Raw genomic sequence first — 272,003 nt, 5'->3', positions numbered from 1 at the left:
AAGTTTTAATCTGATGAAAAATGTATAGAAGTCCATTACTGTATATAGTAACTATTAAGTCTAATATACCCTAGTAAGCTATAGTACTTTTTCCATCTGTGCAGTCTGCAATTCTGTTGAAGAAAGATGCTGAATCTATTTAATTATTCTTGAAAAATAATTGATTTATGTGCATTTTTTTTCTCCAACCTGCATCAAATTAAAGTTGATTACGTCGATTAAGCATCATGAGGTGGAGGGTGTGGGGTGGTTCCCTATTTTTTTTTTTTTTTTTTGCTGGAAGTTTGCAACCCTATTAGTTAGGTTGCTTAATATTTCTGCTAAGTACTCTTTAAAATACCAGAATAGAAAGGATGGAGTAGGTTTAAGGTTATTAGATTGATCAGTTTTGCTGAACTATGAAATATTTTGGGTGCAGTGTATTTTTTACATACAGTACAGGTATACCAGAATAGCTTTAGTGTTTGTTTTTGTAACTTGAGTATGAACTTATAAAAAAAGCAGCAAGATATTAAAAAAAACATTTTTATTGATTAAAAAACACTATATCGGATTCATATTGGTATCGGCAGATATCCAAATTTATGATATCGGTATCGGACATAAAAAAGTGGTATCGTGCCATCTCTAGTATACTATAAATCTGAAAAACTCAGGAGGTGATTATGGTATTCTGGAGCCATGCTCAGATTAAAGAGATGGACTGACCTCATGTTGATTTTAATAATAATACAAATTTGCATATAAATCTCTCCTTTTTAATTACTGTATGGTAAAATTGTTTGCACATGCTTACACAATAGTGAGTGACAGTTGCATTTGTTGCATGCTCTTTTTGTTTGCCTAATCAGTACTACATCTTATTCCTTATCATTACTAAGCCATCAAAAGTCTTTCAGGTGTTATAAAATGGGTAGCTTTTTCAGAAGCTGATTCACAAAACATTACATGGTTGTTAAGCATTGAGATGACTATGGGAAGCAGTCAAAAATAGGACATGTTACCATCAGCATGGATGTCTGGAACGCTAGGATCTACGACTGATTCAGTCCCAGATTGCCTAACATGCCGGCATTTTATATAAGTGTATGCATATATATATTTACACACACACACACACACACACACACACACACACACACACACACACACACACACACACACACACACACACACAGAGAAAGGTGAATGCAGCTCTTCTTTGTTTCTTCGTCTTATCGGGGCATGCCATCACATAGCTTGTTCGGCATATGATCTGACTCAGCCTTTATCTTTTTTTTATTTACCCTCCCTTCTGTGGATTTTACTCTAACTTTATCTGTAAAAGGTACCTGCACAATGTTTGGGTGGTTGCCACATCCCTATCTTGTATCTCTTCGCTCAGCTTTAGAGCAGAATAAGGAAGTTTTGCACTTGCACATGAGAGAAAACCCACAGAAATCTAAAAAACCCAAGACAGCACTTTGAGACTTCAAAAGAAAAGGACAGTGGATTTAAATATCTTTCATATCTTTCTCCCCCATGCTATTTTTTATTCAAACTCTACCCACAGGGAAAAAGATGTCATATCTGAAAGGTGACTGGCTGTTAGTCACACTTCAATAGGAGCGCTGAGGAGGTGGTCAAGGCTGAAAGCTGTAAGAATTATCACCTCTTAACCCCTCATTGATTTGGATGTATTTCATTGTGTTATGCAGCATTGTGAATTCCTGGAGAAATGGTGTCAGAGTGACTTTGTATGGTGGAGCTGGGCGACAGCATGGTGCGTGCTCGGAGACCTTCTGGGCTTCATGCATAATGCTCTTTGTGTTTCCTGGGAAGGATGGACGAGTGACAGGGAGGACTGAGTCCTTTCCAGAATCTCAAATGGATTACACTCTCTTTCTCCCTCCTCTCGCCTGGCTCTCATACCCCCCCCCCCCACCCCCTCTCTTTTATGCTATTTGAGGGAAACAGCCAACATCATTGATGTAGCCTTTTTCCCTGAGCGTGGTGTTAGAACAAAGAAGTCGTGCTTCCTTAGCATGCTTGTGCTTGTGTTGTGCTGTCTTTTTTTGGTCCACTCTTTCTCTGCTTATCTGCTCCTCTACCTTTCTTTTATCTCCCAGTTTTAATGACTTATTTTTCAAGAATGTCTGACCTGCGCTGGAACCGAGTCTTAAGCATCACTTCAAAAGAGTGTCAATTATTTCCATTGTAGCCACTGACAGTGACAAGAGAGCACTGGATATTTCAGAACGGAGTTAGGCTGTTTTGTTTATAATACCACTGATTTATTTTCAGGCTGCCAGGTAGATATAAATTCTTAAAGAGCACCTTACTTTGAACACAGTGGTGGTTGTCTGTATTCTAATTTTATTTCTAGTAAAGCGGAACAAACTCGACACGCATAGCTTAACGCCCAAATTTATTGAAAAACTCGAGTTGCCATTTAAAGGGTCATACAATATTCCTAAATTTCATTATGCTGCGTTTCATTACATAACAGCACATATCCCATTAGCCTGTTGCACAGTAATTTACAACTTCATGAATTATAAATCAGTTTCCTTTCATCACAGCTGGAACATTCTCCCTGATGTGCAAATTACACTCTGGAAAACAACCACAAGTAAGTCTGCTTTAACAGAGCAGCCGTACCTCCCTCAGATGGACTGTGGAAAGATGAGAAAACAAGCAACCAAAAACTTTAATGTGACGTGGTTAACCAAGAGCATTGCGTTCACTGCACCAGACAAAATCCCCCATCAACCTCAGGGGGCTACCGGTGTATATCTAATGCATGGAAGATGGAGAAATCACCACTGCGCCTGGTTTTCAGTATCCACGGTTTGCTCTTTTACTGACAATAAGTTGAGGCTAACAGTTTACTGAAGCCCCTAATGTGGCCCTGAAGGAGGCCCTTAGGGCTGAGGGCCTATTAACAATAGATGTATACTCACAGCACTGCCCCATCCACACAATTTCTCAAACCCCGAGACTCCCTGTAGTACTTTATAACGCTCGGAGATATCCAGGTCAGACACGAGCGGCACTCACACAGTATGTGAGCCCACAAGCAGAGATCACTAAAACATAAATCAGACGCGCGTGAGAGAGAAATAGCCCCTGGCGTAATGCAGAGGCGATTATGAACTCAAATGGGCGCTCTTTTCAATAAAAACATGAAATATGATCTGGGCTTCAGGAGAGTTGAAAGACACATACAAGAACATTAACAGAGGTTAGGGCACACTTACAAGAACGGCTCTGATTTCACCTATATTCAAGTTCACATTTATAAGAGTGCAATAAAAGTGCCGTGACAAAGTCCTGCATCATTTTCTTCCCTTGATCCTATGGCAACAATAAAAATGAACGAATATGAATATATAAAAAGTACATTTAGCTACATGTTAGCATTTAAAATATTGACAGGTTATTTCATGCATCACAAAGTAGTGTTTTCTACACAAGCACACAGGCCACAAAATAAAAACTAGCATGTAAAAACATAGAGACAGAGGATTGCTGGAGCTCTAAATAGAAATGTCTTTTCCCCACACTGAGCCACTAAAACTGACTGAGAATAATCCTACTTTTACTTTCATACTTTTAAGTACATATCAGAACCTGTACTTTTTCACTTTTACTTGAGTAAAGAAGTTGAATCAGCACTTTATGTATTTATGTATGTTTTAACGCTATTATCTGTACTTCTACTAACATACAGAATGTCTGTAGCCACTCCCGGCGATTACCATAAACTGCATCTAAAGCACCCACAATACAAACCTGGAGCAGAATAGTAAAAGCTTTTAGAGGACATAACACGTCCTGCAGGGGAGTATCAAATTAAAACCAACACATAACTGCTTTTGTTTTTATAATAGCACCTTAGGCCAGTAGTCTCATATGTACAACTAATGCATTACTTTTATGGTATCTGGGAATTCATAATTTAATACAGTATAGTGCTTCAGCGATTCCATCTCAGCTCCATCACATTGAGCTTTGGATGAAGAAATATATGGTGCACTGTAGCTGCAGCCCTCTTTTCATTTCTTAGACTTTCTGAAGTTCTCTGTTATTGACTTCACAGCTTTACTGGCATGTGTAAAGAAAACAACAAAACAAACTAAAAATCTTTGAATACACAAATGTCTCATGGCGAATGGATTCATGGGTCGCTCTTTAAAGTAAAACATGTACAATCTATCTCCCAACTCAGTTTTACAAGTCTGCCTTAAAGCTTGTTATCCAGCGTGGCTGTTGCAGTGGAAAACAAAGCTCCAGTTGAGTGGTCAAAAGTTTATCAAGAACCATAACTGATCAGAATAATATCCAGTTCTGGTCAATGAGCTTTGATTTATTGAGCAGCCAACATTAGTTTCTGATGCCAGGCTTTTACTACTAAAAGAATATTAATTTCATTGACATTGTTATTGAATAAATGCTTCATTTATTCAATAAAATAAACAAAACACAAAGTATTTTTCTTCTGAAGGTTTCTTCCTGTTAAAAGGGATTTTCTCGTTCCCACTCTCATCAAGTACTTGCTCATGGGGAGTGGTCTGATTGTGGGGTTTTTCTCTGTATTATTGTGTTTACCTTACAATACAACGTGCCTTAAGACAACTGTTGTTGGGGTTTTGTGCGATATATAAATTAAACTGACTTGAATTGAAACCAGAAGATATTTTAATAGAAAAAAAAATACTTTAGAGAAGCCAGCAATATCCTCTGGATATTATTATCGTTTTTTTTGTTGTTTTTTTAACTTGCCCTGTGTAAACAAAGAGCAAAATGAATGCCCAAATAAATTACTTTTAGAGAATGCATTGGCTTTTTACTACAAAAGAGACACTTCTGCTATATTTTTCTCTGACAGTGTATAATTCAATGCTTGAGTCATATCAATGAATCTTTTGTATTAACAATTTGCTACCATTCAGAGGTTTTCTGAGTGGTGTATGCTCACAGAATCTCATCAGATACGCCTTTCCAACTCGGCGCCGTTTGTCTCTCTCATTTAGCATCGCCTTGAGTGGGCCTCTAAACTGAACTTCAGTCCTATCATTTTTCTGTTTTGTTTGCACCCCCCCCCCACACACACACACAAACACACACACACACAGATACACACACCCCTAACACTCTCACTCACGCTTCACCTTACAATTTATCTGCCTGAAATTTTCAGGTTTTTGTATTCGTGCAAACTCAGCTTTTGTTACACTGAAAGATATTACAGCAAACTGTGCTATTCTAAGGCTGTGACAGTTTGGTACAGGTTGTGTGACGATGAAAAGCAAGATGAAACAAAGCTGAATTTTGTCTTTTATCACTTACTGTCATAATTTCAAAGTCTGTATCCTACCACATACATGATTATGGCATTACGGAGTTTGTGGCACACTTACTACACAATACCAAACATATCTCACCATTTAATCTGTAAGATAATGTCTGATTACCATAAACTGCACCCAAGGCAACAAAGGTACGACCCTACAGTAGAGTAGTAAATGCTTTTAGAGCACATAACAGGTCCTGCAGGGAAGTATCAAATTAAAGGCAGCACATTAGTGCCTTCATTTTTATATTAGCACCTTACACCATATTCTCATAAGTGCAACTAATGGATTACTTTTATGTTATCTGGGAATTTATAATTGAATACAGTATAATGCTTCGATGATTCTATTCAGATAAAACTGGAGTAAATAAACCACAGAAAACACATCAAACTCAGTTAAAACATCACTGTAAACACTAGCCAAACAGGCATTTTTTAAAAAGTTTTCTCTGTCCTTTTTTAAAAAACATACATAAGCTAAAGAATGACAAAATAGTATAAACTCCTGTTAAATTACAACGGAGGCATGGCTGAAACAATCCCTGTCATGTACAAACCCCCACACCAAAACAAAGCATGCAGTAATGTGATTGTTCAACGCCTTTGATGGTGCTGAATCTAGAATTTATTTATTTTTTGGCTATATACACCAAGTCTCCCACATACAGATACTTTAATAAACTTGAATTTTTGGGCGGCTTCCAATCCACACAGCCCACTGCTTGGACGGGCACAGTAAATATTCTATTGTTTTTTGAAGAGGCAGAGCCTGGAGGTAGGTGATGAGCGGGGTCACCAGCTGAACAAGCCAAGCGTGCTGTCATGTTGCCCTTGCCTCCACCACTCTGCTTCCAATGCACGTTTCTCTGTCTTCAGTATCGAGTGCACACGTATAAGCGCACAATAATTCTTGAGCACACGAAACCACATACGGAACACAAAGAGAAATGCACTCACTGTGCACATGTGCATCTCCGAGCACACGTGTAAGTCCATGCACGTGCGCATGCCCTTTAATCAAAAAAAGCGCTAAATGATGTAAATAGTTCTCTGTGTATATTTCACAAAACAAACTTTTAGTATAATTACATTGCACTTTGCTTTGGATCAGGACGTTATGTGAGAGAGAAATCATACAAAGCTTTCTAAACTAAGATGGTAGCACGAGGCAAATACTACATATTTTGGCAGGACATGAACGAGCTACTGTAACTTTAGCAACAAAGTCCTAGTACTTTTTTACTACTTTGACACAGCAGAATCCCTGATAACTGCTTTCCACATGAGCCGCTGGTGTAAAAGATCTTTATGCAGGTTTACAGTGAGTGCCTTTTATATTCATTTGATTGGAGAAAAAAACTCTTCCATCTATAGGTGACATAGATAGGAGCAAGGCTCATCAGGTTTTTTATTCGGACCAATATCCTCACAGAAAACCTCAGTTTAAAAAATACAACTCTTGGTGAAAATTATATAAATAAAATCTTAATCCTCGCTAGGGTAGTGTGATTGTGCTTGTAGCCCTATTAGCAGCAGGTTTAGAAGATCAAAATTAAACTATTCTATTCATGGAATATTTTGACCCATAACATCAGTCAGACCATCGATTTTATCCAGGCTTGGACCAGTGTCCAAGACAGAGAGAGATTCTGCAGACATCTCCCACTGACTCACTGCCCTGTTTGGATTAGTTTTTATTGATGCCACTCAGCTTCTCAAGTGCACAGAGGACAGATTGTGCTCTGATTCATTCGAAAACATTCTGTTACCGCTGACTCACTCTAAAAATCTCTGTCCCCTCAGCAGGTGACTGTGTGTCTCAGCATCCGCTGGCAATGACGTGGTGCTTCCAGAGCAGGTATACATGCATGTGAATCATCCCCATATTCTTCTGAACTACCAAAGCCTGCTCACTACTGAAATTCTGACTTTCTTTTAATCTCTCCAGCCTACAAAAGAAGAACCAGTGTGATGGATATTGTGAAACCTGTATTAGAAAAGCACTGGTTGCTGATAGCTCGAGCAAACTGCCTTATCTGGAGGGTCTTAAGGAGCCTCATAGCTGGACTGTAAATAATTTGTTCCTAACATCCTTGTCCGCCATTCAAAATTATTTATCATATCAGATATTTAATGGTCTTGCTTCTACAACATCAGTTTTTTGACTGATAACTAGAGATGGACCGATCTGATATTACGTATCGGTATCAGTCCGATACTGACCTAAATTACTGGATCGGATATCGGAGAAAAATAAAAAAATGTAATCCGATCCATTAAATATCAGGAAAGCACCTCACAAAACTTGCAACACGCCGTAACTCACCTCAGGAGCAGTATGCATCACGTGATAGAGCGGCTGTGGCATGCGGGACCTGTCGGTGGTCTGGATAGCATGTGGAGCTTCGCTAGCAACCCGGCATTTCATCTCCGACAAAATTATCCCCGAGAGAAGTAAAGCAAGTGTGTAAGTCCATCTCTGAATGTTTGTAAAGCATTTTAGCGATAAGCTTAACAACATATGGAGCAACTGCCTCTTCTCTCTTCCTTCCTCTCCTGCTGCTACTTCAATCATGAAACTGCTTAACGATCAGCTGATCGGCTTTTCTGTAGCGAGTCCGTCTCTCTGGTTTGTTTTTGGCCCACTTTGCACCAGAAAGAGGAAACCAGCGGCTGAACAACAGCAGCACGTTTAAGCTTGATCAGCTATTGTTAGAATGTATTTAATATTACTTTCTACTCCAGGATCTTTTTCTACGTAGCTGACGCTGGTAACTGTGCAGGGGCGGATCTAGCAAAGTTTAGCCAGGGGGGCCGATAGGGCATTAACAGGGAAAAGGGGGCACAAAGACATACTTTTCTTTCTTATTCTCATTTAAAATGTCGAGCTTTTAATAAATAATTATCTGACACCCAAAGTTTTAATTTGATGTAAAATGAATAGAAGTCAATTACTGTATATAGTAACTATTAAGTCTAATATACCCTAGTAAGCTATAGTACTTTTTCCTTTGGGAAGGTACCATCTGTGCAGTCTGCAATTTTGTTGAAGAAAGATGTTGAATCTATTTAATATTTCTTGAAAAATAATTGATTTCTGTGCATTTTTTTTTCACACTGCATCAAATTAAGGTTGATTACGTCGATTAAGCATCATGAGGTGGAGCGTGAGGGGTGGTTCCCTATTTTTTATTTATTTATTTTTGTTGTTGCTGGGAGTTGGAACCCTATTAGTTAGGTTGCTTAATATTTACGCTAAGTACTCTTTAAAATACCAGAATAGGAAGGATGGTGTAGGTTTAAGTTTATTAGATTGATCAGTATGGCTGAACTATGAAATATTTTTTTTTTTTGCATACAGGTATAACAGAATAGCTTTAGTGTAGTTGTTGTTTTAAACTTGAGTATGAACTTATACAAAATGCAGCAAGATATTTTAAAAAAAAAACAGTTTTGTTGATTAAAAAACACTATATCGGATTCATATCGGTATCGGCAGATATCCAAATTTATGATATCGGTATCGGACATAAAAAAGTGGTATCGTGCCATCTCTACTGATAACTCTTTTGACAAAGGTTTGTACCTGGAGAAAGAGACTGCACGTGGGGGTTTGTTTTTATGCCTTTCGCTATAATGACAATTATTTTTTAATAAATGGGTAACATAAAAAAGACTATTTTAATGGAAACCATGACCTTTTTCTAAACCCAACTTGTTTTATTTTTTTAGTCTTATTTAGTTTTGTTGTACTATGTTGTATTTTAATTTATAATTTCTAAACTTAACCAAATTCTGACTCACAACCAAATCTTTTTAAAAATATTACATCCACTGAGCACAAATGAATAATTCCACATTTTCTTTTGGTCCAAAGTCAACCCCCCTCCACAGGACACAGACACCAGTGTCGGGGTTAATGTTCTGTGTTTTAACCACCCCCGTGTACTGTTTGCACTACAAAGTTGCATTTCATATTTTTCAGAGCTCTAACATCCCAACACTGAGGTTGGTTGGCTGTGGCGATAGTTCAGGAGCAACATTAATATAATATTATAGGAATAACCCTAACATTGTGGTATCAGATATGTGGTATATCACTGCTATAAATTGTGTGTATGTTCTCTTACTTTTCTACATTTAATAAATATGGGGAAACTTTGTAATTTGTTCATTTTCTTCTTACCCAACAGATCAGAAATAATGGGCATCTTGCTCCAAAGGTACATCTTGAACAGGAGTTGAGATGCAAAGCTCAGAAACAAAATCAAACTGTTATAATGATGGAAACATTCCCCATATCAGACCTCAATCATTTAAATGAATCTGGAAAACAAACGCAAAGAAACAAAAACACACAGCTGAAATTCCAACCACGTTCTACTTAATGGGTTTTAATCATGTTTACTTATTGCTGGTGCAGAATTTTCCAGGCGTAAACTGTAAATCTATTTTCGCTCTTGTATATCCTGAAGGAGAAACTGTTCTGTGAACAGAATTTAATTCATGTCGAATAAATACCTGCCGCAAGATTTGATAAAATCTCCCCCTCCCCAGCTTTCTAGTTAAGAGGGATTGCCTTTTTGCTTTTCTCTTTCGTGCATCCGTTCATTTCTTCACAGCTCTCTGTGTCAGATATTGGCCGTCAGTTGTGGACACTTTGCCTTTGTCCTCTTGGAGCACATTTCCTGCCTGTGACAGCTCCTCTCAGAGGAGTGACACTCATTCCACTCTGGTGAAGTGAGAGCACAGCCCAGAATACACTTCTCACACAGTAGTGAAGCAGAATATACGCTGGGGCCAGACGGCCAAGAGCTTCACCTTTATTTGACCTTGCACGGACCGAGTTTCTCTCTACGGGCAGTGGCTGTTTCTTTCTCAGAAGAAAAAAAAAAAAAGCTGCCACAATAAAGCAACAGCAGGCCCATAACAGCACAACCAACACTGAGCAGCTCTGATAACAACACACACATCTTTTTGGGTTGGCTGGAAGTTATTTTAAGCTGGATTTAGACACAGCTAATAAATAAGGTTATAAATAAATGATCATAACACAGTGATTGTGCAAGCACAGAGATGTGAATAAATGTGACATCATGAAAGTAAAGCAATTAAGCAAGTCATTAGTCACAGCCAGATAGGCTACGTAAAAACCGGCAAAATAAATTATAAATTAATTGCCCAGAGATCAAACCATTATACTATATCTCATAATAGAAATCTAATGCTACTGAAGAGTTTCTGTATACATCATGAATGCCCTTTTTGACTTTCAAAACAAAGGTAATTCATGCCAGAGCTGAAGCTTTTGTGGAGGCAGAAGTATTCTGTAAGTCACCGGTTACTATTCCAGCTTGTCATACACACATGATTTTTTTCTAAAAACTCGTCACTCACTTGAATCACTCATGCACAGCTCCATATCCCATATGTTATGTGTGAGCCACACATTATTACTGAATGCGTAAAACGATAATCATCACATATTCATTCCATCAGTCTGGTTTTTTTTTTGTCTTTTCACCTATTTATGCTCATTAGATGCACTTTACAAAAGGCACTTTGGGAGTTTGACTATTTATCCATATATTGCATTCAGTAAGATTCAAGGCCTCCTGTTTATATTGAAATGCACATGGCATGAACATTCTGGCAATGTGGAGGCGATGCCGCCCACTCATCCTCTGCTCAGCTTTACCTGGTCACATAAAAAGATATGCATTAAGTTGGCAGTGCACAGTTTGATTCCATCTGTCAATAACTGGTGAATTAATGTGTAAAATGATCTGAAATCTTTATTGACAATGATGTGACATAGCAGTAAACAGTTGTCTCCCACCAGGTGACCTTGCAATTGAAACTAGTTACTACGGTAACCAAAGGTGATAAAATTCAATGCGATAATTGGAAAATCAGTGATTTTTACTTGCTGCAAGGAGGTTGCTGTCCCATTTTTCTCTAGCGTGACTGAGCCATTAGCAGAAAGTCCAGGGTCTCAATCCCACCCTTCTCCCCCAACACCCCCACAACCCCAAGAAAATGGATGGACCGATGTAAGGTGGTGTATTTGCCACATTAATTCCTTTTTTACATTTTTGTTGGGCTGTGAAGTTTTCTGCCATCCTTCCAGTTAAAGGAAGCTTCTCTCACTCGTGGCCTTTGTAGGTGAAAATCTCCTCTACTTGTGCCTGAGGTGTGGAACAGAGAATTAAAATGTTCAGCGAAAAAGGATACAAAGGTAGAACATTGCACAAGGTTGTAGAAAAGAGCCAGGATCCTCCAGGCGCTTGGTAATGTTCTGACCCCAGTGTAAATCCATCAGTGCCATTTTGTTAATGAACTGATCTATGATTTACACTGTCAGTGAAACTCGTTTCCTGCTGCCGCCTCTTGCAAAGTGCTGACAGAGCCTCTCTGTATTCAGCGGACCTTTGTGTTATTGTGAGTAAGCTGATTTGTGTTATTCATTTTAAATCCCCAATCCAGTCAGTTTGTCAGTTGGTAACACTGAGTCGCTGCAAACATGCAAAGAAAGTTTGATTACATGAAATCAATTAATACGCAACTCCGGGATGTGGAGTTTGCAGACAGATCTAGCGCTTACATACATTATTCATCATCCATAATTGATACGCCTTACTGGCACATATTTACAAAAATAAGAAAATGCACAGATTGCCATTTCAGACTTTACTTTCAATTGTTGCTATGGTTAATTAATCAATCAGAAAACTTCCTAAAAAATCAAAATATTCAATAAGAATCCTTTTTTCCCACCATATCTTTATTTCAGAAAACAAAACAAATCCTAGTGAGCTCCTTTGTTTGCGTGGTTACAAGGTTTGATGTATAAAAACAAGAGCTGCGAAACATCTACAGCATAAAGCGAACACCCAGAGGTTTAATGAGGCTTAATGGTGCAGATGTATGTCACCTGCTTCCCTGCCTACATCGTGCAGCCTCACCTGTTTTTGTAAAATAGGATTAGCATGCGGGGGACAAAAACGAAAGGAAATGGAACACCCTGAGAAATCTTACAATGCACAGCAATAAAATAAATAAAATGAGTGCAACATCAACAAAATTATATCAGGCAAACACACATAGGTGGTGCTGACATTGCTTTATTTATGTATATATACCCGCACAAACAATATGTAGCCAGCAGCCTCTTTTCTGTCTGAAACAAGTCCCACAGGATCTTGGCTCTGCTCTTTTTAACCACTTTCCGAGGTGAGTTTCACTGGGACTTGGGGATTTGTAATCCATATGTGGCACAGATGTTTCTGTCCACTGTCCCAGCCACTTGCTTATGCCTCTGAGTTTATGCTGTCTCAGGTTATATCTTACAGCCTGTTACTATGTAGCCTGTGATTCTTGTTTCATCCTGGAGTGTGACTCTGACACTCACTAATCCTCTCCCACCCTATTTTACTTCCTCACAAACCCTCCGTGCATCATGAGGAGGTTTTTTTTTTTTTTTGCTTTTGACATGTAGTTGGTTTTGTCTCCTCCTGTGGCCATTTAAGTACTGATGACTGGCAAGAAAAACACATTCATAGCTTAGATCTTTTTCTTCCTTCTTAGCAAACTTAGTCCTGTAAGTTTATTATCCTTCCCTTTGGTAATGTTAACTTGGTAACTATAAGCTAAGTCCTGATCACATTCACCCTCTTTGTGAATTCAGTAGATTCTGGTAAAATGGGTCAGGACTTAAGCATGATGTCATCTGTGTACAGGAGCTACTGCACTTGGAGATGACTAGTATATTGACCTTGGCTTCCAGCATTATTTTCCATTGCCACACCAAGTTCTTGATGGAGGTTATCAGTAACCTTGTATAGCCTTGCATAGTACCAAGCACTTGAATGTGTGGGGTATTTGGGGCTTTCTTATAATCTATCCAGGTGATGCTCAGCTTGTTCTACCTAGTTTTAGAGTCTTAGCCAACTGCATCAACCGGTAATTTGTGCATTGATCTGCTGATGTTGCTCCTTCTAAGCTTTGTTCGTAGGCTGACTAATATTCCTACTTAGCTTTGCTGCAATGAGAAGAGACAGGAGGGAAGTAGTTCAAAGGTGTTGTACCCTCATCAGGATCCTTCTTGTTCAGTTTTAGTGTCTGCTTGGCATTGGGGTTCAGTCATTTTTGCTGACAGGTAAAATATTTTTTTTACCTATTTTGTCCATTAATCGAAGCTCTACATTTACTTTACAGTTTTTTTTAAATTGGTTTGGTACTATTTTCACAACTAAAGTGTGCATTTTCAAATCTCTCAGTACAAAACTCACATTTGATCACATTTGTAACACCACTAGTCATTCTTTCAAATCTGATGTCATGAGTTCATTGTATTTGCACATATTTTCATTCCACTTAATCATTGTTGCAGAACATATGATCATTGTGATATATTCTGAGAACATTTGCTTTACTCACCCAGACAAAACAGTAAGATCTTTTTTCAACGTAGTACTTTTACCAATCATTTCATTCAGGAGCAAATAATACAAGGTAAGCGTTTCAAATTGTCCTTGGTGATGAATGAGTGTAACTGAACTGTAAAACTTTACACAGCAAATATTACACTTATGTTCAGGCATAACCAAAAAAAAAAAAAAAAAAAAAAAAAAATATATATATATATATATATATATACATATATATATACACATATACACACACACACACACACGAAAAAGGGAGAAAAAACAACAAGTCATTTACATAAGCACAATATATTTTTTTATTTTATTTTTATCACTTTTATACAATTAATCAAGCCGGTCATTAACATTGGGCCATAAGTTTTCATCAACATCCCAGTGGATGTCTTCGTTGTTCAGGCACCGTGGGAAAAATCTCCTGGCAAGACGAATCCAGGCTTGACATTGCTCAGCAGTTATATCACCACAAGCTCCACACATGGCTTGAAGAAGGGAGACATGCTCATGGGGATGGCGATCATACACCTTCCACCTCCATGTAGAGAAGAATTTCTCAATTGGGTTGAGGAAAGGGGAATATGGTGTGTTTGAAACCATTCCTGAACCAGCTGTGCATGGTGGAAGCTGACATTGTCCCATACAACAACATAGACGATGTCTTCTCCCTGACAGGCCTGCTCCAGTTCATTTAAAAAAAAACTATCAGGTGTTCAGTGTTGTATGACCCTAGAACTGGTCTACAGCCTACCACACCATCTTCAGATATAGCTGCACACATTGAGATGTTCCCCCCACGTTGTCCAGGGACATGGATGGTAGCCCAATAAGGTTACGTCCTCTGTGTCTAGATTTTGCTAGATTGAAAGCGGCCTCATCAACAAAAATATACTTGTGATGATTCACAGCAGCGTCCAGCTCCATCACCCTCTGTTACAGTAATTGCATGCCAGTTTAGTGTTGTACCTGAATATATTCTGAACGCAGTTGTTTCACCTGGACATTGTTCCTCTCAAAAGGAACTTACAAATGACCAGACAACAATCAGTGAAGTTGAAAATCCATGGACATAATGAAAGATTCATTGATTAAACATTAAGATCGGTTGAATTAAATGACAGAAAAATGTATTACAGTTTTTTCTGATTGCTTAAGCACATTTTTTGTAACTATTGGCTAATTTTGCAAAACTCTTCACACAAATAAGAAAACCTGTCACCCAATAATCAAAACATTGTAGTTCTCTTGCAAAAGCAAACACAGCTAGATTAACTCTTCACACCTTCGTAAAAATGGTGTTTCCGTATCAAACAGTACACACAAGCCATCATCTACTAAGCACACAATGCGCCAACTGCACACTGATGGTATGAATACAAAACACATCTGGCTTTTGCTTTCTCTGTGCACAAGGTAGGCTATGTCAGTTTGAGCTCATACTTCTGTCATAGATCCATAAGCATAGAGGGATCCAAACTTCAAGTACATCAAAACAAACACAAGTGTTTATTTCCAAGTATAGGATTATTTGCAATCACCATAATGACTATATGGGTTACTTGGTCTGCAGTGAACATGCTTCCTCTGCCCCCAGCATCTGGTCATCTAGCAATTCTGTAAAGTAACAATTTCAGTATTTTTACATCAATGGTATTGGTGTGTTTCTCATTGGCATATGGCAGTGCTACAAATCTTTGTGCGAAGTGACTGTACTAACCGATTCTCATTTCAAGATGTCCTTATGGTACTTGCTACAGTGTAGCGGCTCGAGTTAGGCTGGACCCGTTGGCCAGCTACCCTCAGGGTCATTCCACGGTTGATTACATGGTCCACTATTGTAGCTCTGATGTCATCAGCAATTCTATTTCTTACTCTTCCTACCCTTCCTCTCCCCCCTCCTCATCTTCCTCTCCCCCCTCCTCGTCTTCCTCTTGCTCCCCCTTGTCCTTGTCGTCCTCTTCATCCTACTTCTTCACCTCCACGTCCTCTTCCTCGGCCTCCTCTACTTCTCACTCTTTCTGCTCCCTCCATTGTACTCCGCACACACAGCTTACCTGTATTATAGTGCTTAGGCTGATTGCAAAGTGAACTAATTATCTAAAAAAGTTTTCACATGTGAAAGTGTGCCAGACAGTTGGCAAATTAGTGTTAATGATAGCCATACATGTGTATACTTTTGCTAGGAGTGTGTTGGAAATTTGGTAATTGAGTGTTGTGCAGTGAATTGTGCCTACAGTTTTGCAAAGTGTGTGTTACAAAATTGCAAACTGAGTGCAAAGCAGTTTTTGTGCTTTTAGTTTTGCAAACTCAGTGAGTGGTTTTGCTATAAGTCTGAATAGTTTTAGAGATTGTGCTACAGGAATCACAGTTAGGGTTTAAGCATTCAGAAAAAACTGTAATGGAGCAATCAAACTCAATGGGAATATCAAAAATAATTGGAATTTCCTACACTCCAAAAAGCAGAGCAATATTTATGTCTTTCTGTACATTGCCCTTAGGTCTGTTCAATTTAGTATTCACCCACAGAAACACTGTGATATAAAAGTTAATGATATATGCCTGGTCTTCCTATAACACTATCAATTATTTTTTGACCGCTGGGGTGGTGAAGTAATGGTGTGAAATGGCACTGATCCAGTTTATTTGAATGAGTTTTTTCTGATAGTTTCACAGACAGACAGACAGACAGACAGACAGACAGACAGATAGATAGATAGATAGATAGATAGATAGATAGATAGATAGATAGATAGATAGAATAAAAATAAAATAAAAAAGAATCCCAGGAAGATGGAAAAGGGTGTGGGTAGTTGTTCAAACATGGTATCCTTTTGTCATGTTGTGCTGCTGTTCCAGCTACCTATTTACACCTTCACAGAGGCCTGCTGTCTTGTCTCTTCCAAGAGTCAGTGCACCTCCAGCCACATCACTCTTATGTCTACCCTTGCACACATAGCCAGACATAGTCAGGCACTACTCCATATTGTTTGTCAGAGAGCCTCAGAGGTAAATGGTCCTGAGTGTTGACAATAGGTGTAATTTTATGAAGAAGGAGAGGTGTAGTGTGTCTTTATCCAGCTAACCTGATTACAGGCCTCCTCTTCCCCTTTGTGAGCATACAGTGTAATCTAAAAGCAACACCTGGGCCACTAGGCGATGCAAAAAAAGACGGCATGCCAAAGTAGCCTATACTGGCACACCCCCAAAATGAATTAAGGTGGGCTATTCAGGTCTGTCCTGACCTTGGGGAAAGGTACATACTGCTTTCTGCTCTCGGAGTGACAAGCTGAATGCAGTCTTTTATTACACAGCACCCTGTGAAATGTGTAATGTATGTTAATCCATATGGGATTGAAGGCAGAGACCAATTCTGAGGGGACAAAATGATGGTGTCAGAAGAGAAGGAACAAGGAAAGAAGAGAGGGAGAGACAGCATAGAGGGAAAGCAGAAGTAGTTTAAATGGGGCAGTCAAGGAGACCAGACGAGGGAGAAAGAGACACTGAGAAAATGATAGAAAGGTGACAGAATCAGGCAGACAGACACAACCAACAGGGTACACAGAGAGAGAGAGCCAGGGTAGACAGATGGAAAGACAAGGGCACAGTCACACTACAGCTGAAAAGCTCCACATTTGGAGTTCTGTCACACGTCATGGGTGACACAGATCTGATATTTTCTGCTAAATGTGATACATGCAGCATGACTTCTCATACAGACCACGGAAAATCCAGGTTAGGGAAATCAGGTTCTGATACAATGTGGAAATTGACAGGGCCAACATGACAATAGGTGAGCAATACAATTCACCAGTAGGCAGCTGACATAATATTTTGTAAGTGTCTGCAAAGTTATAGCTTTAAATCAGGAATTGCTGAATGACTCAGTAGGACATTCAGACTTTAAAATGAAAAGTTTAAATTGCACTGCCAAACGAGGTGTTTCAGAACTGTGACAATATGGCAGGCTGATATAATGACACCATGTATCACACTGTAAAAGGAAGAATCACTGGTCACATGGGACTGCTTCTATTTCTTTGACAAGTTACTGATGCCAGTCAAACTTTTTTGAACAGAATGATAGAATAGAGACAGTATGTTACCTTTGTGTTATGTGGTAGCCCTGTATTAAGCTATGTGAGAAAGTAAAGTAAAAAATAAAGTGTCAGGATCATTTTGAATGTATTTTATATGTTTGATTTCTTATGTTATATTGGAAATATGCTAAGTTCTTGTGTTGTTATTATTAGTTAGGATTTAGTTGAGTTTTAGTCTAGTTTATGTTTGACACATGTCTACTTGTTTATGTCACCTATGTTTCCTCTTGTGTCTGTTTCCTCTCTCTCTCTCTCTCTCTCTCTCTCTCTCTCTTGCTTCTGTCTCTGCCTCTTGTGTCATGCTTGCGTGTCCTAGTTCATGTTTTCCATGTTTCCTGTTTTATTTTGAAAGGTCTGGAGTTTCCATATTGAGTGTGTTTAGTTTTCCTTTTCCCAGTTGTTTCCACTTCCCTCGTTACCCTTCTGTGTATTTAAGTCCTCTGTCTTCCTCTGTTTAGTGTTGGGATGTCTGTTTGTCTCCAGGTCAGGTCAGGTCAGGTCAGGTCAGGTCAGGTCAGGTCAGGTCAGGTCAGGTCACAGAGTGTTTGCTTTCACTTGTTCAGGTTCATGCTCATTTCATGGTTAAGTTACTTCAAGTTCAAGGTTTTACATACTCCTGTTCAGGTTTCATGTTATGTCTCATGTCATTGTCTTTGTAGTTAGTTTAGTTCAGTCCCTGTTTAGGTTTCAGTTTAGTTTCAGCCTTGTTTTGCCTCTCCTTATTTTTCTGGGGTTTTTTTTTTGTATCAGCCATAATACAGGCATGCTTTTTGTTTGATCATCAGTTAATTTCTCCCGTGTCTGCTTTTGAGTTCACTGCACAAACACACCGGCTGCTCAGCCATGACATAAAATAAACTTTAGTAAATCTCACTATAATTTGTGTCTGTTCCCTAATGTAAGACATGTTAATCAATTTGGATGAAAGTTACTATATAAACTGCCTAGTGTAGCATCTCATCTATGTAGCTTTTGGTAACTATTTTTATAACACTAAGATCATTACAAATAATATGCACTAGCTGATTTTCTAAAAGACATTGAAAACAAATAAGTAAGACAGCAAATGCCATCATGCTAAATGATCTATTGTTTATATACTGTCTATAGTTTAGTTAAGCTAGAAATTATCTGTTACCTTTATTCCACATATTATTTTCTAAAGCATTTACCTTTCCAGTAAGCACCAGGATTAGGGTAGCCTAAAGAAGATTTCCACTGGGGCCTCAGCAGTTTAGCCCGCTGCTCAAAGCAAAGAGTATCTGTTTGTGCGGGAATGCAGGATTAGTCTGACAGCTGTGATGACGTTTGACAGTGATGCCACATATCCTAGGATAGATATGACTGGCTAGTCCAGAAACCAGATGTGAGCAGCCAGCAGTATGAATGTAGACACAAAGAGCTGATCTTAACACAGCCAAGGCTCCAGTCACATCACTCAGCTCTTACCAGCCCTTCCTGTCTCCACCTATTGAGTGGGATAGTGCGAGGCGCCTGGGCTGCACCGGCAGCTGTGGGATCAGGTGGCTTTTCTTCCTAAGGCCCAAGCTACACGAGTCTGTCCTGCCATCCTTCCTCCCTCATCTTTCCCACAACTGATCAGCATGCACGCTGCTGCACGCTGTCCGCCTGCCAGGGAGAGTGAGGGAGAGGATACTAGGTAATCTACAGCCGGCATGATGACTTTGAGGAGCCAAGTTGTTACCTCCCATTCCCTCTCACCTCACCCTCTTCCCCACAGTCATAATCCCGGAGCTGTCAGTGAGCGGAGAGTTATTCTCTGAGCGGGGAGAGGGCATTTTGTCACAGAGATGAAAAGTGGGGGAAAAGAATGTGGGCAGCTGAGACCTATAAACTTGCTTTATTGCATTGCAGAGAGGCGCTTCTGTGGAGCACATGCTTTTAACTAATGATGCCCCCACCTGACCCTGTGCTACTTTGAGTTGTACATCCAACAATAAGAGAGGTGTGAGCCTCAAGCAGAGACCTGCCTGGCATTGCTCCATCCTGGAGCTGAAAAGAGACAATGAAATTCATGGCTGCAATATTGGCCTATACTGTTTAGCATGATCACTCTTTTAGCTTTAATAAGGTATGAAAACTTTCAAAGTTAGATGCATATCCATGCTGTAAAAAGTGAATGGCAGCATTCTCTTTAAGTCTATTATTTGATTATCACAAACCAATGCATTGTAAATGCTTAACTGCTTGTCAGAGAGCATGAAAAATACAGGGAGTGCAGAATTATTAGGCAAGTTGTATTTTTGAGGAATAATTTTATTATTGAACAACAACCATGTTCTCAATGAACCCAAAAAACTCATTAATATCAAAGCTGAATGTTTTTGGAAGTAGTTTTTAGTTTGTTTTTAGTTGTAGCTATTTTAGGGGGATATCTGTGTGTGCAGGTGACTATTACTGTGCATAATTATTAGGCAACTTAACAAAAAACAAATATATACCCATTTCAATTATTTATTTTTACCAGTGAAACCAATATAACATCTCCACATTCACAAATATACATTTCTGACATTCAAAAACAAAACAAAAACAAATCAGAGACCAATATAGCCACCTTTCTTTGCAAGGACACTCAAAAGCCTGCCATCCATGGTTTCTGTCAGTGTTTTGATCTGTTCACCATCAACATTGCGTGCAGCAGCAACCACAGCCTCCCAGACACTGTTCAGAGAGGTGTACTGTTTTCCCTCCTTGTAAATCTCACATTTGATGATGGACCACAGGTTCTCAATGGGGTTCAGATCAGGTGAACAAGGTGGCCATGTCATTAGTTTTTCTTCTTTTATACCCTTTCTTGCCAGCCACGCTGTGGAGTACTTGGACGCGTGTGATGGAGCATTGTCCTGCATGAAAATCATGTTTTTCTTGAAGGATGCAGACTTCTTCCTGTACCACTGCTTGAAGAAGGTGTCTTCCTGAAACTGGCAGTAGGACTGGGAGTTGAGCTTGACTCCATCCTCAACCCGAAAAGGCCCCACAAGCTCATCTTTGATGATACCAGCCCAAACCAGTACTCCACCTCCACCTTGCTGGCGTCTGAGTCAGACTGGAGCTCTCTGCCCTTTACCAATCCAGCCACGGGCCCATCCATCAGGCCCATCAAGACTCACTCTCATTTCATCAGTCCATAAAACCTTAGAAAAACCAGTCTTGAGATATTTCTTGGCCCAGTCTTGACGTTTCAGCTTGTGTGTCTTGTTCAGTGGTGGTCGTCTTTCAGCCTTTCTTACCTTGGCCATGTCTCTGAGTATTGCACACCTTGTGCTTTTGGGCACTCCAGTGATGTTGCAGCTCTGAAATATGGCCAAACTGGTGGCAAGTGGCATCTTGACAGCTGCACGCTTGACTTTTCTCAGTTCATGGGCAGTTATTTTGCGCCTTGGTTTTTCCACACGCTTCTTGCGACCCTGTTGACTATTTTGAATGAAACGCTTGATTGTTCGATGATCACGCTTCAGAAGCTTTGCAATTTTGAGACTGCTGCATCCCTCTGCAAGATATCTCACTATTTTTGACTTTTCTGAGCCTGTCAAGTCCTTCTTTTGACCCGTTTTGCCAAAGGAAAGGACGTTGCCTAATAATTATGCACACCTGATATAGGGTGTTGATGTCATTAGACCACACCCCTTCTCATTACAGAGATGCACATCACCTAATATGCTTAATTGGTAGTAGGCTTTCGAGCCTATACAGCTTGGAGTAAGACAACATGCATGAAGAGGATGATGTGGACAAAATACTCATTTGCCTAATAATTCTGCACTCCCTGTACATAGGTGGAAAAAGTGCAGGCTAACATCAAAAGCCACCACACAAAAGACAGGAAGACCAGCTGTGTAAAAAATTGATCAGGCACGTAAAGCTAAGATTAAAAGAAGTATAGAAGAAAACAAAAAAGGAATCCGTTATAACTCATCATAAAGAACAGAGGGGGCAGTTTCGCTTTCACAAGATAACTCCTGAAATATAGATTACTGGATTTGAGACCTGGAATGACCGTTGTTCTGTACCAAGTCTGTCCCTCTTAGCTGTGATGGTCCTTCATATTGGGTCATGTATTATAGATGCGACAGCACAAGGAAGCGAGAAGAGTTCCCTGTCCTCCACTGTATTATTAATCGTTCAACACTTGATCTCAGACCTTTGACCTAGGAGTATTTTTTGTGTGAGGTATCTTGGACAGGCAGTATAAACAACCCCAAAAGATCATGACGAATAAAGGAACAGGTCATTACTTCAAATCGATGGTAGAAGCAAAGGTTCTGTCCTTTGCGGTGGTGTGGCAAAAGTCTTTCAAACGATTAGTCACTGATAGGACGTGTATGTGTCTCTGCTGGCATAAGACTGACAATTTATTGCTGCAAGGGGCTTCTTTTAAAGTGTTCAGACAGTTTGGTGCCTGGTGTGTGAAATCTGCGATATCAATACTGAAATTGGACTCTCTCGCTCCCTCTCTTGCTCTCTCATTGTCTCTTACACACACATAGACAGTTCAGGAGACAAGTACAATGAGCTTGAACGGTTTGCTCAGGCCTAATGTTCCAGGTTTACTTTATTGAAACTATGGCTACTGATGCTACAACTGTAAAATTAATAAAAAAATAAAAAAACAATAAAAAACAAACAAACAATCCCTTTAGCTAAAGTTCTTGAAGGATAGCAGTAACTGTGTGTGTGTGTTAATCAGTCTAAAGCATGACCCACATTATAATATATCTCAACAACTAGCAGATGGATTGCTGTATATTCTTGCACAGATGTTTTTTGTCTGTATTGATGTCAAATTTTTTTAAACTCATACCTTTTCATTGGCTGCCACCACCAGGTTAGCGTTTTGGTGATTCTCTGATATATTCACTTATGCATGTTTTAGCAAACTGCTAGCATTGCTGCACCTTCTCAATCTCATTTATTGCTGGTGCAATGACCTTCCTCTCAGCTTGCCTTTAGCATCTTATCTAAAGGATCCAACCTTTTAAAGCTTTACTTTTTCTTGTGAGTGTTCCTTAACTGTTCATCTATCCATTTTCCTTGTATAAATGTATTTAATTTATCTGTAAAGATCCCAAATTGTTGAATATTAGAGGTGCAAAAAAAAAAAAGAAAAAAGAAATTCAGATCCTGGAATATTTAAATCAGCTTTATCAAATTATAAGAAGCAAAGGATTTAGCCTGAGGACCAAAAAGCAAATCTGTACTAACTGTTTGTATGTGTAATGTTAACAAAAGTTGCAGTTTTAAATGTCTGATTTAACTTCACGGCACATTTCACAGACATTCCGAGGCTGGGAATAGATCACTGCACATACTGTATACAGTGGTCACTAATCAGTGTGTCCTGACAAGTTGCCATAATACAGTGTGCATGTAAATCCCCCTGAGGATGGAATTAGTCGTGTTAATACCAACTTTTTAATTCCATGAGATGTTGGCGAGGGGAATTAAAAAAGCAGTTATCCAAGTGCCAAAGCTGGAATGCTGATCATGTATTTTTAATGAGCTCATGGTAAGATCAGACATCGAAATGGACTAAAACGTCTCTGGGATATTTAGTTCCTACAAAAGCCACAAATGAAATGAACAAATGTTTTTGGTTATGAAGTCAATAGCAGTGGTGGGAGTGAGGGAGTTTGGTTTGGGAGGGAAGTTGAGCCGACTGTGACCTTTAGATGGTTGTTATATCAAACAGTGGGGGGGCTTCAGCTCATGTGAGGCTATTTCCAGTGGCTGAGTTTTACAACACAAAGTGTTTGAAAGCACAAGAAAACACAAGACATACATATATATTTCTAGCCACACACTTTCCAGGAGCATGCACATAATGTCCTGAGGTTATTTAATGGATATTTAATCATCTTTCAGAATGCATATATGTTTTGAACTAGTGCTATGCAGGAAAACTGCTAATGTAAAGGAATGTGTTGATGTTGTACAAACCTTTTTCTCCTAGTGTTCTGCAGTTCTGTATCTTGAAGAACGTGTGTACAGACAGATGCCTCCGAGCGATAAGCAATTCTGAATTGAACTGTACAACAATTTCCTTTCACTCGTGTTCTTTGAAATGTCAGCTGTGTGTGACTTTTCTTTATGCAACTGGGTGTAAGACTATAGAACAATATTGTCAGGATTAAAAATAAAATGTGGCTTTGTTTGAGTATGAAAAAGTGTGTGCTTAATAGGATAAAAAATATATGTTTTATGTAAAAAGCTACAGTCTAAACATTCTTCTTTGAATTGCAGTGGATCTATAGATGCGGAACTTTCCATTTCATATAAGTTAAGGCTGTGACTTACCTGCTCCATTATAGTTTCTCTGCGGGGAGCATACTGAAATTCTGAAAATTGGGGACTACAGTATATTTTAGTAGTTTAACTGTAAACTCACACTTTTTTTAAGTTGCATTTTATCATGGTGGAGAGGTTTGAGTGCTGCTTGACTGATCCCAGGAGCTATACTCTCAGAGGCCTTCTGTCCATGATGCGTTTCCCAAAATGAATGCGGTCGCTGGTGAGAGACCACACACGCCTACGAGATGAACAACTGCGACCCTTCTCCTGAGGCCTAGCCAGCTCAGCTGTCAAAAAAACCACATGGGGCTGCTTTCCTTTGGGTCCACCACCTGCAGGATGAACTGTTCGGGTCTGGTGAGTTTTGGACTGGCAGAAGACTGAACTTGGTGATCCAGTTCCCAGCTACCAAAACTTACTTTAGTGACATAGTAGGAGGGAAAAGAAAGCAGGAATCTGAAGCTAAGGCAGTCAGTTTATTGGTCCCTCTTCGTTTCCTGTCTTTACCAAAAGCATCTGCACAGACAGCATGCTAACACAAAGCTAGCAAAGAAACCAGAGTGATGCTAAAGCTGAGTGAATGCGAGAAAAGCTGAATTTCAACAGGCTAAAAAGACAAGCGGAGCAGTCAGTGGCCTTCATTCCTACCTGTAAGGAAAATCACTTTGCTTTGTGTTGTCGGCTTTGTGTTCACATGTAAACACTAAAGGAAAGATTGTATGTGTGTCATCATTAGGATAGCGATTTGTGTTGGTGTGTGGAACAAGGAATTACAAGACAATGTGTTTCACATAATTTATGGAATAATGCAAAAGTACTGTAAAAAATTATGGTGAGTAATTAGGTAACATACTGCATCACTTTTAAGAAAAGTAATGAGTACTTTAATCTTTGTGAGTAACAACCCCAACACTGGCCATGAGCTGTGGTTAGTGACATAACTCTTCCTCCACAGGATGGCTGGGTTCATACTTAGAGAAAGGGTGCTTGATTATTCAGCAGGGGCTCACAGCCGAGCTGCTGCAATTCTGCACTGCTAAGAGCCCGCTGAAGTGTTTCAGGCAAGGGCGTGGATTTGGCATGGATGGAAGGGACATGTCCCCACCAATATCCAGCGATTATTGAATTGTCCGCACCAATAATTTGATCTCTTCGAGTAAAGAAAAACAAACCCGATAGAAAGAAAAAAGACAATCCGTCAACATCTCATTCACCCAACGGTGCAGAAAGAGTTAAATTATGTTCTCTACTGGAGTCCTACCTCATGTGACAAATATGGCCAATGTGATTGGCTGTGCCTTTCAGGCAGCTATGTTTAGTTTTAGCAGCGGCTGCAAGGACCTGCAAGGAGGAGAGGAGGATGGCAGCAAAAAGGAAGAACCTGGATATAAGAAAGTATTTTTCAAAGAAACCTGTAAGTCACTTAAAGTCAAGTTCATTCATGTGTCCGTCAAAATAATGTTACAGGCTATGCTACGCCATACATGCAAACCCTCCAGATTTTTCCGGGAGAATCCCGAATTTCAGGGCTCCCTCCTGAAAATCTCCCGGAGCCACCATTCTCCCCAATTTATCCCAATTTTCCACCCAGACAACAAAATTGAAAAATATCCCAGCTTGGCCCAGCCAATTCCAGTTTCCAACAATGGCTACTACCACTGCAGCTACTTAGTTTTAATATTACTCTTATTACTCTTTCTGGGTCGCAAAACATATTTTCAGGCGAGAATGTAGCTGTGTAAACTTCAAATATCTGAGCCGGTGTTGTGCCAAAAAGTGATTTCCAATGTTTCCCTGTGTCTTTTATGTGTAATATCGTTACATATGATCCTAAATAGAATTCTGTGAACAGGTATTACAAAGGGGTTATATATAAAATTTTAAAAATACCTGTTTCTCAAGTATCTTTGTAACTGTGTTATTGTACCTACATTATAATCAATCAGCTCCCTTTTGTCCACTTAAAATATGTTTACAGAACTATTTTTGCATGTGTTGCAATTTCAGCTGTCCTCTTGGCCAGATTACTGTTAAGAGAGACATTTTTAAAGTCAACAAGAATTTTTTTTAACTGCATAAATAAAGCATACATAAAAGTCACTGCCAAAAACTGATTGCGGCTTCTACCTTGTTACAGGATTGTTGTTTGTTGCTCAAGATGACTTGATATCATTTAAGGGATACATTTGACATGTGGAAAAGAGGAAAAGAGAGTTTATTACAGAGAAATGTCTCTTTCCAAAATAAAAGCTATACTATACGCTTCTTCTGGGCTATATTCTCAGCAGCATATTAAACATAGCAGGTCCCCATAAGGAGAATCATGTTTTAACGGCTGTCTAAATGACTCGGGTAAAGTTTGTAGCATGTGTGCTTGTTGTTTTTGTCTGCTTCCATTTGACTTTGCACTAGGATGATGTCGGCGTAAATGTGCAGTCATATTCGTTGTGTTCCCACTAGTGCTGTCAGCGTTAATCTCGTTAAAATGACATTAACACCAAAATGCGGAAAATCTCCGTTAACGAGTTACCGCGGATCGTCCCGTGCGTGGGGCTGGACAGCGTCAACATGTTAACCAGCTAACTGCGCTAATGCACTAGCTCCCAACAATTGAGCATTGCGTGGCACATCAGACATCCTGTTTTACTTTTGTCCATGACTCGCTTACCATCAGGGTCATGCTTCACATGAAAACCAAAATAGTTCCAAATGCCAGATCTGAATGAGGGTGGGGGAGGTTCATTTTCAGGTAGCGTTGAGGCAGTTGCCATGTTGCAACGAGCTTAGCTTTTGTCTTGCTAGCTTGCACTGCGCTCAGTGGATCTGCGCTCGACAGTGCAGCCTTTTGTATTGTTCGATACATATGGGTACCGAACCGAAAGCACTGTATCGAACTGGCAGACCAAGCAGTCAGCCGAGACTGCAGGACCAGACTGACCAACCTGTGCACTGCCTGGATTGATTACAAGAAGGCCTATGACTCAATGCCCCACACCTGGATCCTGGAATGCCTAGAACTATATAAGATCAACAGGACCCTGAGAGCCTTCATTAGGAACTCAATGGGGATGTGGCGTACAACAATGGAGGACAACCCCAAGCCCATAGCACAAGTCACCATCAAGTGCGGGATCTACCAAGGAGATGCTCTGTCCCCACTGCTGTTCTGCATAGGCCTGAACCCCTTCAGTGAGATAATTGACAAGACTGGCTACGGATACCGACTACGGAATGGAGCAGTTGTCAGCCACCTCTTGTACATGGATGACATCAAGCTGTACCTGGGGATCCCGCAGGCAAATGGGAACCATGAAGAGGCCGCTAGGAAAGCTGCAACCACCAAGTACCTGCAGAGGGTCAGGCAAGTCCTGGGGAGTCAGCTGAACGGTAAAAACAAGATCCGGGCTATCAACACCTACGCCCTGCCCGTGATCAGGTACCCTGCTGGGGTAATAGGCTGGCCAAAGGAGGAGATAGAAGCCACTGACATAAAGACAAGAAAGCTCCTCACCATGGAGGGTTTCACCCCAAGTCCAGCACCCTGAGGCTGTACGCTTAGCGGAAGGAAGGGGACCGGGGACTGGTGAGTGTCAGCACCACAGTCCAGGATGAGACAAGGAACATCCACGAATACATCACGAAGATGGCCCCAACTGACAGCGTGCTCAGTGAATACCTCAGGCAGCAGAAACCCAAGAAAGTGGAGGAAGGCGAGGAACCATCATGGAAGGACAGGCCCCTGCAGGGTATGTACCACCGGCAGATAGAGGAGGTGGCTGATATCCAGAAATCCTACCAGTAGCTGGGCAAAGCTGGACTGAAAAACAGCATGGAAGCACTAATCATGGCAGCACAGGAACAAGCACTAAGCACAAGATCCATTAAGGCTGGGGTCTATCACACCAGGCAAGACCCCAGGTGCACGCTGTGTAACGATGCTCCAGAGACAATCCAGCACATAACAGCAGGGTGTAAGATGCTAGCAGGCAAGGCATACATGGAACGCCATAACCAAGTGGCCGGCATAGTGTACAGGAACATCTGTGCCGAGTATAACCTGGAAGTCCCGAGGTCAAAATGGGAGATGCCCCCAAGGGTGGTGGAGAATGACCGAGCTAAGATCCTGTGGGACTTCCAGATATATACGGACAAAATGGTGGTGGCTAACCAACCGGACATAGTGGTGGTAGACAAACATGAGAAGACGGCCCTGATCAATGTAGCGGTTCCGAATGACAGCAACATCAGGAAGAAGGAACACGAGAAGCTCGAGAAATACCAAGGGCTCAGAGAAGAGCTCGAGAAGATGTGGAGGGTGAAGGTGACGGTGGTCCCCGTGGTAATCGGAGCACTAGGTGCGGTGACTCCCAAGCTAGGCGAGTGGCTCCAGCAGATCCCGGGAACAACATCGGAGATCTCTGTCCAGAAGAGCGCAGTCCTGGGAACAGCTAAGATACTGCGCAGGACCCTCAAGCTCCCAGGCCTCTGGTAGAGGACCCGAGCTTGAAGGATAAACCGCCCGCAGGGGCGTGCTGGGTGTTTTTTTTTTTTTATATATATATATATCCCAAACAGCCCTTTTGAATGTCTCCCTAATTCTGAGGTCTCAAGTATGGCAAGTATGTGCTAGGCTTTGGTCCACATCAGTCTAAAATTGTATGTAATGTTAAATCTCCAATTCTTTTGATCTTTGGGCTGAAGGAAGGACAACACTCGGTGTATAAATGCTCAATCAACAATCATTTTATTCCATACAATTCTCATTATTCCAAACAACCCTTTTGAGCATAAACCATCCAGAGGGGAGATGAGTGTGGGAGGGTGTCCGCCTGATCTCGAAGTGTCTCACATTCTTATAGCTTCTGTCCCCCTCCAAACTAAGCATTCACATTCTCTCTCTTGTCTTAAGTGACGGCCTTGGTTTCCTGTTTTATCTCCTCCTGATGAGATGGGGCAGAAAACCTCTACGGTATGTTCTGTTCTCTTCTAATCAGACAAATAAGGCCATGATTCTCTGAAAACAGTATTTCTTACAACTCAGCAGTATAATGCATCATTATTGTTTTATTATGCATAAAACAATATCATTCATTCACAATAAATCAGCAGTCTAATGTAATACAAATCAGTCTAATAAATCTAATAGTTATCACCTCTTCAGGAGAATAATGTGAACTAAAACTACATAATAATTTCACAATCTATAATTGGGGGGTATAGCGTGGCATAAGATAATATAATAATCTCACAGTAACCATGAATAACGTGTTGCCATGTCCACCAGGAGAGACTGGACAGTATAGATATAAAACCAATATGCCAGCAGTTTATCTCAGTTAACGAGAGGAGCAGGCCTGTGTTTGGCTCCTTCAAATACTGGACATTAAGTTGTTGTGTGGGGCACCAGTAGTCCATGTCTGTTGCTGTAACAGTAGTTCATGTTTAGAATAAAAAATCCCAGCTCACTGATTTGATCGGGGCAATAGTGCGACTAAAATGTTGCATAATTTTGCTGAGAGATCTTTTACTTTGTGATAATCTTAGATGGACAAAAACCACCAGGTCATTAAGTGTTCCCTTAGTGCTAATGTATAACAGATGTTGGTGTACTATAACTGAAGTAATGTTGTTAAGTCCTTAAAGTCATATTATTTTATTGTCATGACTGTATTTGAAACTATGTTTTATTTTTGTATGATATCTGATTTATATGGAATATGGCTGAAGTAAACTAAAGTCTAAAATACTTAGTCAGTCATTTGTTTAATATTAATTTAACATGATATAATTCACATATAAAACTATGAATTGTGATTTTAAATGGTTTAAAAGCATGTAGAATAGCATATGCAGGCAAGTATATCTCTCCTTTTTTTTATCAAGAAGCAAAGACGAAAAGGGGAAAAAAAAGAAACAGGGCAGGGTTCGGTGGTTGAATCATCCGTCCCCACCAATGCCGCAACCAAATCTACGCCCGGTATCAGGTATTGTTAGGATGCTTCCTGGGTGAGGTGTTTTGGGCAGGTTCTTCCATTAGGAGGCCAGGACACAGATTTGTCTCAGATGGACTTGGAATGCCTTGGTATCCCAACACAACCGCCTGTGGTAGTGGGGGGGAGCGGGGCAGCTCTGCTGAGATTGATAAATACTGGATAAACGGATTAACAATAACAATTGCAAAATTACTTTGTGCTGCTTAAAATATTCATTTAGAGCTTTTGATGTTGTGTAGACAGATGTACAGATGCATGCCCACGTGTGTAGGAATATGTTTATTTATAGTTAGAGATGTACATATCAGAGGTGGGACCAAGTCATTGTTTTGCAAGTCTCAAGTAAGTCTCAAGTCTTTATCCTCAAGTCTCAAGTCAAGTCTCAAGTAATGTCAGGCAAGTCAGAGTCGAGTCTCAAGTCACTGGTGTAAAAGTCCGAGTCAAGTCACAAGTCTGAAATTTTGAATTTCAAGTCCTTTCGAGTCTTTAAAAAAAAAACGAAAAAAAGCATGTTGCAGTTATGCTAAATGTAAATATTAGACCATGTAATTTTTTAATCTGTGTTTTTCTCAACACATGACAAAATAGTGAACTTAGAAAATATACACAAATTGTGAAATTGCACCTCTTTAAAATGCAGCTCAATTAAACCTAGCTCCAAGAATAATTTTCACCGACAGTTCTGAGATAAGCTGCATGTTATTCTTGGATGCGGTTGTAGGACCGGCTTTAAAATCGCATGACAAAAATATCATACATAAATAAATGATTTTTTTTTTTTAAATATCATTTAAAAAAAAAACTGCATCACCAACGTAGCCTTGAAAACATTTGCTAGTTAGATGAAGTCAGCTATCTCATCGTAGCATATTTATATGCATATTTATAATCATACGGTTCTTGGAGTGAGTGCATACACTCATGAAGTTCAGGTCACTGCAACAAGCCCAGGTACAGTTTACCGACGGATGGGTGCAGGACCTTGAAATGCACCGTGTAGAACGAAAGACCATCGTACGTATCATAAGTTTACCAGTCTCACAAATTGCAGACTGACCTTTGTGTAAATGCTTGGAGCAGACTAACCTGTGAGCTGGAGTGTTCTGGGATGTTATATTTGATCTTTGAATGGCTGCAATCCAGGCCACCCGTCGCGTCTTTGTCACTTCGGAAACATGGCTCGAACAATTTCTCTTCAACGACGTAATCCGATAACAACCGATCTCTTTACCCGTCGGCTTCCCGTGGCTGTCATGCGACCGGCTATTGCAGTTAATAATACAACAGCTTCTTGACATTTTTGTGTTTCTTTTTATCGCTGTGTGACTGATTTTAATTGAAAGCCTGCGTGCGCTAGTACCTCTTGCCACGAGTTCCCAGAATCCTTTGCGGTTCTACCCGTGAATGACGTCACATTTTCAATCTCTATATAATATGCATGTTAAATTTTATATTTGGGGTAAAATATCAAGTCTTTTCAAGTAAACCGGTTCAAGTCCAATTCAAGTCCCAAGTCATTGGTGTAAAAGTCCAAGTCAAGTCACAAGTCTTAGAACATTTTTTCAAGTCAAGTCTAAAGTCATAAAATTAATGACTCGAGTCTGACTCGAGTCCAAGTCATGTGACTCGAGTCCACACCTCTGGTACATATAGCTAGAAATAAACAAGTTAGACTTTTCACTGAAAACAATTGCATCTATGGCAACAAAGTCTTTCTATAGCTGAAGACTGAACTTTTGCTGCACCATATAATTTCGGTGCACATATGTGATTATTTTGTCCTAGATGAAACAGTTGCTAAGCCAGTGGGGCTTGCAAGTTCTCTATCAGCATGAGCACAAATGTATAACCTTTTAAACAAAGGCTCTGTTGCTCTGCCTCAGGCTACACTTGCCAGTTTGCTTTCTTGTCAAGGCAGAAAGGAAATGTACATAAGAGAGAACTGCACATAGATGAAGAAGAAGAACATTGGTGACAAGTCAAAACTCTGACAGACAGATGTTGAGTAGCTGATAGCATTCTATTTACATGCCTGGAATACAAATTTACACATCAAACACTTGCTCAGTTTATTAAAAAGGCATGTGTTTTCATAAGATGTCTTCTGTTGCCAACAGAAAGGGAAATAAAAACAGTAATCCGACCTTTTTAGCATATTTCCACACAGAACATACACACAACAACAAACGAACACCGTGGAGAATCCACATGAGCAGGAACAGAATAATCCCAATATGTGCACAGAATCAACATACAAGTAAATATTTAGAACTGATACCAGTTCTTGTAGAGATTCTTTTTGATTGGGATCTATTTTATTGTTCTGTAAAGCACTTTGTAAATATCTTTTAAAAAGTTCTGTGCATTAAAAGGCTCATTATTATTATTAGTGTTATTATTATAACCGATCTCTTTAGTTCTCTCTGTGCACTCAGGTGCCTCAAACGTGATGCTTGCACTGAGATCAGTTGGTTTGTGCACACATCTTAAATCAGCCACTTACATTCAGTCATCCTCTGTACACTTGAAATGTCTCCTGTCAAATTTCTCCTCTCGCTCTCAAATTGTTTTTATGGTGTTGACCAAATGAAATCATCAGCACCTCGCAGGCACATCCTCTTTACATCGTAAAGAGTGTTGTTGCTGTACATTTGATAGGGTTCATCCACTCCCTTCCCTCCAGATTTGTATCACTTGGTGCAGAGGAATGGCAAAAGTACAAGAAATAAAGCTGTATGTGTGAATAACCACTGGTGGGATTTACTGAATAGTGCACTCTGTGTGTTCTTTACCTAAGAATGGTGTTCCCTATTTAAAAATCAGATGTCCGTTTGGGATAAAATAAAGAAATTTTACTCCTGGTTAACTTTAGGCTGCTTTTTGGTTGCATCCTTTCTTGTGTGATTCCTCTCCTTGACTCCTCTATTTGTGTCTTAGTTGCTCCTAGAGATGTGAGCAGAGGAGGTGAGGAAGAGACACAAGGAGCAAAGAGTTGAGGCAACAAACGTTCAACAAAATGAGACAGCCTTACCCTGGAGCCATCATTTTAAAATCATTTTTATTAAACATGACATTTGACACAAGAGCATCATGAATTGCTTAGCTATAGCCCAGCTGTAACTCTATATTATGATTGGTAACAGTGCTTATGGTTATATTTAATTTTAATTGAATTCACAACATAGACAGAGTGAAAAGATATCTGCACAGCTTTTTTCAATCACACAATGAGACAAAGTCATGCTAAATGACTTTGTCTCACAGAGATGAAAAGGACTAGTTGTTTAAAGAGTCCTCATCTCACTCTGGTTCGTATATTGCACCTGTGTACCACACCTCTTTTAAACACTCGAGGTTTCCAAAAAGATATACCTGTGCATCCTTGATTATCTGGTAAGCTTCCTCTCTCCTGTAAATAAAGATTTTCTAAGGACTCTGTGCAAGTGCTGTGAAAAACTAGGTGCACCCTTACTGCTTCCATAGGAAGGTTAACAGCCAGCTACTGCTCATCAGATGCACTAGATTAAGACTAAAAGCAGAAGTATTGGCAGTTTGCTGGTCTGGACAACTAAAGGGTGTGTTAAGACTCCACTACAGTGTTACCAGGGATTGAAATCCTGGCAAACTCATCCCAAGGTCAGATCATGCAATGCTCACACAAATTAGAAAAAAACCCAAGAGCTACATCTCAGAGTCTACAGGCCTCAGTTAGCATGTCAAATGTTAAAGCTGCAAATTGCAGTCATTGAGCTGACTATATACTCCTCTGTATACCAAAGTATTCCAGAGTCAAATGCGAGGACATCTGTCGGACAGTTAAAGCCTGGATGAAAATGGTTCATTCAACAGGACAATGATCCCAAACAGAGCTGCATAACTATAACAGTCTGGGCCAAAAATTGCTCCACAACCATGTGATGAACTGAGAAAGTCATACAGAAAAATTGATTACTTCAGGTTACTGCAGCTAAAGGTGCTTCTACAAGCTACTGAATCACAAGGTGTACTTAGTTTTTTGATAGACTGTGATTGATTTTTGGCATCTCAGGCAGGAGCAGGGATGAAAAAGGAGCAAAGTGCATATTAATGACATAAGAAGAGCTCCAAGTGCCACCTGTGTCTCTGCTTTGCCCCACTCTGTTTAATGTATTTGTTTCCTTGTATTGTTGATTCTTACTTCTGATTTTATATTTCACATCTCCAGGGTTTTTTGCTTGTTTTCCCCTTCGTTATGATTGTTTGTGCCACCTAGTTTCACATGTTTGTGTTCACTTGTATCCTGTCTGGCCTGTGCGTGTGCTTACTATAGTCATCTTGCTTCTCCCCTTGTCAGCTGTTAGTCTGTTTACTCACCCTCTGACCTTCTTCTATCCCCTTTCAGATTCCTGTTTTGTTCTAACTGCTTGTTGAAGTGTGTTACCTTTAGTTTTGGTATCAGCCATTAAGAGCTTGTATTGTGCTTATTTAACCTTCCTCAGTGTTCTGCATTCGGGCTCTCTTTCCAGCAATCTATATATATATATATATATATATATATACAGTGGGGCAAAAAAGTATTTAGTCAGCCACCGATTGTGCAAGTTCCCCCACCTAAAATGATGACAGAGGTCAGTAATTTGCAGCAGAGGTACACTTCAACTGTGAGAGACAGAATGTGAAAAAAAAAATCCATGAATTCACATGGTAGGATTTGTAAAGAATTTATTCGTAAATCAGGGTGGAAAATAAGTATTTGGTCACCTCAAACAAGGAAAATCTCTGGCTCTCACAGACCTGTAACGTCTTCTGTAAGAAGCTTTTCTGTCCCCCACTCGTTACCTGTATGAATGGCACCTGTTTGAACTCATCATCTGTATAAAAGACACCTGTCCACAGCCTCAAACAGTCAGACTCCAAACTCCGCCATGGCCAAGACCAAAGAGCTTTCGAAGGACACCAGGAACAGTATTGTAGACCTGCACCAGACTGGGAAGAGTGAATCTACAATAGGCAAGCAGCTTGGTGTGAAAAAATCAACTGTGGGAGCAATCATCAGAAAATGGAAGACATACAAGACCACTGATAATCTCCCTCGATCTGGGGCTCCACGCAAGATCTCATCCCGTGGGGTCAAAATGATCATGAGAACGGTGAGCAAAGATCCCAGAACCACACGGGGGGACCTGGTGAATGACCTGCAGAGAGCTGGGACCAAAGTATCAAAGGTCACCATCAGTAACACACTACAACGGCAGGGAATCAAATCCCGCAGTGCCAGACGTGTTCCGCTGCTGAAGCCAGTGCATGTCCAGGCCCGAAACCTGGTAAAGACCTATAGTAAACATTTGACCTCTGTTATTGCCAACAAAGGTTATGTTACAAAGTATTGAGTTGTATTTTCGTTATTGACCAAATACTTATTTTCCACCCTGATTTACGAATAAATTCTTTACAAATCCTACCATGTGGATTCATGGATTTTTATTTCACATTCTGTCTCTCACAGTTGAAGTGTACCTCTGGTGCAAATTACTGACCTCTGTCATCATTTTAGGTGGGGGAACTTGCACAATTGGTGGCTGACTAAATACTTTTTTGCCCCACTGTATATAAAAAACCACCCAGCACGCCCCTGCGGGCGGTTTATCCTTCAAGCTCGGGTCCTCTACCAGAGGCCTGGGAGCTTGAGGGTCCTGCACAGTATCTTAGCTGTTCCCAGGACTGCGCTCTTCTGGACAGAGATCTCCGATGTTGTTCCCGGGATCTGTTGGAGCCACTCGCCTAGCTTGGGAGTCACCGCACCTAGTGCTCCGATTACCACGGGGACCACCGTCACCTTCACCCTCCACATCCTCTCGAGCGCTTCTCTGAGCCCTTGGTATTTCTCCAGCTTCTCGTGTTCCTTCTTCCTGATATTGCTGTCATTCGGAACCGCTACATCGATCACTACGGCCGTCTTCTTCTGTTTGTCTACCACCACTATGTCCGGTTGGTTAGCCACCACCATTTTGTCCGTCTGTATCTGGAAGTCCCACAGGATCTTAGCTCGGTCATATGTATATATATATATATATATATATATATATATATATATATATATATATATATATATATATATATATATACACATATATATATATATATATATATATATGTGTATATATGTATATATATGTATATATATATTTTCATGCCTTTTTAATTTGTCATTTATTAAAATTATAAATATATATTTTAACTCAAAAGTACAGTTTTTAAATTTAACCCTAACCCTTGTGCGTGTTTTTTATTTTGACAGCGAATGCGCACCTGCGGACCACTTATGTGCAGCCCTGGTTATTTAGCTCGTCATATTGCAGCCACAGAAATTCTTTTGTCCATGAAACCATAAAGCTGCACTTTCTTTTTGCCTTATAGTCTGATTTGTCATAACTTCTCCGTTTTGTGGTAAGCTTTTCTTTGGCTGTCACTTCTTCACCCTGACCTGTCTTATTTGGCTCAGCAGAACTGAAATGCTTTTACACACGCACTCACATAAGCTCAGCGATTCTCTGCGCGATCAACCTCTCACATGTTTAAGCTTGCTGCGGGAGATTTCACTTGTCATGTTTGCATAGTAAGCTAACAATTAATAAGACGATGTCAGAGGAATTGGTGCACAAATTATCATCACTCACAGATCAGTGCTGTCGCTCTCTATACACAGTTCGCGCGATTGCAAAGTGAAAGCAAAAAAACAAGCGCAAATTCAAACGCGACTTCAATATGTCACATATTGACAGTGGCTCACCGATGCCAATGACATAATTACCCAGCTACATTTCTGAAAGAATGCAAAAGCATTGACATATATTTTTCCTACAATAGCCCGACGGGCAGGGAAGAGATAGATTTTGGTAGCCCGACTGAAAAAATCTCTAGCCCCGGGACGTCGGGCTAGCGATATTGCGAGCCCTGTATCTGATTGAGGAATCACTCATCTTTGGAAAAGAGAGTTTATTACAGAGAAATGGCTCTTTCCCAAATAAAAGCTATACTATCCGCTTCTTCTGGGCTATATTCTCAGCAGCATAAGGAGAATCATGTGCTAACAGCTGTCTAAATGACTCGGCTAAAGTTAGTAGCATGCTTGCTTGTTTTTTTTTCTGCTTCCACTTGTCTTTGCACTAGGATGATGTCGGCGTAAATGTGCAGTCATATTCGTTGTGTTCCCACTAGTGCTTTCAGGTTAATCTCGTTGAAATGACCTTAACGCCACAACACGGCAAATCTCCGTTAACGAGCTACCGCCGATCGCTCCGTGCATGGGGCTAGACGGCCAACACGTTAACGAGCTAACTGCGCTAGCACACTAGTTCACACCAATGTAATTGAGCATTGCATGGCACATCCAACATACTGTTTTACTTTAGTCCATGATTCGCTTACCTTCAGGGTCATACGTCACATGAAAACCAAAATAATTCCAAACGCCAGATCTGAATGAGGTTCAATTTGCCTGTTGCAAGGAGAGCTTAACTTCTGTCTTGCTAGCTTGCCCTGCGCTCTTCCTTCTGACTATGCTGTCTGTGTTGAGCGCTCAGTGGATCTGCGCTGGACAGTGCAGCCTAGGCGGAGTAGTCGAACACAGATTCACTGAGCGCTCAACACAGACAGCATCGTCAGAAGGAAAATTGATAAAATAAATTACAAATGTTGTATTGTTCGATACATATGCGTACCGAACCGAAAGCACTGTATCGAACGGTTCAATATCGATACGAATATCGTTGCACCCCTAATAAATATATATATATATATATATATATATATATATATATATATATATATACAGAGGAGGAGCACACTTGAAAACGTTAAGCCACAGAGGACAGTGAAACCTGGTTAAGCACATTAACACAAGCACTTACTATTAGTTAGCCAGGATGAGATGTGTGTATTCATGCCACATTTGTTTAATAAATAATGCATTATGTCACGTTATTAAATGCAGCCATGCAACTGTTACTAATGAAGTTTAGCAAATTAAAAGAACTGCGCAGTGGAACATATTATTACGGATGAACTTATTTGGTGGTTTCGCTTGATTTTTACAGCATTCTGAATGTTCAAGTGCAATGCACCATTACCACTGCTGTGTAAAAATACATGGATTTGCCCAACTGGTCAACTTGCATTTTTTTCTCTCCTAAAATAATGATCATGATTTGTAAAATCACATCATTTTACCGTACAGTGCATTTCAATAGCTTTGGAGCCTCCATGTATCTTTCACCCATGCAGGTCTGCCGTCCTTTAAGATATTGATTCCTTCCTCTGGCATCTTTTTGCATAGCACTTTTCAGCCTTGGTGAGCTCGTTTTGTTGCCTGATGTGTTGTTTAAAAAATTAATAGAACTGTAGTTAATAACTGGCAATAAATCTAATGTAGTCAGACTGTCAAAGTATTAAAACGTCATCAAGGGCATGACCTACACTCTGAGTTCTTTCAAAGCTGCAATAAGCAACCTTGTTTAAAAACCTTGCTCTCACTGAGTCTCAGTGCACGTTTGTTGTGTTATAGAATGCTCACTCATTTCTTCTGAGGTTATCAGAGCAAACAGAAATAATCAGACACATGGCATCACAGTAAAGAATCTGTTCTCTGACATGTTGAAGATACCCTCGTGTTCCAGTCATATCAGAAAGGCAAATCAAGATCAGTGAGGTAATGCTCTCCTCATGGATGACTGCTCTCTTGTGTCATGGCAGACAAAAAAAATATTTGTGACAAACGAAAGATCCATCATCTGATGTTATTCGTGCATGTTAGTTACAGTAAAACATGCCTGGCAGCCATCGATCCTGAGCCAGTGGACCCGGAGGTAGAAATGTCTTTATTGTATTTCACCTAAACAGCCCTTTCATCTTACTTACAGTATTGACAGCACAGAGGGAGAGAGAAGGAGACACAGAGGGAGAAAGCCAGTGAGCCACTTACTCGAGCCTAATTTTTCCCCGATCATTTTATCTGCATTCTTCTAAAGCAGAACTGCTTTCAAGAGGATATTATTTGTGACTGCCCCTAAGAAGTTGTTGCACCAGAATTCATTTGCACAAAGATAAAACATTTTAGTTGTGACAGTCTTATATAAAACATAAAACACAGAGAAAGAGTGGGAGAGAGAGCAAACAGAGGTTTTATTGCAACACATCCAAATATACCCAGGCGATGTGTTACCAAATATGCAGGACCTATTTATGTCAGTGAGCATCAGTACATCCCACTTACAGACAAAAAGTGCTGCTTCGACTCCTCGGCACAGCCAGCATGTCACATACTAGTACATCTCAAAAGATTAGATTGAAAAAGTTCCCGTTTTGATCTTTATTTCAAATATTCTTGCTATCAGCAACTCAACATCTTTCATATATTCTGCATTCATTGCATGTAAAATGAAATATTTTGAGTTCATAAAAATCAAAAAACTAATATCTCAAATTATGAGTAAATGACTATAGTAACAGTATATTGTGTATCTCTGGGTCTAGTTCAGTATATTTAACCAGAGACGTGGGTAAGACTGCTGACCTGATAGCGCTGAGGCGATCAGTGATGCTCTATAAAATGAGGGTAAAGCAAACAAGGTTACTGCTGAAAAGGTGGAAAGTTGACTGGGAAGGCAATGTGTGGCAAGATGTGCACGAGCAGTGAGAATGGGAGCAGCCTTGAGAGGACTGTCAACAAAAGTCAATTCAAGAACTTTGGAGAACTTCACAGTGAGCGGATTGAGGCTGGTGTGAGTGCATCAAGAGCCAGGTAAAGGCTCTTAAACAGGGGCTATAACTCTTACATTACATGCAAGAGTGGCCTGATCCAATCAGCTGCTCCTGAACCAGAGGCAGTGTCAGGAGGGAGAAAAAGAAAAACCTTTTGCATTTCATTTTGAAAGTTTGAAGGAAGAGTGTAGAGTCATAGAATCCAAGCTGTTAGAAGTCCAGTATGAAGCTTCCACATTCTCTGATGATTTAGGGTATCATGTCACCTGCTGATGTTGATGGTTGGTTCAGGCAGCAGGATGGCTATCAGAAGACTTTAGAGCACTTCATCTGCTGACAAGCTTTATGCAGATGCTGAATTTATTTTTCCAACAAGCCTTAGCACCTGCCCACTGGACCAAAACTACTACTAAATATGTGCTGAATATGGTAGCGCCATCATCGATTGGCCAGCCAACTCACCCAAGCTGAACCCCATAGAGAAGCAGTCAGTCAGCTGTGCGGTATTGTAAATAGGAAGATGAGAAACACTAGGCTGCTCACGGCAATCTGAGCTTCTCTTATCACACCACACTGAGGCAGTAGTTCATGGCAAAGGAGTCACAATTAACTATATAGTGAATAAATAACATACTCGTGAGAAGGCAGACATTTCTGTTTGATCGATCTCAGAAAATGTTCAGATATTTGAGTTACTGGATTTCCACAAGCTAGAAGCTCTAATTACGACAAAAAAAGCTTGAAATATTTCACTTCATTTACCATGAATAAAGAATACATCAAAGTTTAGGTTTTTGAATAAAATAAAATAGAACTTTTCACAAGATTCAGACGTTTTGAGAGCTGCACTCACATTTCAACCAAGATTGTATTAAAAAATTAAACCCCTAAATTGGATCTTCATTTCCACAATGAAAGGATGCAGCGTCCAATGAGAAACTCAGATGATCCACTTCTGTCCACTCCTGAGTTTCTTCCAAACTCAGGACTTAAGGTGGACAAAAGTTTGCTGATTTGATGCACTCAATTATTTTTCTCTTTTTATAGCATCTATAAGAAAGTGAAAGTAAAGTTTGGAAAGACTGCCAACTTCTTTGTGGAGCATGGTAGAAAGGGTTGGTGTTATCACATTGTGCTTGAAGATACCGAGGTGTTTGCAAAGGGAGACAGGCAGAGGGAGCGATAGTGAGACTGCGAAGTGGAGGATGGAGCCTGTGCTGCATGCAAACTCTTCACAGGTGCGATAGAGGTGTACAAAGCAGAAGCATCAGGCTGTTCTGCTCGATGCTAAGCGCCACTGGCAAAGAGGGGGCTTGACTCCTCCCATTCAGGCTCTGGGGCTGGGGGCCTCTCTGGAGGCAGCCCATGATTGAAATGGAAATTCGGCAAGTAACGCTTCAGAAGGAGGAAGTGTCTTCCTCTGCCTGCCAGTCAGTCTCCCTGTTCATCCTGTGGTGCTTTATTACTGCCACTTTCTGTTCACATTAGCCTATAATCATTCATGGCACATAATCACTTTCGCGGGCTCGGCTCTAAAATCCATAAGCTTCAAAAGTTTGAGGATTTCCGAGACTTTTTCAGTCATTATGGAAGCTTTATGTTGAGGAAAGTCTTTGTTTCCTTTAACAATGCTTAAAAACTAATGAATATGGCTGCTCAGTGTCATTTGAACACACTTTAATGAGAATGCTGTTTGAGTGACGTTCGGTTGATCCAAAGCAGCAACTCTAATTATCCTCATAGCCAGCCTCATAGAACGCCTATAAACATTTACAACGTACCGTTAAGTCATTTAGTGCAAACTGTAAAATTACAAATACACTGTTGAATGCAGCTGCTAATAAATAATGACTCATCTTCTCACAAGCTGGCCTCCTTTATATTTAGGATAATGTTTTCTTTATGGCTACAGGCAAATTACACACACTAATCACAGAAAAGCTACAGCGGCTCTCTTTCTATTTATGCCTGCTCCCATCATTGCTGTGCTGTTGTTAAAAGGAACTACATCAAAATATTTGAATCTGTGATTTATGCGGGCCCAACTCTTCACAGAACAGAGCAGCCCTGGGATAGCGTGAGGTTTAACAGTGCAGACTCGATAAAATGTATTCAGTCTGCGTGTTTGAAAAGGTCATTAATGATGGGCACGGACCCCTTCGGTCAAAACGCCAATATCTCTTCACAGAGCGAATGGGTCCGATCCAGTCCCTGCTGCGCCTCTCTGTCTAACCCCGGAGTGTGTCACTTTCCAAACAATATCAAACAATATCACACACGTCATTGCTCACCTACACTGTTATAAAAGACCAGAAGCCCTGAAGGAGAAGAAAAAGTTAACTTATATGCAAGGTGGGTGGCGTAGGTGGTGTTTGTTTCAGTAAACTGCAAGCTTATTTCCATAGTGTACAATATCTGCCCTGTTTGCAGTCATGTACATGTAGTACATAGCGAGAGCAGGTGAAGCTGGGTGAAGAGTCATGTGCAGGTTGGGGCTATCAAATGGAGTTTTATTCATACAGCAGGTGAAACAAGACACTGCTTGCAAGGGTGTTATGAGAAATGATGTGCCAACATTTGTAAGTCTTCTCCAAACACATTGTGCAGCTCAGGGTGACGGGAACGCCGTTAGTTTTGTAGGAAATAGTTATTCATGAACGTGCCTGAGAAACTCCAATATTAACCCTTTGATGCCAAGTGTATCGTATCTGACACATGAGTTTTTGACACCTTTGCGTCATCCGTGTGAATCGAAACCGCCTCCATAAAACCTAAATAAGTTGCACAAAACAATTTAAAGCAATACATTTCATTATAAAAATTGCAGATGTAGCAAAAATAGTGTAAATTGAAAACACATATTTGCAAAAAAATGCAATGACCAAAACTGTAAAACAGTTTGGTCAAAAGGTTCAATAGACACTTGAGTTTTATTTCGTGCTTTGGGCTTCATAGGGTTAAGGTATGTTTTCACTGGGCCTTTTATAACATATCATATGGCACCAACAGAGAGATTATAAGGGGAAAAAGTGGAAAGAGATATGCAACAAAGGTCCCCAGCTGGGTGCAACTGAGGGATTTTATTGCTCCAGCAAATGAAATTTTTAACCTGAAGCCACTCAGAGGTGGGGAGTAACAAATGCCGTGTACTTCAGTAACCTTTTAATTAAATTATAGTTTTGTGACTGCCTCTGTCTTTGCGACCATATTACCTACCATCGTTTATATAAACTGCTGAAGAGAAAGAGAGAGAGAGTACAGAGTAAAGAGCAAATGCATGCTGAACTAAAAAAACAAAAACTTTTATGTGGACTCGTAGCCCACAGGCGGGCTTTCTCTGGGAGATCATAGGTAGATTGTAAATTTACATAAAGGACACAAGACTGACATTCATATAGGAGTTTTCTGACCACACCTGAGAAATACCAATTTGGATTGTCATCCTGGTGTGTATGTAATAGACTGTCTTATCAGAAAATCGCATACACTGAAAATAAAGAGGAATGTGCACCTTGTCTCAAAGGGACGTCTGCAGGTTGAGATGATGTCAGTCATTTCAGCGTCAATTTTTACTTTTTTAAGTGGAGGAACGCAGTACTGCATATACCAGCACACACTACAAAGATGCATCCAGTTAAAACCAGGTTGCAGTTCTGCCATTCAGCTCTTGTAAAGAAGGGCAGTACATGCGACCACGTGAAAGAGATGTTGTCAGCTTAAGAAAATGTAGGAGAGGGGTAAAAGTGTAAAGGCACAGTAGTGGGGGGAGAACACTATTCTCACTGTTCTTTGTGGTGTGAAAACAGGTGTTTACAGCTACCTTGAATACAACACAGCTGATATTTACGGCTCTTTTGACAAGCACTTCCTCAACTGTGTGCTTCATGTCACGCTATTCAGCCTGTATTATTGAACCATTGTTTGGCTGGATTCTCTGGATTTTCTTTTGAATGAAAAGTGACATTTCATTATGAAGACACCAGCTGTTAACACCCACTATCATGCTGCTTCTGGTGCAGTTGGTGCGGCTGTGGAAGCTGCAACTTTTGCTGGTGTTTTTGTTCATTATGAAGACAGTAATGATGACGATGATGATGATGATTAATGATGGGCTTGCTAGCTGGGGAGGGGGTTGCGATGGTAATAGCAACAATAATGACTTTCAATCATACGTGATCTAATAATGTGACAATAACATGCTTGCTGATGCAATTAGCAATCTGTGACATTTTCACATCCATTTTGAAATATCGGTTTGCTGCTGTGTTGCGCAAAATTAAACAAAACGGTAATTAAACATAAAGCTTCATAACAAAAGGATTGATTGTTCTATATATTTTATTTTTTAAAATGGTTAGGGGGGTTTGTATGCATACACAAAAATAGCAGTGTAATAGATGAGGTATGCGGTTTGGCATTGGCTTGCTGAAGTGTCCAAGGGCTTCGCTGGAAAACACTTTCAGCATTGGTCGTGCCTTTCCAGATGTGTAAGTTGCCAGTTCTACAAACACTGATGCACCTCTGTACTAGCTGAGATGCAGGCTTTTGAACTGAGCGTTGATAACAGGCTGGATGGTCCCTCTTCTTTTTAGTCCATGTCTATGTTCTCCAAAAGGAGAATTTCAGATTTATTTCACAGCACAATAGTTGTTTTTTTCCATCTTTGTCTCAGGGCATTTTAAATGAGCTTTGGCCCAGAAGAGACGGCAAGATGTCTGGCTCATGTTCACATATGGCTTCTTCTTCCTGCAGTTTTGGACAGCATGGCAAACTGGGTTCACAGACAATAATTTCTGAAAGTGTTCTTGAGCTCATGCAGTGATTTCATTGGCAGGATCATGCCTGTTTTTAATACAGTGTTGTCGGATGGCACAAAGATCACGGACATCCAATAACAACTTTCTACTGTTTCCCTAAAAGACACTAGTTGGGGAACGCAGCTGAGACAAATTAGACATGATGAGACCAGGGAAGCCAAACTAAGCACATTGAACATGGAACATACGACCTTCACAATAAAACAGGAAATGAAAAAATGCAAGACTGACACACGAGTGTGACAGAGGAGTGGAGGAAAGGCAGACGAGAGGGGTCATGGTGGGCTGTGGGAAGCAGAATTGAACACAAGACAAATAAGACACAAGAGGGAATCTAATCATCAAGGAACTAAACATGGAATACAGGAAACTCAAAAATACAACAACTAGGACTATAAATGAACCCGAGCATAAACCATAATACAAAATATTAAACTCAAAATGCTGGGTCAAAATGGCCCAGGCCATGTCTACTGTAGATGATGAGATATTTAAAGTCTTCATAATTTTAAGGTAAGGAACATTATTCTGAAAATTTTCCAGAATTTACAGACGCAGTTTTTTTGCAGATTGTTGAATCTTTGCCTCTTTTTATTCTTAAATCAGCCAATTTTTAGAACGTTTTCTGGTCCAACCCTTTTTCTGATCCAAAGTTTGGACATATATAATGAATGCAGTAAAAAAAATTTAAGTTTTAATTATTTTTTATATATGTATTTCTATTTTCATTTAATTGTTTGTGTCTGTGCCAAATTACAGATCCTGATTCATGTTGATAAGAAAGACCATTGAAAATTTCAGGCTCTTGGCTTTAATACTTTTTAAAATATTCATGTTCAAACAATTCAGTGTTCCAAAACATGCCCTGAAAGTGGGTCAGCGGCCCATTTTTCAAAACAATGTATCTTGAAAATATTTGATGTATAAGGGTAAAATTTCACAAAAATCATTATATATGGCCAAACTATGATCAGTTTGGTTTTCCCAAAGTTATATACTGTCTACATACTAATACAGATTTGTCCAGTTGGTTGGCGAGATGACCAAAGAAAACGGACTCACACATTCAAGTGATTTTCAAGTGTGACGGTAGAATAAAATTAAGTAGCAAAAACATTAAGAGTGCGTTGATGGTGAGATCAACCCCTTAAGTACAGAGATGGAGGGGCAGGTCAGGGCACAGATATCCAATCCAGAGAAAAGTGAGACAAGGCAGTGGTGATGGGAGAGCTGCGGGATAAGAAAATCCGAATTTCAATTACATGAAAGCAATTGTTTTTTATCTGGAGTGCAAGTTAATGAAACTAATTAGTCTTTGCGGCATGAACCCTCTGGCACGTCAGATAATCGCCAGAGGCTTAGATAGTGCCAGTCAATTTTTAGCTTAGTGCAGTACGGGGGGAAAAACAAACAGGTCCTTATCACAGCAGCAGACATTACACCTGGGGTTTACATCAACTTCAAGACCTCTTTTCACCTTTCCAGGTTACTTATTGGCTATTTATACAAGGTATCCACAACAAAGCACTTCTTTAACTACAAGCCGTTGGGTCTTTAGAAACACTTAGTTAGCATTTCAGTAAGAAGTCAGGAAATTAGAATGTGCACCTGGAATAGTATTTAGCAGCCCCCAGGGAGCCTGGGCTCCCATCTGCTTTACAAAAGTGTATAGATTTGAAGATTTACTATGCAACACAGGTAGACAAACACACACAGACACACTTTGCTAACTTAAAATATGTGTGTTAAGAATTTCACCAATAGCTTGAACTAACCAAGAGTGAAAACACCTGCAGTGAGCTTGTTTGTGTGACTCATAGTGTCTGGCAAGACAGTGAATCAGAATCAGACAAGGCTGTAGTGCTGTGAAGGAGACTGCATTCACAGCACACGCAAGGATAGAAATATTCTGCCTGGGCTTTATCTCAGAATCCTCTCAGATTTTTACTAGACAATTGTCAATTTAACATCTCACAAGGCTGTCTCATGAGCGTTCAGGTGCAGCCCATCAAACAGGTGCTGCATTTGCAGCATAAAGGTCATGTTGATGGCGACGCAGAGGCTGCGCACAAGGCTGAAATGTTCCAGGACACAAGTAGGAATCGAAAGTTTAGCCGCAAGGTTGTTGATAATGGTGTTTAGTCATCTAACAGGCCATGAGAACCGCACAAAGAAAAGAGAGTGCAGTTCACCTCCATGAGCAGAATGAGCAGAGGGAGCTGTCCATGGTGCTGAACTCAGTGCAACACGCCGAGTGATTGGTGGAGGGCTCTCCTTGGTGCCGTCCAACTATTGGGCACAGGTGCCCTTTCAGAAGCAACAAAGCGAAGATTTAGATTATGAAAGCCTCGTGAATACTTAATTTCCTTTGTTTGAATCTATGATCATCTGAATGGTTAAATATACTTCTAAATATTTTATGTGTAAAGCCAAATTTAAAAAAATTATGATTCCAGAGAACATGTTCAAAGCTACAAACAGGCAAAAAAAACAACAACAAAAAAACAAAGAAAGAAAGAGTGAGTGATCCAAGGAGATTTTAAATTTAACTGCAAAGGTCAGAACTTTGTGGAGTTGCTGCGATGGATTGCTCTCCCATTGATCTGACAAAGCATTGCCTTGTGTTTCTTGTTTTAATACCAACCATCGATTGACTGACCTTCATGTATATAAATGGACACTATCCTTAATGTGGCCAGCTATGGATTATTTGCACTTGTATCTGTTTGTCAAAGCTCTTAGAACTCCTGGCTTGTCAATCAATAGGCTTCAGTCATATTGTGAAGTGCATGAGGGGAACAGCTGTGCTGCCCAAGACCTTTTATACACTAAAAAAATAGGAATTGTTGCAAGCTGTATTTCTTTCTCAACAGGGGTGGTGTGGCCATGGCAGGAAATTTGTATGTTGAACTTAATACTATTTTTCACATTTCTAAAAGATGGACGATAAACAATACAATATGACAGATTAAATAATGGCAGCCTGTTTTTAAATTCATGGGCTTCAGGGCAGTTGCTTAAAATGTCCCTTTTGTTTACATTTAGAGAAATGTAACTATTTCATGTAAAAATGAGGTCTTTCTAAAACACACACACACACAACACAACAACTTGTAAAGTTAGTGAAGCTCTTTGGCTCTGATGCCCAGGCCACGGGAACTCAGAATCTAGAGGGAGAGAGAAGTTGGATGGTGAAGCACAGAAGCTCCAACTAGGTCAGAACTATTCCTGGTCTCCCACCATATGCTGAAAGGTGTTTCGGCATACTGGGTGGTGAGAGCGGAAGAATATCAATGTAGCTGCAGATTTATCAGCTGGCACTCTGGGTATAGAAACCTTGGGGTGTTTCCTGCAGTACAGCCAGTGTTAAGCAGCTGGTCAGCCATCCAGCTGTCTAATACTGGCCACAGCAAAAACTCAGTCTGAGAGAAATAAAATCCAGCAGAGACCTGCAGATTTATTCATTCTTTGAAGCTGCCCTTTAACAACAAGGGGCTAGCTCAGTCAGAGCTTATCCAAAATGATAACACCAAGGCAAAAGTATCAGAAACATGTACAAAAATCTCCATAATCTGAAAATGGTTTGCACTTTATCTCTGGGATTGATTCATGCTAAAACCTAACATTAACTTAAACCTTTGCTGCTGCTGCTGCTGCTGCTCCATACAAAAAGGATGAAATTGGCTGGGACGTGATATGTCTACAAGTCATATTCACTATGATAGCAACAACCTGGTTGCATGCAGAGTATGTACTGTCCTCGGCATTGCATTTTCACACCTAAAATTGAAAGTCTAAGTTGGGACTTTGGTGTCCCTGAGACATCATTAGTGATACAACGAATACAACACTGGCTTATTATTCACGTATAATGCTATATTTACAATTACATGTGCCAGACCAACATGCCACCTTCATATAAGCTAAACATCCCCATCAAAATAATGATGTGTCCAGGATCTTTAATTAAGACTGCAGTGTCAGGAGGGGAAGTCCACATTAGTCCTTTGACATTTCAGCTCCACTGATATGGAAACCGAGAAGTGCACAGATTCCATTAAGTGTGCAGGACACGTGGCAGCGGAACGTGGGGCACCCGTGGGATTCCTTAAGTGCCACTTTCTCGGCTTGTCATATCGTCTCTGCGAGTAATGAAATCAGTTTGGTTCTTTTGGTCCTAGCTCGTTGCATATATTGTAGGGTTTTAGCTTGGAAGACAAAAAGAATGTGCTTGTTTGATGTGCAGGGAGGGCAGCGACAAGTTCAAAAAAGTTGAAATTCTGATTTAATTGTTGCTTTTGAAGCAAATGGCTTTGATAAGATAGAAAATACAGCAGCTGGCTAATTAAAGAGATGTTTCCAGCATTTCCAGCAAAGAGATCGCCTCGTCTCATCCAGAGCATACAGACTCCTACAAAGTTCAGCACACCTCACTGAGCCTCCATCATTCCTTTTCTCCTACCTCATTAGAGAATGCCCTCCTCACAGCATGCATTAAAGGTTAAAATTGCTTAATTTAGAAAATATTAGATCCTCACTGTCAGGGTTTCAATATTTTTACTCAACGATATTTTTATGTACAAGTGCAGTCTCAAAATATTTGAAACATATATGGATAATGTTCACAAGTAAGATAGTGAGCCAGATCATAGCTTATAAATAATTATCTTCAGTTGAAGCTTCTATCAAACTTTTTAGAGATTCAAGTGAGATAAGCAAAAGGCAATAAACACATATCAACTAAGGCCTTGGAAGACAGTCATAGATGCTTTAATAACGCGGTGCAATGATGCAGCTGAGTGATTTTTACAAACACAATGTTCAGCATACTAATAACACTAAAGCTAAATAAAGGTTTTTGCTAACGCCTACCAGAAAATATTTATTATTTACTTATTATTGTTTTCTCATGTGCTTTGTCAGCCTATTTTTCATTTGCAGAATCCTATGGCTAACCAATACTTGGTTCACATGCTGCCACTGCTTTCCGTAACCCCCTAGAATTCACATCTTATGACTGAGGTAACTGTGTGGGAATATTGCTGCAAAGATTCCTGAACAAAGGCTGACTTGGACAGGCATATCCTTTCAACCGTAGAACAGTTATCATCATTCAGTTAGACTGGAGGCATCACATCGTCCAGTGTCACAATGAATCCTAGCATCACTGTTAGTAAAACTCCCTACAAGTATGAACTCATCTGTAATCAGAACTCTGAGGATAGTATTTTAGTGTTCAATAAACTTGCAGTGCCATTTCCTTTGAAATGGTTGTTTTGAATACAGGGGCCAGATCACCAAAAAATTTCCTTTCCTTGTCTTCAAAGTGACTAAGTTAGAGTCAGTCAACTGAAGCAACTGAATGGGTTCAAGTTGGAAACTGCATCCAATCTGTTTGTAATAAATCACATTAGCAAACTTCTACCTCAGTCTTTTTCTGCCCGTTTCCCACAAGATTGGTTTCCTGACAGCCACCTGTCCACAGACCATTTCTGATGGAGCTCTGGAAAACAGTCAATAGATCAACTGAAGGGTGAGATGCAGCTCTCAGGTCCTGTGTCAGACCTTTGTTGGATTTTTATCCATGAAAGGACATGACTTTCACATAGTGCTCATCCGCTGTAGAAAGTTTCTTGGGCCTGCTGCTTCTTCTTTTGTCCTCCACTTGTCAAATTTCTTTAGGACACGCTACACACCATGCTTTGGGATGCCAGGTTTTGGGGTAAGTCCTTGGGAATCATCTTGTTGGTGCAAAAATACTATTCGATGTCTTTCAAACAGTTTTATCTTTGTCATTTTCTGTTGATTCAACTAAAGTAAAGGGAACAAGTTATGTGTTTTTGCGACAGGTTGCTAATAACAAAGTTCTGAAAGATAACATTGAAAATCTGTTCTTTGCTAAGATGTTTGTTACATGTGTTACATGCTTAAAAACAGACCAAATATTCCTCCTACTTGTCCTCAAAATGGTCAGGTGCAAGGAATGGGTTGAAAATGAGTGAAAAAGCAGCCAAAGAAAAAATTCGAATTACCTTCAGAAATCCTGGCAAACTAATGTTCAATACTACTTTTACAAGAACGTCTGGCTCCTTGGAAGCAAAATATAAAGAAAGGAAGGGTGACTCACAACTTTTGCACAGCGTTCTACATTTAAAATATCAGACAATGGCATACTGTTTCTCAAACTAGAACACTCTGATAGAATAAAGTACCAGCAATAAATGAACCCCAGCAACACCTTCCTCAGATAAGATAGCTGTATCAGCCAAGCTGTCAGAAGAGCCGTTGGATTCCCTCAGAGCTGAATCTCTTGAAGACAGTTGAACATTTTGTGTGTTACCTCACCGGAATGACGCTTGAAGTGGGATTATCTGGTTATCTGCTTATGCCCTTGGTATCTGCCATGTGTGACTCGGCTGCCAAATGAACTGATGATGACACACAGTACGCAAAAGAAATGGTTTCATGCTGCCACTGAAGTAAAAGGTAAAGGGAGGTTGCTATATGGTGTGTAAAGATAAACTGTATCAAATCCTTCTTTGGGAAATCCAAAGAAGCTGGTGCTAGCTGCCCAAGTCCATTTTTCTCCCATGTTCCAAGGGCAGACAATGGGATTTTATTACCCTGGGTAACATGTGTGCAACACACTATTTTACATCTTGATGTCTGTCGTATGTGTACATATCTACTCCTTACATATTTTGCCAAAAAGGGATGCCTGTCTTATGAACCTGGTGCTTACTGCCTGAGGTATTTTCTACAAAGTAAGTTAAAGTCTATCACTCTGTCCCATTTTTACATGGAAAAGCTCCTGCCAGGACAAAAAAAATGTCTGCCAGCTCTGTGTCCTAAATTTCACTGGGCCTTGACAGGTTGATGCCATATTTACTGTGTGAAATATAATGCAATGAGATGTGGCTATTAGAATGGCTGTAGCTCTTTTTGATCAGAGCCTGCAGCAGCACAGAGCTGTCAGCGGAGTTCCATGAGTTTTTTATTGGATCGGCGATGCACAGCTCATCAGGGAGCTGGAGTAGCAGATAGATGGATCCTGTGGGGATCGTGTACAGCAGTCCAACACAGACAAGCTCAATAGGTATTTCTGCAGTGTTGCTTTAGTTGTTGTCTGACAACTCTTTCCTGCATGTAAACGATGATGAACGCACTCTAAACTTTGTCCCCCGTCTTTTTGTGCTCTTTGAATAAGAACAGGTACTATATGTGAAGAATTTCTCGCACGTAAGATTGTGCCTGTACTCTGAGTGGGAAAAGAAATACAGATCCCTTACATCCTAGAAATGTGACACCAAAATTTAAAAACACAGTTTTAAACATTTTTTATTGGTAGTGCAGAAAAGCAGGGGTCAGATATAAAATGATACTATAATAATAATTATACTATACTATTGTACTATGTAGCAAACTATACTATTATACTATACTATAGTGGATTACACGTTTACTTTGTAAGCAAAAGGTTGCTGGTTTAATTCTGGCTGGAGACCTGAATCCCATTTCATTTTGCATCAGGAAGGGCATCTGGCATAAAACCCTGGCAGAGCAAAGATGTGGAGCTTCCTGCTATGGCGACCTCTTATAACAAGGGAGCAGGTGAAAGTGGATTTTCATTATAATATTCTGCTAAATGGACAGCGCACTGACAGCTGGAGTTTTCCAGGTGGGAAATTGGAAACCAGCACTTGTTCTTACTTCAAAGCTTGTGCATTTCACTGAAAAAGCAAGAGACTAAGTCACAGTTTTCCATGTCAAATGTATATTAATTTATGTTCTTTCTAATGTTAAGGAACTCATTTGGTAGAAAGCAAGATCTACGGAGGCCTATAAAAATTTATCTTACACTTGACTTATCACCCCAGTAAACATTTCCGTAATGTGTTTATGGTCTTAGTTACTAGCTCCAGCTCTTATTTAATACATCATAATGTTAATTGTTAAATGTTAGCTAAGCTGACAGTAGTCACCCTCATCCTCTTGTACAAGCACGGCCCAGTTTTATCCATCCATAGCCCACTGTTATTCTATTCGATTATTCCAGACTCCAAAAGAAAAGGGAAATCTGATAAACATCAAGCACACTTACATTTAGCTAAAAATCTATTGAAGAGTCTCAAATATGCGAGCCTTGATATTTAATGGTCACACATACTTCATTCAAATGACAAAACTCATTTAAAAGTTGTATTTTATATTTTCTTCCTCTCTTAATGATCGTCTCTTTCTTCTTCTCTTCATTTGCCTCTGAATCCACCTGAAGTCTTGTCTTCTGTTGCACTCAGTTACTGTCAGCAGATTAGTCTGGATAGCTGAAAATGAGCCATCTATAATGTACATGTAAGTTAACATTAGGCCAGCTAACTCAAAGCTTGAGTGTATAAAAATCCCACTTTTCCTTTGATAAATTGGTTCATTACATTCTCACATCATATAGGAGTTTTTTTTTTCTAATTGTTCAAGTCTGACAATGTTTGATCCACTTCAAAGAAAGCTTTAGTAAGACTGACTAACACCGGCAAAAAAAGCAGTGCTTTCTGACATAAACGTTCAGGATATTCTTAACAATTCACTTCAAAATCACAGTCATAGGTCAGACATGAGCTCGATCTGCTCATTGACCCCTATCAGACTCCTTTCACAAAGTTTTACAGCCTCCCCAAGAGCGAATAGACATGGACGCTTCAAACCAGGCGTGGTGACAGCTAAGGTAAGCAGTGACCTTATAGGGCATTCTTACTACTGGCCAGAACATTTGAGGTAAAAATAAATAAACAATAATTAATAAATAATAACTGACACGTCTGGGTATTTTTCCTCATCCATTTCTAAGTATCGCCATTATTCAAATATATTAGAATACAGTGTGCAAACGTGTTAATTAGGGCTCTCATTAATTGGTCCCTTTAGGCAGGCAGCTAAATTACTGTAGATTTTTGCTAGACTATTTTGAGGGTATAAACTGTATAATATGACAAGTATAATATGTATATGTATAAGTATAATATGACAATGTGCTCCAAATTTAGATGCTCTAATATAAAACAACAGCAATGACTTCTTCTCTTTATTTAATTATGATGATAATAGATTCAAATAAAAAACAAACCTCTTGCTTAAATACATTTAGCCAAAAATATGTCACATATCTTAGTCAAATTTAACTGTAAACGTTAGCATTTTAAAAACAGTCGTGCAACGCTATTAACAAACTTGGAAAAAAAATGACAGGAAGACACAACATGAGACAGACAAGGACAACAAAGCTGCACATTTCATGTCTTTGGAGATATATGGCCAGAGAAGAATAAAAACATAGGCTGAACAAAATAACAATGAAATAATTGACGATTCTCCGGCCTATCCGGCTCCATTGTGCCAGCTGACATTGACAGAAGCCCCAAGCCTTCCTATAAGAGGAGCTTCTAATACCTTGTAGCCGGCTGATGACTGTGCCCTTTCTTCCCCTTTTCCCCATTGTGTCCAATCCACAGATTCGATTTACAGGCCTTTAAAAATGATTCAAACTTTTATTGCACTGCTCAGTGAACACAACACCACTAAAATGAAATATAGGAGGAACGAGGCAGACATATTTTATTTGAAAGTTTTACTTGCTTCTAATGTCACAGCTGGTACGCACCGTGAGGCTGGACTTTCATTGTTTCAGTTTTTAAGCTTGTTTCTGCTCGAGCTATTTAAATACACTTTGCTATTTTAGAAAGGAAATGGGCAGCCTGACTTTTAAAGGACACTGGGAAATGTTGATGGTCGTGTGAAGTTCACAGCGTTCTTTCGTCATTTCACCAGTTGCCTAGAAAAAATGAACTAAAAAAAAGAAAAAAGAAAAAAGGCCAGCCACTTTTGCTCAGCAGGAAAAAGACTGAGGCGAGATATAGATTCATTGTAGACAAGATGCCAATAATATTCAGTTATGATGGATTTACTTGAGACAAACATACAGTTGTGGTCAGATGTTTACATATGCTCATGAGCATGAGTATCATGCTAATTTTAGGTTTTTAATTCTTTATTTGAGCGATTGTTTTTCCAGAGTGAAATGATCGTACAGTGCACATCATTAATGACTGTAAAAAACAAGAACTGGGTGCTCAAGTTTAAAGTTTTATTCTGGATTTTCTCTAATCCACAAACACTAAGTATACTCCACAAATTTTTAGTAAGCTTGAGGTTACGGACTTGGGAAGGCTATTCCAGAAGCTTAATGTCAGTTGCTTTATCCATCCCCAAACCAGTTTTAATGTGTGTTTGGGATCATTGTCTTGTTGGAACACCCATTGGTGTCCAAATTTTAACCATCTAGCTTTTTATTCGAGGTGAACTTCCTTTTTAATTATTCTATCCACTTAACAGCTTAACAGCCCAGTTGGTTCAGTGTTCTTAGGTTTGAAAGCCTCCAAGCATACCTCTTGTCCCTGTGCCAAATAACTCAGTCTGGGTTGTTCTTTAAGAGCCTGACCTGCCCTGTAATGTGGGAGTGACAGCCTGGGTCTTCTTCCAGACATTGGTGGTGACATGAAAGCATAAATTTTTGATACAACTGCGTGTTTTCATTGATGATCTCGGAGGCTACAGCTGTTTAGAAACTGAGACCTTCCCAACTTCTGTAAATCTACAATTCTTCTTCTTAGCTCTTCTCTGAGTCCCTTTTACTTCCCCATTGCTCTCAGTATTGGCCAACCCACTGAGTGATATTAAATGATCCTTTTTATGTTGGGAAAGAGAAATTACCAGTTGTGGGCAATCATTATCATTAATGAGAAGTTAATGGGTCTTGGCCTTGTCAAGTTAAAAGACAATATTCAACCCTTTTAAAAGATTTAAGTAAGTTTATGTATATTTTTGAACCTATATGTATACTTTGACCCTGTGTGGATTAGAGAGAATTAATTCAAACTTTTCCACATAAGCTTTGTTTTTTTAAATTCGTTAAAGATGTATACTGTATAATCATTTCACCCTTGAAAAAGTTCAAAGAAATCATCAAAACAATAAAATTACCATGATATTCATGCCTACGATGAGTGTATGTAAACTTCTGATCAAAGCTGTATATTAAGATAGTTATTCAGTATAAATATACACAAATGATCTTAATAGCAGTAGATGGTACCTGACCTTGCTCAGGGCCACTCCGTTATTTGTACACTATAGCTGATTAGTAATGCATAAATGTACAGGGAGAGGTGTGAGTTGCTTGTTAAACCGGGAGTGAGCAGTAAATACTTTTCTGCACCTTTCGATGTAGCATTGCAGTGAACTCATTGATCTGCCCACTTGGGAAATCATCTCGATTTGAAAATGTCACCAGTGAATTTCCACATGTTAAAATGGGCAGGGAAACCGAGTGGTAGGAGAAGAGGACAGCCTTGAGAGGATTGTCAGCACGGATTTCATGGATTAGTGTTTGGGGGCAGTGGTGTGGAGTGGTTGAGGCTGTTTGTGGCCATGGGAAGGTAATTAATTAAAATCGCTGGTAACGCACCCTGCTCAGTCTCATAATGTTTTATGCAATGTATCTGAACAGAGCATGTCCAGAAACCCATTACATTACACCGGCACGGTGAGAGCAGAAGGCTCTTCTCTTTGCATCTCGATTACTCTTATCACTCGCGCTTGTTCTAAAAACTCTGGACCAATTGTCTTAAGAGCCTCCAACCTCCACCACTTAAGATTCATCCCATTAAAGTCCAGAGCAGTCAATTTACCAGCATGCTTTAACAGATGAGTCAGGAGGCAGGTCTTAGCAGGAGACTGGAGCTGATTATGCCCTTGTTCTGTTCATTTGCAAAGACCCTCGTTAATTGACTCCTGAGCAGCGATCCATTGGACACACACTATCTGCTGCCAACCTTTTGCTGACCCCACTCACAGCAGAGAACAAAAGAGCAGCACTTGTTTAAACAAACTACTTGTTTTTGTCTGTGTGTATGAAACAGAGACAGGGACAAAGAAGAAGAGAACGAGCCAGCAACATGTATTTATCTGCTGCTTGGAGAGGGCGCAAGGCGAGTAAAGGGAGGATGAGAACAGCAGCAAAAAGTACGAGAGTGAGAGTGGCGATTGATGTTAGCTGGAAAATGTGCTTAATACAAGTCAGCACTGATTCATAGCTCTATAAAAGAAAGAAATATGCGATGAGCATGTCTCCAGGCTCGTCAGTCGTAGAATCAGGTGCACGAGTGACAAAGACAGAAGCTGCAACACTCATCTGTGTGAAAGCACTGGTGTAGTGGGAAAGGGTTAACCCACGATAACCCCGGCTCTGTTTATGTTTGCAATGACTTTAAACAGTTTACTGCATAAATGAACCGAAGAAGAATTCAATGGGACTAAATGATGACTCACTGATTTGACTGTTTGGTAAGTGTGAGACTGTGTCGTCAGTGCTATGAAGAAGCACTTGTAAAGATCAGGTTGCTCAGTGATGCACAATCTATGACACATAGGCAACATACTTCTGTTTTAACACTTTCTGATGAATATGTGTAAAATAAGTACACTGATAAAATATGTTTTCCTGAGCTTAACTTGTCATTTTGGACGTGAATGCAGGATCTAGAGACTCCTCAGCAAAAATTTAGAAACCACCAGTTATGATATATGATATATAAGTATGTAGTTCTCAATACGAAAAAGAAAAAGGTGCTTATGTTTGATGTTTTTCTTCTTTCTATCCGAATGGCGTGCAAATGACTGAAGAACCTTTGTAGTACAAGTACTGAAATAATTGTGGCTGTAATGTGATTATTTGATTTAGTACAGTAACACGCTACTTTGTATTACCACAGCCACCTATAGTTTGCTTGGAAGACATTGAATTATCTGCAAACGCTTGCTAACTATTCTCCAAGTGATAGTGACACAGTGAATAAACCTGCAATACATTAAATGTACACAAGATAAACTATGTCTGCAGTGTGTGAAAAAAAATGCATACACCCTCTCTGACAAAAACACTTGCAGGGTGAGCATTTTGTGCATTATGTGATGAAATGGAGCATGGAAGGGCTGATGTCGGACATTTACTTACTGTCGCCAGGTTTGTTTACTGGTGCAGTGAAGTGCAGCCCTGACGCTCTCTCTGACTTCATGACACACAATTTGTATCATTATGTTCTCAACAACCCCTCAAATTATACACAGCAAGATCTCAAGGCCTATAGACGTTTGCATGCTTGTCAGCATTTTGTGTCACAAAGCTTAACAAACTTCAGGCAGTGGACAGCTCTTGAGCAATGTGTGCACAATCTCACATGAAAAACTTGAATAAAACTAATACTAAAACTACCACTAATACTATTACTAATAATAATAACTTAGATTTATTAAGGGCCGACTATGGTAACACGAGGTAACACAAGGCTTTACACACACGCACGCACGCACGCACACACACACACATATACACACACACACACACACACGGAGGAAAAGAGTCAAAGGCCAAAGGCTTCTAGTCAATAGGTGACATTTTGACTGCTTTTTGAAAGATTTCCTTGCTGGGGCGTTGCAGAGCTCAGAGGGGAGTTTTTTTGCCTCTGGGTCTTGAAAAGTGAAGCAAGGAAAAAGTGCCTTAAATCAGAATTCCAATGGTGAGCAGGGTGAATCCTTCGGTTGCAAAAAGAAGTCCATTTGTAGTATTCGTATATAAAGATATACAGTAAGTATATGTAAAATGACCCCTGCTTTTTTCTTTGTTTTTGACTTTGTTAAACACTAATTAACTAATTAATTTATAGTCCTAAAGCTTCAATCGAATTCAAGTTTATTTATACAGCACCAAATAACAACAACCGTTGCCTCAAGGTGCTTTATACTGTAAGGTAGAGGCACGATCTGATGTCGTCGTGTTGGTGTTGTTCCCAGATCATCATACTAAATGTTGTTCCAGGATCAACATTGCAAGTGACCAATCAGAATGTTGCGACGTCATACTTTTGCGACTTTGGGGAAAACCACCGTAAAACAAAAAACTGTACTTAAGCTGCGAGAAACCACCTCTGTCCGCCGATTAACGGACCCTGACCCTAACCCTTTAATAAACGGTAAGCAGAATTGATATTGTCCTTGCAACATTGGAATCTCATAAATGCAGGAATGGCTTGGCGTGCAAAAGAATAACGTCACTTGCAATGTTAAACCTGGAACAACATTTGAGCTGGGAACAACACCAACACGACGATATCAGATCATCCTAAGGGGCAGAGACCCTACAATAATACAATAATACAGGGAAAACCCCAACTATCAGACCCCATATGAGCAACTGCTTTGGCAACAGTGGGAAGGGAAAACTCCCTTCAACAGGAAGAAACCTCCGGCAGAACCAGGCTCAAGTATGGGCGGCCATCTGCCATGACTGGTGGGGGGTGAGGGGAGGAAGACAAGAAAAAAGACCCGCTGTCTAAGAGAGCCAGAGAATAACAATAACTAAGACACTTATATTTAATAGAATTACTTTTGTTCACCAAATGAAAGTCACATTTAGAGAAAATGGATGATAATACATGATTTAGAATGAAACTATCCTTCGACTGATAAGCTGCTAATGTAAGCATGTGCCTACAAACCAGTGGGTTAACTCAACTATATACTTTTTATACAGTGTATGCTTATATCTATGCTTAAAATATATATCAACTAAGAAGAAGACTCGAAGACTGTAGAGCAATCATGGTCTACTTGTTTGGTCTATAGATTCTTAGTAACTGATGATGCCATTCTGATCACTGCAGAAATGCACTTCAGCACATCAGTCGGTGAAATCATCATCATCATCATCATCATCTTTCAAACAACCCTGTGCTCTGTCCTGATTGTAAATGTCTTCATTTCAGGGGTATGCTCAGTCGGTTGCCTGCCCAGACTCTAATATTCAGTTTAGTAGAAAAACTACATCTGCACAGCACATAAGGTTAAAGCTCATTATTATTATTAAAAACTGAGCTATATTATGACTGTTTCTGTGGCTTTCATGGTCTTTTAATAAGCTTTTAATGAGAAGGTAATGTACTGTGGCTGAACTGACAATGGCACTCTCAGAGAAGAGAAGAGCCCCACTGCTAAAAACTACTGATTAGTTCAGTGATGATAGTGACAAAGGTAGTTTGATTTAAAGAGTCTTATTAAAGTTAAAGGTGACTTTGTTTTAATAGATTTAGCAGTGAAGGCGGTGACGTCTTCATCAGGAAGACTGTCTCTCAATCCTGTCAGCAGGAAAACGTTACTTCTTGGTAGTTCTGCTGCTGACTACCTGCCTGTCATGTGCTGTGGTCTTCACTATTGCTTTCGCTCTGAAATCGTCTCATACAGCACTGACAGCGTTATGTGTGTTTGAGTTTTCAGAGGCAGATCTCAACACCTGCCATAAAATCCTGCCAGAGGTCAAAGGTGACAGTTGAGCTTGTGACAGGTGAAGCAGGCACTTGTCAACAGCTGTGCCACAGACGCCGAAGTAACCGTGGCAGGCCGGCACGAACAAGTCAACTCTGGAAGCTCCGAGACCCACCGTTCCTGCTCTTTCATTACTCTGTGATGGATATGCCAGCTGGAGAATGTGCAACACAGCAGCCAAACAAAAACACAACACATCTTGTAGAGTGGTACTGGAATCAATGCAGCTATGCTGAGTCCAAACAATTTCCACCACTTTTGTTTTTTTTAAACATAAAGCATAAATCTGCACTCAGTGACTCTGCTTAGTGACTCTCAGTTTTCGAAGCGGGGCATTGGATTTCACTCATAAATGTTTTAAAATCTAGCAATATTTATGTTCATCCATTTTTATGGCTAATCTATAGTAGAACCATTAGGCATGCATTAGTGAGTGAAGTATATCTGACCTAATCCTGGTCCTCACTGAGAAGTCAATAGCCTGCATTAAGCCTGCCTAAATAAAAACTATGGCCTGGCAATGTTTTTGAACCAGTCACTTGAGCACCACTTTCAGGACCCTCTCTCTCTCTCTACCTTCTGGTAATTAGGACATTAATAACTCGAACATGATCCCTCTGTGACTATTTTAAACTTCAGGGACACAAACGAAGAGGCGGGCGAGGCGAGGCGGGGCAAGAGACATTGGAAACAAACGTATTGCTGAGCAGCAAAAATGACTGTGCCCATATAACCAGTCCCTTCCACAGTAGTCCCAGGAGGAACCAACTAACCACATCTCTTTCTCATGATCTTTATATGGCGACTGTATGACATTAAACAGTATTTCAGCTACACTCCTGCTGGACTCCTAAAATACCCAGAAAACACTTATCAAATTTGTGTTTAGATAATTACATCAAAGCAAGGAGCCAATGTATAAAAACTGGATTAGCGGCGCCATGGCAGCTTTTATGAAAACAGCCTAATAGGCAATTTGGCATCCTGAGTGCACTTCTAAGGTACAAACTAAAATATGAATACAATTGTTTTCAAATGCCACAGTGTCCCTTTTTAGTACTTACGTCTGAGTCACTCACAACTGCAGAATATCACAAAAGGTCCACTGAAAGCACTCACACACAAAGGAAGAAATCTTCTCTATTAGCGTCTGATTTCCACTCGAGAGAATAAAGAGAAGTCTGTCGGCATGGTTCCATCATCTCTGCTTTGACAACCGAGCTGTAACAAAACCAAGCTTGCTGTAATATTGTAGCTTTGGGCGTGTGTGCTGTATTTGTGAGATAAATGGCGACACGTGGACGACACTCCGCAACACTCCACCTCCTTTGTCACCTAGTCAAACTCTGAGGCTGCCCTGGATCTGCTGTCTGGCTGAGGTGAATGGAGACACGAGCAGCGGGACAGCTGTCAGGAACTGTTCCCAGCAGCCCTCGGCCATTGTGGCTTATCACACCCTCAAGTGCTGTATATCTCCGCTGCTTTCATCATGCCCCGAGACTACCGAGAAGCACAAAGAAGAACCTTCAGCAAAACGCTTGTTTCGGTTCAACTAAAAATCTCTTGCATGGCCATCTCCCAAGAATATGCACCATCTAGGTTTCAGTTATGCCAGCACTGTCGAACCGGGCTAATGAGAAGAGACACATAAACTGCTTAAAATGCAAATATGCTTTGCATTTTCTGCAGGGTATTTAAATAGTTTCTCCCAGTGCTTTTAAGTGGTTTGAAATGTCATACGTCCGCAATTTGAATCCAATTTATAGACACATTGAACCTTCAAAATCGCATGCAAATGGGATCAGTTGTGCACAGGTTAAGTGAGCAATTTAGGCAGGGGGTAAGAACTTTATGGCTTACAAACAGCAAATGGATGGCTGGGCGAGGCCTGCCTCTCTCTCTCTTGTCCCTCAATAACTCAACCCTGACATGAATATAAATGGAGACCGGTGAAGAGCAGGGACTGGGTGTCAGTGAATGGCTTTCTGCTCGGCCTCCGACAGCAGCGCACCCCTAATGGGTTCAGCCTGACTGGATTCAATCATGTCCCCTGATACCCTCTGAAGAGGATGCAAATTGTCAATCAGTCCTCTCTCTCCCATCCGCGCTTGACCATCTTTCGCTGCTGTCTTCACCTCGTTCCCCATGATCATCTTGCCATCATTCACCTTGCTCCCACTCCTCAATTCATCTTCTCACGGCATTTTACATATTATCTCCACTTCCTGCTTCTCTGTTATCCCTGTTTTGATCTGCCCCTACACGCTGCCATTAATGTCGTTCGTTTTCAGAAAAGGAGCGAAGAAGGTCATCTCCAAACAACTTCTGAATAACTGCGGTGCATTAATGCCTGTGGCATTTTAATTATTAAAAAAAAAAGGGAAACACATCCTTCCTCTAATAATGGGAAGATAAACACAAGATTTTACTGTACATGGATGTTTCCATTTAAGAGAGTAACTAAAAGGTCCACTGACTCAATAAACAATAGGCAGCTAAACACAAGTAAAAAAACAAAAACATAATTATGTTCTTTTTAATCCAACCGTTTTAGGCAAACAGCACCAGCTCAAAGGATATGACATGTTTTGATTTGTAAAGGTTAATGTATTTCTTGGATTGGCTCATAATGCAGTTGTATTTCATTTAGATTTGTGTAAAAGCAATCAGACTGTGAACACTGGTGGTGGTGGTGGTGGTGGTGGAGGAGGGGGGCAGCCACATTGGGAAAATTCAAACAAATTTCCACAGTGGATGACAACTTCTGTGTGCTGAGGTCTCTTCAGAGTGGAAGGATTTCATCATGTGTGTCAATAGCAAGCAACAAGATCTAAAGGGATACACATGCTGGGGTGTCCTTGCAATCTCACTGATGTATACCTCGTATCTAAACACAGCTGGGTACCAGCAGGTGCCTTTATTTCCATCATATCTAATGAACACCATGTATAATCCCTCAGGACCCTTGTGGGATGTCCTCATGGCATCCAAGGTTGTTGAAGAACCATCAACATTTCTAACAACCAAACACCACTGACTGCTGATCAGTCAGCAGTCAGTTATTTAAAAACCCAAAATTGTATTCGTGCTTCCTCCTTAAAGGTGTGATTAATCAAAGTCAGAGCATTTTAAAAACGGATCCCGATTGTCTGTTGTTAATAAGACGTTTCCATTAACTGATCAAACTGACTAAATGCGGGTGTTTGTCTAAAGTTTTGACTCTCGTGAAACCAAACTGAAACATGTTTTCTCCTTGATTGTGATTAATTGCAGCATATCACACACGTGTTTGTAGTCACCTTACTATATTGTTGCCAATTACTGACTTGCTTTTCTACTGTCACTTTCTTTGAAAGGACACAGACAAATGGGAAGAGACTTGTCGCTCTGGAAATATCTGCAGCCTGTTCCAGCTGAGACAGAGAACATCAATGTAAAAAAAAAAAAAAGCAATGAAAATGAAATCTGAAAGTCAAAAACTAACTCTGTCCTCTAGGTGAAAGCCTTGTGACTACATGTGACATGTCAGCATGGGGATCAGTGCTTCATAATACTAAATACATAAGTGCCTGATGAAACTATTTTCAGTTTTACTTTATTCTGTTCTATTAATAGTCTGATGTCTTATTAAAATGCATTGCCAGTGCACAATAAACAGTGTAAAAACAACGACTTTCATCTGAGGTGCAAATGATTGACAGATTTTTTTAATCAAGGGTGGGCTGATGAAAGCTCAACTGCTGAGCTCAGTTTCTATAATTTCATAGCTGAGAACGTCAGAAGCTTTCACCACTTTTCTGCCACTTAAAACAAATTCGAAACAGAGCGAGACGCCGCTGACATGATCTAGGGCCGCGGTGATGCACTGCAATTAGCTATGATGAATTGTAAGGCTCTTAGATACTCTGTAAATAATTGATTTTAAAGAGAAACATCAGATGTAGGCATTCCAAAACTACAAGCATCAGTGTCAGCAGGTGATGTATGGAAACCCAGTTAAGAGCCCATTTCCCTCCCATTCCACCGGGAGGGGAGAAGCCGCAGTAAATAACCGCTACATTGCCAGAGGGAGAAATGGAGAGAGTAGAGAGGAGAAAATCCCCTGTACTCGCACAACCTTTCTTTCTCTTTCAGCTTCCTGCTTACAATACTTCATGCATTCATTCTCTCCCGCTTCCTTCTTCTGCCCCCCTCATCTCTCCTCTGTGCGTCTCAATCTCCTTTACTTTCTTGCCCTCTCAGTCCTGTTTCTTTTATTCCTGCGTGCCTGGTGGATGATTGCTGAAAGGAAGGTGGAATTGGATGCCTCCCTCAAAGAGCTTTCCTTTGAGACTTGTAGGAGATTTTGTTTTGTTGGAGTGAGTTGTTACAGCTCACTGGCTCACCATCATCCAAAACATCAACTGTCAGTCACGGCCAGCTACGGTCCTTCGGAATACAAAGAGTTGGCAACAAGAGCATATTTTTTTGTAATCATTTTCTATATAAACTTGTGATATAACATGTTAATTTCCTTTTGACACGTTACAGAGGATTTTCACTCCAACATATCCAGTGTTCTGATTTAAGCAATGAGAAAATGTGCTTCTATAATTCTTCTCCAGGTTATACTCACTTTTTCAATTAAATAGCAGTCATTATCTAGATCTGGTGAGTCAGTTGCTAAATGTGTGTTCTATAACAATGCTTTCAAATACGGCTGAGTCATCCTCAGTATTTTTTCAATGAAGGGCTGGAAGTTCCTTTCCAGCTCCTGTGAATCACATTGGAAAATGCAGTTCTTTGTGGGTGGAACTCGGGATGTTTGGCATTCAGTGGCTCTCCTCGGGCTTCTCTGCCACAGTTGATAGATCATAATTGTCAGCAGAGGGAAAATGTTGAACAGCCTTGTCTCACAGTTGATGAAAAAGGTCACTTCAGTTCCTCCATATTACCCTGACCTACTGAGTCACCAGCACAGACGGTGGCAGCTGCAGTTTCTGACAACTCAGTTGCCGATCCCTCACTTTGGCCCCCCTGTGTCTCTACAGCCAAGCAACAGAGGGTTTAATCCCTTCCCACAGGTTGAAACCATCTCCCCTCTTATCTTCCTCTCTTTCTGCTTCTCTTTGAGTGATGGACAGGCAGCTTGAGCCATTATGGAAGGCAGCCAGACAGGTCAAAGGTGACTGAGCGGAATAATCCATTTATGAAACCCTCCTCTACTGTTGAAGTAAAGCTAGCATACGGAAGGTAAGTGTGTAGGCTCTGTCCCTCCTCAGCATCAGCCAGAGATTGTACTGCTCTATTCACTCTCTTACCTTGAGAAGCACACAGCTGGCTTATCGCCCCGGAATTGGCTGTGCAGCATGAATGCAGGAGAAGAGAGAAGCCAGATGAATGTTTAAATGGGCTTTGAGTGTGAATGCCTTAGTGTTTTTACTCTGTCTGCCTGCAGCTTCTCTCTGTCTTCTGTCTCTTGTTGCTCCCTCTCTCCTCTTCCTCTTATCTCAACCTTTTCTTCCATACCTTCTTCAGCCCTGTATGCAGAGCGTTAAAACACCTTGGTTTTGATCCATGTGTGACCTGGGTGACTGTAACTGAAAGGCTGTGACACTGTAACGCCTGACCTACATCATCATCCTGATGAATACAGTAAGAAACAGATCAGACCATTAAAGTAATGCTGAACTCATCTAAGATATGTCTCACAACGGTTTTAGCGTTTAAATTTGCACTTATAATTTACGCGTGACATTTTCAAAGTCCTGCCAGATAAAGAGATAAAAATAAGAAGACTGTGCTTCAAAGCTGTTTTATCACTCAGGTTCATAGCCACCAGTCTCAGTGGCCAGGCCACATGTCTGTTGCTGAAATAACAAATTAAAAGTCTTTAGTCCAAATATTTCACTTATTCTTAATGCAGCTGTTCACATAATTTTACTGGGAAAATTTGCAGCATTTATTTATTTTTTTAAACCAAGGTCAGTTTTTCCAGTTGTTCAGATCAGAATAAACAGATCTGACTCAGTTTCTTACTTTTCTATTTTATAAACATCAGTGCCACCTCATCATAGCTTGATGTTGACTTCATTTTTTTAAATTCAGTGGATTTAGTGTGAATATACGTTACATGGCAAGCTCAAATCCGGTAAATTCAGAATTTCGCAGAATTTAGCACTCTAGCCTCACAGCATGAAGGTCCTGAGTTCAGTTCCACCATCAGGCCGGGGTCCTTCTGTGTGAAGTTTGCATGTTTTCCCCGTGTTTGCGTGGGTTCTCTCTGGGTACTCTGGAGATAGGTTAATTGGAAACTCTGTGTCTATGAGTTAGCCCTGTGATAGACTAGTGACCTGTCCAGGGTGTACCCTGCCTCTCACCCTAAGACAGCTGGGATAGCCTCCCCCCTGCGACCCTGAAAAGGATAAATGGCAGAGAATGGATGGATGGATGAATTGGACAATAAAAACAAGAAGGATGAAGTTATCCTGTAGAACCTGACAGAGTGGTTGTTATCATCTGTTACATTATCATTGGCTGTAGGTGTCCACTGCTACATTCCAGCTATTATCATCCAATGTGATCAGTGATTAAAGAGAGAGCAACATAAATGATGCAGACATATAGCATGTATGAAAAAGTGCATGACACGTAGCAAAACCAATAAATGAAATAATTCTGAATAATTATTATGAACTGAATTGAATCCCCTAATGGCCAATCACAAGCGCCGATGCATACATGGTTATACTGTAACGTAAAACCGGTGTTATTATTTGTAGGTTTTTCATTAGCTAAACTTTTTATATGGTTAGGATTATATCACCACCTGCTGCTTTGGAATGCTCTCGATGTCGCTTCTTTTCAGCGTTTTCACACTGATTGTGATATTTTGTGGGAATAGCCTAGAATGATTTTATTTGAAACAGTTGCTGAAGCACAACTGCAGAGCATGTAGCACTTAAACTCCTCAGTATATCCATACAGTGTATAGAAGTGTGGTGATTGCTCGATATGAATCATTCTCCCTGATAAATAAAAAATGTCAGTCTTGTATTTTTTAATCATGTTACCATGTAATCTAAAGATAGGGTGTAACTGATAAAGGTCATGGGTAGTTAAAAAATTAAGACACCTGACATCAGGTTTTTCTTTTTCACTGCTAAATAAAAAACTGGAAGATAAAACCCCAAAACCTAGCTGAAAAAATGTAATCAAAGTGTTACTTTTATAGGAAAGCATATTTCGTTCTCTTTTCACATTAGGTTATTTAACTTTGATGCTCTAATTGTTAATGTTACTGTTATTGCCTGACTTCTCACTGGTTGTATTCAGGCGTTTTGTTTTTTATTCTATTGTTCATATTGAAATTGTATTCCGATGATAGCTCTTGTCACTACACAATCCCAATCTGTGGTGGCAGACAGATTTTCAGTAGATTTGTAGAACTCTGGCAGCTGTCAATTTGAGTAAGCAGTGAGCATTTCTGAAATGTTCCAGTTTTGTTGCAGTTGTTTTGTCTCCTTGTTCTCATCAGCATCACTCTTTTTACTGTGCTTTTTTTTTCCCTCCCAGGGAGTCCCCTGCCTCATCAGTTTAATAGTGGTGTATTGAGCAAAGCATTTCCACAGGTGGTCTCCTTGGGCCAAAGCCCAACCCCACCGTCCCTGGTCCAATTACAGCAAGAGGGAGAGGACATTTTTATTAGTCTGTGAGGGGACATTTCCATGGCTGCCGTCGTCTCCAGGAGTAGAGGCACCTAGTGCTCAATTACTCGTACAGCCTGAAACGGCAAGAGAAGGAAACTATGCCCTGCTGAGACTTGGTGAGTCCCAGTACATTACCAGCCCAGATTTTCTGACCTACTTCAAAACACAAAAAATCCCACAAATTATTTTCACTTCTACCTGTAGTATATGATTAAATATGTGGGGAGTAATATTCCCCAGGAGTTTGACTATAGCAGCACTAACAGAGATTCTTTAAAAAGGAATTTAACTTTAAGTGTGTAGATATGTGTAGCATTTATGGAGATCATTCGATTATGTTGTCTGATGTTATCAGCATTATACAACAGAATACCTATGTAAAAAATGGTGATGAATAAGCCTTAATTATAAACGTATTATTTTTATGAGTGATTTTTTTTCTTTCCTTCTTTCTTTCTTTTTTCTTTCTTTTTTTTACCAATGCCATTACCTTTGATGTAAAAGCCTGCTTTGTCACAGCTTACTACATGCTGTTAGTCACAAATACAGAGTGACAGCCATGAGAATTCCCAAACATCAGGACATGATACATAATCATATATATGTGTGTCTCTGTGTGTGTGGGGAGATGTGGATATAGAAAACAACTCAATGTAAGGAGGGAGCTGGATAACCAAAATTTTAGAAAACCTTACAAGGCATGAAACTAATTGGTGATCAGAGATAAATGATTGCAGTGCCAGCGTAAGGGCAACTGACTATGGATTATTTAGCCAAGGAGCAGCACACCAATACAAAACTGTAGAAGATCTGGGGCAGAGACATAAACAAATCCAAAGCTCAGTGTCAGTTTTACAGAGATAGGTGATCGATCAGTTGACAGGGATGTTTGACACTCCTTTAAAGTCTCAAAGTCAAGTAGAAATAATTTAGACCCTTCATCAGCATTAGATCTTTAGCTAAACAGCACAGAATCCAAATGAGATCATGTTTGATGCATTCTGATCAGTTTTTAAAGTTTTGACATGGACCACCAGGTGGGTGTACTGCAAAGCAACTTCGTACATCATAAACTGAGGCACTGAAGTTACAATGTTACAGTGGCTGAGAGCACAGGGTGGAGCACGGGGTGGTATCGGTGCCACATCTGAGTGATGTGCCAGAGCATTTCCCTTCAACTGTTAACAAAGGCAAGTAGCTGGGCAAGTTCCCTGGCACCTTTTCATCAGCATCAGTGAGGTCTGGTGTCCTGCTTTCACAAGCCTCAAAAGTGGGGTTCATATTGTAGCTCAGCGTGCCTTGGGAGGATAATATTAAAAATGCCCGGCTATAAAAGGAAATTTGACAAATATAGGGATGGAGTGATGTCAGAAGAATGGACTGAAAGCTCAGTAGTAGACAAAATGTTTGGTACTGTAACAAATACAGTGTGGCCAATGAGTCAAGATCCATCTTATTAAGGAAATGTTGAATACTAACTTGTGCATGCCAGTTAGAAGCCATGATGAAAATATTCCAGAACCAGGCCAATAAAAATTACAGGTCTTAACCCTAAACCTTGAATTAGTCTAATCTGCCCATCTGGGCATGTCCAGAAACTTTCAGTGTGGCTGCTACCTTAAGATCACTCAATGGAAGTCTCATTGATTACTCCTGTAATTATGTCTCTGCATGCTGGATCTACACTCAAAATGCCATTTCTTCAATTTGATTTTCATTTTAGAAGAAAGAAAAAAAAAAAAGAAATATTACTGCACTGTGTCGCTTGCCTGCAAATGATGGCATGCTAGCTATCAGCACGTCAGGAACTCCAGGCTGACAGTCTCAAACCGTGAAGACTGCAAAAACTGGTCTTGATCCTCAGCTGACCTATCGCCTTTAGGTGATGGAAAATTACAACCCTTCCACTGAAAACTTGTATAAGGTCAAATCAAAGCTGGTGACTCAAAAGAGCCCCAACAAGCAAACAGGCCATAATAAGTGGCTTAGGCAAACACAGCTTAAAATAGAAATGAATTGGATAGATGATGGTAATTTACTCCAGAATCACATGTGTTATTATAATCTGCTGTTTATATAACCGCCTCCTAACAACATACAGTTGTATGCATTTGCTACTGAACAGGAGCAGACAATCAATAAAAATAGCTCAGTTTTACAGGATTCAAATGTGTCTAACTGACTTGATTTTGTCTAGTAGTGAAAATGAGAATGTAATTAGGGCCATAACAAGAAAAAACCCAAAACATTCATCTTTGTAGATACGAAATAATTTGCTTGTGAGAACCAGTATTTCTCTTCCTTTCGGAGTTCATGCTGACATTTTAGTGTTTACTCTCACCGGTTCTGCTGACACATGAGAAACAGGATAAACCTAATGCTTCAAAGGCTTATGTTTGGAAAACTGTATATCCACTAACCTTACATTTTACACTTTGCTGTTACAGTAAGGTACCCATGTGAGGAAGTGCACAAAAGATGCTCTGATAAATGTGAAATAAATTATTACTATATATCAGGTTTCTTTATTTCATTAATCATTTTCTTCCCATTACCATCCATCAGTGAGCAAGAGTGCTGCGGCACAGTTCCTCCAAATGAATTTTCCCGCTTGCCTTAATCTCCTTCTTTTTTCCCCCTGTTCTTTTATTTCCCTTCTTTCCTCTGACTCTCTCTGTCACTCTACGATAACTCTGGAGGAAAGGTTTACTAACACGACAACTTTTCACATCAGATGAAGAAATTCTTTGTTTTCCTAGTCTGAAATGATGAAAAGCACAAAGCTCATTTAATAAAGAAAAGCAGAAAGCTTCTGGGGTGGTGGTGGGGGCTTAAATTGGCATTTTGGTACAGCTAGCGGGTGCATATTGAAGCTTGTTGGCTGATCTGAAAGGAAGAATTTTATTAGCTAGAGGGAAAAACATAAAGGCGGGGGAGAAAAAAGAGAATGACAGAATGAAAAAGAAGAGGACTGAGAGAGGAATACTGGCAAACGCTGGTGTTTAACAGGTCTGCCCAGATCCAAACACAGAGTTGGCCAGCGACTGGTCGGTTGTGGTTAGGTCTTGGCATGGGCTGCGGCGACAGCTGTTTGGAAATGATGGAAACCCCTGAGAAGGGAGACAGGAAGGAATGAGACTGCGACAACAATCCAGAATTACTGTGAAATTCTGTTGTCCTGGTCCATTCTTCCAGCACAGCTCAGACTGACACAGAATGAAAAACAGGAGGCAGCGACAAAATAACAACGACAGAGAAATAAAGCTATAAATGGGAGACTTGTGTTACACAACGCCGAAAAGAAACCCATAATAACTGGATGCCTTCAGTCCTAAGTTCTCCACTGAGGCTTGTTTGTAGGACTTTCATTTCACGCCTTCATCTTAGTCCAATGGGACAGATCATAAAAGCATTAAGTGCTGAGGACAAAATGAAATCCAAGCATGGGTACTATTAATAATTCTTACACGCATGCAAAAAAATAAGCTAATACAAAGATGTACAAATGAGCCTGTTTATTAGTAATCAAGCCACTTTGTGCAAATACGCGTTTACAATGTAGACGCACTAATCATTGTGGTAATTACGCTGCAGTTTCTGCCTAATGCGAATCTGGTCACTTAACATGTGGTGTGCTTTACCCAGCAGAGATCCAGATGGCAGCGCCACTATTCATAACTGTCTTCCCAATAGATTATTACAGAACTATGAAAAAACAACAGCAACACATGGCTTGAACTGCATCCACGACATTTCTCAGTCTTAAGACGAGTAATTTTAACAGCTTTTTACCCACTTGCTCCGCACTTTGCACTGCAGGAATAATATCCCCATGTGGCATTTTGTCACACTGTGTGTTTTTTGACTTCAGCCCTTTTCCTGCAGATTTTAACTCTGTGGGGCTGTGTGCATCTGGCTGTCACATCCCACTATGGCGTGTAAAGAACAAGCAGAGGTGATAACACAGCAGCGCAAATAAGTCCAGGATGCCCCGAATCATGGCACCCTGACCAGCAGCTGAAACAAAAAAAAAAAAAGATAGCCCAAAAATCACAGCCAATCAGAAAGCTGATTTTTTTTTTTTTAGCAACAAAGCTCTCATACAGAGAAATAGATTGTTTCACTGTGCTCGCACATCACAGAACGCAAAGTGTAGGAACACGGATCTGAGAATTATCCAGATAGTCATCATCAAGTTCATCTGTATTACTCCTCCGCAGTAACAACACTCTCTTCACTGTCTGCAAGTTTATTTAGCCCCTCTGAGTATTCTTGTGTGCAGCATACGGTTCACTTGAAATATCACACTATGAGTGAGTCAGTCATGGCAGGTGTGTGGGAGTGGCATATACAGTAAATCTCTGGTTAACATTAGGATGAATTAAAGAGGAACTCATGCTTGTAGAGGAAAATTCAGTATATTGGAGGAAATGGTACTCCACACACTCCATACAAACACACGTGTCACACGTGACCCACACCAACTCACACGCATACAAAAAAAGAAGAAGAAGAGAAGAGATGGGTTTCCTTTAAAGGGAATAGATTTATTGTCATGGCTCTTTCCCATTCAATTCGTTTCAGGGGTGGCAAGATGTTTTCTGAAGGGTTTGTGGTTTAAAAGAAGGAAAAAACAAATCCTCGCTGATCACCGGGAAACTAGAGGAAGAGCAAAGCCAGCTCACAACATGTAATATGGTGATTGCAGAGCTGAGATGAGGCACCCTGCCTTCTATTAAAAGTGCTGTGCTCGGAGCATTTCACTTTGACCGATAATTTGCTGGAGGGCGATGACTAAAACAGACGCACACTCCCTCTCTCCAACTCACACTCGCAGGCGTGCACGTGGACGCAAACAGATTCAAAGTGAGCTGAAGGCTACACTCGCACGTCTCCCAGTGCTCTGGATGGGAAGCCGGGACGTAAAGAGAGGTGGGTTAATAAAGCATGCCTCATTTGCCGATGAAGTCTTGATGCAGAAGTGGGTAGTCTTGCTTTAAGACGTGTGATCTGACTCTCTCAGCTCTCTCTCGCTCTCTCGCTCTCTCCCTTGCTTTCCAGCTGGGCTACATTGTAATACACACACACATGCACACTCACTCACATTCGCTCTGCCTGTCTGACACAGACTCTCTACTTAGAGCGCTGGAGAGAGGACTGAAGCTCACACTATCAGCACTGCTTCTCAATGGGGGGATGCAGCCAAGAGCAGACAGAGCAGTCATTCCACTGGAGCCTTCCGCTGCACGCGTGAGAAGGAGACGACAAGTGAGGAGGGTAAATTAGCTCCCTGTCAACAGAACATAGGAGTTTTACTGACGGAGAAGAGACACTGAAGGAAGGAGAGCACATCTTCACGAATGTGGCTGAGACAGCAGTGACATGATCAGCCTTCCATCCCTCAAATCCTGGCCAGTTTGTAACAAAGACCCCTGGGTGTTTTGCTTTTGGTGACTGTTTGTGTTGCCAAAGGATTTCAAAAAGAACCTGAGCAGCAGGGGTCCAAAAGGATATATAGAAAGGAAAGAACAGCCTTTTTAGCTCCCTTTTGTGCAGTGTTTGGCTTATCTGTTAGTGGAATTTCAGGCTGAAAACCCTGGCTCCCAAGTATGGATGGATTTAAGACTGAGGAGTGAGTCTGCTGGGCAGGCAGTGATTCTGACTGAACTCCTTTGCTTCTGAACGCAGCGCTCAGGTAAGGGCGTGGGGGGCTTGAATGGAGCACCTTTGGTGTTTGGGGATGGGGTAGGAGGGCTGTTGATTTAATTCCCCACAGTATACTGCCTGCTGAAAAATGCATCTGGTTTATGTAAAGATATGCTGGAGTCCAAGTAGAAAAGCTTTTCTAGCCTCAAGAATACATTTGAACCAAGATGCTAAGTTTCCACCTATGTTTAGAATTAGAATGAATAGTTCCACATAGCGGTAGGTGACCTCCCCAGATAAACAGTACAGGAGTAGCAGGCTAAGCACTAAACAAATATAGTTCTTGGAAAGATGTGGGCTATTTACAAGCCAGCGGACAAGGGTGAGTGATTTCCTCCCGGTGTATTGCAATCAGGTAGACAGGTCTATGTGTTAGGGAGTCACTGCTTAAACTTGTCTCCGCAGCATTAAGACGAGCGGGCTCATAAAACCGCCTTACTTTGTTAAATCCACGCTGCACGCAGGTGCATCAGGAGGTTATGCGCCCGCAGGTGTGTCTGCTGCTTCTGCTCCGAACCGCATTTAAAATCTCACGCTAGACTTACCTGTTACGCACAGATGAGCGGCTGCCTCTCTTTTAAGGCGATAAAACTGTGAGAGCCAAACCGGCTCTTGTGAATTCTTTTGTTTCCCGCAAGGAAAACGAGATGCACGTGAGTTTTCCTGTCTGCTTTTCCTCAAAGCTGGTTGTGTGTGTTTTTATTTCTTAAGTTCCTTTAAAATGATACTAATACTCCTCCTCCTTTCGATGATAAACTGTGTGTGTTCACATCAGGTGATGTTTTTATTTTTTTGGTCAGAACGTGCACCCTCCAAGTCTGTGCAATAAACAGCAAAGCACACAAGCGCAATTTTTTGTTTGAATATATAATAAATGCAGCCCGATAAGAAGAACACGATAGTTTTTTTTAATGTTTTTTTTTCTTTTTCTTTTTTCTTTTTTAAGGAAAATAAACCCACAGGACCCGTTCATATTTCCACAAAACCGGATTATGATGGATTTAGTGCAGGGGTGGGGATTTACAATGTGCTGTTAATAATTATATGCTTAATTTTCGCTGAATATTAAGCAGCCTCAATGTCACTGAGGGTAAAGAACACATGGGTAACATTTAATACCTTAATGGCTTTAATCTCAGATGTACATCAAACCAGGAGGGGGTGGGGGGTTCTGAAAGTGTATTATTAGATCAGAACAGATCATTGGCACTTAATTTGGAAAACTGGAGCATTTAGATTTTCCTTTATTGGCAGGTTTAGTGTTGGTAAAGAGTGTAAAAGGACAGGTAGACTCAAACACTACTAAATTCATAGTTACATTAGAGTCATGACATCACTTCAGAACATGTGATTTGTCATTTGGCTGAATATACTAAATGAGCTCCTCAGCCTTATATGTACTAATTCTAAACACACTAAGACACATTTCTTGGTTGGGGGTGGGGTGGGGGGGGGGTATGCTGTGGAGAGAGGCCCTAATAACACCTGGAAAGGAGGAGAGCCTCATTATTCAATAAGGGCTAAGGCGTGTCTCCATATGCTGGCCCTCACCAGCCATTAGGCAGTCGCTGCACAAATCTGCAAGAAGGCTGCCTGTGCTTAGAAACACAGTCTTGCTGTTGTTTTTAATAACTCTGGTTTTCCTAAAAAGGGGTGAATCATTCTTACAGTCTAAAAAAAATTGGAGGCAGGGTGTTTTTTTCCCCCGTGTTTCTTTGCTCTCCTTTTTGTGGTGTGATATTAGCATGTTAAAGTTTGTGTTTGACCGCTGGGATTTCCCTCAAAGCCCCTTTGTCGTCTTTTTCTTCCCATTAGCTGTGTTACTTTGAAAAAAAAAAAAAAGAACAGGTGACAGTATTCGACGCGGTGGTCTTGATGTGTGTGGTTGATGTCAGCATTGTTTGTCTTTTTGGCACATGAAATAAACACAGTGTGTGTTGTAAATATATATGGAGACATGCTGTAATACAACTCTGCCCCTGTCCCCCTGTTGTTTCTCCCCCGCGGCGTGCCATCCTGCAGACTCGGCCTTACCATGTCCTGGTTGTTGGCCATGTGGATTAGCCTCGGCTTCCTGCTGCTGTGCCAGGCAACTCTCTACCAGACCATCCAACAGCACCATGTGGCCCGGCCTGGTCGCACTGACATTCTCACCCTGGGTACGTGTCCCTCTTTGTCAGATTTCAGCTTCATAGCACCCTGTTACAGTGAAACATGGTGCCCTCTCCATGGGGCAGCAGTTGTCAGCTTTGGCTGTTTAAAAGGCAACAGCGAGACACTGCTGCAGTATGTCAGGATGATTTGCCACGGTACTGTACAAGATGATTCACTGTGCTCGCAGTCATACAAGATAAGCAAAGACAGCTACCTCTAATCATGCATTACCCTAGGTTAATTTAATCAAACCTACCCATATACATTTTTTGCAACCTATTGGAGAAATATGGCTGCTACGCCCCATCTCTGTGTGTAGACCTCAACGAGGACGACATCCTTTCAGCACTCCGAGTTAGCTAGTGGAACGATGATTCACAGTCGCGATGTGGAATTCTTGACTACTGCAGCGTGAATCTTGCTGGCACACTGTTACGAATAGGCCAAGCTGTAGAGAGAAATCCCCATTACTGTGCTGGTAGCCAGGGGAGCTTTGATCACTGCGGCTTAGATAGAAATGACAATTATGTTCCCCTCTTTTGCACTGGAAACATTTGGCAATTAAGCCCGACGCCTTGCTGCACTGTAAGGGCAAAAGGGGAGGTAGACACAGAGGTGGCTCTAATTCACTGATTATGGAGAAGCTTACCAGAATCGCTTATAGTGTATGTAGAACTGTTACACTGGAGGCGAAGGTTTTTAGAGCAAAGCAAGTGCTTTCCTTAAGCTTCTAACAATAAGTGCGACTTCTGTGCTGAACTCTTGTGTGGAGCGGAGCTTTCTGTGGATGCCAAGCGGCTGTTAAACATTGATGCTATCTTCTGCTTGGTTCCCTTTTGTGTGTGTTGCATTGCCAGGCAAAAAGACAGTAATTGAAGCACAGCAAGTGGAAAAAAAAATCCAGCATTGAATTCTCTATGCTTGTGTTGAACATTGGTGGCTTTAAGCAGCATGTCAGAGAGCTGGCGTACTTTTTTCTGTGGAACAGCTGACACATGAAAATCCCAGCTATGATAGATAGAAAGTTCTCAAAGTATCCCAGCCCCGTTAATTGGAACAAGACAGTAAGGGATGAGCAATAGAGAGCTCAGAATGAATTTTTTAAAGGCTGCCTTCATTTTCTTTTTTTTTTACCCCCCTTTCCTTTCTCCTCCTCCTCCCTTTTTTTTGGGTTTGACTGGTTGGCAAGTCAAGCTTGGTGCCAAAGATGTACAAGGAAGTGCATGGCTCAGTAAATGTCTTTTTTGAATAATGCAGTGATCCCAAAGGGGCTGAGGGGGGGAAAGTAGTGGTTGGCCTCCACACCCTTCCTTGTACATTTAGAAGAGGCATCCAACCACAAGATGGTGATAGGGAAGGGTTTTTCCTGTCAGACAGATCAACTCATGCATTTACTGCACCGAGGAGGGTACAGGGATGTAAATGAAGTCTCGTCTTTAAGGCCATTATGCTGTGGCCTTTCCTCATGGGTGCTGTGGGGATACTGGAGCTGTGTTTAGGGTGCATTTCAGTAGCAAGTTTCAAACACAGAGATGGGTGATTGACCCAGATTTAATTCATGTTACTGGGGTGTTTCTGGTTGGGCCACTCAATTTTGAATAACATCTCTGGGATTCTCACTGAGACGGGTGCAATGAGTAATTTCTAGAAAACTTTAAAACTTAACAAACAGAGACAAATAGACAAGTGCAGAACAATGCACTTATAATCTTAGTCTGCCAGTGTATTATGAAGTTTTACAGTCCTAATCAGCAGACTTCCCAGCAGGCATTGTTCTATCACATCTGACTGCTCACAGAATGCATCCCCTCCAGCTGCTGTTGTCTGACTGGACAATTTACTGTATATCATGTTTTTTGGGGGGTTTTTTTTAGAGGATTAAGCTGACATCAATCTTACTCATCCGTGAAGTGGCGTTAACCGATCTAACCAGAACTCCTCTCTCAGAATTGAAATGCTATGATGAATATTTGAATTAGAATTGATTTTATAATTTGAGAAGCTCTCTGGTTTCATTGAGGCCAGAACCCTCAGATATAAATAGATATGGCTATGTAGGACGTGGCAAGAAAGAGATGTCTTGCCTTGAAAAATCCATTGGCTTTCACGCTCTGCTGTTTTCCATAAGCGGATGTTTCTGTGTTTCTAAAGAATGATATCATGTGCTGCATGGTCCTACTGCAAGTTAAGTTTCAGTAGAGCTTTCCTCATGAAGCACTGAAACATATTTTGTGAACAGAAGTATAATGTTACATTAGACTAACATGCTTTATGTTTGCTATTAAGTCACAATTTTTAAAAGATACATTTCATTGAGATGATGATGCTGAAATTGGAGGTTGGTACCTTTAAAGAAAACATGCCCTGAAATTACTTTGTGTGGCTCTGTGAATGCAGCTTGGCAGACTGCCTGAGAAACTGAGTGGTACAAAAGCTAACAAACAAAAAACCCACAGCGAAGGGGCTGTGTGGGTATATATATGAGGAGGGGAAGTGAAGGTCATGTTATCTTCCAGCCTGTTGAAGCAGCTAACAGTTTTTGAGAGATCAGCTTCTCTGCCTCCTGCAACAGTAACTCACAGCACACGTTAAAATAAGGCACCACAGATTGGGCGAAGATTTCACATTGCACTTGTTTGTTTATTTATTTCTCCAAACGTTTCAGTGACAAATCGCCATAGACACGGCTGATGCTGCGATTGAGTAACGAGTTGCCCGACTGCTTCGTCACCTGCTCGGGAAGCGCGGCGCCGCACTCTCTCCCGCGAGCCTCCGCTTCACACAGCCTCCCGCGTGTCCTGCTCGTGCGGCTGAAGATTGATGGTGCCCTGATTCTGGGAAGCCAATTCTGGTCTCTCAAGAAATAATCCACTACATTGACAGATGAGCTGAATGTGACATGACACACACAAGCCTGGCTATGCACTCTCCCCACCTGCCAGCACAGTGAGCACAAGTTCTCACTGCCAAGAGTGCTGCTGCACAAACCAGGCCACTCTTGATAAATAGTACTGGTTTTCAGTGTAACCAATTTGCATTTACATTGTCAGTGCATTTGCTGGCAGAAGTTAATGGAGAATTTGTGCCTCCTAATGATAAAATGAAACACGCTCCCTAATGCGTTGTCTGATAAGAGTTTTGTCATTAAGTTATACTTAGCAGGTGCTCTACCTATTTACCCTTGCTGCATGCATGAATACCAATATAATATATCAATACCAAGAGGAGCAGTCTTGATATAACAGCACCTTAGCCGCTGCTTTGTTTTATTATTTATTATTATTTAAGAGAAACTTGGATCTAATAGAGCAGGTGCAGCTGTAAAACTAACTAGGCTGTCACACCCTGACAGGATCCGGTTTTATTCTCCAAATTCCTCGTCAGCCGCAGCGTTGCGGTGTATCTGCATTGTTACAGAACTGCACTTGTACTAATTACGTTATCTGGTGTTCGTCAGAGAAAAAAACAATTGGAATATGAAATCAACTGTGAGTGTCAGCTGTAAATGCACTGATTTAAAAAAAAAAGTTTATTTATTTTATTTTTTTCATGGACGTGAAACATGTTACATGTAAAAACACAAAAGGGGGCTATGATCTAACTGAAAAGGCTGATAAATAATGCAGTGGTGCTGCTGTTATGTTTTTATCCATTGATCTGAAATGGACTGTAAAGTCTAATCCCAGATGATTGGAATGCATTTTAATGAGCTCATTATTCAATGTGGCATAATGCTCTGTCGCTGTAGAAGTTTTCTTTGAGGTGGAAAATAAAAAACCCTCCACGTAATTACTTTGATTAGCCAAGATGCATCACATGGTCAAGTAAGGGCAACAGCATAACCGTAAGCAGGGATGTTGGTTAAATTAGGCAGCATGTCTCCAGCTCTGAGAACACATCCTGTCAAAACACCACAGAGCTTAACTCTAACTTTATGTAACAGTGAGCTGTATGGAGTTTTCTAGGGAGATAAAAAACAGACAGGATACAGGGTGTTAAACCTAAACTATGAAACGGATTTAGGAAAGCTGCCAGATTGGTAAATGAGGATAGCACTGACATCTGGAAGCTGTACATATACACAGTATGAACTGATTTTTTATTATTATTTTTACTTCAGAAGATATACGATTTCTCTTGCAGCACTTTGGAACTCTAAGAAATTAACTTCACAGATTTAAGAACCAAACGCACACACAGTTTTTTTTAAAAAAAAAACTTGGAACTCATTTCCGTAGTTGTCACACTCCTCATTACAATAGCTCGGAGTTAGCGGCGCGAACAGGCGGAGGAACGCACAGTGGCAATCTCGTCACTTTGGTGCTTTTGAACAGCCGATCCATCCGTGCTACCCACAGGAAGGTAGGAGCGCATAGGCTGCGTTCTCGTCATCGAATCAGCTTTATTTGCATCCTCATTAAACGATGGGGACTAATTAGTGTGAGAATTTATGGCAAAAGAAAATTCAATGTAATTACAGTCACTTGAATGGATGATGCCTTAATCTTATTTTTGCAAAGTGGATGAAAAGGATTTTTTTTTATCTGCTTGGCAGCGTTGGTGCATTGGTGAACATTGAAATACAACGTAGTACAGTACAAGACACACACACACACACACACACACACACACACACACACACACACACACACACACACACACACACATTTAAATCAATAATATGCAAGGTTCTGGTATGACCTCTGAATAAGCTCAGTTTTCTTGTTTGTTAAATTTTATCTGTTATCTTTTTTTGTAAATGAATATTTAGTCAGTCTGTGTGTGTCTTTTTTAAAAGAAAAGAAAAAGAAAAAAAAAAGAACCTAAATGTAACTACCGGGTGATGAAAATCATAAATTACATATCACACAAATTCAATTAGAACCATTCGTTTTGCGAACATGACATCTACAAATCCGGCCTTTTGCCAACAAAGGAAGTGAAATCCTATAATCTACCTCCACATGGGATTATAATTGCTTTGAAAATGGCAGGCTTAGGTGGAGAGCTCATCAGCGCTATGTGATCACTCACATTTTATCACACAGCATGCCCTTCAAGGTAATGAAAGCAACCTTTCTAAAAAACTAGGCAATAACTGTCTGATCATTTAGGTGCCGAGCAGCACTCTCTTCACACCAGCCACCCCCACCACCGCCGCTGCCACCACCGACTCTTCATCCTCTTGCCGCCCATTCCCCAGCCCACCCCTCCTTCATCTCCTCGTCTCTATCGGCCCTTCAGACGATTTGTCATGGATCAGATGAGACAATTTGTCATGGATTAGTGCACTTAAATGTCTGTGTGATAGTGGAAGCAGTCACTGGAAAAGCTTAGGAATCCTATTACACTGCGTTTTATGGCCGGCAAGAGGGGAGAAAGGACTATAGGTTGAACTGGTGCTTTCTATCGCCTGTGCACCATTTCTTGACTTTTTTTTCTCCCCTCCACACATAATCAGATATTCACTTAGAGGTGAGCTTCACTAATGTGTCAAACTGGAAAAGTAGATGAGCTTCTCTGTGTTCTTTCCTGAGTAACCACTTCTAAAATGACCAAATCTCAGGTAACTGTCAAACTTTTTTATTTTTTTGCACAGTACAGTCGCATTGTACAATCTGCCTTACTGATATATGTGTCACCAGCTGTGACTTTATTGAAAATGCCACTTGCGTCTGTTAATTAATGAATGAATGAAGATTCACTGCTTCATGTGCCCCCTCGACAAACGTAGTCCGATTCACCTGTGACAGTTCTGCCGTGTCATTGGGATTTATTTACTCAGCGAGCGGTCTTTTTCCATCTGAAGCCTTTAACTGCGTGTGCTCGGGAGTATTTTTCACAATCCTGGAGTGATTAGATGGTAGATTAGATCCTGTTCTTTTCTGATGTTAGATAATTGTGACACACTGAGTGAGCAGGTGCTATCGAGCATGGGTGGCTCACTTCACCAATTATTTTTAAGAATGTGAAGAGCATTAAAATAGACAGGTCTCACATCGCCCAGCTGTCTAGCAGCATACCGAGATACACATCTGTGTCTTATTATCCCATGTTTATCTCAGAGTAGTCCAGTTACATGTAGCACATCCATTCTATTTATACAAAGCATATAGTTACTATATCATACATCACTGCCATCTTTATTCATACAGTAGCTACGTGCGGCTTCCCGATTGCCTCCGGGCTCCTCGAGCCCTTCAGTAGCATCTCACTGAAGTGAAATGGGTTGCTTATGCTAATGGAGCGAAAAGACACAATGCCAGGTAATTGTGATGCAAAAGAGCTACTCCGCCGCATCAGTTAAAACCACTGCAGGGGACAAATGTTACTCATTCAGTGTTTTGTTTGCAGAGGTCTCACTTTGCCCGAGCAACTCATTTATCCAGTGGCAGTCAAATTAGGTTTGTCTTAACCGTGCTACAGGTCTTCTTCTGGTAAGCCATTCCAGTGATTGCTTTGTACATGTCGTTGTCGTCACTGTCCGGCAAATGTGAACAGACAGCAAACAGATCCTAAAGACGAGTTTCATTCTGTCATGATGTCATCATCACTGTTTTAGCAATGAACTTGAAGCTCATGCAAGGGAAAGGGCCATTTTACTGATTCGTCCCACCCCCTCAGTTCCCCCTCTGATGGTTTGCAGTGTACACAGATAAAAACATTGCGTCTAGTCTGAAGTAATCAATTCTGTTTTCGTTTTATTGAGCGAGCAGCGGTGAGGGAGTTTACCTTTTGAGTGTCTTAAGTAGTTATACTTAAAAATCTTCCTTTAAAGCACATCATGAAAGGCAATGTGAGAATTATTACACAACTTCTGCAGTTTCTTGGTGCTCAATAAAGATTTGTAGGCTCTTTTATCCTATTTTTCCATTTGACAGCATGCAACTTTATTTTAATATATAAACTCAGTAGACACTTCATTAGGTACACCTAATAAAAGTTGCTGGATCCACTTTTGCCTTCAGAGCTGCTTTAATTCTGTGTGGGATCAATTCAACAAAATGCTGGAAACATGGTCTATTTGGATTTTTGACATGATAGCATCAAAGAGTTGCTGCAGATTTGTCAGCTGCACATCCATGATATGAATCTCCCATTTCACCAAAGGAGCTCTATTGGATTGAGATCTGGTGACTGTGGATGCCATTTAAGTACAGTGAACTCAATGTCATGTTCAACAAACCAGTTCGAGATGATTTGAGCTTTGTGACACGGTGCTTTATCCTGCTGGACGCAGCCTTTTGAAAATGGGTACACTGTGGTCATAAAGAGATGGACATGGTCAACAACAAGACTCAGGTAGGCTGTGGCGTTTAAGCGATGGGGAGTTGGTCCCAAGGGGCTCAACGTGTGTCAAGAAAATAATATCCCCTGTACCATTACACAGTAATGCCAAGAGCACCAGCCTGAACCTTTGATACGAGGATCTCTGGTTTCTTTTTATTTATGCCATAGTCTGACGCTACTATATGAATGTCTCAACAGAAATCAAAAGTCATCAGACCTGGCAACATTTTTCCAGTCTTCTGTCCAATTTTGGTGAGTCAGTGTAAATTGTTACCACAGTTTCTAAACCTAAGTCTGCTGCTGTAGCCCTTCTGCTTCAAGGTCCGATGCTAACTGGGTAAAAAGAAAGGTTGCCAGGTTGTACTTTCTGAGATGCTTTTCTCCGTACATTGGTTCTAACAAGCGGTTTTTTGAGTTAATCTTGCCTTTCTGTCAATTCAAAACAGTCTGTTCATTCTCATCTATGGTATGTGTGTATAATATGCATTGCAACTGAAATTTCTAAGTTCTAATAATGCTGTTTCTGCATCAGGAAATGGCTTAACTACTGTATGCTACTTTCTCTGCACCAGTAAACAAACAAACAAACAATGTTTGCTACCAGCTAGTGAATGTAGTGAAGGAATTGCCTGCTAAAAATAAGATATCTTCTTCAGATATTAGAGGAGACCAAAACATAATGAATATTGGACTTCAAATCAAATCAAATCAAATCAAATCACTTTTTATTGTCACATCACATGTGCAGGCACACTGGCACAGCACATGCGAGTGAAATTCTTGTGTGCGAGCCCCACAAGCAACAGAGATGTGCAAACACAACAACACAAACGAGCAAAATACAAGAATGGCCAACCTGAAACTAATAAATATATGTACAATATATAATAGTGTATGCATTTCTGGATGTGTATACTAAATATTTTCCTACGTGTGTGTGTGTGTGTGTGTGTGTGTGTGTGTGTGTGTATACACATTTTTACAAATTAAATAGTAAAAAAATAAAATAAAATAATAATAATAATAATAATAATAAAATATATAAAATATACAGAGTTGAATATGTGCAAAACAAGTGGCATTTATATACAGTGTGGAGTGCATAATGTTGAAGTTCCAGTAGTGAAGCTGAGGTGTCTATGACGTGTTCAGCAGTCTGATGGCCTGATGGAAAAAGCTGTCTCTCAGTCTGCTGGTACGGGACCGGATGCTGCAGAACCTCCTTCCTGATGGAAGCAGTCTGAACAGTTTATGGCTGGGGTGACTGGAGTCCTTGATGATCCTCCCCGCTTTCCTCAGGCAGCGCTTCCTGTAGATGTCTTGGAGGGAGGGAAGCTCACCTCCAATTATCCGTTCAGAGCACCGCACTACTCGCTGGAGAGCTTTGCAGTTGTAGGCGGTGCTGTTGCCATACCAGGTGGTGATGCATCCAGTGAGGATGCTCTCAATGGCACAGCGATAGAAGGTCCTGAGGATGTGGGGGCTCATGCCGAATCTTTTCAGTCTCCTGAGAAAGAAGAGGCGCTGCTGCGCCTTCTTCACTGTTTTGTTTGTGTGTACTGACCACGTAAGATCCTCAGCCAGGTGTACGCCAAGGAACCGGAAGCTGCTCACTCTCTCCACAGCAGCGCCGTTGATGGTGATGGGGGTGTGTACTTCTCTGCACCTCCGGAAGTCCACTGTCAACTCCTTTGTCTTTGCGACGTTGAGGGTGAGATGGTTGTCTTGACACCAGTGGGTCAGGGCGCTGACCTCCTCCCTGTAAGCCGTCTCATCACCGTTGGTGATAAGACCCACCACTGTAGTGTCGTCCGCAAACTTCACAATGATGTTGGAGCTGTTAGTGGCTGTGCAGTCGTAGGTGTAGAGTGAGTACAGGAGAGGGCTCAGTACACACCCCTGTGGAGCACCAGTGTTCAGTGTGATGGGGGATGAGGTGATGCTGCCCAGTCTGACCACCTGGCGTCTGTCAGACAGGAAGCTAAGGATCCAGCTGCAGAGGGAGCTGCTCAGTCCTAGATCCTGCAGTTTCCTGTCCAGCTTCGAGGGAACGATGGTATTGAATGCTGAGCTGTAATCTACAAACAGCATCCTCACATACGTGTCTCTCTTCTCCAGGTGTGACAGGGCAGTGTGTAGTGTCAGGGCTATGGCATCATCAGTGGACCTGTTGTGGCGGTATGCAAACTGTAGAGGGTCCAGTGAGTCGGGTAGTGCAGAGCAGATGAAGTCCCTGACCAGCTTCTCGAAGCATTTGCTTACGATGGGGGTCAGGGCTACAGGTCGCCAGTCGTTCAATGAGGAGATGGTGGAGGATTTGGGTACAGGGACGATGGTGGCCATTTTGAAGCAGGCTGGGACTACAGACAGAGAGAGGGAAAGGTTGAAGATGTGCGTGAACACTCCAGCCAGCTGAGCCGCGCATGACCTGAGGACGCGGCCGGGAATCCCGTCCGGACCAGTAGCTTTGCGTGCGTTCACCTTCCTGAAGCACTTCCGCACATCCTCCTCAGACACAGTGTGCGCACTGACGTCATCCGCGGTGCGCACACTGTCCGGTGGACACGGACACCACTCTGAATGAAACCTATCTTGTTGCCTTTTATATGCACACCTTACTTCTAAACACTCATGCCATATTCATATTTAGACCTTCTGTGTTTCAAAAATTGCTTTCACACTTCTAATAACATGAAATTTCAGTTGCATATTTGTTGCCAGGGAGACTCCATTTTTCAGTCCAGTCCAGTCATTCGAGCCCTGACTGTGGGACAAAAATGGATTATGGGGTTTGGAATTATGGAAACAGAAATCTCTTGCTTGAATATGTCCCCACTTGTCAAACAAATGATTGAAAGTCTGTCTAAATTTTCCACCCGGGATGCTCTGTCAGCATTAGCTGAGGTCTATTTGTCTTGTCTGATGTGTCTGGATGAATCTATGCGACTGCTGGGCCGAGGCACCACCGTATTGTCTTATCAGAGCTTTATCTGACAGCAGACGCTCTAATAATGGAAGTTAGGTTGAGATGTCACAGCTAACTATTTATCACCGCTGTACAGAGTAAGACACATGAGATGGACACAGCCAAATGCTTGTATAAACAGACAGGAAATCACATTTTGATCTGCTCCAGCCACCATGTTTTAGAGTTTTCTCGCTATTTTGCATCTCGTATTAATATGCCAGTCACTCATACTGTACACAGTAACAATGGTGACAGACTGCTGAAAAAGGAGGAGGAGAATTAGTGTCCATGGGCCCCGTAGTGTATCTTCATTTGCCACAGTATCTGCAGCACATGTCAGGTTCACTGAACATGGCTCAATACCCCAGTGCCTTTTGGCCAGGAGAGCCAGAGAATGAAGGATGAGGTGGCAATTGCATGTGTCTGTCTCTAGCCTAATGACCCAGCGGAGCTGCGCATCTCACTCGCTGCCTCATTCTTTTCTTCTGTGCCCTTTCTCTTTCTCCTGCCCCGGACATCCTGTTTTTATTTATTTGCCTGATCTCTTATTATTCTTATGCACATTAGTCTTATTTGTACAGACGCAGGCTCCCCTATATGTCAGTTTCATTTGAGGTGTTAGTAAAAAACAAAAAAGAAACAAAAAAGCTGTGCTTAGCTCCAATTATCTTAAAATTTGCAGTGTGCGTTTGCAAGGAAATAATATTTAGAACCTCAGGCAACCAGGCAGGCTGTGTAGGATTTTTCTCCTCCTCGTCTCACATCCCAGAGGTTTAAGTGGTTTGAGGAACTGAGCTTTTTCCAACAAAAAGACCTTTTGACCTGCTTTCTGTAAGTTCTGTGAGTTGAGTTTAAATGAGAATTAATGCCTGCTCCGAGGAACTTTTTCAGCCTTCTCCCAAAAGGCATCAACAAAAGTATGAGGTTGCCGTACATGTGTATAAAAGAAGAGTGTTATTGGAACCGAGCTAATAGAACGGAATACCTTTGCATGCTCTCTTTGATCATAACATCTTTTTCCCATCCTTGTGGATTTCAGCCCTCTCCAAGGCATACACCGCGAGGCACACATGCATGCTAAATAAAGAGAGCTGGAACAGTACCGATGCAAAACAGTTTCCCTCACCTCATCTTTTATGATAATACAATTTTTTTTCCCTCCGTGTCCTTGTGGAGTCCACATCAAGGCCTGTGAGCTTAAGCTCCTTCGTGAAAGACAAACAAAAACATCAACTGTTATGCTGCAGATGAGTTTTTGTGGGATATTCAAGCTAAGATCGGGTTCAAAGTTATTTCCTTGCTTATATCTACACAGAGGATGCACGTCTTTATTAAGGATTTAGTGCACAAGTATACTGTGCAGGTCAATGTATAGACCTAAGGTTAATGACTAAAACAATGCGGCTGTATTAGATACTCTGGTTTGATGCAGTTAATGCTCTACCCGATTCATGCTGTATACACGATTTCCTTTGACAAGCTAACTGCTGCATTATTTCTCCCAAGTCATTTTGTATTTCAGCCATTTATGTCCCACATTTGTGTATATGTGGGTGACTTGGCAAGAGCATGCAATGAAAATTCTACTCATAGCTGAGCCAATGTGCTCCGCTCTTGTCAAGAAAAAAAAGGGCTTTAGTTTCACTCTCAGCAGATCCAAAGAATCACCGTATCTGTGTAGTGTTTTGCTGAACAGAGAAGGAGAACCTCTGGCTAACATACTGTATTTTACCTTTTAGTGTTACATTCCACCTCTTCCCTCGTCTTACTGGGTACAGCCCTTGCATAGAGCTACGCTCATATCTCAAAACAACTCCCCCTCTTCTCTGGGGTGCAATCAAAGCATCGGTTTTTGATTTAGCTGAATAAAATACAGAAAATGTTTTGTGATACAGTCAGTGGACTGAAAAGAACTTGTCTGGCTTGATGCTACATTTTCCTTTTTTTTTTTTTTTTGCAGAATGCATGTCAGGCAGAGAGCTGGCAGAAAGGGATAAAACTAGCCTATTCAATCACTATCTTAAGCCGTTTTCACACACGAAAGAGAGAATCAAGCCTGGGCTTTGTCCGAAATTGCCCTTTCTCAGATGTAGCACGCAACAGGAGAGTCTCTGTGTCAGATACGTTCATACTGGAAAACCACTGTTTGGTTTAAGCCAAGGGGTAGAGCCTGGGTAGAGCCTGGGTAGAGCGTGAAAGAGGCAGAACCAGGCGGCAACCTCTGGGGCTTAAAAAGGAAGCCATGGCCAGTTGAAAAGCTCCAAAAGCAAGTCGGTCTCCATATGGTTATGTTAAAATGCACAAGTTTAAAGCAGAAATGAAAAGTTTACTCCCCAGTTTAAAAATGCATTTGGTTTCTATTGCTAATTTTGTAGCTTCACATCAATTTAAATAGTGTTAAGGGTTAAATATATGTTTTACTAGGGCTGTGCACACCTGTATTGATATTTTGAGAGTGACACATGCAGCTGTAGCCAGTAGCTGTCTGCTAGATGGCACTCAGCTAATTTCCATCCCTATGCTGAAACCATGTTTGTGACCTTAGTGCCTTTTGAAGCATTTTAATGCAATTATCTAAAAACGATTTTATTGTGCAAATGCAAGTTGTTTAAATCTTGTTTACAGTGTATTTATTCTAAAAAAGTGTAAGTCGTACTAAACCTTTGATAGGCAAACGTGTGGAAGGACCATGAACCTAAGCAACACTTCTGTGCATTATTCTTCCATCTGGCTGTATATTGGATAAGTTCACATCTTGTTCACGTTTCTTTGCATGACTGAGAATAACCTTAGTATGAAACATGGCTTAAGCAGGGGATGCTGCTTTTAACAGTTTGTTGGGGTGGTGATGAGCTGTGCACGTGCTGGCAGCCAGTCACGCCAGACTGTGTCTCTGTGCAGCAGAATGTTGCTATAGTGATGTTATTACAATTTTGGATGTTTCACATGAGAGGGCAGACAGCGTTTTCTTTTTTTTTTTCTAAACTGTTCAGCAAATGAGAAATGTCACCCAAAGCATCAGCGAGGGCAGGATTAAGGGAGTACAAATCCAAAGAGCTATAACTATTTGTTACACTGGCATAATGCAGTTGGTGGTATATACCAAAGGGTAGACGAGTAAATGCTAAAAGTGCGGCGGTAAAGACATACTTAGTGAAGGCAAAGGAAAGGAAATGTGTGAAAGGAAGCCTCCGAAAAAGGAATTAGTTGGTTGAGATGGAAACAGAAAATATATCCGTTCCATTCAGCACCCTTTGACTTGCAACAAGGCTTCACAACCTTGAACCTTCTGTTTGTTAGTGCCCTAGTCTGATGGTATCTAGGTGTTAAGATGTGTGTCATACAGCTTCCAGCTCTATCAAATGCTGTTACCTTTTGTGACTCACAGGAATTTTCAGTGTTATACACCTTTAAAAAAAATAAGAAGAACTTGTTTTCATTGCTATGGTAATCATCAACGCGCAAGCTGTATTTGAATGGGGTTTTTGTGTTTGTTTGTTTTGATTTTTTAAATATGTGAATGTGAGAGTGTCTCTCTGTGTTAGCCCTGTGACCAGCTGATGACATGACATGTACCCTGCTTCTGGCCTGATGATACCTGAGACAGACTCCAGCTGTTCTGTGACCGTGAAATGGATAAGCAGAAGAAGATGGAACTAGGAAATACTAATCCAATGTTCATTATTTATTATGCATCATTATTTTTTTTATTTATTTATTACTCTAAGACAGATGTTGGCTAACATTACCATTCAGGTACAGTCGCATATAACCAGTTAGGTTAGCTTAGGTGTAATCATATCTTGTTTTGCACAGTAAAGTTTGAGAAGTTAGTTTTCCTAGCTTTCTACCCACAGTCCCAGAACTGTGAAAACATTCAGTGTTATTTGTATTTTTTTTTATTTTGTGTTTGCTTGCTTTTATATTTTAAATTTAAGATGAATTGCACTATATGGACAAAAGTATTAATTCATTTAATTTCAGTTCCACTTAATTTATATAGAGTCAAACCACAGCAACAGCATCTCCAGGTGCTTTATATTGTAAGGTAAAGACCGTAATGCAGAGAAAACTACAACAATTAGACATGCGCAATCACTTGGTGACAGTGGGAAGGAAAAATTGTCACGGCTGAGCAGCTGGTGTGTTTGTGGTGTGGACCCAAAAAGCAGACATGGAAGAGAGGAAACTAAGTATTACAAAAAGTGAGCCATTTATTAGGTTGAATACCGAAACAGAAAAACAAGGCAAGGTGAACAAAGGTGAAACTAAACTAAAACCTCAACTGGGATAAGCTAACACTAACATGAAAACTTGAACATGAATCAGAACAGGTACATGCAAAAACTATGGCGAGAGACCTGAACATGAACCGAAGCTTTAAAATAATTAAAATAACTAAGTACATGAATCTTGACAAAACAGACGACCCGACACTGAATGGAGGAAGACTTGAGGGAAATGAGAAGACCTGGGGGAAACAGCTGACACAAATGAACCTGAACGACACAGCGGAAGTACAACTAGACACACTGAACATGGAACACCAGACCCTTCAAAGTAAAACAGGAAACATAACAGAACGTAGACAAGACAACACAAGCTTGACAATGTTAACACAGAAATGACACATGACAGACTGCACAGGGGACAGGAAAAGACTCATGAGTCAGGAGCTATAGAAGAAACATAAACTAGACTAAAACTCAACTAAGACCCTAACTAAATAACAAAACAAGCACGTAACATTATTGCAATGTAACATATGAAAATCAAAAATACAAAATAAACTCAAAATGCTTTTTAAATTAGCTTTAATCTTTTAATTTTATGCACATTGCATTAAGCAAAAATTAAATTATATGCAACGGTCTTTGACTTGAAGTTGAAATTGTTTAACATTTAAACCTATTTTCTGCGTATTTCAGCATGTAAAATAAAATGTTTTGTGTTTACACTCACTCTTTGTAAACGGATGCAAGTAAAGCACAGCAAAGAATAAATGAAATCAAAGACGAAGAAGAAGAAGTTTTCTTCCCACGCAGAGTTTACTGCGGACGCTAATGCTTTTGTCACTTCTTACGGAATAAAACTTGAAGTAATGTAAGTACTTCCAAGCTTTAAACGCTGCATGGTCGTACTGTCTCCCGAACTCCATATTATCCATTGCTGATCTACACACGTCTGGTGCTGCTACGGACGTCACACACGCCTACACCATTGTCATGTGAGACTCTCACAAACAAAAACACGCAGCATGCTTACGGGAAAGTGTGCTAGTAATCTATGATCCAGTTAATTCTGCAAATAGTTGAACCTATAAAAACATGAAAAATAGTATTTTATTGAGATTCTTTACTAGACACAAATAAAACACTAGGAGGAATAATGGAGAGATTTACACCAAACAAATTCTTCTTTACCAAATTTCCCCTTGTGGGACAATTAAAGGATTATTCTATTCTATTCTAAAGAAATAAAATGTAAAGAATTAAAAGAAAATAAATGTATTGATCAATAGAGAAATGTAACAACCTTAATCGTTTAAAGCGGATACACATTTTAAGTTTCTAGCTCCAAAGTGTGTGTGATAAATGTATCACCTACCTGTAGGAAAAACACATGTGGAATTAACTTGAGTCCCACTTCAGCACTGAATCAATGAGGGGAGATTTTGTGGATCTGGAGGAGATGAAAGCTCAACAGTTGAACCTATCAGATGTTATTCAATGACAGCAACGGAAAGTAAGGGGACCTCTTTTAGGGCTGCTCAATTAATCGAATTTTAATCACGATTACGATCTGGGCTTTCAACGATCATTAAAAATGACTGAGACGATTATTAGCCCCTCCCTCATTTATCCGCGACACCTTAAAGGCCGGTCCGTGAAAATATTGTCGGGCATAAACCGGTTCGTGGCGCAAAAAAGGTTGGAGACCACTGATTAAGAGGACCCGAGGGAAGCTCGGAAAGCTAAGCAGAAGTTATTTGGAGAGGAGAGTGACTGCCGTTGGTTGAAAAGAGAGGTTAAAAAAAACTTCAGTGGTGTTGCACACTATTTTATATTATTTTTAAAAGTCATTGTTAACCCTTTAAATCCAGTCAGAGCAGCACGCTCAGTTTTGTGTAACTATTTTTAAATCCCGGTAGAACCGGAACCGTGTAAGCTAGCGCAATAATTTGTTTTGCATATGAAACCGGAGGAGTTGTACTTACATCTGATGCCATCAGCTTGTCCTCGGTCACGGTTTCCTTCCACATAAAGCTTTGCAAAAATTGCATAAAAAGCCTTGCAGGAACAAAAACATAATATTCCAGAAACACGCTTTGCCGATCCGATCAGCTGTTCATAACACTTCCCACAGTGAAACAGACGTCAGCGAGAACTATCACATGTCTGCAATTTCCTGGCCGAAACTGGAAGTGACGTCATTTTCGCGGAAATGTAGTTTTTTACTTGTAGGCCTTAAAAACCTATACTGGCCATGTTTGACTTTTCTGAATAGTTTCTGGGATGCTTAGAACTCAAATTGCACTGCTGGAAATAGTTTATTTTGATGCACCTGCTGTTTTCTTTGCAAATTTGCATCATATGATTGTTTTTTCGTTTTTCCTGCAGTATATAAAAATTTGTGTATCTCCAAAATAAAACTATGAAGCCACTCCAAATAAATTTCCTGTTGTTGTAAACTATTTTTTGCGACTTTTTTGTATTTAAAGTTTTGAGGGATAAACCTCTTAAATTTCTCCAAGTAGAAATATATGTAAAAAACAAAACAAAAACTATTTTCAATTTTTTTGTAGTTTATTGCACTTTTTTGCAATTAATGTAGTTACTATGGACTTAATGCATACATATTATTAAAATATGGGCTATAACAGTTGTATAGCAACTTGAAATGCTCCCACAAATGGCACTACAACATGTAAAAAAATAATATAAGCTCTGGTGGACTTGGTTCTATGGTAGGTCTTAAAGGGTTAAACAAATATCGTCAAATAATCGAGATCTCAATTTCAGTGAAAATAATCGTGATTATCATTTTTGCCATAATCGAGCAGCCCTAACCTCTTTCATTCTTTCTACCCAAAGGTGTACTGTGCTAATGTTAGCGATACTGATGGCATTCACAATGGAATACAAATTTCTAGTTAGGAATCGCAAGCTTTTGTGAACACACCTACTACTTGAATGTGATAGGGAATGATTGCAGGTGCCACAGCTCTCTGCCAGGACTCTTAAACTACATGGGAGAGCTGCAATAAAACCACCTATAGAATCATTTATATGTAAGAGCCTTAAAGTAGGAATGTGGCTTTCATGTGTACTCGACATGTGAAAGATAGAAATCAAAATAAGAGGCAGGAGTTGTAGGTTTAATATTGATAACAGTGTGAAACATTTAGGAAGCACACGGGAATGACTCAGTAATTGTGTTAAATTCTTATTGCTACCTAGGCAGAATGCTTTCCCTCATGCTTTGACGTTGAATACAAGAGTGAATTAAAATTCATGGATGTGCGGCTCTTGTTCACGAGTGCCAGCTAGAGGAGGCAACGATGTATTTTAACAGAAAATTCTGACAGTCAATTTCACGTCCCTATCCAAAGATTACACTACCATCGATCATCATTTACCACTTACCTGTTACACGTCATTTGCCACAAGATCCCAGTTGCCATCTTAAATCCGTTTCCTCTGGACATTTGCATGGCTGAACTCACCTCTTTGTGTTCGCCTGTGTTTGTTTGTGAGAGAGAGTGGGATAAGAAAATGAGCTTATGTGTATGCAAAAGAACAAGGTAGGATGCGTCTGGCTGAGCCAGCAAACCAGCTTGCTGTAGCACTCTTGCTGAACCCCAGCCAGACAGATGGCATCCATTTGATCAGGGAGATACTGTAATGGTGGGCCAGGAGCAGCTAAGAGAGGTTGTTATAGGGTCTTCACGAGCAGGCCACACTCCCCATCTGCCAGACAGTGAAGATTTTAACCTTTTTTAAAAGCATTCCTTATTTTGCCCTGCCGCTTCACTGATGGGTTTGCTGAGGAGCCAGATCATTGTCTCAGAGCATATAAATGCATATTCATTTCATATGAACAGACCTGTACACATGGATAGGTGTAGGTGTTTTTAAATGTTTTGTTTTTGCTTTTTCCCATTTAAAGAGAAAATTCACCAGTATAGCCACAGTTGTAATTGCTAAATTACTTTCAAAGAAAGTATGAAGTTTCGTGTCAAAGTAAGATGTCGGCGTTGGGCAGCTTTATAAAGCACACACACACACACACACACACACACACACACACACACACACACACACACACACACACACACACCGGAGGTAAGTAATTATTTATAAAAAACAAAACACACTATGCACTTAAAAAGAAATCACATTAATTGCAGCAACTTTTGTTGTTTCTTTCTACGCTGTTATTATGTGATATGAGATGAAAGGCAACATCTTAAGCACACTGCATTTAATTTTTTATCATAAAAGCTCTAATGCTCTTCTTTTCTCCCAAGGTATTTGTGACAGGGCAGAAATATTTTCGGGATCACATCTGCCCCCGTATCTTGTCACAATTGCAAATTAATTTTTTAAAAGGTTAGACATTAATAGCAAGAATCCCCGCCTCCCCACTCCTTCTCCTCTCACCCGCCTCTCAGAATCAGGATTACACATTTCACCCTGAGCAATAGACAGAAACTAATCCAAGGTCCATGTGAGATTCAAGTCCAGTGGCCGCCATGTGGCTGACAGTTTTGCAAGACCAACTTTTGATATTGGGCGTTTAACAGGCTACAGTAAATATCCAGCTTCAGTTAGGCACTAAGCCCTGCGCAGATGTACCCGCCCACACACTTGCTTATTGCACTACCTGCGTGCTTAAATAAAGGCACAGAACCACAAAAAATTACAAACATATGCTCAAACCATCTACTACCACACATACACACAAAGCCAAAACAGATGTTTCATCGTAATCCCGACGAAAAACTATATTGTGGGACTTTGAGTACTGCAAAATGTTAAATAGCGAGACATGCACTAGGCCTATCACAGTAAGTGTGATAAGTGTCCCATTAAGTTCCCTATGGCCTGCACATTCTCTCTGAATCAGTAGATCCTAAGTGGAGAGATTAATATTTAATACCACTGGCAGAGTGCTACAGACACTTCCTGGATGACTGCATGAAACTTGCAGTAGGTTTGACGGTATCAAACTAACCCTTTGACTTTCATTTTGCAAGAATTTGTTTATTCAAAGCTTGAGATAAATAATAATCAAAATTGCTGCAGTGCTTTGCCAGTTCACGACTGCACACACATTCCAGTACTTATGGTATTCACAATGTCATGTCCGGCGCTAAATACATTTGTGCTCAGGGTGGTACAAAATGAGGCTCCAAATGCAGATGTGAGAAACTAAGTACAAAACTAAAGACAAGCTTCACACACAAAGCTGATCGAGTGAGAAAGATATGTTTGAGACAAACGGCATGATGGCACGGGGAGGAAAGCCAAAAAGCGCAGGTGTGGAGCACATGGTATACACACAGACAGTGTAGAGAGTCTGACAATGACAGAGGGAGACACTGAATCATATATGTTCAGGGGTAATTGGGAAGGAAGATACAAGTGGAAATGATCAAGGAATCGCAGGTGGTAAGGACAACAAGAAAACCTGCACGAGAAGAGCAATTAAAACAGAACTGAGACACAAAGCAGACATGGAGAAAAAAGTGAGCGTTAAAAAACAGGAACCAAAGCTCTAATACAACAATCGGCAACACTTTAGGCCAGTTTCAAAACAAACACTCAACTCAGACATGAATAAAAGTTCAGTAGGGCTGTGCTGATAGGGAATATTACCAATGATGGAAATGTGCATAAAAACAGTTTAAAACATAAATTTTTTTTCTTCAATTAAGTCTTTTTCATTAGGGTAGAAATAGAATAGAAAACCACATGAACATTGTTGGCACTTTTCCACTGGCAGCTTTCCTTTTTTTTTGCAATCTTAATAATTGAAGCAGTATCAAATACACCCTCGGTGTTTAAATATGTGTAACTACTGTTCACTCTGTTTAAATGAAACTGAGACAGGACTGCACTTTTAAGAGCCAGGAGGGAATTTGCTCAGCCTTTATCACACGTATCCAATTCATTAGCAGCTCACACTTTTTTACATGGAGGGATCGCAGTTTTTTAGATCTGAATTTTACCATCAAGACTTTACCCTTACTAATAAAATACCAAAATGCAATAATGCGGCGCACTGAACCAAAAGATCTGTTGAGTCACTTATGGCCAGTTTTCAAGTCCTTGTGTGTGCGTGTGTGGTTTTTGCTTTTGTTTTGTTTTGTTTTTGTGTCGAACGTTTGCATTACATTGTTGTGGGGATGCTTGCATTTTGTGTGGTAAACCAAACTCTCTTCTTTTTTGCCGCTCACCCCCATATTTATGCTTAGAGCAGCATGTAACACTTCCATATCAAAAAGGGATTAAAGTGTCAAGCACTTTTCCATTCTTGATTTTTAGATTAAAAGCTGTTCACAGGATGTACACGCCTCTATTAGCGTAACGACTCAAATTTTGTCAAGTGTGCTTTGTCTCCTCTGCAAATAGAAAGCTCCCTGCACAAGCCTTTTATAGCGTAGAGTAGATGTCAGTCAATATACAGCAATAGAAGTCATGTTTTCTGCTGTGAATACAGCCGTAAGCACTGGGCTAGGGAACTGTATGTGTGTTTGAAACAGGAGCGAACGCTGGGCCAGCATTATTCACAGAGTTGCACAAACGATTGGGGAGTGGGGGCTGTCAGCCTGTGTGTTTAGGCCGCCCATTCACACCAGTTTGCTGGTCTAAATCCAATTCATCAGCTCTTAATGGACTGCACAAATTGTCTCTCTAGGATCTTAACTCAAGGAGTGGATGGACTAAGCGGGGCTAGAGTGGAAACATGCGGCGCACAGCACAGGAGCTCAGAGACTGTGCAGCAGATCGTTAACATGTGAGAACATCAAAGTTTGCATGTTTTTATGTCAATTAAAATGTTTTTTCCCTAAAGAAAGAAGGGCACGTCCGTTAGATTTAGGCTTCTAAATCAGATGGGATTCTGGGGAAAGTCTTCAAATCACTCTTATTTGCTAAACAAGTAGCGTTGCTGGTTTAGTATGAGCTTTCATGTTGGTGCCAGAGGTGTGTCTGCATTGTTCTCCACGTCTGATTCTGTGCATTTGGCCCATTTTTGCATTGTTCCAACACTTTGTGAGGAGTCGTACAAATGTGTGCAAATGTGGTATTTGAGAAGCTGGATGTCACTGCGCACATTTTCCTCGCACATGCAACTGAAATTATAGGTGCATTTGTGAATCTCTCAAAGACCAATTTTCAGCGGCCAGACGCTTCATCTGTGAGTGTTGCGTTGGACATTTGAGAGCTGTCCTTTCTCCTGAAATCCTTTTGCTCCTCCTCCACTTCCCTGCATTTTTAACATGATCACAAGGGCTCAAGAGCAGCGGCAGCAACAACACTGGTAAATTGTCACTCATTTAGTCTGGGGCAGCAGCACTTATTGGGCACTCTTTCAGCTCCATCAGATCTTTGATCCCATTTGCGAATGATGTGTGTTTATGTCTGCGTGTATCGGTACATGCCAGCAAATAAACTGTTTCTCACAAAGGGAATCCAGGAGTCTCTTGAAAGATGCATATCGAAGCTTTTAAACAGGACCATTTACTTTGGACTCTTTCACCCCCACAGTCTTTCTTTCACTCTTTTTTTTTGTTTTAACTTTTTTGTTTCACAGTTCGGTTTGCTTGCACTCTCGCCAGCTGTCAAATTACCATCCCCTCGCTACAGCCGATTACTTAGTACACTTTAGGAAGAAGGCTAACACAGGTGGTAGGCCATCGCGCTTGCTCGTGCTTTCCCATGTGCATTTTAAACAGAAAGGAGAGTGGGAGAGAATGAACCCATCTGCACCAAAATGACTCATCGGTCCCTTTCAAAATCCAGATTTCAGCACCTTTCACAGCTCAACTTCCTCTAATATTGGATGCAAAGCGTAGCTCGTACGTTCCACACTTACACGTTCACTGTTTTAGGAACTTAATATGAAGCATCAGCAATACTGAAACATATTGTAGGATGACTGAAAGTATTCGAGTATCTTTTTTTTAAACAGTGACGCAGACACATATGATTACATGCTAGCCGAGTTCTGTCAGTAGCAAGGAAATAAAAGCCTAGTCATTAAAATTAAACTCATATATCATTTGTGATTTCATCTTTCTTGTGCAGGCACTTTCCAGCCATAAGTATTTCTCTATTTTGTTGCTGCTTGATTCGCGAATCCGATGTTTTCCGCCACCATCGCTGGATTATTGTGTGCTTCTGTGTTTATCTCTGGTGTTACTTTTTGTCATTGGTGTAGTATTTTCTACAAGCTTGCCTGTGTGTGCCCTTTTAATATTCAGTGCGATATGTGTTTTAAGCCATGTGCATTACAGTTTTAAAACCCCCATTTAAAAACGTATATTAGCGTGGATGCAGACCACAAAGGTAGAATTAGCCTAGGATGTAGGAGTTCTTCTCTTAAAGTGACGGGATGAGTGACTCTTCTCTGCACTCTTGCATGCAGCTCTCCTGACCTTACTTCACACGCTGCTTGGCAGGAACACTTTAAGTTTTCGCTCCATCCATCAGAATACTCTCTCTCCCTCTCTCACACCTTTGTGTTCTTCATCCCTGACATAACTAGGGGGTGGGGGGAGATACTTCATGATTTTTTAATATCTACCACATCTTGGGCCTCCATGGTCAAGTGTTTTGTGTGATCAATGTCTCCCAGACTCTACATCACCCTTTAATCAGGATATCATCTCCCCACTCGAGGGGTTGCTGAGACAGGTGTTCTTTCTTCCTTTTCACTTTCCCTCTATCACCTTTTGTCTTGCACTTTTCTCTGCACCTCTCGCTTTCCCAGAAGTGTGAGCGTGTTATTTAAGCTATCCCAGCGAGAGATTTCCCCGGGCCAAAAGGGAGAGAGAGAGAGAAAGCGCAAGGTGTGAAAAAAGATAGCTTTGACTCAGAGGTCAGTGAGGCGATGCAGGGTGGAGGGTTATCCCCGGGCAATGCAAACAAATTGAGCACAGCAAATCATTTGCAAAAAATATAGATCTTTTTGCCAAATCACAGCTTTCTGTTTTACCCCTGCGGATGTGTTTTTCATTCTGATATCCACCCTGACACAGAATCTGACACCTGTGAAAAAGGCATATGGCTTGGGATGCTAAAGTTAAAGACACAAGCACGATATTTTAGCTTATGTTCACACTATGCTGCTGTGACACTTCATTTAGAGGTGCAAGGCTGTCATATTAGCTTTTCACTAGCAATTCAGCGGGACAGAAAACAAACAACACTAAAAGGCCTTTGTACATTTTTGGCTTCTTGTTTCTCCTGAAGTGGTCGCTTTATGGTTCACTCTATTATTCATTAGCCTCTGTGCTAAAGCTGGGGAATGTTAGGAAAAGAAATGAGAAGGAGAGAAACAGAGAAATGTATTTTGAAAGGAGTTCCCCTGTCTGTACCTGTGGTTAAGAAACAAAGGATGGAGGCAAAATAAATGAAGGACCAACAGGAAAAAAAGAGACAGCTAAAGCACTTTCCCCTTGTCTAGCCACTAGCTAAAAGACCCATAGTGTTTATTAAATTGAGATATATATATTCAACTGAGATATGAATCCAAAATAAAAAGATGTCTTTAATGTCTCCAAATCTGACACCTACTATGCCACCTTGATGACTGCAGGTCGACCACTGGCCAAGATGAGAAGAGTTTCCAGGAGTAGAAACAAATTTCCTTGGAACTGTGCTCCCCTGAAATACAAGTCGCCCCCTATCACAAGCAGCAGCAGTACCATACCAGCCATGGGGTCATCTCACAACTTAAAAAAAGCTTGCACCCAAAGAAAGAAGTGAAAACACGTTTTTTCTTTCCAATCTCCAAACCCAAAGATGGAGTGAACGCAGAAGAACGTCACACTTTCCTGTCCATGCAGGTCCCAAGCTCTTGTTGCACTTTTTTTCAGCACTCTGTTTTGTTCTCCCTGTGGAGCATACACTGTTCCGGCTTGTTTTGTTTTTTTTCTTCCTATGTTGGCTCAGGCTTAGCAATGGCCATCAGTAAAGATATCAATGAACAATGACCTGCACTATCCAGCTTCTCTAGAAATCCTGATGTCCTGGCTTCCCAGGGGAAAGTTTCAGGAAAGAGAGTGGAAATCTATAACTGAACACATATCACTTTCTTTTCCCCAGCTGACCGCGCTATCTTTCCTATCCCATCAACACACAGACACACACTTACCTCTGCAGAACAATGAGAGGAGTCTGTGATCCCCATTGTACAAAAAAAGAACTTTTTATTATTTTTTTAAATAGCAGCATACAGTATCAGCAGAATTACTTCGGCTTGGATTCAACACTGCAGCAGCCTTGCTAGAGTGTGTCAAGCCCAGAGGGGTTTATAGCTTTGATCTAACGCACAATACCCTGTGAGTGAGGGGGGAAATTGTGCATACATGCACACACACCCATACACAAATTAGCGCATTGCTCCCTCTCAATTCTCATATAAACACATATACCTTCATACACACAAAAGCTATCACACAGAAAAACACACATACACATGCACACGCACACACAAATCCCCTTTGATATAGTTCCAGGCTTTTAGTGGATGATTAGGCGAGGCGACCGAACTAAGGTCTAGAGTGATAGGAGGAAGCAGGAGCCTGCTGCTCTTTAGTTAGAGGAAACCAATACTCTGTCTGTAGATAGAGGGGTAATTATGCTCAAGGGTTGAGGAGAGAGAGGGCTGAGCATTTTGGAGTAGGAACCAATGAGAGGAGGAGGACAGGGTTGAGGAAGACTTTGCTGGAGGGTTGATTTCAGATGTGCTTACCGCGTCACCCTCACAGACAGCAATTAAAAATTCTCCAGAGGAATTTTAGTCTGTGTTTATTGTTAGCGTGTCTGTGTGTGCATGTGTTGAATATGTGCATTATGGTGAAGGGTGCGGTTGTGCGTGGTTTTTATCTAGTGCTGCATAAATGCAGTCGAGACTGTGAAATGTGCATATATGTGTGTTAGAGGGCAAACTCCTGTTTCCACTCAAACACTTGGTGGTCTAAGAGCCGTAAAATATTAATGCGCTTCTTCTCTTAATGATTCATAAATTTTATTCCAATACTTGCACTCTGCTTCTCCTCTTGGCTTGGTTAAGAAGGGAAAAATATATATATAAGAGCGAGTAAGAGACAAGTGTGGAGTGAAGTCTGGAGAATGCAGTGAAAATGAAGTTTTTCCTCCCTCATCCCGCACTTCAGCATGCTGCATGCAAGTGCTAAGGGATCATAATGTCAGTAAATAGTATTTATAAACAAATGCTTTCCAAGGGGATGTGTTTATGCATTCATAGCAACACCAAACTGTGCTGTGTATTTTGCTAGAAAAACTGCTGCAGACTGCCTGTGACACCTTACAAAATATCAGCTTTAGCTGACAGGAAACAAGGGATTGCTTTATTTACTTATATAAACCCGCCACTATCAAAAGAAAGTCCAGGTTTTTTGTTTTTTTTTCACTTCCTCCTCACAGTGAGATATAGCAAGGCTCCATTTTTAATGACGGCTAATCTTAAAGAAAACAGATTTGCATTATGTTTCTATTTATTTATTTATTTATTTATTTATCACCCAGCATCGATCGGAGCTCCAGAATCACCACTTGGGACTAAATGAAAAGAAAATGAGCTTCTTACTCTGTGCCTTCTTTATCTGCACCTTTTCCTAATCCCCTGCTTTACACCTTCCTCGCTTTTGATTCAGTAGCACTTTATAAGATAACAACATTAATATTAGGATAGGAGAACATTTTCATTTGGAAGAAACTGCCTGCTTAGATGCTCCTTCTCACTGCCTTTAACGCTTCCAGATGGGGGCAAAACTGTCTCATTTGCAGGAGCAGCTGGATGCCTGATTGCGATAACAGGTGAAGTAATAAACCTACAGTGTATTAGAATACTGATTGGTTGATGCGTTTCAGCTCAGTGAGAGAGTATAGTTGTGTTTTAAATGAGCTTTAACATTATGTCCCTCACATGTACACTTAATGAGGGGTAAAGTTTTACGGCTTTTGTAGCAGGTGGGTCACCATTGCAAAATTAGAGGAATCAAACAAAAATAAATTCATAAATAAGAGACAGTGACAGATACTGTAATGTGCTTTATTTGTCTTTATCTTACACAAGTGCTTTCAGTTGAAATTTCAAATACACCATGTGCCACATACAAGCTTAAATAGGCCCGACCAGTAAAGCTCCCACCCTTTTTTACTGTGGAACCATTATAAAAACCATAAATTTCTACATCAGATAGTGAAAAAAACTGTAATTTAATTTTTATTTATTTTGGTGTAGTATGAGTAACCATGGGGAAAGTCTTGATCAGTAGGAAAAGCTGTTAAACCTATGAAAGTACTGTTAAATGTCCATTCCTCGTCCCATCACATTTTCCAAAGCAGTTAAGTGGGCCAAATTGGAGACTTTGTCAGGCCGATTCTGGCCCCCGGGCATTATGTTTGACACCACCGCCTTAAGCTCAGTGTTCTGAGCACCTTGGTGTTTTGAAAATGAATGTAATAAGCTAGGAGTGGATCTAATCAAGAAACTGAGGGACACTGCAAACTCATAACAATCATGACCGTCACAAGGTGGCCTATCCTGAACCATAGTCTACTTTAGCATCTCTTATGAGTCTCACTGGAACCAAATGTTACAGGAACATAAAACGTTTTGTGTTTTTTATGAGACTTGAAACTAGTGAATGCAATCATTGAGAAATTGGTCATACTGAGGCCCTCAATCAAGGAAACCAAAGGGCCACTTTGTCATAGATTTTTCTTGCAACCAGAAGATTTGCCCCCTGTGAGAAAGCTTGCAGGTTGAAGGCACTTCTACACTGGCTTAACCTTTTAGACCTCTAAGCTATGGCCATCTGCTATAAACAGTCTGCCAGTCTCTATTTCCCACATGAGGAATTGCACGTAGATACAGCTGGAATATTTCATGAATAAAGAATACACAGAGTCAGTCATTTATGCACTCTGTTACATCTCATATGAAAGACACATGAATAATCACATGTTCACAAAAGCGACAATAACGGAAAAATCAGCCAAAAGATTCAGTCAATAAGCCAGGATCAAGCGGCTTTTAAATCAGACCCCCAAACTTAATGACTACAGCAAAGGTCACTTCCTCTGAGAATTTATTGAAATGACTGGGTCTAGATTTCTTAGTGACAGGAGCCTTTTTATTTCCCCCCTCTCTGCCTGAACCTACGCTGACCACTGACTAATGAAGATTGATCCAGTATATTATAGACATAACGACTTTCAGGAGCTACTAAATCCTCTCAGCGGGGTTGTACAGACAGACAAGGAGATGAAAAGACGAACTGATAAGTAAAGGAAAAAAAGTGAAGAAAGTGGTGGAAAAGTGCTGCCCTTCTCCTGCTGCAGGTGTTTTCCTTTGGATAACATAGGTTGGAGGCCATTACTGGGGTTATGTGTGATGTAAGATGGTAGTTACCGCAGGCTTGAACATGAAGTGTGTTTCACAAAGAAGGAAATGGAATGAAATATTGTCAAGGTCTGTCATGTGGATGCAGCAGCAGCACACGGTTGCTATAATGAGCACATCACCAGTCTGTCATTGCACTACACATGTCATTGCAGACTAAGCCTCCCACGTGTTCAGTGTCTTAATAATCTCACCCACACACAAGCAAGGCAAGGGAGGGGAGAAAAAAAGTAATAACTACTGCCCACAATAAAACATACAATTAATCTACACATTCAAGAATCTGCACAGCTGAACAGGCAAGAGTCTCTCCTGGGCTCTGGGCATGCGTGTAGATGGATGCGGTGCACCATTCCCATCATTTTCAGAATTTTGTCTTTTTAAATATACTTCATTGTAATTGTTTTTAATTAGGCTGAAAGAGGATCTGGCAACGAAAGAGAAAAGGGAGCTTGCATAGAGATGGCTTTTTATCAGGAGGACAAAAGCAACGGTTGGCTGGCCACCAGTGTGATGCAACATGGTGACATTTTTTATCATCTGTCCTTACATAAGCTGTTCCTGAATATTGTAGACGCGTGGTTTTTTTTCCTATTGAAATAACTCATCAAACTCTTGCTTATCTTAACAAAAGATCTTCTTTTAAAAGAAAAAAAACACAAGATCGTGATCACTTGAGTATACAAATGCAGTGCACTGCAGTAGTGACCACGTACTGGCCAGCCCTCGTCCCATGTCCCTGTGTCAGCCATCTCCTCTGGGTGAGAATGAGTTCCCGGATGCCAGCTTCTATAAATCATGTGCATGTTTATTTATGTGCTGTTTTTAATAATGTTCACTTCATTTAAATGCTAGTGCAGACAGGGGTAGACCGTTGTAATGCTGCTTGTCTGTCTGCACTCTGGCTTGACTGTCTGTAGCATTTCTTCAATGCCAAAGCAGGCATTGACTAAGCATTGTCTGTTTATTTGCTCGCCTCGGGGTGTTTCAGCACAAGATGCTATATAGATTGTAAATGCCTTCCCTACTGTTCCTGTTGCTGTCTCCCACCACCAACCGTGGCAGTATGTCATCTTTAGACAATGCACTGCACAGGGTGACGGCAAAGTGCTAGCTTTTGATTAGGTTGATGTCTCAGAGTAACATACTTGATGCTATGTATAAAGGGAGAATATAAAAAGGGCCCGTGTAGCAAGATGTCCTTCATCACATCACTTTGTCTGACTGGGCCGATGTTTTACGTGGTGTTTGAGATAACAGAGGAGAGGGAGAAAGAAGCAGAGAGGGTGGGAAGGAGAGACATGCAGCAGAAACGAGTGGAAACCTAATAGTGAGGGACAGTTCCGTGATGTCGCCCTACAAAAAGAGACAGCCCTCCATCTCACTTATCTCCTGTTTGCTCAATTTCCTCTGTGTACGACAGTGCACCTGAGGTCTAGTTGTAGCCTCCCGGAGCTCCTCGGCAGCAGCCCCTGCGAGATAATAGCCAATCCAGCTCTCCCCGATCCCAAATCAGACGAGGCCAAAAGACCTTGTGCTTTGTTTAAGATTTCCAATGAGCAAGGCAATGTCCCTGTGGCAGCAAGCTATTATAAAAGCAGACAGACTCATATCAGACTTCTTTTTACACAAATAATGGCAAAACGGGAAAAAAAACCCTTTTTGGTCTCCGAGGTTGTGTCAACCAAGCAGGGCTATTTTGGCTATTGTGTGCTACAGGATTACTCAATGGAGCATTTCTTTTTCCTCTTTTAAAGTATTCCGCTGTGATAACTTTGAAGTCAATAATCCACACACTCATCTCAAATGATGGTATTACTTATAGTATGATTGGCTGTTAATGGTGTGAGTGTTTTTGTGAGTGATACACAACCTAGCAAAGCACTGTGTAGACAAAGTTGCAGAGCTGCCACTAATGCCTTGATGTCTTCTACGATTATCCTCCCACTCGACACCTTGTCTTCTTTGTGTTTGTTGAAGGAGTCAGATTCAATTATCAGACAGCTCTCGCGGCTGTGCCAATCAGTCTCCCGTCTCCCAGATACCTAATTCCACTTTCAACTTGGACGTCATATCTGTTATTATTAAAGCACAACAGCTGCCTCGTATGAAAGGTAGTCACGCTTCTCAGAGCAGGGCGTTCCAATTCATATGACTGCTTATGACCTGTGTGTTTGAAAAGGCTAAAAACCTGGCAAGTAATAGGATTTTTCTTTTTTCGTGCAAATCGTATTCAGCAAAGTTGTAAACAACAGAAGAGATTGGCGAGGATGGTTTTCTTTCCATGTGTGGTCAGCGACCCCTTTTACATGCCTTTTCATTAACAGGTAGAAAGAGATGATAACGCCGAGTGGCGTTTTGTGTATGCAGATCAATACTTTACAGTGTCGAGTAGTTCGTGGATGACACAGCAGTAGAGATTGACCAAGAAGAAAAAAACAACTAGACTGATATAACACACTGTAGCATCCCAAGGGAACGTTCCTTCTGGTCAAACAGGGAAAGAACCGCAGGTGAATCGTTAGGAAATCCTAGCTCTTAAAAACCCAAGCGCAAATCAATGGGCCCGTAAGGAGCACCCAGCTAGCCTTCGACTTCCCGATTGCCGCACTATCAACATTTCATGTTGATGTGACGGGATCAGCTGCACGCAGGGAAAACCACTTGGGCACTATCCATCATGTTGAACACACAGGAGCTGCTAAAGCCCCTCAGAGATGAAAGCAAAGATATTACCTATTTGCAGTCAGACGCATGCACTTATGTAAACTGCACACTGGGACCCGAGCACTTTTAGAGTCATGCTTGCTCACTCATATTATGAACAGAGCTATCAGAGCTGCAAATCCATTTGATATGAGAAATCCGAACAGAACAACAGGATAATCAGCAACACCCGGATATGCAGCTCCTCTTTCAGTGCTTCCATATTTTCTTCCCCTGATCTGTGGTTGTCTACAATGAGCCTCACTCTAAAGGAATCCAATCTTAATATGTAGCATTCTAGTGAGAGCTTTTAATGTCTCCTGTTTCTGCACTCAAAAGGACCCAATCATTGCTAATATACTTAACCCAGCACCTCCGGAAAAAGGTGAGAGATTACAGCAGACAGACTTTTATTGCTCCAGTAAAATAAATAAATAAATAAATACAGCTGATCCTTTTTTAAACTGACGGTCTCAAATGATCGATTTTAAAAGGAGACAACCAGCAGGACAGTCAGACACCGCAACGTGTGAGTGGCGAGAACTTTCACAGGATACATGAGTGAAATAAGAACCACAGTCGGATAATGAAGGAGAGATATCAAGAAGAGGTAACACAGCTTGAGGCTACAAGTCATGCAGCATACTCTCTTCTCCAGGTTTGGACACACAAAGTCCTCCTCATATAAAGCTTTAACAAATGCGGCTAACTAATGAAAGCATATTGGATGAATCAACATTTAAGTTTTTACGGTTCGGTGGATGTGTTTCTCTTAAAAGTAGTCCTCAGTTTCAGATTTGTCCCTGGAGAGTGGCCATTAAGAAGGAAGCAAAAGGAGATGGCAAGTTGGAGACAATCAAATCAGGGTTCATAAAGAAACAGATGGTGTTAGGCCGCCTGTTTACACAACTAGTCTTAACTGCTGCCACATTAAACACACCCACAGTGGTATACTCACTATTACTCGCATTACCATGACTCAGACGAGAGAATGGGGCAATGTCAAGAGAAAGTCAAGAATACTTGTTAGCTTTAATGGAATGTCTGGCGCCGTTGTAAAATGCAGCAACGTATCATTTAAGATTTTTTCCCTGCCGTGCGACTAAGTTGGAGACATCTGTGCATTACAACAGACAGGAGGCGTAAGCTTTCTTGTAGAAGAAAGCCACTTAACACTGATGTGCGCATGCTGAGACATTTGCTGGTTCATTTACTTGCAAGTGGACGTGCTGCGCTCTCTGTCTCGTGTGATGCTGCCTGTGCCAGTCTGAATGTGGGCGCGCCTGTGCAAGGATGCATATTCATGGTAAATGTTGCACATTTTTGCATACTAACGCATGCATCCGTAGAAACGGCAAGATTTCTCTGCAGCAAACCCTTCTCCTAACTTCCAAAAATCTTGTTCTCATTCAGTCCGTGATCCTCCGTCTGTCTACTCCTCCCAGCTCATTAAATGTGCCGGTCTCTTTTTTTTTTTGTTATCTAAGAGTGAAGCAAACACAAATAATGACTCATCCACATGTAATTATACTAGATTATTGTCACATTAGAGTCATCACATTTGAACCCCTGCCTACTTGTTATCATATGTAATTTATGCAAACCACTACAACTGTCCGCCTGCTTTTACTTTAAAAGGCATGCGCTTTGACGCAGTGTTACGTTCAATTAGTCATAATTGCAGATGACTTTACCCTCTTATTGCGATACATATCTGTTAAGACATCCAGCCACTGCGCCTGAATGTCAGAATTTATTAGTCAGTCTAGTAGTCACGCTGACAATCCTCCCACTCAAAAATGCACAAATAACTCTTGATTATCCGGAGAGGATACTATGAATTTTCTGATTCCATTATGCTAAGATCGGTCCTGTTGGTGACAAGAAAACTCCAGAGTAATTTGGTTCCTGATTGACTGGGACAAATTATAGGAGTAAAATGTTATTGGGTATCAGGTTAAAAGAGAAAATAGCTAAAGACGACAGAGGCAAGGGAAAAGAGAGGGTTCAGACTCAGGAGGAAGTGGTTTATACACTTTAGAACAAGTGATGCTGATCAAATGTGTCCTTGCCTGTGTCACTGTCGGCCTGCGGGAGCGACCTGCTTCACCCATGAATATTCCAAGTGTCCAGCATTAAGATTATAAATTGTCAACATCTGCACATTATGCTGTATGCTAGGCTAAGATTCCATTATGCCAACGTTTTCTTCACACACAGACACACACAAAGAAAAAACCCTGGGTGAAAAACATCCAGACGTTCTGTGTACTCACAATCAGTTGACGATAATACTTTGGAAAACAAAAGTGTTACTAATCTCTTCTATGTTTTTGAAAGGACATACGTGCCTCAGAGGGCAAACTGCAGCTTTTGTGATAGTTAAAATCAAACTCTATTAGACAGCCGGGCCTTGGAAGTGTAATTAGGCATCTACCTGGCAAAATTCCCTCTGATGCCAAACTTTTCAAAGCCCACCCTGCTTTAAAGCAAAGGACCCCTGAAGAAAGGAATCAATTAATTCATTATTTTTATTTACTGACTATACACCGGGATAAACAAAATCTTTTTTTAAGCACCTGATGCAACCTCTAAGCTCGTCTCCTTGGAGAGTAAACAACGGTTTTAGCCATTCAAGTTTAAGCACTTCCTACCCATTGTGTTTGCTGTTTACTGCATACTTCCAAGGAACTGTGTGTTCATCTTGCAATTATGTGACTTATTCATTAGAGGAAGAGAGGAAATTGGATGAATGTAGATGGAAAGCATTAAAAAAAATTAAATACAAATGGGAAGACGATTAAATTTATAGCACCACTGTGACAAATGGCAGCTTTGACTCTGAATCACCTTTGGGTAAGGGCCCAGTGGATGATGTTAATGTTGAAGGACATGACAGCCCATTGGCTATTGGGAGCTAAACAGGGATCGCCTTTCACTCATACCATGTGAATGAAAGGGGAACCGACTGAATTAAAATACTCCTTTGATTTTATTTCTATTTCGGAAAGAAAACATTTTCATTCAACACATGAATATTTCAGCACATCATAAAATAGCAGTTAAAGTAAAACTTTTTAAAAAGTTTACTGTCTACTGTCTTTTTAAATGTATCCTTGCATGGATACTGAATTTACTGGTCAGTGTGCAAAGGTGGTGATTTAACATGATTATTATGAAATCAACATCATGAATGTGGTTTTAGACCTTTAGAAATACTAGATTGGAGTAGGCAACTCCAGGCTTCAAGTGCCGGTGTCCTGCAGCTTTTAAATATCACCCTGGGTTAACACACCTGAATCACATGATTAGTTCACTATCAGGCCTCTGGAGAACTACAAGACATGTTGAGGAGGTAATTTAGCCATTTAAATCAGCTGTGTTGGTTCGAGGACACATCTAAAACCTGCAGGACACCAGCACTTGAGGCCTGGAGTTGCCCTATACTAGTTCCTCTGGCTACTTAAAGAACAGATATTGTTTTACAGTATTGGAGCATAACACAAGAGATTATATTATTATGAGAAATAACAGCATGAAAAAATAAATTAAAATCTCCAAATTTAACAGCAGCCAAGTACTGGACCAGACTGTGTTTTGAGGTGAGGCAAACTTTGCCTTCTGACTTTGCAATAAGTAAAGTCAAGCGAAGCCTTTTAAGTCAATCAATGCTTTCTCAGCACATATTTCTAAGTCTGTTTGAAGTTTCGGCTAAATTAAGTCATATGCTGTCAGTAAATGTGTGTAAGCTAACCAGCACATGCACAGCTTTCGTTCACTGAAGATCACTCCACGCTTAGACAATATGAGGCTGTGCATATGACATGAGTAAATATTTCCACTTCACGCTGGAGTTTAGGGCTTGACTGTACTTGCTACAGACACTATCATCATACCTTCATAAATACTCTAGAGACAGGAGGATTTGACAGAACGCTATCAGCTGTCACTGTAGAGGGCGTGCAGGAAACTGACACTGAGGAGTAAATCACTCTGTATAGATCCACTGATGATACTGATGATGATTCAACATCTCAAGGAGAGGGCTGTTACTGTAAATAATGTCCACACTAAATGTTATGTTGTTAAAATGCAAATAAAGCTTCCTCTAGCAGATGTGCTCTCATTCGAAAACAGTTGGAATCTTTTTTTTTTTAAATGCCATCTGATTTCAGCAGCTATACATATTTTCAGAAGACGTCTGGATCATTAGACTTGAGGAAACAATCCACTGTTTCTCAAAGGGGTCTGACCCCCATGATTTAGCAAGCTAGAAGCAGATTGAGATCCTGTGACATACAGCAAGAATGTGGGTGTGCTAATCACTCCATATTCACTAAGGAACTGGGTTATAATTGTTGCCTTCAGATGCTAAGGACAATATGATGCTGTGCAGTTTTCAGCTTACATGCACAAGGGCTGAGGGTTACCATGGAGACAGATATCTGGACTTCCAAACCTATGGTTTTTCTGAACACCCTCAGGTATGCAGCCTAGATACTTGAAGCTCCTAGATGAACAAACCTTATACAAACTGTTGGTTCCGTCGGTGCATTTGTGATGGATTGCAGTTTGATAAGGAGTTTAGCATCTTTGGTATCAGGGGACTAAAATGAAGGTGACATCCTTCCTGCTGTGACCTATGCTGTATGTTGAAGCAGCTGACATGATTGAAGTATGTCAGCACTTTAAAGTCAGAGCAGCAGCTAATAAAAGGAGGAAAATCTGTCTCGACTTTTGGAGTTTGAGTTGGCTCAGGGGGTGTAACCCAAGTGAACCGGAATCATTGTGACCTTTTGGACCCGGCTCTGCAGAAATAAAGCTCCGCACTCAGAGCTGAGGAAAAGGAGGTCGGAGGCCAAACGGTGGCTGGGGAATGGGTCAGTGATTACAGTAAGAGGCCCAGCCACTCATCGATTCCTTGGCTCAGCCTAGAGCGGGAGAATGACCGGTGCTCTCGCAGACACTCTGAGACAAAAATGGAGCTGATGCAAGGAAACGGGAAGAAATGAGGGCCAAGGAGAGGCCAGGGACACTGAGAAGCAGAGGCACTCACTATGAAGTCTTTCCAAATGAGAGCAGGAAGGGCCGGGTCAGCGACTGTTGTGTAGAGACGCAAAGAGTGTGTAGTGAACCTGAACCAAACACCTCTAGAGAAATGCTGTGTTCTCGGTCTTAGAGTAAACTTACTATAAAAATGTACTCTATGCCAGTAGTTCCCAAACTACCGTACGCGTACCCTCGGGGGTACGCAAGTGGCTGTAGGTGGTACGCGTGGGTTGGGGTTGGAGTGGGGATCAAAAATTTTAAGAGCCGAAATTTGCGCTAATGAAGTTTTATTTGACTGTTAAATACATGACTATATACCACCCTCTGGTGTTCAGCAAAAAAATAGCTCTGACAAAATACATGGGCGTGATTTGCCCAAATGACCCAAATGACTGACACCTAACAGTTGAAGTTGCCTCCAAGCATTCAGTGCAGCGCGAAAATGAACAAGTGGTTAACAAGAAAAAAAGGCCCTACCACAGAGACACCGGCCACAACAACCAATAAGCTCATGTCTGAAGATGCATTTTCCAGTGACCGCACAGGTGATTGTTCAACAACAATGTGTTCGTCAGATTTGGATGCTAGCAGGGATGTATCTGTGGTTACTAGCCAAGTGGCTAGCATAGCTGGAGCCAGCCATGTGGAAAGTGATGAAGTGTCTGATGCGGAGCGTCAAAGTGGGAGAAAGCATGACAGCTCGGACTGTAACACAACCTCATCAAAGAAGCGCAAATATGATGACAATTATATTTTGCTGGGGTTTACGTGTATAAATATTGGTGGATTTTCCCGGCCACAGTGTGTTATTTGTGCAAAAGTATTGTCTCAGAACTCAATGAAACCTTCACTTTTGCGCAGACATTTAGAGACAAATCATCCCCATTTGAAAAATAAACCAAGGGAATATTTTGAGCGACAGCTAAAATCACTTTCAACAAGTAAAACCTGCATTCAGGTGCCAGATCTTATGAATAAAAACAGACTACAAGCATCTTACATGGTCAGTTACAGAGTGGCTAAAAACAACAAACCCCACACTATTGTGGAGGACCTCATTCTCCCTGCTGCTTTAGATATGGTAGGGACAATGTTGGGGGAAAAGGCAAAAAAGACGATACAGTCCATTCCATCATCAAACAATACTGTCTCACGGCGCATCAATGCAATGTCAGAAAATGTTTTACAGCAGCTACTTCTGCGCATGCACCACAGTGAATTTTATGCAATACAGCTAGATGAGTCCACGGATGTGGCTGGCCTGGCGCATCTTCTCGTATATGTGCGCTACATTCATGAAGGAACCATCAAGGAGGACATGCTGTTCTGTAAACCACTGGAACAAAGGACAACTGCCGCAGATATTTTTCAAAAGCTGGACACATTCATGAACACACATGGACTCGTGTGGGACAGATGTGTTGGCATCTGTACTGATGCGCACGGGCCATGACTGGGAGACACGGAGGTGTGGTTTCGCGTGTGCAAGCAGTCGCGCCAGATGCCTCCTGGGTACACTGCAGCATCCACCGAGAGGCTCTTGCTGCAAAGGAATACCTGTCCGTTTGAAACATGTTTTGGACACGAGTGTAAAAATGGTTAACTTTGTGAAAGCCAGGCCGCTGAACTCCCGCTTATTTGCTGCGTTGTGCAATGAGATGGGCAGCGAGCATGAGACATTATTACTCCACACAGAGATTCGCTGGCTATCTAGAGGGAAAGTGCTGACCCGTTTCTGTGAGTTGAGGGATGAACTTAAAGTTTTCTTCAATAACCATCCCTTTGAGCTGTCTGAACATTTGCGTGATGAAGAGTACCTTACGTGCCTGGCTTATCTGTGTGATATATTTTCTCGTCTGAACGAGCTCAATCTCAGATTACAAGGCGTTTCTGCAACTATATTCAATGTTCAAGATAAAGTTGAGGCCATGATAAAGAAGTTAAACCTTTGGAAGAACTGCTTGGATACAAACAACACTGAAGTCTTTCCTGTGCTGCATGATTTTCTGTGCTCTAATGATCTCACACTATCTAAAAGTGTAAAGCGCGAATGTAATGTGCACCTTGAGGAGCTGGAGGTGCAGTTACGCCGATACTTCCCAGAGACGGGCGGCTCAAATGATTGGATACGTCACCCGTTCACCGCCGTGCCTACTTCGTTATCACCGTCTGACCAGGAGAGCCTAATTGAAATCGCCACAGATGGATCTCTAAAAGTTGAACACGCTCAAAAGAACCAGGCGGATTTCTGGATAGGGCTGCGCACTGAACAGCCCGCGCTGGCTAAACGCGCTGTCAAGACTCTGATGCCTTTCGCCACCACATACTTATGCGAAAGGGGATTTTCTGCTTTAACAAACATGAAAACAAAATACAGAGCAAGACTTTGTGTGAAAAACGATTTAAGACTCAGCCTTTCCCAAATTGAGCCAAACATTGAAGAGCTGTGTGCCTCTGCTCAAGCACATCCATCACATTAAATAAAGTTCTGTTTAATGAAAGTTCATGGCCTTTATGCTCTCGACAAAAAAGTGAATTCTAATCAATCCTTTGATACACTGCTAGTATTAAGTAGTAAAGTTTGTTATTAAAACTCTGTCATTACTAAAAAATATCAATAAATTCATTTGGTGGTGAGAAATAATCGACTGTGCAGTATTTATTTTTATGCATGCGATATTGCAATGTATTTATAGACACTAATTAAGAATCGTTCGTAGTAGGGGGTATGCGGCTGAGGGTGACATGTTTCAAGGGGTACGTGGCTGGAAAATGTTTGGGAAGCACTGCTCTATGCTATTTGCTTCGTAGAACTTTTTTGGTATGTGCAGTGGATTCTCCACAGATATAAGTTGTACCTTGAGATGGAAAGTACTTTTGGCTGCACCAAAACTTTATAGTAGAACATGGCCATGATTATCTAGCTTGCAGCCATTTCTTTCTCAGAGCAACAGACTAATGTAGTCCTGTAATCACAGTGAGTAGGGTTTATTGGAAAGCTAATTGCCTATTAAGTTTAACTTGTTGCCTTGGATTTTCTTAGCACACTTATGAGGCTGAGGACCAGAAGGCTTGAGAAAAATATGAGGCGATGTTTTCAAACTTCAGAGAGAAGCTGTCAAAGCTGTAATGGAAAATGCCAAGTTTTGCAGCGATGGTTTTACACAGTCAAAGGAACAGAAAATATTTATAAGGTTCTGCAACGCTCTGCCTCCATGAAAAGGCTGTTTTAGAACAAAAGTACAACTTAAAAAATTTTCGATAAAAACATTTTTTTCTTTTTTCAAAGCAGTGCCAAATATGCTGCAGGTTAAGAAGAATTGAATATATTTTAGGAATAATTTACTCTCAGTTTTTCTAACTCATATTGCTTTTTCTGTTTAGTCTCTGCAAAAACAAATAGTAGTAGACACATTTGTACATGCACAGAATAGACAACCTCATCAAATTGTCCATCCACTTTCCCAGCCAGACCCACTTCTTCTTCTCTGTACTATTATTTTTCTTTCTGAGCCCTCTTCATTCCAGTCCCCATGCAGCTCTCACAGTCATTACCTACTGAGTTAATCAGAGGTGGAGGCCACAGCAGTATACTGGCAGAGTATACGCTATAATCTGTGTAAACACACACATGCAATATTTGAGCAATAACACACAGTCATGTATCCATGGCTTCAGGGGTCTCTCCGTTTGACTTACATTCATTTTCTGTCTGCGTCCCCGTAACTGCTACTTGACTAACACTTAACCTGAATCGAACCTAACTCTAAAACATGCCCATTGATTTACACAATGGGGACTTGGTGTTTCCACAAGAACAGCACGTCCCCATAACATGACTACAAAGATCTAGGTCCCCACGACATTAATAATGGACACACACACAGCACAAACACTCTCTTGCATCTCTCCAAGTGTGAGTATAAGAGTAGGTTAGGCCAGAAAAATAAATGCATTGAAGATTGCCTGAAAGATAATCGTTACCCGACGGTATTAAAGGGTCCCACATATGCCTCGCGTTTTGGGGCCTACACCTTAGTGCCGAACATCTTTTAAAACTCCCAGGCACATCCAACCTGAAAACAAAAATCAATACACCTCCACCTCCCTTTTTTCCAATTTTATACCCCAGGATATCCCTGGCATTCGATTCAGTGTCACTTAAGGACAAATAAGCAATTTTTGAAAATGTAGATTGCCATGCTTGTCAAATGATGGTGTTTAAAAACAGCAACTATGTTTCATCCCAGTGCTCACAGAAAGCAACATGAGTTTGAGCCAGAGCCACCCCCAACCGAATGCTCACGGGGATGCTAAATATAGAAACCATTTTCCATATTTCTTTTCATCAACACTAGGGCCGTTGCCCAGCATATCATTTTCTCATCATGCAAATTGGCAGAAACTTGTACCATTTGCGTTGTTCATCTATTTGGCAGAGACAGCCTGTTCACTTGATGGGACAACTTCACAAAGCTAACTGGAGGTTTCTGCTTGTTTATTTGACTTCAAAATAATGCACTGTAGTGGAAACTGGAATGTGTAAAAGTAAAAGATGAAGCTGGAGGAAGTTTGTAAGGGTGTTTTGATTTCCCGATGAATATTTATGAACTTAATGGTGCTATGGCACGTGAAGAGTTGAAGAGGATATAAGAAGTTGAGTTTAAATTAAAATAGCCATAATGCATGGTGCTGGGTATAACCGTCTTTATAATGAGTATATGAACAAAACCACAAACGATCCAACTCGAGCAGTTGATATAAAATCTGCTGGCCTTCATCGCTCATGGGTGAAGGATACTTATTTACACATTTATGAGTTAAGTAATTCATCCTTCAACTTGGAAAAAAAATTATCCAAATACTTATACTATATAGCCTTTTTCACTTTAGGGAAAGAAGACAATCTCCAGCCGAATTGCCCGAGGTAGTGAAGTGTTTGCATAGTCTGGGTACTGCGGGAAATTATAAATATATAAAGTAAAAAATATAAATAAAAAAGTAGCTTAAAACAGGGCGATGGTGAAGAGAATAACAACAAGAGGAGAGTGTCTGTTTGTTACTGGCGGGATCTGGCAAAGTGAAAGAGGATAGAAAAACAGAGTGAAGCTGTAGAAAAAGAGTTCTTTGTTTCCTAATGGATCAGATCTGCTGCCACTAAATGCACCAGTGCTGTCAGTGTCATTTCTCTTTAAACCTCTAAGCAGGGAATATGTAGCCAAGAAAGCTAGATGATAGAGTCTAAGGTGGAGGAAAGCGACACAAGATTTCTGCTTTCTCATTTCTCCCTCTGATGTAATGTCTTGTAGGAGCATGTTAATTACACAAAAAAGGTGTCTTAAATGTTAAGAGATCAGGAAAAAGTATCATTGCAGTCAGTCTGGGTCAAGTAGTGTTGGGAGAGCAGGCTGGTTACTTTCTCCTCATTTTATTTTGATTATAGAGATATTTGGTGAGGCACAGGAAAGGGATTCTCACAAGTAGTGGTAATACAGAACTGGCTATACAAAGTCAATGAGGTAATGTTTGTCCTTTTTCCAGTACACAAAGTACACAATGATGCTGGAAGAATCTCATCAAAAGAGAAAGCCTTTTTTTTGGCAGCTCACTTTATCACATAAGGTAGCTGCACATGTTTGAGTTGACAGAATTTTATTTTTTTTAATGTCGGATGCCCTTCCTGATGCAACCCCAAAGGGCTTTGTGTCTCTGACTGAAACTGAACCTTTCACTTGCCAAGCTAAGCAATAGGCTAGCTTGGGAAGCTAATGACTATATGGGTATACTCATAGTATATCTTTTAACCACTATAAGCATAAACGTTTGTAATTAAATTAAATCAAATTCTATATTGTTTATATTTCATCAAATCCTAATAACAGTTTTGCCTCAAGGTGTTTTATATTTTAAGGTAAAGACCCTACAATAATAATACAGAGAAAATCCCAACAATTAGATGACATGGTATGAGCAAGCACTTGGTGACAGCGGGAAAGAAAAACTTCCTTTTAACAGGAAGAACCTTCAGGCAGGATCAGCCGTGACTGGTTGAGAGTTTAGTCTTATATGCTGGTACGCTGTGCTAATTTATAATGTGTTATCTTTCTCATAAACTCTAAAACACATTATGAAGCTAATTTCTTTTAAACAAGTGATAGTTTTTTTTCATTATCACTTGAATGTATAACATACTGCACGATTTTTTAAACAGAGTACAGATGCCTCAAAACTCAATTTTTTATTTTAGTTTCTCTTCTTATTACATTGTTGATTTCAGTTGGGACTCACTCTTACATTGTCATTTATCATAACTTGTTGTGCAGGACCAATTTAAAACCAATGTGTCCATTTATTTAAATACTTGCTGTCTGGTGACTAAATGTGAGAAATAAAATGAATCTGACAACATTTAATAATGTCTTTGCTTTGACGATGGGCTATGCCAGCCTGGTGGAACGGATATGACTGAATAAAAATGACAAATGTGTGCCTTATTCATTTTTATCAAGCTATCATAAGTGTGGCAGATTTACTGGCCCTCTGGAGACGTAACTCAGTTAATCACAGAGTAGCACAAACTACAGAAGTTACCAAAGTAGTCAGTAGGGTGTGCAGCAGGCTTTATCTAGCTTGACTTTTATCTGTCTTATCAAATGTTGGATCACAGTTTCAGAGTTGGATTTTTTTCCTCTGCAAGTACAAGTTTCCTCTGTAGATTGACATGGGTAAGTTGCCGCAAACATCCAGACTTTCAGTGCTGAATATTCCAGCACAGAAAGAAACTTGTGTGTGTTCAAGTGGGAGAAAAAATGTCTCCAGGCATATTTTGTGAGATGAATGATAAAATGATGCCTGCTGGAAACCTACGTAGCTTCACGGAAAAGCCGAAATTATACATAAATCCAGCCAAAATTGTGTTTTTCATTCTGCGGTCGGTCTTAGGTGCTTGTCTGACACTTAATCCACACTGATTTGCTTGTCTTTGAACGTTTTTTTTTCACTCCTTATCCTCCTTTCATACCGCTAGGAGTATTTTTGGTCTTTCTATTTTATTTAGCTTTTGGGTTTTTTTGCTCTTCCTCCACCTCTTCACTCTTAATTACTTGTGATCACTCGTCTAATTTCTGAAAAAAACATCCATTCACAGCGCCACAGCTTGACAAAGACAACAGCAAAGATGATGCTCTTATTGCAGGGATGGAGGGGAGAGGGAGGAGCCGGAGTGCATGTGCGCACTTGGTATGTCAAGTCAAATTGTTTTTACATTTCATCTTGTTGGCTCCTTATCTATTCAACTGTTTATCTGCATCTCTGCTGGGGTATGTGTGAGCTCCTGGCTTGCATCTCTGTGTGTGTTTGCGTGCAGCAACTGCCAAAGTCAGGAGGCAGGCAGCTTGCTGTGTCAAGGGCTGTGGGGGAATGTTCAAACCTCAGTCAGCGGGGATTGTGTGTGAAATACAGATGTTAGAAATGGCTCCACTGTTTGCCTATTGTTATCACTGCTCTTTGGCTCAGAAAAGAAGAGTCTTGGGTTTTGACTTGACAAGGGAGAAACAGAATGATAAATTGTTCCACCAGCTTTCATCTAACCCCCCCCTCTTCTCCTCACTTCCTCTATACTGATGCCCCACCCTGCTGTAGATGGCATGAAAAAAATAACATATTAAAAAGTAATACACAGACAGCTACACAGTGAGCAGAAGCGATAGCAGTCCCCACCCTCTTGTCTCACCAGCTGCCACACTAGAAAGCATGGCATGAATTAATAAGGCAAAAAGAGGGTTCCAATCATTTGGGTTTTTTTTTTTTTTGTTTCTTTAAGTATGCGATTCCAAGTGGCTGAATTAAAGATAGAAGGAAGACTGACAGAAACAAAGAAACGCAAAGTTTGTTCATGCACATAGAAATCAGCATCACGATTATGTAGAGTGGAGCACTGTGTAAAATAATCATGCATTCTGAGATTTATGCTCCTCATGATAATGATTTTCACAACACTCATTTTCCACTGCTGAAATGAATGAATATATATATATATATATATATATATATATATATATATATATATATATATATATATATATATGTACACACACAGTATATATATATATATATATATATATACTAATTAGCCTAAAGAACAAAGAAGTCAGTTCTCTGATCTCTCCTGCTGAATGCTGACGATGGGCAGTTTGGCTACAGCAGCAATTAAGTCAAGCTTTTAAGCTGCTCGACAAAATAACTTGTTCCTCTGTGAAATGAGGTCTGTTTAAAAAAACAAACAAAAAAAATAATCAAGCAACACACATTAAGGTTTCCGACACATCTTTAGCAGCTACTTTGCTGTTTGAACTGTTTGTGTGGCTTCTGCGCCGGCTGACACTGCATAAAAGAGAAGATAACAAAACAAAAATATTTGGCAATATAAATAGCAGTGAACAGAGAGCCTCTTGGCTAATTAAAGACTTGGCACATAACGAGAACAAAGTTAGGTGTTAGTCTGAAGGTGGAGATGTCTACACACTAATTAATCTGTAGAGACTGTTGACATGGCTGTGGCCAGCTGTACTAATGAATCTATGTATTTTCAGAAATGGCATATTTTATCATGTGGAAGGTGCTTTTATGGCATTCCCTGCTTTTGGAACAAGCAGGAATTAATTAACTTTCTGTGAAAATTAGAGCCATTCCGGAGACTTTCAACCTCCCATACCCACCGACGACGCACAGTACGATCTTACCCAACGACTTCACCCAAACGCAACTGTCAACCAACAACTGCTCCTCAAAGGAGACGTTAAACATCTAAATTTCTCCACTCTGCGCTGCAGGAGCACTCCCACTGATGTGTAACATTAATTTCTTATGATGTCAGTCAGCTTTCATCAGTGTTAAACTTTAGCTCGCCTATGAGATGACCGTCTGGGGCAGACGTGGGAAGACTCCGGAGGGCTATGTGTGAAGATGAGTGTCCCCTCTCGTGGGTGGCGTCGCTCCACCCCGCTCTGAACTGCCACTGGAAAAAAACAAAAAGGTGAAACTTATACATTTTAATATCTTCTGCCTGCATGCTTTCCTCTGACTACATGGTCATGTTTCCCAGAATGCCTTCACTGCCTTTCCAATTATTTCGAAGAACAGAACAGGAGATGGGAACAAAAGTGTGTAATGGAAACTCACAAAGCCTGGATGTGTTGGGGAAAAGGTTGAGTGGGTGTGTGTCTGGACTGCGTAGTTATCTGCTTCCTTCGCTGGTCTATAGGTACAGTATATAGGTATGTTATATAAAATAGTGATGTAATTCCTTTATAATAATGCTCATGTAAAATGGTTTTACATATACACTACATATGGTTAGTATGTGTAAAGTTGTAAAGCTTGGTCTCAATAAAATGAAGTTTTGTTCTAAAACTTCTAAACAAAATCAAAATTCAATGAGCACCATCCAGCTTTTTCACACTCTGTGATGCGCACAGTAAAAAACAAAAAAAACCTTGAAGCCGAAATATTCAGCAGACATAAACTGTGAGCAATAATGTGCAATTATAGCACTCTCTTCTAGGTTCAATCTTAATAGGTTTTATTTGTCTGCACATTTAGGAGTTAGGGAAACACTGACATAGAATTTGACCTCGATCTCGAGTTAGCTGATAGTTCCCGCAGGAATGGAGGGAGGGGGGAAAAAAACATTAGTCGATAGCGAAGTGGTAGATAGAACTTAAGATGTTGTCTGCAGGGCTTCCTCTCCTCACAGCGTTCGGTCTTTGAGGCCAGAGCAGCATTTCCATCCATCATGCATCACCTTTCCATGATAGCATGGCTTCCACAGCCAACTACTTTTACATTATGTATTGTGAGCCAAGTGGTCTATGCAGGCTTATTGCCACTGAAGGAACTGCCAGCACCTCTCATACTAAAAGGATCTTTTTTTTTTTTTTTTACTTGTCTGACTTGTTTGCCCTTTTGCATTCCCGTGAAGAGGAAGAGGCTTTTAATCTGCCTAACACATGCTGGTGCTACATAGTGAAAGGCTCTTCACTTTTTTTCAGTTTATCATTGGTTTAACTAATCCAATTTTCCATGGCTAGACAGGAGCAGAAACATGTCTCTGCCTTATCTTACAGTACTCTGAACTTCAGTGATTTCAACTTCTGGGTCGTGTGGGAGAGAGTACTTTCATGTGCTCCAGTGATAGTATTCATTTATTAGGAGCTTTGAATAATCCTTGAAATCATTCCTAAATGTTCTGCCCTCCTATTTAATAACAAGAAAACTGTAGGAGTAACTTCATAAAAAGTCAAACAGTTAAAGAGTTATTCAATTTTTTCAAATTACTGATTCTTTCATACCCTTGTTTACGCAGCCCCAGAGTTATCAATAAGCCATACAACATGGGGGGAAAATCTATTAGTTTGTTTCAGGCTATTGTTTCGAAAGTCTTTGTCAAACACAGAACACACAGTTTCAGTCCTTGACTCAGTAAAATATGGCTCACCTCATAGGGTATAAATATTCAGTCAACGCGCACTCCCATTGGGGATCTATGTGGACTATCAATATGATGGATTAGTCTTTGCCTACTGGAGAAAAAAAGAATTACTCAAAGCGATAATTACTCCAGCCCCATGCTGAATTGCACTCAGTTGGTTGATAAGATTTAATTTTCAAGATGCTGAAGTGAATAACGTACAAGTTGAAGGACACGTAAAGAGCTTCACAGGTCGTTTTTGTTTTCTGCATGTGTCACTATGAAAAAAGAGCATGTGACAGATGAATGAAGGTTATAAGGTTGAGGTTAGAGGTCAGCATTTACCTGAATATACCTTAAACATCTGGTTTTGGGTGCCTACAAGGAAATGCAAAGTGGAAAAATACTTGCACGAAACACTACTAGTTTCCCAATTGCCCTGCAGAAGCCCATGTTTCCCGTGACAGCCCAGGGTCAAATGTTACAAGCACAAATCATCCATCCTGTAATTCAGCAGAGCTGATTATTGTGCAGCAGCCCTTAATTCAGACAAAGTTGTCAGCAGGCAGCTATGGCCGTTGGATAAATGAGTAAAAATGTAAGAGCGTTCCCTGGTCAAGCTATGGGTCTTGCATATAAATGGTCCCCTCACCTGTGTTTTATTTCAGTTCACCAACACAGTGAGTTGTGTTCAGGCTAATGCATTTGTTAAAGGAATGAAATCAAGTATTTCCCCTGTTTAATGAGCTTTTTAATGGAAGAGAAAGCAATTTGATTATGACTCTCTCCATCTCTCCCAGTGCTTTGGACCTCTGGGTGTTCACGTATGCACGCATGTCAAGTTCTTTGTATGATGCAGATAAGCCCGTAGCTACAGTGGAGAAACTAGCAGTACTCAAGTAATTAATTTATCATTGAGTGACAGTTAAGCTGTGGGGCAGAAGCCTGGCCATTGTGGATAAACAGATAGGAGTTGATTTATGTTCAAGTCCAGGGCATGTGTGCTTATCTCTGCGTGTTTCTCTGTCTGCTTGCTTTATTTTAGCTGACATGCATGTGTGTGTGTGTGTGTGTGTGTGTGTTTATACATAATGCAGCCACTACGGCTGCTGCCTGTAGCTATGCTTTTATTTATATACTTAGGGTCTTTGGAGTCTTCCTAAAGTTGTCTCATAGTGAGGAGATCCATCAAGCCGGTGCAGGAAAAACACAACAGAGAAGCAGAGGTCAATTGAGAGCGTGGAGCACATCACAGGAAACAATGGTTGCTGAATTATTGAGTCCTTCCTGTCCCATCAGCCATTTGTCCCAGGGCTAATGGGTTTCTTCTCTAAAAGGTAGTGAGCGAGAAGGAAAGGAATTTACTTTCCCTTTATATACATATAAATGTGCTTTCATGCTTAAATTTGAGGTAGGCAACATGTTTTTGGTGTCACCGTACAAAAACAAATGTATAACACAAGTACAACACAAGAATAATTAAAGGCATTTGAGAGGGAACTATAATCCCACAACTCACCCTGGTTGTGTTTTCGAGCTTCAGATAATATAGCACATGATAGCAGGCATCTGTTAAAAATTAAATGCAGGAAGTAAGTTGTGAGTGTACAGTGGGGCCAGCAGAAGACACCTGACGTTAAAGCACTGAAATGCTGTGTGAAATCAAATTGTTGTCTTATATTTACTAGCATATGAAGCATATCTCACGGCTGTTGAGAACTACAGATGGAGGACTACCTTGTGGTTTTTTAAATAAACCGAGCCTCCAAACTATGCTAATTAAAAAACAAACACATTTTGCATTATCACTATGTGTAACTTAATAGACATATCTTATATATTCAGGGTCACATTGTCTGAGCTGGTCTAACATAAGTTAGAAATCTATTGTTCAGTGGATTCGGGGTACGAAGAAGTACGACTGCATGTACTGAAATTGAAGTATTGAAGGACCAGCTGTCTGACTTGGGTTGTCTATGGCTGTAGAGGAATTTGTCTGCTGGCTCCTTCGATTAATCCACACTTCCCTGGGCTGCACAGATTTAACTCTCATCACACTGCAATTAATCAATATGAATTGAGCACACACAGATGTCCACATCTGCACACACTCATCAGAATTGCGTGAGACACACACACACACACACACACACATCAAAGAGACACAGTTGGTAGCAACACTCATGTGGAGAAACACACACATACACACAAACTTAACACTTTTCCAGAGCATGCGTGATCCACTGTGGTTTTTATTGGGTGGGCTGCCATCCAGCCATGAGTTCAGGAATTTGGTCTGTCAGCTAGCAGTCAGGACACGGCAGGTGTCTCCTCAGCACAAAAGCGTCAGTCAAGGGCCAATAAACAAGCACAGCAGGAGAACCCAGGGCCAAATCAATAGTGAGACCATGTATTTGCCCTGCTCTGGCTGCAAGATCTTCTTAAACACATACAAACTTGCCTGTTCTTTGCTCATGGCAGTACACTCACACGCACCTCCGCTTCAGCGGCGTTGAAGTGACACGCCGTGGGCTGCAAATGTCTTCTCGAAAAGCCATTACGTCAGTCGGAACACTTGCCTAAAACTACAGCTGTTGTCTCCCGGTATCTGCTTAGGCGTGATTGCTGTCAGGTCATTCAAATCAACACGTAGAAAAAGCAGCGCTTTTTACCGCACTTCTCCGCACCAAAGTGTTAACCATTTATTTATTCGTTCAGCCGGTAGCATTTCTAAATTGAAAGTCAGTGTTTACCTCTTGTGGAAGGAAAGCCATCGTGCAAAATCTGCTACCTGTCTGTGATTCAGAATGAGTGACATGTATGCAAAAGTAGCTGGGTGAAGTGTGACTGGGCTTTGAGTGGCTCTCAGTGAAGGCACATGGACTCAGCATATGTGGTTACTAAGCTGATGTTAGTGCTAAAAACTTAGCTCTCTGCATGTTACCCGTGTTCTAATGTAGTATCGAGTGCGTTTTCACCTATGGGCCAATGAACCTAGAAGCTCTGAGGACAATGTATCAAATCGATCATACTAACAATAGGTTTAAATAAGGCATAGAGCTTGTTTTATAACCTCTCTCACAGTGGCCCAGCAATTAGCGGGCCAACTAAAGTTTTACAGCAGAGCATAGCTGGAAGCGTAAAATAAGAATCAGTGAAATATGGGCAGCCAGCTCGTAGGGCTAATGATTGATTTTTACTCTGTGGTTTATTTCCACACAGCCTCAAAGAATGATTTGCAGCATTCCATTAGCATAACCTGAATTCATCAAACTTTACTTAATAATCAGGATATAACAGCGTATTGCAGTTTCTCTCTTCACAGGGCTGTTGTTGCACACTGGAAAAATAATTTTACAACAATCATTAAGCTTGTCTCTCTGCAACAGCTTTCAAATTTGCACACATTAGTTTAGAGAAAATACTTCCCGTGGCTGTTACTTTAGTCTTGCTTAAGAGGTTAATACACTTGAGTTATTGGCACTGGATGCACGCACACGTACTCCCTTCCCTTGAACTTCAAACACACACGATGTCCACGGCAATCAGTATAGATCGCTCCCCTACATATTCCTGTGAAAGTTGGCACAGAGCCTTAATGATTCTGATTGGTGTTTTTGCAACAGCTTGAGCAGTCACTAGTCAGTCTTAGCCCAAAGCACAGTTATGTCAGACTAGCAGTCGCACATACAGAATCCATGAATAATATATTTCTGTATGTTCTTAGATCATAAACATGTTTGTAATACACTGCCGCAGCAGTCAGTGCTCCCTTATGTCATGGTAGCTTTGACTGAGTTTTGTATATCTTTAATACCATTGTACTGAAAAAGGCTCTGTGCTGCAACCAGATGTACACTGTGTCACATTTAGTTCTGTCTGCAGTTCATCTAGTTAGTCTAGTTTTGCAAGATGGCAAATAATTACTGGATGAATGCCGTGTTTATTCACCATGATCGGGTGAAGTTACACGATCAGCTGTGTTTTATTTCAAAAGATCTGCACTGTACAGCACTTTAAACTACAGATACCCTGATGAGGAGAAAACTATCTCTTACTTGATGAATTTTGCCTTCTTTTCCAGAAAGACTTGTTATTTTGTTATTTTGATTTTTCAGTCCTAGTTTGGTTTAAAAAAAAAAACAAAAAAAACCAAACTTGTCTATGTCTACAGGTATACCATTTCATCAGGCCTTAGCCATATCCTACAGTACCTCTCTGGCAGGAAGTCCTGAAGGCAAATGTTCCCATTACTGGGGACACTAAGGCTACGTTCACACTGCAGGTCTTAATGCTCAATTCCAATTTTTTGATCAAATCCGATTTTTTTGTCTGCTTGTTCACTCTACAAATAAAGTGTGACAGCAAACGCTCTCTAGTGTGAACCCTCAAAGCGGCCGCATGCGCAAAAGAAGACGTCACACACAACGCGCTCTGTTTAGACCCAGACCAAACAGTATTGTTGGCCATTAATATAAAGACTTCGGACTTTACGTTTCCCAATTTTGCTTTAAGTTATAAAGTTATTTTGTCATTTACATATGGCCTTAATAATTATCCTCATTGCTGTTTTAGAGGAGCGGTGCTTCAAAGGATAGTTGCAGATTTCTGTCAGAATCTGCAGATTATACAGTACAAATAAAATGTTCACGTTTCTCCAATGTTGTCTTCCCAACAGTTTCACTGACATCTACACTGGATGGCCAGGAAGCGATCGCGATGTCTTCTCCGGCGCTGATAATCGGCGTCTGTCTTGTGTCAGTGACGTAAAAGACGGCTTTAATGTGACACGACCATTCTTTACGGTGGCCCCTAGAGACAAAGCACGTACAAACTCCAAAACACTTGCAAACTCCAAAACACTTGCAAACTCCAAAACACTTGCAAATTCCAAAACACATGCAAACTCCAAAACACTTGCAAACTAAAAAACACATGCAAACTCCAAAACACGTACAAACTCCAAAACAGATGCAAAATCCAAAACACTTGCAAACTAAAAAACACATGCAAACTCCAAAACACGTACAGACTCCAAAACACTTGCAAAATCCAAAACACTTGCAAACTAAAAAACACATGCAAATTCCAAAACACGTACAAATTCCAAAACACGTACAAATTCCAAAACACTTGCAAAATCCAAAACACTTGCAAACTAAAAAACACATGCAAATTCCAAAACACGTACAAATTCCAAAACACTTGCAAAATCCAAAACACGTACAAATTCCAAAACACTTGCAAAATCCAAAACACGTACAAATTCCAAAACACTTGCAAACTCAAAAACACATGCAAATTCCAAAACACAACGGAAGTGCTCCAGGACGCTAGGGGCAGTGTTGAGCTTTTGTTACCTAGTAACTACACAAGCCAGGAAGTACCAATGACCGGATTTGGGGTTTGCAGCCTTAAAGGCCGCATTTTAAGGCCGATTACGTCACAGCGACAAGAGAAGGCTTTCCCAATTCAAAGTCTGCTCGAAATGCGGCCCTCAAATGCGTCCATAATTTCCCTGAATTTTAAGGATGGGTCGGTGTAGCCTTCATGGCCCAACATATCCCAGATTTCATAGTGCGGTGGTGGTGTTTTGGAATTTGCATGTGTTTTTGAGTTTGCAAGTGTTTTGGAATTTGTACGTGTTTTGGAATTTGTACGTGTTTTGGAATTTGTACGTGTTTTGGAATTTGTACGTGTTTTGGATTTTGCAAGTGTTTTGGAGTTTGTACGTGTTTTGGAGTTTGTACGTGTTTTGGAGTTTGTACGTGTTTTGGAATTTGCATGTGTTTTTTAGTTTGCAAGTGTTTTGGATTTTGTACGTGTTTTGGAATTTGCATGTGTTTTTTAGTTTGCAAGTGTTTTGGATTTTGCAAGTGTTTTGGAATTTGCATGTGTTTTTTAGTTTGCAAGTGTTTTGGAGTTTGTACGTGTTTTGGAATTTGCATGTGTTTTTTAGTTTGCAAGTGTTTTGGATTTTGCAAGTGTTTTGGAATTTGTACGTGTTTTGGAATTTGCATGTGTTTTTTAGTTTGCAAGTGTTTTGGGTTTTGCAAGTGTTTTGGAGTTTGTACGTGTTTTGGGTTTTGCAAGTGTTTTGGATTTTGCAAGTGTTTTGGAGTTTGTACGTGTTTTGGAGTTTGCATGTGTTCTTTAGTTTGCAAGTGTTTTGGAGTTTGCATGTGTTTTGGAATTTGCATGTGTTTTGGAGTTTGTACGTGCTTTGTCTCTAGGGGCCACCGTACATTCTAAAACATCAGACATGTATCGGATTCAGTACCACATACAAAAGTGACCCAGATCGGATTTGAAAATATCAGATTTGTGCTGTTCACACTGTCATAGCATGATCAGATATGGGTCGCATTGGGTCAAAAAAGTCAGATTTGATGCGCTTTCACCTGCAGTGTGAACGTAACCTAACTGTGCAAATCCCTCCAACCACAATATTTATCTGCACCCAAGAAGCAGATCCTCTCTCTTTCATATCTAATTAAGTGTTAGTAATTTTATTCACCATAAGTTTAGAGAGATATCATCAGCATCTATTGCATGTTCCCTTGATATTGGTAAAACAGCATCCCTTTTCTCTTTATTTGTCACGGCTGGGGCAGCAGTCGTGTGTATTTGTATTGTAGAATACACAACGTGCGTGAGTCCACCAATAATTCAGGGGGGCGACCGTGCAGACAGCAACGGCGGCGACTAGCCAACAGTTCCGGGGGCCAACCGTGCGGACAGCAACGGCGGTGAGGCAGATGAAGGCAGTCTGGAGGCCGGCCGCGCGGAAAGCAGTGAGTCGGCAGACTCAGGACCATGAAATTATTCAAGGAATGGCCACTTCAATGGAAAATCAATGCCCACTGAAATTGTGACACGAAGAAGCTCATTGAAATTCCCAAAGACTTTCATGATTTCAAGATTTTCCTACATATTTAACAAATTCCCGTTTATCTGTCCTGGCCTAAATTGTCTGTATAACTGTCTAAACACAATACAGTTTAACGGACGTGCTGTAGTCAAACTTAAACCTTTTCCTCTAAAAAATCTCCTTTTTAGCCTTTTCACCTTCTTTTCTAGACTTTTGGTTTAATTGGTTATTAGATCACATTTTGAAGGGGTCTTCTTGGACATATCTGATCTGATAACATTGCTCATTTTGAGTAATTGAGTGTCAATAGGTAGCTGTCAGTAGGTAATTTCTAGCTTTTGTTATATTCCGGTTCTTTTGGATTCTTAGGGCCAAGAAAGACACGGCTCAAAGTGGTCTTTTTACTTTAAAAAATGATCTTTATTTTACATTTCCGGATATGGAGACCTTAGCACGCAACACACAACCCAAGGTCTGAAGCACAAACGGAAGCCTAGGTATTTATATACTTGCTCTCTAGTGTGCATCAAACAGCCTAGTTGGTTTCACTTTCACTTCATTCTAGCTGCAAAAGCATGCAGTTTCCTGTCAGCACTTTTTGGCACAGAGTGTACTCAGAGTTAGGCCTTTCTTATATAAAGCAATGTAATCAGCATATAAACATTTGAGATGATAAATTTAAACCGTAACACTTTCGTTGAAATCAATATTGGTACAATCCATCATCATTTCTTATTAATGGATTTTAGATGATCTATCTAGTGCCTGGATTAACACGATGTTTACACAATTATCAACAATTTCATAAATGTTAATAATTCTGTAAATGATCGTTATCCTTTTAAGCAACAGCTGAGCTTTTATACTGAAATAAAAAAAATATCTGACACCCGCGACCAAGAAAAATGAATAAGTTACACCCTTTCATCATTTTAGAGGCTCTGTCAGTCTGAAACTCTGTAATCACCCTGTGATTAAATTTTCAGTGTCAGCTCCACTCTTTAAGAATAAAACTACTTGTTAGGATTTGCTATCTATGCACATGACATTGGAGAAAGCCTTAGTTCCTAAATTTAATACCATGCAGCATATATTTTTGATGTTTTATATGCAGTATTTATGGGTGAGAAAATGCTTTGTGGATATGAGCCAAGAACTTCTAAGATGTCCCTCTGTAGAGCGAGAGGAGGGAAAAAAACACAGGAACATCCCCTGTGTGGGATCTGTTTTACACATCATTTAACTGAGAAATTGTGTTTCTCTTTTAACATATCTCAGCAACCATTAGAGAGGACCCCAGACCCCGCCTCACGCACTCCTCTATCCCTCCCGCACTTGCTAGAAACTTTGGTATGCCAGCATTACAGCCAAATGGCTAACCAACGTTATCATGACTTGAGCTCGAACAATTACAAGGGCCCGTGTTCTTGTGAATATATGTCACATTAAATTTGCTCTGACAGCAAGGAAGGAGGGAAGTGAGGTCAGAAATGCTGTAGGGATTAATGTTGAGCTCGGGAGCCCATTTCTTCACAGCATTAGCTGCCTGGTGGAGCACTAAGGGCCTGACAGGGAACTATGACACAGCGTGTTGAGCCATTTGGGAGTGTTTCAAGTGAACACACACGTTTTTGTCCACCCCAAGTGTGTGTGTGTCTGTGTGTGTGTGTGCGCGGTGGGGTATGGTGGGCGGGTGAGTGTAAGCTGCTACCCAGATCACACACCTAACACCTCTAAGAGAAGAGAGAGCCGCAGTATTGCCATGCATTAGCATCTATCACAGGCTTTCTAAAGTAGAATTTCCAAAGTAAAACAAAAAAAAAGTGAAACAAATTCATAAACGCGAGAGAACATATTGCAAACAAGACCCCGGGCCAGCAAACATAGAGGAAAAAATGGAAGTTGATAAATGATGCTGGAATGCATATATCTACCCACACCCCTCTGTGTGTGTTGTATGTAAATAAGTTTGGCCTAAAGGTCTGGCCCATTTGAAGGGATGGCGCTCCAAAAACAGGCCAGAGAATTTCAGATTGGTGTTTTAACGGTGTGACCTTTGAGTGAGTTGAATACATGTAGACAGCAGCGTGGAGCCTGATGAATAGCTTGGGTCTTTTCCCAGCTGGGAGAGCAGATGCTGAGAGGGGAACGTGTTTTTATATCCTCCTGCACTGTCTTTTTCTCCCTGCTTCTAATCTTATATTGGAGATGCGGGGAGGGGGTGGTGAGGGGTGCGAGGAGTTGGTTGGAGATGACACATTATTAACTCTCCTGGCGTTAATCTTAATGCCTCATGCTAGAGGACTATACACAATCCATTTTAATGCAATTAGCTCTTGCCAGGAAGGATGAGTTATTCAATGGGAGCATAATTGCATCCTCAAGTTTTTTTTACACTGGTTCATTCCAGGGATGTAATTACTTTCATACATGGTTTAACACATGGCATCACTGACACAAACATTATGTACACATACGGAAGCGCTCATGCAGACACATACACATTCATATGAAGCTGGATGGTCCAACAATTCATCACACAATCCGTGCAATTTTACCTGATTATACAAACTAGAAGAGTAAAATTGCTCAGCATCAGGTTTCATCAGTGTTGGCATTCACGCAGAATTCCCAAACAGCAGACCCAGACGCATCGGGTCTGGAGATTGATGGGCTTGACTTCAGATGTCTCACCCTGAGGGGGACAACTGTGTCTTCCTGCTTTCCTACCAAGCCATCTAGCTGCTTTGTATTAAAACCGAGGGTGACAAAAGCTCCAAACATTACCCTTTGATATTTCAGTGGAAGATAAAGCAGGATGCACAACATACACTAGATTTTTTTCCCTTTTCCTCAGTCTGTTTACCCCATTCCTCTCCCTCTGCCATCATCACATTTTTTGGCTTTAAAGTCTGTGCTGTCTAAACTATTTCCAAGAGACTTGGCAATGCCATCCTTAATGCATCCCCCTACTCCACCCAGCTTTTTTATCCCGGGAGTTTTATTTAAAAACTCCTTTTTCCCTTTTAAGGTCTGCTACAGTTGCTCGATTGTGTTTTTGTTTCTGATATCTTTATGTGACAGATGGACAATTTCAAAATGAAAATCTACCACAATTAGTTAAGGTTTTAAGATTCCTTCTCAGAGGTGATTTTGCTCTCCCTTAAGGATAATAGACTTTGAAAACATGAGGACTTTGCAAGATGAGGACATCTAGTTGAGAGCTATTGCAAGGATGCGATGCACAAAGAGCGTTTTTTAAAAACTTGATCAATTCTCTTGTTGCTTACAGTGAATAGCTCAGACACTAAGCCGCCTTTCCTCTTCACTCTTATTGTAATATATTAGACAGAAGGCAAAGAAGGACAGCTTACAGAATTGTCCCTCTGAGGCCAATGCCTAACCACTGATGTCTGTGTAAATAAAGGTTCTTTTCAATGGGACTGCAGGCAGAGAAATAAGCCCAGTGAGCTGCCGCAAGGGAAATTGTTTCTCTGCTCTAAGTCTATAAATAATGGAGCTGAAAGAGAACTAGGGCTAGAAATGATCTCGAGTGGCCCAGGGCAACCCACAGGGTCCCTGTCAGAGCCAAGGGAAAGCGGAGGCCCTACATCCACCCACTACTCCAGTCCCTAGCGTCCAGTTAAATTTGGCAGTCAGCAATACTTAGCCATTTACAATGAGAGGGGGCTGTTCAATTGTTATGCAACTGTTTTATTTCTTCTACCACTGCACTCTATTGAATAAAGCATGTGCAAAGGGACCAGAAGCCCTTTGCTGCTCTTTGAAAAGTTTGTAGGAGTTGTTTTGGCATTCAGGAGCAAACTTTGGCCAAAGATGTTAATAATTATGCATGATATTTAAATCTGGAGTTTGCGTAACCTAAAAAAGTTACTAACTTGGATAGCTAGGAAATGGTCATTACTCTCACAGTTAGAAAACTAGTTGTCTGTCAAAGCCTGGGCACTTTGTGTTCTTATGAATAACGGTGTGCCCTTCATGGTGACTCCCCTGCCCCCCTCTTGATTAGTGGTAGCACCAGCAGCAGGTCCGGATGCACTGACCCCTCCGCCATGTAGCAAATCGCTGACAAGCAGCATTTTCAGCCAAACATAACATATTTCCTGATGACTAAGACCCTCATTTTTACTGTCCCACCTCACAACCCCTGCAGTACAAATGACCTTGAATGTAGACATTTAAAGTGATCTGATAGGGACAGATGTCAGGGCTTTCATGGCAAAGATGGTGTGGCAATAATGTTGTGTGCATGATAATCCAAAAGAAATTATGTTATTGGGATTTGCTTTTTTTTTTAAGCTTGTCTTATGGATATCCACAAACTGCCTGATATTCTTTAATATATACACATATTAAAGGTTATCAGCCAAGAATATGAGACAGTATATGGATATTTATAAAGATATACACATGTGCATTCATATAGTCTCATTCATCCATCCATCTCTTTTCTGCCACCGGTCCGAGTCTGGGTCTTGGGGGTTAAAATAAGGAGAGAAGCCTACACATCCCCTCGGTAGCCACCTTCCTACCATCTCACCTGAGGGTGACACTGAAGCGTTCCCAATTCATTCGGGGAAAAAAACATGTCCTGGGTTAGCCCCGAAGCCTCCTCCGGGGCAGACATGGCCTGTACACCTCACCTAGGAGGCTCCCAGGAGGCATCCTAGTCAGATGCCTGAACCACCTCAAATGGTTCCTTTTGATGTGGAGAAGTAGCAGCTTTGCTAATACTGAAAAGGCAAAACAACTGGCTCATTTTTATTAACTTTTATCAGCACATTTCACACAAAATTTTGCTGCAGGTGACACTGCCCATCTGTTCAGCTGTGACTCTGCTACAGTTGCTGCAGACTGTGCTGAGAGTGTTATCTTCCATTACGAAGATGTGTCATCTTTGAAAATGGTATTGGCCTGTTAGCATCATCGGCATCATCATGGCTATCTAGGACTGCATGGGGCAACAGAGGCAGCTCACCCAGCCTAAACCCACAAGGTGATTGATTCAATCTCCCTTTTAAGTATATTAAAAAATATATACTTTACAAGAGTTGTACATGAGCAGCAGTGCTTCTTGTAAAATTGCTAACCCATAGCTCCAGCTTTGGCAGCTATATTAATAAGCAAGCCGATATATGTATAGTTCCAAAAGCAGAAGGTGGTCACACAAAATAGTCAATGGTTATAGATTTCATTTTCTGTCTACTGCAGGTTGTGTTAAGTGATCTAATAAATAAAAAACAGATTTTTTTTAAGCAATTTAGTTTAAGAGCCTGAATCTTTATCAGACTGTATATTTGTATGTTTACAGACGCACAGTTTAGACTCACTAATTTCAGGGTAGCTTATTGCCTCCTCCTCGTGACTTTTTATGTTAAAGTCATTATATTGAGCTGCTCTTTCAGCTGTGTTTCATCTTTCACCCATTCATCTCTGCAGTACCTGCTGAGGTTATTCAGATATGGTTTATCCATTCGGCTGAATGCTTGCTGCACACATGGGTGTGCAAATATGTGCGAGGACGGATGGAAGCATCTTTTCCTACCCATTATTTCTTCGAGTGCCGTTGCATTTCACACTCAAAATTGGCACAGAGGCCCAGCACGAGGAGAAAATTTACATGACTGGTGGTGTGATTCAACATAATAACACTCACCGTAACCCACTTCACTAGAGAAAACTGAAGCCGTGCCAGAGCTAGTGTGTCTATTAGCGTGCTTTTGCGATGCTCAGGCACGTCTTGTGATGCAGACATCCCGCCAACTCATTTATAAATGATCTGAGAGTATGATACAGCCCTAGGAAAAAAATAGAAAACGTGTAGCTGTCCAAGTGAATTTCACTGACACGGTACTTTATATAGAGCAGACTGGACTTCAGAGTGAAGCGAGCGGGAGCGAATTCCGTTTGGTGTTGAACTCCACTGTTGTACCTTCAGGGTACAGCCGTGGACACACAAGCCCAACTGTGACATCCATTTCATTGACTCGGTCTTGCAATATTTACCATTATATTCCACCACACTGTGTCAAATACACCCTTTTCCAGCACTTGTCTCCCATTTCGGCACTCTGACAGTATATTGTTCAAAGTTAACTTTCATCATTTCCCATCTTACACTCTTGCAGCTGTGTTAATTTACAGCAGGGCATGTCTGCATAATGATGATGATGTTAGCACCAGCTTTCTCTAGAGGAGCTATCTGAGAGTGAAACATTGTACTCATGTTTTTCTCTGAATGTCCCAGGGAGGTCTATCAAGAGCAACAGTGCTTCATGTAAAACTGCTAACCCATAGCTCCAGCTTTGGCAGCTATATTAATAAACAAGCTGATACATGCTTTAGCGGTTCAACAAGAACAGAATAGAAACAGAATGACAAAACGATGAGCATCAAAGCGGTAAAGAAGAAAACAGGTCTCTGATGTAAACATCTTGATTAAGTATTAGCAAGCTAGCAATACTAGACTCCAAATGCTCTTCCACTGTTATTGCAAATAATTCAGCACATATTTTGAATATTTAAACCCATGAAATCTGTCACCATTTCATCTGTTTATTACCTGGAGTATTCAACTCATCACTTCTCCAGTTTTTTACTTAGAGATAGAAATCGATCAAGGCTCCAAAATTCCACATTAACACCTCCACCTGCTCTTCCAAGTAAACTCTAGTTGTCAGAGGCCCAGGCAATCCCACCGTCCTGTCAGTTAAACATACAGTTGTCTAGCCAATCTTTAAAGAAGGATGTTCTGATCCCTAATGAAAGCAGCAGAAACCCCAAATGGCCAATAGTTTCTATATTTTATGCTACAATGACAGCAGACCTGAGGTTTTCAACCTCCAGTTGAAGTAATGGCTGTTGAAGTTTTGACAGCCTTATTTGAAACTTCTTATCTGTATTACTTTTTACTTTCTATGTATGAGGTACGATGAAAAAGTTTTCGAAATTCTTAGAAATTAAATACATACCTGATTTAATTTTCATTCTCGTCTTCAAGGTTACCTGGAAGTGCAGCTCTTAACTGATTTCAGCACTGCAGCTATTTTTAGATCACTACCAAGAAGTCCTGTCGTGATCCCCCTGAGATGACGGCTGAATTCTCTGCATTGTGTAAATACTGCAATACTTCAGCTTAGGTTTTATTTTTGGAGAAGCCGACAAAGGGACCCAAATCTGGCAAGTAGGGTGGGAGGTGACCCCAGATTGTGTTTTTGTGGCCTCAAAACTTTTGAATGTACTGTTTGCTTTTGTTCAGGCTGCTTCCACTGAGTTTCATCCCTAACGTTTACAGGACATTACATTTCACTAGAGGTCTGCACTGACAGTGGGAGAAAAAAAACCCAAAATCAAATGAGCATACTCCCCCTTGTACTTCTGACCTAACAAACACTGAAAGCCGCTATTTGCTCTCTGAGTTGTACATGGAGAGACAGTTGTGGTCCTCGGCATCAGGTCAGTTTAACAGAGGAGTTGAGGTTTCCGTTTGAGGTTCATGTTGAAACTGCAGATCAAAAATGCAAGAAGCTTCCAGGGAGCATCCTAAAATTCCAGAACTGCTTAACGTGAAGTGTACAAAAAATGATCTTGAATGGAAGATTAGACATCTAAACCAGATAACTCACATTTTCCTGAAAAATGTCAAAGGTATAAACCTGTCCAGATCGTTCTTCCTCTGAAGTTCACTTGAGCTGTCCTGTTTTAACTTTTGACAAGGAAACGTACGCCAGCGTAAAGTAAAGCACATTAAGCTAGCCTATCCTCCTGAGGCATCTGCTCCAGGGCACCCTCCATTAAGTTTGCCCTTTAACCAGCGCTGGGACAGTCCCTCTGTCACACCTCAGCTTCTCAACGTGTGCTGAAGATGGATGTGTAAGAGCTCAGTGTCCCTCTCTCCCATGGTTTTGCTAGCTGTCAGCCCAGCTGACCAGTGTAAAGCTGACAGCTAGCTTGGACAGGCACAAAGTTGGAATAGTAAAGAGGGCATTTGTAGGACCCATGCACTGCTAGCACTGCAAGCTTTACCACAATTATTTTACAGGTCTGAGGTCTATAAAATGTAGTGCTTCAACCTAAGGAAGCTGCCATGCTATATAGAGGTTGTCCACCTCAGGTGAGTCCAAGGTGGTAACCCACTATTGACTGTTGTTTACAGGGAGGATAATGAGCTGATCACAGCCTGTAGGCCCATTTGCTGGAACTTGGCCAGCAGTGTTCACCTGCCAATGGAGCAGGATCAGACAAGCGCTACAGGGGATATCCTGTACCATAGTTCTTACTGTGTCTGAAGTCCAAAGTCAGGAGGTTTAAGAAGTTTGGATTGTTGTTGTTTCCAAGTGTCTACCATTGCTGCATTTTCATGAAAGTGAGGAGAAAGCTGACACTAGCTCTGCGGTATTGTATCGTAGTGTTATGTGTTCTAATTTGCTGAATAACTTACGTGATGTGGTAATTGCGCGGAACCACAGATAATAACAGTATAGTTAAAGCAGAAATGTGTTTTCCTTTGTTTCCTTTCTCAGCTCAGCTTCCTTCTTTTGCGCCGTTTTGATTTTTGCTCCTGTTGTTGTCACAATTGTTTTGTTCTGTGTGTCTCTCAGGAGTCTGTGTTCAGACTGCCTCCAATCGTATCGCTAGGAGAGAGGCCTTGGTCTTCTCCCAGCTCCCCTGGTCACTCATTCCCAGCTGAGTAACAATGAGGCTGGGCAGCAGTTGGAAACTTAAGCAAGCAAATATGACAGGGAGCAGGCAGCTGTGAATATGGATGGAGGCGTAGGTAGTTTTTGTCGGAAAAAGAGGAGGAGGGGAGCCACAAAGGCCTCAATCTAGGGACCATTGCTTGCTTGTCATCGAGGTGGCAGAGCGGACAGACCGCCTCTCTGCTGAGCTCACCCCACTCAAGATCCCAGAAACCCTTTAACACTGTGGAACAGCCAGAAATGTTGCTGCTCAGTGACTGTACAGTACAGGACTGCACATCTGAGACACAGGCCACAGGCTCAGCAGAGTAAAGTGCAACTAATATAGGATAATAAATAAATGTACCCAGTGCCCATGCTAAAAATGGCTGGATTTGTTAGCATTTTGTTTCACGGAGCAGAGGTCAAATCAAAATTCTTGCCTCCACAAAGAAAATTTTCTTTGAATATATCCTCATAAAAATAGGAGGCCTCGGAGTTTTATTTATACCCATATGACAGAAAGGCACATTATTTTAGTGATCCCTTTACCTTTTGAAAACTGATCACTTTGTTCTAGGCTTCAATTATTTTTTTAAATGAAAAAGTTCTCTGAAAAATGATGCTTTTAAAAAGCACAGCGACATTATAATTCATGTCTTGTAACCCTGGCTTTGGATACAATCTTTGTGAATATACTAGGATTTTGTTGCTAGAGCTTTAGTCTGTGTTAAGCTATTTGAGTAAATGTCTTGGATTTGTAGCTGATCTTAGCTCCCAAGAATCAAAGTGCATACCTAGCCAATTATTGCCACAACTGATGTAGCTGAACAGTGATAATGTAAGTTTGGGGGGGAATAGGCAGATGCAGGGGCATTATTCAGAGAAAGAGAGAATATTTCAGATTCAAGTCACAAATTTTTTGTTGTGCTTTTTTCTTCTTCTTTTTTCCCCTTAAGAAACCACTTATTGATATTCATTTATCCCAGCAAAATAAAGCAATGTAGTTCACTGGTGAAACAAACCAGTTTTTCCTTTTTTCGTCGTGTTTTCATTAATGCAAATTCTTTCAGATTAAATTTCCTTGAAAATTTTGAAACCCACCCATTTATTATAGAGTGATAATGTACTCCCAGTGGGACTCAGGAGAGACTCCTTAATTGGAGAAAAGCACAGCGACAAGACTGTATACTGGATGTGCATCCATGAGTTTACTGAAGGTTCCCTTTGCTTTTTGTATGAAGCTTTTCTTCTCAAAGGTTAATTGAATCTGTTCACCCCAGAAATACTTATTTTTTTTCCATTGATGGAAAACATAATAGTCTCACTTCCAACAAAGCCCCCAAAATAGATAGACTTATAGCAAAATACCGACATTTTCAAACCATGTTCGGGTGGCATTTAGTGTTGCTTTTAGACAGAAGGTAGAAAACTGGCATTCCTGCTTTTTCAGTCTTAAAAAAACAATCATGTCAAAAAGTATATAAGACTTAAAGCTGCTTATAATGCCCTGTGTGCGTGTGTGTGCAGGAATGAACACATTTGTATGAGAACATTGGGTTCCCCTGAATTATGCTCCGCTCATCCCTCCATCGATCAGCACCTCTGTGTGACAGCAGGAAATCACATCATATTACTAGCCCTTCGCTAATGTCGTTAGCGGATATTGTTCTGAGGCGAAGTGTGGACTCGGCCCAATGTGATTAGTCCCAATGATGAATTTGCCCTGTTGTTTGGAGACCGTTAACTGACTAGAATGATTGACCTGAACCAGGAGCCTTCTGGGCATTTATTGATGCTCCCCGAGTGTTATTTCTTTAATGACTGCACTCCGATCATTGCCAGCTTTATGGCTTGAGGGAAGCCAAGTTGAGTTAGCAAAGCTAGACTAAAGAGTCTTGGAGGCTGATGACCACAGCACAGGCTCGTTGTGTACACATATGGTTTGAAAGTGCTTGCTGCAGTTAGTCCAGCTCAGTTATGTCAGTCCTCAGCTGCTGTTTTTGGTGAATATTTCTAAGTACTGTAGGGCTTTCAGATAGGTAGAGGAGAGCCAAATGCCTAGAGGGTTTAGCTTTCTTAGCCCTGAGGATGCCAGGTGTCTCCTGGGGTGAGGGGCTGGCAGTTTTAGATCCAACAGAGTGGTCAGGGTACACCGTGACTCCTCTAGGTTTATTTTCAGCAGCCTCAAGAGGTCCAAGAAAGAAAGGGAGCAGGTCAGAGTGTTGAGAATTACTAAGAATTTCAGAGATTTGTTAGAGAGATAACCCTTCCTCTTTGTACAGTACGGCTTACAGTATATAACAAGCTTTTTATTTTTCAATTCCTTGTAAGTGTTGGTAGATGTAGGGAACTATATGGTGATGCAGATGATGCGTTTTTTTTACTGACTTCAGTATGCTGTTAATCGAGAGCCAGAAAAGAGCTCAGGTGTTCTTTTATTATTCCGATCGATGCGCCATCTGCACACATATGGAGTGTGTGATGTAAAGTTAAATGCAATTTCAGTTTGTATAACACTGTCAAAAGCAATCTGTCTTAGAGAAAGATGTTTAGATGATTCATAGGTTCAGTTAGCATCCATAATGTTTGTTTTTTTTAATGTCTGCAGTAATATTGTCTGATTAGTCATGAATCTGTTTTATCTGATTTTTCACATATTATCACTGAACTCATTTTTGATCATCCTTACAAAGCCAGAAAACTAAGAACAGAAACTTTGCTTACAGTCATAACTGGATTCTTGAGTCATTTACACCCAGAATTTCTCTCCTTTATTAGCACAGATATGGCGTCTTTACAGTAACAGCTGGCTCCCGCTGTTGATAGAACATCACACATGCTTCCCATTATGGATTTGTCTGCTTAAAGTCCTACAATGCGAACAAAATAAAAAAAAATTAGAGTTTAACATTCCATTATTAAATCTTTATATTTATAGACAAGACTTCTATTGTTCATAAAAGTGGCCTATTTTGAATTTTTTTCATGTAACACAATGTTTGCTTGATTATTACTAAGTTACTAAAATTATGATACTGAAGGAAATATATATAAAAACATTTTAATGAGTACAGTCATTTATTTATTTGGTTTAGTCCTTGAGCACCACAGTCCAATGTTTGGCATTTATCTTTTGATGGCAATCAGCCTTATAAATAGTCACACAAAATATTCTTTGTTCTGATTCATCTCTATTTTGATGACAAAACTAACAATTTAGTTCTTTTGAAACTCCTGCAAAAGACAAAAGCAAACTACAAATTGTTCTCTTCAGTATTGGGCCATATTTGTTTCTTATACACTATTTGTATTTTCTATATTGCTGTCATGCAGCAAAAAGTCAATAATCTTCCTTAAGTAAACACAGTCCTCGCTAAATAATTCTCTCAGGAGCTTTATTGCTTATAAAAATTGTTTGACATATTCTGATGCTATTGCTTTGTAGTTACGTTTTCTCCAGACTTGCACACATATTTGTCAGTTTCAGTCATTCTATGAATTTTTTTGTGGTCGATTTTGACTTTTGTGTGCAAAACTGTTGCACTCCTGCAAATGTAAATTTGGTCATTTGTTCGTGTGTGAGCACTATCCGCATACAGGTACCTGGTGGATTACAAGCCTGCCTCTCATCTCCATGTTGTTTTCATGACCTCCAATCCCTCAGTTTCACACACAGACCCCGTTTATGACCACCACACAATCATTCCCAATGCACAAGTGCTCGCCAGCAGATGAACATTAGCTGATTGTGCCGCATGCTGATTTAAAAACAGGCACTTTCTATGTGCCGCGTGCCTGCACAGCTTAGTTAAGTCTTGTCTATAAGTATGAACACAAGGTTGGAAATACTTAAAAATGTTGCAGCTGTCTACAAATTCAAAAAAAGAGACCGTAGTCAACATCATCTTAATTCAGTATGGTAATTTAAAACTTAATGAGTGACCTATCCCATGTGTGGCTATTTATTCTAATGCAACAGTTTCAAAATAGGCTAATTTATTTCCTAAAATAAAAACATTACGTAAAAAATTTGAAAGAAAAGCATTGGGGGCTACTTGTATTCTTGGCTTAACACACATTAGGTGCTCTTTTGAGCAGCCTGGAGAATGCACTATTGACTCAAAATAAAATCCAGTGGCATCATCTCATCATAATGAAGCAACCTGGTGCAACTGTGTGGATCACTGTGGTGCAATAGTGACAACTGAAGCCGATGGCACAAAGCAGTGTGCTATATTAGGCTTTTAGGTAACAAGCGAATGCGTGTTTGATCAAATCTTTTTGTTTGTTTTTTTAGTTTTGGTCTTTTTATCGTATACTGTCGGCAACATGAATGATATAAAACATGAGGAAATATATGTATTTACTAGGCATATTGTTATATCAGCAGTACACACGCACGCACGCACACAGAGCCGTATTATGACTGGCATCATGTTAGACTGGTGAATAAGCTTTAACACTGAGAGCAGATGAACCATGGGGACAGCCAGGGGGCTTTACTCTAAAACTTGCATTCAACAAGATGAAAAAATTGGAATTAGAATACCAGACCTCCACATGCAGAAGCAAATTATTATTTATCACTTGGATTCTGAGCATTTGAATGTGCATTAGTAACCACTGTCCAACTCAATACACAGTCGTTATTGCAAAAGTCACTGAATATGACACTGATTATGTATTCATGAATATATTACACAGATGATGAATGCTTAAGATGTTATTTGATTACACTGTGTCACACATACTGTCATTTTGGCAGTTTCCCATGTTCCCTAAAATATTAATGTTAGAGTTACACTCACTCTGTTTTTGCATTTTTCTCTGTCACTTTCAATTGTTGCACACACAGCAGGAATATTATGGTTACTTTAACAATGCTGGAGAATCTATGAATACTTAATAAGTGTCTGGTAAAACTGATGTAATGGTGATGTAAGCCACTGAAAGCCATTAGTCAGAACAGCTAAACCTGAAGCCTTTTTTTCTGCTCCATTTCACCTTTTTGATAGTATCCTCACAAGTCTTATACGAGCTCAAAAAAGGGTATATGTGCAGTATATAGATTGTGTGTGTCGTACAGTTTGATTCCCTGTGTTTGCATCAATTAAGCATTTTGCTCATTCTCTATGATGGATTAGGACAACTTGTATGAGGTGCCGTAAGGGACATTATTACTGAAACGCTCTCACACACACAACTGAAACGCTCTCACACACACTACTGAAATTTTAGCTCTCACACACACTACTGAAACGCTCTCACACACACTACTGAAACGCTCTCACACACACTACTGAAACGCTCTCACACACACAACTGAAACGCTCTCACACACACTACTGAAATTTTAGCTCTCACAGACACAACTGAAACGCTCTCACACACACTACTGAAACCAGAGGCATTTCCGCTGAACAGGAAGTTGTTTCCTGACAAGGAAACTGATGGAAAAAGTGGTATATTTCAAAACACTACAAGGATTTCTACTCAGCAACCTGCTAGTACAGCAGTCCCCAACCTTTTTTGCGCCACGTAAACAATATAAAAAATAAAAAAACGATAAATACCATGAAAACCATAAATAGAAATGTGTTCGAATTTTTGTGGAGGAATAAAACCCATTACATAGAAAGATCTCAGCTTGTGAAGGGATACAATAAAGGTGGTATCAAAACTCCAGAATTAGAATTTATGGTTGGCACCCTTAGAATTAAATGGTTAAAATCTTGTCTGTCACAGCCAGACTCTACTTAGCTCCACATCCCATGATTCTTGTTTAATAAAATAGTATACAGGATTAGACTTTATTTTGAAATGTGATTTTGCGGCAAATAAAATCCCCATAAAGATATCAAACTTTCCAAAACAGACGTTGCATTTTTGGGAAAATGAGATGTACCCACAACTTCTCCCCATAATTCAACCTTATGGAATAATAGGGTAATAACACTTGATCAAAAATCAATTTTCAAGAGTGACTGGTTTGAACAAAAATATTATATTCATAACAGATTTGTTGGATGATAACGGTGTCATTCTAAGTTACACAGACTTTTCAGAAAAATATTGTCTAAACTGTTCTCAAAGAGAATATAACAAATTTTGTGAACTGGTCCCACTGCCTCTGCTTCATTTGATTAAAATTTTTATGATATACAATAATTTCTCATCAGTGCTCCCAAATTTATTGCTAGGGCAATGTCAGCTGTTTGATAAAAATGCAATAAGAAATTTGTTAGTAGTTTCTTCAAAGACAAAATATTTCATAGTTACAACAGAATGGTTACATGGCATGGTTCTAATTTAGTTATTTCATATACACTGGATAAAGCATACTAAAAATTTATGAAATAGCCTATTCTACCTAAAGTTAAAGAAACACACTTTAAACAAAACTAATACTGTGGATCAGTGTTCTTTTTGTACTGATGAAAATGAAACCCTAGAACATCTTTTTTTTTCTATGCCCTATCACACAATGTATTTGGTGCAACTTAAAAAATTCGATTTCCCTAAATATTAATTTGAAATTTTGTGAGGTTTCACCAGAGATTCTGGCATTTCGGGCAAAATAAATTTATATTAAAAAATCAATTCAGGATTTTAATGAATCGATTTCACGTTATCCAAAGCCAGAATCGATTTTAATCAATAAATCGATTATAAAAACCCACCCCTAACTAACAGGTTGCTGAGTAGACATCTGTGTAGTGGTTTGTTTGAAATCTAACACTTTTTCCTTCAGTTTCCTTGTCAAGAATTAACTTCCTGTTCAACTGAAATACCTTCCTATTTAACTGAAATGCCTTCCTGTTCAACTGAAATGCCTTGGTTTTTCAGTAGTGTGTGTGAGAGCGTTTCAGTAGTGTGTGTGAGAGCGTTTCAGTAGTATGTGTGAGAGCGTTTCAGTAGTGTGTGTGAGAGCGTTTCAGTTGTGTGTGTGAGAGCGTTTCAGTTGTGTGTGTGAGAGATAAAATTTCAGTAGTGTGTGTGAGAGCGTTTCAGTTGTGTCTGTGAGAGCGTTTCAGTAGTGTGTGTGAGAGCTAAAATTTCAGTTGTGTGTGTGAGAGCGTTTCAGTTGTGTGTGTGAGAGCGTTTCAGTTGTGTGTGTGAGAGCTAAAATTTCAGTTGTGTGTGTGAGAGCTAAAATTTCAGTAGTGTGTGTGAGAGCGTTTCAGTAGTGTGTGTGAGAGCTAAAATTTCAGTAGTGTGTGTGAGAGCGTTTCAGTTGTGTGTGTGAGAGCGTTTCAGTAATAATGTCCCTTACGGCACCTCATATCATAAACTTGTATCTTATATCCAACTGACATAACGCTGAAAGCAGCCTTTCTAGGTTTGTTGGAATAAAATGTTGTCGATCCCTCGCACAGTAGCTCTGAGCTCCACCATACGTTTTCATACAAGGATCTGAGCCTTAATGGAGCTGACACTATCACTTCATGGCTCACTGTATGCACAGGGGCAATCCTTTGATCCCCATCACTTTGAGTGTTGAATGTGAGAGACGCACATATGCAATGGGAGGCATTTGGCCCCCACCGCAGGGGATGCTGATGCACTCAATAGAGCCAATTAGAGCAGGAAGCATTTAGTGATTCATGCAACATTTGACACATCCCAGTGGATCCCTTCCTTCCCATCCTTTATGTCTTTGCTTGCCTCTCTCTCCTCGCTTTCTTACGTTCTCTCTGCCTATGCGTATGTCTCTTACTCGCAAGTGAAAATGAGACTCCTCCATCCTGTTCGACTCCATTAAACCGCTAGCGTGCCTCAGTTCACCACAAATCATAATTTGTTCATGGTGAGAGAAGTATTCAGCATCAATGCGACTCAAGATCAGAGAGTCACATTTAGTTTAATATTCCATACAGAGAGAGAGAGAGTCAACCTCGATTATTAACACACATCGCAGCTCCAGTCCCAGCATTACAGGGCAGCCAGTGAAAACTTTGCATAAGTCACCTCTTGCACCACACGTGTGTCGCCATCATCATCATCATCATCATCATCTTGCTGCAGATGGGACATTTCTTGTTGCACGGATAACTGCTTTTTCAATATTTTCTACTCTCATCTCCCAACATGCAATGTACCTGTGCCTCGACCCCACCGCAGCAGTGGACAAGGTGTCAAATCAACAGTGCAGAAGGTGCAAGGCGGGTTAGTGTGACTTACTGATTCTGTGGTTTTATTCAACCCCAGCCAGACTCCCATCCCCGCCAGCCGCCCTCCCCTTCCTATCCAGACCTCACAATGGGCCACAGCAGGACTTGTCAGCGACTACGGCAGCACATGTTATATTGATAAATTTCACCCGAATTCAGATAAGACAGACCAGCATGTCACTGCGGCAAAAGCTATTCCCCGCATCTCCCAAGTCAACAAGATGGATCTATCGCTGTGCTGGTTTAGTCAAAACCATTCATGTGTTTTTTTTCCTCTGTTTTCAGAAGCTTGTTCCTGAATTTTTGTTGCTGGTAAAAAGAATTCAGAGTTATTGACAGAGAGCAGAAACATGTAGAAGAAAGGAACTGAAGCCATTGAATTATTTGATATGTTTGCTCTGCTTTTTTTGCTTTTCTTGCTATTACCATCTTTCCATCTTGCACGCTCTCAGAGACCATTATTAGCATGCATGAGTCTTCTATTTCTCAGTGCTCTTGGGGAAGCTCTCACCCGGCGAGTTCATATTTAGTCTCCTGAATGAAACATTCATAACTCAGGTATGTGGTCTCAAAACAATGAGTGCTCCTGCCTTGGAAAGACCTGCATCAATCACAGGCTCCGAGAAGCCAAGCATAAGATAAAAGCAAATGCCCTTGTCAGAGCAATTTGGGCTCAACTCGGGGACAGTGTGTGGGTCACGGTCACCCAGTTCCACAGCAAGATCTGCAGAATTAACAGCATCATTTGCATTTTCTGGGACCACCCATGTCTCAGTGGGATTTTTTTTTTTTTTTTTGCCTCTTTGCCGTTTTATCTCTTAAATACACAGAGCCAATGAAGCCTCGTGTTAGCTCTGCCTAGTTTATTTTCAGACTTCAGCCTCCCTCAGTTGTGTAACCTACCTCTCATCCCCCACTATTTTTCTAAACGCATTGTGCTGAATTATGGGTATGCATCATGTAATTATTGAAGTAATGCCCACAGAAAAGGCTCTCCCAAGAGGCTCAACTGTTGTTATTGTTGTTATTATTATCATCATTAGTGCTATCAGCATGTCTGCAGAATAAATATTCTGGCTCTCAATTGTAGGACAATTGCTGATTAATCCAGTACAAACAAGGCCTTGCAATTTGTGCCTCAAGAACAAGCACAAACAGCTCCTCTTCACAGTAACCACCTCTATCTCATAGCACATCAGCCCTTTTCCTACACTCCCCCATCCTCTTCAGTGCCGTTGAATCTCTAATTAAACCACTAACAAGAGAAAAGGGAGCACTCTGGGATGCTCTGAACACCCAGCGATAAACCTTTGTGGGAAGCTAACAAGAAGCCCCCACACACACCCATCTCCGTCATCCTCCGTGCTTCTCTCATGGACTCCAATGATCTGCTTTGATTGTATTAAACAGTGCATTTCAATTTGCAGTCCAGCTGAGATTCAGTCAGACCCCCTACCTCTTAAAATTTCTCATGCCTGCAGGTTTCCATGCATCAAGTGGAGGAAGCTACACAGAGGAAAAGTACAGTTTAGATCCCCAAATATACCTATAAAAAAACCCTCATTTGATACATCCATGGACTTGTGATCACGTAAAGGAAAAATGAAACCTTATCCCCTGGCTCTGTCATACTGTGGGGAACATTTTGCTGGGATAGTTTGGCCTCGCTTGTCTTTTTAGAGGCAAATTGGTGGAAATGAATGCAAAGTTGTTCTTACTTAGCAAATTTATCCCCTGATTAAACATGCCTGTCCTCATAGGATTGGTCTGCAATGCTACCTATCCATGAGCCATAAGGAATCCCAGAATAGTTTGATGGTTTGAGGAGAATAAAAATTATGTGAATCATATTCTTTGGTCTTTCTGCTCACCAGATCACAACCTAATTGAATATTTTTTAAAAGACTAAGGACCACTCATCACTGTCCACTAGCAACATCCAAACATCAAAGCAAACAATCTCTTTTAGAAGCACAGCGTTGCCTCCCTCCAGTAAAAGTTAGAGATTTGGAGAATCCCTGCCAAGACACACTGAAGCTGTTCTGGTGATGCTTTGCGGCCTAGGTTAGCATGCAATCCATGTGCTGTTTGGCTGTCTAACTTCTCCCCAGTGAAGGAGAAAAGGCAGCGCCTCAAGGTCTCCTTTGCGATAAAGAAAGGGAGCAGGTGAAAACTGAAAAAAAGGAAATTAGTAACAGTCTGCTTTGTCATGCACACACATTGGCAATTGTTGCATCCCAGGAGATTCGCATGCTCCAAATTGTTTGGCTTAAAAACACAATTCTGAACAAAGTGAAGCAAAACAATATTATACATGCTTGAAATTACCCGGTAAAGTGCCAGCTGGTGTATTTAGCTGAGCTCTTCTTCCAATAAAAATGTATTCAAAATTTGTTCAAATGTGAAAGAGATGGCCTGAGATTTTTTTAAACTGTCTGGAATACTTACATACTCTACGCCGAAGATGTTTGTGTTGTATTTCCCTACTGTTCACACGGGCCGGTGGTGTGATCCCTTCACTACCCACAGCTACCACAAACCAAATATTACCTTCCACTGGTTAAGAACATGCAGTGTGTGATTTAAAAAAAAAATTACTAACAACTAAAACTAAACAAAAGTAAAACACAGGAACAACACATTTTTGAGTTGATATTGATAGCATGTTAGCAGTTCAGAGTTGGCTGCTTATTCTATATCCAGCAGATCCATTTGAAGTCATGTTTCTGCCCACCTGCTGAATCCAAGTCTAAACATTTCACTCTGTGCTTAGCTCTGTTGTCGAGGTCCAGCTTTTCAGCTATTTTTTCCATTGTGTATACCCTCAAAAGCTGAGATTTTTTTTTATTTCCCGCTTGCTGCAAAGCATCTAGATTTTGCTTGTGTGTCTGTCTTCTTTTTCCCCCTTAATAATAAGTTTTGTTTACTTCTTGACATGAGAAAACACCATTAAAACGTGAAAAGACTGAACAAACCTAGGGTAACAGCCTTGAAATCCTTCAGTGTAATAACAAAGCATGTACCGTACACCCACACTGTGCTGTCTGTTATTTTCAGACTCTGCCTATGCAAAACCTTACTCAGCATCTCTGACCGTGGCTATTTCCTGTCTCTGTGCAGGATGCATTTGTGATGCAGACGCATGTCACCTTTGAATGAGTGTAGGTGTTTAAGTGTAGGTGTTATTGATGAGAGATGGAGAGGAGGAGGAGGGCCGGTTTAGTTGTGACAAAAGTGAGATAGAATTAAAATAGGCTTGGTTGCTGCCTTCCCTCTTTCTTTCTTTCCTTCCATCCTACCTTCCTCCTCCTCCTCCTCCTACTCCTTCTCCTCTCTGTGACTCTGTGGGTTCTCTCTCCTATTTAGCAGGTAGCTTTTTGTGATAAATGAGCAGCAGCTGAGTTGGACAAACAGAACAGAGAAACTGTATTCGGCAGTAAAAAGTTTCCTTATTTCAACTGTCACCTTTTTATACTCACCTTTCATTCTGTGTAAAAGTTAAGTAGAGTAGGTGACTGTTTGGAGGTTAGAAAAAAGTGAGGGAGGGGACATTTCTATGTCTGGCTAAATGGAAATGTTGAGAACTGGCACTCACATACTGTACCTGCTCTCATAGAAGAAAGCTGTGAAAGCCGAATGCCTACTGATGCCAGGAACAGGCTCATTTTCTCACCGAGATGAAGGGGGGAAAAAAATGTCTTTCAACCTGCATCCGCTCTTCCATGCTGAGAACAAGGGAACCTTTCACTTGAAGTGGAGTATTCAAGAGAAAGAGAGAATGAGAGAGAAACAGAGAGGGGAAGGAAAAAGGGAAAGTGAGCGAGGCACTGAGCTTGGTTTGGGAACCATTTCATCACTCATTGTGCCTGACTGTCCCACTGCTCGGGCTCGGCGATGCCAGCCGCTCGAAGGAAAGTGTCCTGCTGAGTGCTGTCTATTGGCTGCCACTCCGAGAAGATTTGGGGAAATATAAAATGGGCAAATTTGCATAATACAGTCTTCATTTCTGCTGGAGACAATTTTTCTTAAACTTCTCAACCCTTAAGAAAAAAACCCACCACTTTCAGGCATTAGTGATTCTGCTAATGTTGCTCAGCACCTGTGAACTGAGCTGAGATTGAAAGGGTATTGTCAAACCTGCCATTTAACCACGCTTTGGTTCCAATCCAGTTTCTGACTTCAATTCAGACACGGGGACATTTTAATTGGGAAACAGCTTTACCACAGCTGACCCACCGTACTGCAAACTGTGGTTTCAATGACTCAGACAGAAGCTGCGCAGCTCTGCTCTTTTCTTGCCCTGTATTCAGCTTTCTTTTGTTCACCATTCACTTATCTGGTAATAAAACCTGATTTAATCTTTCCTAAATAGCTATAAATGTTCCCTTATAAGGATTTTTGCCTGGAAGCAAACATATCTGTTTGTGGTCAAGGGTCTGTTCACTAATTACCCAAGAAAAAGACAGATTTCTTCACAGCAAGAACTACAAAGGGTCACCAACACAAGGCCTTCATTATGCCACAGCCCCATACATCAACCAGGCTGACAATCTCCAGTGTTTCCAAAAAAATAAATAAATAAATATAAAGCCATTTCTGAAAAGGTTAGAAGGGGCTCCGTCTGCCTGCCTCTGCGTCAACCTTTTTTCAAGGTGAGCTCCCTGGCGCTGTCATAATTGAAAATTAAGTATTTGCCGCAGTATAATTAAACGGTGACCTTTGAACCTAAACGAGACCTCAGACGCATATTTAAGAGATTAGGGGACCTGGATCCGTTCGCATACATGCTCTGGCGCTATGGGCACTCGCCTCCACACGCATACAATGAATTAGTTAACAAACAGTGACAGTTTCTTAATTATCACCTTGCCTGAGTCGTCAAAACAAAGCCTTCTGCATCACCTTTCGATTTCTGCAGCCAATAAGTCTTAAGAATTTCTCATTTATTTTCAATTAATTATCACTTAGCACCATAAAGGTGATGGTAATGACATGGATAAGAGCTTCATGGCTATTCGGGGGCTAATTCAGAGGGGCTTAATTTGTAACTTTCAGTATTTGGTGAAGAGGAAAGAAAGTTGCTACTCTGTCACTGCTGTGAAAAAATAGTTTGTTTATAATTCTCACATTTTTGGGAAAATGTGGATGTTTTTGACAAGCTTTCATCAAGCAATGGCCTGTATTTGTATTTGTTTAGCACTTTACTAGTCCCTAAGGACCCCAAAGCGCTTTACACATCCAGTCATCCACCCATTCACACACTAATGTGTAGACAAGTAGAAACATCGAGTCCACAAATAAAACTGAAACAGATTAATCAGGGTAGCACTGGAATATCTTTTGAAGTGCTCACAAGTAATAATTCCATTTGCTGACCACATGTCTTCCATCTAGTCTCACTCTGCAGAAAACTGTGAAATGCTATTACAATATTACTTTCACTTTTATAGATCCCTAATGAGTGCTAAATTAAAGTGGGAGGATATTTTAAAAATGTGGAACCAAGAGGGAAATGCCACAAGCCTTTTCCTGTTCTAGCAAATAGAATCATTAATGGAGTTTGGACATTCTTTTAGAAATGTTAACATAAATATGATTAACAATTACAGATGTTGCCATTTTTTCTGCTCATATATCATTTTGCATTAGTTTAATAATGCTCATTTAAATCTACTTGACTGTATTTCGTTTTGGTTTTTTTGCACATTGATTTATTCTATAGGAAAACAAAGCCTATGCTGGGTGTGGCAAAAAACAAAACAAACAATATGTAGACAAACATGAGAAGTGGCAACAATATGAAAACAGTACATACTGATATGCGCTACTTGCCCTGCTGTTGATATAGAGTTTGCGCATTTCTCTGCAGGTGAAATGGCAGATACTCTTTGTTAGTATTAGCATCACTTAACTGGGATTATCACAAAACCATGACACTCGCTTCAATGCTTTTACAGAAACTGGGCAGAGATTGTGATGCGTGATGCTTTGAGCTCAGGAGTGGTTTAAATTGATTAACACGCAGAGTCTCCTACTTAACCGGAGAGGAGGGCTGCATTTTTTCAAAAAAAAAAGGAAAATCACAACAGCTCTTAATCTTGGCCCAGAACAAAGGCAGGGCAAGGAAAATCAATAGCATTAGAATGTAGTTCTTACACCCACTTATCTTTCTCTCATTCTGAAATATAAGGAGAAAGAGAAGAGGAGCCTTGAAAAGCTTAGCGCATGATATAAGCCAAATGTCAGCAAGCTGTATGAAGTCAGGAAATGTGCCTTGGCCCACAGGGAACCCTTAGAGCAGCAAAAGACCAGCCATTCTCCCAACCTGCTGCCTCAGAGACCGAGTGAAATCTTATGATATCGACTGAAGTTTAGACTTAAGTGTTTTTCCTAAAGCACAACCTTATTCACTCACTGCATGAGAAATATTTCAATGACATATTACACTTCATTTTGTATCTCTCGCCTCTGTCCACTGCTGTATATAGCCGCCTGTGCAACAGGGATAAATCACTTCCCAGCTAGCTTATTACATGAAATGAAGGAATTCATCATGGTGACAGTTGGCCATTGCGAGGCGTTCACTGTGATTTATCTGGGAGAAATTGATTGATTCATTAACACTGAGTGAACAGTGCTTTTGCTGTGGGGGCAGCGTTGCGTACCTTGCTGCGTGTCGCTCTCGCTCTGTGTGTTGGGCGAACACATTTTATGGAGATTTCGGCTGGGTGTCCCCTGTAAAAGCATGCGGGGGCTTCTGCATTGCAAGCTTAGCTCATTAACTGGTCAGTGGCCCAGAGCTGGGAGCCAGTACTTTGTGGCGAAGAACGCAGCGTTCCTAATTAGTTCACCCATATGCCTTCCAACATGATAGCCTGTGTGTTTTAATGTGACAATAGATCCTAAAAGTAAAGTGCCCAGGACCACAAGTGCGTCTGCTGGTCTGCTGCTTCTGGCAAGATTACGTTTTGCTTGACTCCTGCATTTAGTTTAGTGTAGTGTGTGGGTCAAGATTTGTTTATGTGCCTTCATGAAGAAGATTTGTGTACAGACCTAATTACAAAAAAGCTGGGATGCTCCGTAAAATGTCAATAAAAATGGAAAGCAATGGTTTTCAAATCTCATAAAGCCATATTTTATTCACAGTGGAAAACAGAAAGTATGTCAAACTTTAAAATTGATGCATTTTATTATTTCAGGAAACATATGAGCTGAGATCTATGTGCGTAAGGGACACAGGGCATTGCCTGTGATCTCTAGGCCCTCTGATAGCACTGTACTAAAAACAAATCGAGGAGGAAGCCTAATGGTACATCTTTCAACATCTTACAATGGCTGTGATTGCAGCCATTCCCCAACTCTCTATGAATGTGTATAGGAATTTCTTTTACTTATGTATGAATCACATTATTTTATTGTATAACGCCTTGGTGCCACTGGATTTTAACATGTCTGACACTCATACAGTAAGACAAATGGTGGGGGTCTAGTAGGAAGTTGGGGGAAGCAGACCACTCCACAGGAAGAACCTCTTTCAGGACTCTGGGAGGTAGCAAGGGAGTGTGAACCTTAAGGTGTGAAACAGCTGTGTACTGCCTTTTGTTCCTGGAGAAGGTATTTAACTGAGAGCCATGCTAGGCTCAGTGAGACTCTGCTGACCGTCTGCCCCGCGGTCATGCAGGCTCTCCACAAGCTTGGTTGTCTGTTCTTTGTGTGTTTGGATTAAAGAATGTTAGCTACCGCTCACCGCTCGTCTGCAGGCTTTATTTAAATGGAAAACTTCCACAACAAATGGTACTGATGGCCACGACCATTGTTCAAAGACCATTGATCAATGGTTATTGATCCATGTTGCATATTAATGATCAAGGAACTGACCTCCCAGCCCATTGTTCTTTCAGTGGTGCTAGTTTCAGTCATTGTGCAAAGGTACTGTTTATAAGATTGGGGAAACCTGCAGTCAGCTGATACTGAAGAAGTCATTTGGATGAGTGACAAAACGCTTCTCCCACTGAAAACGCTACGTCCAGATGAACAGAATCTACCTTTTGGGATTCGGGACTGATAACTCGTTAGAATCAGACAAGAATGGGACAAAATTGCTGTCCCAAAAGTTCAGCAGCTACTCTATGGTCTGTGTAAGACGTACCCATGACTGTTGTTATAATAGATTATAACGTATTGTTAATAAAATATGGGTTTATGAGATTTTCACACTGTTGCATTCTGTTTTTATTTACATTTTGCAAAAGTGTCCCGGCTATTTTTGGAATGCAGTACTTAAACAGCCCCATTGTAAAAAGTAAAAGTTAGGAGTAACTGTGTTTAAGTTATGGTAAATGGCCTGCATTTGTATAGCGCTTTACTCAGTCCCTAAGGACCCCAAAGTGCTTTACACTACATTCAGTCTTTCACACACTGGTGATGGCAAGCTACATTGTAGCCCCAGCTGCCCTGGGGCGCACTGACAGAGGCGAGGCTGCTGGACACTGGCGCCACCGGGCCCTCTGACCACCACCAGTAGGCAAACATGGGGTTAGTATCTTTATTCCGTTTCTGGGTTTTTATCTAAGATAGTTATTTTTAAGAAATTGTTTTACAGTCTTCTTTGCAGCCAGATTGTGCATCAATAGTTCTGTGATTGAAATGTTTTAGTGTTCCAGCAGGAGTGACCCATAATCATGTCCCTCTTTATCTTTTGAAAGAGAAGTAAATAACACAGTGGCAAAGGTTTGATTTTACTTTTATCTGTCCTCTAAATAAACAAAACAAAAAAAAACCCCTGAAATGTTTTAGTTACAGTTGTGACACAGCGAGTGACAGACGTAGACTTCATGAAAAATGTTGGGGAAAAGGAGGTTTATTATGTTGTATTATATAAGGAGAAAAACCAGTATGCTGAGCTTGCCCACTGGCAACCTCATAATTCATATTCAATGTACGGTAGAGTACAAAATGCAGGAAATCATCTCAGCTGAGCACCTCAAATAAAAAAAGGATTTATATGACCACATTTTTAAAAAATCTAATTTTGGGGAAAAAAAGGTTGAGCTACTTTCTTGAGAATAAAGTCAAAATGTGGACATTAAAGTTGCTGTTTCAAGTCAGACTGCCACCGCTGCTCTAGGAGGTTTAACCTCTATAAAATGCCTTGTGTAGATGAGTTAGTGAAATTGTACTTCACAATGAGTTTTATTAACTTTACTGGAGTATTTATTTTTCTAACAGCTTTTTCCTTTAACTTGTTACATTTTTACACAAATATCTGTACTTTCTACTCCTTACAACAGTATCATTTAAATGATTTATTATCAGGGGGTTGTGTGTGTGTGTGTGTGAACAAGAGCAGGTGTGTGTAAGTTCAGCATCTAGCTAGCGCTACAGAAGAGGAATTGGGCATAAAGGGAGTTTCTACAACATTTCTATCAACTCAACAAACATCAGCAAACACACAAACTGTTTTTGTGCGGTTTGTAGTAGTACTGTGTTGCTAGCTAAAGGTCCAGCTGCTGTATTTCCTGGAAGAGAAAAGAATGAGAGTTCACCTCATTCAGAGATGGAGAAAGATGTAGGAAAAGACAGGACAGGAGAGGAAGAAGAGATGTTATATCTCAAGGTAAGGCGCTGCTCAGTGATGCTTCATAAACTGCAGATTTGAAGATTACATGTAATGTCAGCATTTAAATTGTATATTGTATTTGTATATACATTTTATATTTGAATTTTGTGAGACTTCCTGAAAAATAAATAAAGCTATAATAACTTTGTGTTATTCGAATGTTGCATGAAAAGACTGGGTAGTTTAGTACAGGTTAAAACAGGTTAGCTTGAATTAATGTGGTGAATCCAACACACTGTATTGGACTGGTGCATGGTGGCTGTTGTGCTTATCGTCAGTGTTGGGTTACATCAAGTGTTGCAGAGATTAATTTACATTTCAGCTGATGACGCTTACATTCATTGACTGAATTCAATCGTTATACCAACTTTATACTGTCTACTAGAAAGACAATACACAGTATACTGTTGGAAATGGAACTCAGCCAAGATAGCTGGGAAACATCTGCTTATGTCTTTTTGAATTATGTTGTGTAAATCCACAAAGAGCAGCAGGTCAGCTGATCACAGCTTGTCCAGTGAGAAAATCTACTGGAGCCAACAACAGAAATTGTTGTGAGGTGTTAGTATTTTTCCCACGTTGAACCATTACAACAGATCATAGTGTTCCCTCACTTGACAAATCTCACTTTAACCACTAGCTGTTCTCATTTTATGTGTGGATGCAAAGTCATCCTCTACCATGTAGGCAACAAAAAAATAAGTTTTTACATTTATTTTTATTCCCTAAAAAACAGATTCAAGCTGAGTACATTCATTAGAATTAGAATTTAGATTCAAATAACATTTGTAGTCTCATGTACTAATAATATATTTGTATATATGGCAGAAGGTCCAGTTACCTGTGCATAAAAGTACCAAACAGCCGGATGGTTGCATCTCCCTGAGCCTGGTTCTACAGAATAATGTCTATACTTTCACCACCTCTGCCAATGGTTACATCCTCATGTAGTAAAGAGGGGTCCCTAAAATGTGGTCCTAAATAACTGTAGATTTTGTTTGTCTGTGGTTATTTAGATATTAGTTGGTCAGTGAAATATTTTATTTGGGTGGGTTGCCATAAAATCTTGCAGAGACATACAAGCTCACCAGAGGATGAGGTGCAATTACTTTTTGGTCTCCTGATTTTTTTTTTTTATCTGATTGCACCACACTATTGATATTTCTGTATTTGTAATGAAATACCTCACATTTTTTCTTTAATATAACCTGCCATGGAATTTGATACAGAAGTGTACGTTCCCCTTAATCTTTCATACCCGACCAATACTTGTTGTGTGTTGGCCTACTGGCCAAACAAATGCTCACTTTCACCATTTAAGTTTATTGCATATATTTGTCTGACACCATGCACAGAAGTATTGTTCTAGTGCTACATGAATAGGCCATTAAATTAAGGTAAAGGAAACATTATGTGTGTTAACATTGTCACTGATTTTAGCATTTAGAGAAAAGTGCTCCCTAACTGGAATACAGATGCTAGCTAGCAGCTAGCAAAAAAAAAAATAGCTACTGAATTCCTTTAAAGAGATTAAGTGATTAACATTTCTGTGTCTTCCTTGACCTCATATAGTCTCTGTAAGAGATGCTTAGAGTAGGTACTGTACATTCATTCTGGGGATTAGAAACAAGACTTAGACCACACGCTATGTTCTCCCCTTTTATCTGAGCCCTCCAGCCGATGCTAACAGAGGTGTTTAGGGAAGAGAGGACGCGCCAAGCTCCATTTGTGACGTCAACAAAAGGCTGCACTAGTCTCAGGATGCCACATGCCAAATTTGACGGCGATTAATTAAATTCCGAAGAAAGCAGGTGGGTCCTAAGACATTTCAGTTCTGAAAAGTGTTGGCATCTGCCGCAGCTGCAGCAGTTCTGACAAAGACAGATAGGAGACGTTTTAAACAAATTTAAACAAGCTGCCGTCTTGTGCAGCTAAGCAGCCGAATAAATCTGCCTTTAAAAAACCCAAATAATACAGCATTTCACTGTCGCAAAATGCCATCAGTGGAGAAAATGGGTAAATAATAGAGCTCTTTCAGAGTGTCCATGGAGATAAACAGAGGAGTGTCATAGAACAGTACAGTAACTATTGAGGATTTACCTCCCGCTTATTGTGATCAACCATCTGTTGCTGAGCCTTGAGAGCTGCACTCTAATTTGATTTGTGTGCTAGAAACAGCTGGCAAATATTGTTATTGCATTTTCTTCCATTTAGAGTGCATAGGTGTTGACAGAGCAGAGCAATAATGTGAAAATTAATATACAAATTACCTCGTGATGATATTAATCAAAGACACACTTCTTTGCAACAGTGTCAACCAGAAGACAACCACAATTCCATTAGTTGCCATTTAAGATGGTGTGTTTTTTTTTTAATGATCAATACACCTGCAATAATTGTCCCAACAGTGCCATTCTGAAAGTCAACAGCAGCAGAACGCAGGCGCATTTCCTCTATGAGAATGTTCTTCATCTAGTCCCATTTTCATGGTTTTTTTTTAATCTCAAGAGTCCCTTTAAATAGAGTGGTCACTAAACCTCACTGACTTCTAGTCTCTGACCTTGAGAAGTGATAACCAGTGCATGCTGTTTTCAAAAGCATTGCAGTTCAGATGCAGTGTCGCTGCATACGCTTATACACTCTGCTGTTGGAGACGTTCTTAATGAGAGACGAGAGACACAAGAAGGGAAGACGGGCTGTGAAAAAAGTGGAATGGAGACATTCAAAGAAAAGTATTAGAGTGAAAAATGGTGCTGCATTTTGTGCAGGCGTGTGTGTGTGTGTGTGTGGGGGGGGGGGGGTTATGTGTGTCTTTGAGAGACCCGAAGAGGAGCTGATGAGTCTCTAACAAGCAGCTTCATCAGAGTGAGGAATGAGCTGCCAAGCAGGATCTTTCTTTTGACCTACCTTGGAGAGCAGCGGCTGGATGGATGGACAGATGGGTGGATAGATGGATGGAGAAAGACAGAACAGAGAGAAATAGGGAGAGGATCTACTGAAGTGCAGTGCAGAGGCTCCTTTCTTCATTGCATGTCAAGGCAGTGTCTGTGTGCCGGGAGACAATCACTTATCTGCTTGCTCTGATCCCACAGTCACAACTTGAAGCACCACCAGTACACAGGCAATGACCAGGGAAATGATGCAGCAGACATGATGGATAAAGAGGATGCACACTGCTGCTTTTGGCACCATATCAGCAATACCTCGTCCAATAAGTTGTCCGGTGAAAGGCAGATTCCAGTTTGGAGAAGTAGTTAAGGTGAACCTTTATGTACCTGAAAATTGTATTTAACCTTTTTTTTTATCCCGTGGATGAAATATTAACTAAATGTCAACGTGATTTTGTTTTTCCAATATATTTATTTTTTTCTTTGAAGAGAGATTTTCTCTGGCAGCTGCTTTTGCTCTCTCCCTCTCCTTCCCTCTCTCACTCCATCACAGAGCTCAGTGCATGCACTGCCATTAGTATGCACACTAAGTTCAGTCTCAATTTGATGTGCAGCCACATGATTTCACAGTCCACCCCGGTGGCACAGATCAAATTTACAGGTATGTAGAAGCAAGACTGATGAGGAGATTCAGATTTTCATTTTATCACTACATAAGGTTTTCACAGTTACAGTGCTGTAAAAAGCTCAAATACACACACCCAGTATGTGAACACTGTGTTAATGTTCATGCAATCATTCCAAAACCGTTTGGTCTTTTGCCACAGTACCAACATATTATGCAACAAGAATACAAAAAGCATGAAAAACTGTTTTCTAAGCTTTTATCTAGTCTGTCTGTTTCTTTGCACAAAGACTCCTAGTCAGTGAGAATGACCTTGAGAATCGAATGTAGCCACGAGTTCAAAACAAGTCATGATTCTAATCTCTATAATTAATGGCTACAAGAGGCTGTGTCATTCATTACAGCTGATATTTAATCTCGTAGACAGGGAATATTTTCTGTCAGTGAATCAAAGCATGTTTCAATCCATGCATGATTCTTGTAGAGGACTGCTTTGGGAGATGAAGTACCCACTCTCACTCCAATAGGGAAGCGCAAAAGTTAGAGAGTTTGCATTACACCGGCTTCATTCAGCAAGCCAATTCAGTCAATTTCCACGAGAAACTAAAAACCTTTAATTGCAAGATTATCTCTGCACATGCATAAAACACAGTATTCATATGAAAATACTCAAAAGTAGCAAAGCATTGATTCAAAAAGATGTCAATAGTTGGGAAAGTTTCTGCAGGGAAGCAGAGTAAGCCTCAGCCCATCATTTTTGGGCAACAAATCATCTCACTTATTGCTCTGCTACATGACTTATTTTCTGCGTTGTGGCGTCAACAATAGAAATGGATGATACCGAAGCAGCTCTCCCACTTGCGTTACCACATCAAGATGTTATCTCCCGCTTAAAAGCTTATCAAGCAAACAGTAACGATGCTGAGTGACTGAATTGTGTGTTTTGATGGATATCGCTGTGAGTAATCTGACACCAAATTGTGTTCCACTTCTCATATTGTGCCGATTTCAGAGCCTGCAAACAACCGCGCTGCCCTTCTCTGCTAGTTCGTAACCTCGCCCTCGCGCCCCCCCCCCCCCAATCTCTCAGCTCACTTATCGTCATTCGTCATAGCTTTGAATTTTTTTTCCCCACAGGTAGAGAAATGGGTTGAAAACCCATTTCAGTGCTCTGTTACAGAAAAATAGATCATCATTGTCCGATTTCTGTTTGGCCCACAGTTAATCTGTTGTACAGTGTGTACCGTGCTGTACTTTCAGTAGTCTCTATTTTGCTCCAGTGATAGGACTGAAAACCTGTCTCTGACTTTTGCGCTAAGCTTTTGTAAGAAGGATAATTAGCATCTACAGTAGAAAGGAAAATCATAAAGGATGATGAGTATTAACAGTGAGGACTCCTTTCATTGTACAATTTCCCCACAGTGGCTACAATTACTGTAATCACTACAGTGGTGAATGTAAGGAGAAAGCATTTTCTTTATGATACTCCGTCTACTGGAAATATGTGTTCTGCTGAAAAATAATAATACTAATAACGATGATAACATGTCACATGATGTAACATGATGTAACTTTTCACAAGGTAAAAGCTGACTTTTGCTTTTACTAAATAGCCATGCTCGAATGCAGGGAGAAAAGCTGGGAAATGTTTTCCACATTATCAGACAGGCAGTGTTTTTGCTACAAGACATTTACATAATTACTCTTTGTTGGACACACAAACTTAATAGGATGGCCAGATATCTGTTGTTGACAGACAAGTCAAAATGTTAAAAACTGATAAAACAATGAGGAAAAAAAACAATGATAATAAAATATTGGCGTAAACACAATTGCTCTGTAATCCTGACCATACCAATACAATATAACCAAAAATATGATCTGATGATATAAATATCAGATATTTCGTTTTTAATTTATCAAATTTTCACCTCAGTATGAAAAAGTAAAATAAAAAGTAACACCTACAGTTATTTATTCAGAAAACTGTCAGCAGTAAAATTAGTGTGAGTTTATGGTCTGTCATCTACAAGCAGGTATGGAAAAAAAACGCTGTTACTGTAGTAACTTAGAAAAAAGAAAAAGAAAGAAAGAAAAACCCAATGGTGAATTGTAGCTCTTAGTGACAGCTTCATGCTCCTGTGTTTTTCATAGTCCACACACTCTCTTGTCCTTGCTGCCACCATGATCAAGGTCAGCAGCTAAATGCCAATTCTGACATCGTTACTCTGCATTGTCATTCAGAAGAGAAGTTAGCACATTGATTTTTTTTCCTCTTTTGCTCTAAGGCTGATTGTCACATGGAAATTGGTCTGTGTAAAAATGATCAGTGTTCTGCTGTACAATTATCACCTTACCAATGTATCATTAAAAAAAGGCAATATTTATTTAATAATGGGTATAATGGGCTAAATTACTTGTCAGGCAATGGTGCTGGAGCTCAGTAGCAAACACAAGCCTGGCTTGTAGAACATGTGAAAGAGCAGCTAGCAGTTGTTCATAGATTCAAATGAATGAAATACATGGAGTTGATGGTGCAAGCATGCCGGTAAGAAGGTGGACTTGTGCAAAATCATACAAAGCCCATATTGCTCAGCTTCATGAAAAGTGGGCAGATTATTTGCACAGCAAAGTGCCATTTTTCTGCATACACTACTCTGGGAATTTTTGCATGCATCCATAATTTGATGTTAAGTGCCTGCTGATGCATTATGCAAATTAGATAATGCATTATGTGTAATTCAAGCAGACCATAACTGAACCCAGGATGACATTCAAGGTCCTCATACAGAAATCCGGATATGGCGTTGATTGCTGGTTCGGCCAGCTACCGGCTTCCTTGCATCACAACTCCTCCACTGCTCATTGTGTATCACGCAGGATTCAAAATAGACCTCTTGGTGCACCCTGTGTTCTATAAAACAATCCCATCGAGTTTTGCAACTTTACTTTCAGCAGTTTTCTTTTTCCTTTTTTGGAAGAGGTGAACTGAAATTTATGGTCTGCTTTCAGGCCATTCTGCAGGGATCATGGCATCCAATTGTTTTGTCTGGGTAATGCCGCTTTTTGAAGGCTACTCAATGGTGCTGTTCAAAAAGGCAGTTTTGTGATTTTGAATGGACAATTTAGTTGCCCATTTCACCATCCGACTCTCATTTAGAGTGAGCAGTGACCTGTGTCATATGGACACTGAATGGAGGTCAGGCACCGCTAACTGTACTGCTGGGTGCAGTAAAAGACAGAGAGGTACAGCTACACCTGCGGGCCTACACTCAGCAGTCGTGTTGACTTGTAATGACATAGGGTTAGACACATGCAAGGGACAGAACTGACGAGAGGAATAAACTGAGAAACACAATGTGATAAAGCAAGGTTTGCTGACTTGATCCAATGCATTTTTTCACAGGCATGTAAACACAGTAAATTTTGTGCAATAGCGTTTCTGGCACAGCTCTGTACTATTTCTGGCTTCACCCTCCTGTCATGGAAATAAGATAAGCAAGGTATAAGTGAAGAAATGCCAACCATCTCTGCCCTTGCAAAATATGAGTACCGTGTAAGAGAGTATCCGCCAAAGATATGCATACACCTGAAAGACCAGAAGTAGGCTACATTCTGCATATATTTACCATAATCACTTTCCCCCCTTTTTCATCAATCTGTGAGGTAACTTTTCACAACTTTTAATGTGTTTCCTTCTGAGATTTTAGTTTATTTTTTTTGCCTTTTCTTTTTTTAACTACCAGCTATTAGTTTTCATTGCATTTCTCAACAACTATGTGGGTAATAAAATCTTGAATTGACATTTAGGCTATAACGGTTGTCATCCATCCCTGTAGTACCCACCCCCCTCCCCCTTCGCTGGGGTTGAGCTTGGCAGTGGGTCTTCTTGCGGCGGTCCATGACACGGAGAGTTATATATGCCAGGGTATTACAGAGCCCTTCTTAATCCGGTTTGTCATGCTGCTCCCTCCGGAGTGGGGTAATTTCATGGTGCTGAACTGGTATTGATAGAGCCTTGGTAAATGAGGCACGCAGCAATCGTTAACTTTAATAACCATAAAGATGTGAGCATTGGAGTCATACAGGCCCACGAGAGGAAACCCATACAAGTGATTAAGAATCGACCTGTGCCGTGGCCAGCATGCACCTTGCATCTCGTATTTGTACTAATGGAATTACCTGTTAAAGATGTCAAGACTATTACCACCAATGGTGCAATTACTGCAATATACTTTTCCTATTCAGTAAACTGGAGCCTATTTCGGTGCACTCATGCATGAAGAATGTCTGTCTGTTAAAGCAGAGTGCATTAGATATGTTTATTTCTATTTTTTCCTTAGGTTTCTACTCATTTATCAAACTCCATCCATATACAGTTTCTGTAAATTCAACCTGTGGTGGAGTGGTATTCAGTATTCTGTGAGGGCATAGCTAGACTTAGGAGTAAGCCATACCAGCAGAGGGGAAAAAACAGCATTCATTCATGTGACTCCAGTATAACTGGGTCAGTGGTTCTGTCAGTCAGCTTGAGCTCTAGAGCTCTGTTTGCTACCCCTCTGTCCCTCACGTTTGTGGTAGCTCCAGGCGAGACTATAGCTGCAATGCCCACTTGTTTGTCTTCTCCCATTACTGTGGGTTATGCTGCCTCAGGAGGAAAGTGAAATCCAGGCCACAGACGGGTCAGTGAAAACCAGCCAAAAGCCTTCAGACTGGCTGAGGTCAGACAAACTATACGGATCACTGCAATAGGGGCTGATGGGCACTTGATAAATGGTGAATGCACTCCAGCTCCTGATGCATCAGTGACACGTAGGTCAAAATGGTTTTAGACTGGAAAAACAATGGTCAACAATGCCTCAGATTAATTTCTTATAATTTTTCTTCATAAAAGGTTCCAAAGCTGGAAATACTTCAACTGCTCCAACATCTCGAAGCCTGTCTTCTTGAGGCAACTTTTATTATTCATTGGTAAAAGTCTTATTGGTTTTCTAAGAAAGTAACTAGGGCTCAGGCATGGAAGTATGAGGTGCATTCAAATGGTTCCATGACTGGGATTATAAAAAGTAAAAGACATTTCTAATTTAAATGTAGCTGCTCTCCCCTTGGATGTAAGGCTGTGCAGCTACAGTATAAACCATTCCCAGTGCTCCTATCAGCACAAACATCAACATACTGGTGAGGAACCAGCTGTGATTGTGAAGGCCATGAAAGACCACCTATCATATCACTTACATGTTCCATAAGGTGTGTTTAAACGTTACCCTAAGTCCACTAAACTTGATGTTTAAGCAACGAAAAGAAATTCTGATGAGCGTCATTAAACATATAATCAGAGGGACAGCTGGCCCACAGCCACTTTGATGCCATTGTTTCTTCAAACAAGTCATTAATATACTCACTTTTTTTTTTATTTCCCAAAGAACATAAAACTAATCATGACAAAGCATACTTTGAACTTTTAAATCTAATGAAATGCATCTGATTGAAAACGGCGCATCAGAAGCTTTTGTTTTTTTGTTTTTTAAAAGGAGGTCATTTTCCATTATGCATGATTTGACTGAAAGAAAAGTTGACAGACACTAACTTGTCAAACAATCTGCTGCTTGATAAAACTTTGTGAGGGTTTGAATTGACTTCTCTGGCTCACAGTACAAGGTAACTTTGTTCACTTGTGAGGAAAAAAATAAGGCGACTGCAAGAGTCTCAATTTGTCCTCCAAATGTGCATCATTTTCAGCGCTAATTTAAAATGCTGCTCTCACTCTGCTTCATAAATGCAAACTGGGTCTCAAATTTACATTTTAGCTCTACATGCATCTACATTTATTTACTGACAAAGGGAACCATAATTCCTTTTGCCACCTGAGATGTAAATTGACAATTAAAAGTTCTGAGACTGTGGATAGCTGTCAGTTACCCAGAAGCACCAGTGAGCAACAACAACAACAAGCTAAGGAAAATGAAAGAACTGCAAGAAAATTGTGGTTGATGCAACACCTGCCTGACAAAACAAAATAGGGGCTCTGGCACGCAAGCTGAAGCAGCAAGTGTGCGCTGATTAAGTTGTTATGATGAGTCCTTGAGAAGCTTAAGGGACTGCTGTGTCCCTTCACTGGGCCATATGTTATTACTTAATAACTGTAGCAGCAAGAAAAGCAGTGCAAGAGAGAGATCAAGAGAGCTTGAGAAAGAGGAGGTGACAGAAATGCTTTGCTGATGGTGAGCCAGTGATTACTGCTCTTTGCCGCTGCATAGATTACAGTTGTCGAACTGCAGCTGAGCAAAGGTGTAGTGTAAAGAGGGTTTTTTTTCCATCTGGTGCTGACATTGTTACAAGTACCTTAATTTTTCTGTCAAAAAATTTCTAATTCAGTGTGATCAAAAGGCTGTCAGTTGCCAGCTTTCTTTGTCACTCTGAATATAGAAAGCAGCTGTCACTTCCTGTGAACTTGAAGCCTTTAGGTGTTGCAAAATAAGCTGTCATGCTGCTGTGACCTTGAGAATATGCACAGCAAGACAGTGATCCATCTATCTACTCTATGGGTTTAAAGCAGCCAAAATTTCGGCTCCTTTTTAAGCCTTGGTATTGGACAGATGTTTTTAAACTATATCAATATATTTTCAATACATTTATGGTCACATAGTTTGATACTGCACTACATTTCTTTCTTAAAGCCCTTGTTTACATGCAACTCGTGTCTCGCATCTCACTCGACGTCTGACCTGGCACAGGGAAACGCGATAGAGGTCCACACTGCCAAAAAACATGGTTAATAAAATGAAAATAGTTTAATTACTTTAAAATTGTTCACACTTTTAAAAGTCAGATAGTGTGCAACAAAACCATGTTATTTGTAAAGAACAGCAGAAACACATACCATCCATAAATGAAAGCACTTCAAATGTTCTTCACCGATTACGTCAACAATGCCATAAAGTACAGTGTGTTAAATTTTGTTGACAGCCTTTAGTGCTTTTGTTGCTTATAAACACTCAACAAATATATATATATATATATATATATATATATATATATATATATATATATATATATATATATATATATATATATATATAAATAATAGTGAGATATACAGATATATATTTATTGTCTAGCTTGTAAGCTACATAGAAATCTGTTCATTTAGAGAAAAAAACAAAAAACAAAACACAACCCTGCTGTGATCTGTAAATCTGGGGTTTCATGTTTACATGTCATACTTTAATGTTGGTGTTTCCAGTGATAATCTCCAAAAAACACATGCCTGTAATTATAAAAGAGACATTTAAGAGGCATAGGACTCTAGATCTATTGATCTCTGTGGTCAGTAATCTAAGGTCCCAGCTGTAATACACATTGTACCCTACCAGATTCACATCCTGGCTGTCGATCTAAATTCACTCCTCATTTAACCTCAAACTGTCGCGTTCATAGTAATTCATTTATATTTTAAATAAACAGTCACACAGTCCAAAGCCATGTAATTAGTGGGGTTAGGTTAATTGGTGATTCCAGATTGCCTGTAGCTGTGAGTGTGCATGGTTGTCTGTCTTTGTGTGTTAGCCCTGTGTCAGAGTGCCAACCCTGTCAAGGCTAGTGAAGCAGACTCAGGCGCAGACCACAAGCTCCTTCAAACAAGAGTGAATTTATTTACAGTGCTCTTCACAGTGAAATATATATACAAAGGGTGTTTGGGGAAAGGGGGCCAGGGTTCCAGGGTCCGGGAGTGAAAGGGGCAGAAGTTCAGGGAGGGAAGATTTCCACACGGCTTCCTTAAACGCAAACAGCTCCTCTGCTCTCCACCACCACTCTGGCTCACGCTCAGTCACAGTGCACAGGGAACGGGTCCAGGGGGGAATCTACACACATACAGATAAACAGTTAGTCTCCAGGTTCAGGCGTCCTCACGACTTAAACTTTGCAGATTGCCTGACGCTGATGGCTCAACGATCCAGCAGCGAGTAGAGCAGGTCCGCCATCTTAAGTAGCCCTCTAATTCATAATCAGCGGCAGGTGTGCTGATCATCCCCAGGTGCGTGGGCCAGGGGCGGGAGCCCACACTGAGCTCCACCCCGGCAGGAGAAAGAGAGAGCGGGAGAGAGCGAGAGAGAAAGAGATAGCAGAGGCGAGAGAGGGAGAATAAACAAACAAGGCGTCTGACTGATGTCAGCTGGCGAGGTGCGGGGACCATGACAAACCCCTCCAGGGTGGATCCGGCCTCTTGCCCTTTGGTAGCTGGGATAGGCTCCAGCCCCCCCCGTGACCCTGACATAGGCCATGAATGAACACATTGAATGAATGAAAGAATGAATTGCCATCTGTTAAGCTATGTTTCTGTCATATTTAAATACTTTTTAAAAACATAGATGTTAATAATGGCTGTATGTGTGATGATGTTTGCTCAGTTTCATTCATACTGGCCCACCAGATATATACACATCCATACGCTGCGATCATTATAGTAAGGTAAATGTTGTCTGTGTTAGGTGCCATTTTTTTAGTGTAATCTTTTCCACCTCTGTCAGGCACACACAGGGTGGATGGAAAAGAAGACTTGCTAATTGAATGATAATGAATTCTTGTTCCTATTGTCTCTGTTTCTTGTCATATTTGAGTTTTAGTTTCTGTTTTTGTTTTATCCCGTTCAAAATTAATATTTAGTTCCCTCTGCGTTTCACTTTGCCTTTCCATTGCACATTCTTTCATTGTGAATATTTATTTTCACCTTTCATGTCTACTTGTGTCAGTTATTATTTGTTCATTTTCTGTTTTACTGTGACAGTTTTTAGCGTGAGCTATGAGTCAATTTGATCCTGCCTCCAGCGTCCTGCCTTTGGGTCCACACCTCTGCGCCCTCCACAACTAGACTTGGCTTTATAAGTGCATTAACCTTTCATGTAAAAACCTGATGAGTGCAATTTTCGACACCACCTGTTCAAAAAGCTTAGACATGTGGACATTTTCAGCTGCTTGTAACCCTGTGTTGTACATGCCACATAACAGACTGTTACAAACACCCCCAAACGAAAGCTGCCTGTATGGACCCAACTAGCTAATGTTACAGTTGCTGCTGTGGAAAACAACATTTAGTATATTTTGTGCCCTGAATTAAAAATGACATGTATTTAGTTTGAAAGAAGAGAGTAAGAATATGAATAAAGAACAGAATAGGGAGCACTGAAAAGACAAAAATATGATTTGGCTGATTTGCATCTATATCCTGACTTTGGGAAGACACCGTTTCACTGCTGCAAACTCGGCACCTGAATGGTCCACAAACCTAGAGGAAAGTTTGTTTTTCCTTTTTTAATGTTTCCCTGTCTTAAAGATTGTTGCATCTCACATATGGCTTTGAGTTCCCACCAAAATGGACAAAAAAACTCTACTTGGTAGAAAAATACCTAGATTTATACCATTAAATAATTTATTACCATTCAGCCTAAGATAACAAAATGTGATTGATTTATATGTCTTTTTTGGCTTATATCAGACAGCCATGCGCCCTCTAAACCATCTGTTTTTAGAAGAGAGTACCCATCCTTAAAGTCTTTTCTCTTCTGAAATTGAACATGAAATATAACTAATAAAGTACAACTTATAATCCCCAATTATTAATTCGTCCATCAGGGAAATAATTACAATATCTCATAACAGACGATATGAGATAGTAAAAATTATTTCCTCCAGCAGTAAGCTTGAGGTCTTCATCTGTGACAGGAGTAATTTTATGCTGTTTGACAGATGATGCAACCCACAGTCCATTTCTGCAGAAAGTAAACAGGAAGTCAGTTTTGACCGGTTTTTACTTGTGGATTATTTCTGGCACTGTAACATTACACAAGCATTAGAAACTCAGGTTAAACCAGACTAATGAAAAGGTTTAGGCTTGATTAACACTAAACACCATACTCCAATATAGTCTTAAAGACATTAGTTATTTTAGAAGCATTAAGGCTGCTCATGACTTATAACACAGAATACACAGTAGGAGTCAATCTCTAAACTATAGCTTCTCGCTGAAAAGAATATCTGATGTACTAACTTGGTGCATTCATACTGTATATCTGTAAAAAGTTATTTTATAGTTAAGTTCAGAGTGGTTTCCACAAACATAAACTTTGATAACCAGAGGAAATATCTGATATGATCTATGCCTTCTTATCTTGCACTCTCATTCCTACTTCTCATATATATCTCTACTTTTTACAGCCTTCCTTCATTAACACCTCCTAATTGGCCATTGGGCTAAGCTGAAAACAATGAAGCATTGATTTCCTTAAGCATAATCACCTCATCCACTCATTTAATGACTGCTGTCACTGTAGGCTGCCGAGAGAAAAATGACCGGTCAATGGTCCCATCGATACCCTTCACCTTCCTTCACCAAAGGCTAGAGTGCACTGTCACCCACTCCATCTTTGCAGTTTGTTTTAACCCCTTTAGTTGCCTGACAGGCTCCAAGCACTGCATCCATCACAACCACAGTCTTAAGCTGTTCTGATCCCACATTGCACCAGAACACACACTGATTACTACTGTGCACGTGAGCAGAATAAATCTGTTATGAAATACCACACAATATATGCATTGGGACACAAACCACCAAATTTATGTGACGATAATAGATGGCCGTTAACCTCACTCTGAGCTCTTAGTTACCTGAATGGCAATATGGCTTGTCTAAATGGCCATTTGTTGTCTAAGTGGCACTAGTGACTGGCCCAGAAGAGTAATGAAGCTGCTCTTTCCTCCACATACCAGATGCTTCATCGCGATCATGCTGCTGGGAATCGCACCAAAACATGCTTGTGTGCATGTTAGGGATGTTTGTTCAGTCTGTTCTCTTAGAAATGAATATGGTAAAGATAAAACACTAAATGTCTTATGTTCTTTCACAGGTCTAAAACACACAGCCATATTCCACCAACATCAGTTGTTTTCATTTTGTTTTTGTCTGCTTTCCTTTTTGTTTTGCTTTGCTTTGTCAATCAAATGCCTTCGCTGTATTGCTGGTAATTTTGTCAGTCATACTATATTTTATGTACCGCATTAAGAAAAAATCAAAGTAATGCACTGTCCTTCCAGACAACAATTACTTTTTAATTTATTTTACTGAAGGTGCAAAACAACTGTGAGAGCCAAAAGCCTGTTATATACTACACTATGGATTTCTATTACAAGCAATTGATAATGCTCAGATTTTTATCTGAGTTAACATATCTTCAAAATTCATCAACTAATTAATTGGGCAAAAGTTTCTAATGCATCCTCCCCTCATGGTGAAACAGCTGTCAAGATGATTCTTTCCAACATCTGTCCAGGGCTGGACTTTTCTAAACAATCCCAAAGACAAAATGTAAAAATATGATCATACAGCACTTCCTCATTGGTCATTCAAAACCAAGTATGTATGTTTATAGCAGACTTGCATGGGTATGACAGTTTAAAGTCTACAAAGACAGCTTACAACATTTAGATTGGCACTCTGCAACAGTTCACGTCCAGCTGTTTTTTTTTAATCTATGACCAGAATTGCTGGTTCATTGGCACTCTGTCTGTTTAGTCAGCTAAATAGTAACCATATTCAATTCAATTCAATTTTATTTGTATAGCGCCAAATCACAACAACAGTCGCCTCAAGGTGCTTTTCAGGACATTCAGGGTCACCTGGTCCAGCCCTAACTATATGCTTTAGCAAAAAGGAAAGTTTTAAGCCTAATCTTAAAAGTAGAGATAGTGTCTGTCTCCCGAATCCAAACGGGAAGCTGGTTCCACAGAAGAGGGGCCTGAAAACTGAAGGCTCTCCCTCCCATTCTACTTTTAAATACTCTATAACTATATATACATTCCATTTGTATAAAAGCTGCCTTCATGATCTCATTATGCGACTTAATCTCTGCTGCTGCTGACTTCCTAAGCTGAACTGTAACTTGTACAAAAGCAAAGTTCAACATCAACAGGATGTCTTTCATTTGGCTTCACTTGGCAGTTGGGATAAGCAGACACAAAAAGGTGGTTATCAGATTGAATTTTACAGATTAAAATTGTTATTCCATTCTGCATAATAGGCCTACAGATTTAGTTCTTATTCTTTCAGCTGCAGTGATGTTGAACAGCCTGAGAGAAAGTAAAGACTAAATAATCTATAAAAACAGAATTCAAGGGTAGGATCTACGTGCAAATTTAAATTAAGGACGAAAAGTAAAAATACTTCTGTTTTAGGATCATACATTAAGTCAACATGAAAAAAACCTTTCACACATGCACAGGGAATAGAGTTCCTGCTAATAATCTGTATTTATTACTGATCCTCATCAGGGAAGACAAAAACTGTAGATCCTTTAGACCTTCTTGCTAGGATTGATCTTCCGGGAATGATGATGCCGTTGTTTTCTAAAGAACTGTTTAGTCCTTAGGTTGGGATTTTGGACCTGTTAATCCCTAATCTGTGCTGGAGCAGAGCACAAGTTACCATGGCGATGTAAAGTAAACCAGCTACATGATACTGAAAACCCAGAGTTAATCCTAACATTACCTCACCTTGTTTGTTTGTTTGTTTTGTATTGGTTTGGTTTTTTTGGGCGGGGGTTGAGTTACACCCTTCCATGATTAAATGAAACTGTATTACCATTTGGGATAAGTGGTCCATTTTCTTACCTAACAGAATCACAAAGTGGAGAAACAATGAATTTTAACTCTACTTCCACTGAACAACTAAGTCCAGCGACACAGATCAAGATCATTCTCATCACATTCAAATAACAGATGCAAATATGTTAGGGTTTACTTTGGTAGTACCTTGTCAGAGGTTTTCCATTGGAAGTCTGGTAGCGCTAACCTGCAGATCATGTATCGTATTATTGGTGTGGGGATTCAGGCCAATTCAATATTCTATGATGCAACATTAAATCCTCTCTTGTCTAGCGATCTGCTTTGACTTAAAAGTAAGTCCGCAGGTCAGGAAACTCTCGCTAAAATATTCAACAAGGCAACACATTGTGAGGATTGGGGTTTTAGCAGACTCGAGGGATTGTTCTCCTCACTTTTATAGTCTGTGTTCTGCTTCCTCCTGCCTAGAAATATCAAGACAACAAGCATGGAGAGAGTGACATTAATTCTGCACGACAGCGCGGTCCAGCAGGATTGCAAATGTTTGCCTTTTAATCCAGATCTCATCGGCCTTTGGTCTGGCCGAGGCAGACATTGATGGGAATGGGAGAAGAAAACTGTTGCCAAACTTGTCTAGGCTGCTGGGAACTCAGTTCTGTAATTCATGACCCGAGCCATTTCAAACATTTGCACAACCAGCCCGGCCAGAGACACGCACACACCGGTGATTGTCATGCCAGCAGAAGCAAGTGCATCGTCTGAGCACAGCAGGATGTCCTCTTTAAAAAGCCATATCGCCACAAAAATAATGCACAGACAAGATTAAACATGGCATTTGGTTGTCTCCCTCCCTTTCTGCACTCTATCTGTTCTATTCTGGATATTGGAGAGAATAAGTTAAACTCTCCTCTCCTCTCCCCTTGTCCTGGGATGAGCTCCAGTTTAATTGCTGGACGCTGGTGTCTGTTGTGGTGCCTGTCAAAAGAAGATAAAGAGTTTTTCCTGGGGCGTAAGGAAAAGGGAGAGCAGTGATAGAGGGCCTCTCTCCTGCAGCTCTGCTGGCTGCATTAGCCCCACGCTTTATAATTGTGTGAAGGGGGCACTTTCAGTGGCTCTCTCATTACTCACCGGTATGCCAAGTCCCTGGTATCCAGACACACCTTGTCCTCTAGCTTTCTCTTTCTGTCTGTCTCACTCATTTTAGGATGTCCCTCAGCTCCATCACCCCCTCACCCTCCCTATTGTTATTTTGGCCTACTATTGCTATATGTGCTTATCACCTTCGCTTTCCACAGACATACCCCTTTGTCAGACTGGGACCTATTGTTCAGCAGTTGTCACGACTGATGTCACCTATACTTTGGAGTTATTGCTTTAGTGTACTATTGCCTATTATTGTATTGGCATCAGAGTCAATCATGTGCTGATTGGTATGAAGTGAGAACAGTCAGCACCAAGTAAGAGGCAATTAGATGGCGTTATTGAGATGCCTTGAGGGCTAATTTGCTTCATATACTTATGGTAGAAGTACCCAGTGATTGTATTGCAGCTCCCTATACAGGATGTCCATCTTTTATCTGCGTTGTTGTTGCTCGTTTGTGATTTCAAGTTCAAACTGCAGTGAGTTAAGGACACTTATTACATGGTTGCTTCAGATAGTTTACTGTTAAACGTTTCTTATTAACATCTCACATTTACTGACAGGGTGTCTTTTCAATCTCTCTCCAGAGGGTGGTACGTGCGAGGTGATTGCTGCCCACCGATGCTGTAACAAGAATCGTATCGAGGAGCGCTCTCAGACAGTCAAGTGCTCCTGTTTACCGGGGAAAGTGGCCGGAACGACACGCAACAAACCCTCCTGTGTGGATGGTGAGAACATCTAACGTGTTTTAAACTTATCTATAAATGCTCCTCTGAGAGACAGTCCTTGTCCGTCTGATACCTGTTCTAGCAGATATACTACTACCTGCGCTCTCCCAGTATAAATGACATCCAGAGACAGTACAGAGAGCATGTGTCCTACATGTGTGGCATTTCAGTCAGACAGCTCACGTTTGAAACGACTGCTTTCTTACAGGGGAAGATAACAAATATGATGCAAATAGAGAGTGAAGAGTAAACAAACCCCTTAGCCAACAGGTGGATGCTGGGGTTGAAAGAGCAGGATGCAATGCAGGGCAGGTGCAGCACTGACGCGTCAGAGGGAGCGACAGGAAAATTCTGGGGCTTGATTAGACTGCCAATTTGGGGGATTTGGCACGAAAAGAGTGAGGTTAATGTGCATGACATAGTGCAGCTCAGGTCGCCTGCCTCGCCTAGCTGACAGGATCTGCTTCATTTTGCAGCAACATATTTGTGGTACTCACATTATTCTCTGGTGAAGATTTTTTTGTTCAAAAAGTAAAAATGCCACAGTCAGTATCAGCCAAATTAGGAGATTAACAAATTTAGTTTGCAGAATTATATCACATTAAAAGTTACAAATTTCATATAAAAATTCAACTTTAGATATAAATCCACTACTTTATGCTAGACCACATAAGAGGAGGTGGATGACTGACTGATTAAAGTTCTGCATTTTTGCTGAAGTAAAAGGATAAATATACAGTTTCTACATATTTTTTTTTAATTGTGAGAACTTGCTATTATTACTTAAGAAAGCTTCTGTTACTGAACTTTACTTATACATACAAAAGTCGTTTCAAATGTGAGATTTACCATCTCAAGTCTGACTCAGGCTTTAATAAGCACTTCAGATGAAGGCATACAGTATATTCAAACACAATTTCTCCACTCTCAAATGACAAAACTAAGTTTAACTATTAAGAACCCAGTAGTGCAGTGCTGCTGGGCATCTGGACGATGATCCAGTTGGCCTGCAGAACTCCTAAATGGAGAGAAATTTGCAGATCGCATTGCCCAAGGCATCTCAGAAATGAATGACTAATAAACAGAAGTCAGGGAAGCTCCAGGCTAGTGCACTTGAATGACCTCAGTCGAGAAAAACAATCAGGCATCGGCAGCTCCATGGAGAGAAAAAGGGGGAAAAAGCTGACAGGAAATCACAAGTCTGCTGAGACAGAACTGTGATGCCCCTTAATTCAACGCAGCTCATTTGTGGCTCCTCAGTTTCGATCTTTTAACCTTCACCTTCATTTACGATCAAAGTCATGTGTCTGCCCTCCCACAAAGAAGTGACACCAAAAAAAAAAAAAAAAAAAAAAAAGAACTTGCTGACAACATTAGTACAGCACTCTATATTAGTCATGTTTTCTCACAGTATCTAGTTTATTAGTTAGCATGCATTTATATATTGTGTATTTATAATGAATAAGTCAGTACAAACTTTAGTAGTAATTATGTCTTAATAGAGCACCTGCATTATGTGCCACAACATACCTCAATGTTGCAAATCATGAATGCTAATGACTCATAAAACAACAAAATAATGAACAAATTGATTAATTAAAATTAAGAAACATATTCATTTATATTTATATATAAATAAACCCAAAGCAATCGTGACTAAAATAAAGTTTAAAAAGAGGACAAAAAACCATCTTGAATCTACAAGAAAAAGTATTGTAGATTCAAGATGGTTTCTTGTAAAAACACAATAAAAATAGAATATTGTATGAATTGATATGTTTTTTTTATGTAAAATGTTTCTCATTAAGAGTCTGTTTCTGTGTTAGGCCTTTTTGTGTTCCCATTTTATTTTTGTAGTCTTTTGTCTATTATGCTTTGTATTCAGCTTTACTTCCCTTGTCTTATCCCTGATTAAGTTTAGCTGTGCTAGCCTTGTGTTTCCATTTTACAATGATTGCTCTCAGTGTCTGGGATAATGTTTGTTCATTGTTGTGCTGCACTGCTGTCTTTAGTGTTTATTCTGCCAATTTGTTCCCAGATCCTTCCTTGTGTTTTCCCCATTATTTCTAGTGCTCTATACTGGACTGCCATTTATATAGAGCTTACTGACAACAGCCTATGTTACTCATGTTTTCTGCCTGTAACTAGTTTAATAGTTAGTACAAGTTTAATTATATTGTATTTTTTTGTATTTACATAGTTAAGATAGTTAATTTATTTAGTACAAACTTAAGCAGGAGTTACATCATAATAGAAAAGCTGCAATATTTGTCACATCATACCTTGACGGCCAATATTCTTTCCTTTTAAGATTCCTGAAATAACAAAAACAAATTGATAACATGAAATTAAGAAACATGTTCATTTATTACTTGCCAAAATAAAGTAATAAACAAGGTCCCTTTTTCTTGTCAATTCAAAAAAAAAAAAAAAAAAAAAAAGAAGTGACACCAAAATATCTTCATTAAATTACAAAGGGGGGCCAGACAGGCATGGACAGTGGGCCTCACAAGATTAGTCAGCCACAGCTGAAACTCAGAAAGATCTTTGGATATGAAATGGAGCCACTCCTCTGCAGCATCTAGCAGACAAGGCAATCATTTTATATTAATGAAGATTCTTTCCCTTTTTTTCCTATCCAAGGCCAGCAGCGTACAATACCTGAAAACCTTAATGTCAGACTGAGACCTTTCGTTATCGGCAACTACAAATTACACCCTGGACATTAAGATAAAAAATGTTAGCTGAATGCAGTGTAAAATGTGAATACAACCTCAGGTTTTTGGGGGAGGTTTTTTGTAGTAGTTGTTTGTTTTTTTTACACCGAGATGAGGAAATCCAAAGAAGTTTTCCACCAAAGCTGGACAAAGATATAATTTTTGTATTTTTTAAAAAGTACAGACTGAGACACCGGGGTGAAGAAGAGGGGCTGGTGTAAACACTTCATGCTTCTGTGCTTCAAGCTCCCACAGTGAGAGAATCCTTGTTGTTAGTGTATTGATTAACAAGCACTTACAGAAGAGGTGGTGATAAAAAATGGAAATGACAAGTCACTGAGCTGCACTGCTACAATATTGAGCATCGCTGCCCCTTTTGAGTGGTAGTGACCTGACCTTTTAATAATTTTACTTCCTTTATCTTGCCTCGCCTCCCTACTTGGATAATTTTCACCTGCTTGAAAGTGAATCCGGCTCAGTGTTATTTATTTAACACCTACCAGGGAATAAGGCTGAAGGGCACGCAAAATAATTATGTGATTATTCATGAGAGCTCATTTGCAGTCAAAAGTGTCAGGTTCTGACAAACAAACACCATTAAATTGAGCTTTTTATTTCTTTTTCAAGTGTGACACTGGAAGGAGGAGGTCACTTCGTTCAAGGGTGTCGATTATCTGGAAAAGTTGCGTGTTTGTCAACTTGCCCCAGCGGGCTTCCAGTGCACTATGTGAGGGATTATAGACTTGTGGAGTCAGTGGCCTGTCCCTTCAGCATTGCACCAGCCTGGCCCAGATGGCGCTTTCTCCCCAGGTCCTCATGTTATTAATGTTCCATCCAGTTGAGGAACGATGTTGCTCATCTTGCCACCCCCTGGGGGACACCTGCTGTCACTGTACCATACACAGGTTATATATCCACCCAAAAAAAAAAATCCCAAAAAACATAATAACATATAAAAAGAACAGCTAGTGTTCTGATATAAGTCAAAACCTTCAGAGGTCATTTAGTCTGGACACACATACAAAGCCCGGAGGAATGAACACTTCCTTATTTTTAGCCAAATTTGCAGAAACAGGCAGTCTCTCTGGCGCTCTGTATTATTGGTCATTAGCGTCAAACTCCAGCATCAAAGCCCACAGTGAAGATCAGTCCCATTGTCAAGTGTTTACTGACTTGTGGAGAGGGGCTACATGGGGTTATCTCAGTTGCTACTGGTAACCGTTGTGGCTGTTAATAATATATGGGGAAGTGAGGACAGCTTGCGTCACGCTCACTGGGGGTCTACTGTCAGATTATCCTCATAGTGGGAATTGATTATTAGTTTTGACAAGGAGAATTATGTCCCAGTTATGTCAGGGCCAACGAAGCTCCAAGTGAAGAACATCCCTTTTAACAAGTCAAACGCTCATATCTCTCCAGCCTCACCGGACCAATCACATGCACTCAGATTAGGAGCTCATCACTGCACCGCTGCCTTTATCCCCGTGTATGAGACAAGTAAGCCCTCAGCCGAAGCACCCGAGTACACACTTACATATGCGCCCATTTAATAAACACATGCATGCTGACGCCTAATTATGCATACGTGTGTATTGTCGTGTTGCTGCTGTAGCGGTACACTCATTCAGCAGGAGACGCACCCAGATGCCCGCTCGCTGCTGATCACTGGTGGGGAATGAACCCTTCTGTTTGGCTGCAGGCGTGTAGAGTCGAGCATAACAGGTTGTCATGGTACATTAGAGATACATCCTGGGGGGGACTACCTGAGGGAAGGGACAGTAAGTGCTGAAGTTTTTCTCTTTTTTTCACATACTTTGTGAATTGAATAAAATCTTTTTTTAGTAAACACAGTAGATTAACATGGGTACTTTGATACACTCTTAAATCAATAGCATCTTCTCACAAGCACGGCTGGTGTCAATATAAGCAGGAAGGTGGTTGTTTTCCAAACAAAGTACATCCTTGTTGGCAAAGATTGTCCTACAAAAAAATAGCCAACGAGGACTGACTACTACACGTGGTTGCATGGACAGCAAAGTCCAACCTGATGACACCCAAGAACAGCAAAGGCTTCCCGTTATAAAATCTCAGCTCCCACAGTTCAGGTCTCACTGCTTCACAGACCCCCTGCTACTGTAATTGTATGTGGTTGCCAAGACACGAACCTGCTGCAGATAGAGCTCGAGGGTATGGACAGAAGGAGCATATTAGAGTGTACTGTACAACAAAAACATCTTTCTCTTGCTATAATGCACACAAGGCAAGACTAACAAACACTGAAATCCTCCTGGGTCAAAAAAATGTTTTTTCCGGGAGGGGGGAGTGAAGATAATGATTGCGAAGAACATTTTCTCCTACACTGTTGTCACATCCCACTGAGCTCTCACAGCACTGATGATGTGATTAGGCTCTAACCTGTAACCTGCAAGGAAAAGCATCTGACCCTGAGCTGAGGTTTAAAGGTCACTGTAGTTTTCTTCCTTCTCTAACCACTTCTCTCAGCTTTTTAAGCAACATGGCATCGCCTTCCTTGGTCTCACTATCAGAGTAACAAGTCCACAGCGAGCTGAGAGAAGGGACCCACAGCGAGATCTATGTCACCTGTGTGGGAGCAGCAGTCGAATTTTTACCCACATAAAGAAATGGAAATAAAAATATACACGTTCACTGACAGAACCACAGAGTTACACTTACTGCACATTTAAGTTAAGACACATGGAAATGAAATATTTAGATACTGCATTGCTTGTAAAATAGAGTACTGATAGTGAGTGGAAGTTATTAAATACTGTAATTTAATGCCAGTTATGTCATAAATGGAATAGTTTTAACCAGCATTACTGTAATACCGGCCCAGCACCTGCCAGTATTTCTGCGTTAGGCTTTTATGGATGTTTGTACTTGTAACTGTGAGGTTTCCAGTTTCACTTGACTGGTGAAATGGAGGCGCATCATAGAAAAATAGTTTGCAGCATTTATGAGAATTAATTTGAGTTTTAAAACACGTGCTGAGAATAAAAATATGGAGACCCTGGACTTTTGGTCTGCAGGTGCTGCTGTGCCAGGGTGAATTACAAATTCAGAAATTCACTAAAGCTATGATTAGAAAGCTAAACAATATTTTCTGAATAGCTAATCAAATCTTGGCTCTCTCTTTTCAGAGAGGGGCAAAGATTAATGTAGAATAATGACTATCTGAAGCTGACCTCAGGTTCAGGGGTTCAAGTCTCAATCCTTGCATAATTATACAATTGCTTCATTTGTTTCATGCTCCTGTGACCCTTCCAGTGCTTCACTGTGGCAAAATACTTGCATTTATAACTCCGTCTCATTAAGATGAAAGCGAGTCCTTCTAATTCTTTGAATGTGAGAGGGGAATAATTTGATCAACTGTTTGCTTGTGTGCATGATTATATGAATGCATGATTGATTGGATCTTTCTTTTGTTAATAGGTGAATATTCAGGGCGCTGGAAGAGCACTGGTTAACTTAGATAAAGGGAAAAACACACAAACTCTAAATACCGGATGCCATCGCATTACAGATAGATCACGAAACGGAAAGCTGCCATTTTTGCTGTGATTAATTTTATAAAAGTCTACCAAGTGACTAACATTAACTATTCATTGAACCTAGAGACACGTATTCACATTTTGACACAGAAAGGGATCAATTCTCTTCCTCATTCGCCAAGGTGTTCAAACATTCTGCTACGTGGCAGGGACGTGTCAGCAAGTTCAATCCATCACCGAACCCGCAAACAGTGATCTGACAGATGCACTTGTAAAAAGGTCCATCGCTTCATGTTTTTCAATCAAGTCCCATTCTCAGTTGTTTGTCTATCAAAGCTAAAGACTCCAGCTTGCTACATCGCTGACATCTTGAATCAAACACCCCTCCTGTCCGTGTGTTGATTATTCGAAGACCATCTGTTATCGCTGACACCCTAATGCAGCTATTTTATGGTAATATGCGAGGATGGTTTTAATTTGTAATGGTACTTTAAATCACATTCAGCGCGTTCATCTTGTAAACAGATGGATCTGAAAATTAATGGATGGCCACCAAGGAGGATTTCGGACAGTGGCCCAGCATAAGTCTCCCCCCCCCCTTTCACTCCCCAACCGTCACAGAGGAGGAGTAAAGTTTGCTGATGTTGGAACAAAGGTTATACCCTCTATGCTGACGACTGCACAGAGAGCAGTTAAGTAAAACGACTGTTGGAGGTCAGTGGTCACCAGAGAGTGATGCATGGATCCCAGCCCAGAGATCCCTCTTCTCCATTGGTCAAGGTCAAAGCCAGATGTCCTGGCCGGTGCACAGCCGTGTACATGTAGTGTCTGTGTTCCCACTGGGCTTGGGACTGTCTATTTTTTCGTTGTGCTACTGGTGTAAAGACATGTCATTAAGAGCGCTTTCTGAGGTTTTCTTGAGCCATTGTTGTTCTCATACAGTGAAAAATATACTGATGGCAATAATGAATTAAAGCATGAACGTTAATAAGATGTATTTCATAGTCACTGCTCATTAAATTTTTACTTTTATTGCAAGATGAGAAGCTGTCAAGATGTTAATTAAGATTATGATAAAGTGCCTTTTTAAGAGATGGTGACTCTTCCACATCAGGTGGTCTGTGCGGTGGAATAACTATACCAATATACACTCAACAAAAATATAAACGCAACACCTTTGTTACTGCTCCCATTCCCCATGGGATGGACGTAGAGACCTAAAATTCATTCCAGATACACAATATAACCATCCCTCCCAAACAGTGGTCACAAATCAGTCCAAATGTGTGGTAGTGGGCACATCTGCCATATTGAGATAATCCATCCCACCTCACAGGTGTGCCACATCAGGATGCTGATCTGACATCATGAGTAGTGCACAGGTGTACCTCAGACTGACCACAACAAAAGGCCACCCTGGAATGTGCAGTTTTTTGCGCTATTGGGGGTCTGGGGACCCAGAACCGGTCAGTATCTGGTGTGACCACCATTTGCCTCATGCAGTGCAACACATCGTCGCATGGAGTCTATCAGATTGTCAATTGTGGCCTGTGGAATGTTGGTCCACTCCACTTCAATGGCTGTGCGAGGTTGTTGGATATTCGTGGGAACTGGTACACGCTGTCGTATACGCCGGTCAAGCACATCCCGAACATGCTCAATGGGTGACATGTCCGGTGAGTATGCTGGCCATGCAAGAACTGGGACATTCTCAGCTGCCATCTGCCCTGAACAATGTGAACCATGATTCATCCGTGAAGCGCACACCTCTCCAACGTGCCAGACGCCATCGAATGTGAGCATTTGCCCACACAAGTCTGTTACGGCGACGAGCTGGAGTCAGGTCAAGACCCCGATGAGGACGACGGGCATGCAGTTGAGCGTCCCTGAGACGGTTTCTGACAGTTTGTGCAGAAATTGTTTGGTTGTGCAAACCAATTGTTCCAGCAGCTGTCTGGGTGGCTGGTCTCAGACGATCTTGGAGGTGAACCTGCTGGATGTGGAGGTCCTGGGCTGGTGTGGTTACACGAGGTCTGCGGTTGTGAGGCCGGTTGGATGTGCTGCCATATTCTCTGAAACGCCTGTGGAGACGGCTTATGGTTGAGAAATGAACATTCAATGCACGGGCGACAGATCTGGTTGACATTCCTGCTGTCAGCATGCCAGTTGCACGCTCCCTCATTGCTTGTGGCATCTGTGGCATTTTGCTGTGAGTCAAAACTGCACATTCCAGGGTGGCCTTTTGTTGTGGGCAGTCTGAGGTACACCTGTGCACTACTCATGATGTCAGATCAGCATCCTGATGTGGCACACCTGTGAGGTGGGATGGATTATCTCAATATGGCAGATGTGCCCACTACACACATTTGGACTGATTTGTGACCACTGTTTGGGAGGGATGGTTATATTGTGTATCTGGAATGAATTTTAGGTCTCTACGTCCATCCCATGGGGAATGGGAGCAGTAACAAAGGTGTTGCATTTATATTTTTGTTGAGTGTACTTTTTACCACAGCCCTGCACCACTGCTTCAGTTTGCTGATATGCTGATATGTTTTAGCACTCTCTCTGGCTGACAAATTTATTTTGAAGCTAAAGAATGGCGAAAGATACTTAAAATTATAACTTGAAGCAGTTGTTGGTGACTGTGAATACTCCTCGTCCAAGGCTCAATGAACAGAACAGAATGGTTGAGCATGCTAGGGAGTGCAAAATAAGAAAGAGTGCCAACAACAAGGCCATGAAAAAAAATACATGCCTAAGGTGCCAGAATTATCAATGTCTATGTAGTTTGTTGGCAATTATTTTTCTAATACCTCAATCCTTACATATTATATATACATATGTAGTAGCTGATCTCAAAACAAAGGTAAAATTACATGTCCACTACATGTACATCGTTTTTAAATACATTTTTAATCCACAGCAGTGATACACCCAAAAATGGCAGCGTTCTCTCTATGTTCAATCACTGTACCTATTTCTTCACTGAAGGTTTCAATATACATTATTTTAGAGCATGATTGGCTTTCAAACAATAATCTGTTGTAAAATAAGATGCACGGATGTGAGCACAGACAATTTTTGTCTCCTTTAAAACACACATAAACACACACATAAAAGATGATTCTGACTATTGAAGGTTACACTGGAAGTTCAATATGCAGAATGATGTTTGTAATGCAACAACATGGAAATTATTGAGTGAAAGGGGCTTTTTATAAAGTAAAAAAAAACAGATATGAAATAGATTGTCCAAGTTCAGTATGTAAACCCGTGGGCTTTCATGTGTAGTTGCAATCAAGTTCAATCCAAAACAAGTAAGGGTCATTTTAAGTTAACGTTAGAAGAACATCAGAGAGTTCAAATGAAAAGCACAGATTTTAGCATTAAAAAGTCTTTTACAGAAGAGCTTACAATGAAGCAACTAAACAAACAAACAAACTGAAGGTGGAAGGAAAGGTCAATAATATGCATTACTTTTAGCCACCCATTTCTTTATATTGCTAGGAAAATCGGAAATGCATGTAGCAGTTTATTGATATGCAAACATACATGGAAGTAACTTAAGGCAAAAACAGAGTTTCTACAAGTCTAAGAAGCTCAGCGCTGAGGAGGCATACATGACTGATGGTTGATATACTATATTTACACCACTGATCTAAAATTTGACAAAAAACATAAAATCCAAGTAGAAAAAGTTATATTTTTCACTGTAACAACCACAAACATGTTTAATGTATATTTTTTCACCAACACGAAAGGACTGTTTTTTGTTTTGTTTTATTTATTTATTTATTTTTGGTCATAAGCAGAGAGTGCTTGCTAGCGCTGTCCTTAGACAGTAAACTGACGAAACTATTGAGGAAAAAATGCGCGTATATATTGCTTATCATGACTCTGGTTTTACGTGGCCTATCAACACTATTTAAAAACTGGTGTATATCACCTTGTTGCTTTGTCATCTTGAAGTGGTCGTGTGATTGGATTACCACGACTACTTTATTCTTCCTCAGTCAAACAGCAGCATTCATGCGATTGTTTTGCCCCTTCGCTCCAGGTGTTGTGCCAAAAAGTGATTGCCGCCCGCGGGAGCGTGCGCAGCTGCTTAAAGCTGTAGCATCCAGATTACTTACGTAGCTCAGCTACTTCCGTGCAACTGATATAAGGTGCAGTAAGCTGAAGACAACTTCAACCATCTGTTTGTTGAAAAACAGCATTTTCTTGTTAGTAATGATAACGGCATTGTAACGATAGAAATAGTAATTAGTCAGATTACTCGTTCCTGAAAAAATAACGCCGTTACTTATAATGCCGTTATTCCCATCACTGCATGTTTTACAGGTGGATGTAGACACTCACTGTTGTACCTCTCTCCTGACTTCCTCCATAAATATTGATGCCAAATTTTGATTAGTCACTCAGTCATACCTGTTGCCACTGATTTTCAGTCAGATTTTTGTGTAATTTGACATACATCAGCTTTTTCTACTTGTTTCCCTTCCTGAAGAATGGCTTCTTGATAGAAACCCCTCAGCTGAGACCATTTCTGCTGAAGCTTAACTGAACAGTAAGTAGACCAACTGAAGGGTCAGATGCATCTCTCAGACTTTCTTATATTGTTCTACTGTAGATTTTTAGTCCTGCTGCGTCATTGTTCGTCCTCTACAACTTTCATCAAAAAATTTTAAGAACCCACTGCACACCATGACAATATATGCCAGGTTTTCAGCTAATACCTCTTTACCTCTACTTGTTGTTTCAAAAACACTATTTTATACCTGTCCAACTGTTTGATCTTTGGCATTTTTCCTAGGTTCAACTAAAGAATGGAAAGAAATTGTGTGTTTTTGTGACAAGTAACAGAGTGACTAAGATACAATTTAAGTGTCTGTTACACACTAAACTGATTCAGTCCTTGAGCAAGGTGCCTTATTTATTCTTGAGTGATTCATAGATTAAGGTTAAGTAACTTAACAAGCAAACAAAAAACAGGCAAAGAAAATCTTCTAAAAATGGTACAATGAGTGAAAAAGCTGCCAATGTCAAAAGAAAACCTTTGCCCTTCAGGAAACCCAGTAAAGACCACTTTAAGAATTGCAATAAAGTCTGGCTCTTTAAACCAAAAGGCAAATAAATGATGGGTGGATAAACTGAAACTTATAGATGGATTTCAAAGTAAACCAAGTCCTCATCTCACAATGACAGGCTGGCAATTCAATCAGTTTCTTTCTGAAAATGTTCTTTAATTTGGCGAAATATGAAAAATGAGGGGTAGCTTAAGACTTTTGTACAGTACTGAAAATGAGGCCTCATATCAGTGTTACTAAATGTTCTTCAATATAATAACCATTTACAAATTAGCAAAAAAAATCATTAATAATCAACAAGTAACAAGTGCGAACAGTCAGCTAGAATTATGGCTCTTCCCTAATTATAAACACTGCATATTTTTACATTAGTCACTAATAAAGTGGACTGGTACACGCATAGTGCTTTTCTGCTCCAGCTGTGTGCTCAAACTGCTGCCTTCCACAAGCCTCATTCACCCCATAGCACTTCATTTTATTCCTTCGAACGCTTTTGTCTAAGATTTACACACCCTCTCACACTCCAATAGATGCATCAGGGCCAATTTGGGGTTCAGCTTGCCCAAGGATACTTTGACATCCTCGCTGGAGGAGCCACGGTTCAAGCCACTGACCTTCTGAGCTACAGCTGCCCCTAAACGAAAGGAAAATTGAGGGATGAATAAAAAACAGAAAAACAAACTTTTTGCATTCAATGCGTTTTTTTTAGACTGCTGTATGAACAATCTACTTCATGTGGAAGCATTTCAGGGTTAGAAGAAAGTCAATTCACTGCTAAGCAGTTCTCATGTGATGCAGCTTTTTAATCTCCCACCTTGTTTTTTCTTCTTTTTATTCATCTTTCTTTTTCTGCCTTTTCCTGTTTTTTGTTTGTCTTCCTGGTTTGGTTTAAAGGAATTGATTTTTGTTTTGCCAGGCATTCCTTTACCGTTCTTCAATTTCAAGTGAACTCAGCATTCACATTGTTGGCTATAAATCCTCCTGGGTTGTTGGGGTATTGAAAAACAACTTTTTGGTTTCCTGTTCACTCTCTGGAGTGACGGGATGGGACTAGCAGAATGGTAACACCACGGCACATCATCATCACTCAGTAGAAATGATTAAACACATCTCCTCAAGTCTAGTTCTGATTTGCAACTTAATGAAGGCTTCATGCATACTTATGATTTGACACCTAAAACAGCTCAATGTGAACATAATTAAACATGGGAAATATTTAAGACACGGAGAAAGCCAAGATAAGGAAGCACAGTTTATGGTGGACCAACATGTAATTAGTGTATAAGGTAAACAGCCACAGGGGAAGCCAAAGGGAGAATTTACAGCCGGTTAGTGGATGCTCTCGTTCCTGTATTTAGTATTCTTGGGGCTCATGGAGGGAAAAAAATGGAGGAGACAACATAACATGGTGAGTTTACTGAACAGCAGTGGTCCAGTCTCTCTCTGGTGTATATGTATGTGTGTGTTGGTTCACACTGAACTGTAGCACACTCTGTGCTGTGAGGGACGGCACTTTAACAGTCTTCTTCCATCAGGTAGAGACGGCATGTTGCTCATGCTCACAATTGATTGGTGGTTGGTCTGTAACCTTGGCAACACATGCTGGAGGGTAAAAAAAGTATATTTTCCAAATGGTTCAGAAAAAAAAACAAGGTTTGGAAAATTAAATGATACAGTTTTAACTCATTGTACTTACCCAATAATTTGACCTTCACGTCCTCTTTGCGTCAACAAGATAAAAGGAAAGATGCTCTTTAAAGAGTGAATTTAAGAAAGCACAGTGCATGCTGCAAAAATTCTGTTGGGACAAGAGATCACTTGTCATCTGAAAACCTGCTTTGAAGTTTTAACTTTTTCTGTCAGAAGGCTCTAACGGAGGAGTGTGAAAAACAAAAAGTTTCTTTTTTCAAACTTCATGGTTAATAAATGAATCACAGCTTGACTTTGAAAGACTGGTTTTGATTTGTGCTGGGATTTACAGTAACTTGAAGAGAGGTTCCCACTCAAATTGCAGTGGGAACCTAGAGTGGAATTTAAAAATTTAGAAGACAAAAATACTACAAAACTATATAAAATGCACAGGGAAGGATGTTACCCCGTATGCTCAACTGAATCTAAACTACAGCTTGGGCTGGTTCTGGTATTTTCTTTTATGTTTAAAAATCAATTTGATACATTCACACCCACTTGAATCAATCAGATCAAGCGAAGAACTTATGATTTTGTTATTATTCAATAAAAGAAAAGTAAATTCCATAATTTAGCAGCCTTAGATGATGGCCATTTAAAATTCTTATTGATTGTAAGGTTAAGATTAGCATTTAGTAACCTGATTAATCCATGTATCAAAGCGTAGGCAAAGGAAGGAATAGCTGAGCCTCAGTGTAAGTTCGCGAGAACTAGAGTTGTTTGTGTAACCACCAACGACAAGCTCAAACAAAAGACATGAAGCTTCTCAGTGAAAAACCCATTTATGCAGTTTTTAATGTGTATTGCACTTGGGACAACCAGGAGGGATTTTAATGTGGAAGCGTAGAGCAAAATGAGCTATATTTGAAAATGAGTAACTGATATTTTTAGTTGTATTACATATGGCATTTTTACATATGGCAGTTTGTTGGCAAGTAGCAATGGTATAAGCACTATAATGCTCAATGACGCAGAAGCTATGAAACACCCAGGAGGCTGGTGGTTTGCAACTATAAAAACTTATGGACTGAAGTAAGTTAATTAGAAGAAGTAACAAAGTAATTTTTTAACACTCTGTGTGAATGTGTGTGTGAATGGGTGGACGACTGGATGTGTAAAGCGCTTTGGGGTCCTTAGGGACTAGTAAAGCGCTATACAAATACAGGCCATTTACCATTTACCATAATTACTACATAAAAAGATTTGCTTGTTAGAAAGTGCATGTATGGTGCTCTTTAACATGCCATATATACTTTGGGTAAAAACAAAACATATATGTACCTACAGACAGAGAGAGAGAGAGAAAGAGGAATGGGAAAAGGGGAGGGAAAGACATCTTGTTGTGAAGATGAGAACATATTTGCTTTTGTTAAATAGCTGGAGGAAGAATTCAGTTGATGAGAGGCAATTAGTTTTGATTAAAAATGAGATTGCTCCCCTTCATGCAATGTAGCTATATCAAAACAAAATAATGATTAATTTCTGTTGGTATAAGACATTATTGTCAACAGCTAAAGTACCCATGCAGCAACAATACAATTGCTCTGAGGCCAAAGAGGAGGAAAAATATTCATTTAGAGACACTGCTGGATGTTCCTCTGGAGATGCTCGTAATATAATGTGTGGCTGCTTCTGTGTAAGTGCTCACAATTCTGCCTGTGTGGATAATTTGCACACCAAATATGTTTGTGTGGGAGTTTTCCGCATGTGCGATTCCACCCACATTTCGAATACTAATCCTTATGTTTTTAAATTGTATGTTACTATACATTTTATGCTTTCCATGCCTATTTGAAAAACACAATCTTGAAAATAACACAATTTTTTTTAATTAGTCCTTTAAACAGTGATTTATCCCCACATTTTACAAACTGAATTTGTTGCTTTTCAATGCATCCTGCTTCCATTTCTTCAAGTCTTGTCATTACCATTACTAGCCTGCAGTGCCTTTTCAAGGACTTCATTTCATTCTTAGTGAAAATTCCACTATGGTTCCACTAAGTTAGGTATGAGTAACGTACTTTGAACATGACACATGAAACAAATGCAAACAGAGAACATAATATTACATTCACAGGGGAGTGAAATGGGATTTGTGATAAATCATATGTACATACAGTACATATGTTACAGATTTAATCCCAGCAATTGTGATTTTGACACTTGACTTATTATTTAAACACTCATTTTTCCCTGTTCTCCACCTCAGCTGTGGCTGTCTTTACTTTAAAGTCACTGTCTGTCCCGCTCTGTTCTTTGTGTGTGGAACTTTGCACACGGATCACACAATGAAGAGGAAACACACACAGTGAAACAAAGAGCAGAGGAGTGGAGGGAACCAGCAATAACAGCTGTACTGAAGTGAAACACATGCAGGCACAAATAAATCTTTTTCCCCATTTTAGTTATTTCTTTTTCCTTCTGTATTTCATGTTTCAAGTAGAAGAGAAGTCCAGTTTATGAGTGGATGCGGGGCTGGAGGGCAGGGAACTATGTGTCTAAACTAATGCTGCTTTGTTATGTGTCTGTGCTCATCTTTCACAGCGTCCATTGTAATTGGGAAATGGTGGTGTGAGATGGAACCGTGTCTGGAGGGAGAAGAGTGTAAGACTCTGCCTGACAACTCTGGATGGATGTGCTCCTCTGGGAACAAAATCAAGACCACAAGGGTGAGAAATCACACACACTTAAGTTCAGCTGCCTACATCTGCATGCACACACATACTCTCATAATACAGAGAAGCTATTCTACGCATACTTTACACGCATGTGTTTGTCATTTCTGTGCTGCGAGTAGAAATGCACACCTAACCAACCATACGACACGGCACACTTACACCGTTTCCACACAATGCATTGCATATAGCCAGACAACTTAAAATTTAATCGTTTTTCTTGAACTTGTCAACTGCCTGCTGCTGCACAGATTGAAACGCAGATTTTCAAACCCATATAAATGTGCTGAAATAGCACTGTAAAGAAATTCATCCAAAAGCTGTGCCCTCTCTATAACAAGGTTGGTTTTGTTCAGTGTAAGCAACCTATCTAATGGCCCATAGTAGTAAAAAAATAAATATAAAGCAGGTGGTAAACAAACAGGTGGGATCTGCCTCAGGCCACACTTGTCAACGGCATAAAGTTAATGGCTGCTCTGCTCCTCCACTGCTTTTTCAGCTTTGCGCACTCACTTCGATTGCAGTATGCAAAAATAATGCAGAGTTTAGTCCTCGAAGCCAGCAGTCCAGCACTGTGACAAGTTGATCACCTGATTTGTATTCACTTAATTGACCCCCTTTCTCCCTTCCAGTGCTTGGTGACAATGACTTTGAATAGCAGCAGAGGCTAATGTGATAGTAGAGAAACGGGGAACAGCCAGTGAAGGCTAGACGTCATGGGGCTTCCCAAGGTTGTTCTGTAGATTTATGTGCCAGCAAATAGACATAAAGCTTTCAAAGGGGCCCCTCACAGCCATCGCAGGCTTAAAATTTTCAGAAAGAAGTTGATCGAATGGGGTCTTGCCAGCTTGTCAAGGTAAGGTGCAGTACTTGGTTTACTCTTTAGAATGCATCTAGAAGTATCAATGCAGCCCACTGCATAATGTGAAGAAAGTCGATTTAAAATGATCTTATGAACAGTACTGTTCAAAAGTCTTGAGCAACCTGTCATTTCTTTGCATTTCACTTCAAAGGAGCCAGGTATTTAAAAATGTCTTGGGCAGGCTTTCTGACATTTCTTTTTCACTAATTCTCCAGTCCAGCCCTTATACCTGCGCTCTCTGTTTTGTGTTTTGGATGAGTCGCTTAACACTGACTCATAAATCAGCCAAATAGTATTATATGAACCGCATCTGTATTATATTATTATATTGCCACATCGCAGACAACTTAGCAAAGAACCAATTATAAATCATATCTTTAGACACTTTATGACTAGCAGCCTTTTGCAAAAGCATGTGACTTCTTCCTAATTCTTTAGTCAAAACTATGAAAAACACTTACGATAACACGGTTTAACAGGCATAGAATATTTTTGAACCAACAAGGTCATTCCCAAAGTGCTATTGTCAACATGGTGTGCATTGTGTTAAAACAATTTAGGACACCAGGCAAGTAGAGGACAAACAAAGAACTGACAGGCCCAAAAAGCAGGTGAACAGTATCTAATGTCCTTAAGAAATAGGAAAAGAAATCCAGCCAAGACCTGAGAGATGCCTCTGGCTATTCAGCTGATCTACTGTCCTCTAAAGCTTCATCAGAAATGTTCAGTCTCAGTGGAAGTGTGGCTGTCAATAATCTGATCTTAATGAAGAGAAACAGGGAGAAGAGGCTGGCGTACGCCAAATTGCACAAGAACTGAACTGAAAAGTCTTACGGAGTGCTGAATCCAAATTTGGTTCAGATTATCATCAGTATGTATCAGCAATGAGCACAACAGTAAGGGTCCACAGCCATCTGTAAAACACGGTGGAGGCTCTGTCATGGTTTAGTGGTGTTGGAGATTGTTGGAATTATTAAAAGAGAAATTACCATCAGATTTTGATCTATGTTGGAATAATATCTGGAAAAGCATCTGATTGATTACAGCTTCACTTTCGAGCATGACAATGATCCCAGTCACATTGCCAGAGCAGTAAAAGGATACCTGCATAGAAACAAAATGCTTTTTTTTTTTTGTCCTAAATGTATGTTTGCAGATTTCAATAAATCATTGCACCTATTAGCTATTTTCCTAACAAAATATAAAGCAATGCAGGGTGGCTCAAGATTTTGGCACAGTAAAGTAGAGGCAGTGAATCCTATTTTATTTATTTACTCTCTTGAGATGCAGAAATCGAGTTTGTTAATTTCTGCGCACAAAAGATGGAAAAGCTATACTGTAACATGGCTTTGGTCTAATGTCAAAATCTTAAGAGAAGAGCGTAAAAAGGTCAGGCCTGAAGGTGCTTTTCTACCGAATACACACGTGTCCTTCTTTTCTTGACCCTCTCTTTGCAGAACACCCAGCCATACTCCCCTTTTTAGCTTCCGGAAGCAAAATGCAGAGGATGCGTCAACAGAAATTGAGCTGCATTCTTGCTTCTGTAAAGGTTAGTCTTTTTTTAAGCTGTTCTCTTTTTTTTTCCTTCTATGTTTTCACGTCTCTCTCACATCACTGTATGCATTTGAGTGTTGGGCAGTAGGAGTGGGACCAACTCATGTTCAATGACTTCCCATTAACCCAAATACTCAGTGCGAAATAATCAAGTGTGTGTTTACATGCCGTGCATGATTAGGCAGGCGTGACACAAATACTGATCGCACCGCCACCCACTGTAAATATTTATCACCAAGCGCAGGCAGAGCACGCATAAATAATAAGCAAGTTGCTGCAAAGTTTTTTACAGAAACTGTGGCTCATGTATCAGTAAAATGTTTAGTGCGCAGATGGCTTAACATACATATGCATACAGCATGCTATAGCAGCGCATTCACAGAGCACTGTAGAACACACACACACACACACAGAGAGTCGGGTCCGCCTCTTAGCAGAACCTTGCTGTCTGTGATCAGTGTGTAATGGCAGGATCTGTCCTTCTTCCTTTCATTGCCTCCTTTGTTCCATGTCCTGTTTTTTGCTATCGGCCACTGTGTGGGTTTGATTACAGCGCCTTGCACCGGTCTGCCAATCCCATTAGGCACTAATCTGTGACATGCTACTTGCTCCTCCATGTGTGTGTGCTCCTAGTTGTGTATGCACGCACATGTTTGATGTGTTTGATATGTCTGTGTTTGTACGGGTACACTCATGTGTGCACAACTGAGGCTGGCGGGCAGATCTCTTCCCTTTTCGTTGTGTGGCTTCTTATCAGAGGCCACTTGATGTCCTGATCCCCCTCAGAGGGTCTTGTTGAAGCAGCTATCAGCACACAGCATAGCCCACAGGCTACATGAAAGGGCTTTTATCCTGCACTCTGCTCTCTTTTTCCTCATTCACCTGCCTCTCAGGCCAAATTGCCTCATTTGTATTTGTTCCTTTACAAGCCACCAAACTCACAACACAGCGGCGTGTTTTCTTTTTCCTAGTCATTTTGTTCCACCTAGAAGTTTTTATTTGGTTCTGAAACGCGCAAGTGAAACACAATGAGACAGGCGTGCGTACATGTACAGCCAAAGACAGGCTTCATCATCATCATCGTTCACAAAAAATTGGCATTCAAAGTAAGAAGCAAGAAGCAAAAAGCCAGTGCCTGACACCCATGTTTCTTCTTTTCTTTCCTTATGTCTTTCAGAGAGGGAGCCCTTCATTGCCTGTTCTGTATCAGCAGACAAGGCAGGCCCTATTGTTTGTGGAAGTCACAGTGAGAGCGAGGCTGGGGAGCACCTTCCAAAACACTCGCCCACCATAGATCTGCATTACCCGCTCCACTGGCTAAATAGATCAATCCATTTCTGCTCCCTCCAAACAATTACACACCTTAAAAGAGACAGGCAGAATGAGAGAGGCTGTAATCGAAGCATCTTTTCTCTTATTCATTCTTCTCCCCGCTTGATGATAGCGAGAAAAAAAATTACATCCATTTAATAACCTCATTGTTAGTGTACTAGAGTGAATATCAATATGTTGTCACTATCAAAGCGAGAATGTGATACATATCTAATACGAGCGTCATCCCGCATCCCATGAATTTGAACTTTTTCTAGTGATTTCACACTGCAGCAAACGTTTCTTATTCATCTACAGAAGTTGTTTAAACTGTATAAAGACACAATATTTCCACTAGTGTTCAGATTAGTGAGTGCAAAGCGTTACATTTAAGTGGAGCACCATCTTTCACACTTTTCAGTGTGTTCCATCTCCAGCTAGTCTGACATGATTTACTTGCTGTTCAGTGTGCCGCAAGTCCCTTATTAAAAGGAGCAGAGGGCACTTTTTCAAGCAAAATAACACACTGTGACAGGATGTAGCCCATCTGTGAGATAGCCCGAGAGCAAAAGTGACCTGCCAGCAGATGCTTCACCATCTAATTTGTCAAATCGGGAGATCGAGCTCTGAAGTTGATCAAAATGAACTCCAAACGGCCGTGCCGCATACAGTCCAGCTTCACCCAGGAATGATTCGTTCCATCTCTGAGCCTGACAACGCTTCTTTCTCCTTCAGCTTTGTATAATGTCATCACGATGACAAACAGAAAAATTATAAACTAATCATAAACAGTGCATTGTTTGAGATATCCACTTTGTTAAAGGATGAGACTCTAAGCTGACAGATGCGGTTCAGACTTCCAAAAGTGCCCAGATTGTCATCCTTATGACATATTTGTACATAGTAATGGTGAAGGAGTTCATTCCAAGTGCTGCTGATTAATTTATGTTCATTTGCTTTTCTTTATCCATTGTCAATGTCACATTAAATGGATCTTGATGTATTTTCTTGTCTGGAGTCTTCTGTTTTCAGAGGGTCCTCTTTAGTGCTATTTCAAGTGGTTTCTGAGCAAGCATGATTGATTTGTTCAGCACTAAACAAGAAAGGGGAAAGGGTAGGCTGTGTTTGCACTAAATCCTTTTGTTAAGGCAATTGTCCTTGGGTCTTTTTACTAACTGAAGTCTGAGCAAATTGCAATTTAATGCACCCAGCAAATTAGAATGCAGACACCTAAGTTGCCAGCAAAGATGGGAACAGGCAGGAAATCCTTGAGCGTTCCACTTGTGCTCGCTGCACTGTTTGCTTGAAGGGGACAAAAAAGAACAGAGGACACTTTTAGTTGCTCTTACATGCATATGTGGGTTGAAATGACGACATTTGCATACAACCCTTCTCTTCCCGCTAACAAACCTCTGGTGGATTGCATTTCAGACCGAAAGTGATCCTCAGTGGTGTAACCTGTTACTGCTTTTGTTCTGGCAGAGGTAATTTTGATATGTCACCAGACAGTAGATCATACATATGCAAATGCTGGACAGATGAGCCCAGAGGGGGGGGAAAGTGTTTAAAATCATTGGGAAAAATTGAGAATCTATACAGAGAAAGAGACCCGGAGGAGGAAATATTAAATCCGAGTAGCTATTTAAAGCATACATAATAACAGCTGCGGTGAATCATTCAAAAGAGTTAAAAAGGTGACTACATCAATCCTGCTGTTCCTGTCAGACGATTTAATGACTGCATTAAAAAAAAAAAATCCCTAAAACACAAATAAGTCAGTGTGATTGTTACCACTCACACGCTACTTTTTCCAGAAGTTGTATTTGCATCTTTAAGTAAAATCTATAAAATTCTCTTTACATGAAATGTTTACAATTGTGCAACTGACCGCATATAAGTTATAAAAGAAGTAAACAAAATATTAAAAAAATAGATGCTAAAATGAACATTATTTGGAATGAACAATTCTGTGTTCAGCTGACATTTTAAATATATTTTCCTTCTACTGTTAGTTTATACAGATAATGCATTAATATCTGGTATATGTTTTAAAAAGAAGACACGTTACAGATTTTCTTGAAATACTGTCAACAAAAAACTGTCTATATCTGCCCCAGACTAAGGTATCTGCCAGAAATGTTGCAGAGAAACCAGAAAAAAATCTTTAAATATATATTTTTTAAATACTAAATGTCCTGAAGACAAAATCCACCACTCTGCTGGGAAGAAAGGCAGAATAATGGATGATTCTTGGCTCTTGAAAATTGCATAAATGAGCTGATGTTCATTTACAACTGGTGTCAAATCGGTGTTTTGCAACAAAATTGAATTACGGCTCAAAGATGAAATAAATGGCCTGCTAAAATTCTTACTTTGCCGCTGCATTCAATTATTCTGTCAAGTCAATAACAAGTCTGTCGGTGCTATGGCTGCACTGCATTATATTTTCAGATGCACATGTTTTCGTATGGTTTCAGATATTAATCATAAGACCTCCTCATAAATGGAATGAGTGAATATAGGTGCACATTACTGTTACTGAGGAAGGACAGCTAACAAAGTCACATGGCTTGCTTACTGGCATGTACAAGTTACTGGAGCTCTGACTGTGAGTTAGAGATTACAGAGTCCAACACAGCACCCTCCATAATTAAATTCATACACCTGGTTGCCACCTGCCAAGACTGCTGGAAATGCCATGAGTGTGTTTCTTTGTTGAAGAGGATTATGGGATTTCTAATTGGCACCGCCGTGCGCGAGAAACATGATGTTTCTTTAATGTAAACTCTTAAAGCAGTAACATAAGTCAGAAATGTGATGAAACTCTTTCATGCTTTTGTTGCGACAATAAAAAGAGATTAAGGAACTCGACAACTGTAACTGTTGCAGACATCGTGCGCACCGTTTTTATTGAGCTTCAGGATGAGCAGGATGCTGAAAAGCAGGACTTTCAATAGCAGTCTCAAGGCTGTACAACGGAGCATTGAAAAGTGTCCAGATCTGCAACTGGGGCTGAATAAGAGTCCCTGAACCAGAGTCATGGCGAGACAGCTCAGACTCCACAGCAGGGGCCCCCAATCCCATTTAGAAAAGCCAACGTTATTTTATCAGGTCATTTGAAATTGGCTGGCTGACTATTAAGGTTCAAATGAAGGTGCTGCAGCAGGCTGTGAGGGGGCCTGCAAAACTGCTCAATGTTAAAGGCAAAAATATGCTAAAAATTATACCATGAAGCAGACATGCACAGCATGGAAACACACCAGGGTTTCCTATGCAAAGAATTTTGCTGATTTATCCTGGTACACATAAAAATGCCAAATAACCCTCCATCTTCAGTGTGGTTTCCAAGCATATAAGCTGTCTGTTTTTCCGTTTTCTGTCACAGCATAAATCAGGAGGTGAGACGGGGCTGTACAAAGCCTCCACAGCTCAAAAGACTCCCCTCGTTTTTTGGTTGTTTTTTTTAAACGTGCGAACGAAGCAATTCCTCGGGGTCTAATCCTCACACACTTGTATGCCTTTGTTCGATCTAAGCATATGTGTGTTTTCTCTCCTCTCCTCTTCTTCCTCTGTGTTGCAGATTCATCCCAGGACCTAACAGAGAGCTCCCATTGCAGGGCTCAGCGCCAGGCTCCTTCCCCTCATGTACCCTTTCTCTTCTCATCGAATGGACTAAAACTATTACATCCACGGCTACTGACTGGATTACCTGGGACCATAGAAAGGATATCCACCCAGATAAAAACAGCTTTGCTCGCGTGATGCCAAGGATTTGAAACCAGACTAATCCCGTGTTTGATCAATGAGCTCCATGTTGGTGACTCTCCTCTTCCACACAGCTGTGGCCAGTTTCTGACCTACTCTTCCCTCACTCTGTTTCCCTATTCAGAACTGAAGCAGCTTAGCAGGGGCTATTTAGAGGTTGTTAAAACATAATTTGAAGACGTTCTCCCCGCCCATCTGAGGGTGAACTTGTTGGCAAACTTTCATAGACCTGAACCTGAATCTGTGGAACTGAGGGCACATTGGGGGAAATTACGTCGGTTTATTTTTATTTCTGTGTGGAAAGCATTTGTATTTGACTCACTACCTGAGGCTGATCGCTTTGTTGTGGCTGCACCGAGGAAACTGTCAGCTGTTACCGCTAGAAAGGTCGATTAATGAAGACTCTCAGAGAGGCTTTAGGGTCAACCCCATGGCCTCACGCTCATCCTCCACGACGAACATTCTGACTTTTATTGGTGGGCATGCCCAGTGTAAATTCATGAGCACTTCTTTTCTTTGTATGTAAGATAATTTGTGTATATATACACATATATAAATACATTACATGTTAAGCTGACAGATCCAAGAAGCTGAAAAATATATTTACAGATTTCAAGCCCGTGTTGGAATCCTGAATAACCCTTGAACGTGAGCCAGAGGCTGTCGTCACGGTGCGGTGTGTCTAGGACTGCTTCGCATTGGGGGAAAAAGCCACAACGGAATCATAAAAATAAGTTCTGCTCACTTTTGTCATTCAGCAATGTTGTTTGGTTACTCCAGAAAGCGCTTGTTGTTTCAGTAAAGCTGAGGAAAACACTGTATAGAACTGCCTCACTAAAGAAAGCAGCAACACCCACCCGTGACCTTTCCCCTCAGACACATCAGAGAAACTCTGACCATAATAGGACAATTACGTTTCTGCAGCGGAGAGTGGTCACGGGTGAGAGTGTCTGTAATGTAGATGTTCCTCTTACACACACCAGAGAGATGATTTATTCAAAGTGACAGTGAGAAAGTATTAGTCACAAAGGAGAAACATAGTTATCCCCCAGTAGCTATAAGTACATTACAGGACAGCCTTATGAGAAATAAAAATGGTTTTCTATACTGATATGCTGCCTCCCATTTCTCCATAAGGTGACTGATATTTTGAAAAATGTTCCTCTTACGACTATTTGATATGTTGTAATATGTGGGTGGAAGATCTCGTCAGAGTTTCATTTATTTTATATGTTAACATTGTGAACAGAGTTTTTGCTTGAGTAAACAAGCAATCAAGAACGGCACAGGACGGGTATGAAAATGACTTACGGGCACAGACACACTCACAAACACACACACACACATGCGGTAAACACAAACGGATCTGTGATGCTTCATTTATACAATTCCCTTGCTGGCAGAGTGGATTTATCAAAACAGAGCATTCAATTCATTCATGCAATTAGAATAAGGATTTCCAATATCAGGCCAGGCAAAATTCCAGATGATTTTCAATATCAACCTCCTCTCTCGGCAGATATTAGATTCGTTTCTTGTCCCAGTGGATGCACTAGTGTACATTCATCATTTAGGAATTTGGCTAGTTTCGTGGAGCCCGGTGCCTCGCTGAGCAGTCACAGAAGGTATGAAAAAGACAGAGACATCAATCTCCCAGTGGTCTTGCCAGAATCATGAGGGAATATAGTAAAGGAGAGAGAGAGAGACTGCTTTCTCCTCCTGAATGGGTCATTTCCGTCTTTGTTTTCTCCTATTTATTTAGCTTGTACTAAAGAAAATGAAACAGTAGAGGAGTTTGTGCATATGCACGACCTGTCTGCGGGTGCTTTTTTGTTGCCATAAACGTTTGTCTTTTTTTACACGCACATCCCTGTGTGTGTGTATTTTAGACCCAGAGTCTGGGAGAAATACATCCTGCGACGACGTACTGTGAAGATTATCCTCAAATTCGGTGCTCGTGTAGGAAATCAAGCGATTTCTCCCTTCCTACTTATGCAGTTCTAAGTGGATTTTTTTTTTTGCTTAAAAGGTGCTTGGGGATCAGAAACGGAAGAGGTGCTTTTCCTTTTGCCTTTTCTCATTCTCTTTTATGCACTGCTTAGCTCTATCCAGAAATGATGGAGTCGTGCTGTGGAGGGAGGTCCTGCACCATTTTAGACAAAGCAGAAAGGAGCCCAGCATGAATAAATAAGCGGGGCCAGGTCCTCCTCCCACGCCACAGGACTGTACAATCTCAAAAGAGAGACATCCATCAAGTCCTGCCGACCTCCCACTGAGACAGGGAGACAGCCATGACCACATCACGCTGGATGGCTAATCAACGCCTGACAGCAAGGACAACCCTTTTCATGCAGCCGAGATGTGCGCGCAGGATGTCGGCCAGTGTTGTTTATAAAACTTGCACTTGTAACTTCCAAGGGTATCTCAAGTAAAACCTAAACTTTTGCCCTGCATAGAAGGTAAATGCTTGGCTGCTTTTAGGAGCTTTCATAAAGAGCCTCACTCCTCTTTGACGGCACTTCTGTCTTCGCACTTTATGACATTCATATGCTTTAATCATTTTGGATAGCAACCTATAATTTGTGGAAAGGGCACACTCCTTACCTGTGGGGGCTTTGTGGCCTATAATTACAGTCATTATGGCCATGAGTCACGGTGAATATCAGCTTTATAATGATCATTCACTAGAGCTGGACAACTAAGAGTGTTCGAAAATCATTAATGACACTAAAACTTCCCCTCAATGATAGCTATTTTCTACAACTTTGGGCATTATTACCAGTGGCCCATTTTCTATGAAATGTAATAGCACAGTATCAGACAGAGTAGAATTAATCCTTTTAATTATTGAACTCAACAAATGGGAGCAGTGGCAGCACTGTCACAGCTAACATGTTCATCACACCTTTTTTTAAAAAGAACTTGTAGTGGTGACAAAACACAAAGTTGATACACACACACACACACACACACACACACACAAGCTGAAACTGATTCAACCGCATACTTTCAAGTGAAACACACCAATCCCCTGCTGTACACCATTGTTTGTAACAAATGAGCACATACTCTGATGGGTATGCAATACATCACTGTTCTAGTCCCATGACACTTAACCGTACCCACCAACCACCAATACCCTTGTCAGCCAAATGACTAGCCTGTCTATGATTGTCAGCGGCTGCCATAATGATAATTTATTTCCGTGCTCCTTTACACTTCTTCACCTTATTTCGTCTCCCATTTCAACCCAAAACGCAGCAAACTAAAATCCATCATGCTGCACATGCTGAATGGCCGAGCGTTGAGGATGACATTTCATGTCCCACAAGGGGCGCCGATGTCGTCACAGAGCAGCCTCCCTGGGAGATTTCACAGTTCACACTTTCCCATTAAACAGAGAGCATTTTTCATAGTGCTGAATCCACACAGCGGGACAGCTGTAAACACACAGTTTCTCAATTGTTTGCCACTTCTGAATAAATGACCAAGAGCCGAACTGGAAGGAGTGAGGAGTTAACTTCTTGTTCCGAGCCGCAGAGTACACGAATACGTCACATGAGTTTAGCTTGTACATCTCACAGTATTCAAAATTTAATGATTATAAAATGCAAAATAATGTTTTCATGCAGGACACAACGCAGGATGAGGACACACAGCACATCTCACAGGTTGAAAAGGCTGTTTGTTTGTGTTGAATTTGTGTTTTTTTTTATTGCGTTATTTTTTTCATAAAATGTCCAGTGCACCACAGAGTACTATAATTCAGACCAGTAAACACGACACAGCTATTTTCTGGTGTTGGCTTCAATTACATCATACAGTAAAGAAATAAAGACATACATATCAGAGATCTATCTATCTGTCTGTCTATCTGCTAGATAGACAGACAGATGCTGCTTTGATTGCAGAGAAGATTGTACCTTGGCATTTTTAAGGAGAGGTCAGATACAATTTCATGTTGTTTGTCCACAATTGTATAGACAGTTCACAACTGGCCTGGCCCCCAGGCTGCCTGCCAGAGACAAAGCACTGTGCCGTCAGTCCAAACCTGCCCACACACACAATATCTGCAGTGAACTTATCTAAAGTTTGGATGATGGAAAGGCAAACTAGAGCATTTGTCTTGCCCACACACTGCCTGAAAAGTTTTGCCATGTCATCGAGTTCATGCAATTTCCGTTTTTCTCGTTCTCCATTAAGTTACCTGAGTTTCCTAATCAATTGGGTTTATCCTGTAAATGTGGGTTCAATTTGAACAAATAGTACCGTTGGATGATCAAACTGAATCTTAAACTGGAAATTACTAACAGTTCTACTGTTGTAGACTAGCGTTAGGCTAGTAATACACCAAGGCCAAATACCAAATACATGTTTAGTCCTTGCTCTGTCCTCACACAGGCTTTCACGAATAATAGAAATCCTAAAATTCGATTAAGCCATAATCTAATAAATTTAAAACATTTTCACAAATAAATTGCTACAATTCATATTCATTCTCTGATCTGTCTCTTCCACATTATATCATGTCTCAAGGCCGTCTCACAAAAAGTTCCTCTTTTCTGAATTTGAAAGTGAATCCTTGTGATTACAGCATGACGCAGAACACCAAGTATGTAAAATCCACAATAACACATAAAAATCCATGGACTGACTAGACAGAAAGTGAATTGTTGCTATTCTCTCCTGTGTCAGGTACAAGCTGAGCGGTTATATAGCACAGTCTCAGCAGAGTCTTTAGTCTGGGTTAATGGTAAAGGTGATTTTCTGATGGCTGCAGGATGGAACCACTTTCCCCAATTCCACTCTCAGCCAATGAGCTGCCTCTTTCTCTGGTATGCAAATTAGAGGCACAAGGGCAAGCAGGGATTGTGAAGGACACAGTCTTTAGGCCACAAGGAGACGGAGCCACCCCGGAGGGCCAACGATGCCTCATTCAGATTCAACACGATCATTTCCCCTCGGCAGATGAAGTACGTCGGTGCTAAACTCAGACTGAATACAGTGCCGAGAACACAAGCAGGCATACCTTTAAAAAACGATTGCAACCAGTAGTCCAGTGTGGAAATCTTGTTTAATAATTGAATGTGAATGATGTGCTATCTGGGCCATAAAAGCATACCTTATAGTGGCATACATTCTTCAGAAAATCGCCTTAACCTGGCAACTGACATATACACACACAAGTACACAAAGGGGCTGAACACATGCCTTTACCTAAGCAGCCAGTATTGCAAACCTCGCTGCTAGATTGGAATTTTAAGATGAGCATGATGCAGAAATCAATTTAGATGTTATTCCCACGACAGTGCCTGGGTATGACTAGCCAGGGTATTTTCTATTTTGTGTTACCTTTCCCACCTTGATTTTTTTCCCCCAAGCTATCATCCCAAATAGAATGGTGTCTGCGCCTCAAGGCGGCGGCCATTGATCCACACTGGAAGTGAGACACTGCTGCTTGTGCCATCGGCACAATACTTGTTATTGGTCAGACTTCATCAGTGACTGGATATAGATGGTCAAACGTGCTGGCTGTACACAGACATGGTTGTGATACAACTGAGCTTTAACATCTCAGTGTGTGACCCAATGCTTCCAACTACATATTTATAGGTTTAAAAGGAAGTTATTGGAATTAGCCTATAAATTAAGCAATAGACTCTCATATTTGTATGTTTCATATGAAATAGCATAGCATTTTGGAAGATCTACGTCTCTATATGGCTTGCCTTTATGGTATTGTACAGCAGGGTGGAAGACTGGTGTAGTAGTTAGCACTGTCGCTTCTTGATTTGAACCTTCTTGGGGCAATTCTGTGTGGAGTTTGCATGCTTTCCCTGTACTTGTGTGGGTTTCCTTTGGGTGATCCAGTGTTCTCCTACAGTCGGAAGAGTATTGCGTTAATTGGCGATTCTAAATTGCCTGTAGGTAAATGTGAGATATACAAAGTGGTTAAAGATTTATAGTGCTATGCGATTGGGGTTTGCAGCCTAAAGTACTTTGAGCAGTAAGAAAAACACCAAAAATATGCTATATAAATGCAATCCACTGACCACAACCACGACAGCTACAGAAAATCAGACAAACTTAACGTGGCCACAATGCATAACATCCAACGAGTGCCCTGTTCGCTTCTTGTCCCTCGTGGATCTATTAGCTAGAAACAGCTCGTGGCCCTCTGGCTCTGTGCCGTCTACTAAGACATCTTGTTTTTATCTCATATAGTTTCATAATCTAAGTGAGCTGCAACCACTTTCACATTCACAGTTAGTTACATGTCAGCTGATATTATACACCACACCATCCCTACAACAGCTTCTTCATATCTTTATTCTGTATTAGCTTTTCTGGGAGCTGTCGCAAAGTTAACTCTCGGTCTGTCTTCCCTCGCAGACAGTAGATAGAAGACAAATAGGCCTGTGTATACATAATACCTGTAGGTGACACAATGCTTTCATAATGCAAACTGACAAAGTCAATAGAGCTGCTGAAATATGAAGGAAGGGTTTTTTTGGGGGGTTTCATCGTATATCCTAATCAAGAGACATTCAGTGCACACTCGACCAGTGCTGTGAAACTGCCTTGTCTAATCTACTGTGCAGTTTTTATATTTTCATAAAGCCAAAATAAAATAAAAATGACATTATGTGTGTTTTAAATAAAGCTGGGTTTTTTGAGTGCGGCGAACCATTAGTGCATAAGGTTCAGCTAGAGAGAAGCTGTGATCCCCCGGTGCAGTCTGCTGTAGGCTGTTACAGGAATGTCCCCTGCCACTGCTCTCATTTCGTGTAACACTGGCAGTGCATTTTCCTGAAGTGCTCAGAGCAAAACTACTTAAAGTCGTTCCCCATATGAACAACTTAGTAAATGAATGCCTGGAATGTGTCATCGATTAAACAGCACAGTCCTTCTCCTATGATTCATAGGCAGAGTGCGTGCACTCAGGCACATAATCTCTTTTTTTCATTTCAGCACCTCCAGAATTGCCTTCTAAACACAAATAATGACAGTGGCAGCAAAGCTCTGCAAGCCTATCCATGAGCTCATATAAAATGCGTTGATCATTTAGCTGATTCATAATTTTCCGCTACCCGAAAGCGCAGCTCTCTGCTGCATCAGACAGATATTTGTTTTACTACATCCTAAAAAGCAATATACCAGTATTTTCCAGATTACATCTGAAGGAAATTATAGCCTTTAAAAACGTGTTTTGTCACTTGTGGAGCCAATAACATGTAACATAACATGTGAGCTTAAACAGATCATAATAGTTTCTTTTATATACATTCAAATCTATCTTAACAACAACCTTCCAGCGATATTACAGCGATTTATTCACTTTAATAAAGCAATGAAATCAGTGTTACAGTGAAGACTGATTACTGGAAATATAACTCAAACTTCACAAGATGATATAACGCCCATTTTACGTGTAACCTACCTTTCCAAATTTTCCACCATCTTCCACCTCAACAACTCGCTCCTGTCCCCATCTTTATTACATTAATCACATGTGCCTACATTAAATGAAATCCATTTAAATACCCCTGGTTGCACAAATTATTTGTGTAGCCAGGTTGAAAGACTTGGGAGTCAAAGGCGGCATAATTAGACGGGACGATTCTGAAACCTAATACAAGATGTAATTAAGGAAATTAATAAGGTGTCAGCCCCCTTTCACTGGGTGCTCTGCCTGATGATTAATCACAGCCTGGGCTAATTTGATTTGTGACAAGGAAAAGGATGACTTGGTAAGTCAGTTAGGAGAACCCAACTCGACAGCATATGACATTAATAAAACATGAAAAGTGGGGGCTGAGAGAGTAACGAAAATCCACTTGTGATCCACATGAAGCAATCAGATTAAAGGAGACTTTGGATAGATAGCCCTGTGACAAAGTCGCTGACAGGGGACTGAGTGTAATTTAATCAAAGCCTCTGATGTTACATTATTCTTATTAATCCATAATTGGACATACCACCATCATAAAGCAACAAGTATAGTCATTTATGTAGGTGGAGGTAAAAATCAAACTACATTCCAGATATAATGTGATCTTTTAAGAAGGTAGGAACACTGTATGACACATCGAAGCACTGAAAGAGGAAAAGATAAGGCCGAGGCATTAGTCACTGAGCCACCAAAACAGAAGATGAGTGCCGCAGTTCTTACTCGCAGGCACAGAGGAACATAAGAAATCATAAAATTTCAACATGCTTAGAGATTAAGGGCTGGGTTATGGTCTCTTCTTGTCCAACGACATTATGCAATGACGCTCAATGATGTGTGTTTATAATTGTTTCAACTGAAAAGCCAGTGATTACAGAGTAGAGGGAGGGAGCGGAGAGATGCAGTGTAAACCAAAAGCCGAGATAATGCCTGGTTTTCATACATGAAAAGTGCCACGAATATCATACAGCTGCCAGATCACCAATTTTGAATGTTGTAAACAATGGGGAGCGCAGACGTCCCTGTGTGAAGTCAAAATGGCAATCCAAAACAAAGCACAGTTCTGGCAGACCATAATGTCTATGTTGCTATGCTGTCATCATAAGATCCGGTTCACCTCCTGCTCTCTCCCAGTGATGCTTGATGAAAAGCTTAGTGGAGGGAAGCAAACAGAAGGTAACTAATTTCTCAAGTGAATTCTAATTGATTTGTGTTATATTTGGAGGGACAGGTAGGGGGAGCGAGTGTGTTTGTAATTGTGTTTACACCTGCAGAGAGTACACGTAATATCGAGAACATCTGTATACAATGCAACCCAACCGCTTTGCATTTAACTTGATCATTGTGAGAAAAACTGCGATGTTCTGCATGAACCTCAGGTTGAACCCCTCTGCCTCACAGAGGCTGACTGAGAAATACTCGATCAATTTTGCAATATCTACACTTTATGATAATATTTGAGGTCGTAGTTCATTTGAGTCTGTGTTCTGAATTCCAGTGTAGCTGTCCTAGATATTGTGTCTGTCATTTGTATGTGCCCACACTATGCAGGGTTACTTGAATTTACATACAATGCATTATTGTGTGTCTATGCCGCGTGCATTCAACCGCATACAAGCACAAACAAATACGGGGACTGAATGCAGCTGCAAGAAAAATTATTGTTCACTTGCAAATGCACCACAATACACTGCTATACTAATTTCCAAAAATTCCAGAGTACTGCAATTGTGGTTAAACCATTAGTTCCCCTTCATTTGTTTTATCCTACATGGGCAGACTGGGAAGGGCCATGGCTTGACCCAGGAGAGTGAAACCAGCCCTCCAAAAGGCTGCAATGAAGCCTCAGAATGGCAAAAGTCCAAGTCAGTTGATTCCAACTTGGGAAGTCATATAAGTTTCATAACTGAATGTAGATGCTACTAATGATATTTCCTAACAGAAGAGTATTGTACACATGTCGCAAGTGTTTAAGCAGTTTCCTTCTTTTATATCTCAAGGTTGTGCTGAGACACACCTACAGTGCTGCATATTCTTTACATACTGATAGAGAGACATTTCTCAGGATTTAACACAAAGTCTTCTGTGTGATGTAGACAGAAAGTGTATTGACTATTTCTTGGATCAGAAACTTTTCACAAAGAAATTCTCAGAAAGTAGAATGACAATGACAGTCTTCCAGACGGAATTCAACACAATATTACATTTTTTACTTGCCCGCTAATTTTTATTTCATGCCTTATCACTGAAAAACAGACACAAGCAAAGTTGCGGATATGCTTTTTTTTCCATTCATTTCGATTCAATATAGATAATACATTTTTTGTGCAATTTTAATAAATTCTGTGGGTTTATGATAGCTGAATCTGCATGTTAAATAAATCAAAGACTTAATCATTTAGTTATTGCTTAACCTGAATACACTTATCCTTCTTTTAAGCAATAGGAGAATAATTTACCTACCTGTTTTTTGTTTTGTTTTTTTTTTACATTTTTTCCCTATCTGTTCTGGGACCATTTATTCTCTGGATTGAGAACAATGTCACGATACCACTAAACAACATTACAAAATAAAACACAATACAACTACACAAACAGCTGGGTTTCACACATTTATGCTTTCCTTATCCACTTACTTGCAAAGATGTGCCGACAAGTGTCTTTGCAGTTAGGCCGATAAGCAAACCTCCTTTTGTAAGCATGAATACAGTGGACTCACAATATTTGGGATTCACCCACAAGGTTTTATGTCTTTAGCATTTAAAGTATGACTTGAAAACCACAAATGCCTTTCTCCAACGTATTCATAAAATATACATTTGGTGGACATTCTACGAGTAATTTGACAATGATCCCTGAGCAGAGATTAAAAAGGTGTTTTTTTTTTAGTTTAGGCATTAGATGCAAGAACTTATTAAAACCCATCTAAGATGACAGGGGATGTTTTTTTACACCCATTTGAGATCATATCTTGGTGCATACTCAATCATCCAGGTAAGTAAATCCCCAAAAGTTGATTCTGTTCATCTGGACGTAGCGCTTTCAGTGTTTTGTCACTCATCCAAGTGACTTCTTCAGTCTCAGCTCACTGCAGGTTTCCTCAACCTTATACATTTCCACAATGACTGAATCTAGCACCGCTGATGAACAATGGGCTGTGAGGTCAGTTTCTTGATCATTAATATGCAAATTGTCACGACCATTCGTCAACAACCACTGATTAAAGACCATTGATCACTGGCAATTGATCAATGAGAGTTGGGGAATGGCTGCAATGACAGCATTGTAAGATGGTGAAAGATGTACTCTCATGGGCTTGTATGATGTTACATCTCTCTTCACTTGTGTTCCAGTCACTGAAGGAGTGGAGGTAGTGCGTAAGAGATGACAGGATCATCCCCACCTCAGCAACAGGACCACTCTCAGCACTGACCAAGTGTGTTTGCTCTTGGATCTGTGTCTTCATTCCACCTATTTCACATACCATGGTTAGCACTACAGGAAGAAACATGGGTGCGCCATGGGTTCCCCAGTTGACCCAGTGTGTACAACTTGCACATGGAAGAAGCAGAAAAGAGTCCTCTGTTATCCTACCCTGAAACACCAGCAAGTCTTTGTTTAGGGTATGTGGATGACACCTGGGTTTAAATAAAAAGTGATTGATGATTTGATTTTGACAAGCTAGAAATAATCCAAAATATTAGTGAGAGGATATAAAAAACAAACAGATGGGTTTACATTTAGATCCCTAATATTGCGAGACAAAGACAAAATTATGAAGTTTTTCCTCTGTACACTGTCACACTGAATTTTAAGTCAAATAATTAAGATGTGATTCACGTTTTAGTTTCAACTTTAATTCAAGAGTTTGACAAGGTTTCAGAATTACAGACCTATTTATACACAGTCCCCCATTTACAGAGGCTGAATCAGACAAACTAACATACTCAATATGATTATGATGGTGATTATTGTTATTATTATTGCTGTTGTTGGTGATAATAACATGCCTCATTTAGCCATTGAAGAATGTCTCATTTCTTTGAGAAACTCAGGTTATGCATTTGCACTGAGAACCTGATCAGTTTTGCAGAATGTGGCAGAATCTGAGCAGAGAGTATAGACCTGTACACTTCAGAATACATCCTGCTACTTTTAGCAGCAGTCACATCATCAATAAATACCAGTGGCCTGGTTCCACCAGCAGCCCTTCATTCCCATTCAATAATGATACCTACATATGTGACAGATAATGTGCTATGTTTTGGTTCTTTCTCCCTTTCTCCATACTTTTCTCTTCCAATCATTCTGATCCAAATTAATTTTGCTTTCATCTGTCAAAAAATGCTTTAGACCTGTGCAGGCTCGTTTAGATGTTTTCTGACAAAGTCTAGTCTGACCTTCCTGTTCCTGAGTGTAACCGATGGTTTACACCTTATTGCACTTCCATTCATGACCGTGTCTCTTGTTTGTAGACAGCAGTGACTGAAGGTGCTAGATGTATCTGTAGAGTGTTCTTGATTTGCTTCTTGTGAACATGTGTGTCTTAACCAGAGAAATAATTCTGTCATCATCCACTTTGGGTTTCGTCTGTGTCCGTTTGGTGTTTCTGGGCTGGTTAATAGAAAATGTTTGTAAAACCCTTTGAGTGAAAGCTGAAATCTGCATTTCAATCACATCTGGATTGGCTGATTTAAAACCCACTGTGGTAGTGTACAGAAAAAAAAATGGTTTCTTTGTCCAGCAAGTGATGGTAACTTTAAGTAAATTTATTGAGTAGATAAATATTGTCTGTTTCCATATTTTCCCCGAGAAATGGATGACGCTGGAGAACTTCCAGACTGTCAGAAATACAGCATGCAGAATGTGAGCAGCTGTAAATAACAGGCTGAGTTGTGTCATGCCCTGCCAGATGTAATAGAGGTGTGAATGCCCCACTGACAGCCAGTAGCCACCTAACCAGGGTTTCTCATGAGGGTATTATTTACTTATGGTTTGAGAGAGATATTCAACATCAGTCAAGCATAGTCATGGCGCTAACATTTACCCTGAGCAAACGGCGAGATATGTCTTATGAATGAAAGTCAATATACCTGTCTGCTAGACAGACAGACTGGCAGACACATAGTCTGATCAAGTCAGGACTCACTCCATTGCTTCCAACAGCTTCCTGCAATGATGCACAAGATTTGCTGGCAGACACTAAAAGGTCAACTTAAAAAGCAACTCATTTTAGTGAAGAGAAGAGCTCTGACGCTTCAAATAAGGATGTGTGTTTTGAATTATGATGTCTCGTGATTTAAGGGACCATAATTTGAAAAGAAAGCACTAGTCTAAAGCCCTTTGATAGGAAGCATCTTCCTTGCTACTGTGTGCAGTCAGTGTGCACCAGGCTGAAAGTGTCTGAATGTGTCTGCCTATTTTACCTCTGCTGTTTGACAGTCACCTTTGAATCTGATTTGTTGAACCATCATTTTAAATCTAGAAGATAGCCAAAATTAAACTATTACTCTTTTCTTAATATGTTTTAAATGTAAACCTAAATAGCATCCAAAAACATATACCGTACTTTATACATGTCAGACTTTGTTTTCCTATAGCTTACCAAATTAGCAATAAACCAGATTTTAGATGTGAATTGCACTGACACGTGAATATAGGCGGAGTATTCTCTAGTGGTCAGCACAGTGTGCACGAGTTAATAGAAAACCTGCAAAACAATAAATATATGCCTAACATTTAATTGCTAGGCATGTATTTAGTTGTTGTTAGGAAATTTAATTTAGTTCATAAAATATTAAAATTATTACTGTGGGACTTACCAACAAGCCAAACAATTCTCAGATAGAACAAGAAATTCCCACAACTGCTGCATGACAAAGACTAAAGAAAGAAAAAGCAACATCAGGCTTTCTAAATTATGGCAACTGGTCTCCTGCAACTGGTCTGCTATTAGTAAATTGGTGTTAAAAGAAGTTCTGTCTCTGTGAACTTTTCTGAAATGCTCAGCTTTGATCAAATTCAAAACAGGGTTTAAATGATCATTGCTCATGACAACTTTTTTAGAAACATTTCCAACACCATTCAGCGTTGGACCAGTTCATTTTCAAAGAGTACAGGATCATATACTCTGTTCCAGTACAAGGTGTTCTGGGTGCCCACTCCTGAACAAAAATCTCAAATTCTACAAGACAGACACCAACAACTGGCACACACTGGCTTAGATACCCAGGTTGATGATTGCTGTGCTGAAAAAGGGCCCAAGTATTTGAAGAGAGGATTGCATGCAAGTTAAAGTTGGGCCTAGCATTACACATGACATGACACTGACAAAACACACAGTTGCCACAGACACCACATAAACGGTCATCACACAGCGAGAGCAGAATTCAGAATGCAGTTCAAAATGCATTTATGCGAAATTCATAGAAAATCTTTGGAGGGCAGTAAGTAAATATTCAGTAATAGACACAAACTGTAATCTTTCATGTTGTGATTGTTAGATGCAAAATTTGTTAAATTCCTATTGTGTTATCTGCATCTGTCTAGTCTTTATTTGAAGCCTTTTCCTCTTGAATGTTAAAAATTACACCAGATTTGGCGATCACAAGAAAACATAACACTTTTTTTTTTTCAAACAAAGCCTCAGACTCTCAAGGACTCTGCATTTCCCAAAGCTTACATCATATATAGACACATATCACCCAACCCACTGGAGTTTTACCGAAGGACAATTGTTCACATGTTGACATCTGTCAAGGCAGCTGAGAACAGGGCAGGCAGTCAGGTCTCGTGGGCTTTTCCAACATTTATACTGCTGCAGACAACACCATTTCACACAAGCAAAGGTGTCCGAGAGCAATAATAAGGAGATGGTTTATGACTTTCCCTGTGGATATCGATGACGTTAACTTTTTCTAATAAGCATTTATAGTTCCTTTGATCATGACCCAGGGTTTCCTGTGCATTACCTGCCAAGCATGCAAAAATTAATTAAAATGTAGCCTTTTCTCATGGGTTTAAATTACCAGCTACAGCGTGGGATGGTAGGATAATTTTCATGAAGCTGGAAAAATTGCAGCTAACTAACAGCAACAGTATTACATATATGTAGAGAGACACATCTACATATATGTAATACTGCAGCTATTTACATACAAAATCAATACCAGATCGATGATCATTGAACATGTAAGCTAAGTTATAAATACTGTAATATGTTAAAACAGTTAAATATGTTAAAACCTTCCCCTTAGTAGTTATTTTTTTCTCAGTTTATTTGCATGCAGATATTAAAGGGAATACTTTCAAGACACAGTCAGGGAGTTTTATGTTTGCACCCTTTTCATCACCTAGGCACAAACATTAAAATCTAAGCAATCAATGATCTGTTTATTAAGGACTCGATATAAACCTCCTCTGCAAGAGCCCATTGACATTTGCTTGTTCTCTCCCACAAAACCTGAAAAAAGTCTGAGCTGTATAAACTGTGATCCATATTTCTCAGCTGAAAAAGCAACAACTAGGATAGCTTACCTGGAGTCAAGGACGACCTTGTCCACCCACGGCCTTGATTGGCGTGTCTGGCGTCTGCCTTCAGCACTGATGTCCCTCCAACATGTTGTACTAATGAACACTTCCCTCAGCCTGGCAGGGACCTCAGCGATAGAACGGATGTGTAGGATCACTGACGAACATAGAGTTCTTATTTCAGTCTTTTCCGTCCTCGCTGCCCCAAAGAAATCCGTGAAATGTGAACATAATTGGACAGTCTTGCTTCCTTCAACAAACCTTAAACATCTTGCTTGTCTTAGCCCTTAGGATCATTGGGTATGTTTTGCTAAGGCTAGCTTTGTTTATTGAAGTGTTTGCTGCAGTGTTTACTGGTAGCCTTGGGTAAATCTTATGAATTCCATCGGTTTTGCAAAAAAGATGTTTTAACTCGGCGCTTAATTAAACACATACAGCACACAGAGAGCTGAATCAAAGGTAAGAGAAGACACTCATGTATTCATTAATATTTCAATCCATGTTAGCGCAGATTAATGCTGAGTGCTTATGTCACTCATCACTTACATGAAATGCTAATAGATTCATTGGTATTTCTTACTGACAGCCATGCATTTCAGACTCTTTTAGACTCTTCAGAATATATTCTGATGTTAGACATCTGCATTGGCAAACTCTATTGTTCTGCTCTTACTTCTGTAGCTCCGTCATCCCTCGTTACAGAATGGCTGATTGTATCAACTAAGTAATAAGCTATTAGCTGATGAGTGTGTTCGCGGCGCTCCTTTTGTTACAGTAAGTGTATTAATTATTGCAAATGTAATTATCAGAACATTATTCCCCTGTAATTAGGCTGTCAGTAATGAAATGTAAGAACTTTGCCCCAATCCGAACCTAATTGATTCTCGTGTCTCTCTATAACCCCCTTAACTGAAAATTTTGCAATTGCCACGGCAACAAACAGTCGCTGTATCCCATCTGTTCAGCGACAACAGCCATTTGGTTATGAGCTCAGCTCTCACATTCAGTGACCCAGAAATCTTGCCAGGCAACAACAGTGTGATAGAGAGCTTTGTTTGAGCTGGCCTCGCAGCTTACCATCCTCACCTAGGAAGTTAATGCAGGATGCTCTTACTCACTCAAAGCACGCATAAACAGCATTGTCAGGAATATCGCTCAATTTTAGATTATGAAGGGTTCCTTTAAGTAATCACCATTGGTTTGCACTAATCTGCTGTGTAATTTCTCTAAAAGATTCTCACTTGGATTCTATGACTTTATAAATGGAGGTGAGCAGTGATGCAGATTTTTACAGTCTGCTACATACTCTCGTTCTTTAACTGGCTGTTTGCATGTTTCTATGAGTAGAGCCTCTCTGGATGAGCATAGTTCTTGTTAATGAGTCTGGCTGTGGCCAGTTAGGGAAATGAAGCAGATGCTTAATTTTCTCTTTCTCCTCTCCTCTGTGAATTGGCTGACTTTGGGATATTACACCCAAATTAGCACTGTGAAGTGACAGTTTTTTTCCCTCTCTCTTTAGCACAGTGTCAAGTGTGAATCAGAGCCGCTACAAAATCTCCTCTTACCCAGAAGCACCCTTTTACACAAACACATACACATGACTTTGTGTCTGAGGTGTGATTTATTTATGCACAAACTGCTACCTGTGTGTATAGAGTGAGTGTGAAGCAATAGTGTTCCTAAAGGGCCATGGCTCAGATATCCTTGTCATGTAACACCTAAAGACAGTCAAAGGTCAGGTAGTGAAGGAACAGAAGGGCCACAGATGGAGCTGCACCGTCTGGCCCTGCTCCGCCCCAGCGCTGTCATATCACCATACACCTAGCCCCAACCATCCCACGATCTCACTCCCCGGGGGCTAGACGAGTGTATTCAGCACACACAAGGACACGCAGGACCATACACAGAAACACACACACTGAGCGGATTAGTAAGTGGGGACCTTTATTTGACTCTGATTCCAAGGAGTTTAAGTGCAGGTCTTCTAAGTGTGTCCATAGTGACCCGCTAGGCAGGAGAGAGAGCAAGGAGAGAGAGCAGGTGGTTAGGAGTCTCGATAGCACGGCATCTCTCTCTCTTTCATAATGTCAAGCCTCTGGCTTTATGCCAGTGTTAAATGCATGGTCCATTTCCACACCTGTCTTAGGGACATTTCACTGTGACCAACAGAAGGATTATTTTTAGAATGATTTGACCAACAACTTCTGGAGCTGTGCCATCAACTGGTGAAGAGTCCTCAGAATAAATATGTCAGGCATCACAAACAGCAAGTGATGTGTAAGATTAGTCAGTATGTTTCCTGTAGTTTGAATGTTTACAGACTAATTTGTTAGCTGTCAAAATGGGGGCTACTCCAAGCAGCTCTGAGAACATGCCTCTCATGTGCACAAGGTCCAGGGTGTAAAAGTACGATACATTAGTGATGGCTGACTAACTGAAATGGGGCATGTCCCACACTGTCTTTTTCATGTGTAGTCTGGACTTACATACGTCAAGTGCATTTATCATTAGCAGAGGGCTTAAGCTGTAAACATCATTACCAAGTCTAATTACATCTGGGTCCAAGGTCTCACTGCAGACAGGCACAAGGGCGCACTAACAAACACATACACAGAGTTATCCAGTGCAAGAAATAGGGAAGGAAAAGACAGTGAGAAGGGTAGCGTGAGCGCTGACTACACAAGAATAATGGCTGAAAAGTAAAGTCTATTTTTTTAAAATGTCTTAAACGATCTCAAAAGTAACAGTGGGACTGCAAAAGAATATCTTTCGCTTGGGGTACTTAATCGTATAGTAAGAAAGTAGAGTTATAGCAAGTAAGACATTGGAGTGTAGGAATATGAAGACGGTCAGTGTAACTGCTGAACACCTCAGCATGATGCACCCAGTGGCAGCGCTGAATCTCTTGGCAGTAGCTGTGATCTACAGTACAAGCAGGTAACTCCAACATGACTGCCGACGGGGCTGACGGGACTGCACTGTATTATACCTCGGACTTCATCAGAGTGGAAGGTCTCAATAATGATCTGATGCACTGCAATCAACTGCACCCTGCCCTGATTAGCGCTGACAGCTTGATGACAAGGGTGCAGTGAGAGAAAAAGATGTGTTGAGAGATGTGTGAAAGGAAGACAGGGGAAAAGTGTGCAGATATACGCTGAGAGTGACGAGAAAGCGAGAAGAAGAGCAAAAAAATCTATGTAACAAGTTAGATGGATTGGTCCTATAACAAAGTCTAACAAGGGAAAATCTTACTTGGAAAAAAAAAGTGTGGGGAAGGGTGATCGGGAGAGAAGTTTAAATAGCCTGGAAACATCCATTAAAGCAGAAAACATAATCAATGTGCCCTTTTAAAGAGCCAGCTAGCAAAGATGGAGACATTCCTCAGTGCTTGATAATGCCACCAAAATTATTTCCCCCTTCCATCTCCTTCTTTTTTTTAGCCCCACTCCTCCTTTTCCCATCTTATACGCCCTTGCAATGACAATATGTCATGCAATGGATATAATTGCAATAATGCAATTTGGTTTGGAGGCGGATTGAGAGAATAATTGGACTCAACCCCAACGAAGTGACAGGCTAATGATTTAGCATGGCCACTGGCTATTGTGAGAAGCGAGCGCTTTCAGTGCTACTGAGCTAATTTCCTCTGATGATGGTCTTAGCGCGTTGTCTTTGTTTCGGCACTGAGGAGTGCATGGCCATGAGGCGGACAGTTAGATGATGTAACCCACCCACCCAATGCCAAACAAACACATGTCTCTTGTCTCGGAGAAGCCACCCACTGTTCTCAGTTACTTCATGCATAAAAGGGGGCCTTACTTGAACTAAAGATAAAGCAAATAAAAAGCAAATAAATGTAGCCTGGCTAAATTAACCAGCCCAGAACACAGATTATCTTTGGGGTTCTTTTAATCTGAATGATAAAGTAAGTGCTCAGAAGAAAATAACAAGGTTGTAAAAATAAAGAAATAAAATTGTTACAGACAGCTCCTATCCAGTAACAGCTTTGTGCTCTGGTAACCCACTGCTACTGCAGGTTATTTCCCCAACTTTATCAGCATCTGGAACTCAAGGACATCTAGCGTCATTTCGTGTCTGATATAAACCCAAACATAAATAAAACAAAACTTAGCAGTGCAAAAATAACTGTAGTGGCTTCTCCTGCATAGATACAGAGCCAAGATTAAACAGTTAACACGGTACATTTCCCTCTTACCCACAGAGATAGTATAATACAAGTGTGAACTCAAATACATACAGTGCATTAATCCAGCAGAAAACGGAATATGGATCCCTCTGAGACGAACGGCGAAGTTGGTGGCAGCTACTCCTGGTGCCTTAACTGTTGCACACTTTGCGTTCAAAACAGATCACGCAGCGAAAAAAAGGCATTGCACACCCACATAACACCAATGCAAGCTAGCACTCGTGCATGTCTCCGTAGATCCCCATGATCCCTTCCGCTCTCAGAGGTACCCCAAAAGAAAAACAGTGCCATCCAGTGGCATGTCCCATAATATCGAACTTCCACCCGGCTACATACTCCCCTGCTTAAGAGTCAACGTCCCCGGTGACTCAATTGGTATATCTCAACTCATGCACTGCTTCCTTAAAGAGAGCAGTACCCAAATTAGTCAACAACTGAGACAGTACCTCAGGGCTCAAGGTGATGGCATGACATGCTGATACAGGGACATGGTAAGGGTTTGAATGCACTCCAGCATTAGCTCTTTTACTCCGACGGGGCACTGGTGTTGGTGGAATGACCCCAATATCCCTGTTAGTTTCAGTAGCAACTGTCTCTGGTGTGGACACCTGCTCAGAGTCAGATGGTACAGTAACACGAGCATCATCAGTGTTTACAGACTCAGAAATGTCACTGCTTTGAACTGCTTCATCAGACCCCTGCTCTGCACTTGGGTATGAGGTTTCTCCGAACAACACATACTCAGGATCTGGATCTGAACAGCCTGTTTTCTCTTCTGTCCTAAGACTCACTACCACAGGGGATTCATTATTTTTCTTTTTCCTGGGTGCAGGAATTGGGCCAATACAAGGTCTAAGGTTAGCTCTGTGAACCCGTTTTACTGGCCCACCCTCCACCGGCTCCACTGCATGTGTGCTGCCCTGGACTTCGACAACCCTATAAACCACAGGGCTCCAGGCATCCTGAATTTTGTTCCTGCCTTGGGGCCAGTGTCGCAGATAAACTAACTGACCTACTTCAACAGGGGGGCAATAGACTCGGGTTTTGTCCAGCTCAAGCCTTTCCGCTGCTTTCTGCTCCGTGTACTGCCTTGCTCTGTTATGTGCTTCATTTAAGCGCTGCTGATGCACAACCAGCCAGTCATGTCTCTTATCAAGCACCTGCTCCTGCCCCAGTAAAGCATCTACAGGAAGGTGGGGGTGCACTCCAAACATGAGGTAATACGGCGAGTGCCCTGTGGTGGCATGGGGAGTCACATTGTACGCATAGACCAATTCTGGCAAATACTCAGGCCAACGGCGTTTCTTGTCAGGTGGGAGGGTACGCAATAGGTCATGAAGTGTCCTATTGAAACGTTCACATTGTGCATTACCTTGGGGATGATGTGGTGTAGTACGGCTTTTTTTAACCCCATATAACTTGCACAGTTCCTGAATCACATCACTTTCAAAATTTCTGCCCTGATCAGAATGTAACCTCTCTGGTACGCCATACCTCATGAACCACTCTCTAAGCAAAATCTTAGCAGTTGTATCAGCTTTCTGGTCGCGTGTGGGGAAAGTTTGTGTGAACTTGGTGAAAACATCTGTAACCACCAACACATTTTCCCGTCCATCTGAGGCTGGCTCCAACATGCTAAAATCTACTGCAACCACTTCAAGAGGTCTAGTGGTCAAAAAAGGCTTGACAGGGGCATGAATCTTGGGCTGTGGCAACTTAGTAAGCACACATCTGTAGCATTTCTTAATCCACTGGTCCACTTCTTCATACATACCAACCCCGGAGCAGAGAAATCACAGACTTAGCCAAACCTCTCCTCTGCTGGTGTGTGGGTTTCTTCTTTTTGTCCCAAAACTGCCTAAAGGACTTGATAGTAGGGTCAGAGCACTGAAACTGTCGCAACTCTTCCTTAGAATACCCTGGCAGAGTGGGTGTATTCCCTTGGGAATCAGTAAAATGGGTGTCTTGTTCAACTGCTGTGACCCGGGCCTGCCTCACCTGACAACATTTTACACCTGCACTTACTAAGTCCAGGCCTAGCGTTGTCCCTCTGCTGACAAGGTTACAGATGGATATGCATCCATCAAACTCCTCCTCATCTCCTGCAGGCTGGGGCTCCCCTGCTAATGGCTGTCTAGAGAGGGTATCGGCTGCTGTGTTACACCGACCAGGACGATACTGCACCTCAAAGTCAAATGGCGCTAACTGGGCAACCCAGCGCTGTTCAATGGCTCCCAGCTTTGCTGAGTTCAGGTGGCAGAGGGGGTTGTTATCTGTCACAACTGTGAATTTGGAGCCTAAGAGATACCCCCTAAACTTCTCAGACACAGCCCATTTAAGGGCGAGGAGCTCTAATTTCATGCTGCTATAGTTTCTGTCATTTCTCTCTGCATTTCTCAACCTTCGGCTGGCGTATGCTATAACACGTTTCCTGCCACCCTGCACCTGATAAAGAACTGCTCCCAGTCCTAAACTGCTGGCATCCGTCTCAACAACAAATGGCAGTGAGAAATCAGCATAAGCAAGTAGGGGGGCACTCGTGAGCTTCTCTTTCAGCTGTTCAAATGACTCTTGACAAGATGGCGTCCACACACTTTCCAGCAAGTTTTTATATTTAGCTGGACTGTCCTCCTTGCCCCATGCATTAATCAGATCATGCAAAGGACCTGCCAGCTGCGAAAATCCATGGAGAAATCTCCTGTAATAACTGCAAAAACCCAGGAAGGATCTCAGCTCTTTAACTGTGGTGGGTACTGGCCACTGCCTCACTGCAGCTATCTTGTCTGGGTCCGTACCTATCCCTTCAGCTGAGATCTGGTGACCCAAAAAGCGTACACTAGATTGGAGAAAATGACATTTCTCCACCTTAACCTTCAGCCCAGTTTCCCTGAGTCTCTGCAACACTGTCTGAAGACGTGTCAAATGGTCTTCAAAAGTTGATGAGTAGACTAATATGTCATCTAGGTACACGAGCATGATCTGAAGGATTAAGTCACTCATAGTGGCCTGCATGAGTCTTTGGAAAGTGGCTGGACCGTTACACACACCAAAGGGCAATCTGGTATATTCAAACAACCCAAATGGGGTTGTAAAAGCAGTCTTGTGCCTGTCTCTTTCGTGAACTGCCACTTGATGATAGCCACTTGCCAGGTCGATAGTCGAGAAAAACCTTGCACCATGTAATGCATCAAAGGATTCATCTATACGGGGCAAAGGAAAGGCATCACGTCTGGTCTTGGCATTTAGCCGCCTGTAATCGACACATAACCTCAAGCTGTTGTCTGTCTTCCTCACCAGCACAATGGGCGATGCATAGGCACTAGTGCTTTCTTTGATCACACCCTTTTTCAGAAGCTGGGTTATGTGTTCTCGCACCTCTTTGTACTGTGTTGGAGGTATCCGTCGGTAGGCCTGAGTGACCGGGACATCATCGACTAGGTGTATCTCATGACTGATCTTCTCTGTATAACCTAGATCTTCATCCTTGAAAGCAAAAACATCTGCATACTGAGCCAAAAGTGCAGCTAATTTGGTCTGTTCCTCTTGGGAGCCACTAATGCTCAGCTGCTCTATCAGCAATTTCAGTTCACCATCAGATTCTTTAGCCCCTTCCTTATTCAGTGACACTTCCTCGTGGTCAGCAGAGATACGATTAAACTGCACCTCAGCTGCATTTTCAACACACTCCACTACAGTAAGCATACCAAGTCTGGTCTGGGGAGCCAACCACACATCTTCCTGAGAGAAGTTCACAACTTGAACTGGAAACACGTGCCTGTCAGTTTCAACAAGAGTAGGAACAACAACCAAACCACTGGGAACGAGCGTGTTGGTTGGCTCAAGTAACATTAAGGTCTGGTCATCTGAAACTTTCCCAAGCCCTCTAGCAAATACTGTGGCCACGGATGATGCTGGCACGTGTACAGTATTTTTACCAGCTAACCGGGCGATGGATGACCTCTCTAATACTTCGCAGGCTTGCACCCTCTGAAAAGCTTCTCCCCAAGCAGCATTTAACTCTCCTCCGAGAGTTGAATCAAAACTAGCAATGGCTAGCTCCTTACATCTCTTTATTATGTTCATTCCAACAAGAACAGGGGGGGATCCCTCTAGTCTGCTGGCACCTTTTCCCACCTGCTGTTCCACATCATTTTCCTGCACCTTAACTTTAGCTGACATTAGCTCTTGGTCCTGTGGCCCTCCTGGTTCTGGGGCGGGGTCCCTGACTACCAAAAACCCACACTCCTGCGCTGTTAACCCCATGACCTGCACATCCAGCTCAATGTAACCTATATAAGGAATTGGCAATGAGTTAGCTGCAGTCAATTTAAGCCATTTAGCTGTAGGGGTTACATCATCATCTTCACCCATTAGGTGTTGTCGGAAAAATGCCTCTGAGATGGTGCTAACCTGGCTCCCTGTATCCAAAAGGGTTCTAGCCTTAATCCCTCCCACCTCAATTTCAACTTCAGGACATTTACCAACTGCTCTGTCAAAAAATCTCTCACGAGTTAGGGTCTTTGAGCCAGTAGTCTCCCCTCGAATTGCAACCGAGGTGGCTAGTTTCCCTGACCAGGTGCAGGAACAGAAACTGGAGAAGCTCCTTGCTTAAGGGTTTTGCACTCCCTAGCAATGTGTCCAACTCCCTTACACTTGAAACAGATGGGCTTCCCATCATCAGTGAACTGGAACTTTGATCTGGGAATCCCACGTTTAGGGGCCCTTTCTCCGGATGTAACACTCTCCCTAACCACACTGAGTAACTCCCCAATAGCCTTGCCCTGCTCAGAAACCACCTTAAGGATTTCATCTAGAGTTGCAGATGACCTATCTGGAGCTTCACGGGTACTCTGATCCCTTGCAACCGCACTGTCACTTAATATGGGCCTGCTCTTGGCAACTCTGGTGCCACTAGGTTTTTCTTCCATCGACCAAGCAATTGCTTCCTGACGTACATCAAAAAGCGTAGACTCTGGCTTTTCCCTCACCATCTTGCGAAGCTCCCTTCGCAGAGTGGAGTCTCTTACTCCCTCCACAAATTGGTCTCTAACTGCCATCTTTGTGTCTCGTACTGCATCAGGCCTTTGTTTAAGGGCTAAGCGGAGGATCTGGGACAGAGCGTGTGAGTACTCAAAGAAATCTTCACCTTCTAGCTGGAAACGGCTAAAAAAGGTTTGCAGTAACTGTGCTACACTGCGCCTCTCACCATAAGCTTCTCTGAGAAAACAAAATATTTCTTCGGGTTCAATTTGCTCTCCCCCAGTACATAACTTGATCTCTTCAAGTGCAGAACCCCTGAGGAGGGAAAAAATGAAGTCAACCTGATCATCATTACCCAAGCCTCTAGTTCTGATACCCCTCTGTACTTCATCAATAAACTCCTCTACAGAACGTCCATCTACAGTTGCATCCCCACTAAAGGGTTGAATAGGTCGCTCTTGCGGCAGATATACATATGACCTACTTGCCCCGTCACTCAAAGCAGTTATCCTGGCCATAGCCTGGTCATGTTTGTTACTCAGTTCTGACAATTTTGCCTGAAGCTCAGTGACAGGGTCCCTTGCGGTGGCCCCCGCCAAACCCTGGTCATCGTCACTGTTTGTGTCTGACATAATGAAATGTCTGTGTCCAGATTAGTCTTTGGTCAGGATGCAGAAATTGCCTTAGCAGTCTATTCAGCTAGGTGCCACTGATGTCCTCTTCTCCTCTGGAAAGAATCCTTCCCTCGATCGAAATCACCCTCTTCTGGAAAGACTGGCCACTGCTCCTCTGCACACCTCTGGTATGGCCTCAATCGTCCGATCCTTTCCAATCCCTCGCGTCGCAGGTGACCACCACTACAGTTATTTCTTGCACCGTAAAATAACCTACTTAAACGGAAACCCATAAAAAACAAAATCGCTGAGCTGCCACTTTTGCAGATACCCCACTCCTGGTACCAAATTGTGTAGCCTGGCTAAATTAACCAGCCCAGAACACAGATTATCTTTGGGGTTCTTTTAATCTGAATGATAAAGTAAGTGCTCAGAAGAAAATAACAAGGTTGTAAAAATAAAGAAATAAAATTGTTACAGACAGCTCCTATCCAGTAACAGCTTTGTGCTCTGGTAACCCACTGCTACTGCAGGTTATTTCCCCAACTTTATCAGCATCTGGAACTCAAGGACATCTAGCGTCATTTCGTGTCTGATATAAACCCAAACATAAATAAAACAAAACTTAGCAGTGCAAAAATAACTGTAGTGGCTTCTCCTGCATAGATACAGAGCCAAGATTAAACAGTTAACACGGTACATTTCCCTCTTACCCACAGAGATAGTATAATACAAGTGTGAACTCAAATACATACAGTGCATTAATCCAGCAGAAAACGGAATATGGATCCCTCTGAGACGAACGGCGAAGTTGGTGGCAGCTACTCCTGGTGCCTTAACTGTTGCACACTTTGCGTTCAAAACAGATCACGCAGCGAAAAAAAGGCATTGCACACCCACATAACACCAATGCAAGCTAGCACTCGTGCATGTCTCCGTAGATCCCCATGATCCCTTCCGCTCTCAGAGGTACCCCAAAAGAAAAACAGTGCCATCCAGTGGCATGTCCCATAATATCGAACTTCCACCCGGCTACATAAAAAGCAAAGGTTCTTATTTTCATACCTTCCCCATGATATATGAACTTCACAGGAAAGCTAAGACCATTGCCAAGAGGAGGGGAAGCATTAGCATAGCCATAATAGCTAATTGCATAGAGTTTCATGAAGACTTTAAGACCGAGGACTTCAAATTACCGCAGCAATCACAGCCATTCGAGTATGAAGACAAATGTGAATATGTTAGGACTTTGATGTATGAATTATTCCAACGTTGTAGCGCACAACATTGGAGTGCAATATTCTGATGGATTCTGATAAAAGCAGGCAATATACAGTCAAAGCAGCTGATGGTACAGCTGTGCAACTTCGTTCAAAGACAAATTTGCATTTGAAGAGTGAGTGCCCATCACTTACACAACAATAACAAGGCAGCAGCACATTTACAAGTGACCGGTGTTGTGAAATGCCACATCTTGATACCTATTCTGTTTGATGAGACAAGAATAAGACTTCAAGACATTTTCTCTTGCTGCTGCAAAGTAGAGCTCGAGCGAAACAACCACAGATAAGCTTGTTTCTCAGTCTGCGGACATGCTGTGAATGTGAAGTGTGCAAAGTCAAAAGAGGCTGTGTGTGGCTTGTGTGTGCTTCTCGTCTGCGTTCGTTGCTGCACATTTGCATTGTGCATGCCTGTGTGTTTGTGCTTGCTGGCAGACTAAGAGCAGGGCTTGAAACCAAGCTGGTGCATTTATTTATATCAGCTCTTTTTATGAGCCCCGCAGCTGGTGAGATGTAGGGGTTACCACAGTATGTGGTGCGTGTATTTTTGATTTTGTGTGTAAAATCTGATTATTGGGGTTTTCATCTAGGTTAACTCTCCCACATTTATATTAGTAGTGTTTGGGTTTTCTTTTTTCATATTTTGTGCATTCCCTCTACCTCTTCACTGGCGCTGTTGGGCCTGGTTGTCCCATTTGTTTCCCTCTCACTTTTGTAAATTGTCCCGCATCCCTCTCATTCTATCATTTCTTTCTATTCTTTCACTCTCACTCTTGCTCATTGCCGCCATCTGCTCTTTTGTTTGTTTCTGGCTATGCTGTTGTCAGGCACTGGCATGAGGGCCTACCCACTATTTCATACAGAAAAGCTTTACAAAAAGACAGAGGCGGACACGAAAAACTATACCTGGCAAGCGCAGAGGTGGGGTCTAAGGGAAAGAGAGAAGCATTTATACAGGTTGGCACCAGGAAAGCCTTTCACTTTCTCCCCTTTTCACTCCCTCTCAGCCAGAATCAATGCTCCAAAATCCCCCAAAGCCAGATCCTCTTACATGCTATCAATTATTCAACCTGCCTCTTTTGTACAACCACTCCTGTTTACAAGGACTGCCTGGCCAATTGTAAATGTTTGCGTGCTCGCTGAGCCCCCATCACCTCCCAGCCACACACGTTGATTACACAGTGATTTAGCTCTATTCTGCCATCCCCCACCACTTCCACACCACTCACATCTGCTCCGACAGGGCATCTGTCAGGCTGGCACAGAGGCAGCCGGAGCGGCAGAAAGCCCTGAGCTATGAGGGTGAACAGGGTAGAGCGCGATGAGAGACGCCAATCACGGCTTGTGGAGCTTGTCATCTGGGCTGAGGTCTGGCTGAGGGCACAGCATCTGGCTGCCAGTCCCAGCAGATGCACAGCTACGCTCAGAAGACTCTGAAAATATATGTCTAAAAATCATTCTGCAGAGCACCAGGATAGCTGGTGGACAGAAAGCACCAGCATTGTTTCTCAGTGCAATTTATTATACGAAAAGAAAAAAAGAAAAAAGCGCCACCTCCTCTAGCAAGCCTGCAGCTCCTATATGTCAATGAATTTTCTCACAGTTTTTTTTCTGTACACACATAACATGATAAAGTGGCGTCTACTTCTATACCGCAGCGTAAAATTTGAGCACCTATTGTTTTCAGTTATTTCTCACTTGCACACTTAACTTAGAGCTAACTTTATAATACAGGTATGCAAATTCCAAAGCAGGCTGCAATTATATTGTTTTTGTCACTGTTTTTTGTTTTTTTTTTTTTAAATCTACTACTCGTGTCTGGGCAAATCAAAAGATTTTTATTTAACATTTCATTATTATTGCGATGGCATCTGCCACACATGGGAAAAAAATCAGTCCATACCTTATATCTCATTAGTTTGGCTTGCACTTATTTCAATAATGTTATTCGTTAATGTCTTTACTTAAACCTAACAGTGATATCATAAAAATGTGTTCTGTTATACAAATTTTCTATCTTTCCTGGTTTGGGGAGGTGGCTGTTTCCTGTCTGGGTGAAAGGGCGTGGCCAAGAGCTGAGGATTTTGACAATACAAGCCTGCTCAGCAGGACCAACCAAGTGCATTTCAGAAACTGGGGTGTTTTAGTTTACTTGTGTTATTTTGTGCCTCTTGTGTCTTTGTGTTTAGGTCAGTTTGTGAGTTAACATGTGTTTAGTTTGTTTGGTTGAGTTTCTGGAAGTTACTTTTTGAGTAGCGTTGCATTTAGTTGACCTCTTTTATGGCCCTGCTAATTATATTTTGAACTTTCTTTTTTGGGGGGTTAAAAATTTTAAAAAGCCCATTTTTGAAGACATTTTTCCTGTGTTATCTATGCCTTTGCTGCTTGGGCCGTAACAATTTTTCGAGGTGATTTGTTTTATTAAAAGTGCGAGCTTTATTTTGAATGAGGTTTTCTTAATGCTCGGATGCTTCCCATCTTATATCAGATTCTGTCTGCCCACCAGACCTTACAGCTAAGAGTGAAATTCCTTCTTAACCCTTGTGTGGTGTTCGTATTTTTGTTACTCAGCCAGTGTTCATGGGTCTGGTGGACCCGCTAGAGTTTTGGCTTTCCAAATTAACACTATCAAACAATTTTATGTTAAATTACTCAACAGATGTTTACTTCATCCCAATTACAAGACATGTGAACAGCAAACATGGTTAATTTTTTCCCTTTACCTTTGTTAGATCACATTTATGAATTAATGTGCTTCTCGTTTTTCTTTTATATAAAATGTTATAAATAAATCAGTTATAATCAAGTGGAGTGAGTGGAAAGACACAACACATTTACACGTGAAAAAATAATTAATTGTTTAATTTTTCTTTTGAAAAAAACTGAACACGGGTCTCACAGACCCGAACACCATACAAGGGTTAAATAAGCTGAGTGTAACAACAACCTCATTTTAACGCTCTGTTGGAGCTGTACTTTCTAAAAGCTGACAATGGCTACACGAGAAGCATCGGCAAAGTGCTGCTTTAAGCCTAATCGAAAATATGACATGACAAGAGAAGACATCCATTATAGTTGACAATTTGGACACAAAACCACTGTTACATAATTCAATGATGCATAAAGTTGAATGAAGGAAAAACCCACTGTTTTACACATGGTTGTAGAGCAAAGAGTGGCTAGCTGGGGGATGAGCTTGACTCCACGTTACATGACAAGTACCACAGCATGGTAGAATTTGCAAGGTCTCTGCAAGGAATGACTTTAAAGTTGTAAAAATCAGCAGCGAGTCAGTGGAACTAATGGTTTTCTTTGTGTTTGATCCTCCCTTGTTCTGTCTCATCACTCTCTCCATGCCCCACCTGCCAGGGAAATTTATGAGGATGCTGTTTCTCCACCCAACATGCCAGACAGGAGACATTTCTCAGGAAAACAAACCATTAATTTGGTAAATAAGGAAGGAGTATCACACTATGATAATTAATTATGAATAATGCTTGCAAATTTAGCTTTTGTTGTCATTGGTGCAAACACTCTAGCAGTAGTAGCCCATTTCTCTGCTTAACGTAAATGCTGGCTGTTTATCAGAGAGTTCAATGCATATTTATGTGCTGTCTAAATATGGACCCTCTGTTGTTATATGGTCTGGAGCTGGCAGTCATACAGTGTGACAGTAAAGTAAATGCAATATTCACAAAATAGACGTGAGCTTTAAATAGCACTGTTACCATACCATATTCCCCAGCTAAGTGATTGATTGATTGGTAATTTATTTCAACATGTGAACAATATACAAGTACATTTAGAAAAGAAATGAGAGGAAAAAAAATATACTATACAAATTACATACAAAAAAACATTCTGATTAATAAGTGCATGGTCTCTCTATTGTTATATGTTCAGCTGAGAGAGCAAGCAGTGTTTTTACTGTCATGTGCATATCTGAGGAATTTTAAAGTGTCAGTAGGCAGAATTAAATCTGTCACTTCTACTGTATGTATGCACCTCACGCCAGCAAATACAATGGAATATTGTGCATCAGGACGCATATTGTTGAAGTCTGATATCTACTGTGTACATTATCAGTGTTGCTTTGCATTCAGCTTCTCAATTTTTTGAATGTCATAGCATAAATGCAGAGAAAACCATATTGACTCAGATATGAGACACCTTCCTTATGTAAACAGGACTGCAGCAAACACGTGTATAGTATACATATATACAGAGTGCATATACTAGGTATTCAGTATAAGTGCCAAAATGGTAATGGACAGTTAATATGTTAATAATAGCTCCTTAATCCTCCTGTGCACACACACCCACAGACTGCAGGGCCCCTCCTTATCAGTGCTGCTCGCACTGGCAACGACACATGCATTGCCAAGCCTGCCAGGCTACGGCCATGCTAATGTAACCCGTTAGTCTAACAAAGGCTCAGGTCAATGGAGCCTCCAGTGGCTAATTGCTTCAGAGAGATAAGTGAGTTTGACGACGCAGCAAGGGACGGCTCAGCGAAAGGAAGCAGCGAGGGAGAAGATGTTAATGTCTCCCCCCGTTCACTCCACCGTCAATATCGGCCAGTCGCAGGCCTGCCACAAAATGAATATTAAAGACGCTTTTGATTGTTTGTCCTCTCTTTTTTCCTGGTTTCATAGAATTTTAATGGGCTATGTTAGGGTGTTTTGTCACATTTTCTATGCTGGGTAAGAGACTGGAGATAATGCAATTAATCCCCATACCATCACCTGACAGCCAACCAGCTGTGGTGGCCAATAAAAACCACGTGACGGCTATTGCTGTTGCACTATTCTAACATCCTACCCCATGATTCAAAATGAAGGCAAATTACTGCATTGTGCTCTCAAGTGAGCTCAGCGATAATAAAAGGCCTGAATGCAATTAGATGTGGTGTGAATAATATGGTTTTGGGCTAAAATGATTTGCTCTCTTGAAGGAAACACTTTGGCCCGGGTTGATTTGTTCCATCTGAAGTGACAGTGACGAGACCAGCGAGTGCCATCCAGCAACAATAAAACCAATCAGATCTTCTTCATCTGCTAATCTGCCTCTGACTTATATTAAATCAGTGTCACTTTCAGACAGCGAGGCTTTCCAGCCTCTTCCTCCTGCAACAGCGAACTCTTCTTTTCCTACAACCGAGTCAAGTTCACCTGCCTCTCACCGACTCACTTCATCTGAAGATTACAGCTCTCACGTAAAATGAATCCTGAACCCATATTTGTCAGACGTGGCTGGAGGCTAATGCAAATTGGACTTGACAAAGTATGATGAATAAGACAAAAGCTTTTCATCCATTTTTTTCTCCCTCGTTAGATAATGATTGCACAAATTTTCAACAAGTGTGACGATGGACTTTTTGGTGTTTGGTTTGATGATGTATGCATCCTCTCTGGAGCTGACCAACCAGACTTCACACATGAACAAATAAATACTTAAAAGTCTCCTCAGACTCTCCCCCACTTCTCAAAACACTACAGCTGTACCTCTTTATCTCTTGTAGGTATCTTGTCATTCTTCTGTTTTCCATTTTTACTCCAGCTATCTATCCTCTCATTAGTATGATATTCTGCAGTCTTTTCTTCCATGCTGCTTGTTTGCTTCTAAGGATCCTACCCTCTGGGTCCCACCAGTTGCTAACCCATGGAGATGAAAGCTTCCAGTCTCAACGGGGTGTTTGAGGTTAGACCCCCACTGACACACTAAGACACATCCCCTTCCAGTTAAAAACAAGATTATTTTTCACACTAGATAATGTGATGCAAGCACAGTTTATACATAGAATACATTTCTTTCATCATTTTTTAAAAGCTAGCTAGCAACAAAGGTTTTGGAAGCAGGGTTTAAGCTTTTTTTAAAAACAAAGAATGGATAATGTATATAGCCTTGCATAGACATTGATGTCTGCTAAATTTGCATTCAGTGTAGCATCATTAAAGGTGAAAATGGTAATATAAATTCTTCCAAGATACCTCAAGGGTTCTTAGTGGGTTTTTTAGACTTACTTCTTATAAACTAGCACAAGTGGAGTGTTGTGCAGAGTAGTGTGTGGCTTCTCTGCTGCAGAGTTGGTTGTCCAGCACAGCAATAGTAAAAGTACATACGGTGCACTCTGGTGATTTTCTCGTTAAATACTGGTGACCTGGGACGAGGTTTGAATCTGTCCCTGGCAGCTCTTTTTTTGTCTTTCTAAACACAGTTGAAACTGAAGGTGGAGCTGGAGCGTCAAACCCCAGCCACCGGGGAGCGGCGCAAATAGTCCTCAAATATTGATTCTGCTGCAGAGAGCCATGTAGGACGAAGGGGAGCAAGGCGCCAGGCTCATCTACAGAACATGAATTCTCTGAGGGAGGGAAAGAGAGAGTGGGAAGGAGGGGCGAATGGGAAACAGATCCACCATATATCCACCATTGCACAGATCTCAAGACCTTTCCATTAGCTTCTGGTTGCTGTAATTAAGGCTTGCCAATTTCTCTGCGAATTCCAGCTCTCCCACGCCCGTGTGCATATGCATGAAACGGAAAAAAGTTTAAAAAAGAATGAGCTCATGTGGACGTAGGTGTTTTTGCTTGAGCGTGAATGCAGTTACAGGATGCCATCATATTTCCCTCTCCAAAGGACCATTGTTGCTGATACGCCGCTCGTGGAAAGAGGGCAGTTTGGTGTGACTGGCCTAACTGCAGTGCTGCATCGTAAGCCTAAAAATATTCCATGTCAGTGTTCCCGAGAGAAGCCCAGTGCTATCCAGGCCTCTCAGTAATGAGAGAGTGGAACTGCCTGCAACCGGTAGCCCTGCTGTCCCCAAGCTCCCTCTGGCTCAGAGCTCGGCATTGGAGCCGGAGAGTTAGCTGCTCAGCTCCCACAAATTTATCATAGCTCACAAGGCAGCATGTCTGAAAGCAGAGGCTCTCATTCACAGAGGAGCAGCCCCCACCAGGCTCACCCTTGGGCACACTAACCCAAGACATTCACAAATCAGAGAGGCAGAATGATGCAGTTTGAAAAACACTTTCTTTTGGTTGTGTGTCCACAAGAGGGGAGGGGGGGGGGGGGGGGGGGGGGCGGGGTTATGATTTGGAAAGCATCAGTGCAAAAAGCTGCAAACTACTCCGAACAGCTGAGAAATTAAGATACAGTGCGTGGGGTAGATTGCGTGAAAACTTTCATCTGTGCCATCATTTGTTTCAGAGACATTACAGTGGGAAAAAAGAGAGAAGGAGAGGGCACAAGAGAAGGAGAGAAAGATTCAAAGAAAGGGGGGGGGGGGGGTGGAATGGGGGAGAATGGACAAAGATAATAGAGAGATTTATGATGTTTGTACAGGGCGCGATGCTACTGCACTCAGGGCTGTAATGATCGAGCCTTGTACAGAAAAAAAACATGTTTGCAAAATGTTGAACTGCCATTATCTGTGGCAATTATTTCAGTATGTCTCACCCAAGCTTTGATACGGAGGGTAATTCTGGAGAAAATCAATCCGGTTGATGACGTGACGAATCCTACTTCTGGGCCTAAAGTAGTCTGCGTTTATTATGGCTTTTGTGTTGTTAACATGTTTAATGTTTTATATTTTCTTCTATTTAGTCTCAAAAAGCTCCTAAAACAGTCAGTGATCCCTGTTGACCTCCCTCGGCTTTTATTACCGCTAATCATTTATTTAAGCTCAGTTTTAAAACCTTAGGATGTAACTACAGCCCAGCCCATGCAGCAGTATATGAATGACTAACCTCGTATTGTGGATGGATTATCTCAGTTGTTCTCCTGGCTGAAGTTTGGTCCTTTTACAGCATCCTGCCATGCGATTACATTTGTTCCTGACCACCGAGAACACTCATGTTAACTTTTATCGAGTGGAAAAAAAGTTAGCTTGTTAATATTATGCTAACATAGCTGTGTCGCTAGCGGTCACGTAGCACATCATTATATACCAGCTAGCCCAACTTCAGTAACCCTACAAACGTCACTGCTGTTTAGTTTTCTGTCTTCATTTATGTTGGAAGTGATAACAGAGCTGTACGTTTTAATTTGTTTCCAAAACCCCGCAGTCAGGACATGCTATATCGTATTTAGATAGAAGCTAGCGAGCTAACTCCCTGCTAACTTCTAACTCCGTTGTCAAATGTCTGTGGAACAGTTTACCTCTACAACTACGTTTGGTTGACTCTGTGGAATCCTTTAAAAACAGTTAAAAACTTTACTGTTTAAACAAGCTTTCTGTTGACCAATGCTTTTTTACATTTTTATATTTTTGATTTACATTTAAACTCTATAGGCCTATTGTGTATATCATGCATTTGCTAATTATCGTATTGTTTATTTTAATCTCTGTGTGCAGCGCTTTGTGACTACCTGTCTATGAAAAGCGCTTAATAAATAAACTTTACTTACTTACTTTACTTATGTCATAAATTCCGTTTTCATGGATGCCTGGATGTTAAACTCAATTGTTACACCTGGTAGAGCAGAACGCTGATCATTTTATTAAAGATGAAAGACTTTAGACAGTTTTTCAACTCTCAGTAATGCCATAGTGATCGTTTGATATATGGACCTGCAGCGGAGTTTAGGCCCAGACACGGCTTGTGACGTCAGACTTAACGACCGGATAGGCAACGTGCGTGCAAAAAAACTAACACGTCTAATAAAAAGAAGCTAAAAAGAAACCTCATCGTGCGGTGGGTTTGTATCTGTGGTGCTTTTAAAGATTAAGAACCAGAATATTTGGAAAACATTTTCAGCAAGGAAAAAAAAAGAAGGAAGAAAGAAATAACAACATTAGAACAGGTCACACTTGTTTGAGCATTTATGGTCCTCCTTTCAACAGTCAAAATAAGAGATGTCGCAGTACCGAATAAAACAGATCAAAGATATATAACTCTGAAGGCCGAGCCTGGAAAATTTCTCTGGGCAAAAAAATGAGACGGATGAATCACACTTTAATAGTTCATATTGTACCAAGCTGTATGTAAGTGAAGCTCGACAGTCTGAGCCTTTTTTTTTAAACAAATAACTACTCAGAATGAGTGAGGTGTGATATACATATTTATCTACTTCAAGTGTCAGACACTTTACAAAATGCTCACCTTCAGTTTCATGTGACATCCACAGCAAAAAGATGAGAGATATCTAGAAAAACAAAACATTCCCAAACGGCTTCGACTAGTGCAAATATCTTACATGAATTTTTAATATGTTGTTATGATCCTATTGCAATTCCTAATTAGAACTGCAAAATGACTCCCGCAAAACAGTCTTTGTGGTAGTGACTTGACCCACAAGAGCCGTTTAAATCTAATTTGCTATTTGCTAGTTATAAGCTGCTAACTCTCATGTACCCATCCAGACTGCCGCCAGTGTTTCCAGTATATGTTCAACAGGTCTGAACCGTGTCCAGCAACACTCTCAGCGCCGCCTCTAGTTCACATCTTACGCTCGTCCCAGAAAGCTTTGTTGAAATATATACTTTGAAATGCTTAATTGGAGTTTGAAATCAAACGTTTCTGATTAATCCAAACTGTTCATTATTGGAAAAAAGAGTCGCCTTATTGTCCACTGGTACCCTGATTGTAGTCCATTGGTCTCAACAACCAGCATATTACATATGCTGTACACGTGGCTCCATGTTGCCAAGTGAACATAGTTTGTGATGAGTACGTTTGATCCCATTATTTTGTGATGGATATCTTGACAGCAGTCCTTTCCTTTCCCGCATCTTACAGTAAATACAATATGTGTGAGTCATCCATCCTTTCCACATGGAAAGCTTCATGTTTCCTCATGGCTCGGTGGCTCTCTTGCTATCGGGTGACCTAAAAAGAAAAAAAAGAGAGAGAAGAGAAGAGAATCAGGGTCGCAGAGACATCTAATCACAAGAAGTGCTTCACAGTGGCTGAACAAATGTTTCTATTTGAAAGAGACAATCGGATGTCAGGGGTGAATATTTAAAGTCAAACAATTTCCTTTGTATTTCAGCCTCTGTGTCCTTTTCATTGGACCAAAAGAGCTTGTTGGCAGTCTAGCCGGTGGTCTGATTGCAAGAACCAACAGTGTCTCAACTGGTTAAGCTGAATTTCACATGTCTTGGAGCTGCAATGGTTTGTTTACACTTGAACAGAGAGCTGAAGGAGTGTAATTGCAGATGTAAAGAACTTGTTTCCCAGCAAACCCAGTGCGGTGTGTGTTTATGCTGTATAATGACCAGATATGTTCATGCATAAAATATTAATTCTGCTTGTTCCACTCCTGCAAATAAAACTACATTAAGTAAGAATGAAAATACAGATCTCATGGTGTGGTGTTTTTGCTGTTTCTTGTTAAATGATGATGCCTCAGTCAGGCAATCTATGCATCTTTCTACAACACACCTACGCCGTGTGGGAGTGAAAGAAAGATTGACATATACTGATCATCATGGTGAATAATATGCTGAGGTGGTACAAGGAGGTCAGAGGAATAAAGAGAGACCCAGTGTAAAGAGCAGAGCTGCAGAGAAAGTAAGAGAGCAGGGCCGTGTGAGCAGTTGCCAAGGAATCGATGTCTCATTGCAACTATCTACAGTGACATCTGCCACCAAGTCTCCAAGTAACTGCTCGCCAGTCCCAAAGCACCTTGCAAATTCACAATTAATGTCCACTGATGCAGTTAGCTTAAAGGCCTCATCAGACAAGGTAGGAGGGACAAAAAGGAGAGGAAGGGAGTGAAGAAGAAGAGAGACGGCAACGTGCAACAAAACAGGGATAATTGCACCTATCAGTCCCAGAGTTGGTGTTAGGCCCAGGGTCATTAATTCCACTGCCTGTGACTGAGCTCGGCAGTGCCTCTGTTCCTCAGTCTACCCCACTCACCAATTTAATTACGACTCTTAATTGTGAAGCCTCTGTGGAAGGCCCCAGCCATAATGCATTCTAATGAATGCGACAGATGTTGTTCTGTTATGCCATCTCTTGAGCAATTAGTCTTATGGCGCTTTCCCGTCCAACTGTTTCTCTTTTTATATTTCACCTGTAAATAAACACCTGCTCCATCCCACGGCACGCACTCTGGCGCATGCACACACACTGCCCGGTCGTCAGACCCACAAATTAACTTTCACACTTCAGCAGATTACAAAGGGCCATGAAGGGCCCTCATTTAAATCAATTTATCTCATATGAATAGCATCAGTTTACTCGACATCACATGGCGGTTGTGTGGGGTAGACTGTACAGAGGTCTCGGGTTTACTGTGATGGTTGTTTTTGTTTTTTGTTCTTTTTGATTCGTCTTACCTGAAGAGATACGGCTACAGGAGCTCCACAAACAATCACCCGGAGGCTTGCCTGTTGATTAGCGCTGTATTTTCTTTGTAATTTATAATGATCTCTGAAATAAGTGATTAAATTAGACTGCGGTCTTCTGTGGGCATTTTGAAGATCCAAACAATCTCTGTTTACAAGATCAACTTTAATTTTCTTGGGAAGCCCTTCTGAGTTTTTTCTTTTCATATACTGGCGTATACAATACGAACACTAGCAAGAGTCATCAAGTTGAAAGTTTGTTTACTCAACACTAATTCAAGCAAGATGTTTCACAGACAAAACAAATCAATTGAATTGAAGATCAAGGTCATATCTATCTATATCAAATGTTAGTTAGGTTGGTAATACATGCATTTTTTGTTTGTTTTTTTTGTTTTTTTGGGCATCACATGATTCTCGTGGGACTTTTTGATGTGAGCACTGATAATTTTACACGCTTTGTTGTAGCACGCTGATGAAAAGATTTCAAAGGCTACGCTATAATTAGAGTTACACACTGCACGTAGGTCACGGTGCAGAAGCGCAAAAAACACAGGTAAGAAATCCATGAAAAGGAGAAGCGTTGATCAGTGATTTCACATCAGAGAGAGAGAGAGAGAGCAGGCAGGTGTAGACAAACAGACAAATGCATTCTTCTTACTTTGGTGGTTTTGACTTTGTTGCCAGTGCTGCAGGACCAACCGGTCAGGTCAGGAAGGACCTTACACTCCTCCCCATCCATACATGGCTGCATTTGACACCACCACTTCTGGGCTACAATGGACGCTGGAGTAGTGAGCGGATGTTCAGAGAGAAAATTAAAGACGGAGGGTTAGTAAATGGATTATATGACATGAAGAGCAAAAGGCTAGAATAAGGCAAATTTACAACACCAACGTGACCAGCACACCATGCAATAATTAACACTGATCACTGGAAACCACCAGAACCATGGACAGCACACTGTGAATAAAGATTAATGAGTTTTTTTGTATTCATAAGTAGAATGAGAAGAGTTGAAAAGTTCCCTCCTGCAACACTGCTGATGTTCACTTGTTTGTGTTTTTGTTTTTTTTTTGCTTCTTGTGCAGATGTGTGAATTTGCATGAGGAGCTGACAGTCACTTCCTGTAATTCAAATGAAATTTCTGCTTATCATTTAATTGCCTTTTGTTACATGCAAAATCAGCAAAACACATTAAGTGAATGGAACCAGCATTATTCATATTGCATAAGACCAAGGGGAAAATAGGATTATGAAGAAGAAATTCTATCAATAAAAAAAGGCTCATTTATTTAAGACAACATGCTGATTCTGAAGTGCTGTATGATTTTTGCAGGGCAAAAAGAGCTCTTTGTACTAAAGCAAACAATTAGAAGCTGTGTTTTATTTACCAACTGCAACAACTTTTATTCTGTTCAAACTAAGAAAAACTTGGACGGCAGGATATGCATGCAGGATCACAAAAACAAAACACTTGTGGAGATTTCATATTTGTTCTAATCGTATTAAACGAAATAATTCTAATTATTAGAATTACCTAAGTTTTGATTAATGGCAGCATCCAGTCAAGGACATATTTGAACCAAATCTAATAACTCAAATCATCCCAGCATGATGATGTTTCAGAGAGCTGCCGCTTTGACAGAACTGCTGTGGCGTTGGGTTCTTTGTTAGCAACTCCTGGATCTGTTAAAAAGCTGTTTTTCTGTGTTTCAGTGAACAAAGCTTGATGCACCCTTCTTCTCTTATTGTAGTCTCGGATGAAAACTGATCACGTTAAGGTAAAACACTTTCCCACCGTCATTCCAGCCGTGGTTTGACACTTTTATATGTAGAATAACGGTATGACATCTGACATATTCACTTAGTTCCAGTGCCATGGTTCATATTAATGCAATAATATCTCATGTGGGTGAACAATGAGGTAACATGGTCAATGCCGCACATTCGCTCATATTTGACTGCACATCTATACAGTGCAGAATCTATGTTTTTGTGAATGTCATGTTATTATAGTTTTTCAAGCATGTCCTCACACGACTGAAAATGTACCTGACTTGGTAAATATGGTCTTGAGCTACTGGATCCTGTTGCACAGGTAGGAAAGTGGATGCAGTCTGGGCTGAGCTATAGTTTATCCGCTATTAAAAGCTAAAGTTTCCTCCATCTTAGCAGCTGGCACTCAAATCTCACAGATCATTTGACCCCACCTTGTAGACAAGAGACAGAATAAGAGAGAATAACTCAGTCCCCGCTCTCCTAACTCATCATCTGCCCATCCTTTAGTCTCAAAGGTGAATGCAGAAAGAAAAAAAGAATCCCATCTCCCCAACTTCATCATCATTAAGCTGCTGGACTGATGGTGTTTAGAAAGAAATTTTTTTCATATCTGCTGTTTCCAACAAATGAATGAGATAAGCTGGTATTGTGAGGAAAATTGACTTTCAACTGCATAATGCAAAAGAACATGGGCCAATTCTCTCAAGCATTCTGGGAGAAGAAAACAGTGCCACTAAGAGAAAGAGGGAGAGGAGGGCGGGAGGGAGACAAGACTAAATAATAGCTGTTCACCAAGAAAACATCTTTGTAGTGAGAGGAACTCGGGGAGGCAGAGTGAAGGGTGCAAAGGAAAGAGGCCGTTTGAGGATGACTATCACTGATTGTAGTGGTGAAAGGAGCAGATCAAACAAAGAAAACACAGGAAGAGGAGAGTAGCAAATTGAGGCGGAGTGGAAATTGGCGAGAAGCAGAAAGCTAACTTGAAGCTGCCCAGTCAACACAAAAAAACCTCTCGCCGCTATGATGAGGCTAATGTTGAACACACTGTTATGATACATGAGCTCAGTGGCAGTAAGCGGTTCTAAAAACCAATGGCTGTGTAATGATTGTTAATGTGGCCATTACAGTGTCAACGACAGTGCTTTGTACTGCTCGAGTGTTATATAGAGCTACTAGGCATGGCCTTTGAGTGCTATTATGGAGTTAGTGTTTATTGCACCTTATCTCATGCTATTACTAGGAGGGTGGGGCATGACACATAAGAACCTGCCTGTCAAGTGAGAAAATGGACACGAGTTTGTACGTGGCCTGTGATGTCATGGATAATTCAAGTACTGGACGGCATTCAGACAGAGATCTCAACAGGTCAATGGTAAAAAGATTACAGCAATACTGTGCACCAGTTAGTTCTGAAATTATCTCCACTGGAGCCGTATTTTTCCTCGCTGTACTGATGGAGGAAGTTTAGAGGCCAGTAGGAAGCTTTTCAGGTGCGCAACGGTTTGAATGACTGAAATTCAATATTTACATTTAGAAGATTTAGATAGTCATCTTGAATAGTTCACTAATCCACTTATATTAACACTACTGACCCTCGTGAGCCTCTACAGTAAATATGAAACCACAGACAGCCTCCAGCTAGTTTAACTTAGCACATAGACCAGAAACCGGCTTAAATAGCGACCTGTCCAAAAATAATCAACTTCGTCCACTATCACTATCAAAACTCTCAAACTGCATGGCATATACATATGCCTTTTATGTACAAAAACAAACAAAAAAGAGCATATAAGCAATACATGATGGATTTATGGAAGACTGTGTGCTGTCTTAGCGCTCAGAACACACAGGCCTAGAGACCCGTCGGCTAGCATCTGGCAACCACCAGGAAAAATGTGCATTCCCCTGGTTGTCAATAGTAAATGATGGCTGCTGGCAGTCACTTTGAAATCAAATGCTAAAGCCCCACACAGTTGTCAGTGACCCACCCTGGTAGCTACTGGTCATCAGAAAAAAAGGAAAAATTCAGTTGCTGGAGGTTGTTGGCATTTGCTAACCTGAAATTGGTCACATGAACTGGTGAAAGAGGTGTATATGGTGCTGAACTGAAAAGTTCCTTGGAACTGCTATTGTCACCCAGTAGTTTGCATGGGAGACGCCAACTTGTCTGCAGACACAAACTACTCACCAAGCAGTGGAGAATGTTTTCCTTCGAAGAAAATCTGTGCCTTTTGGGATGTGTTGGTTGCAGCGATAAGGACAACTTTTACTTTGAAGACAAATGGTCTCCGTTTCCAGTTTGCATCACACTGTTTCATTTTAGCTCAGAGAGGAATTAGCAAGTGTTCACAGACAAGTTAGTGTCTTCCATGCAAGCTACAGACAACAAAGGTGGGAATCTGCTGCCATCCAAAGCATTTGCAACAGGCCTTTCAGTGCAGCATCATGTACATCTTTGTGATCCATTTCATGCTAGTGACTGGCAGGAAAACCCGAAGAAATGATCCACAACTAGTCAGGAGGTGCACATTTTCCCCCTCATGATCAGCGGCTGCCAGATGGTCGCCAACAGGTCTCTCAGCCTGTGTGACTGAGGCCTGAGACATAGCGAGCACATAAGGGTATCAGGAAGGACATCTGTGGCAAAATTCTGCACCTGAGCAATAGGCAGATCCAGCCGATGTGGGGGCTCCACAGGAAATAAGGGAGCAACATTAAGTACCTACTGCTTGCTGCTTCATACCACATGACTCGTGACTCATGTAACCGTTGTTCTTTGGTCTCAGTTAAAGTCTCTCTTACAAAACAAAACAAAGTGGAAAAACAATCATCAGCTGAGTTGCTTTTAAAATTATTAAGCTAAAGTGACAATGACGACTTTCCACTGTGTCTCCACAGTCTTGCCTGTAATTTTTTCACAATAATGTTCAACAAGTACCAGTGAAAATGAATCACTGCCAAGTTCGTCAAACAGAAAGACATTTTTTCAGGGAAAAATGCATTTAACACATGAACTTCCCCTTAGCTCTACGTACTCTAATTGCATCAGTCTCATTAAGACTCTACATTTATATTCACAAAAGGTGCCCATGCTAATTAAAAAAAGGTTTGCAGCTCAGGCATACATTTCATCACAGTTACTCGCAGTCGTTATAGAAGCTGCACTCAGAATGCCTTTTAAGTTCTCCTGCAAACTTTCAGCATGGGATCAGCTGAGGGCAAACGTCTAGACAGGGCTTTGTTTAAGGTGCAGGTGATTAGGCAACAGAAGGGACTGGAGCTACAGTATGTTATTCCCCTGGCTCTCATTGAGTCTCCTGGGTTGTCGAAATAAGGTCTGCGGATGCTTTATGCTACGAGGGTGCCTACAGCTTTTGCTCGCCTGCTACTGATCACAACATGTCAATCTAGCACACACCTGGTAAATGTCACTCAGCATTCTGCCAGCTGCAGCTTCACTTTTTTCATTTTTGTGTGTGCAAACAAGCATGTCAGCCGTACGAGCATTCATCCCAGCGCCGCCTCTGTTCATGCCTTCTCTGCCACTGCTTGCATTGATATTGTAATGTTTGTGACATCAAGTGGACAAAGTTGAAATTGCAGGTCTCCTTCTCCACTGCATGAAAGCAAAAAGATGTTTTGTTCACATCCCTGTGGCACAACGCTGCTCAGTTATTGTATGCAATGCCTTGATTCTTGCCAATTAGCACTTCAAGAATGCATGCTGTGCTCCAGCTTAGCAGGTGAATTAACAAGCGTTGACTGAAAAAAAAAAAACACCACCTCCATTCACCTCGATGCCAAAAATATAAACCTGATTTCTAACACTGCTTTAATTTCTGATTTTTACCAGGTCAACACAATCGAACTCTCAAAAGACAAAAAAACTGTTATGCATAATCTAAATCATTTCTCTTTCTTTTCCTCCTCAACCTCAGTAGCATATCCTGGGTCTACCCTAGGGCCTCCCTACAGTTAGACATGCCCAAAACACCTCACCAAGAGGCACTCAGGCAGCATGCTGGTCAGATGCCCAAACGCCTAAACTGGCTGCTTTGAATGTAGCACCTCTACTCAGGGCCTACCCTCTAAGGGTGAGATATGGTAATGAATATAGTTTAGCTATATTATAGTACATTATTCATTATTCTCATGACCTTTACTTTTATGATGTACCACAGTAAAAAATGTACATTTTCATCCATACAGCTTTTTTTTTGATGGATTGAGCCTTTCCCACCTCATCCTCAGTTCATCAGTGGGCAAAAAATGTATCTGTCACACTGAATCCAAAAAAGTCACCAAGTTCAAAGGGACTTCCCTGACTCCTAACCTTTTCATCTAAAGTAACCAATTAGCCTCCGATATAACAAAACTAATTTAATGACTACCTATCCAATTGTGTAACTATGCTGTAGCCTGTTTGATGTTAGCCAGGACATCCTATCACACTGTGCGCACAGCATGTGTCTGTGGGAGTGTATCCCCATTAATACTTTACAAAGGCACTGCTTGAACTCACACGATGGAGCAGCTGAATATATACACTACAGCAGAGGAGGGTTTCTTTGTGTCTGTGTCTGGGTGCTTACACATTTATATGTGCACACATGTCTGTTGAGCACTATAGATGTAATGTGGTTTTCATGTGTCCATCTATACAGTCCCAAATGTGCAATAAGTGTAAGCTATAATGCACAATCAGAGCATTCCTGTGCCCTTGCTCCGAGGTCATCACTATTTAAAGGGAATATGATGCACCTCCATGTACTCAAACCCATACACACCCATAGGCAGTTTGGAGGTGGATCCAGATATATGAATGCTCCCAGGCTTTGTAACAGTTCCACTCAGTGATCCTGAAGTGCAGAAGCAGTTGGAGAGCGGCATCCATCTCTTTCTACAATGATTTACTAACACACTTTATCTCCATTGCCCCAGCTCGCACATCCATGCCAGCACACCCAGGTATGTGGACAAAAAACAAGAAGAAGAAGCAAAAAAGTGAAAAACACATTGGTATAACTGTCAGACAAAGACTGCACGCGGTTTATGGTTATGCACATACACCAGAACAGATTGGCAAAATTTCAAAAGCATGACATTAAGGAGCAGATATTATTGTAAACAACAGCAGGTTGATGTGTGCTGAAACACTTAACTAAATTTCTTGGCCCAGCAATGAAACACAGTTTGGCTGTCACCATATCTATCACACAGCGAGCAAAATTCACTCAGCCACCGTTTTTATCAGGTCGCCGTGCTCTCTCTCGTTCCCCACCGCCAAACATACTTTAATGACAGTGACTGTGAAAAGATTTAAAGTCATTTTGTCTGGTACCCAAAAAAATCACCGTAAAAACATGCAGTTCACTTTATGAGCAACTTTCTGCTTTTGTACAGAAGTGTACTCCAGAGAAAGCAGATCAGATGGATGCCGGTGCTACTCTGATGATACAAGTGCAGAGGTTTGTTTATTTATTATGACATATTGTTAAAATTGCTGCTTACATCAATAAATTCACACTGTGTGATAGTGTTCACAATTGGGACCTTTACATCTAGTGAATCTGGTCAATCTTCAGGTTCAAGGTTCCTTTATTGGCACCTCTAGGCATATTTGTTTTGCAGTTAAAAGAGCAGACAACCCTTCTACCAGACATCAAACACAGACCCTGGACAATATTCACAAACACATGGTGAGAAAAATAAAAGAGAGAAAAGAGAGAGGGCTCCAGGCTTCACTACAACCCCAACTGCAAACCTTCAGACTAATGAATACAATTTTAAAAAAGGCCAAGAAGCTAAAAACAATATCATAATACATCACAAATTAAAAATCAATGGAACCGATATTACTTATTCAGATAAAGAATAGCAACATGGGACAAAGCTGTTTCTTTACAGCTTTGTCCTGCATTTAGGGACTGCTAACCTCGTCAAATAAGGGGTGGCCGTCAGCATTCACGATGGAACTGGTCATCCTCTGTAGCTGTCTGGTATAAAGAGGCTCTGGGCTAAGCTGCTGTTACTGTTCACAATTTGCAACAGTTTGTTCCTGTCCTTCAAAGATAGATTAGCGTACTGTGACACCAAGGAAAACATTTCCATAACATAACTCTGCTACTGCACTTCTTTTCTTGACATCGACCTGTGTTTTGTTTGTTTTTTAGGATATATAAATATAAAATATATGTGAGCCACTCAGAAGTGGACAGGGTGCATTTCTCCTACAGCGTTAGCCCGAAAAGAGCTTCACTGCTTGACTTCTATTTTTTTTCCGGTTAACAATTCTACCTCTGCAAACTCTTCACGCGCAGATTTAGACTTCTCCAAATGACCTTACTTTTTGCAGGACAAACCCTTTATTCTCACACGCCACCAGCGCTAATTCCAACAGAGAAGAAAAAGAAAAGAAGCCAATACAGAAGTGGGTTTCAGGGTTGTTGTGATGAATAGAGTTCACTTGAAAAAGCGTATCCCACCATGCAGTGCAGCAGCCCAGTAATGGGACCTCTCACCATTAACTCCTCTTTCAGCCAGCATCAATAATGTAACTCCATTTACACTATGGCTTTTCTACAAAGGCTACCTGCTGAGAGGGGGTTGTCTCTTTCCATCAGTGCTCCAGCCAAAAAAAGGGGAGAGAGAAGCACGCGTGGATGTGTGCGTGCACTGAGGTGTGTTTGTGTGCGTAAGAAAACCCTGGATGAGGTGAGATCTTTTGGAACTGTGAACTCAGAGGTCAAGCCTGACTCATGAGATAAGTGCTGCTGAGCACTGGATTTGGAAGTGAGAGGAGGTGAGACTCCGAGGTGAGATCTGAATAGAAAATTAGAAAGCCTCGTGACCGGTGTGACGGCAAAACCGCGCAGTCTGTGCGTGCGTGTGAGTCGAAAAAAGTGATTAAGACCATCAAAAAGAATCCATCACTAACTCTCAATCACACGCAGAGTGCATTAGGTTCTCATTAGTGTCACTCCTCCTTTTAGCAAACGAGACCACGTCTTTGAAGTAAACAAATAAAAGCAAGGAATCAGTGCAGTGCCTGCTCTGAAGGGTTAGCAAAGTTTCACGTGATTCCTTGTTTATCCTGGCTTTCATTACAAAGCCAATCATCTTTGCTATGGTTGCCTGGTTTTATCATTATCAAGCAATAGTTCCCATCTTGGAACTCATCAAAGAGGTTAAAAAACAAATCTACTTTTTTATTGGGTGAAAATGGTGCTGAAATGAACCAGCAGGTATGCTTGTTACTAAAGTTATTTCAATGGGGAAAGCACCGTCTACTGGTCACGCGCAGCAATAGCAACTCAGTGCCTGGAGGTTGGCACAGACTGGCAGTGTGTGCACAGCCCTGACTAGTAAAGGTGGAAAGCGTGCGGGCATTTGCAAAGTCAGATAAAACGAAGACTCAAATGAAAATGGGAAGTTGTATTAAAGCCGATTGTATGTAGCAATAGCACAGCTGTAGGATTGGGAACCACGTGTCAAAAATAATGTGCGTTTTAATAAGAAGTTGCTATTTGCCAAACTAAATGACTGTGAGTAGTTCTTGTTTGTGTGCTGCACTGTCTGTCAATAGACGTCAACAAACAGCGAGCCGGGGTGAATGAGATTTGTTTTGGCTCGTTTTTTACCCTTCTTGATAATTACCATATCATTCATTTACAGCATTAGAGTGATAATGGGGCTAATACGCTATTTTTCATGGAAAATAAACCAAACGCTGTGAAATCTGATCTAGTTCCAAATCTGAAACAGAAAAAAAAGAGACATCACTTCAAGTTTGCCCACAGATCTCACATCAAAGACTCTATTTGTGTAGATTCATTACTTATTTGTTTGCAAGTGCGGAATCAGCTTCCAGTCCCCTTCCCGAGGTGACGTTAACAGTATGAATTACCCTCATGCTTTGGAGAGGTAGTGTCTCCGCTCACGTATTAAACAACTGTGTATTTTCTTCTGGTAGGGGGCTAATACAGTGCGATTGGATGAGGTTGGCTGACACAGTGTGTGTGTGTCTGATCTCAGTGGAGCGTCTGCGGATGATAGGGGTCAGTGACACTGCTTGTTTCTTGCTGGGCAGCAGCTCTCGATGCGGACAAACGGGTGCAACAGAGGTCTATGAAAACGACCCTCAGCTTTCGTCTGTCCATCTTCGCTACTAGCCGCACACTCAGCATGTATAAACAGACACATTTGTGTATCTGAGCGAAAGTCTGTGGATGATTAATTAGCTTGATGATATTTTTGTTGTTGTCGTTTTTCAGAATCCAACATTTTTATTTAACTGTTGACTTGAAAATCATAACCAACATAAGGGTTTGATGTCATGCTTTTATTTGTTTATAAAAACGTTCCTCTCGCTAATCACCCAAATGTTCTGTCTGAACCCATAAAAACATGCAAAAAAAAAAAATACTTCCTCTATCACCATCTGTCAAATACTCGCGCGGCCTGACTGGATATGAAACGTTAAGCTGTCCCATATACCAGCATTCCTTTAAAACCGCAGCTTAATCATCCAATCTGATGTCATATTTTTGATTCTCCTTTCATATAGCATGGGGGAATTAGCAAGGCAAGGAGAAACATTACCGGCATTAGTGGCTTTAACTTTTCATGTTATCTCCTTGGGATGCAATGAACCCCAAACCGCTGGTGAAAGAGGACCGAGATATATCCAGGTTTACTTTAACACATTAAAAATCCTATTACTCAAGACCCACTTAAAGGTGCTTTACATTCATTTTCCAGTAAACATCCTATCTTAATTTAAGTAAAGACAGTGGTGTGAATTCACTCTCAATCTCACTCCTTCTATTATAGGGAAATAAACTGAAAATACATTTTCAATCCAGCAGCAGTGTGCCATTAAAAAAAAGTCATTTTCAGACAGAATCCAACCTGGCAGCAAATTTAAACTCATCTATTTACGTTTCTAATATCTCCAAAATGAATCTAGTAATGATTTGTTTTAGGTGAGAAGTTTCATGTAGAAACTTTAATGATGCAAGATAATTAAAACCATTTTTAGCCTTCGTGACCCCGCCGGATTCAGCAGCGTGTCAATTATTACAAAAACATGTTGTGCAGCGAAGCACTGTCCAAACCTGCAAAATCTTCATTTGGAATTCCAGTCACGCTCGCAAAGGTTTCCAACAGATACCAAAAAGATCTGGCAGAAATGGAGAGACTCTGCTGCAGTGTTGTGGGGGAGATGTCTGCAATATGATGCACAAAACACAGAAACCGAAAGCACACCCTACTTGTTTATGTGTTTCACAAAGCAACGATGCCCAACAAATTCAGGCCTGTGCGCTGTTAGAAGACGGGGCTGATTTTCAGCCCAAACATCCACTCAGGCTGTTGGTCGGTGATCAGCTCCACTAGAATCACTAATTCTACTTCATTTCAAGAGATTCTCACATCGGGATTTGTTTGGTATAAATGAGGAACCACTGGAAGAGACGCTTGGCCTGATATACACACTCACACTAACACTCACACGTAGTTTTACCTTCCACACAGGAGGGTCTGGCTCTGGTCGTGCCAGCGACCTGCCCCGGGAAACAGGAACACTTGACGGTTTGAGAGCGCTCCTCAATCTTATTCTTATTACAGCAGCGATGCACCGCCACCACCTCACATGTCCCCTGCTTCACTTGGTATGATGCTGTGAGAGAGAGAGAGAGAGAAAGAGAGAGAGAGAAGGAGGGGAAAAAAGGGTGGGGGGATTATTTGCTTGAAATTCATCGACTGTAAGGGAGATTTTGTTGGTGTTTTGGCATTTGTTGTTGAAAATAATCGAGTCGAAATTCAAACACATTTGCGCCGCAAATAACAATCAAATACGGGCCAGCTTTTCTGAGGATTAAACAGATCTGCTGAATAATTTACTTTTGTTTAAACTCCTCGATTTATTCCGGTCTCAGTCTTTGATTCATAAGTAAACACTTTTTAGTGATATTTTGCTTTTATTCTCAGCCCAGCGCCCTCATTAACTCTGTCACAGAGGCGACTCTTGTTCTCGTGATGGTGTGCATGGAGGGAAATTAAAAAAAGCAAACAGCATATGAAAAAATAATCATTTCTTTTTGACTCCTTTCAGACAAAGCACTTGATCTAAGCAGAGACGTGTGCACTTTATTTAGTTAGAGGAAATCGCTGTCACGTTTGCATCCGCATTTTTGTTTTTATCATTCCATCTCCATGCACGTCTGTCTGTGTGTTTGGTTCCTTGCATTTGTGTGTGCTTCTTAAAGTCATGATATATGTGAGGATAATTGTTTTTACCTGACACCTCCAACAAACCAGCCACCTCTAATGTCTCTTATTAGCTTCTCACTTCCCAGCAGGCATTGGTCTGGTTAATTATAAGACTCTCCGGACAGCAAACGAACCTGAGGGGTTGTAGCGCAAACCCAAAGCTTTCTGCACAGTGGCAAAATGTGGTACTATGTGTGTGAGTGTTTCAGTATTTTTTGTTGAATTCCTTCTGAACATCTTGCCCCCTCACACATGATTTCTTTTCAGAGTCTTCAGGGACTAAAAGGTGACTGTATCTTCATTTTAGGAGTAAGCTCACGAGAGCAACCATTTATACTTTAACTTGATCTGTCACATGTACAAGGCAGCAAGGATGACTTGTAAATTATGTTACATAGTAATGCATAGAAGTGTGTAATGCGCACTGTCTGTGTTAATGTTACATTCCCCTCAGCACATGAATAAACCCATGAATCCCTTAGCAGAAAGGTTTTTGTGCCTACCTAAAGGAAAATGCGCCAACCAAAACTGTTGGGTACAATGTTTAGTGAATCTAAGCTTTGCTTATGACTTCTGAATGGATTCCAGCTGCCTTATCTTCCCTCTCAAAGCTTGTTGTGCACTCTTGAGAGTCTCTGGCACCGTTTCCAGAGCACAGCAAACCCTGCTGGCGACATAACTACCTATAAGCCTCTTTACAGCCCTGGAAAAACCTTGGTTATACTGTACCATAAGCCCAGATTTCATTTATGTACGTGACTATACCCAGACTCCAAAACTTTTCATGGTAAGCTGAATGGGCTTTGCAGGCAGACACAAAAGTGTGCACAAGCACACACACTCATACAGCGCACACACTCAGCAGAGGGTTCCATTTCTGCAGGCCATGGCCCCTCTCATCCTTTCTGATTTAAAGTTTGTTTGTTCTCTTCTCCAGAGAGCCCCATCAATGATCCCTGGCTCTCCGAGGGCGCCCCTCCGCTATCATCCCTCCACTTTCATTTCCCTCACTCCTCTGTCTCGGGCTCTCCTGAGGCTGGAGCAGCTGCCAGATTACACCCGTGCACACTGCACATGCACTCACTGACACACGCAAACATATATATAGGCTCTGTTTAATGATAAAAATCAAGAAAAGATCAAACTCAGCACAAGTCAAATGGACAAGAACTACACATTAAGTCATAGTTACAACAGCAATAATCACAACTGAAGCTCAAAGTAACAGCGTAAAAATAAGAAAATCTAATTCAAGCACAATTTTATAGCCTGTACAAAATAAATAAGAAATTATTCTGCTGCTGTTGCAGAACTGGAACTGAGTAAGACTGCTCAATCTGCTGGCCTTATCTCAGGAAAAAGGCAGCTTGTTAGCACGACAGAGGAAAGAGAGGAAGAGAGTCAAGCAGGAGGAGGGAAAGCAGTGTCACAGGCAGCAGAGAGAACAAAGAGCAGCTCGCCTTCCGCTGGCATAATGAGGTCAGGAGGTACACTGGCCTTCTCTCTTTATTGCCTATATCAGGACTGGGCAGAAGATGTTTACGTTTGAAAACTTTAAAGCTTTGAGGGTATGTTTGAGCAGTGGATGATAAACCCTTCCCAGCTTCATTTATGCACATTCTTTTTGTCTGTCCGTGGCACGTACCCTAATTAAAATCTCAACGAAGTATAAATGGATGCAAATGAGGCAAATTCAGGCTGATGTAAGGTATGAGAACAGCCCACATCCTTCTCTTAATGTGATTTCCATTATTTAAGGAAGACAGGAGACAGAAAGCCTCTGCTGGGTTTTCTTAAAGTATACATATGCAGCTTAATGAAGAAGAAGAAGAAAAAGAGACCAAGGTGCTCTTCAAGTAAATGCTTTAAGAGGCTTTCTTTCATAGACAGTTTAAAGGACACTCTAAACAACTTCAGAGTATTTTAGATGTTGCCACTGTCGCGTTCATCGAGGAGCAACACAACACACTGCATACCGAAACATATTTTTGCTTAGACTGCCTGTGGTTTGTTGATGTGAAACATTATGTGGCTAAAATGTAACAATAAAAAGATAAAAATAAAAAAATAAAATACAGTTTTTATATAATGGTGAAGGGATTTGCTTCAGTAGGAGCAAAAACTGTCCAGTGTTTAGGTGTAAAATAGCCTTTAAATATAATAAACTAATTTCAATCACACCACCACACAGTACTGACCCACACATATGGTTCTTACACACACACTGGACTTTCTGGACTTTGGTTTTGCACAACACTGGTCACTATATTCTTCATTTCCGGTTAATACTTGTACAGCTGCTGTTATTGTGTATATATTTATTTATATTTAGATTTCTTCATACATTCTTATATAGTTCTATATTGTGTATTTTGTTGTACAGTTATTTTATTTTCAACTTTAATTTATATATTTATCTTTATCTTATTCTTCCCAGTTAAATTTACCCTTCATTCTAATTTGTGTTGTACAGTTATTTCATTTTTAACCTTAATTTATATTTTATTCCTTCCTAGTTAAATTTACCCTTTTTAATTTTTCATATTTATTTCCTATCTTATTCATAGCCTTTTCCTTTTTTGTTTTCTTTAGGTCACGAGCAGTTGTCCAAGCATTTCACTACATATCGTACTGTGTATGACTGTGTACGTGACAAATAAAATTTGAATTTGAATTTGAATTTGAATTTTTGAATTCTGGAAAATATTATACAAGATGAGCTGATTCACTGATAAGTTTGTAAGCATGTATGGTAGCCGGCAGTTAGATCTGGCTGTGGTTCTACCATTCAGCATAAAAATGCTTCAGTCAGTAAAAGGTTTGGGAGCCATACAGCAGGCAAGTAGTACAATCCACTAATCAGAAAGCAGTTCAATCCCTGGCTCCTGCAGTCTGTATGTGAAGTGCTCTAGGTCACGACACTGAACTTTAGCACCTCTAATGAATCAATAAGTGGGGGTCGTAGGAAAAGGTTCTATCAAAAAAATCTTTTTTAAAAGGATGCGTCCTTTTGGTGCTCTGAGTGGTCAATAGGACTAGAAAAGTGCTATATAAATCCATCACAACTGTGCTGGAGGAATCAACTCAACATCGCCCACTCTTGTTGCCCAGAAACAAGAAAGTAAAGCTTTTATTTGGTATCATTGCAAACACTCTCATTCTCACTCTCTCATAGTGTAATGTTAATCATACAGTGTTCCTATATAGTCTTTGTGGGGAGTAATATAACTAAATGAGGACAGAGCATTTCACTTGGAGTGTTTATGTGCATGTGTGTGCACAGTAAGTGTGATAGTGTGGTTTAACGTGTTGATTTGGATTCAGTTTGGTGGGATTTGGGTAAAATAAAACATTTGCTTTTTATAGACACGAATGCAATTTTCATGCACAATGGGTCTAATCCAACCAGCGGACTGCAGGAACGTGTCAAAAGAAGCCCAGTTCAACCAGAAAACAACAGGCTTGCAACCCTAGTGACAGTGAGTTTATGAGCATATGCACACACACTCTCTGGGTCTGAAAGGTGAGGCAGGTGCTGGTGCTTTAATCAGAATCAGAATACTTTATCAATCCCACAAGATATTACGTGATCATAGTTGCTCCAAGACAGTAATAACAGTAACAAAGTAAACAAAATTAAATAATACAACATATTAGAAAGCTGCAAAATAGTCCGTTTGGGCTACTTCACTGCTGGCAAATACTGACTGTGTATAAATGATGTCAACCGCCAAAATTCTAGACTTTGCATTTTGAAGGTACAATGTTAATATGGTTAACATGTTAGCTTCAAAATGCAGTGTTAATTTTGTTGACTAATAATTTTCTCCATAGTTTTCATCAATGACCTCTTTTCCTGACGAAAACAAGACGATACCGAAGCAAAAAACTAATAACTAAACTACTAGACAATATCCAATCAGAACTAATTAAGTTGTGTAAAAAGGCGGGACAAGTTTGGAAGTGAGTCAGTCAGAATTAATCTCCTTGTGCAATAAGATTAGATGCGCACACTTTGATCTCCACAGTGGGAGTTCCAATGCTCCCTGTTTCTCATAGAAACGTGACAAAATGTCAGCGATTGGGACGAAAGAAGACATGGACAGATTTAACATTTGATGTCAAGGAAAATATGTATAGCATACTTCAGATTTACTCCACTGTATTGCATGATATTTAGGATTTGCCTCAATAATGACTAAAACTATAGATGAAAATTTGCTGTCAAAATCAACACTGATTTTGTGTTAACCATATTTAGATCAGAGGGTGAAGTGAGAAGTTATCAAACTGCACAGATTCATGTATCTGCTAATTAGCATTTTAGTTATCTTTAGTTATCTTAATTAGCGTTAAGTAACAAACTAATAAAATACTAGAATTTGACGCACCAAGACTGAAGCACAAATTTTTTGGATGGTTTGGCAGATACTTCCAAAATGCCCCAGATGGTACGAAACATGATGAAGAGGATCAGAATAGTAAGTGGGATTAGTGAAGCCTAAACAGGCTTGTGTTGGCACACCTGTCAGTCGAAATCTGCATTTGAGTCATCTGAGCACAGTGAGTATGCTCAAAACCAGTGTTTAGTTTTCTGCTTCTGAACGCTATCAATTTGAGCCCTTTAACATGGTACTCTATGGGGATTGACATGCTCTCGGAGCAGACCTCAAGTGGCCAGTTTAGGAACTGCATTTTTTAGTACTTCTGCAGTAGTTTTGTTTTCGCTACGGTGGCTCTGAGAGGCCAGACGGACTGCAACTTAAGAAAACACCAGCAATAAGAAAAAAGCTGCAAAAGTGCTCAAAACACAACGGAAATAGGAAAAAACTGATTTCCAAAAGCACAAGGGAAGTGTTTCTGCGGAGACTATAACCCGACGGACCAGTTGCAGGAACCAAAATATGCTAGGAATTGCGCTGGGAGACACTTAAAAGAAGTGGAGGATCTATCGGTTTTGTCAGGAAAGAAAGGATGAGAGGGAAGTGTGTTAGCCTAACTATTAGCCTGAAAATCCGCCATCAGTATTACATGAATCATGAGATTAAAACACACTTACCTGGCATATTTTGGTTCCTGCAACTGGTCCGTCGGGTTATTGTCTCCCCAGAAACACTTCCCTTGTGCTTTTGGAAATCTGTTTTTCCTAATTCTGTTTTCGTTTTTCCTATTTCTGTTCTTGTTTTTCCTATTTCCGTTGTGTATTGTGTTTTTTTGCAGTGTTTTTCTTATTGCTGGTGTTTTCTTAAATTGCAGTCCATTTGGCCTCATAGGGCCACTGTAGTTTTCTCACTCTGGAGAATGCAGCACAATACCATGAAAAAAATGACCCTAATGTGATATATGATACAGTTCCCATATACATTTATGTTGTCTGCTTATGATACTATTAAAAGTGAAATAGCTTTTAAAGAATTGCATATTTTAGGGCATAGGTGGCAATTTGGCTTCCCATTAGGGGCGAGACCTAATGCCATATTTAAATTTTATTTAAAATGTAGCTCACATTTGGTCATTTCATGTACAGTTTCATCCACACAATGCTTCCAACGTGTCACCAAAATCTTATTACAATATTTAATCTGGTTAGTATGGAAGTCCGTTTCCGCCACTAAAAAAAAAAAAAAAGATCCATAACTCAAAATTTCGAGTTATTTTCTCAAAATTTTGAGAAAAGTAACTCGAAATTTCGAGTTAGCGCTGCCAATCAGTAATCTACGTGAATGACGTCATTTCCTTGTTACCCGGAAGCTGAAGCCCTCAGCTACAAATGCTACAGCTAAGCTACCGGTATTACATCCAGTCGTGAATGCACAGGTTGCTGAGTGTTTTCAGCCTGGCTACACAAATGATGAAATCCCTGTGTTATTAGCTGAATCACATGGTGTTACTATCAGCAAACGTACTCGCGAAAGCGCCAATTTGTTGGGATCCGTTTTTGAGTGCGCGTTCCTCTGCGCCATATGCTTCCGGGTAACAAGAAAGCGACCTCATTCACGTATATTTTTGATTGGCAGAGCTAACTCGAAATTTCGAGAAAATAACTCGAAATTTAGAGTTATGGATACTAGCTTTTTTGTTTTTATTTAGTGGCGGAAACGGGCTTCCATAGGTTAGAGTTCAACAAAAAGTCTCCCGTAAAGCCTGTTTTCACAAGGCTGAATCTGACAGCCACTCTTAGTGCGAGCTATTCAGTGAAACCAAATATAGTGCATCCTGATGTAAAAAGTAAAGTAAAATAATGAAACTTTAATTGTTTGATTCTTCTTTCATATATAAAAACCAAGTCTGTTTCACAGGACTCAAAGCGACAGTACAACAGTTGTGTAGGAAATCATGTAGTTCACCTGCACCCTACAGTCGAGCCTGCTGCTGTGAAACTAACTGCACAAAAAAAACTTATCATGCTTTTAGAGCTTCATCACTTCATTTCTGTTCCCTTTGTTCCTCACCTATTGTTCCATATCACCGGTGGCATGTGGATATGTGCACAAATGTGTTTCTCTGCCTTCATTATCATCAAATTCTTTTGGTGCTGTCCTGTGTTGCCCAACTTGTTAGCTTGCATTTGCATGCTTTGAGTTTTACCACTAAAAGGAACATTTTCAGAGGATAATTTGAGAAGAAACAAAATAAAGTTGAACCAAAAAAAGGAGTCTGATCATCAGAACAGTATCAGTAAGAGTATTAACAACTGAAGCTCAACTGTGAGCCCTCAGAGTTGAGCCCTTTACCTTCCCATTCAGCCTCTGCTTCTCACCCTTTATCTGCTTAAAATTCATGTGGTGAGCAGCCAGCTTCCAGCTATATACATACAATAACAGTGTATCTAATGTCATAGTGCTGCCTTTAAATCATTCTGTTATGGCCATCTTGGTTAAATAGAGCCTGAGATGAAAAGACTTGGCAAGGCTAAACGCTTCTATTCCTGCGAAAGGGAGAGAGCCGGGCGGCCGGCAAACGGAGCTCCCTTGAACTGATGGGTTAGCGAGGCGATTGATGTATTCTGACAGACACCGGCAAGCAGCAGCACTGTACAATTTATCAAAAAAAAAAAAACTGTGTCTATCCCTTGTCAATACCTGACAAGCATGCACATTGCTATAAAAGGCCAGGTATCTAGCAAATCTGTCAGAGGCAGCAATGCCAGTTTAGCAAAGACATACTGACTATCTCTGGTAGAGCGCACAGGTCAAGTTTTAAGTTTCAACAGAGCAAGCTCACAAGACCAGGTCTCATAACTTCTCCTTTACAAAATATACTCAAAAATTATATTTTTTTAAATTTCCATATCTTCCTATTTTTTGCTTTTTGAGCCCACTCTTTAACCTTCTTTGCTCCATCTCCTCTCTACTCCAGGCCTGCACCACCCATCAATCCTGACAGGATCAATGTCTCACAAGTCCACACCAGGCCCAACACAGATTTATGTTAAATATCACAACAGGTGCTTCTGTGGAACAAAAGTATCCCCAATAAATCCTACTCCCTTGACCTTGCCTGGTATGTTTTTTGAGGAGTCATCTTAGAAACAGCCTAAAGGGGAGGCAAAAACAGGCAGTATTCTCAAAGAGATGGACATGCAGATGTGGCGTAATGTTTGTTTAAGTCTAACAGAGACCGTTTAAAGCTAAAAGGAGGCTCCTGGCATGAACAGGGTGGGCAAAGAAGAGCCATCAACATGCTATAAATTGATTTATGATGGGTTGCCAGATTAGTAACTGTTCCACAAGAACAAAATGTGTGGTTTGCCAACCACCCTCTAATCTCTGTAAACAGATATCTGCATATCAGGCAATAGCTGATGGGTTCCCAGATTAAGTGTGCTATAACAAGCTGTGATAAGAGTGTATGGAAATATATCAGTTCTGCAAGGCAGTGATTGAATTTAATCTCAAATAATCTAATTTCAAGCATTCAACCGAGAAAAGAAAAGAGAATTTCAGATATTTTTGCGAAGCACTGCTGTATGAGCGCAGACAATGACTTTACCATTGAGAAAGGCTGATGTTTCAACAGTACATGACACTGGTATGTCTTGGATCACATTTACTGCTCCTGTAATGCAGCTTATGAATTTCTCTATTTGCCTTTTTAAAAAAAGAAAGAAAAAGAAAAAATGGTGTGTGTCCAAAGGAATAGCATTAAAAAATGGAGCTGTGTTCAAGTATGTGTTGCTACACAGCTTTGTTCTGCTCATGAGGGGGCAAACTGAGAAACGAGCTGTGAAGGCAAGACTTATGCTAGATGATCTTTCTCATGTGCTGAGTGTGTCTTGCAGGTGTGCAAAGAAGACGGCTACTAACCGCGCCAAATGAATCATCTGCACGTTGTGCTGTTAACCTGAGCTACAGAGATTATGTTCTTCCTTTCCTCTAAAAACACTTAGTCGTGTTATGTCTGCTTGATTGAAAAAATACCGATTGCCCGAGAGCCAACACTGGCTATTTTTTGACCTATAGAGCCACCATGTGGAAGCAAATGGTACAACCGCAAGGAACAAGCAAATGTCTGAATGATCAGGAAAACAAAACAGCAGTAAAACTGCCTCTGGAAAATCTTTACAGCCCTCATAACACACAGCCAATTATTCCTCAGCCTCGGCATTATGAGTGTCATGTTGTATTCATCACTGAAAAGTCCTAAACTTCCAGCAATTAGAGGAAACCCTCAAATAAAAAGCACGAGTCAGTTTCAGAGGAAGACATCTTGTTTTACCGCGAGAAAGAAACTAAGAAGAGGGCAGGCACCGATGCTGACCTTCACAACACACAAGGCCTGCAATTAGTAGTGTCCCTGCCATAAGCAGGCAGCCTCCTCTCTGTCTAAAGGAAACTAATGCCATCAGCCAGTGAACAGACTGGATGCTGGTAGCATTTTCTGTGGCATATAAAGGTCACCTTGCAAATCGCGAGCAGCAATAGTGAAGAAACTGAGATAATTAAAGAAATTGTCATAATTAAGAGCGAGGAAGAGGTGACAGGGGAGGTTGCCGCCAACAAGTTGTAGCACAAGATGCTGTGACTCAGCACAACTGTCAGCCTCAATGAAATTTTAATAAGACTGTGTTGGTCATTTTTATTTTTTTTTGCTTAGGGTGGCTTGTCTCCATGACTTATGGAAATTAAAGCTAGAGTAGAGATGTAGCTCGCAGGCCTGAATTAAGTCAGCGCTTGCCATGGTCTCTATCTTCTTCTTCTAGTTAAGCGGGGGCTGCAGAGTTGTGCATATTAATGTGAGCATTGACAATTATAAGCCTGAGGATTAGAAGTCATGAGCCGACGGGTCTCTTCAGCGTGAGGCATACACCCTGTTTTATGGCACTGCGAACACTAAACCACTAACAGGCCTCTTGAGAACCACAGCGTTGGCCCCGAATTGCTGCATGTCTGCACTCTGAATAGATCAGATCTCACCCACACTGATCTATTTGTGTTGACAGCCCCTGACAGCTTAAGTGCCATTTGTATCTGTACAGGCTGGATCACTCAAATAGAGACGTATTTGCATCCAAGACTAAAACGAGGTCTTGTCTAGATTACATTCTGTCATGCTGGGAAACGGAGCAAATTGTGCCCGCTCGTCCCCCTCCTCCAGGACGTGGATGGCTCAGTCAGCGACAGGCTCAGGGAACATGTGTTACACCTCTGAAGTGACAGTGTAATTAACCTCTCTTGGTGTTGGAAGGGGAGCTTGGATCGAGACCTGGTGTACCTGTCGGTCCCCGATGGTTACGGTTGCCAGCAGACACTGGGTCAACGTAGAGCATCACCAAGGCAACAAGGAAGGCCACCTGCCAAGGCCAAGCTGACCTCCCCCTCAGTTTCATCCTGAGAGAGAGAGAGAGGGAATGGAGCAAAAAGAGGCACAAATGGAAGAGAAGAGGAGGAAAAGGTCATCGTGAGGGGTCACAACCTGTACCCAAAACAAGAAGAGAAAAAAAAACAGGAGGCAACAGCAGAGCACACAAAAAATATTGTTTTTTCCAAGAAGCAGAAACAATGTGAGAGGTAACTGTCAAAGGTCAAAGGAAGCAATGAGAAGCTTGAGAACAGACTAGGCCTGCAAAAAATGTCCTTCCTACATACTACAGGAAGACTTAGATATAGGAACTGCGGGACCTGTGTGCTAAAAGCATCCTGTTAGTATAAAGTTTTCAAATTTTCTTCTTGGAGCTGCAAATTACAAAAGGGCTGACTTTACAAGAGCTAGAGCAGAGAAACATGTGTAACCCAGAAACAGTAATACATGGTAAGAGGCTGAAACTAATCACTATGTTAATGATTGGACTTTTTTTCTGCTGTTGCTTCTTGATTAGCTGGTTAATACTGTTAAACATGTCCAAAAAGGCCAAAGGTGAATTGTTTCAATTTCTTGTTTGTTTGTTTGTTTTTTTGTGGTAAACAACCCAAATCTAAAGCTTTTAACTTAGGCAGGTTTTCACATCTGAGCTGCTACACTGAGTGAACTTTGGATTTGCTGGAAAAAAATAAAGTTATTCATTTATCTAATCTACTGATTAATTATTTATCAGTTAATTTAAGGGAAAAAAATGAAAGCGTCTCACCATGTTACCTTGAATTGTAGGAACTTGTCAAGTCATATAATTACTCTGTTTTATTGTTAAAACAATGACTTAGTTAACAAAAACCACAGAACAGTAATTAGTTGCAGCACCAGATGTGTTTCACTTGCCAGTAGGTGATGCGGGACACCATCTCACCTGTTGGTCATCTGTCTCCTTTGGTCTCGCTTCCACTGTGTGGCTTCTTTATGAACAGCGGCTACAGGCCATGGCTGCATTCACGCGCACCACCTCAAATGACCTCCTCCTTTTCTTCTTCCTCCTGCTTCCACCTTTTCCTCACCTCAAACAGAAGAAGGCTCTGGAGAAAGGAGGTACAAAGACATGCTCAGTCAGAGAGGCCAGGCTGCCCTGGAGTTCCTCGGTGGCCTCGGATGGCCTTGCATGAAGGTCTACACACACAAACAAGCATACACCCGCATGCACAGGGGGCGGAGATGTGAAGGCCCAGATTCTGTCAGATCCATTGTTTACAATAGGTTCACCTACCCCCAGGCTGAATGTGATCCCCACTCTAGACATCACACGTCTCTCCCCTTCTCCCTCACAAACCCTCACACTCTGTCATGTGCGTAAATACACTAATCAAAAAACTCAAAACGTGCGCGTGTAACACACTAAAAATTAAACTGGGTAGAAAATAGGTCTGTTTAACAGAAACATGCCAAAAAAAAAGCAGTCTAAAACATTTTCTTGCAACAAATCAGATGATCAAACAAGCCATGAACACAGCCTTTTTCTCTCTCCCTCTCTCTACACACACACACACACAGAGCACATTTACACAGTGTTTGCTAAGTAAATTCAAAGCCTATCTAAGGACAGCAAGAGAGGCCCTTCTAATTACAGCTGAGTGACAGCTACTGATGCATGTTGCTGTCTGCACACTCTCATACCCACACACTGAGTAAATTACCATCCCGCCATAAGAGTGTGTCAACACACCTCTCTTTACAAAGGGACAAACTCTGCAATCTAAATGAAAGACAACAGATTCACATTAATAACGAAATGTTCTCTCCCTCCTCGAACCTTCATTATTCATCATAACTCATTGATATGCAGCTCAGTCCGCTAACATGCTGAGAAACTTCCCGAGTAGATAGGACTCCCTCCACACCTGCAGCCATCTATGTAGTACCACTGCCCCCTAGTGGGAAAGAAGCAAACAGCAAAGGGCATGAATCTCATGAAAACAGGAGGTTGCTTTGGCAAGAGTGAGAAAGTAGCTGGGCAGTGAAAGCGAGCAAAAGATCATGTGAATGAGTTATTATTATTGAATTATCATTGAAGGCAGCAGCAGCATGGGTTAGAGAGAAGAGGGCAGATACACACAAACAGATATTGTTTGTGTGTTTTCAATTTATATTTGTATCACAGTATCTATACTCCTGTCTATGTATATGTATGTGTGTGTCTTTGGGTTGTTGTTTTTTTTTCTAGTACAGTATCCAAGTTGTGTGCGCTGTGTGGAGGGATCAGGCACACTGCATGATTGTACGATTGCATGCAAGACTATTTCACATTCCTTTCTAAAGGCTGGGTTATGGCATGCATTTTTATCAGCTTTGTTCTCTGAAACACTCATTAAGAGAGCACAGTTGTGCATGTGTATATGTATGAATGTGTGTGTGTGTGTGTGTGTGTGTGTGTGTGTGTGTGTGTGTGTGTGTGTGTGTGTGTGTGTGTGTGTGTGTGTGGTCTCCAGATGCAGCCCACTGGGACTCAGTGAAATATGCCATCAGTAACAGCAATACTGTCACCTTTATTGTGTCTCACACAGATCACAGATTGTAGCCTTTTAACTGTGTAATAAATGTACCTTATATATACTGTATATCTAGATCTATTTGTATCTATTTGTGAATAAGTGTGTGAATCAGCAAACATACACACTGCAGTAAAAGGCCAAAGTCTCTGGTGACATTATGTTAAAGCAAGATGACGTGTGCGTGGGGCTCAGCTGGTCATCATCAGCTTGTTGTGTTTGGCAGGAAGGACATGCACACTTTAGCAAACAGTGTAACGACATCCTCAAATTTATCTAAGAACATCAAGCCTCACTCTTTCTAAAATAATCGCTGCCTCTGTATCATCACTTCCACATCCTCCCTCACCAGGCGCCTGCAAGGTCTTGAGGCCTGGGTTGTGTCACTCCTTGCAGAAAACACACACAGGACTGACACACAATGTCATGCAATGAGACGATCCTACCTCTGCCACAAATACATCCTGTGTGCCCTGCATCCGAACAGCATCATCTGCCCGTGCTCTACACGCACGCGTGCACAATCACGAACATGCACCCGTGAACTTGCAAAATTATACTTGCATGTATTATACCGCATACAGTCTCTGACCTCATCAGGAAAGATGTTTGCTGTGCATCAGAAATAAAAGGCTAAGACATTTCCCGCAGGAAGGGTTTACCGTGACACCGTGCTGTTTGTCACTCACAGATTATATCATTTGTCAGGGCAGCACAGGAAGTCGCGGCTCGGCAGAACTGCAAAAAACAGGCGCCATACCATTATTTGATAGCTTCAGTGTCTCTTGCTTTGTATGTACCAGTGTTCATAGGCAGGCTTTGTGAAATTTTCTGTAATATTAATAATGTCTTTTAAAAATGAATGAGAAACAAGAAGGAGATTTGTATCTGTTGAAGTCTGCTTCAGATTATTGACGGGATAGTTTAGCCATCCGACTGACTGACAGGCTGATGTTTGCCTCGCCAGCCACCAAAAAGATGATGGCGATCCATTAAACATGGTGGTTTGGACGAAGGAATTCTCAGCAACTAACAACAGCTGAGCGTTCTTGCTGCTGAGCACATTTCACTAACACATAAAGTAACACAATCAAAATAAGCAGGATGAAATTAACATAAAAATTAAATGAGCATAGACTCACATTATGAACTGCACATTAAATTTTTTATGATCCCAAGGCCTTTCCTCTGACACTACCCCAAGACTGAAGATGCTGCTCGTCTGCCCAACACTACACGGCGAGAGGCAATGATAGTTGTTTAGGTTTGACTGTTTGTGTTATGTTGGCTGTATTGGGCCAATTGCGGCTTTATTTTAAATGCTAGATATTTACTGCTGTCAGATCATAAACATTTTGTCCCTGTGCAATCAATATTACAAATAAATATGCATTTTTTAACTGTGTAAGATCTGAATGGATCTTATGGGTTTAAAATATATTTATAAAATATACATTTATATTACATGTGCATGTTTATTTGATTAGCTACATGAATAGCTTGCACATACATCACTGCAAGCCAAATAATGTATGGACAGATCCTCGTGATCAGTTACATAAAAACAGTATATTATTTGTCTTGTTTTTGTTTCTTTGTGATTCTTTTCAGAAATAATCCTTGCAAATTACATATTTAGCAGGAGCTTTGTGTACTGTTTCTTCAGCAAATAGATAATACAAGGACCTTGAACAGAATCTAACAAAAAAATTATTTTTTCTTTTTTTTTTTTTTTTGTGGAATATGTTCAATTTCATGAGACTCTTTTTACTTAGGCAAGATTGGTTTTCAGTATTGGATTTTAGTGGTTTATTTGGAATTTAAAACTATTTAAATAGAATACAAAATTCAAAGAAAACAGAAAAGTAGAGCTACCGGATACATGAACGTGGTCTCTGGGTGAACTCCAATAAATGTGAACACACAAAAAAACAACACAATAAGATTGTAGACCACACAAGCATCACACCAGCATCTCAGTATGCTGATTTTCTCTGCCCAGACAAAGACCAAGCAGACAAAAAGCATATCAGTGTAAAACAAAGTGCATCTCCCTAAGGCGGAAAGATATTGAAAATGAAACGGGCAAAAGCACAAAGCCCAGTGGAATCTTACGTGAAGCGTTTCAGATTTCTGCCGATATGCACAGTATTATCATTCAGTTAGGATGTGTAATGTTCTGCTTCTATATATTTGTCTGCTTTCAGCTCTAAAACCAATACGGCATGGTGCTCCTTGCCATTTCCTCTGGGTCGCTGGGCAGATAGAGCTGGTGTGTGCCCACACACAAATGCACTTTATTACACACAGTGAGGCACAATGTACAAACTTAAATTAACACTGCGGTATGCATTCATATGGCACAGCCTTTTGCATTTGTCTGTCCTCCTTTGCCCAGCTCACTTTCTTCCTGCTTCTTGTTTGTTCCTCCTCACCCTTGCTCGCCAAAGGATTCTTGCCTCCGTGCATGTGTGTCTATGTGTGTGTGTCTATGTGTGTGTGTGCGTTTGTGCCTTTTCGTTTCTCTCCTCAGTGTGCAGATCAGCATCTCTGCTTTTTTCAATACCTCCCAACTGCAAATTCTAATGACACCCCAACAATCTCTCTGCTTCAACTCATAATGAAGAAGACATCTTAAAATGTCAGACATTACGCATGTGAGTCAGACACATGAAGGGCACGCATAAAATCCTGGCCACCCTTCAGAAAATCTTCAGAACTGAGGCATGTTTTGTTTTCACATTAACAACAGCGTCTACAGAATTTTTAGTTGATGCCTAAAATCCTAAATTACTTTGTTTTAGTTTGTTTTGTACTGTTAACATATTATGAACAGGCGTTTCAGTATAGTCTTTGGCAGAATCAGTATGACAGTGTGCATAACTGCATAATAAAATCTGCACTAGGTCTCTGTGTGAGGTACACAGCAGCTGAGGATTAATACTACGTCATAGCACATGATTCTTATAAATATTTTATGGTGGGGGGGTCAGAAGGCACCTGAAAGATACAGAGCAACACTGAATCTGTTTACTGTCATCCACCCGCAACATCACACCTCCTCCACTGTATTTCTTCCTCCAATAAATCAGCAAGCAATTAAATGGAAAACCCCACATTTGCTGAAATGGCCAGGTGAGGAGACGGAGAGAGAGGAGAGACAGAGTTGTAAGCAACAGTTTGAGTTTGGGACCATTGCCTGGCACTGGTATCGACTGCAGAGTTCAGAGAATGGCCTTGGCACTGAGGTACCATTATGACTCAATTGATCGGCCTGCACTTAAGTCTAAATCCCACCTTGTTGCACAAACTATCGTCTCAGAATCCGGCGGCCAAGAAATATACGTGTATTTAGAGCGGTATGTGCAGCAAGCTAGAGAGTGAATCTATTTTTGTGTCTCTATTCTTTGGTGTGTTTTCCAAGGTTGTTCTTTGGCTCCGCTCTCATTCTCTCTCTGCCAACTTCTACATCCCCTTCTTTTCAGCACTTATCTTACTTCCTCTCCCTCACTGTTTTCCACTCCTTCACTTCCATAGATAAAAGCCAGAAATGATCAGAGTCCCACTATACGTTTCATGTGCTGCAGCAGGCGACCAGCCACTCCTGGGAGTCTGGATGCCGCTCATAAGCTGGTGTACACATGTCACCCATTCACAAACATGCCGTTTTACTGATACACCCATCTATGCAGATCACACCTGTTGTACAGTTAGATTAACTCAGCAGACGCACTTCTAAGGTTGCTAAATGTACCTGTCATGTTCCCACATTGCTAACAAGTGTCATTAAAGTGTTTTAGCATCCTCTTCCACTGAATTGGGCGGCAGGGAGAGGGAGTACGCTGTTAGTTGTTTTACAAAAGGGGATGAAGCGTAGGCACTAACAGGCTAATAAACATTAGCTCACTAATACAACAAGTCTGTGGCCAAGGCCCACTCCCTGGTTTCCTCAGTTTGTCATTTAAAACCTAGACAGCCAGCTTGAGCCAACATAGATCAGAGAAATCCTCCTCAGAGCTGCTGACAGACAGAGGCACGGTCCAGCAGTAAATCTGCCGCACCCTAATAAAGCAATAAAAGGCCATTAAAAGTCAGTGTCCCTCAGCGGTGGAAGATGGATGGAAAGGAGGAAAGAATAGGAGACACTTTTTGATGATTGTACACACCCACACCCATTTTGGCAGCTTTTCTTCCCCCCTTTCCACTCGAGACAAACTAGGTATCTGCAGTATTGATGCTTCTCTCTTGTTGTTACTCCTCTTTTATTCTAGCCATAGCTTGCTTTTGTGATAAAGAAGAAGAAAAGAACAAGTAGAGACTGTGATTTAGGGGGGTGAAGCACAATCTTTATGTACTGCTCTGCTCGCTCAGTAAGTTCTCCATTTCCGCAACTGATCTGCCTTCGTGCTAGAATGATTGCATAGCAGGTTTTCACATTTTACTCATCGTGTCGTGCACAGAAACAAATAGGAAGTAGCTTTTCACGGCCGCGGTTTTTTCAGTGCCAAATTAGTAATCGTGCACTCAGTGTGTCTGCATGGTTTTAGCATGATGTGGAAAGCAACTTTTTAGTCTTGTGTACATATTTCCTTGTCTGTTTTCTCTTCTCTTTCTTTACGCTTTCATTGTAAGTATATGTTATATACTTCTTGTTTTCCCCAAGCCATAGAAGAAGCCTTATATGAAGAAGAAAACTGGTTAACCACAGTGAGGCAGGAAGGACACAGCATGACCTAGTGTAGTAATAAAGTGACAGAACCCTTCACCTTTCTGTGCAAAGAATAAGAAAATGAAAGAGTCAAGAGCAGAGTGTGCATGCTGCAGTGTATTGCTAACTCTGACTGGACCCTTCTTCTGTGGCTGCTGGTATTGAACGGCGGCCTGGAGCCAAACAAAAGGAGACCCGGGCCCTGACAGAGAGTCCCCTGAGAGCAGCAGCCATTCATTTTGTTTTGTGCCCAAATTATGATTAATGGAAAATAAACCTTGATGTGGAGCTGGCTTTGATTTTCTTTGAGCTTTTGGCCTCTAGTTGTGCGTACTGCTTTGACCCAGAAAAAAGCACTGGACAAACACTCTCTGAACACTCTCTGGGCTGCTAGATTCGTTCACACAATTCTTTTAATTAAATGCCCACACAAACACACACACGGGTAAAGGAGCACATTCCCTTTCCCCTTCTTCTCCCTCACACTCGTGCAAACGCACACGTTATTTCTCACTCTCTTGCTGTCTGAGCACATCCCCACTGAAACTCAGATATGCAGACAAGTGACATCTTGATTATTTCAGTCCCCACTCCTGTTAATGACCAGCTTGTGTGTAATTATATTAATTACCATACGTGCCATGGCTGTCAATTGGCCAGTCAAATTAAAAAAGAGAGGTTGGTGCGTGTAGGGTGAAAGCAGGGGGAAGGAAGCAGCTTACAGATAAAAGAGTTGTAGACAGTGGAAATAGCAGAGTGGAAGGAATGAAAGGAGGAAAAGAAGTCAGAGAAAACAGAGAGAGGCCGAGAGTATGAGAGAGGTGTGTGTGTGGGGGGGGGGGGGATCAATTGTTCATTTTACAAAGTCACTGAGACGTGTCAGCAGTGTCAATAAGTGAATTAATTTGTCTCTGAGTCTTCGGGGCATGACACCATATCACTGTGCTCCCCTGAGACAGGCGGGGCCTTTAAACTCCTCACACTCTCACAAAGCAATTCTATGTGAGGATCATACACAGATATCAGGGACAGATCTACCAACAAAGGAAATTTTTAATGCAATTACACCAGTGCCTGTGATTCCATGTGGAAGCTCGCACCACACATAAAACCCTTTAGGAGGATTTTAGATTGCACAAATGTATTAGTGTCCTTGTGCGTGAGTTAGCTGTTGTCTCTGAGTCCACAAAATGCATTTGAGGAAACACATTTTTAAATGAACCCATGGTGCTATGTTTTTTAGAGGGCCCCAGATCCAATGGAAAAATAATATATTGTTCAATACAGGGGAATATGGGCAACAGATAGCACGCTTGCGCAATTCCACTTCATGCATGATTTACAGCAAATTACGGTTAAGTTGAATTGATTTGGGGTATTTACTCTCTCTCTCCCATTACTCCCTACACACAGACACACATTCCTCTGACCGTCTCATGACTATCATGCTCCTCCCTGTTGAATTCTTATACACTCATTCAGTTTCAGCATCCCATTCAGCTCCCGCATTAGGCCGTCTCTCTCACTTCCTCTCTTTCAACTCTGTGGGGGTTTTTTTGTTTGTTTTTTTTATCCCTTCCTCTTCTTCACAACTTCTCCCTTTTAAAGCTCCAATCCCGCAGGGGTGAAACCCTCTTTCCCCCTCACGAGCTGTTGCGTTGTTTGAGGGCTGCTGTGATGACCGCCCCAGGCTCTGCCGTCGCCACACGGCTTCTTCGCAGCGGCTTTACAGTGGACCCGGGCAGCACAGCACAGTGGGAGCTTTTCATAATCCCACTCACACACTCACACTGTCGCTCACAGTTAACAGCACATCTGCCAGCTGCCAGAGGGGCCGCGAACAGGGACACGCAGTCTCTCAAAGAGACACACACAGATGGACACAAAAAAAAATCCAAGCACACACACACACAAGTGGAAGCAGCATATTGCATCCAAGGTGATAGATAGAGCACTGTGGGTTGCAACTGTGCCTGTTCAATTACAATCATTACTATCACTTAGGGAGATTTGTCATGGTCAAAGTGAGTCGGAGCTACAGAGAATATCACCTTGAGGGCTGTAAGGTGGAGTTATTTTCAGTGTTTGCAAAGGGATGACGGCATTCTCGAAACTCTCTTCCAATTGGAAGTGACTCAAATTAAAACATAAATGAATTACTCCAAAATATACTAGCAAAACAGCTGTTTTAAAAAAATAACCCCTCAGTAGTACATGACAGATTCTTTAAAAGCTCCTGACACAAAGTGGACAATAATCCAATAACTCCTAGTCAAATTACTATTTTCAAGACAAGTGAGAAGTTTGAAATACACGGCTATGTCTTTCACCATTTCTCTTGAGCTGGACAGCAGGAGTTTTCATGTGGCGGTGTAAGCTACCAGTCTATGCAAGACCTGCTAGACTTAGTCAGAGGGCTGGTGTTATGACACCACACAGAAAAGCCAAGGCCTTGTTGTCTTCAACTGATTGACTGTCTGACAAAGGACAGGATGAAAGGTAAAGAACAACTGTGGCCCTCCAACAAGAGATCTTTACTGCCGGGACCAGCTGGAGCCTACTATGAGAAAATGATTGCTGTGTGAAAGAAAACGTTAAAACATGAGATGCTTTAAAATGCTTTCATAATCTGATAAAATGTTTGTTTGAGGTCATTTTTATTAGAAAGTACAGTGAAGCGTGTGATGCATGGCTCCTGGAGGTTTCTTTCTGTTAAAAGGGAGTGTTTCCTTCCCACTGTCACCAAGTGCTAATTCAAAGGGATTTGTTTGATTGCCCGGGTTTTCTCTGTATTGTTGTTGAGTCTTTACCTTACAATATGAAGTGCCTTGAGGTTGTGATTTGGTACTATACATACTGAATTGAATTGAATTGAATTGATGTATCGTTCATTAACCGATAGATACACTCTGGATATCATTCTACTCTAAGCCACCTTTCACAGTTAATGATGTATCAAATGTTATCCCCCTGGCCTGTAAGCACCAGCTGAACTTTGCTCTTTTTTTCACCACAGGTCATGACTTCTGTCCACTTGTGGTTTTGTGGTTGAAACAAAAGTGAGATGCATACCACACTCTTACTTATTGATCTAATGTCGCTCCTTCCTCCATTAAAGTCATGGATCTCATATTTTTGAGAAGACACAATAGTCCTCTTAGAGCTTGCTTTCACTGAGCCTGGTTTCATGACGATGAGTGACGGCATTATTTTCCAGTGCTGTTACATGACGTCTATTCATGCTTTCTGACTCAATATCCCCAGAAGCTGCCTGAAATGAAAAGCTGTCCAGGACATTGTCATTTACAAATGAGGGTCCTTTCCCCTATCCCTCTCCCGGTGACATGGACAGTGACATGCCTCTCTAGTCTTCTTCTCTGGTCTTTTTTTTCTACCACTCCTTGTCCTCCTCCTCCTCTTAGTCAGGAAGAATCCACTTATCACAGAAATCTGTTTATGCCAGTGTGTGTGTGTGCGTACATGTGGAGGTGAGCTCCAATCTGTCACGCTGCTGTCACCTCATTAGTCCTACATGTCTAATTCTTGCTTATTCACATATCACCCACAACACCTTTTACACACATGCACAGATTATCATCATCTCAAATATGCAGTGTTCACCCCTCCGTCACACATAAACAAGTACACAGATTTACAAGATGCCATTGTGCAGAGTTCCTGCTATTACAGACACACGTCATTTCACATATAGGCTTTCTGTTTCTCCCTTTCGCACATACACATCTTTCCCTTGCATCATCATTTCTGTCTCTCCAGCTCATTTCTCTCGCCTCCCCTGCTCTCCCTTTCCTCCTCCTCGCTGTCGTGGCCTCTCTGCTTGGCTGTGTCCTCATGCACAATCACAAATGCACACAATCCATCCCTCCCACCTCATTCCCATCCAGTCATCCCAATCAGCTCTCTGTGGGGTAAGTAGATAGGAGGTTGTTGAGACATGTAGAGCAGAATAGTCTTCAGAGGATACCTGTTGTCCCATCACTGGGACCTGCTACAAGAGGAAGGGGGAGAAAAGGGAAGGGTATGGATGATAAAATTGTGTGTGTGAAAACTGTGTATGTGCGTGGATCTGGAGGGGGGCTGCGGAGGAAGAGAGGCAGAAGGGGTGAAGGGTGGAAAAGGTTGACAAAGACAGAGGAGAAGCCATCCACTGCAGACAGACGCACAGATATCAGAGTGCCACCCTCTTACAGGTGTTTGTCACAGCATGTGAGTAAGTGAGCCCCTGGAGGATGGGTGGGTGACAGGGAGTCAGGTTGGAGAGAGTAATCTCCACAGGATTAAGAGTGCTGCTCCTGTGTTAATGTGACTGTCAATGAGAATTAAGTCTCCAGACCGATCCCCTCCACCAGGCTCCCCTCTCCCTCGCCTGTCGGCCCTGTCACACTAATGACACCGCTTTCTGTGGAGTGCCACTACCGGCGCACTCAAAACAATGGGGAAATAATTACACAATACAGTACAAATTGCAGAGCCGAGCCACAGGACGGGCAGGGATACACGCGAAGGGAGGGAGAGGGAGGGAGGGCGGAGGGGATGGGATGGGAAGGGAAGGGAGAGGGAGGGTGGAGACAAGGATGACTAACAATTACAACACGATAGGGGTTGGGTCTCATTACTGCGCCCATTAACATGCACCGAGTAATTTTCCCCACTCGGGCTGTGTGTGTGTGTGTGTGTGTGTGTGTGTGTGTGTGTGTGTGTGTGTGTGTGTGTGTGTGTGCACTAGACAAAGACACACACACACAGAAAGGGAGAGAAGAGAGAGAGAGAGAGAGAGAGAGAGAGACGCTTCTGTGCGTGTACGCCCAATAGAGTGTGGCCATTAGGTTCTGCAACACACCTCCTTGGCTCCGTGCGCAATCTGCTTGGAGAACCCGGCGGCACTTCATTTCTCTCTTCTACGTCTGAGCTGCGCGCGCCCCGCTATTCCCAGCCGATCTCAATCCATGCAAAGAGATTAGAAGGCGAGCAAAAAGAGTCTGGTCAGCGGATCAGCCTGGCGGAGCACTCAATAGGTGCTAAGCGGAACCGATCGCTTATTTAACCTCACAGTGATGAAACACTGCATCAATCTCACCTCATTTTTCCGCGATCTTTCTAACGGCACGCGCTGCACATTATCACAGGACGGACGGCCGTTTGAACGGGCTCGTCGCGTGTTCCATTCTTTTACGCAAAGCTATGAAAATGAGGAGACATGAGTGATCAGGAGATCGGCGAGGTTTTCTATGAAAATTATGCTGTTAATAACACATCGTTCCCCAGCAAAGCGTGTCCGCTGCGCTCTGAGCCAAACAGCAGCAAAGTTGCTTTCAGTTTGCCAGTCAGTCGCCACCTCTTCTCTCCCTGCTCGACATAGAAAAATGTTCCACATACAAAGTCCTCCTCCGACCCTAGCCTTTACGCTTTAGCCTACAGACCGCGCGTTATGAAGGAGACAAAGAGAACTTAAACGTGAATTATACTAATTTAATCTAAAGAGAAGGGGGTAAAACATCTTACCCAAATCTATAACCGCGATGGCATGATCTTTGGTAGCTGTACAGAGTCCAGGTGAGGCGATAGTAGAGCTTTGCCACTTTCTGTTTCAACTCCAAGGCGTTTTGTTTTCACACCAAACAGGGCAATCCTAGTAAGTCTTCCGTCCGGGTACCCGCGCACAAACACGCTAAAGAATGAGTGAGGAGATATGCTGCCACTCCGCAGAGCCAACCCTCCGAAACCGGGCTAGAAGACAGGGATCGCGTAATAAGGACGTGCTCCAACTTGCCATGATCTCGTTGAGTCCCATCTCAGAACCAGACTGAGGAGAAAGTCATCAGAAGTGCGTAATTCCCCCAAAGCGACACCGGGTTGATGACACTCCGCACAAGTTCATCTCGTTATGTGAGTCTGTCACACAGAGGCGTTATAGTCGCCGGGGAGATGCTGATGAGAGTGATGGTATAGTGATATAGGAGTGATAGTTGCTCTCCCGTCGCTCCTCCCGAGCAGGGATCGATTGGACCTGAGAAATGCGATGCGAGCCCGTCTTCCCCATTCAGAACACGTGCAACAGCGCCCGCCCAGTTCACCAGCTCCCTAGTACACCCCTTCTTCCTCACTGATGTCATGTAGTTTACAAGTAGCCTGGACCGTACGTATAGGTCCAAGGAGAGATGAGACACACGTCAGTGGGTTGTTTTTTTGGTTTGGTTTGGTTTGTGGGGGTTTTGGATTGCCATTAGTTAATCTTAAGGTGTTCCATCTCACTTTTGATTTCCAGAATTTTTAAACGCTGAGGTTATATTAAGTCCTGAAATTTCTTCAGGACATAAGCTATATGGCACAAGTTGCAAATCATATTTGAATGAGAAATCAGTGATGTCGACCTAAAAGGATTTTAGATCATTTTTCCCACTTTGGCTTGTTTGTTTAAGCCGATCAGTAGTTTCGGTGTCTGTTAAGGTACGAAGTACACGTACAATGCACATCAATGATTTCTATGGATTTGCCTAGTAGGGATCACAAGCTGAACATTCACACTTCAGTTATCGCCACTTCATTATTTGTGTACCCTTGTGTGTGTGTGTGTGTGTGTGTGTGTGTGTGTGTGTGTGTGTGTGTGTGTGTGTGTGTGTGTGTGTGTGTGTGTGTGTAGGATTGTCTGCTTTTGTTCCCGAGTGACTGACAGGTGCGCGACTGTGCAAAAATCGCTGACCTGTGCTCGTCAAATAATAGCCCACCTCGCCCCAACACTTCGCTCATGTTACAAACAGTGTGTGGATGTCAATACTAGGTTCCTTGCTCGGATATGCACGCGGATGATGTAAAACTACCCACTATCACCACCTCCCTTTCACCCACCAAGATGTTAAACAGAATTTAATCACCGCAGCCTCTCCGTTACGCACCAGGAGACAGCCTATCAATTATTCCATCCCCAGAATATTCTTGTGTGTTGATGGCGATTGATTGCTTTGCGCTGCATTTGCAGTCGTTAAGACTTTGGGGATGTGGATGCCTGCTAACGACCCAAAAGTAAGGGCTATCAGACAGACTCAGATGTCTTCCTTGTCTTCTTGTTGCCAGCATTGTTGCGCGACAAGATGGACTCAGTGTCCGCTGAGGTTGTTTTTTTAATTGTATTTTTTGAGGTTATGGCTTTTTTTTTTTTTCTCTTATTGCTTCTTTAAAATTTATACAAAAATGAACCACGCGCCGTGAACCACATCATGAAGCATAGGTAATCTCAGGCACCTTCATCTGACACTGCCCTAAGCACCTTGGGACCATTTTTGCCCCCTGTGTATAGAGTGAGAAAGTCCAGTGTGTTGCTTTGAACCGATTAATCTTTGCTTGAATCTATTACAAATCGATCTGTCTGGCTTTGAACTGAGAACAGATTAGACATTGATGTAGGTTTGCAAGGAGTGAGGTACATGCAGCACTTTTACTCGCAAGATCCAGATAAAAAACATTAAACCGAAGCAAGTTTCCTAGTTTCAGCACCACGGAGAGCGCCAGACGCACTGCATACAAATTCAGCGAGTTGGACAGCTCCAGACTGTTCCGGTGTTCCGTCACCGGGCTTTTCTGTGGATTTACTTTGCTGTCAAGCGGCTAATCCACTTTGGAGATAAAAGTGGTTTAACGGTGTAAATGCGTAAAGGAGGGGGCGGGAAAAAAGTTGATACTATATCCTGTTTGTAGCGGCAAGTGATTGTAATACAGTCCTGAACCCGTGTGTCCCAGTGGGGATCTGAGGCCTTTTATCTTAAAGTGAGGCAGCTAATGGATGCAACAGCCCACAGCACTTATCTCATCTATCGTTCGTCAGAGGGTCAGATAGTATAAAAGGAAGCTGCATCATGTGGACCTGGCCACTTTTCTGGAAAGCGCCGAATGGTGTGAAATTAAATTTCCTTGCGTTTTACCTCACATTGCATTTAGAGATTTCAAAGTCACCAGATTTATTTTTCCTAAAAAAACAACAACAACAACAAAACAAACCGTTTTGGCGTTTAAGCTAACATGAAATGCTAAAGGTCGCAGAAATGACCTTCTGTGTTGTGGAAAAAGTAAGAGTATATGCTTGAAGGCCTCCTGGCATGTCATGTAAAGAGAGAGACCAGGGTTATAGGATATCGTTTGGAATTATTCCACCCCCCAGCCCCACCCCAATAACAGGGGAGAAAAACATTATGGAAATGTCTGTTCATAACTTGAGGAATATTTCTTACTACTTGATCGATATTTCTGCATTAATCCTGCTGAAATGCACTGTTTTTTCTGGTGTGGGCACGCCTGGAAAAGTGGCCATGGTAAGATGAGCGGGCTGCAATTGATTTGTCTGGGTTCGGCGTGAGAAATGTTTGTCTTTTGAGATATATTAGACTATGCTAATGATCGTGCTGCAAATTACAGCAAGAAATGGCTTTATGAAAGAATGAAGGACTGACGGCTCAGACGTGATCCAATCGCTTTGTTTGGAATTCCATCCAGTAATTAAACCTCAGTCTTTATTTGAAATCGCTCTCATCATCTTGACGCTATTATTAATTCTCACTGAAGAAAAAAAAAAAATCCACATTTTCATGACGGGGAATAGCCGTAATGTGCATCCTTAGAAGTCTGAACTGAGGCCTAAGGTAGAAAGGCAAGACCTGACAGGCAAGAGAAGGAACCCTGAACAAAAGCTGTCGTGTGCGCACACATAGGGAAAGTTTTACGTACTTGTAACTTTCTGCAGTTTATCTCATGCTGGAAATTATTTGGGTGACCGAGTGCGCCTTCTCTTCCAGGCAGACGATCCATTTTGAATGCGCTTTGGTCAGTTTTGCGCTAAAAACCATGACTTACTCATCGATTCGCAGCGGTCATGAAGGCTAATGAAAACAGACATCCTGGTTCCTCTGCTTTTGATCCCCCTCTGCATCAAGATTCTTCATTTCTTTACGAGGTCACTGGCAGTAACCCGAGCAGGGCCATAAATAGTGTCCATCCCAGACAGGCCCGGTGTCTGTCAATACTCTGAAAGTTCAGACACAACATCCGAAAAGAACACGCAGGAGAACGACTGCTGACAGCAAACTTGGGATATTGAAGCAAACGCTTTTGAACAAATATTGTCTCTTT

The 272,003-nt window shown here is 40.9% G+C and overlaps 2 protein-coding genes and 1 long non-coding RNA gene across 4 annotated transcripts; 1 reads left to right on the top strand and 2 right to left on the bottom strand.

Moving 5' to 3' along the window:
• Positions 1-72,709: 72,709 nt before the first annotated feature.
• Positions 72,710-197,504, top strand: tafa1b (TAFA chemokine like family member 1b). 2 transcript variants are annotated; one of them, XR_014920415.1, is made up of 6 exons: positions 72,711-73,551; positions 75,585-75,721; positions 173,078-173,218; positions 188,771-188,895; positions 191,221-191,312; positions 196,209-197,504. XR_014920415.1 is itself a non-coding variant. In XM_085456036.1 (5 exons), the coding sequence occupies exons 2-5, from the start codon at positions 75,598-75,600 to the stop codon at positions 196,224-196,226; spliced, it is 408 nt and encodes a 135-aa protein (XP_085312162.1). In that variant the 5' UTR covers positions 72,710-73,551; positions 75,585-75,597; the 3' UTR covers positions 196,227-197,504. The 2 variants fall into 2 exon arrangements, 1 of the variants encoding a protein (XP_085312162.1); XM_085456036.1 differs by lacking the exon at positions 191,221-191,312 and having other exon boundaries at positions 72,710-73,551.
• On the bottom strand, positions 166,403-212,258 carry LOC146709091 (uncharacterized). Its single transcript, XR_014920416.1, has 3 exons — positions 211,635-212,258; positions 211,380-211,530; positions 166,403-166,599 (listed from the first exon to the last, which is right to left on the bottom strand). It is a non-coding gene; the product is annotated as an uncharacterized LOC146709091 (long non-coding RNA).
• Positions 212,259-231,260: 19,002 nt separating this feature from the next.
• tafa4b (TAFA chemokine like family member 4b) lies at positions 231,261-268,910 on the bottom strand. Its single transcript, XM_085456035.1, has 6 exons — positions 268,389-268,910; positions 256,528-256,690; positions 255,519-255,634; positions 245,056-245,211; positions 234,412-234,536; positions 231,261-232,284 (listed from the first exon to the last, which is right to left on the bottom strand). The coding sequence occupies exons 2-6, from the start codon at positions 256,605-256,607 to the stop codon at positions 232,273-232,275; spliced, it is 489 nt and encodes a 162-aa protein (XP_085312161.1). The 5' UTR covers positions 256,608-256,690; positions 268,389-268,910; the 3' UTR covers positions 231,261-232,272.
• Positions 268,911-272,003: the final 3,093 nt, after the last annotated feature.

Source organism: Copadichromis virginalis, linkage group LG5 (genome assembly GCF_057382275.1).
Source record: "Copadichromis virginalis isolate Kocher_CV1m ecotype Utaka linkage group LG5, C_Virginalis_male_GT1.1, whole genome shotgun sequence".
Taxonomy (NCBI): Eukaryota; Metazoa; Chordata; class Actinopteri; order Cichliformes; family Cichlidae; genus Copadichromis; species Copadichromis virginalis.
The sequence above is the reverse complement of the archived record's forward strand: the minus strand, read 5'-3'. Positions and strand labels throughout refer to the sequence as shown.

Coding starts and splice junctions, on each gene's coding strand:
- tafa1b (XM_085456036.1), top strand. CDS start 75,598: ATGTCCTGGTTGTTGGCCATGTGGATTAGCCTCGGCTTCCTGCTGCTG. Junction 75,722..173,077: donor CACTGACATTCTCACCCTGG/GTACGTGTCCCT, acceptor ATCTCTCTCCAG/AGGGTGGTACGTGCGAGGTG. Junction 173,219..188,770: donor CAAACCCTCCTGTGTGGATG/GTGAGAACATCT, acceptor CATCTTTCACAG/CGTCCATTGTAATTGGGAAA.
- tafa4b (XM_085456035.1), bottom strand. CDS start 256,607: ATGCAGCCATGGCCTGTAGCCGCTGTTCATAAAGAAGCCACACAGTGG. Junction 255,635..256,527: donor AGGAGACAGATGACCAACAG/GTGAGATGGTGT, acceptor TCTCTCTCTCAG/GATGAAACTGAGGGGGAGGT. Junction 245,212..255,518: donor TAACCATCGGGGACCGACAG/GTACACCAGGTC, acceptor TCTCTCTCACAG/CATCATACCAAGTGAAGCAG.